A 267,744-nucleotide genomic window follows, 5' to 3' on the forward strand; every position below is an offset into this window, starting at 1 on the left:
AGTTAATTAGATTTATTATTATTATTAAAAGACGGGCTTTTTTTAGGTAGAAAAACCTGATACAATGCAATCTTTCCATGATCTTTTGTACTTGCCCTTTTTGTAAAGTTTGTTGCTAATTTCTATCATCATCATCATATTAGCTGATAACTATCCGCTGCTGAACATAAGCCTTTCCCATAAGGGGAGTTTTGCCAGTTTTCGCCACGGTTGGCAGGTGGGTTGGCAACCGCAGTTAGAGTTTTAGAGATGATTTGAGATGGACGCTGCTGTCCATCCTTCGCTTTTCCTTAGTCAGCTGTTATGACACCCACAGGATAGGAAGGGGTGGCCTATTCTATGCCGGAACCACACGGCTAAATTTCTATCAGTTACAGGAATTTTAAGATGTTCTTTGTAGCGACGTTTTTATCTCTTCAGTATGTATTCGGTAAATGTATTTTACAAAAGGAAATATATCGTTTATGTAAAAGTGGGCTACAGCCACAAATTAAGTGCTGCGGCGTTTCTCCCTCCTTGTGACAAAATCTGCACTTTTTGGGCATAATTCTAGTCAGGCCATATGCTTATTTTGTTTGCAGTGACCAGTGAGAGCCCTTGTTAATACATACATATTATTTTTACTTAAAAGTGTTAAGTTTTCTTAGAGTAATTCTGAATACATTCTAAAAATCCCTTAATTTGCGCTTTGGAGTTATTTAATCCTGGCAACATGATACCCTCCATGCGTTGCCATTCCTGAGGACTCAGGTGTTATTCTTCTGTACTCTGTAAATTCACTGCCATATCCCACCCTTCAAACCGAAACACAGCCATGCAAACACAACTGCTTCACGGTAGAAATACGAATAGGACAGAGGTGCCCAAGTAATCGATTTTTGTACAGTCTCCCTCTGGTAAAAATTATATTACCAATTTGTCATTTTGAACAATCTTAATTTGTCGTTTATTGATATTTTCAACTTTATAAAATACAACTTAAGTATTACTTTTAATTGTAGAATTAAAATAAAAAACATGAACACTCGTGCAATATTTATCTTTTGGTGTTTATTGAACGAAACATAACAAACCGTATCAATACATCGCACCAACAGTTCGGAAGGCACCTTACTAATACAAGACATTATGTACATTTAGACCTGTATACATTTTACTATAGAAAGTCTTAGAATACACATATAATCAATATATTTGGTAATGATACTAAATACTGCTATCTTCTAAATAATGCTAAATGTGTTTCGTGGCACAGAATATTTAATAGTAGTATTAAAAATATATATAAGTATGTTCATTAACTAAATTCATTCCTTGAAACTAGTGTTAGGGGTCTACCACGAAATGAAATCCCGAATTTTCCAGTTCAATTTCATGTTTTTGTTCGTACCAAAATCGGCCCAGTAAATGGAACGGAACATTTCGTTCGTCATAAATCCTACTAATATTCTGAAAAACAATATTTTAACATTTTAAATATTTTTAAACGATATGTATTAAGTAATTTTAACATCAAATTTGTGTTTCATGCAACCTCGAAATTTTGAAAAATATTTCATGGTAGGTATTCATTAATATGATCTCAGAAAAAAATCCTAGAAAAATCTTTATTTTAATATAACAAAAAAAACAAAAAAATCACAATAAAAAAAAATGGAACAACTATATCTTTACCAATGCACATACCTATTGTTATAAACGCTGGTTTTAAAGAATGGATTTCATAACATACTGTATCAGTCCGCCAATATGTTCTCGCGTATTTTTGCTTTAAGTGTAGCTCCTGAGTGACAGCGTATCACGTTTGCGAATCCGCCAGCGTAATGCGCCGGATTGCGTGCGCGGTCGTTTACATCACGAACAGGTTGAAAAACACACACAGATTTTTATATAGCGTACATAAATAATTAAAAAGGAATTTAAAAAAAATCAACACATAAGGAAATAAAACGGGAGTTGAAAGTTTGTATGGGAGCAAACGAAGCCACGAGCAAGAGCTAGTATCACATAGTTATGGAATATTTGTTTAGTGCGTGGCGGATTCCACATACACGATACGTCGTAAACCTTTACCTTATATTTTTTTATTTATACTTATTTTAAAAAGCAACGAGCACTTTCATATGTATTTTTTACCCTCTTATAAAGTCTCAAATACTTACAGTATACAATAGAATCTCGATTATCCGAATATTCGATTATCCGAACTTATTATTCACGGCTCTTATTACCAATTTAGAAATGGTAATATTTTTTAATAGGGTACATAGGTATTATGTAATCCATTACCTTTATAGCTCTTAATTTTTACATCGTATTGTCTAAATAACGTATATAAAACTTTTTACATAATAAAAAAATACACATATTAATATTAAGTATTGTTTGATTTGACTTTGAAATCGATTATCCGGATTTTCGATATAACGGAATAGTCCCGGTTTTATTTGACTAGAATAATCGAAATTCTACTGTATATTAATTTTATAATTCATAATATTGCAGCCAGCTAGCTTTTTCTTCGTATTTAAATACTTTTTACTAGTTTCCTTATAGGAATGCTTATTGCGATAAAATACAACTCTTTGTAATGCAGTTTTTTAGCCGACTAGAGCGAAACAAAAAGGAGGGTTATGATTTTTGTATAACTCTTTCTAAGATAACGAAGAAAAATTATTTTTTACAAGTTAGAATTGCTTTTTATAAGTATAATAAAGAATATATCTATTTTCCTATATTCTGTGCGGAAAGAAGGGCGTTAGGCAGTGCGTTTACACTGCTGGTCATAACAGATTCTAATAATAATATTAATTATTTGCAATTCTTGACTTTCTATATATTTATTACATGCTTAATATATTTTTGGCTCATACACTCAATCTATACAATCCTATGTCTTCACTTAAAATATTTATATGTAATCATGACAAACTTATTTTCTCTATTTATAGAACTTTTTTTTCTTAATATGTATATGAGTGTAATAACTTTACATAAACTATGGTGATCAAATAATTTGATTCAGCCATTATTTTTAGTTCAATCACAACGTATCACTTAATAATAGAAACAATGAAAAATGTTTTTATGGAAATAATTATTAATTTACAATTAAATTTTTAACTACAAATGATTATTAGTCTGCTGTCACTTATTGAAATGATTATGTGACGGAGACACGAGTCAAGTTCGACAAACCTTAGGATCGAAACATAGGTATTGCTAACAATATTGATAATCAAATATTTTTTTTATAAAAAGTTATTCAACAATTCACTTTTGTGTGGATATTGTCATGAAACATTACAAATATGTTGCAGTTAATACTGCACATCGTAAAAAAAAATAGGAAAATGTCCTAAAAAATCCTTATATTGTGAACATACTAAATAATAAATACCATCTACATTGTGAACCTTACATAATGAGAAAACAATACTACTAATTACTAAATAGGTACTCTTTGATCACTGAATTACATATTAATACAAACATTATTGCTTTCGTGACTAAATTTGTACATTTTTTTTATATGAGAAACGGATACAAAACAAATGTAATAAAAGAAAACTATTACGTTATTACAACGTAAGTACCAGGCTTGCAGCCTGTAAACGGTAGTAATTGAGTACAAGATTAAATTTATCTAAGACTGTATGGAACGCATACTACGGAGGGTTGAACAGTTCTACGACTAACCTAAGTCACTCGTCGACACACTTCATCGGACAAATTACTGGACCGAGACGTGACGTCTTGATTTTCTGCTATCCTGGTAGGTGATGCCCCTGAAATTTAATAATTAATTTTTTACATATCGAATTAGTGCTAATGAATGAATGGATGAAATGAATATTTATTTGCCAAAAACACTTTTACATAGATTATTAACTCTATGAATTACACACTCCATGGCTCTGATTTGGTAGAAGGATGGAAAATTTTGCATTAAACGGAGGCGTAGTAACCATGGAGGCTTAGTAATTTAGGAATGAGTAACGCATGAGTGGCAACACCGGCGTCATAATATAGTCAGTGTGTTAACTTGTATGCCATTCACATAACGTGCTTTTTTATTTATAAATAGCTGCTCATATACAGAATATCATCATGCCATGTGACTTCTACAGTATTGAGTGTTGCGAAAAATTAATAACTTCTCGATATGTATATAATATCTAGTTCGATTAAATCGTTACAATAAAATTGCACGATATTGTACTATAGTAATAATTATAATTACAAAAGCAATCTATCTACTAACTTTATGACAACTATTATACAATTTGACATTTTCTGGTTAAAGTAATTAAAACAGCCTTTTCCCAGTAAGAAAATTATGGGCCTAAATATTACAAATCTTCATAGAATGATACTTACCAATGACTGGGAGTCCAGGAGCGGCAAGGAAATGCTCCGATACCCTCCGCGGGCAGCGGCTATCGGCTGAGGTTACTGACATATAAAGATTTCAGTTCCGTCTTGGGAGTGTTCTCGAAGAGTGCAGCACGGTTTTGGCCTTCGCCCTTTTTCACCCAATGACCGTATACCCGGAAAGCGCATCCATCAATCACCTAGAAATACACAATTATTTTATTATAAATAAACAGAGTAATTGAAAGAGAGGGGATTATTAGTTATGGGGACTAACAACCCTATTGCTAGCAATATACCCTATTAGGTCGACCTTCACGTGGTTCTCCCTGGAAATATTTCTAGTAGGAAAATTTTCCTAATAACCCACCCATATTTAATATATTCGTTATTAGGTCAGTATATATAGATATTCAAACTATATTTTCAATATATTACCCATCCCTATTGAAGCGACCCAAGTTTATGATTAGGTAATGACTTGGAAAAAAAAAAAACTATTTGACATTTGACTGAAAATAAAAAGTAGCATCTGGCAACTCTGTATGTCCGTACCTTGCGGAAGGCTCTAAAGGGCTAGTACCCAGAGCCGTAAAAGCCATTAAAAAAAATAGTACCTTGCGCAGCACACGCGTGGTATAGGGGTCGCGCAACGCATCGTGCAACGGCAAGTCGCGCGCGGCTGTATGCGGCAGGCGGCTGAGGCGCACGGCTGCGCGAACCGTCACTAGTCCCAACCGCAGTTTCGCGCGTGCGTTGAACCCGCCGCTCTTTATCGCCTGCGCGTGCGCAACGTTGTTTTAGTATATAGTTAATGGCTGTACTTTGCGGTCCTGCCCCACACTTAAGAGCGCTTGCAACTTAGCCTTAGCAAAGTTTGGCAACGTCACATTTAACTGCTAATTTTCAATAATAATTTAACAGTTTTTGATGTTTTTGCCTGATTGTTTAAAAAGCGCTCTGCTAACGAACTAAAACGTTAATTATAGTATAGATTGCATATAAATCTACAACTAACTAACAGCGGTTGCCAACCTGCCTGCCAAGCGTGGCAAATACTGGCAAAACTCCCCTTATGGGAAAGGCTTATGTTCAGCTGTGAACAGTTAAAGATTGAAATAATGATGATGGAATCTATAACTAATAACTGTGCATCTACTTAATATTTAATTTTAGAATTTATCAAATATGTTTTTGGCATCAAAATCAAAATTTTTCCGTAACAGCTTAATAAGAATATAATTTAACGATTAATGTTTTAATTCGGCAACAGAGAGCTTTATGAATATTCTGAAACATGGAAAATTATTAAATTATTTTTGAAAATTGGCAGATAACTGCGAGGTTGTCACACTTCAGTAAGCTAAAGTTACGAACACTCTAAATATATAATTATGCCATGTAAATAAATATAGTATGCCCTTTTTTCAAAATAGTCAATCGTGACAAAATAAATCTGGAATTACTCATAGTACGGCGATGAACTCAATAAACTGCGAAAATAATTTTCAAAATAATTTAAAAAAACTTACTTTTCGAAAAAGACCTACTGTTATTTCAACCAATTTCAAAAAACATTTGGATTAGGAAAAATATTTTGTTAAATAAATTATTACTTATAAAGAAAGCCAAGCTGATTTGTAAATAGCAAAAACAAGTTCATGCAATAAAAACAAAAACAAAAGCCAATTAAGCATTTTGTGAATGTGTCACTGTTAGTAAAGGTAAAATCCAAAACGGTATGTAAATAAAAATTAAAAAAATGTATCAAAAGTACTAATGTCTGTGGTTTTGTTGTTATACTCTGTATATAGCATGACGAGAGTGACAGCTGTTAAAACTATAGAAAAAGTGGTACTAAAACGTAGGTAGATACTCTTTATTGTTTTCTCCAAAAGATTATAGTTGTAAACTTATTACAGGTAACGATGTCGATTTGGAAAATTCTTTTATTATGTAAAAGGATATACTTACATATGTCCCATAGTAATTTTATCAAAATCAGTTCAGCAGTTTTTGTTTTGAAATCAAAATAACTGATTTGGCCAAAATTTAGACCGATTTTTTTAGTGGAACACAATTTTATTTTTAAGTTATATAGCATTTATAAGTACTTATTAGTAATTACTTGCATAAGAAAACTACAATTTTAAAAGTTCAAATTCACTTATATTAATGACAGAAAAAATTCCAACTTGAAACGAGAATTCAACATTCAAACGTGTATCTTAATAAAAACAATATTATTTGTATGAGTAAATTAATGGGTAAGTGTAATAGTATTAGTGTTTAAAATCGCTATCAAGATTCAGTTAAAGTTTTAAATCAACTATTAGACTAATATGCTTAACACTCTTTTGCCCCAAAAATACGCAGAGACCATGAACTGCGGTAGCGAAATCTAACTCTATTATGATAATAGAGAAACAAATATAAGTTACTAGTAATCCATCCCGGCTTCGTACGGGTAGATAAAATTTTCGAAAATAATATATAGCCTATGTTACTGGCTGATGATATAGCTTCTATAAGTAAAGGAATTTTTTAAATTACTTAAGTAGTTTTTGAATTTATCCATTACAAACTTTCAAATTAGCAATTTAGCACAAAAGAAAGAGACAAAACAGTTCAATAGCCTAAAGTAGGTTTACCAAGGCTTGATGTTTATATGAATAAGGGTTTTTATGAATATTGGCAAAAAGAGCAAATTGCCATATACTGTACAGTTAAATTTAGCGATGCTTAACATATATTTTATCTCGCTCTATTTGTTTCCGATTTCTATTCATAAATGCTTCTACCCTATTAGAGAAGGGGGCCTCATTGGTATAAGGTCGACGTCCAAACAGGCCCCTTTTAAACGTAGATTGATTCCCAGAGAAAATCCCGATAACTTCGTCCTCGCCTACCTTCATTTACTTTAAGTCCGCCAGCGTATACCGATAGCGCAGGTGGAGTAATCATTCCAACATGATACCATAAAAAAACACCTCATAAAACATTATTGTCATGAACATATTATTTACTTTTCGCTATCGCGTTCACTACATCATACGTTGTTAATCTTAAAATTTAACGTGCCCATTAAAAAAAAAACTAATCGAGATAGCGTATTCCCCATTTCGTTTGGCCACACAAATATTACCATTGTCAACTGGTCGATCCTAGACATCCTGCGGCTGCTAGAAGACAGCGACCTCTTGAGCGGCGTCATATCCTGGTCCCACAACTACCAGGAGCGAAGAATATGTACATTGTACGAGTTGTAGCGTCAACTGATAATGTATTTATGCTATGCTAATAAAATAATTTAAAGTTATCAACTGTGCCCGATTTAGTAGGGACGAGAGGGGCCAAAATGAGGCCAGCTGGTCCTTAAAAACGGCGGCAAAGATTATTTTTTACCGGAGTGCCAAATATTTTTACCCAGTGCGGCGAATATTTTTTGCCAGGGCGATAAAATTGCTAAATCGGGCACAGCTGATCAGTAGGCGTGATAGAGCAAAGAATAAAAGTGCGTTAAGAGCCAGCTTCTAGTGTTGCTATGTTTTGTTTAATAAAATTAAAAAAGCGGAAATTAAAGTTATTGCTTCATTGCATTAGACACAAAGCTGTAAGTTAGACTGTATAAACAAAAGTGGTGAGAAAAAATATTAAATGATGGCTAGTTTTGTTCGATATTTTTCTTCAATATTTTTTAAATATTAAATATTGGCTTTGAGTTTCTGTACTGTGTTAAAACAAAATAAAAAAAAAATCATAAAAAAAGTACTTAGTACGTTACATTTAACGCTAGCTTATAGCTTGATTAAAAAATATAACTATTTCCAAATCATTCATATCTATAAATATTGGTTATATATAAAAAAAAGAAGTTTTATTAATTCACTCCAAATATTTTGTTTAATTATAAAAATAATTTTTATTAATTAAGCATATAAGTAATTCTTATAAACCAACATAATATAAATGATTTGTCTTTTATGTACCAGGAACACATAAAACATATGTAGATGGCTCACCACAGGGTTGAAGAACGAATGGTTGAGCGCGTCGTCTAAAGAAATCCTCTGGTTTGGTTCTACTACTAAAAGCCGTCTGATAAGATCTTTGGGATCATCTGTAATTACAATTTAAAAAAAAAATAAATAAAATCAATATATTGAATAAACAATGACATTTCAACTTAACACAATCGAAATTAGTAACTCGTTTAGTATTTTAAGCGTCCATTATATATAGGACATATGCCACTAATATTATAAAAGTGATGTTTGTATGTTTGTTATTCAAGCATATTTAAACTGCTGAATACAATTGAATGAAATTTTGTACACGGTAGGTCATAACCCAATTTAATACAGGATACTTTACATAATGATTCAGGCGAGAAAAGCCGCAGGAAACAGTTATAAAAAATAAATTATAATCAGTATAGATAAATTATATTCAAACCAGTTTGTTTTAGTATCTAAAATTAACTTCAAAAATATATGCGTAAGTTTTTTCATTCTATGGTAAAGTCAAAATAAAGTTCTTTCCATTGCTTCTACCTACCCAATGAAAGACAAGTATAACGGATATGTATGTATATAGGTATATATGCATGTATGTGTCTTTATAATTTAAAATTTAGAACTTTTGATGCACTTCATGTAGTATAATAAAACCCCGCTAGATTTTTTAAACTGATAACAAAAAAAATTATGTTAAAAAAATAAACAACCATCCGAACCTGATATGTCAGCCCACTCAGGGCTGGTAAAGGAGTACTTTCCCTCCATGATGTTCCGAAGCATTACCATCTGCTTTCGGTGCCAGAAAGGCGGGCAACCCACCAGCCTGCAATATGAATTATAAAATGTTATTAGAAACCTTGCTTTCCATTCTAAGTTGCATAAAAAAACCTATTTTAAATTATGACAAAATTCATGAAGGTATGTAGAAGGATAGATATTTGTTACTCTTTCACACAAAAGCTACTGAAATTCAATTACCATTACGTGGGCCGTATGCTTATTTGTTAGCTCAGTGGTGTATAAAAAATAACTTTTGTGTAAATAATAATTCAATGTTTTGTAAAAAAATATAAGGTATAAAAATAATTTTCATTTTGCGACTTATTTTTAAGAACAAGTTATTGAATTTTAGAATTTAATAAATTTAATTTTGGATTTGTTATTCTTTCTAGTATTATCACTTTCGTTTTAAATTTTATACCAATAATTATTAATTATTTTTAAATTTGATAAATTCAGTAAATATTGATTGGTACGAAATGAGATAACTACCAAGGCAACATAACTAAAGAAGACATTAACCTAAAATTACTTACAGTGTAAACATGATGACACCACAGGCCCAGCTGAAACGCAACAAATATTTGATTATCACAGAGTAAACATAAATTAATATTGATAATTATAACATACAACTTTAATTATAAAAAGTAACATTCATTTGTCGTTTGCTTAAATGTTGAAGAAAAAATAACGTGATATTATTTTAAGAAACTGTATAATAATGAAAAATTAAAATATGTTGATGCATGTACCTAAAATATATTACAACATTACCTACCTATATATTATAACATTATATATTTTTTTAATTTTAATTATATTTAGAAGGTATTTGAATAATTGCTCGTCATGTGTGTGAGTATAACAAAATATATTGTCACAAGTTCTTTTTATCCGTAGAATGTCCCTTAAGGCGACTAAAAGAGAAATTTCAATGTGCCGGTACAAGAGGAGGAGGAGGAGGAGCTAGCTAGATGGAAACGCACGTAAAAGTTAGTAGGGTAATAAATAAGTAAATACAATTCGCTTACAAGATGAAATCTACGCCCAGAAATGGAACATTATGAAATGACGACGAAGTCTAGTTAATTATTGGAGTCCTATTCCAATTTAAACTATAAAGATAAAATTTCGAAAGGAAAAAAAAAATAAATAACGAAAATATATTTAACCAATTTTAAAAATTATTTTACCTATTTTAGCAGCGAATAACATGAGATGATTTTTTTTTATAATTTACTAATTTATCTTACTATATACAGGCGGGTCGCTAGTATTTCAATAATATTATATACCCTGCACAGTTTACAGGCTCTAATCAAATCTCTGCGCGGCTCAGTTCCGGGCGAAGTATGTGAAGTCGTTTCCCCAAATAATTAATACTGATAAGACGGTATTCGCGTGGTCGTTTGACAAAAAGAAGTTTTGTTTTCATTTTTGTTTACTATACACGACACACAATCCCAGACAAAATATTGTCTATGACTCATTTTCAGAGGACTACACAATGAAGGATTCATCTTATTTTATGTCTTCTTCTAATAAAACATTATTATTATCTAATTACTAGGTTTCACCCGCGACTTTGCGTGACCGGGATATGTAAGACAGGCCTTTTCAAACGCTACTGCAGGCACCAGTCTCAAACAAAACCGGTCTTACATATTTAATTGTACCGCAAGCTGTTGCTTTTTACTACCTCTTGTAAAGAGATAAATACGTCATTTATTCATTCAGATGGAGATATAAAACAGAGAATTAGGTAGTGCGACATAATGATGTTGATACTCACATGTCCACCTCCATACCGTAGCCGGGCGCGTCGTCGAACATGTTGGCTTTCAGCGTCTCCGGCGCCAGATAACCCGGCGTGCCGCACAGTTCTGTGGAAGAAAAGTTTAAAGTACTTTTAGCACTTATTGGACTCCTTTTGAGGAAAATTTTCTACAAGTTAAATTGAACGTTTTAACAAAGAATCATGAGTCGAAAAGGGAACAAGCAGTTTTGAGCCAAGCTGGTATAGATAGCTCAAAATTTATGTAAATCGAAAATGTAAATCGATAATGTAAAATAAAAAAAAAATCTCAAAAAACCGGACATCAATTATGGCAAAACTAGTTATTTTAACTTAAACACTAAACTATTGAACCGATTTTGTTAAAATTTCTGTGGGAAGAATTTGTAAGAATATCTTTTCAGATAAATAATAAAAAAAATCTGAATCGGTTTATATCTAACAGAGTTCATTTTTAATGAGGTTGCATAAAAAATACAACCGAATTAAAAACCTTACTCTTTTTGAAGTCAATTAATAAGGTCATTAATTATCTCAATTACTATTTCTGCAAAATAAATTTAGTGACCACATTTTCCCAACTGCGAAACGATTTTAATATTTCTTTTTTAATTGAAAGTTTTTCTTTTTTTTTTTATTCAACTTAGAATGGCAAACAAGCTGACAGCCCACTTGATGGAAAGTGGTAACTGTCGCCTATAAACATGAGCAGTACCATGGACACCCATGATACCCCCCATGTGTTGCCATTCCTGAGGACTCAGGTGTTATTCCTCCGTACCCAGTAAATTCACGCCATATCCCACTCTTCAAACCGAAACACACCCATGCAAACACAACTGCTTTACGGTTAAAACACGAATGGGACAGAGATACCCAAGCAATCGACTTTTGAACAAAGTCTCCCTCTGGTAAAAATATAATTATTTTTTATATTAATATCCTTTACAACTTTTTATTTTTAAATTGCTGTCTGATTTTTAGTAAAAACCGTTTAATTATATATAGATAACTGTCTCAAGTAAGAAAAATGGTACGAAACATCCATTACACCACAAGATTGACTTGGAATGATAACGACATTGTGAAACAGCAGTCACGCTCCGGTGCACATGATGCACTGCCGGTACCTGCCCGTGCAGCGGCCGCGCGTCAAATCGAAGTATCTGCATTACATCTAGTTTGTACACAATACATACGCGGAACAAAGAGCATTGTGAGTTGACAGATACGCCCTGAATACAGATATTATTTCGCCACTATCCTGAGAAGCTTTATAAAAGATTTAAAAAAGTTTGTAATTTTTGTCTACATTACGCAATTACACGACCGTTTAGGAACCAATTTTGATAATAACCAAAGCAATACATAGTATCAACTCGATTTTCCGAATACCGATTATCCGAATATTAGAGTATCCGGACTTATTTTTCACAATTCTAATTACTGGTTTAGAAATGGCATTGTGTAATAATTAGGTATAATGTAATCCATTATCTTTATAGCTCGTAATTTTTTATATCGTATTCACTAATAATGACGTGTGTACAACTCTTTACATAATAAATAAATACATATTAAAATTTAATTATTGTTCGATTTGGTATTGAGATCGATTATCCGGATTTTCGATTATACGGAATACAGGAGTATTCCGTATTATTTGATTCGTTTTATTGGATTCGAATAATCAAGATTTTACTGTATATAAAATCTCATATCACGTTTTTTGTGTGTATTTGATAGGTCTGAAAATAGGTCGTAGGCTATAGGCGTGAGAAGGTTGACCCTTCCCCGAATCCTTTTTTTAATTTTTTTTTATATTTTTTTATAATTTAGTATCAAAAAATACTTATCTTTCAGCCATAGAACCCATCCCTACATACTTACAATAAGTTAGTTATTTGTTATTTAACTACCAAAATATTCTCTATAAATAATTTATATGGTAAAATAACGTTTGCCGAGTCAGTTAGTACTATATATATATATATAATAAATACCCATATTCAACAGTGGACAGTTAACGGCTGATATGATACAATATAATAAATAAATAAAATTTAACGCCTTAAAACATAACCAATCACTATCTATCGTTTTTAGCGATAAGGCTGCCCATTGTTTTCTCACTGTAATTATTTCTTGTAATTGTTTGTATCTATAATAAGTTTACTCTTGTAATCTTTTGGAGGAAACAATAAAGAATATCTATCTATTAAATTTGGTATATGCGTACTGTAAGGGATGGAGAGACATAGGCTATTTTAATACTTTTTAATGAACATACCCCCCCCCCCCCCACTCACGCGAAAGAAGTGACAGGTAAAAGCTAGTTATCAGATAATAATAATAATATTTTACTTGCCACGAGCGGAACGAAGTACCAGGCTAACATAACAACACCAGACATAAGAGAAAGTGTATAAAATAGTATAAAGTACAAAGTATGAAAGATAATTACTCTGTTATGACTATCTTGCATCTTATCTACAATGCATTGTAATTGTAGAGTATATTGCCACGTACAGAAAGTGATGAAGGCGCAATATTGCATCTACTGAGCAAAATGTCGCAATTCAGCACATTTATTTTGTTTTGACTTTTATTTCCATTTGTTTAGTAATTCCAAACATTGTTATATAAAACTAGCAAAACCAATCTTACATATATAATATATATACTACATATCTGTCACGCCTGTCTCCCATTAGTGTAGGCAGAAACATTAGAACGCCAAATGCTTGGAATCAAACAGACCTTTTTCGCTTCCTTTGCATTTATCAATCTTTTCATACATGCTAGCCTGTTACGACTACTTTTAATTTAGCCCTTCTTCAGCGCATCGCGTATTTGGTCGACATACGTCCGTCTCGGGCGGCCTCTACCGACATCTCCATTGATTCGTGCTCGATAAATCTCTTTCGTAATTCTTCTTTTATCCAAATGATTAAACTAACGCAAGATTCTCTTTTTAAAATTTTATCACTACATCATCTTTCAGTCTACACTTCTCTATAATCACATTCAATTTCTTACTCTAATCTTATCTTTTAAATTATCAATTTTACTAATATAATAAAATAAATAGACAATGTCTGTACGTAGGAGATCATCATCATCATCATTTCAGCCATTATCCTTCCACTGCTGGGAGATATTTATGATTCGTCTGTCTGTTTATTTGTATGTTTGTTCCGGCATGACGCATAAACTACTGCACCAAATTGCATCGTCCTGATACGACAACTAGAAGTGAACTGTTTCATTGGTTTTCCTACGTCTGTAATTCACGGGGACGAAGGAGCAGACAAAAAGTTGGTAAAGAAAAAAATTAAAGAGGAAAGTCCCATTCGTGTTTCTATCATGAAGCAGTTTGCATGGCTGTGTTTTGGTTTGAAGGGTGGGATATGGCGTGAATTTACAGGGTAGAGGAATAACACCCGAGTCCTCAGGAATAGCAACGCATGGGGGGGTATCATAGCCGAAACAGTATACTCTGTTATGTCCATGGGTACAGCACATGTCTATAGGCGACGGTTACCACTTTCCATCAGGTGGGCCGTCAGCTTGTTTACCATTATAAGTTGTATAAAAAAAAGATTTTTTTTTGTTTGGTATACCAAACTTATGGACAAACTTAAAAAGTACTTGATTGATTTAAAAAATACATTCACATATAAAAAGTTACATTTGTCAGCGAGCAATATGTGCAATATTTTATTATTTGGAAAATAATTAAAGATTGTGCCCCACCAAAAAAAAAAAAGAACAAAAATTGTAACAAAATTAGTTATATTGATATAAAAACTAAACTACTGAAATTATTTTTTCAATTAAATTTCTATAGGATCAATCTGTAACATATCTTTCCAGATAAAAAAGAATTTTCCACATGGGTTTAGAACAGAGTTATGAGGTAACAAACATAACAAAAATGCAATAAAATTTAGAACTTCCTTCTTTTTGAAGATAATTGAAAACGTGCAAATAATAACAATAAAAATTTCTTTAATAAAGGTAACCAGGGCACAGAAAATTTTAACAATATTTAGCAAAGTCAGGGCTGGTTAACTAACAGTTTTGGAAACATATACACAGTAATACGCACCGAACAGTTTCTCCCCCTCGTTGAGGACCTTTGCGAAGCCGAAGTCTGTGATCTTGACGTTGAGCTGGTCGTCCAGCAAGATGTTCTCTGGCTTCAGGTCGCGGTGCACTATCGACTTGCTCTGCACGTAACGGACTCCTTCTAGAACTTGCCTGGAACACAACAAGTATACTGAGTACACAATAAGTATTTGGTATACTGTGACTAATATATCATAATATAGTAATAATGATGTGTTCTTAACACATCTTGTTTGTATAAATATTTCTTCAAGACAAATACCCAGCAGGACTGGCAGAGAGAGCTAGCATATATCTCCCTCTGACCAGACACTTGGGAATATATTTTTATTTGTGACTTAACTATACAATATGTCCTTAGTATAATATCGAAGTATGGTCCAGGCGTAGAATAGGCCACCTCTTTCTTTCCTGTGGATGTCGTATGAGGCGACTAAGGGAACTTAATAGTTGAAGGATGAGCAACAGCGTCCCTCTTAAAATATCACCAAAATCTAAACAACTTGTAACCAACGGGTTGCCAACCAGACTGTTAAACGTGCCAACTTGTGGCAAAACCCCCCTTTATGGGGGCGGCTGATATGGGATGGTATATTTTTAGTAGATTTTTTATTATTATTTCCAGATAGAATTTTAAATATTTTATACTTTATTATCAAAGTTATTGTTACAAATAAGGGCCAATAAATAGTATTATCTAAATGTGACAATGACAAATTGTATAATTGAGGTCGTAAAATCGAAAGGAGTAAACACTGAGAATTGTTAAATTTTATTAATAGGTCGTCTAAATATTATATATACACACATGTGAATATATATTATCTCAAATAAATTATAATAACACGAAATAAATTCTTTTAAATTTGAAATTAAAAATAAATCTATTTAATATTAATGAGTTCAATTTATAGAAATCCACGTACATAGAGAACACATTACCCACTTCAAATATTATTAAAGATTTATTTATAACACATTGTAATAAATTAATAATAACTCAACACACTCGAATATTTTCTTGTCATCCGAGGCGAAATCTTGGTACTTTCCGACGCGGAAAACGCATAGAGCCATTTTGGAATAAATCCTTGTTTTGTAAACTTAACAAATAAACAGAGAAATAACGTGAAAATACAAATACACACAAACTTTGACAGTACAAAGTACTAGGAGCTTATGCGAGTGCAAGAGTATGCCCACTACTGACTTGAGACTAAGGTGGCCGGACATATGCGAACTGATTTGTCCGAGGCGGATAATGCACGAATCCATTATCTTCTGTCCTACTCATTTACAAACAATTAATTAGGTTCATATGTACAATATAATTATAACTATTTACTTTTACTATATTTGATCATATAACATTCATTACGTTAAAGCGATGTACTTTAGATTATTCTGACTAACCGAAGTGCAATATGTGTAAAACAAATGTAAATCGCATATAAAAAAACGTCATTACACTTGTTCATTTATAAATATTTATCTATATTAATATTTTAAAGATGAAAAAATTGGATTGTTTGTTTGTAATGGAAACATTCAGAAACTACTCAATCGATTTTAAAAAAAAATTCACCTAATGAAAACTACATTAGTAACGAGTAACAGACTCGTCCGTACTCTGATTTTCTCGATATTTTTTGGTATGGAGTTTTGGTTGTTGTAAATTCTAACCAAATTCTGAAAAATTCTCTTTGAAACCGAACTGTACGTGACGATTTAAGTGTGAGAAGATGAATTCCTTGTCGATGGAGAGCGGTATGATAAACGGTGGCTGTGGGCATCATTTCAAACAATCCTCAGAACATATTCCGCTATACAAGTGGTAGAACACAAAAAGGAAGGCAAGTCTCGCCTTAGACTTAAGGACTCGATACCGCCTGTCATTTTGGAAAATTTAAATACAGGGTAAAATAAAAATAATTATTTAGCAACCTTCTGAGGGAGTGTTCTCCTAGTAAAACTGAACATTTTGACCAAAGAAACATGGGTCTAAATACGAAAAAGATTATTGAGTCTCCCATACAAATACGAGTAAGACGCACCTAGCAGTTAATATGGAAAGTGTAATTTACATATTTAGCTTGTGACTTCTAGACCTTCGTTATTTTTCTCTTGACCTGCTTTTTGAACATATAGATAGGCATTTCCTTAATTAAAAACGACTACGACAATTAGATGCGCATGTTTGTCAAGGATTTCGCATTTTATTACAGTTTTTATAAAATTACTATTATCAAATTGTAAGGACATTTTTTGTTATAACACAGGGGGCAAACGAGCATGCGGCTCCCCTGATGGTAAGTCACTACTGCCGCCCATGATCACCCACAACACCAAGGGCATTGTAGGTGTGCTGCAGACCTTTTAAAAAGGAGTATGCTCTTTTCTTGAAGGTTATAATGTATAGGTTCGGAAATACTGCTGCTGGAAGTTCATTCCAAAGAGACATATCGCGATTTTACTAATTCTGAACTTTCTACATTTAGTCTAAGAGCCCGTGACTGCTTGACCTTCATTATTTTATACAAGCTGAAGTTTCGAAGTACACGCTTCCAACTTAGGAACAACTAGTTACTATGAAGTTTGGGACATCGTGGTTTTGGCCAACATCAAATAGCAAAAGTGTATAAAATACCAACTTAACTTCATCGAATAATAAAACGTGCTTTTCTTTATATAATATATTCTTCAGAACAACATTACAAATCACATTATCCATTGCTGAGTACTTACTATAGTGGCAACTCTTGCCAGAGACCTTTGAATTACAATAATTTATAACCATATTTAAATTACGCTTCCCTCTTTTCATTTAAGAATTTTCTCTTATCGGTGCAACTAACTCATGCCAGCCAGCTCTATTCAAGGCCATATCCTTGACCTCCCTATACGATATGACACCTAATGTTTCCTTTATCTGTTCCATGTACTTATTTGTCGGTCTTTCCCTTCCTCTTTTGCCCTCTACTTTTCCTTCTACTATGCACTTTAAAAAATCGTCAAGTCGTATAAGGTGGCCCAGCAATTTGCTTTTTCTAATCTCTATTGTTTTTATTAATGTTCTTTTATTATTATTATTTATTTACGTTATAGTATAAAAGTCCAATTTCATACATGTTACTTAGGTAAATATTAAAAGAGGTTTCCTTAGTAGCCAAACAGTAACCAGAGGGAGACTGTACAAAAGTCGATTGCTTGGGTACCTCTGTCCCATTCGTGTTTCAACCGTGTAGCAGCTGTTTGCATGCCTGTGTTTCGGTTTGAAGGGTGGGATATGGCGTGAATTTACTGGGTACAGAGGAATAACACCTGAGTCCTCAGGAATGGCAACGCATGGGAGGTATCATGAGCGAAACAGTACACTCTGTTATGTACATGGTACTGCTCATGTCTATAGGCGACGGTTACCACTTTCCATCAGGTGGGCCGTCAGCTTGTTTGCCATTCTAAGTTGAATAAAAAAAAGTTTCGACAATTCTGCCTCTAGCCAAACAAATATATGTAGGATATATGTACAATTATAGATTTCTTAAACATATATAAAAGATCACATTGTAAATAGTTTTAAAAAGAAGTTAAAAGTATATGTTGAAGAAAAAATAACATATCTCCTAGCAGAAATGATGTCAAGTTTTACTAAATAAGAGAACAATGTAATGTTCTTTATAACATCAATCAATACATATAATAAAAGCGTAACTAATCGCTGTCTGTACATGACAGATAAATAAGAAAAATTGTAATATTATTAGCTTTATGAACGCAATAGAACCCAAAACAATTTTTAGAATTTTTGTCTGTTTGTCTGTACGTTTGTGCACGTTAATCTCAAAAACGGTTTAAATGCTGTTTTCGCTAATACGTTAGGGTTTGCTCCACTTAACATTTAGTGTTTGTTTTATTTGAATCGGTTCATAAATAAAAAAGTTATATCAATCTAAAGAATCACATATAAAATGCTATAAAATAACCGATCAGTTAAATTAGCTGAAACTTTATGAAGGTATTAGGTATGTAATTATTATTTAAGTATATAATTCATAAAGGGTTCCAATGGGAATGATATACGGGAACCACATAGAAGCGGGCAACGCTGCGGCAAACTGCTAGTTTGAATTTAAAATCGATTTGTTTATGAATGAGTAGTGTGAAGGATACTACAAGTGGGATATTCGCTAGTTTCAGACTAATAGGAATGTGTGAATGAGACAGACAGAGGACAAAAAGAAAAAGAGCTATTCTGGCGGCAAGATGACTACGGCGACGGAGCGGTAAAGGATTTTTTCATAAAAGAAACCAAATAATACCGTTGAACAATTTTTTTTTTACGACCCCTGATCCCACAGGGTAGCTGTAGGCGCGAGCGCGAGGCAGTATAGGTACATCCGAGTAAGTGCGTAGGTAGTTTTTTTTTTGATGGTTGAAAATGGAATGGTAACCCCGCCTGCGTTAACAGGATACGCTGGCGGAGCACCAGTGAAGGGTGATAGATGAGAATGAAAACAGATCAGTTAGCCCATCATGATGAATTCATCAGGAATTAACCATGATAGTTTCCAGGGGGAACCGCGTGGAGGTCGACCTGGTTGGGTATATTACTAGCAATGGGATTTTTAGTTTCCATTATTAACAATCCCTTTCCCCCTAGTGCGTAGCTAGTTTCTCTAATATTTCAAACAATTATCGTTTGAAATTACATCTCTCGTTAAGTATGATACCCGAGTCATTATCGTAAGTACAGTGCTAATCATTATTACATATTTCGACATAAAAGAATCTTGTATTTCCTAAAAATTACAAACATATCTGAGTTCATGCCGTTGATCACGTACACCGTGGCACGGTCATGGAAAATTCATACATTTGACTAGTAAGATTTTAAACGCACCTTTAATATTATTATACAAATATTAATATATATGTCATTGTAAATATTTGAAAACGCAGAATCGTGTTCTACAAGTAGAATCAATATAGTTTTTTTTACAAAAAAAAAAGAACAGCGGCATCTAGTGTCGTTTAGTTACGGCCCAGAAGTCAGTTAGTCCAGTCTTGCTAATATAATAAAATTGTAACTGGTCGATGTCTGCACATTGGGGATGTATTTAAGAAAACTTGATATGAGGGGTTTTATTAAGAGCAATAGAGATCAAAACAATTTTTTTTAGAAAGTTTTGTCTGTCTGTCTATATGTTTGTTACGGCATTATACAAAAACTACTATTCCTGTAGGTCTAACTTAAAATCTGATGTATGTTTAATCCAGATACACTTTTAATGAAGTTACTTGAAATGGCCTATTTCATTGGTTTTCCTACTTCTGACATCCACGTGGACGAAGTAGCGAGCAAAATGCTAGTTAAAAATAAAATGACAGCAATTTTCAAAATATAAACTAAACAATTTGGATCGTTAAACTTTAAAAAGACTTCAAAAAGAAGGAGGTTCTGAATTGCTATTTTTTATGTTTGTTACCTCATAACTCCATCAGTTCTAAACCGATTTGGATTATTTTTATCTGAAAGGATATAATTATAAATTGGTTCCATACAGATTTTATCAAAATAGGTTAAATAGTTTAGGTTTCAGATCAAATGAAATGGTTTTGTGATAATTGAAATTGGGTTTTTTTTTTTTTTTTGTGGGAAACAATCTTTTATTGGATTTGATCTTTAATTGATTTTCACATGTCATATATGCATATATGCAGATTTATGTTTATCTTTAATTTACATACCAGTGGAGTTACTCTTGAAATAAATTCCAATAAATTTATATTAAAATTAAAACGTTATACACTCTCGAATTGAAACACTGGTATGGTTGGCGTCATAATGGTTCCATATTGTTCTGATAGATACATATTAGTGCAATTTGCCAATGCAAACTATTGCAAACCGATCCCAATTTTAACTTTATTCCTAATTGTTGTTTTATGAGTGCAGTACAAAATTTACATTGGTTAAAGATTGAATTGATATCGATGTTAGATTCATGATCACGCCTGCAGTGAGTAATTAAGACGCTGTTACTGATAACGTAAACGATTGCAGTGCACTGGTGAAGAAAATAAACAGCCTAATTTAATTATCAGTGCAATTAATATTTGTTTTTATGTTTCATGCATTACCATATATTAATAATTATGTTTAAATGCTTTATCAATTGAGTTGTTTAAATATTTGGCTATTTAATTAATCAATAATTAGTAATACCGCATTCGAGTATTCTTACACTTCCCTATTGTTGACTGGGAGAGAATGCTTTTAGCATTAAGTCCGTCATGTACATATATATGTACTAATAACTAAATAAATAATTTACTATTAAGACAGGCCATACTTGGTAATAAGTAAAGAAGTCCGTGTCAATGTGTTTCACAAAAAAAATCTACTTCAAATGCAGCAAAATCAAGAATTTTGATTTAAAAACTAAACTATTGGACAAATTTTGATAAAATTTTTATGGGACCAATGTATAAGTACATCCTTGCAGATATAAAAAAAAAAAAAACAGTTTATAACTGACAGACTTAGGGAGGGCAATGGATTATTAGTAATGCGGACAGCCAGTTCCATTGTTAGTAATATACTTTGTCAGGTCGATCTCCACGTGGTCCCCCCTGGGCACTATCGTGCTGAATTCCAGGTGTATTCATCATGATGGGCTAACTGACTTGCCTGTTCATTTTCACTTATCATTCCTCACTGGTGCCCCGTTAACGTATACCGTTAGCGCAGGCGGGGTTACCATTCCATTACCATCCATTAAAAAAAAAACTGACGGACTTATGAGGTAACAAACATAACGAATATACAAAAATACAACCGAATTGAGAACCTTCTTTTTTTTAAGTCGGTCGAGAAAGTTTCGATATGATTTGCCACAAAGGGGACTTTGTACAAAAAAAAACATCTACATGGGTAGCAAGCAGGTAGTGTTTCTATTGTCAATCGGCCCTGCTTGCATGGCTGCGGATCAATTTGAAGAGTGGGTTCGAATCGTGAAATTGCAAGGTAGAGAGGTATAACACCTTAGTTCGTAATAATGGCTGGTGCTGGCAACAAAATGTATTTTATAAAAAAAAATGTTTTAACTAATGACGGCATCTATTGTCTAAGACACTAGAAAAATATAGAAAAATAAAAGAATATAGAAAAATGTTATGATTTGATTTCTTAAAAATAAATTAACATTAATACTCATTGACATAATATCATAGTATTCAGTAATTTAATACATATCATCATAGTCGTAGAATACTGACGGATCTGACAAATATTACATATAAAGATCCCTCAGTATTCTACGGCTATGACGATATTACCAAAGGGAGACTTTGTACCAAAGTAGTTTGCTTGTATCTCTGTCCCATTCGTGTTTTAACCGTGAAGCAGTTGTGTTTGTATGTCTGTGATATGGCGTGAATTTACAGGGTACAGAGGAATAACACCTGAGTCCTCAGGAATGGCAACGCATGGGGGGTATCATGGGTGAAACAGTATACTCTGTTATGTCCATGGTACTGCTCATGTCTATAGGCGACGGTTAACACTTTCCTTCAGATGGGCCGTCAGCTTGTTTACCATTCTTCGTCTAATAAAAAATAATATGCCCTACATTTACTACTTCAGCTTATCGATAATTTCGGGCTATATCTATCACTTTAGTTATTTTGTGAATATCCTCAGTTAGAATTCTATCAGGCAGTGAAACTTCAAGCTAAGCTTTTTATTAATTAGAATTTGAAGCTTCCATACGTCATCCTACTACTATATTCGAATAAATATAAGTTTGTGAGGATGGGTGGATGTTTTATTACTCTTTCACGCAAAAACTACAGAATGGATTTGATACACGGATAGATCCTAACTTAGTACATAGGATACTTTGTATAGATATTCACGCGGGCACACACTGACAATTATTTACTGTATTTTAAAATCATACAGTAAGTAATTCTTGTCAATATATCTTTCCATGAAATCATTCATCACTCATATCGGATATTATGAAATAAGTTGTTTTTTTGTGCGTATGACTATAAAATTCGACGAAGAAGATTCGTAACCCGCAAGCCTGTGATATAATTTCAATTTATATTTGGGCTCTTTGTTCCCTAATATTACGAGTATAATGAACAACAAACACGATAAATTTCGTGACATTTTCAATTAAGTATGACTACATTTATTTTTAAATTTATGAGTTGCTGTCTAAAAAATATTAATTAATATGACAGTTCAATTGGAAAACGCATATAGAGTGTAAAGGTTCATCTATCTATACATACATCTCTTGCTTCTTAGACAGATATTTTATATGCATAACACAGTAACTTTTTCTCCTTCCTCAGAAATTTTATAGAAAGATGTAATGTAAAATACACGTTAACTGTCCACTGTTGAACATAGGCCTCCCCCACACGGGGGGATTTGCCACGTTTGGCAAACGGATTAGCAACCGCAGCTAGACTTTGGTGATGTTTTAAGAGGGTCGCTGCTGCCCATCCCTCAACCACTAAGCTCCCTTATTCGCCTCTTACGACACCCACGAGAAAGAAAGTGGTGGCCCATTCTATGCCGGGACCACAAGACATATGTACATAATGCATAATTGATAAGTGTATTCTTACCTCATAATATATCTGGTCTTTTTCTCGGAGAGTGTAACAACAGACGTTAAGTAGTCGAACAGTTCTCCGTTTTTACATAGCTCAAACACCAGAAATATGAATGTCTCTGATTCAAACACATCTTGGAGTTCGACTGGAAAAAAAAATAAATGATGTACTCGTAGTCAAATTATTCTATTACAACTATTACAAAAAACAATCAACCCATCACACTGTTTATAATTACTCTTCTCAATACTAAGGTTGCCTGGAAGGGATCACTCCTAGCGATTAGGTTCATTTGCTCATTGTTTTCTCAGTGTAATCGTTTCTTGCAATTGTTTTTATTTATAATTAGTTTACTAATTAAGTATTTATCTTTCTTGTATGCTTTGTATGCACGCAATTCAGCGTGGCCAGATTGAGTATATTTTTTTCAATTTTGGCTTAAAAAAATGTATGTTCGCGAAATTTTGGAGGAATTAAATTCCTGGAGAAAAGTAAAATGGGTTTGGAGAAATTAGGTAATTTTTTTAGTATACATACATTGAGTAATAGTTTGTAAACTCTATAATATCATCACGCTACGATCAATAGAAGGAAAGCAGTGAAGGGAAATGTTGGGAAAACGAGAGAAGTTACTCCATTTTTAAACTTCCGGCGCGTGTGTAGCCTTAATGGCCACGTTTAAAATGTAAAAATATCCACCCGTGCGAAGCTGAGACGGGCCGCTAGTATCTAAATAAAGGAAACAGATCAGAGGATGGAATAAGAGAAGGAGAGGATAAGATAAGCTAAAAGCTCAATATTATCTGTGCATTTACTCAAAATCTCCATAACAACTCACTCACTAATGTAAGGATGACCGGCCACCATCCGCAGTATGTGTATCTCTTGCCGCGTCGCGTCCCGCATCGTGTGTGTGTCCACGCCATCCTGAGACTCTTGACTGAGGTCGATAATTTTGGCCGCGTACTCCCGACCAGTTTCCTTTTCTATACACCTTCTTACTGTTGAACTCACTCCTCTGTTAAAATAAAGCTCATTAAATACTTACTGAAAATTAATTTGTTCGTTTGTAAACTTTACCAGAGGGAGACTTTGTACAAAAGTCGTTTGCTTGGGTACCTCTATTCCATTCATGTTTGAACCGTGAAGCAATTATGTTTGCATGGTTGTGTTTCGGTTTAAAAGCTGGGATATGGCAGTGAATTTACAGGTTACAGAAGAATAACACCTGAGTTCTCAGGAATGGCACCGCTAATGGTACTGCTCATGTCTATAGGCGACAGTTACCACTTTCATCAGGTGGGCCGTCAGCTTGTTTGCCATTCTAAATTGTATAAAAAAAACTTAGCGTCTTAACGGTTTAACCAATCACTATGGAATTTGGTATACACGTACTATATAGAATGGAGAAGAACATAGGCTTAAATAGAAGAAACAAGAAATAAGTAGGTACAATTAGGTATCTTAAACTACAAAAAAGTATCTAGCCATTAAAACTATCGCCAACGAGGCATTAAACAATGTGCACACAGTCAGTCTCGCGCTCACGTCACAGCCTCTTATGATTAAGGGTCTCGAATTGATCCCGAAACTAGTTGAGCTTTCTCGATCTATTTTTACATAAGTTAAACTAGTAGTTATTACATTAAAATACATTAAATTATGTGCGAACAGCTTAAAAAAGAGGGAAAGGCATTGTTGGTAATGAGATTTATCGACTCCATTGATAATTGAGCAATATAACCCCCCTCAGGTTGACCACCTAGCAGTTCCCATCATCAGCCTACGTGTTGAATTTCACAATTCTTGTTCGGAATTCGTCACGATAGGCTTATTGGCCTGCTTTCATTTTCACCTATCATCCCTCACTAGTGCCCTGCCAGCGTATACCAACAGTACGGCGGGATTACCATCCCATTATCACCCATTAAAAACAAACAGTCTTATATGGTAATTCAGTGCGAGGATTATTATTTACACAGTAAGTTAAATCAGTTTGGAGGAACAATTTGATGGTATTGTATTTTTTTTTTTCATAATTCTTGGGCGTTGAGAAGTTTAGGTACTTTTTTTGTCAGTACTTGTTGGCAAAATGTAGTTAAACCGACACAAGTTTGAGATTAGATAAACGAAATCAAAATAATTTGGCGAAAAAATATTTTCCATTTAGGTAAAATAAAAAAAAATAGCATCGATCAATCTAGTTCCTGTTAGTTAGTTGTCTTCTTAGTTGTTTGTCTCTCTCTGATTACCGTGCTTGCATTGCTGTATTTCAATTTGAAAAGTAACGTGTAGCAGTGAAATTACAGACGTAACATATTAGCCCTCAGGAGTGACGACTTGAAAAGTAACATAGGCGTCACAGTATGTTTTGTGATCGTCAGTACTGTTCAAATCTACAGACGCTGTTTACTTTCCATCAAATAAATATATATAATAAAATCCATTAAATAAATAAATTAATAAATCAAGTTGCATAAAAAGATCACATAATGTTTTCAACTACCTATGTTGCTGACTATACCTACAACTTCGGAAAGGTCGACTGCCTTGTCCTTATAAATTAAAACGGGTTCAAATAATTACTGACCTTTATTGGCCAGGCCTCTTTATATTTTTAGATAACATTCTGTTTATAGGTCACATATTTTGTGTTGTGAACTCTCATATTTCTTATACTTTACTAGGTGCATCCTTCAACTTTGTGTGTGTGTGTGTGTGTATATATATGTATGTATGGCTTATTGGTTATATAATATTACGAACTAGTCATAATCTACATCTAAATTAATATAAAAAAGTGGAAAAGTTTGTATACTTGTTTTTTTCCTTCCCCTCGGATCTCCGTAGTGTATGGACGTGTGTACAAATTCTGTTTCAATAGTTTATTTTAATAGTACTCTAAACAAATAGAAATACACTATAATAATTCTAGTAATACTAGGAGTGTATGAAGACAGCGCAAGTATATCACGAGCATCGAAATTAAGCACAACTTGCTGCGTGAGTTTGATATTGAACCCTTTTATAATTTTTATTACGATAATCCACGCAATTTTGTCAGCTAGAGCTAGAAGAAACGACAAATTGATGTAATTATATAGGGTAGAAGGAGATAGTGCGTTCTGTATTATCGGGGGTCAGCCGTAACTGGACGGAAAGCGATATTGTTCTATTTTGGCGATCGATGTCCATTTATCAAGACACCTGTGCATCACTAGATATTTTTTGTGAGTCACTTAAAGTTCTCATTAAAGTGGATATCTGTACATTCAACTGAGCACTGACCATTGTAGTCTGATCTTTGATTTCGTCGGTGGGCAATTGATATTTATATACAAAATAACAAAATTTTTTGTATCTATTATTTCTTCTGATTTTAATTGTATTGACTGATAATGCCCCTGAAACGAACTCCACCCAAAATATCAACATCCCAATCAGTAGTAACGGCGTCGACTGCTTCCCTGTCATCTAGGGAATCACTACTGCAGCATTATGATTCAGCGCCAGACTTGAATATTCCACAAGAACAAATAGATAAAAGTACTAAAATACTGCGTAGTAAAAGACGACGAAATGATTCTGGTGACATGAACCCTTATGTGGAAGAATTGAAGAGCATGTTTAATAAATTCTCGCTTGAACAGACTACTCGTTTCAATGAACTACAGCAGACGGTTGCTAATATTGAAAGGCAGAACACTGATATTTCAAAGTGCTTAGAATTCTTATCCGCAAAATATGAGGAGACACTGACCAAAATACAAACTCTTAAAGAGGAGAGAGCGGAGGATAAGAAACGTATTCACTCTCTAGAGGACAAAATAGAGCAAATGGAACGTAAAAATCGAGTCTCAGGACTTGAAATTAGAAATGTACCTTTGAGTGGTTCTGAAACCGGAAAATCAGAGTCGAAGGAAGACTTGAGTAACATAGTTAAATGTATGGGGAAGTCTCTAAATATTGAAGTTCATGATGCTGAAATAAAAGATGTATACAGAATTAATACAAATAAAGAATTCAACAAAACAATCATTACTGAATTCTCGTCAGTGATTAAAAGAGACAAAATATTAGAAGCGATTAAAAAGTTCAATAAGAATAAAGCTCCTAATGATAAGTTAAATACATCTCATTTAAATTTGAAAGTACCTAAAAAAACAATATTTGTATCTGAAACTCTGACCCAAAAAACTCGAAGACTTTTTTATCTCTCTCGAGAATATGCTCGAAATAATGGCTATGCTTTTTGCTGGACCTCCAGAGGAGTTATATATCTTCGTAAAGCTGAAAATATGCCTCTATACAGAATTAACGACGAGAGTGATCTTCCTAAGCCGAAACAGATAATTTGACTAGATTTCTTGTTGTTTGTCGCATTTAATTTTATTCTGGTTTACTTTGATCTTACTTATTTTATTATATGTAGTAAATTATAGTATTAACATATTAAGCAAATCTGCTGTTAAATTATCCACATTTACTTCTAGAAAAGTACATGCATTTACACAACAACTTACATCACATATATCTCATCATATTACATCTGTCTGTTTTAAAATGGTCTTATATTTGTTTGCCTTTTTGTCTAAAAACTTAAAAATGGCTCAGATTTTGAAGTCGGTGATATCATTACTTATCATTAAGAAAAAAAATGGTTCATTTATTTTTATTTTTAAAATTCAATATATTAAATAATATTGCTGATGATTTGGATCAGATTGAGGTATCTAAATCTATGGTATGTGACACGGAAAAGTGTATTGACTTTGTTCCTAAAGAAAAATGTTTAAAAATTTTAACTCAAAATGTTCGCAGTATCGGTAAGAACTTTGATGGCCTTGTGGTGCTATTGGCGCAAATTAACGTAGATGTTGACATTTTGATTTTAACTGAATGTTGGTTATCATTCTCCCCTGTAATTCCAACTCTTAAAGGATATAATCACTGTGCAAACAAAATCTATCACAATCAGAATGAGGGTGTCATCATCTATTGGAAAAATACTCTCAATATTAATATAGAAGAACCGACTTTTAAACACGGTAATGCTCTTGTAATGGAGTTTGGATCTGAGTATGCCATAATAGCTATTTATCGATCGCCTTCTTACTGCAATATTGAACAATTCCTTGAATCACTTAATTTAATTTTGTCGAAACTAAAAACATTCAATAACATTGCGGTAATGGGAGATGTTAATATAAATATAACAAATGATTGTGAGGATCATAGATCAGTTCAGTATTTGACTCTTTTGGCAACACATGGTTTATTTCCAGCACACCTTTTCGTAACACGTGATAAAAGTAATTCATGTTTAGATCATGTGATGCTAAAATCTAAGAGTCGAGCCTTAACTATTGTACTTCAATCAACATTAACGGACCATAAAGCAGTGTTACTATGCTTATCATTTAATCAGATTGTAAATGTCTCCGATCCAATTCGTTCAAAATTAAATATGATAAGTTTTAGCAAAAATATAGAAAATCTTGACTTGGAGTCTATTTTTCAAATTACCGATCCAAATGATGCCATTAATTTTTTAATTTCTAATCTACAGTCATTGATTAATAAACACACGACTACGTATAAAGTTCCTAGGTCTAAACGAATCTTAAAACCTTGGATTACTCCTGGTTTACTAAAATGTATAAAGAATAAAGATCAACTACATAGAAAACATAAAAAGTTTCCAGATAATGAAACTATCCGTTTAACTTACCATCGATATCGTAATTTCTGTAATGATATTATAAAGAAGGTTAAAACTGAATATGAAAGACAAGAATTAAGTAAAGCTGGTAATGATAGTAAAAAATTATGGAAAACTTTAAAAAATATAACTCATAGTGCTAAAAATAAACAACCACCTCATGAGCTTATAAATTTAAATGATCCCCAGCTATCAGTTGATGAAATTAATGACTATTATGCAAATGTAGGCCAAAATCTTGCAGGAAAGATACCCCAGACTGGACAAAATTATCTTAATATTCCTTATGTTTCTTCCGGTAATAATTATTTTAATTCTTTTGTTATGCTCAGTACTGACGAAAATGAAATCTCACAATTAATAATGAACCTAAAAAATGATTGTTCAGTTGGATGGGATAACATATCTAATGTAATTCTTAAAAAATTTAAAAATAAATTAATTCCATATTTAACTTACATATTTAATTTATGTCTTAGCCAGGGTGTTTTTCCGGATGCACTAAAAATTTCCCTACTTTATCCAATTCACAAGAGTGGTGATAGAGACCGTGTAATAAATTATAGACCAATTTCAATTCTTCCGTCTCTATCTAAAATATTAGAACGTATTATTAATATTAGACTAATAAAATTTCTTGAGAAAAATAAAATTTTGTCAGATAATCAATTTGGATTTCGTTCAGGAAGGTCCACTGATGATGCAGTGGAAGAGATGTTAAATTTTATATCTAGTAGCCTAGATCAGGGTAAAAAATGCCTGGGGATCTTCTTGGACATTGCTAAGGCTTTTGACACGGTCTCTGTTACTACACTTTTACATAAACTGGAGAAAAGTGGAATAAGGGGTACTCAGCTTGCACTATTTGAGAGTTATCTTTCAAATAGAACACAAATGGTTGCAATAGGCAATTATAGGAGTAAACCTCTTCCCATAACCTATGGTGTCCCTCAGGGCAGTATTCTTGGCCCTACTTTATTTTTAATTTATATAAATAATCTATGTAAACTGAAACCCCTCCATGGTAATATCATATGTTATGCCGATGATACGGCTCTCCTTTTCACTGCAGATACTTGGGAGGAGGTATTTCGTGCTGCAAATGAGGGAATTAATGAAGTCACACAATGGCTTACTAATAATACTCTATCTCTAAATACAGAAAAAACTAAATATCTTGCATTTTCCATCCGGGAGTCTACTCAACCGTCTGTTAATTTATGTATTACTGCCCATACTTGTTTACCATTACATCTAAAAAACAATAGAACATGCTCATGTAAATCTTTGGAAAGAACACAGCTAATAAAATATTTAGGTGTATTTATTGATAATAATTTAACATTTAAACAGCATATAAATAAATTAACTTGTAGAATTAGGAAACTTATTTACATTTTCAAACGTCTGAGGCAAGTTGCAGATATGAAAATTCTAAAACTAACTTATACTACATTGTGTCAGTCCCTTTTGACCTACTGTATAGTTGCTTGGGGTGGTGCTCCTAAGACAGTTCTAATAAATCTTGAGATTGCACAGAGAGCTGTTTTAAAGGTTATTAATTTCTATGATTTTCAATATCCCACAAACTTGCTATACCAAAAATGTAATGTTCTTTCTGTCCGTAAATTATATATTCTTAATACTATAAGTAAACAACATTCTATATATCAGTTTGATGCAAATATTTCTGAGCATAAAAGAAGAGTTAATGATGTTCAAGCTTTAAAAAGTTATAATAAATTTCACACATCATTTATTCGGAAGTTTTTATTATTTTTGGGACCATATTTATATAAAAAGGCAAATAAGGAATTATCTATATATTCAAAAACTAAACATATATGCAAAAGAATTGTTAGTAATTGGCTATTAAGTAAGACATATGATGAAACTGAGGATTTGTTATTAGTAGTATGTTAGGTTATGACTGCCATTTTAAAATAACTCATCCATTCCATACATTCACAAATTACACAGTCAAGATTTCATTTACAAAATATTATTTTGGGCAAATTAAATTATTACCGTATTAGTACCTTAACTTGTATTGTTTCTTTATTTGTATAATTTTGTGTCATTGTGCCATATAGGGAAGAGCACTGCTTATCCTAAAGTACAGGATTTACCTATTTAGGGAGCAGAGTTTTACCTATATTTAAAATGTAACATTTATTTTTGAAATAAATTATTATTATTATTATTATTATTATTATTTTTTAACATGCTAATCTCTAAAACTACCAGTCGGATTTGAAAAATTCTTTTAGTACATGTAAGCTCAGTTCCTGAGGCAAGTTATATGCTATTCAACATCACTGTACAATAATTTAATGGAAATAAAGGACAGTAACATACCGGTTTTCATTTTTTTTAATCTGTATTTATATTTTTTTGTTCCCATTTTACTAATATTACAAATAGTAAAGGTGTTAAAATGTTTGTTATTCATATCATATTAACACATTTAAGGTGGGAGTCCTAGTACTACGATTTATCTCGACTGTAGCTTAACGGCGGGAGTCATAGTAATATGATTTATCTTAACTGTAGCTTAACCAGTTAACTGTGATTGACGAGTATACTCGTCATGGAGAAGTAATCGCCGCGATTACGAAAGTATGCTACTTTCGTCAAGAGCCTTTTAATGTGTTAAGCTACAATAGCTAAACAAAATATTAACAAATTTCCTAAAAAGGTAGATTTAAGTTTAGAATAAAGAACAGTATAAGTACTTATATTCTAAACAAATGTGCCCATGACTTTTTCACCATGACTGGGATAAAAAATTATCCATGTCCATCACCATGTAAAAAAACATACATATGACAAATCATTAGATATATTTTAATTCAGCCATTAAGGTTTCAAGAAACCTGTTTTGTTGTTAGTTATTAACAACAAAACATAACTAACAACAAACAAACTAAGACATTTAAAATATGCAATCTTGTAATATACATAACATAGACTTCTAAGTAGTAATATTTCCTTGTAATAAATTTAAAAGCCACAGAACTTGCATACAATTTAAAGAAAAACATAGGGAAACTTTATTAATTACATGGACACTAGTTTCTCAATCATATTTCTGCAGCCATACAGTAATGCCTGCATAGCTGCATTTCAGTATAGAGGAATATCGGAACAACACTTTTTTTATACTACAAAAGTGGCTAACAAATATACAGCCCGTATAATGGTAGATGGTCATTGCAGTAACCTTAGTCCTCAGGAATGGCAACATATTAACAATGTGTTTCTAATGAGATGAAATTGGAATAGTAACCTTTTTTTTTAAATATATTAGTATACAGATAACAAAAATAAGGGTCCATGCTATTGATATACTTTGATAGGGAGGGTCAGTTGGCATATCATGGCAAAATCGCTAGGAATAAAATGCATTAGTTTCCTGAGGAGACTATGTGGTAGTCTATGTAAGTAACCTCACAATTTAACTTAAAAAGAACTACCTTCTGGATTAGTAACAATTCTTCCCCCCTTTGTATTTTATTTTAAAGGGTAAGATATGGCCGTGAAATTACTGGGTATTAAATAAGGAAACGACACAGTGCTCTGTAACACATGGGAAATAAAATTAATGTAACAGTCTGTGTCTACAGTGCAATTCATGTGCATAAGTGACAGACTAATTATAATAAGGGAGTGAAAAAAATGGAATTGTTAATAATGGAACATAACAGCTAGAAATATGCCCTATTAGATCATTAAGTGGTTCGTCTTAAAAATCATCTTAGTTGTTGTTAAAATCGCCACAATGGACTAAATGACCCTGTTTCATCCTCACTTATTATCTCTCACTAGAGCCCCAGGAACATATATTGATAGCATAAGTGGAGACACCATACCATTTTCACTCATGATTACTTTAAATCCGGTGAGCTGCCACCTTGTTTGCCATCCCAAATTAAAAGGGTATTTTAATGTTATCAATAAAATTTTGTTTCAAGGTCACAAATAGACATCAGCACATTATTTTATATTTCTTATTTAGACAACAATTACGCATTACATAGCATTTTTTTTTTGTTGAAATAATAATTCTCTAAAATATGATCATATATTTATAATTTTAATTATTTTTTATATTTTATATATACGTAAAAAGTCTCGTCAAAAATAGCAATATTTACCCAAATAGATAAGTATAGTAAGAAGACCAAATTGCATATTATATGTGACAAACATACATATTTCCGTGGCTTTATCACAAATTGGCATCGCGCTACTCCTTGGGAAATCACGATTGACCTGGATGATAACAATAACCAAAATATAACTCACCTTCCGATAATCTCTTTCGGTTCATATTTAGCGTAAAATTCTTTGGCCGCATCTTTATCAGGTAAATTGTCGTCGTCTTCCTCTTTCGCCATGTTATTAGCAATTTTTCCTGATATACTTTTCGGGAACTAATTAATCAGTCGTAATTATTCTGACCACAATGACGAGATTACTCTTGTGGCCATACGTCTGATTTTTATTTGAACAAAACAATATTTCTAAACCACGATGCTATTTCATAATATACTACCTATTAAGGACAACATTCAGTTTATGAATTATTTTCAATATTATAGTTTGTCGAGTAGGTACCTCCAATTCACAAAAATATCTTACAGACATTGAGAAATCTCAGAACGGATGATCAACTAGTGAATGTAATGAAGTTAGTTTGAAAATTGACAGTTGAATGACATACGAGTAAATGACAAAATGCACAGTACTATTCTTAATCTATGACAATAGAAATAGCTTTAAATACAGTTATTTACTTCAATACTTTTATTTACTTCCCTCTTTAGATATAACCATTCTAATCTTTCTTCTCTTGACTATTCTAACTTTTATTTACCTACCTACATATTTGCACAATTATCTATATTACACAAAATGGAAGGGACAGGTTGGCCTAAATTAAAGGCCAAAACGAAAATAACTGGTTCAAATGAATGGTCTGAATCAGATAGCAGAATATATTCCCACCCAAAATGCACTACAGTCATATAATTAACGATAAATAGTTTTGATGCTATGCAATGTATTTGAAATTTTATCATCCACATGAAGCGCATTACATTATACAGTACGCATTTATAGGGATTTTTCATATATTTATGACTTTGACCTTACACAGCTGATTCGTCGCGGTAGAATTTTAATACAAATAATACATTGTTGTTTTTCAGTACTTCATAGTGTTTCACTATGAAATACTATTATTTATTTATATTATGACATATATCATAGATTACCTGAATTTAAATGAAAAATAAAACAGGAGAAAATTTTAAAATTTTCCGGGAGAATTTCCATTAGTTTTCAATTCAGAATAATGGTCTGTTTCAATTTTTGCCAACCTGTCTCTTAAATACTGTACTCGTATATATACTTTACATTTTTTTTTACTGAAATACCAATTCTTAATTTATATAAATAGAGACATTAATTAGGTTTCATATTTATTATTTGTAAAATATTCTCATTTCGGTTGATCGGATTTATGAACTATGTAATGTAACTATGTAACTATGTAAATATGTAATGAAATTCGCTTAGGATAGTGTGGTTTACAAGAGATGGACAGTATTCACATAGTAATCTGATTAAAAATAGAGAAAATCTATGTATTTTACCTCAATAATTCCCATCCCTTATAAATTATGCAACACGAAAGTTTAAATTGTATTGTTAATCAAATACAACAAATATGTTTTTTTTAAACGCCATCTTCTAAAAGCTAAACGCAAAATGTCCTTCGTTATGTGTACTAAGCTGTCATTGTGGTGCTCGTTTACCTATATTTTTACTCATTACATAAAAGAGTTATTTTCTTTAATATACTCTTTAATAAAGAAAGTAGTGACTCGACCCACTGAAACTATATAAAGATATTATATTGTTAGGATTGATATTTGCTGCTTTCATCACAGTACAACCCGTTACAAACTAAAGTTCCATCCCGACCATCTGGATGAGTGACGGTTCTCCCAGAGCGTTTCTTAACGCACTTTCTTCTATCCACAATCACGTTTTTAAATCAACTTCCAGCAGCAGTATTTCCAAATCGTGATGAAAAAAGTGTATTCCTTTTTAAAAGACCGGTAGCATACCTGCAATGCCTCTGATGTTGAGGTATAATCCGATTTGAAGGATCAAGTTGATATTGCAATCCATATAATGGTGTGCTCACATATCTTTTTAATAATTTAAAAGAAAAATGCTTCGTAATAAAAATAAAAATATATTAGATTGCATACTAATTGTGCCAAACATAAAAAAAAAATACTTCAAGTTTAAAATTAAACTTTATACTTGATGTTTCACTCGATTATTATAAAAAATAAAGTAACTTGAACCTTATCTCAAACACATAAAATTGATATACCTATCGTGTCCATAAATAAGACAATATGCTATGGACAACCCGTCCCTTTCATACACATAAATATTGCCATAATAGAAACGAAGTGTCATGATTTAATTATCTAATTGGTATATTGTTAAGATTCGTTTTCTTTTGCTATTAATTTTTTTTTCGCAGTTTCTTATACTTGAAATAAGTACTTATTAGACACTAAATCTTAAACTACGCATTATTGTCATAGATCAAGAATAGTACTAGGAATACTGTCACTCTTATTTTTTGTTAAATAAAAATAATTCAGTCCTAAAAACTGAGTAAAGTAAATTTATTTCTTTGAATTAAACTTATTTCTAAGCATTTAATAATTAATGTTTTGGGTACGTATACCTACCTATTCATTTTATTATCGTTTTCAAAAGTCACGAACAGCTGATTATTTGTCTATGGAATCCAATGTTTTCGTCCTTTTCTAACCTTTCAAATGTTTTTGCTTGTTGTTTCGTCCAATTGTCTGCATTTTTAGTGTTATGATTACAATCGGATTCAATTATTTATTTGTGAATTGCTTACACAGACTTTAAATTACCCCTTTGGATTTGTGGCTTATTTTCCAGTTTGAAGTGTTATAAAACGGGTAAGTTGTTATTACGCATTGAATTTTCTTGTGACATGACATTTGCTACATTTTGGTACCAAGTTATGTAGGTACTTCACCACCTTTTATCAACCTTGAGCCAATAGAAATTACTTGTTTCCTTTGTTCTTACCCTATTTCGCTTATAATTACATTTTGTCATTCGTTATGGTATTATGGTCGTTGTAAACATTGGTACTCCATTGTTTGTTACTAAACAAACCAGTCCCCTGTAAGAGGTACTTCGTGTACGTAACCTATCTGTAATTTTATTAAAATGACCTTTTAACATTGATAGCAGTGCTAATATTATAAAAAAATGAAATAATTATATAATTAATTAATCATAAATATCATATTGAATTTAGAGTAAATATAATATCACTTAAGTGATTATATTACAATAACAAACAGCTGTACCCATTATACCTACCTGTGCCTAATGATGTAGGTAAATACCAGGATATGCATAGTAATTCGAATGATTTATTTCTTATTACACTTCATGATAACCTCTGTCACAGTGATAAGGCATATTACTCAATGTAAATACTTACCAACTTTGTTTTTATATCCTGGAATTTGCTCCATTTGCTTTTACTTACAGGCTATATGAGCTTCGACTTGAACATATTTATCCTTTTTTACATATTTTTTTAATCCCAATACATAAAAATATAATGTATTTTTTTAAATTTGTCATTAAAAAAATATGTACAAAAAATAACATTTACATATTTTAATAATTTTAATGTTTACTTAACATCACTTAATAAAAAAAAAATATTTATGTAATTATCCTAATATTCCAATTGTTTTCTAATTATCTATAATTAGCTATATTGCCAATTTTAAATTGTTTCCTCAACACATTTAATGCTGCTGTGTTTGAATTTCTATTAGATTTGAATTCTATGAAAATTGATATACTGAATAGACAAAACAAACAGATTTGATTGTTTTAAATTTATTCAAATCGGACAGGCACAGAGCATGTCTCATACAGCTCAGCAGTCTATTCATTTGAAAAACAGATTAAATTTTTTATAATGTAGGTAGTTTTTAAACACTAAAATAGGGGTATTGAGTTCATATTGATTAGCTCAGTTTGAATTTGAATATCATAGAATATAGATATTTTGTAATAATGTACAGTGTATATAACTGGCTATTTGGATATGAGGTAAATACAATTTTATTTTGATATTGTTATAAGTATTCGTGAATATAATAGGTGTTAATTTACTGTGACCATTTCACATGAATTTATTTCATCTTATACTTTTTATATTTTACTTCTATTGGTGGTAATTTTGTGCATTTTATGTGATTATTTTAATTATTTTTTTTCATTGATTTAAAGAATGAAATGAATTTTTATAGTCATGTATTAAATGAATGTTAAATTACCCACATAGTTATCATTATTTTTAATAAAAGATTTAAATGAGAGAGAATTAAGGATAATATTATTTATAGATGTAGATTGTTGTAAGGATAGATGTTGTAGCAAGACCTAAAAAGAGATGGATTGACCGTGTGAATGTTGATATAACCAGAAAGGCAGGTATAAGTGTATACATAAATGAGTGTCATGTAGGTAGTATTTATAATTATTATCATCATCATTTTGGCCTTAATCTGTTCACTGCTGGACTTAGTTCTCCCCCATAGACTGCCATAAGGAACAGTTCTGAGGCACCCGTATCTACTGGCTTCCTGCAATGGAGTGGGAGGACGTCCTACACTGCATAATTTATAATAATTATCTTTGATTATTTAAAAAAAAAAGATGTGGAAAATGTATGAGACTATGGTGCCAGGATTGACCATAAATCTTAAATAAAACGTATATTTGTGCTGTTAGTACAGTTAAAACTTTTTTTTTTTTATGATTATTAACCTCATTTGCACTGTTGGTATATATTGGCGGGAAACCAGTGAGAGATGATAGGTGAAGATGAAATTAGATTAGTTAGCCTATTGTATATATATATATATATACACACAAATATATTGTATGGTTATAAGTGCCCTGCCAGCATATATTGATAGCGCAGGCGAGGTTACTACTCCATTATCATCCATTAAGAATCTACCTTACCAACTTTTACAAAATTTATTTTAAATTAAATATGAAATATAACACATTGGAAATATATAAAGTTTATTACTTTGGATATAATAAATATAATACTAAAAAAAATATATATATAATAATAATATTTTTAATAATAATAATCAAAATAATCCCATTGCTAATATTCCCACTGAATAAAATAAAATATGAGAACAAGTGACTTGGTAACAAACCCATCCTTGTCTTTACAAAATCAGCTGTAAGCTGAGAAATAATACATATAATAATATTAGGATAGATAATAATGAAGAACTTATCTACCTACGAATGGATGTCTGATATATATTATGCTGTCCTATATGTTTATTTATGTTGAAGTAATTCAGTATCAATAACATAGATGGCGCTATTGAGTCTAAATGAAACTAGTAACACTTGTTTGTACGAATTGAATTCAGTTAAATTTTCCTATATTATGTTTTTTCATGTAAATTATTTTTCTAGAATGGCAAAGAAGTTGATGGCCTAATTTATCGCCTATAGACACATATAAAGCCATGTGCACAGTCATGATCCTTCTCATGTATCGTGATTCTTGAGGACTAAGATATCATGACTCCATACCCTGTAATTTTAAAGCAATAAAAAGCCTTAGACAGATATACTCAAGCATACTACTTTTTAACCAACTTCAGAAAGATGGAGGCTCTTAATTCCGTTGTATTTTTTAAGTTTCTTATTTCATAATTCCCTCAGTTGTAAATTGTAATTCGAAAATACTTTTTTTTTATCTGGGTCTTAAAGGTGTATTAGTAACGCAGACTACCAGCTCCATTGTTAGCAATATACTCTGACAGGTTAAACTCCCCGTGGTCCCCCCTCCTGGAAACTATCATGCTGAATTCCAGGTGTATTAATCACAACAAGCTAACTCATCTGCATTTTTATATAGTGTAAAGGGGATTACCTATCTATTTAAAAAATTCTAATTTGATATGTCATCAGCTTCTTTGCCTTTAAAATTACACAAACGAAATGTCCAAAATAATCACCAGTAGTGTTAAAATATTACCTCGTTGAGGGGTGATTTCGTCGGACCAGGATTATGTAAACTAATGAAGTTGCCTGAATGACCGCCAACCGGTACGGCAAGATCGCGTGATGATGGTAAACGGCGCCGGTCGTCGTTGGGATTATCACGGGCACTTTGCACGACACCGCTGACCATAGAATATAGGCATGCTAGATATGGCATGATGTAAAAAATAAATCTTTATAAATATGCAAAATATGAAAGTGAGTTTGTTAAATTTTCCTTATGGTTCTGGCATATAGGCGACTCCTTTCTTTCCCGTGGGTGTCGTGGAGGGCGAGGCACGGGCTGCAGCGTCCATCTTAAAACATCTCTAAAGCCTGACTGCGGTTGCCATTCGTCTGTCAAACTTGGCAACTACTGGAAAATCCCCCCTAAAGGGGAGGCTTATGTTCATCAGTGAAATAATAATACTAGTACTTACTATAATACGATAATAATGATAATATAAAGTGTTGTAATACGATAACAACGCAAAGGATTTTTAAAATGGCCGCTCATTTTGAATACCGCGTTCTCTAGCGCCTATTCCACCGTCTCTAGGTCCACATTCCGTCGCCTCGACTGCCATTTTAATTATTTAGCTTGTTCGCATCGTGTGAAGATATAGATCGTTTCATGCATTCGCCTCATACATTCCTACACTCGATGGTCGCTTTGCGAAAGTTTATGAATTGTAGTTTGATTATTTCATTTGTATAATCAAGATAATTTAAGGTGGGTGGGTTTCGCGATAAATAGAATCAAAATAAGATAATGGTTGAGGATTGTTTACTCATTAGGATTCACCAAAAAAGTAGGTGATTCATTTGTATTTTTTAAAATGTTGAGTTTGATTTTTTTTCTATCTGAAAGGATATTGTTACTTTCACATTGGCCACATAGAAATGTTCTCTAAAGCATTTCAGTAGTTTAGTTTTTAAATCAATATAACTGATTTTGCTACAATTAAAGTAGGTGTATTATTTTTTTGAGAAATAAAGTCTTTATTATGTAATCAACAGGTGACTTTCGTATTGTTTCTATATTGGTATTAATTTTTTTAACCAATTTCAAAAAGAAGGAGGTTCACAATTCGGTTGTATTTCTTTTTTAAGGTTTGTTATTTTATAACTCGCATCAGTTGTAAACCGATTTTTTTTATCTGAAAGGATATACTTACTTTATCGAAGCATTTGGCGTTCCATTGTTTCTGCCTACCCTAATGGGAGACAGGCGTGACAGATATGTATGTATGTATGATATATTTACACATTGGTCCCATAGACATCAACATCGATTCAGTAGTTTTATTTTTAAAACAAAATAACTAATAGTTTTGGATCAATTGGAAGTCAGTTTTTTTTCAACACAATCGTTATTCCTTAAGTTCTATTGAAACAGATTATATTTATAAACACACTAAATCTTAGTGTTGAAGGCGTCAGTAACAGTTTACTATCAAACGGGCTTGATAGTAAACTAGCTTGCTACCTTCGTGATATAAAAAATAAAAGATTCCTCGTTCTAAATTCAAATATTTTAAATCCTATAGTCACTATGAAACACGTATTCTTTATCTAAGTGGATAGGTCTAGGTATGTCCATATTTTTGATTCGACATTATATTGCGCAGAATTGTACCATATTCTTAGAATACTATCTCTGCAATGATAAGTTGATAAAATCAAAATTTAAAAAAAAGCCGATAAAATTAAAAATACATCTTTTACATACATGGAAATGGATTGGAAACTCCGTCTGTGCTATTCCTTTTCTCTGACGAGGTACCAGTGAGCCGTCAGCTAGTTTGCCATTTTAAGTTGTATAAAAAAACAGATAATAGGAAAGTGTAGTTTGTGCGATAATTATTTCTGTTAGCGAATAATTGATTTCATTTATTCGCTAATTCAAGGTTTTAGTTATTTGCTGCGCCTGATTAATTTGATCATGCTATTGAATTCATCATGTTTACCTAATAGAGAGTCGACTTTGAGCGTCTAATTAAGGTATCAACAGAGACATCTGTTGTCAAAATTGTTTTGCTTTTTTCGGAGTTTTTTTTTATTGTATCTGCGAATGACCAATTATAATTATTGTCATATCAGCTATCTACTATCCACTGCTGAACAGGCCGTCTTCAAAATTGGCAACCGCAGTTAGGTTTTGGTGATGTTCTAAGAGGAACGCTGCTGCCTATCCCTCGTCTGTTAAGTTCTCTTAGCCACCTCATACGACACTTATGTGATAGGAAAGGGTGGCTTATTCTATGCCGGGACCACAAGGCATATGTACAGGGGGAAAAGGGATTGTTAGTAATGGAGACTAAGAATTCCATTGATATACCCAACCAGGTCGATCTCCTCGCGGTTCCCCCTGGAAGCTATCATATTATTATATAAATAGTTAGCTTTTTTCCCCGCTGTTTCGTATGAATGGATTTCAAAATAGGAAAATCAATAAAATAGATCACTTCCAGAAGGCGTATCAAGATACAACATATACTAGATTTTAAGTTATCTTTATTTATATAGGAACTTTTTTCTTTTTAGGCACGTCAGTCCCATCGTGGATTTTAAGTTAGATCTTCAGAAGTACAACTGTGAACCGCATTCAAATCGGTGCAGTAGTTTTTGTAGTTGTTAGTATATATGTAGTACACACATACACATATATTTATTTAAATGTAGTATGTCTAAAATTACATATTCATTAAAAAGTCCGTGCATCGTCGACTAACACTATGCACGTTTAGATTTTCTATATTCTTGTGATAAACAGAGAACCCACCTAATAGAAAGTGGTAACCATGAATAATACCATGGACTTCGATACATTACGATGCTCACGGTGTAGGTTGCGTTAACATGGCACGCCCAACTCTTTACTTCAATATGTGTGACCATGTACAGACAGACGTTAGTGCTCTGTTTGCTTGTGAGGAAACGTCTTCTGTAGCTGTTCGGCCAAAGAGCCAATCGGCCAATATTCCTTGGTAGAAACCGTGTACATATTTTTACTCGCACATTTTAATTTTTTTTTTATGCAACTTAGAATGACAAGCAGGCTGACAGCTCATTTGATGGAAAGTGGCAACCGTCGCCTATAGACATGAACAGGACCGTGGACATAACAGAGTATACTGTTTCGCTCATGATACCCCCCATGCGTTGCCATTTCTGAGGACTCAGGTGTTATTCCTCTGTACCCTGTAAATTAACTGCCATATCCCATCCTTCAAACCGAAACACAGCCATGCAAACACAACTGCTTCACGGTAGTAACATGAATGGAATAGAGGTACCCAAGCAAACTTTAATTTAATTAACTCAGTTTAATTTAATTAATTATATTTTAGATTGGCGTTCCATGTTCTTGTAGACAATCTATAATTGGTGTTGACACGCTTGAGAAATAGTGTTAGTTTCTTGACTAGATAAGAGATTTATCTAAAGTCTGAGTCAGCAGCACAAATTATCTCTTACTCTTTAAAATGAAACATTCATATCGTCATAGTCGTAGAATACTGACGGATCTTTATATATAATCTTTGTCAAATCCGTCAGTATTCTACGACCATGACGACATATGCATTACTACTTCACGGTGAATCATATTATTATGCCATTATTATCATTATAAATATACCATCAATATAGTCAAATGAGAAGGGGGGGAAGGGATTGTTAGTAATGCAGACTACCAGTTCCATTGCTAGCAATATACTCTGTCAGATCGACCTCCAAGTGATTCCTCCTGGAAAACATCGTGCTGAGTTCTAAATGTATTCATCACGATGGGCTAACCGACCTCCTTTTTCATTCTCGCCTGTCATGCTTCACTGGTGCCCCGCTAGCATTATAACGTTAGCGCAAGCAGGGATACAATCCCATTATCATCCATTAAACAAAAAAAATCATGATTAATATTATTCCTTATTAAATCCACCTCCAATCGATTCTGCTTGAAAACCATTGTAATTAATACATAGTGAATTTACCATGAGCCAACTGACTTGAACAACATCCGCATCTATCATCACACATTGATACCCCACCAGTGCATATCGATAGGGTAGGCGTGGTTACAATTCCGTGTTCATCATTAAAAAAATAGTGTCAACATGTGTTAACTGGGGGGAAACGGATTGTTAGTAATGGAGACTGAGAATCCCCATTGCTAGCAATATACCCCAACCAGGTCGACCTCCTCGCGGTCCTCCCTGGAAACTATCATGGTTCATTCCTGATGATTTCATCATGATGGGCTAACTGGCCTGTTTTCGTCCTCATCGATCACTCTTCACTGGTGCTCCGCCAGCGTATCCCGTTAGCGCAGGCGGGGTTACCATACCATTTTCACCCATCAAAAAAAAAACATTAGTTAACAAATTTATTTATAGATACGTGTAGTTACTAGGCGACCATAACCAAGTAATTAGTATACGCTTACAAAATTGTCACGGTAATGTCGTTGAATATTCGTAGAACACTTATTGGCCAGTCAGGTCGTTGACACTAGTTCTATTTTCTAACCTAGTACAAACAAGTTTCTTACACTTATCGAACTTATTCCAACGTCATTACTTTGCGTCGGTGTTAATCTTGCTTTGATAACACTCGTAGTTATGCGCTAGACTTGAGGGATTGAAGTTTAATATCCGACTAGTTGTAATGTGGCCGCATTCATCTAGTCTATAGATTGATGCTGCCCTCTATGTTTCTGGATTAGTAAGCGGCCAGAACCTGCGTATAGACGCTGAAAATAATTAAAATTAATGAAAGTATTAAATAAGTGCCCATTTGACATTTATTCTATATTTTCCAGGCGTCTCGGATTATGGAAGACGATGATTTATCTGTCGATCAATTAGATGGAGTTCTTGAAAAGGGAAGTAAAGAGGTTTCTTCAGGGTCGGCAACGCGCGCGTAATACCCTTGGTATTGCAGGTGTTCATAGGTTACGGTAACCGTTTACCATTAGGTGGGCCGAATGCTTGTTTGCCATCTTAGTGGTGTAAAAAAATAGATTCTCGAGCATTGCGCAGAGACGTTGCGGATTGCGTCTCTTTACGTCTTTTCGCATATATCGGATTATTAACAGCTGCGAATTTCGTCACCATACACTGCAAGCTAAAGTTGGACTTCTATCAACTGACTTTAAAGAAGGAAGTTCTCAGTTCGGTTGTATTTTTTTATGTTTGTTACCTCATAGCTCCATCAATTGTGAACCGATTTGAAAATTCTTTTTTATCTGAAAAGTTAGACTTACAGATTTGTCCTATAAAAATTTGATCAAAATCGATACAATCGTTTAGTTTTTAGATTATGCTCGTATACTGGATACATAATGGATTTTGTCACAATTAGAGTCGGTTTTTTATGAGTCAATATTAATTATTAATGTTAAAATAAAACATGTAAAAGTACAAATATGAATGAAATATTTATTTTATCGTATCAGACAATAATATACTACCTATTACTTGCTCCTCTACTCTTACTATCTTTTCTGGCGCTTAATAAGTACTTTTGCTCTTCCAGTGTGTTTATTGATGTACCATTTAAAATCAATTAATTAGTATCGATTGTGTTGGAATTTAAATTGTTCATAATCTGTGAAAACCTTACGATATGTTTTATTCCTAAAACTAATTAGGAATTTGTTTAAAATGAATAATTTTGATGATAAAACTTCCAATGTCTTACAATTTATACCAGAGGGAGACTTTGTACAAAAGCCGATTGCTTGGGTACCTCTGTCCCATTCGTGTTTCAACCGTGAAGCAGTTGTGTTGTATGGCTGTATTTCGGTTTGAAGGGTGGGATATAGCGTGAATTTACAGGGTATAGAGAAATAACACCTGAGTCCTCAGGAATGGCAACGCATGGGAGGTATCATGAGCGAAACAGTATACTCTGTTATGTCCATGGTACTGCTCATGTTTTTAGGTGACGGTTACCATCTGGTGACCTTCTTTCCATCAGGTGGGCCGTCAGCTTGTTTGCCATTCTAAGTTGTATAAAAAAAATTGTGTTTACTGATTAAAAAGAGTTTATAGATCAAGTTAATTTTTTTTTTAATTAGCAGAATAATTCCACTAGATACCAGTTTTTTTTTTTATTTTGTACCTCTAAAGGAATAAACGGAACCCTTATAGGATCATCTTGTTGTCCGTCCATCCGTCCGTCCGTCACGATATCCTTTTTCTTAGGCACGCGTGGAGGTATCAAGTTGAAATTAATATCATATACTCAGGTTTGCAATCTCTTAAAGCAGTGAAAAATTAAGCTTCTAAATAGACGCAATCAAAAGGTACTGCCGTTTATGTTCTATTTATATCGCATATTTTGACATTCGCAAAGAGAATCAATACCTTTACGTTACTTCCCGTTGACTTAAAATTATGAAATTTGGTAAGAAGCAATTTCATGTAGCACAAGCAAAGGAAAAAAATCCGAAAACCGTAAATTTGTAGTTATTACACAAAAAAAACTTGATGATTTTGTACGGGACCCTGGTTGCGCGAGTCCGACTCGCACTTGACCGGTTCTTTTTTATTAATGGAATAATTCCACTAGTTGAAAATAGCTGTAGCATATTAAAATTTCACGCGCATCGCGGGTCACAAACGCCAACGACTTAACAACTTCCGGTCGTAGGTGTTATGTAAAATAAGAAACTGGCTTATGTAATGAAGGAAGTGAAGACATTGTACTTGAGAAAAATTCGGAGAAAAGTAAATTACTGAATATTTTACTTTTCAACTGACTTCAAAAAAGAAGGCTTTCACCTTCTCCTTTTATTGTGAAGACATCTTTGATGGTCGGTCATTTAAAAAAAGTAGTACTTGAATTTCTAATAACGTAGGAAATATTTTTCTGTTTATGAAATATTGAGAGTGATAAAATTCATAAAAAATGTAGAAAATACGATTATTTTATTATCATTAATAATATGAATTTTGGTTTTAGTTTATTTTTCTTTAAATAATTAAGATATTTACAACAAGAATATTTGACTTTTGTTAAAAATTTGCTACTGAATGGATGTCGATAAATCAATAACCATTTTTAATATATATTTTGGAAAATAAAAGTACATATTCCTCTAGTTAATTATATCATCATACATTTTAAACGTTGAATCTAATTTTTTTTATTTTACTTGTTACATGGTTGTTGGTTGTTACTTGGTATATCTACAAAAAGATTTAGCTAAAACTAGTTTCATTACCGGCCGCCTGCCTGACGTCAAATCTTTTAGGGAATGCATTTGTTAGTGGTTTCCGCCACTTACGGTATGGAGGAAAGTATCGAGGAAAAAGGAGGGGAAAGTTGGAAATAAATAAAGGAAGTTGGTAAAAAAAGGAATGAAGGTTTTTTGTGGAAAAGGAAAGAGGGAAGGGAGATGTAGTTATGAAAGGTATTTTGTTCTTCCTATTTGTCCTTATTCTAAAATCGGACATATGACAGAGAGGAGAACGCCCTGTGTGAGAGATGATATGGCCAAAATGCGAATGAGTGTGTAAATGATTGCGAATAAAGAAGAATGGAAGAAAAAAACATATTACGTCGACACCAAATAATAATTGAAATAAGAGTATGAAGATACCATTGGCTTATATTAACATTTCTTATATTTAAAAAAAAAATCACTCGTAAACAAATAACTGTTTTGCAATGATTTTCTTTTTTTTTTCCTTCTTGTCATAAAATTGTAGTTAAAACCAAACCATATGCAATTACACTTCCTGGATTTATGTTTTCCCTCAATGCATACTCGGTTGTTAGAGATATGTAATCAAGTCATCTAGTTTCCAAGGAACGGGCAGGAGGTGGACCGTCGTCCACGGATGATTGCTCTCATTGATCGGTCGTAAAAACCCGTAGAAATAAAATAATTGAAATGGCTCACTGTAGTCTTTGAATATTAAGTACCTACCACGTGTTATGCTGCAGCTTTTAAGTCTCATGTACCACTATTTCAAAATATATTTAATGTTTAATATTGTTTTCTAGCTACCCTTTTCCTATATCTGTTTTTTTTTTTTTTAATGTATGATAATGAAATTATAATCACCCCGTCTAAACTATCGCTATACGCTGGTGAGTCAGTGCCCATCGTGACGAATTTCACAAGAATCAACTAAGGTGGTTTCCAAGGAAGAACCGCGTAGTGATCGATCTGATAGGATATATTGCCTATAATGGGTGCTGTTAGATCTCCATTATTAACAATCCCTTCCCCCCTATGTTGTAGTCGTAATATGTTTTCTTCCATTTATTTCGATTTGTGTTCAACTCGCTAGTCTCTTCCTTTCTGAGCATGTTATCTTACCCACAGTCCATCCATCTCTCTCTGCGCTTATTATTTTTCATACCACATCCTCTTCGTTCCTGCGTATCATTTGGGCATATAATTTTTAATACGTAACATTGCATTTGGGAATCTTAATTTTATTGATTTGTTGAAAAAATCATCTACCATCAAAATGGTGTCGTTAGATTTACATTTACATTTCGTTATATAGCCGTATGATCTCTCTTTAAATATCATCAAAGCTTAATTTCAGTTGCCAAGCCGCCTGTCAAGTGTCGTAATTATTGGCAAAATACTGCCCATGCCTCGCCTTCCCTTAGCCGTCTCTTACGACACCCATGGAAAAGGAAGGGGTGGCCTATTCTATGCCAGGACCACACGAGAATTATAACATACTACTTATAGTTTTATAAAAATTGTTATTTAACTGCTCTGATGATTTAATTTTCATTATTTTTTATTTAATTTTATAATAAAATTCTGACCTAGGTGTCAACTAAAATCTAGTTAGTTCTGGTCATTATAATGGCAAATACGTGACATATATTTATGAAATGTAAATATGTACTTAATGGCAAATGTCAAGTTCAAGTTCGTATGTTTCCACTGAAGGTTAATCAGTTTTTGTGGCGTTTCTACTTTGTCTATTTCCAAGGCAACAACTATAGAATTCGTTCGGATTACTGCTACAAAATTGCCCATTTCATGCTTCACTTCTTACGTATTTTATTAACAGTAATACCAATAATATTTTCTCGACAACTCCAGACATTGCAGTTGTTACGGAAAATCCATAATTTAATGCGATAATGTCTGATTACTAAAATTATGTGAAATTTATGCAATTTTATTTTTTTAAATATTATCGTCCTTACCGACATTATAATATATATGTAAGACCAAGGGTTTTGAAAATGAAAATTAGTTGCTCCGTATTAGTATGTAAGTATTTAAAACTTTTCTTAAAATTAAATTATAACAATTAGTAATAACGTAAAAAAAGGTGAACTTAACTCTGAAAGAGATTTCTTCAAGTCAGCTGGTGTAGGAGGTAGTGAGTGGATAGGGTAGACAGAAAGTAATATATATATATATATATATATATATATATATATATATATATAAATCTGTGCCGACCTCTTTTTTCAACCATCTTTGTCCAGAGGAATCCGATATATACTCGTGGTAGCGGAACTCGGTAGCGGAGCGGGTACCAGCGGCCCCTGTGTGCCAGCAATATTCAAAAAGGTTCTTCAAAAAATATTAAGGTTCCTTTCGGGTCGACAATGCGCACGTGACACCCCTAGTGTAGCAGGAGTCCATAGCCTACAGTAACCATTTACCATCAGACGGGCTGTAAGCTTGTTTGCCAACTTTGTGGTATAAAAAATAAACCTTTAACTTCCTCGCAGCTCCCCTTTGAGACCATCCTGGTTTATTCGTATAAAATTCGTCACGATATGCTAACAGGCCTGTATTCATACTCACCTTGATAGGTGAGTAATGAGGGGTGATCTCATTGGTGTCTCCAGCCAGCGTATACCGATAGCACAGGCGCGGTAACCATTCCATTATTATCCCAGTAAAAAAAACTCATATGCAGACATGCGTAGTGGGCATTTATTATTATTTCAACCATTAACTGTCCACTGCTGAACATAAACCTTCCCTATAAGAGGAGTTTTGCCAGTAGTTGCCACGTTTGGCAGGCGGATTGGTATAGGCAGTTAGTTAGTAGGCATATTACATATATTTTAAATACACAATAGAATATGCACAACGGCCCAAATGAGAGGCTAAGCGCGGAAGAGTTCAATTTATAATACACAATCGTAGAATAAAAAATAATTAAAAAAATACATATTTTAAATACATAATAATAATTAAATAAATACATACATGGGGGATATCATGGGCGAAATAGTATACTCTATTATGTCCATTGTACTGTTCATGTCCATAGGCGACGGTTACCACTTTCCATCAGTTGGGCCGTCGGCTTGTTTGCCATTCTAAGTAGTATAAAAAAAAAAAAAACATTAATTTTAAAATTAACTATACTACATACACTTACGCATTGCGTAACTAGTTCCAATTTAGATTTTAATTATCATGGTATAGCTTGTTAATCAACTTTTATACCCTTAAACAACATTGTATATGCTAATTTTATTATATAAACATGTAATGAGAACCAGATGAACTATTTAAGTAAAACTTGTTATTATCTAACCATTTAACTATCTTGTTAGAGGAGGCATGATAGTTAATTGCGTCAACGTTACTAGTTAAAAGTGTAGACAGAACAAGATCAGGGCTTAAACATTGATATACTGCTTCCCGTGACTTTCACCCGTTATCATCATCGTATCAACATATTACCAGAGGGAGACTTTGTACAAAAGTCGATTGCTTGGGTACCTCTGTCCCATTCGTGTTTCAATCGTGAAGCAGCTGTGTTTGCATGGCTCTGTTTCGGTTTGAAGGGTGGGATTTGGCGTGAATTTACTGGGTACAGAGGAATAACACCTGAGTCCTCAGGAATGGCAACGCATAGGGGTATCATGTGTGAAATAGTATACTCTGTTATGTCCATGGTACTGCTCATGTCTATAAGTGACGGTTACCACTTTCCATCAGGTGGGCCGTCAGCTTGTTTGCCATTCTAAGTAAGTATAAAAAAAATATATTAGCCGTAACTGTCCACTGCTGAACTTGCCTTTCCCATAAAGAGAGTTTTGTCAGTAGTTGCCACGCTTGGCAGACGGGTTGGCAACCGCAGTAAGGCTTATGGCGATGTTTTAAGAGCGACGCTGCTGCCCACTCGACCATTAAGTTCCCTTAATCGCCTCTTACGACACCTATGAGAACGGAAGGGGTAAACTATTCTATGTTCAGACCTCACTACTTAGCTCTCAGGAATCGAAATATAGAAAGAAGGAAAGAAACTTATTTTGTACAAACATAGAACAGCACCGACATAGCGTTTAGAAATAGTAATTAAAATAAAAATCTTTCACAAATAAAGACCATAATCGTCGCAGAATCAGTTCTTTTGTTTTAAAATTTCGATAAAATATCTGTGAGACCAATTTGTACTCAAAAGTATATCTTTTCAGATAAAAACCGTCTTTTAAAAAAAAACATTCACGCTCACTTTTTTATTTTATCCGAGCAGTAATTGCTTTATATTATTCTCAGTTTTGTGTATAATATAGTATCTGTCAAATTAGTGTAAGTATATTTGTTATTTATATATATATATTTATTCGTTTACATATGTAATTTTGGTATGTATGTATATCAATAGTTACTAGTATCGCATTCGAGTATTCTGACACTTTCCTATGGTTGACTGGGAGAGAATGCTTTTAGCATTAAGTCCGCCATGTACACATATTTGTACTAATGAATAATTAAATAAAAAAAAATCCAAATCGGTTTATAAATGGCGGAGTTATGAGGTGACGAACATAAAAAAAAATCAACCGAATCGAGAACCTCGTACTTTTTGAAGTCTTTTGAAAATAAGGACAAATCGAAAATCGAGTCCTACTTTTGCAAGTCGCTTAAAGATAAGAAGAAATTATTGAACGCGGCTATTCTCCGGTACTCGAGTGAAATATGTAAATACTATAGCAATTATACACTTTTATCTAATCATTGTGAATTAATGAAATAACTCGCATAATAAATGTCGTCTGGTTGGCGCCATTATGTTTATCGCATGCACTTATTTATATATTAGAATTTTATTTTTATTAAACATCATTTATAACTAGCTGCCCGTCCCGGTTTCGCACAGGTGGACATTACATTTTACATTTTAAAAAGTGGCCATTAAGCCTGCACACGCAACGGAAGCTTAAAAAAGGAGTAACTTCTCCCGTTTTCCCAATATTTCCCTTCACTGCTCTGCTCCTATAGATCATAGCATGATGAAAGGTATACTATAATCTGCTCAGGAGTATGATGAACAATTGTACCAAGTTTCGTTAAAATTCGTCAAGTAGTTTTTGTTTCTATAACGAACATACATACAGACAGACAGACAAAAATTTTACTGATTGTATTTGTGGCATCAGTATCGATTACTTATCACCCGCTGATAGTTATTTTGGAAATATATTTCATGTACAGAATTGACCACTCTACAGATTTGTTATAAATATAGAAGATAATAGGTATAAAATGGTCCACCTTTTCCTTTCCCGTCACTGTCGTAAGAAGTGACTAAGGAAACATAATGGTCGAGGAATGGGTAGCAGCGCCCCTCTTAAAACATCACCAAACCCCTTCTTAGGCCTATGTTCAGCAGTAAACAGTTAACGGCTGACATCATCATCATCATTACATATAATCTTAATAGTTTAGTAATATAATTACACGACGTCTGTACATGGGAGATATTTAAGAAAAATTAATATGAGAGGTCTTAATAAAACCAATAGATAGCTTATTTTCAGAAATTTCGTCTGTTTGTTTGTTCCGTAATCACGCAAAAACTACTGCACTGAATTGAATGCGTTTTTCCCAATTGTGTTCCTGAAGATTTAACTTAAAATCTGGTGTATGTTCTACCTTGATACGCTATCTAAAAGTGGCCTATTTTATTGTTTTTCTATTTCTAAAATATTTCACGCGAACGAAGTCGCGAGGAAAAACCTAGTGTAAACTTAAATTATGCTTTCTTTCAGTTATAAAATTAAGATTGTGTTCCACAAAAAAAAATCAATTGTGACAAAACTAGTTATTTGGATATTAAAACTAAACCGATGTTGATAACATTTCTATGAGACCAATCTGTAAGCATTTCCTTTCAGAGAAGAATTTTCTAAATCGATTTACTACTGGCTGAGTTATGAGGCAACAAACAAAAAAACAATACAACCGAATTGAGAATCTCCTTCTTTTTTAAGTCGGTTAAAAATAGCGTTTCCTGCTAGTCATGTTTGAAAATACAATGTAATTCCGGGAGTTAATGAACTAAAACACTTAACACTTTGATTTAAAAACTAAACTTCTGAACGGATTTTGATACAATTTCTATGATATAAATCTATAAGTACATTCTTTCAGATAAAAAGAGTGTTTTCCATACATAAAAAAAATATAATCGAATTGAGAACGTTCTTCTTTTTGAAGTCGGTTGGTAATATTAAAAGGTTAAACTCAGAATAAATTGTTCCATTGTTTCTGCCTAACCTAATGGGAGACAGGCGTGACAGATATGTATGTATGTATGTACTCAGAACAAACAATTATTGAAACTATAAAAAAAAAAATTGCCGTGTGGTCCCGACATAGAATAGGACACCCTTCCTTTCCCATTGGTGTCGTAAGAATATGGCGAATATTAAAAAAAAAAACTTTTATCTTATTCAGTAATAACAACACCAAACTATAAAGACCGATTAACTTGCTTCTTACATTTGTAATGTCGATTATATTTAGCTCATTCTTAGTACTTCGATAATTACACATGCAATTCTATATTTGTCATAGTCGACGGTATGCAATTTGCGATCCTTATCACGTCGTCACGACAATATTTGTAAGTATTTACACGGTATATGTAAATAATATGCGTCCGGCGCATTGTGCATCAAATATAAATAGGACACAAGTCGAGTGCCCAATGCAAAACATCGAATAGGTTTTTAAATCTTGTTTTTTTTTTTTTTTTTTTTTATACAACTTAGAATGGCAAACAAGCTGACTGTCCACTTGATGGATAGTGGTAACCGTTGCCTATAGACATGAGCAGTACCATGGACATAACAGAGCATACTGTGTCGCCCATGATACCCCCCCATGCGTTGCCATGAGGGGAATAACACCTGAGTCCTGAGGACTCAGGTGTTATTCCTCTGTACTCAGTAAATTCACGCCATATCCCACCCTTCTAACCTAAATACAGCCATGCAAACACAACTGCTTCACGGTTGAAACACGAATGGGACAGAGGTACCCAAGCCATCGACTTTTGTACAAAGTCTTCCTCCTTTTAAAAATTGTCTTGCAGGCATGGTCATGTTGCTTCAAATATTATTAAACTAACGATAAATGTTATAGGAGGAAAGAGTCCTCTAAGACAGTGTATTGTAACATGCAATTGAATACGAACATTCTAAAATGCTTCTATATTGTTTGAAAGTCACCAGATATATATATAATTGAATAAAAATATGAAAATTTGTATTGTAAAAATGTAATGTTAACTACATAATAAAGTCGAACAAACACAAATGATGACGACCAAGGTGCCTTTACCAAATATGACGCTTGCAAGCATACGTTTTGGTTAAGTAATCAAAATCTATCAAATTATTCTATCGAATGAGGTGTTTTGTCGAAGTCCATATCACTGGTTAGTTGATTTAAATTATTTTGTTTAATTCCACTGACATTAATATACGTGCGACTGCTAACACTTACTATTAACAATCAATTATTATTATTATCTATTAATTTATATGGATTTATCTTTAAAACATTACATACGTATTGGAAAACGTCTATTAGAAAACTATACGTGCTTTAATTTAAAAAAAAATACATACTTATATTCAACTTATAGGTTCTCATAATTATTTATTACGTTTTGTGTAATTTATATCTAGATACGCGGCAGCGTGTCCACCCAAGTCAAAGGAAAAGGAACTCGCAACTAGCTGACCGTGATATTACACAAACCATTTCGAGCTACTTTTGACCCCCTCACAACTCGAAAAGTATTCATATATATATATATATATATATATATATATATATATATATATATATATATATATATATATATATAACCTACGTACATGAAATTTTGCATAGTTATTAAAGCCAAATCGTAAGTTTGAGCTTTAATAACTATTAGCTTAAACAATTGTTTACACAATAAATGCATTGTGTAAACAATTGTCTGTTAAAATTTAATAATTTATAATACCTATTATGTAGCAAACGTGGTTATAGTACCAAGAAACACGAAATCTTTATATAAATTCATTTTAGAATCTTGCATGTTCTTGTAACTTCTAAATTTTAAGATTTTTTACACAGAACTTGGAACCCATATCTCAATTATTTTTTCGGCAGAGCCGAAACGGCGTATATTCTTAATATTTGACTTGGCTCTCTTTTCCCATTAATGTTTTTGTTGAGACTGATATTACATCATGAACGTGATTTGTTTCTATTCTTTTTCTCGCCAGTGCACTTATTGCACATCAGACTTACCTATCTGCTCAAATCGTTCGCAATAACAACGATTTCAACTGCAATATCTGGTCCTGTTACTAGCGGTTGTGGTAAAACAACCGCAGTTCCAATATCGCAACGAAATATTGGTTTCCTTTGCAGATTCCATTAGTTTTTATACTATGGAATATAATTTTAATATTTTGTAAAGAAGTAATATTTTTTTAAACTTCAATGCACAATTATATAAGTAAATGTACATATGGCGGACTTAACATCTAACGATGTTATCTACCAGTCAACCATGAGGCAAACAGAAAATTAAGTAGACGGTGCATTTACTATTAAAATATGTATATTTATACATATTGTGATTAATACATATAATTTACTGGGTACGGAGGAATAACACCTGAGTCCTCAGGAATAGCAACGCATGGAGGGTATCATGGGCGAAACAGTATACTCTGTTATGTCCATGGTACTGCTCACGTCTATAGGCGACGGTTACCACTTTCCATCAGGTGGACCGTCAGCTTGTTTGCCATTCTAAGTTCACAAATATATAACTATAATTTTAATAATGATAAATCAGAACAGCAGATAAAAGAAATTAAGGCACAAAAATATGACTACTACTGAAGCAAAAAGTACAAATAAAAAGCAAAAGAAAAGAAGAGAGTGAAAAAAGAAAGATATTTAAAAATATTTTACAAGTTTTTTTAGTAATATCTCTCTTCTAAACAGGATTATGAATACTCAAGTTGCAAATTCCTACTTTGTCATATCAGCAACAATTTTGTAGTTATTTGCGTTTTGGTTACTATTCATAAGTGTTAATATTTAACAGTACATAAAAGTGTTTTCAGTCACAACATTTATGATGTAAGACATAAACCTCCTTATTCAAACATCAAACATCTCATAAACCTATTTTAGCTATTGAACTGTTTGTCTCGTTATTTTTTGCTAAATTCTCAGTCAAAATAAAAGTGACAAAACAGTGTAATAGGTAATATACATTTGTAGTAGGTTATAGTTATAATGAATATGGGGTAAGTTTGCGATTTTTAGTTGGTTGATGTAATTTATGTCTATTTGATTAAAGCCGCAGCATTGCTTTGTGTTTGTTTTGGAACTTTATCTTAAATTAAAAATTTTTTGGATGATACTCGCAGAAGTAGGTACATATGTAGACTTCTATTACTTCCTTTTATTCACTAGTCGCAGTGGCCAACATCCGATGCCAAGTCTGTGTGTAATTTGAAAATTTTATTATAAATATCCCACCATTAACGCGAACGCCTCTATGGACAGACTCTTATGCAGCTAGATACACAGTCAAGATATTACCGGCGGCGCGACGCATAAATAAAACGACTTTGTAGCAACATATTTTATTAATTACATCCTCCCAAGCACTCTGTTCACGTTTATTGCATTTTCAAAGCGAGAATGCGTAACGCCATTGAAATATTTCACTTTGATAATAGTGTTCGTCTACGTACGTACGTTTTTAAATGCTTAAAATATTGTTACAATAAGCAAGGGCAAGATGCTTATCTGCACAGTAAGCATGGGTAATATAGATACCATATCTATATATTGGGTTTCTATAGACATTGATGACGGATAACGGTCATTTATTTCGATATCGCCCATACCAATCGGATGTCTATTTTCGAATATGTTAAAAGTCTGTTATCCAATATTATTTTTTGACTAAAATACTTTAAACATTTTTTTTATGCAACTTAGATTGGCAAACAAGCTGACGACCCACCTGATGTAAAGTAATTACCGTCGCCCATGGACATAACAGAGTATACTGTTTCTCCCATGATACCTCTCATGCGTTGCCATTCCTGAGGACTCAGGTGTTATTCCTCTGTATCCTATAAATTCACTGCTATATCCCAACCTTCAAATCGAAGGACAGCCATGCAAACACCTGCTTCACGGTAGAAACACGAATAGGACAGAGGTGCCCAAGCAAACGACTTTTGTACAAAGTATCCTCTGGTGAACATATTTTACCAGTATATAGATATTGTAACTGAATGACATAGATATTGTTATATATTACCCATCCCTACTGCACAGACATGTAGATAGACTCTGTTAATACCTCGGATAATATGAAAACAAACGTCTCACTATTAAAGTACTTGCCTTTATGTTACAGTTATTTATTAATAGCAAAGCCCCTCTCGCAGTAAATCCTTCCGATAATATCCATAATGCTTTTCTTGTCTATTGTCTTGAACTGTTTTTCGACATAAAGGGATTTGGATATTTTTATATTGTTTCTATATTAGTTTTGTATTTGATTCCCATTTTGACGTTTACTTTTCATTCGTCATGTATGTTGCCTATTGCAGATCATCATCATCATCATCATCATAATCATAATCAGATCAGCTGTCTACTGTCCACTGCAGAACAGGCTTCCCTCAAATTTAGGGGTTTTCCAGTTGTTGCTACACTTTGCAGGCGGATTGATATTGCGGATGATAGTTTTTTTTTTTTCCTTAAGCCCGGATATTAATTTCCAGGTTTGTTACACAATACTTTCATACACACTTACTGACTACGGTATATAAGCTTAGGTGGGAATACATATATAGGGAATACATTTTGCTGCGTTCTTTTTTGTTTGTCTGTCTGTCTTTACTGTTTTGTTGTTTATTCGTTTATGCACGTTTATGTATTAGCTTATCTTTTACATTATTATTACCTAATTCTAATTATATTTATTACTAGTTTACTAATACATTATATATTGCCTATGTATACTCAATATACAGATTTAATATATCTTACTTGCTAGTTTCCTTATTGACTATTTTTATTATTTTCTCGCTATATTCTAGAAATAATTTTCTGCTATTTTTATTACTTATTATTTGTACATAACTATTTTCTTCTATTTTTATATCAATAGTTCACATTTTGACATTTTATACAGTAAAATAATTATATCAATTTAATAATCATCTAATGGTATGGAAAATTACAAACATAAATTTCGGGAAGTTGTATTTGTATTTTTTTCTGTGATTTTAATGTCGTAAAGAGGTTGACAGTTCAAATGTTGCTCTTGTGTCTTTTACTCTGCTGTCACTCAATCGAAGCTGGAGAATGTCGTTGAAGCAATGCTCGTTCCGGTAACTGGTAAATTCGTAATCATCTAGTTGCATCAACGATAGTAAACATGTGTTCGATTATGTAACTACCTGATTTTTATAACCATTGTTATACCATTTTGGGTTATGGCCAGGTAAAAGGTTGTCGTGCGTGAATATCAAGGGATTATATTTAAAAAAGATCCAAGGATTAAATCCGATCTCGAAAAGAGTCTGGCTTTTTGTATAAAAGGCTTAACCTTTGAAAACCCTGAGTTGTGTCTCAATCATAGAATGTTTTATTCCGTGATGCTTTTTTTGTGTCTGTAATTTGTTTTTAAGCTTCTATAAGGAGGAGATTCTCAGTTAGTCCTTATTTTTTGTTTGTATGTGATAATAATGTATGTAATCGATAGGGTTAACATCTATTTTATTTATTTTGAGTGAAGTTGTTTTTTTTTTAGGGATTAATTAATGTTACATATTTTTCACCACCACTGCCCTTCACACAGTTTCTGTTCTTAGCTAAAGTGTAGCTGGTAGAGTATGCCATATGGCATTAAACTCCCCACTTGTACAAAGTTTTATTTTACTGTAAAAAAAAATTCCTGGTTGTCAAAGTTCTTATGTTAGGGGGTTTTTATTATATGTTATTTATTTATTTATGACCTATCAAAAACGTTTTACAAAAAAATATGTGATGTAAAGCAGACTTAATGTTACACGACATTGTCTGCTATTTTTTTTGTATTAGAAACTGAGTTTTGAAATTTTTGCTTTATTACAAAAGGTATATCGCTGTAATATTACAGCGGACAAACATTGCCCACGTAAAAAGTAACCAGTTTAAAAACCAGACAGATTAAAATCCTGTCTCAGCCGGCGTGCTATAAAAGTGTTGTTGTGAAGAAAAATATTGGGGTGGCCTCGATGGTCTCACGCACGCAGATGCGTCGCTGGCCTTGACTCCGCGGCTGCACGCTTGCTCATTACACCGCAAGCCATAAGAGATCAGCGGTGTCATGGTAGCCATAACAAATGCTATTAACATGGAAAGGACTATAGCGACAGTTATGGAATGAGCTCCCTGTTGAGGGTTTTCCAAGAGACTACAGCTTGGGGTTCTTCGAAAGAGGAATAAAGAGGTTTCTTAAGGGTAGGCAATACACGCGTAAAGACCCTGGTATTACAGGCATTCATATTCTTTGGTAATCGCTTACTATTAAATGAGATGTATGCTTGTTTGCCACATCAGTGGTGTAAAAAAATGTCGCATTTTAGTTTGTCACTAAAAAGTGTAGATTATTTTTTGTGTCTTTAAAGAATTTTTATATTCATCGGCGTGTGTTCACAATTGAAGTCGATTTTTTTCTAGAGCAAAGTATACTTTTTTTTTTTATAAAATATAAATTATCGCTTGAATTTGAGGCAGCCGTTGCGTTTACCACAGTCGTAGTAGTATTCACGCTCGTTCTGAAGTCTTGGTATGTACATCGCCATATCAGAATGCCGTATCGTGCGTACGCGGCTATTTTTAGCCAACGAGTCCCGCGTTCCGAGTCGTGGCCGGCGTCATGCAATCACCATGCACCATGCATGCATGCGCGGGCAACGTTGAATTGCCAATAAAACGACAAAACTTATTATTGCCATATGCCGTCTCCCACTTGGGTACATTCAGATTTATGTCGCTTTTTACCCGACAGAGAGTTATAATTTAGCAGTCTATATATTTCGTTAATTTTATTTATGTAAATTTAACTATGTAATATAAAATGTAAAAGTATTTTACTTATTTAATGGCCACTTAACGACTCATTACAAGAGTATGCTCTTTTAACTATTTTTCTGGAGGTATATCTTTGAATAATGCATTTTATTTGTTGTCTCAGGCTATGAAGTAGAAATCGAAAAGAAGTAAAACACTTCTTTGTAGATCTTTTTTGCAAATAAGTAGTTGAAATAAAAGAATAAAGTTAGTGTATAACACACAAGAACAAAAATACTACATTATACATATAAGTACAGAAGCATTTTACAACACATAAAAATGAAAATATTTTAAAATTAAATCAAATTAATTTACAAGCATTTCTTTTTCATAGTTTATCTATTTATTATTTTTATTTATTTAATTTAATTCCATTTTCATCTTTCTTAAACACAAAGTATGCTGTGATTGTCTCTAAATATAGAAACAGTTTGTCCTACAATAATCCACCAGTGTATGGTATTGAAATTTTTCGCTGTATCTTATGTTGGTGATCCTATAAAAGAAATCTTAATTTACACTTTCTTTTTTATAAACACAATAGATTTACAGAATTAATAATGGCATAATGTAAAGAAATTGCATATCGTTACGAGTACTTTACCTAATCTTAATATAACGGTGTTACTCTTGTTTTGAACTGAGGCTTGGGTCAGCAATTTCATAAACTTTTTTTACATAAATACATAATGAGTGAATTGAACTGATATGAAAAGCACTGACAGTTTCAATACTCCTAAAACTAAGCTAAGAGCTATTTTGTTTCAAGTATGTTTTTTATACTTCGGACGAATTTAATAATTATATGTTTGACAAGTAATTTAATTTTATTATTATTATCTATATTATAAGTTTTTCCGATTTTTCTAATTGAACTTGTCATTACTTCATTACATTTCTTTTTTTTTTTATAAAACTGTAACTTATTTCAAACACAGTTGTATGATTAATCTTGAATAAATGAATATGAGTAAATATGTGAATTAGTGAATGTAACATAACTACTCAAATTGTTTGATTTTCAACCTAAGACACCCTGTGTTATGAAGGAGGAACCAGGCAACGAACATCTGGGAATACCTAAAATACCCAAACCCCAGCCAATTCAGAAAAGTTACTTTTTTAAATTGGCTCCACAGGCATTCGAACCTGGGACCTTATTATGTAAAACAACGAAATAGATTGTGTTCACAAAATCATACGATAGTCTAGTACGAGCTACGAGGTGAGATCAGTTATTTTCCTAGGACCGGTTCTGATAGTAACACGAGTTGTCGCCGGCGGTCTGCTAGCTTGTCTGCGGTTAGAATGACTGGCCAATTTTGTGTGTACAATACAAGGTCGTTATAAAAATAGCATGTGTAAAATTTACAATTAGCAAAGTAAAGAGCAGCGTTTTGCTTTGCAAAAAACAACGAATGGGATTGTTACAAAATAAACCGATGAACAACAATTTTGTGTCCTAAAATAGATTTTGCTTTATTGAAAGAGCTGATTAGTTGCACAAAGAAAAATGGCAGCTTTGTCACGAAATTCATGTGGGATGGAATCGTTACGTGTATTGATTGCAAAAAGAATTATTAGAAGAAAGAAAGAAATTTTATTTTTGTACAAATATACGACAACACCTACACAGGGGTTCCAAAATATATAAAACTGAAACTAAAAAAACTATTACAGCAATCTAGCAAGAATGTGTGTGTGTGTGTATGTGCGTCGCAACATTTGTTAAAAATGTTTGTTAGGATTATAACATAGTAAAAAACAAATTTGGACGAATTGAAAATACAAATGTTTAAGGAATATGCTCTTTACCATAACATTGTAGTTACTCACATTTAATTTAGCTTGTTCAAATCTAATTTGATAAGGAAGAGACTACTTCTATGAGTGGGCATCGTAAGGTAACTTTTCAATTACCTATTAACATCAGAACAAGTTCTAAAACAATATTCTTGTCAACAACTAAGTAAACAACTTAGAAACTGGATACACGTTACCAACATTATATTAATCTACCTAACTTAATACTGTGTCCCAAAAGTTTGTTAACCGCAAAATTGGACATAGATATTGATGTATCGCTATACTTATTGAGATCACACGTAACTTTATTAAATCCTTATATGGACGGACATCGATGTTCATTATTATTAGGAGTTTAAACTAAATCATTAGCTTTAAAAGAGTATTCTACAGTTTTTTCCAAAAAAAACATTCTTTGTTTTCAAAATGTATATTTTCACTGGTAGAACAGAAAATCTCCTTTACTAATTTCACAGCTGGACGTGCCGTGTTAGTATTGGTAGGCTCAAAATGTTTAGTATGAACGTATCTCTAATAGTACCTGGAAATCTAATTTAGAACCTATTGTAATATTCATAAATGTAATAATTGTACTAATATAGTAAATATATTGTCTGCCACTGTAAAATATTGTATGTGACAGTTTTTGTTTATGACCATAATACAATTAAATGAATTTTGCTTACCAGATTTTGGTGAAAAGTATTTAAATATTATGTATAATTTTTTACCACTTTTCAAACAAAATTAGGTTCTTCGTATTAAATCAGAATGTGTTTTCTTTTTTAAAAAAGACAGTTCGCCTGTTTGTTATTTCTTTTGGTGTATGTGATATATCTTCGTCAATTTTGAACTGATTTTGATAAATCCTAATGCAATATTGTCTCACAATTAATTTTGTTTTAATTATAGTTGCTGGTTCTTTTTGCAGAATCAAATCTTAAATTATCATTATATAGCTTGCATAAAGATTACTAGTCTTTAGATTGATCAATCACTCTCGCAAAGAAATGAATCACTCCTGTGACGAATTGAACATTTCAAATGGGATCAACTTGGCGAATTATCCACGAGTACAGATAGTGTTATCAATATTATCTCGCTCAAGTACATAAACAACGGTGACCTTCATGGAACTTGATAAAATGATAATATTTCTATTATTTTTGTTGGCAAATATAATTAACTAAAACACAGTTGTATGTTTACTTTATACAGTACTGTTATTATTATTTAAAAATAGACTTTGTCGAGCAGAAAAATCTGCATCATTGAGACTTCTGTGCTCGCCGTTTTTTAAGTTCGCTGCTAATTCCTGTTATTGGTAGGAATTTTAAGAAACAGCGATGTTTATTATCTCTTCCGGATTAAAGTTTTTTTTTTTTTTTAAAGGGGTTATAACCTTTGTGCATGAGTGAGCTGTAGCCACAAATTATGTGTTGTGATGTTTCTTCCTCATCGTGACAAAATCTGCAAACAGTTTTTGGGTATAAGCCTAGCCTAGACCATGTGCTTATTTAGTTTGCAGTGTTCAGTGAGAACTCTTGTTAATAGACAAATATTGTTTTTCTGAAAACTCCTTAATCAGTGTTATTGAGTGTATCCTGGCAATAAAAACCAGCTAATATTTGCTATTTTTGTGCTAAACAATACTTATTCTATTTTCCTTCTACGCAAATGTATTCTTTCGTTTTAGTGTAACCATTACAGATACAATAAATCAAAAGTTAGAAAATAACATAAATTTTGGAGAATCTTTATCTAAATAAACTAATGACTTGACTAATCAAGTCATTAGTTTTTCCTTTTATACATGGATTATCCTTTTTCTATGGTAGGTAAGCTGTATGTTTGTAGGTGACAGGCAATTACATTGTCTGTCAATTTGAAAAACTTGAAACTACTTCGACTTAGTCATATCATCCTTTAACTGTCCACTGCTGAACATAAGCTTCCCCCTTGGAGGGTTTTGCCAGTAGTTGCCACGCTTGGCAGGCGAGTTGGCAACCGCTTAACCAACTAAATTTGACTTGTTTCTATTTAATTACATTTATATGGTTTATTGCATAACTTGACCTGTTTTGACGTATCGAGATGTTATAAGTCTAAATTCTATGTTTCAGATCATAATAATCTCTCATTTCCTATAACTATTATACTTACCCAGAAATCCAAATTCCAAAACAGTATACAAAAAAGCATTTTTTATATTCTTCAGTATATTTATTTTACTATATTTTAATACTGGTTACCATTAACGATTACATATATATAATGTAAAACACGTCATAGCGTTTTATTTTCAGAGTGCAACTTAACCTTGTGCTAACTTTACAGTATGTTTCAGGAAATTTTATCGTAACTGAGGTTCAGTGACATTATGACTGTGATAATTAAATTTATACAAGTGTTGTTACATTGAATATCATTTATTTAAATACTAAATTTTTATTATCGTCGGTGTGTCTTAATAATTATTTTTACTAATGTTATAAATGTAAATGTTTGTTACCTCTTAACTCCTTAACCAATCACTGTGAAATTTCATTATATACATACTATATGGGATACAGAAGGACATAAGTTACCATTTATCTCTGTTACACGGATGAAGTCGCAGTTAGAAACTAGTTTCTCATAAACAAGGTCAAGTAAATTTTGTTCTTCATAAAACAGTGAAGCAGCTGTGAAGAAGTAGACGCCGAGATGTTTCATTTTAAATATTTGAATTTAGAATGCAGAATTCTGTGTCAACCAGTCCATTTAATTTGCTACAAGGATTTTCCTTGGCAAAGAAAAGGCAGCTCCGAATGTCGTGCTATAATAATAAGAAAAAGAATGTAGGCGAATTAAAAAACTTCGCCTTTTACAGATACATTAAAGACTAACTTCAATTGTTACAAAATTGGTAAGGTACTTGCAGACAAACCATTTCAATCATAAAAAATTGCTAATGAAATTGTATTGACATAACTTAGTATTATCATTATGGAACTAGACGATATTTGTACATGGGAGGTATTTAAGAAAAAATGATATGAAGATAGATAGATAGATACTTTTTATTGTTTCCTCCAAAAGAATATATTACAAGAAATATATATTGTAAATGTATATTCTACTTTCTATTAAATATACATATATTTAATAGAAAGTAGAATATATATATATATATATATATATATATATATATACCTAAATTTAGTATATGTTTTATCTGACACACCGTCTGAAAGTGATATGTTTCTTTGCATCTAGATGTAATGTTAACTTTTTTGTTAAAAATTCCTATTTCTCAAATCCATGCGTATGAAGTATTAGGCTTAGTACTCATATAAAAACGCAGTTGAATTCAGAACCTTTATGAAAACTGTAATCTTTATATTGATAACTAACTGGTAGACAGATATCTATCAGTCTAATCATGGAATCTGAAGGGCATGGCAATATCAAATATTAAATCTTCAAAAAATATTTTTCATACAATTGTATGTACGTGACAATATGTGTCTTCAATACGATAAAATTCACATGAGAGGCGCCAAGATGGCAGCAGTGTGATAACATATAATGTGTACGTACTATATAATTTATGGTATGTTAATAGGTATATGCAGAATGTTTTTATTGTTTATGCTTTTATAAATTATGTATATAATTTCATTACCATAAATAATGCGTTTTGTTATGGAAATCTCAGTACTAAGTACTGTTATTTTTAATTAAAAACTAATTAATTTACAAAGTAATTTATGTATTTGAGCCGTGTGGTCTCTGCGTAAAATAGGCCACCCTTTCCTTTCCTGTAGATTTCGTAAGAAGCGACTAAGCGAACTTAAAGGTTGAGAGATGAGCAGTCGCGTCCCTCTTAAAAACAAAGCCTAACAGCGGCTGCAAACCCGTCTGCTGCCAAAACCACTGTCAAAACCTGCCTTGTAGAGGAGACCTATGTTCAGCAGTGTATAGTTAACGACCGATGTGATGATTCTATGTATTTAATCTATATAGAACGACATCTATGTACCAAATATTCAAATTTGTTAATTTATCGTGTCGAATCTGTGTACGAAACACTCAACCCAGTTCAGGCGCAAACGTGATTAAGTAACATCTTTATAGTTTACAAACGTCTCATTCATGATATTAGGTTTTTAAAATTCAAAGTAAACCTTTCGGATCCCTACACAGAATTATTTACCTTGGCTAGAGTGAATATTAACCTCTTAAATAGCGCGTTTGATCTTGTCAAAGTTTAGGAAATTTTTAGATAACTCCATTAAGAATCCAACCACGGTTGTAGTAACCACTGATCCACCAATAGCAGTAAATTTGTTTTAAGTTAAATTGTTTACACAAACTTTATTACCTCTTAAAGACGCGTATAAAGGTCTTTCTCGACCTCTTCGGTGCAGTGGTAATCGCGTTCTTTTGGATCGGTAAGGTCCTAATTTCGATTATTGCACGAGATACTAGGGAATTTATTTCTTATAATTCTCTAGGTGTAGTCTAAGTTAGATCTCAGATGTTAGTTGTCCAGTATTTTATAAAACAGGGAAGGTGTAAAGTTTAAGGATTATTGGTGATCTTGTATCTTTGGCTACTTGAGAAATATTGTAATGTTGGCTTTAAATGCTATTTGAAGTAAAAAAAAATTGAAATGAGTGTCTAATTTTAAATGTCCAAATATTTTTAATTAATATATGAAATGTGTCGCTGAGTGTATATTGAGGACGGCTGTACTAATTCGTGGCATTTTTTTTTTATAATATTCGTTGAAGTCCGAGAAACGTTCTTATGAAGAGTAAAATTGGAAAAATTCCCCGGAAACGTGTAAGAAGCCCATTTTTCCTATAAAAACTGTTCCCAGCGGCCACTCCAAACATTTAGCTTTTGACAGAATGACATCTGTCGGGTCAACTAGTTTGGAATAAAGTGTAGTCTTAGAAATATATTATTACACTATATAAATATAAATACTATACACTAAATATATTATATACTAGCTTTTACTCTTGACTTTGTTCGTATGTCTATATTATACCACATTTTGTAGTGATTGGTTAAGTCGTTAAGGCGCTTATAGGTATCAACCAAATAATCACATTCACATTTATGATATCAGTAAGATTTTAGAAAGAAACCGCATAAAATAAATAAAAAAAAACCACTAAAGAATGACGTAGTATCGTCGTTTTATAATATTTCGCTGCGAAGTGCTATAGTTGGGTTAGCAACAAAATGTTAATGAACTCTCACGGTGCCGGCTGCGTCACAATAGTGTACACTAGTTGGTGAATGGTGAAATATTTTTGCAAGATATTTTCGCTGCGAATATTTTAACAAGACTTTTTTCTATTGTGTTGGCAACACTAAATTATCACAGATTACCTACTTTCATAAATTAAATAAGTGACGAAATTGAAAGTTACATAATATTATATATATAAGCCTTTCCGTGTGGTCTCGGCATAGAATGGACCACCCCTTCCTTTTCCCTGGGTGTCTTAAGACGGATTTATCGCTAGGACTAAGGGAACTTAATGATCGAGGGATGGGCAGCGACGTTCCTCTTAAAATAACATTAAAGCTTAACTGCGGTTGCCAACCTGTGTGCCAAGCGTGACAATTACTGGCAAAACTTCTTATGAGGAAGGCCTATGTTCAGCAGTGAACAATCAACGGCTGATATAATAATGTGGAATTTTGTTGGGAGTAGGACTGACTAAAAACCAGCGCTGTGCAGCTGTACACATTGCACTGGGACATTCACAGCATCAGCTGAGCCAGTTCCTTTTGCCTAATATGAGACACTGGGGGAAAGGGATTGTTAGTAATGGGGTCAAATGACCCCATTACTAGCAATATACCCCGTCAGGTCGACCTCCACGTGGGCCCCCTGGAAACCATCGTGGTTAAATTCTAGTTGAATTCGTCAGGATGGGCTAACTGACCTGCTTTCATCCTCATTAGTCATCTATCATTGGTGACCCGCCATTGTATACCTATAGCGTAGACGGGGTTACCATACCATTATCACCCATTAAAAAAAATGAGATACTCCTTATATATGTAATATTATATTTTTGTATTGTTTATTGTACTTAATTATATTTTTCTGGCAATAAATATTTTCTATTCTATTCTGTCCTAATAAATTATATACATAAGGGAGAGTAAGAAAGAGTACGGTCGTTTATGTGATAATTAAGTTTTTGCCCCGCAAATAAAATGTAATTGTCAGAAAATATGTACGGGAGTAAATTGGCATATCCCCAAGGCGGCTGGCCATTAAATAGGACACTAAATATTATTTTTGCCCGAGCAACAGAATTGTTAGTTTGAGATAGTCTGATATTTTTTATGGGTAAAAATGGAATGGTCACCCCGCCTGTGCTATCGGTATACACTGGTGGGGCACCAGTGAGGGATGATAGGTGAGAATGAAATGGCAGGTCAGTCCATCGTGACGAATTCAACAATAATAAATCACGACGGTTTCCAGGGGTAACCGCGAGAAAGTCGACCTGACAGGGCATATTACTGGCAATGGGGCTGTTATACCCCATTACTAACATTCTCCCCCCCCCCCTATCCCGGTACTGATAATTTACGCCGCATACGTTTTCTCTTTATTGATTACTCCACGTCAGTTTGAGATGTCTTTTAACGATATATGCGCCTTTTATGTTACATTATATTTTATTCCAACTAATTTTAACGTAAGCTTTTTTTTTTACAGGTAAGTAGCTACTTCATTTATAAATACGATGTTTGTGACTGAAAATTGGCTACATTCTGCACAGCCAAGGTAAGTTTTAGAATTACTCTAATTATGTACGGTGAAATGTTAATTCCTCCATAGTATCTCATGTGTTGCTACTCTTTAGGTCATATTGTCTCTTTTGTATCGGTGATCTTACCTTTTAGCCCGAAATACAGTCACTTATTGCTGTAATAGATTCTTACCTATTGTAGTGTTCCATAGTCTAAACCAGTGATTCTCAACTTTTTTCTTATTGCGGCACATATTTAACGATTTCAAAATTTGGCGGCACACAAAGAAATAGATAAAAATTATTTACTTACTACAACACACTGCATAAGTAGTTTATGACAAAAATTTTAAATATTTGCAATATTTGGCGGCACACTTTTAAAATTTGGCGGCACACAAAAGTGCCGCGGCACAGTGGTTGAGAATCACTGGTCTAAACTATAATTCCTTATACTGCAGTAAAACAAAATTCGAATATGCGAAATAAATTTTAATTTAATTCGCTATATTTATTTATTCATTAATACTTTTTTTTATACAACTTAGAAAGGCAAACAAGCTGACGGTCCACCTGATGGAAAGCGGTAACCGTCGCCTTTAGACATGAGCAGTACTATGGACATAACAGAGAATACTGTTTCGCCCATGATACCCCCCATGCGTTGCCATTCCTGAGGATTCAGATGTTATTCCTCTGTACCCTGTAAATTCACGCCATATCCCACCCTTCAAATCGAAACACAGCCATGCAAACACAGCTGCTTCACGGTTGAAACACGAATGGGACAGAGGTACCCAAGCAATCGACTTTTGTACAAAGTCTCCCTCTGGTACTTCATTCATTCATTCATTATTAGTAGTCGTTGCTACTTCCTGTTATTGGTAGGAATTTTAAGATGTTCTTAGTAGCGACGTTTTTTTTGTCACTTCAGGATATAAAGTGTGTTTTACAATTTTTATCGTTTATGCATGAATTGTCGGCTGTCATAAGTTATGTGCTGTGGCATATCTTCCTTATCGTTACAGAATCTTCAAATGGTTACAAATGGTAGGTACGTAGTATTTGCCTTTATTCATATCAGCTATGAATTATTTATAAATAAATTTATTTTAATGAAATTACGCAATTCTGTGTATTGACCGCGCCGCACGTCATTCGGTGACTGTCAATTACATACTTCCTCAATTGAATCATTCATTGTAAAGCGGCTGTCAAAAGCAAACTCTCCATTCGATTAAGTTTTTCTTTCTACACCCAATGATGGGTAAAACGCTATATATATAACATTCAATATTGTTAAGTTTATAATTGTACGTATATTTATCCAAATAAATGATTTATTGATTTATACGTTACAAGAATACTACGCCTTTACAATCGTTTTCGTAATCGATAGGGTTTTCTCTCGTTTTGTTCTTGACCTTGAACTTGAACCCATATTAATTTTGTGGCGATTGAAGTTGACGTTTTCCTCTCCGCAACAAACAAGTGCTCGTTGCGAAATCGATTATACATACACGATTCCAGGTTCTAAATTCAAATATTTTCATTAAAAAAAATACAAATATTTTTTTGAATTTAGAATCTACAATACCATTTGTGTGTGTGTGTATGCGTGCGAGCGTGCGTGTGTGTGCGTGCGTGTACTTGCAAACTTAATGTTGGTAGCATTCTTTACCAGTCAGCATTTGCAATGAACAGTTAGATCAGGAACGTGGTACTTCATTATTAGGATAGGTAATAATAATGTATATAGCATAGGTAATAAATATGTAAGTTGATGGTTGAAATTGCGTGTTTTCGCGTAGCTAAATGTACACCTATTTGTTGGTTTTCCGTTCATCCGAGATCGATACGACGCTGGTCCAGACTGCCCTTGTTCCCCCAGTTCAAGGTCGCCGCCATTTTATCCATTTACACGGCAACATTGCGACGCGATTGCGCCCGTGAAAGCCCCGTCAGAGTTTGTTATAAATTACGATGGTGATTCGTGACATCACAAGTCGCGTCCGTTCAATTTATACAAGGGAGACGGTTACAGACAACATCGGTTATTGGCCTAACAGGCTCGGAGAAACACGCGCGTAACATTTCGGTTTCAAACTAGTATAACTGTTTATGTCCTTAGAATAAAGATAGTATTGCTTTCTTCATTTATGAAATTTAATTTTGTTACTTATATTAGATGCAAGAGTATTTAAAGAACTAATTTATTAACTAAATAACAATTTTACATGATTAAAACACTGAATTAGATGATCTAGTCCTTAACTCAATTATAATTTTATATACTTATCTCAAACATTACGACAAGAACAAGTGTTCATTTCACGGTTCAATCAATGAATGCCCTAAAGCTCCAAAACAAAGGAGCTATTACGAGCACTAGTTTCACACGGGACGTAATTAATATAAACAAACGAATGATAACCACTACGTAGAAGGAATACTACGTGTCATTGTTTCTGTAGTTTAAACATCTCGCCATAATCGGAGCCCAACTTAGGGACCCGACAACAGGGTTGTCGTTGTTTCTTGTTTTACTATCGGCACGCGGTATTTCGATTGCCAACACCAATCACTATTAATATCGAATAGACAAGAATATAGGCTACTTTTTATCCCGGTAAGCTAGTACTGAATAACAGAAAACCGATGGAAAATAAAGGATCTCGTATGGGAAGCACGTAGAGGCAAATGCAGTGTAGCACCAAGCAGCATTTTTTGAACTTTAATATGCCAATTTTTTTAATAGGAGTCCTTCATCTCACCATTTGCGTTTGGACCATGTTTAATCTGTAACTAGCTTTTATCCACTACTTCGTTCGCGAAATTATGATACGATATGTGTAATTTGTATCTATATATTAGTTCAATAACGAATATATTAAAAGTTTGTTATTCAAAAAATAATATTGGTTAAGTGACCTTTAATATATTTGAAAATAGATATCTGACTGTTATGGACGACATCAAAATGGGTGGTGGCCTTTTTTCCGTCGTCAATATCTAGAGGTACCCAGTATATAGATATCTGATCGGTATCCATATTACCCATCTATTATCATACGCTTTCCATCAGGTGGGTTTGTTTGCCATTCTGAGTATCGTAAAAAAATATTGAATGAGTTTCTGAGTAGGCTGAGAGATCGGCTATCACTGACTTTCTTTTAATCTTACTATTGCTTACTATCAAAGATGATCAGCCGGAGGCGTTCTCTCAATTGTTATGGTGAACGTAACGACTTACAATATTTTTTTCGTCGCTGCCATGTAATGGAGTGATAAAATGCGTACTTAAGCTTAACTATGTGGATAATACGCAATAATTGTAAAGTTAACACCGTTTCCAAAAGAAACGAACTTCCCAATTCGTCTGATTCTAACCTATGTAGTTGTATGTTTTATTATATTGTTATTTTGTGAGAGATATAAATAAATAAATTTAGTAAATTTATTATTTTATTCAGGCACTGCGCTGCATGATTACGTTTAATTATAAACTGATTTTCAGGATTTTTTTGCTATCAATAGATTTTACTCCTCGCGTTGGTTCAATTTTATGACATTTGAGGCTGCTGTTTTTTTTTTTTTTTTTTTTGGGGAGCAAAAATTGCCTATTGCTAACCAAATATTTTACTAACTTACTAATATAATAAAATTGTAACCGAACGCTGTCTGTATATAGGAGATATTTAAGAAAACTTTACATGAGTATCTATCTAAAGAAGCAGTAGAAACTCTAAATTTTATGTTAAGAATTTTTGTCCGTTTGTCTGTATGTTTGTTCCATCACGTTAAAACTACTGCTCTAAATTTAATGCGATATTTACAGCTGTGTTCCTAAAGGTGTAATTTGAAAACAGGTGTCTGTTTTATTTTAATATGCCATCTAAAAGTGGTTATGTGTTCAAAATTCACGCGTAAGAAATTGGGGCCAAAAGCTAGTGTATATGTGTAAATGCATAATATTTATCAATCTGTCTGCTTCTATAATATAACTTAAAAAAATGTGAACCAACGAATAAATAACGCGACCAAAAGATAGTTTGCTGATGTTCAATAGTAGCTACAAGTGTATATACTGTTAAGTGTATAATTATAGCATGTGGGGGGAAAGGGATTGTTAGCAATGGAGACTGAGAATCCCATTGCTAGCAATATACCCAACCAGGTCGACCTCCTCGCGGGTCTCCTGGAAACTATCATGGTTAATTCCTGATGAATTCATCATGATGGGCTAACTGGCTTGTTTTCATTCTCATCTATCACCCTTCACTGGTGCTCCGCCAGCTTATCCCATTAGCGCAAGCGGAGTTACTGTTACCATACCATTTTTACTCCATCAAAAAAAAAAATAGCGTGTTAACTGACAATAGTAGATACTGTTAACAATGAAGTAGTTGAAACTTATTACTAATAATCCCTTCCTCTATAATCATTAATAGCATTAAGCAGCAAAGGACTATTTTCCATCAAAAAAGAAGTCAAACTATATAAATATAAAACAACTCAAATGATTAATACATTAAAACTACAACTTAACAAAATATATGTGACGTCGATACGTAAAATACAGTTAAATGTATCAAAAAGGACTTCCTCATTATTGATGTGTATTAAAAATGTGACGTGTTTGATGGAATAGGCAGTAACCTTGTCGAGACCTTGAAGGGAAGCCTCTCAACTTCGCCACCCGTGTTGGACGCTCTAAGACGCGAATTGAGGTAGGTTGCGTTCGTGTAATTTGTACAAATGATGCCAATGCGTCCACATGACAAACGTTGAGACTTTTCGTGTATCACCATACAACGCCTTATCCCTTAAAATCTATTTTATGTGTAATATATGGGTGTAGTAAGTATGTACTGGGTATTTAAATGATATTATAGCCCCAAAATATTTTGCCATTTATATACTATATATTTTTGTTGACGAACTGTAGCTTTATAAAAAGATATATTGCAAATTATACAATGGCAATAATAGTATAATATAATAATAAATAATAATATTATAAATAAATGTCAAAAATTTAAATAATATTTAACTAACTAACAGTACTTAATATCTATGTAATTATAAATGTAAGTATGTCTAATTAAAATAGAACGTAATGAAAAATTAACCGATCTTTGTTGAAATTGTATGCAGAAATCAAATTTTTTATTTCTTTATACGGGTTAATCTCCGAACCTGTTGGTCCGAAATTTTGCATGGTGGTACCTTACACCCCCAGTCAACATTTTACATACTTTTAAATACGCAAAATTAAAGAGTTCTCGTGGGATAGTTAAAAACCTATAGTAACTTATACAGCTTAGTACACAACCTACTTAAGTAAAGTCATTTTGACCTCAGGCAAAGAGTGAGAACGAGATGCCATTTGTTAATTTTTGTTTAATATTCCCAGACATACTAAATAGCTAGGTAGGTACATACATCGATACATACTAAACAGGAATAACAAATACCACGCGGACAAAGTCGAGGGACGTCAGCTAGTTAATAATTTTTATAAATAAATAAAATAATTTCTCACTTTGAAATACAGTGACAAAACATTGTAACAATTAAAACAGGTTTGTAGGACGTTTTTGTTTTTATGAATAATATATAATTCAACGAAACGTAACAACGCACAGTAAATATTCAACTGCAGTAGACGTTATGTATTATAATTTCAAATACAACAAATGAAAATGGTTACGTTCTAAATAGGCATGGGGAATATCAGTACCACGTCCCACATCTACAAATTGGGTTCCTTTAGACATTTATTGCGGAAAAAATATCATCTCCCATTTCGATACCATCTATACTAGTCCAATATCTATATCTATTTCGACCGAGTTCTTAATTATCAGAGGGAGACTTTGTATAAAAGTCGTTTGCTTGGACACCTCTGTCCCATTGTTTCTACCGTGAAGCACTTGTGTTTGCATGGCTGTGTTTCGGTTTGAAGGGCATATGACATAGGGATATGGCAGTGAATTTACAGGGTACAGAGGAATAACACTTGAGTCCTCAGGAATGGCAACGCATGAGGGGTATCATGGGCGAAACAGTATACTCCGTTATGCCCATGGTACTGCTCAGACTTTCCATCAGGTGTTCCCTCAGTTTGTATGCCATTTGAATTGCATAAAAAAAAAATCGATATTTTTTATTGGATAACCGATATTTAATATATGTGTTATTATAGGTCAATATATAGATATTATCATAATCATCTCAGCCAAAATCCGACCCCTGCTGAGTATAGACCAAATATTTAAGATATTTTAACTACAATATATACATATTGCCATATATTACCCTCGCCTAGATCTAAGTAAAAAGTTAATTAACTTATATACAGCAACATATTTTTGATATGTATTACTTGTTGATATCAGTAGAGTGTCCTTTTTCAATTATTTGTTTGTTTACATTTCAAATAAACACTATTGAAACTGGCTGCAGCTGTCGATGTTTTTGAACCTTCATGAGCAGACAAACATAATACGTCATCGTACAAACATTTAGATCCGTTGCCTGTGGTGTCACTGCAAGTAAACACCAATTCCGCCCTTGGCCCATACGCGTACGTGACGTACCACACGCATTTTCTATACCGTCAGCCGTCTCTCTCCCACTCTTGTTTATTTGGGTCAAACAGCTGACTAGAATATTCCATATGTTGTGTAACAATTACAATGCGAGTCGTGGTCGTCTGTGGATTTGATATGAATAAGTGTTGTCATAATGGATATACCAAAACGAAATCTAGTTATTCGAGTGAATGAACTGCTTGCCCCAAAAGCATAGTTGAAAAAAGCGTTACTCATCATCGTTGTGTTGTTTTTTTCTATTTATTTCGGATCACCAATCCTTACTATTGTTATAAATTAATGCGTTAATATTGTTTGCCATTCGAAGTTGCTTAAAAAGATCTTGAAAGTGGATTTGTTTGTAGATAGCAAATTTGGCCAGACATCCATGATTTACATATGCAAAGTATTTGAGATTGACAAGTGCATAGGCTTTTTTTATCAGTCAATCGACGGTTAACAGGTTAAAACTAATGTCAAAATAATTTTCACTTCAAAATGAAGAAGGTTCTCGATTCGGTTGAATTTTTTTTTATGTTTGTTACCTCATAACTCGGTTAGTTGTAAATCGATTCGGAAAATTATTTTTTTTTTATATGAAAGTTTATATACAGTTACACATTGTGCCCGTAGAAATTTTATCAAAATCGGTTCAATTGTTTAGTTTTTAAATCAAAATAATTGGTATTGTCACATAGTATTCCTTTTTATGGAACACAATTATTGAATCTTTCATATTAAATTACGTTTAATAGTTTCGGCTTTGTATTAACGTTAGTGATGTACCGGATATTCGTATTCCTATCCGGGGATATCCGAGAGAGAGAAAAGATCTAATCTCTGTATTCTTTACATTTTGGAGGATTTAGAATGGATTTACATTATTAAATTTAATTACGTATACAAAATTTCACATGTAGAATTTTATAAGGTACTAATGTTTCTATTCAAATTGTTGTTTTTAAAACTTGTGTTCATTTTTAAACGATTTCTATGAATTTTATAAACTTACTATGTTTATCGTTTCCATCGTAAAATCGTAAGTCGTACGACGTCATACGTTCCCTGAAAAAGACTTCCGGCCGGATTAACTCGAAAAAATTGTCGGAAATAACAAACATGAGTCCATAATCTTGTTATATAATTTGTTAAAATCACATATTGGCCACATTTACGTTGCAAAAATGAAATATTGAAATGTTTATTGTAGGAAGTTTAAGTTACTAATATACTAATTAAAATATTTAAAATGGCAAAAAAATAGAGATCCGTATCTGTATCCGTATTTGCGGAACTAATAATCCGTAATCATATCCGTATCATCAAATATACATGTTTACTAGGGATGGGAAATATGTAGCAATTATAAATATGTAGCAATATTTTAGTTACAATATTTATATACTGGTCCAAAAACGAATATGTTAAATGAGTGTTATCCAAAAAATAATATTGGAAACCAGACTTCTAACATATTCGAAAATATTTTATTTTATATATTCAATAGTATGGGCGATCTCGGAATGGGTGATGACCTTTTTTCGCCATTAATGTTCAGAGGGATCCAATACGTAGATATTGGATTGGTATCCATATTATTCATGCCTAATTTTTACCAATACGGTGCATCACTAATATATTCAATTCATTTAATCCTGTATATTAAAAAAAAAAAAAATACAGATGGTAGACTTATTAACACTGTGACGGTATTTTTTGTTTTTGATGGGTGAAAATGGTATGGTAACCTCACCTGCACTAATGGGATACCCTGGCGGAGCGCCAGTGAAGGATGATAGATGAGAATGAAAACAGGCCAGTTAGCCTATCATGATGAATTCATCAGGAATTAACCATGATAGTTTCCAGGGGGAACCGCGAGGAGGTTGACCTGGTTGGGTATATTGCTAGCAATGGGATTCTCAGTCTCCATTACTAACAATCCCTTTCCCCCCACTGTGACGATATTACCTACAAGTAAAAGTTATCACTATCCATCAGTCAGCTTTTTTGTCAATGTCAATAGTATAAAAGAGTTGGATCTGACAGCATGTTCTCAAACCAGTGAATTTTTTTAAAGCGACTTGTAAAATTACGTTCTAGATTCGTTTGTATTCGATTTTGTTTTTTTTTTTTATCACAATCGATGGAATGTGATCCCGTATTGGTTCATTAATAATTTTGTCACGATTGATTGGTTGTTGGTTACTTTTTGCGGAACATCTACTTTCTAATTCTTTAAATAATTGCATTCCATACATATTTGTAGTGACTTCCAAGTAGTGTTATTTTTGTGACTATGTTATGCGATAACGCCGCTTCTGAACAGATTTTCACATTTTTTTTTTACAATCGATAAGGTATAGGTTTAGTGTTTTTTTTTTTAAATTTATTGGAGCAAAGAATAATATAATGTTTTATGATAACAATTTTACATGTACATTAATTAATTGTACCACCAAAAACGTTTACTACAGATTTTACTACCAGTCGTTAACTGTCCACTACTGAACATAGGCCTCTTGGGGGTTTTGCCAGTAATTGCCACGCTTGACAGAAGGGTTGGCAACTATAGTTAGGCTTTGGTGATGTTTTACATGGGACACTGCTGCCCATCCCTCGACCATTAGTTTCCTTGATCGCCTCTTACGACACCAACGGAAAAGGAGGGGGTGGCCCATTGTTCATTTTACATCATTCATTCATGACAACATGGCAAATTACTATATAAACATGCAAATTTGACAACAATTGGCATATACATTTTATTTATCAGACATTAGGTAATATAACAATTATGTTATTGGCTGTTAATTACTATACAAAATAAGGACGTATTTAATTTACAAATTATATGTTTTGGCCCCATTTAAATTTTGTGACTGTTTGTCTTATTTTGTGGAGCAAAAAACTGTTATGTACAATAAATGTCGTTTATTGGTGCGTTCATAATTGAAGTTACTTCTTTTATGCGAAGTATATATAATATTATACTTGTTATATTTCCAACAAAGTAAAATTTTTACTATGTTTAAATAGATTAAGACTTTAATTGTTCCCTTTAAAATAGACAGTGTAATATAGATACCGATTCTATATCTACTCGTATATATTGGGCTCCTCTGGACGTTGATGGCGGAAGAGGTCATCACCCATTTTGATATCACCCACATCGGTCGGATATCCATTTTCGATTATATTAAAATCTGTTATTCAATATTATTTTTTGGATAATACACTTTTAACATACTCGTTATTAGATCAGTATATAAATATTGTAACTAAATACATAGATATTGCTATATATTACCCACCCCTACTTCAAAATATTACAGAAAGTTACCAAAACACTTAAAAAATCAAGAAACGATTACACTGAGAAAACAATGGGCGGCCAAAAATGTATTACTTGTGTTCGAATTATGTTACGTTTTGTATTTTTTTCTGTAGTATTCGTTAAAATGTATTAGTACCTAGTTGTTATAATGATGATTGAATTTAGCTGCCACTGGTCTTGTAAGAAGTATAAGTGATTCAACTTGTATCTCATCAAACAATGCTTTTATGCAAAACGCCCCGTGAGACTGGGAATGTGCGCGCAAATTGACAATTACACATTAAATACCATGTTGAACCTCTTATTTCTTCATCACAAGTGTTAAATTCCAACTAAAGTAGCAATCTGGACTTTGTTATGGTCTAATTAGGTATACAGTGATATCCGTTTAGTGACTATTTGTGTGGGAAATTGGAAAGTTAATGGACACTTCCTATGCGATTATTCAAGAAAGTCAGCAATTACATATTAATTTAGATGTCCCGTTAATTAAATCATTAAGCTTGACTATGATTTAAAGAGCTATTCCTACAGATCTGTGCTATGGTGTAAATATATTTGAACATATTTTTAATGCTTTAAGCATCAAGCAAGTAGTTTTCTACCTACTTAAGAATTTTCAAATACAGGCAGCATTTGGAAATTCTTAAGTAGGTATAAAACTGCCAACTGCACGATCCAATGGGATTCGAACCAAAAAAGTCAATAAAAATAAATATTGTTATAAAAAAATAATAACGCTGTGTGGTCCCGCCATAGAATATGCCATTCCTTACTTTCCTGTGGGTGTCGTAAAAAGCTACTAAGGGAACATAATGGTTGAGGGATGGGCAGCAGCGTCTCTCTAAGAACATCACCAAAACCTAACTACTTGCCATGCGTGGTAAATACTGGTAAAACCCCCCAGTAAGGGGAGACCTATATTCAGCAGTGAACCGTTAACAGCGGATATGATGATGACGATGATGATGAAAATAAAAAATAAGTAATAATAATATATAACGTGATCACATACAACGTGCTATCTGAGTGCACTACGGTAATTTTTTTTTTGTATTTACTTGTTTACATGGTATACTTTATGGTAATTCGTTATAGAAAACGTATCAAAACATTGTAACTATCTTATCTTACATTGTTACCACTAAATTAATGGGGGGAGAGATTGTTAGTAATGCGGACTACCAGCTCCATCGCTAGCAGGTCGACTTCCACGTGGTCCTGGAAATCATCTTGTTGAATTTCAGGTGTATTCATCGCAATGGGCTAACTGAGCTGCCCTTTCATCTCACCTATCATCCCTCACTAGTGCCCCGCCAACGTGTACCGTTAGCGCAGGCGGGGTTACCATTCGATTATCATCCATTAAAAGGATCCTTTATGAATATAAATATCTAAAACTTTTGTCACTGCTTAACTACGGTAGGTGTAAGTAATTTCTATTAAAATTTAATATTTTTTGTTGAATCTTGTTTATACTGTGTTGCCTATCAAACGGCGTCGAGAGTTCTCTTATTAATTTCACATTTTGATAATATATAGATAAATACTACAATAATATCACATCAAAACATCCGCTTTACTATTGATGTTTGAAGCCAATAAACATCAGTAATTGAGTTGTTTAAAAACTAATTATAAACTCAAATGTCATTCAAACGGTTTGACCGTGAAAAATTTTTCCAAAACCCACATTTCCTGTCGCTATACTCGTGCGTTACGGTGTCCTTTGTACGATTCGTTGACGAGTCATCAATTTTCCGATTTGCCGATTGTTTACGGAAGCGCGGTAGGAAGTGAGTGGCAGTACCAAAGGTAGACGAGGCGATGCAGCATTGCAGCTGGTACGTTAGTCATCGCTGTTTATATACGTGATTATTTTAAACGACTTTGTTTTGAAACGGACGTGGAGATGTCATCACAAAAATAACCTTACACACGTTCTCGTTGTGATTGTCCTCGTTGCAGCGGTAGAAATGGTAACAGCATCTCTCTAATAAAATCACATCGTTTTTCGTACTCAAAACTCAAAGTTATTAGTTCTTTTCTTTTGATGGGTGAAAATGGTATGGTAGCCCCGCCTGCGCTAACGGGATACGCTGGCGGAGCACCAGTGAAGGGTGATAGATGAGAATGAAAACAGGCCAGTTAGCCCATCATGATGAATTTATCAAGAATTAACCATTATAGTTTCCAGGGGAACCGCGAGGAGGTCAACCTGGTTGGGTCTGGGTATGTTGCTAGCAATGTCAGTCTCCATTACTAACAATCCCTTTCCCCCAAAGTTATTTGTTAGCCCGATTATTTCCCTACTTTTTGATCCTTAACTTTATCTGCGTCATATAACTTATAACCTGTATCGAGAGGGGGGAGAAGGGATTGTTAGTAATGGAGATTAGTAGCCCCATTGCTAGCAATATACCCTGTCAGGTCGACCTCCTCGTGGTTCCCCCTGGAAACCATCGTGATTGATTTATTGTTAGATTCGTCACGATGGGCTAACTAACCTGCTTCATCTTTACCTATCATCCCTCACTGGTGCCCCGCCGGTGTATACCGATAGCGCAGGCGGGGTTGCCATTCCATTATCACCCATAAAAAAAAAACCTGTATCGAGAGGTAAAGAGCAGAGGAATCACTGGTAAAAGTGTAAAGTATCTAATTGTAATCGTAGCTAATTGTACAAGAATTAACCGGGAGTGTTTCCAGGAGGAACCGCGTGCAGGTCGACCTAATAGGGTATAATTTATAGCAATGAAGCTGTTGATGATGATGATGAGACGGTAACTGTCCACTACTGAACATAGGTCTCCCCTTTGGGAGGTTTTGCTAGTAGTTGCCACACTTGCTAGGCGGATTGGTAACCTCAATTAGGCTAATGAAGCTGTTAGAACCCTATTACTATCCCTTTCCCTACCTACTTAGTGATCTGAACAGATTTCAATGAAATTTTGTACACAGTGTGCATTACGCACCTTTTTAGTTTCCTTTTTAATTATATTAAAAAAAAAAGTTAATTTGAAGTCATTGCCATATTTTGTTTGTTTCTCCCTACTTCGTCTCTTTTTTGCTTTGTATATATTTTTTTTTATATTACCTTCCTAAAAACACCGTGTTTCCATATCAGCGCACAGAACTTTCTCGCCCATCCAGAGGGGCCAAGTTCTGAATTAACAGATACGTATATTTCTATTAACGTAGACGAAGTTGCGGGATATAGCTGATAGTATTATGTGTAGTACATTACATTAGCGTCTAGCGTCTCTCAGGCCCCTATCGATTTTACTGGCCTATTTCTAGTTTACGTAGCCTAGACTTGTTTGGGCGGAGGCATAATGTTGGAACAACTAGCTAGTTTAATGGAAACATGTCACGGAATAGTGCGTAGCGTACTAACTACGATGTCTACAAGGTGTGTTTGACAATTGATAAAGTAAAATGGCCAATAGAATAGCAGTTAACGGTTCAAAACATACTTTTAACATAATAGGGTCCTGATATTTAAGAATATTTAATGTATGCATTTGACATTGCATACGAGTTTATTAAGTCCGAATAAAATTTGGTAAATATTTTGTTTACTTCACTAGTTACAAAATTATTATGGGATCAACGTAAAAAAAGTACCGGTTCAGAATTGGCAAAGATATTGTGTTACAAACACACAAAATATTACCGCCGAAATGAGTTCTCCTCCTCTCTCTGGAACTGAACATAGATATAAAATCTAAAATATGAATGTTTTCAGCCTCGTGTGGGGTTATTTTGAGACTTGTATATTTCGAACGTAGGTAAACTGACATAAAAACCGCTTTTTTCAACTGACTTCAAAAAGGAGTTTCTAAATTCGGTTTTTTTTTATGTTTGTTATCTCATAATTCTGTTATTTATAAAAAGGTTTAGATTTTTTTTATCTGAAAGGAAATACTTTTCAATGGTTCGATATATAATTTTTATCAAAATCGGTTTTAGTCGTTTAATTTTAAAATATCAGTTCTAAACCCATTTGGGAAATACTTTTTTTATCTGAAAGGATATATTTACTGTTTGGTCCCATAGATATTTTGTCAAAATCGGTTTAACAGTTTAATTTTTAGACCAAAGTAACTGACTTTGCCACAACTGATGTCGGTATGTTGTGCGACACAGTCTTTTATTGGTTAACTGATATTTATATGTCATATATACAGATTTGTTTATTTATAGAACTATTTTATAACAAAAACATTTAAAGAATAAGCACAGAGATTACACAGTTTATTTTTAAAGGGAGTTTATTTATAAATTGCACTAAGTACAGTCTTATACTCTTATAAAGGAATTTTCTCCAATTTATTTTTATGCACCTAAGAGGAATTGAGGAATGGCGGAAATAGTGATAAAAAAAATTACGCATGTAACTTGTATTTTTATATATATATATACATAAGACATAAGAGTATAATTTACTGAATCTTCCACCGTGAAGCAGTTGTGTTTGCACAACTGTGTTTCAGTTTGAAGGGCGGGATATGGCAGTGAATTTACAGGGTACAGAGGAATAACATGCTATGTAAATGTAAAGACTTGGACACTTTCAAAAATGACATTAAGGATATATTAAATAAAATAATAACATGGTTAACAAAAAATAATTTAAAAATTAATTTACTTAAAACAAAAATAATTCATTAAAGTACTTGACCGTCACTGGAAGCTTTATACATTGAGAGAGCATTTCCGTTTCCGTCGTTAGCCAGTCCTAATTTATTATTATTATACCGGAATTTCCGGCTCAGTGGCGACACCTGGCGGGGATGCACGATTTTTACTTTTGTAAAAATGTGCTTCCTATCGTCATTGGCGTTTCGTTTTTCGTCGAAGTAACTTGTCTGCAGCAACACTGTTTCTGCAGTGGTACTCAGTAAATAAGTATAAAGTGATTTAATTATCCTTAAGAAACACTGTAAGTACCTTTTATTTTATTATATCGTGATCGTTATTTATAAACGATTTTTCGTTCGGATTACGATATTGCATTACTTTTAGCCAGTAACATATTCGTACGATCCTCTTAATTCATATTAAGAGTAAATGCTATTCGACTAAAAATTGATTATAAGGATTTATAATAATAATTTTATAATAATTTTTATTTCACCGTCCATTTTTAATGCAATTCTTAACAAAAGTTATTTTTAGAAATTTCATACCTGTAAGAGTACCTTCACTACTTTTTCTTTAGATAAGGATTTTTTTTTAATATCTTTTGTTTATAGGATGGCTGATGATGAGAATGATTTATGTGATAAGCCGCAAGCTGTAGCTGGTTCCAGTGGGACTTCGCGCAAGCGAATCCTAAGTGTAAGTAGCAGTTCAAGCAGCTCTTCTAGTTCGTCATATTCAGACAAACAGTCGCGCCGCCACCGTAAGAAAGGCAAGCGTGCTCGTCGCACTGCACGCAAAATGGACAAATTGGTGAAAGAATTGGGTGAGCTCAAAGAAATGTTTATTATTAGTAAGAATGTTGAAAATGATACATTTTGACATGACAACGTGTCGCTTTCATCTGAGGTTAGTGGCCAGCTATATACTGATGTCGTTGACGATTGCTTTTCTTGTGAAAATAAAGATTTTACTTTTGATATTGATACTAAGTTAAAGGAACCAGTTGTCCCAAAAACACCCGATGATTTTTTAAAAAAGTTGCTAGAGGTTCAGCGCCTAGGCACCTCCTCCTGGTCCGATGTGAGATATGCTGAAACACAAAAGTTGTATAATCATACTCCAGGCTATACTGATTTAGAAACTAATGAGGAAGTCAAAATGTATGACACTTCTCGTAACTTAGCGTATGCTGACAAATCATACGCGGCTATAACTTTTTGCATTTTAAAGCAAAGAGAATCCCTTCAAGAGGGATTTCGTGACCTTCTTTCTTGGGCCAAAAATACGAAAGAATTAAATGTTGAAAATTTAAATCTACAGTTAGAGCAAATATTTCAAAAAGGTCCTTTCCATAAAATATCTTCCGATTTATTACAATTAGTTTGTGGCCATAGAGCTGAATCTATTGAAATGCGGCGGGAGAGTATTATAAGCCAAGTCCGTGATCCTCTGATAAAAGCTTCTCTGAATAGAATTCCTCCATCTGCTACATTCATATTTGATGCTGAGCCTTTTACATCTACATTAGGAAAAGTTGGTGGAATGCGAAAAGCATTCTGGCCTTTAAAACGTGATAAAATTTCACAATATAAAAATCAACCTAATCTATCTAACCGCCATCCCTCGCGGGGACAAGGCATAAAGAGACAAGCGGTTCCATCGCGTGGAAACCAATATTACTCTTACGAACCAAGTTTGCATGCACATGCATGTAATAATCCACCCTCGCGGGGTGGATATCAGTGTCAACATACTGTCTACCCTCCTGTACGATATACTTCTAATGTTCAATACACTAACACAGGCAAGGGTACATTTCACGACCGTGGCTCGCAGCACAACCGTGGAAATAACCGAGAACGTACAAATACGTCCAGAAATTCCCATAAAGGAAATCAAAAAATACAGAAACAATGACTCAAAGCCATTTCGAGCAGGTCAGTTAAAACTCTTCCACACACAATGGAAAGATATGGGTGCACCAGAAATTGTTTTGCAATTAATTCAAGGCTATCGCATACCTTTCTTTCAAAAACCTCCTCTATTATATCCAAATCTAAAACAATGCCCCTTGCAAACTCCTGTCTCAAAAGAAATGTCCATAATAATAAACAAAATGAAATCGCAAGGAATTCTTAAAGTCGCCCATGTCTCTCCCAGCTTTGTTTCGCCTCTATTTCTGGTACCAAAATCAGACGGAACAGCTCGTCCTATATTCAATCTAAGAGCACTAAACAAATATGTAACAGTCAAACCGTTTCATCTCATAAACATGCACCGCATTCCGAACTTCCTGCAACCTCGGGACTGGCTATGCAAAGTAGATTTGTCGCAGGCCTATTTTCACCTCAGTATAAAAAAGTCACAAAGACGCTTCCTACGACTGATATACAACCAACAATTATTAGAGATGACTTGTCTTCCGTTTGGCCTGAGTACAGCCCCAAAAACCTTCTCCATACTGTCCAATTGGATTGCTCAAATGTTGCGGCAAAAATGGAACGTACGAATCATAGTGTACCTAGACGACTTCCTTATTGCACATCAGAATCAAAATACCTTGCGCAACCATGTAAAACTTACGATACAAACGCTACAGAATTTGGGTTGGCAAATAAATTTCGAAAAATCGGTACTTTACCCTCAAAAGAATATAATTTATTTAGGTATAGACTGAAAACCTTGGGAGAATCTAAAATCTCTACCAAAGGAGAAGGTTATCGCCTTAGCAAAAAAGACGAATTATATACTCGAACAACAAAAAGTAACTGTCAAAGAGTTACAACAAATAGTAGGGATTCTAAACTTTGCCAGTTTTGTTGTGCCACGAGGACGACTCAATCATCGACAATTATTAACAATGATGAATTCACTACCACAAACGTCATCTCGAGCTTACCCACTAACGAAAGAAGCCAACAACGAATTAAAATGGTGGGTACAGAATTGCCATTTATCCACACCACTACATCACCCTCCTGCGGTGAATTTCTTAGCAACAGATGCTTCGGATCGGGCGTGGGGGTCACAAATAAACAATCTAGCTCTCTCGGGGACCTGGTCACCAGAGGAACAGAATCTTCACTGCAATCAAAAGGAGATGTTGGCCATACTTCATGCTCTCCAAAGTTATGCTCCTCAGATAAGTCGCAGCTCAATCCTAATTCAATGCGACAGCAAAACGGCAGTCGCTTATCTACAGAAAGGAGGTACAAAATCAATAGCATTATTGGAAATAACTTCACAAATTCTAAATTTACTCGATCATTATCAAATACATTTCAACATACATTACCTTCCAGGCAAATTCAACAATTATGCCGATCATTTAAGTCGCCATCGCCGACCCCCGGAGTGGCATTTATTACCTGCATGTGTGGAAGTAATCTTTGCAAAGTGGGGCAACCCAGTGATAGATCTTTTTGCATCAAAAACGGCACATGTAACAAGCAATTATGTGTCTCGAGATTTAACCGATCATCAAGCCTTATTTCACGATGCATTCAGCGTCCCATGGAATTATCCAATTGCATAGGTATTTCCACCCCCATATTTGGTTCCCAAAGTATTAACTCACTTAAATCAGTCGACGGGGACATTTTTGTTAGTAGTTCCTCGGTGGGAAAAAGTATTTTGGCGAGCGGATCTGAAAACCCGCGCGCTATCAGCACCGTTTACTCTGAGGAACCTCAACCAACATCTAGTCGATACGTCGACAGGCCTCCCACCTCCGAAAGTAGACGAGATTGTACTGGAGGTGTGGAAATGTGGGGGTGGTCTTCAGCGATAGAATCATGGAACTTTGAACAACGCTCATTACTCAAAAACTCATGGCGTAAGTCTACTTTGAAAACTTACCAAACAGCATGGGCACGCTGGATTTCTTGGTGTAGAAATAAAAGTATCAATCCAACAAATCCAACTGGATCACAGTTAGCTCAATTTTTATGTGATCTACATTTAGTAGATAAATTATCTTATAATACGATTCTTCTACACAAATCAGTTGTTGCCACTTTATGTAATACCGATATGTTTTGTCAACTAAGTTCACATGTCCTAGTAAAACATATTTTAAAAGCAATTTCCCTAAAAAATCCAAAAACTTGTAAGCCACCCATTTGGAATGTCAGTAAGTTGTGTCAATTCCTAAACAATTGCATAATAGATATGAATAATATATTTCAAGTATCACGACATACTGTCATTTTGTTACTACTATGCTCAGGCAGACGTATTCATGATTTAACGTTACTCAGGATAGATCCACCTTACTGTGTAAAATCTGATGATAATATAATTTTTGGGCCCCAATTTGGCTCAAAAACTGACAGCAGTACTTATAGACAATCTGGTTGGAAATTACTTTTAAATCCCGATAACCGTAATCTAAATCCGCTATTTTGGATAGAGAGAACTATATCTTTGTTAAAAGAAAGACGTGATGCTACAAAGTCTTTTAATTTATTCATTACAATTAGAGGTGTTGCCAAGCCTGCTTCACGAACCGTAATAGCTGGATGGATCAGAACGCTGTTAAAGGAAGCCGATATAGCAGCTACTCCAGGAAGCGTTCGATCAGCTGAAGCCTCTAAAAGTTGGCTAGAGAATCATTCTGTTGAAGATATTCTAGCTCGTGGGAATGGGCAATCTGTTAATACATTCCAACAGTTTTATAGAAGAGAAGTTATTAGGAGCTATAATTCTGATACCATTACTCGATTGTTTAATCCAATTACTTGATTTATCATGGGTTTCGTTTGGTACAGACTAATAATTAATAAAATCATTATAATTTAGTTATACTTAATTTTGTTAGCACAAGTACATGAATTATGTAATATTTATTATGTTACCTAATTATATATAATATAAAGACGAGTTTATTTTTGCTGTAATCTAATCATTATCACATTGGCGTTTCAATTACTTATTATTCAAAGTACCTAATTATATATAGCAAGCAGGTATGGCATTGCATATACACCCCTAGTTCCTATTTCGATAACTTAATGCTTCACAAGTCCTGAGCTTTAAGCCCACCTTGTACCTTTGTGTATTAAAATTTAATTAAACAAAGAAGTAGTGGCGTCACCAGGCAATAACAAACAGGTCTCAATGTATAAAGCTTCCAGTGACGGTCAAGTACTTTAATAGCAGCGTTTTACCTGAAATAAAACGCATATTAAAATACTTACCTCACTGGAAGCTTTAATTTTATTTTGCCTGGTGAAACATTGAGTCAATGACGATAGGAAGCACGATTTTTACAAAAGTAAAAATCGTGCATCCCCGCCAGGTGTCGCCACTGAGCCGGAAATTCCGGTATAATAATAATAATTTAGGACTGGCTAACGACGGAAACGGAAATGCTCTCTCAATGTATAAAGCTTCCAGTGAGGTAAGTATTTTAATATGCGTTTTATTTCAGGTAAAACGCTGCTATTTCAAAACTTATTCAAGCCCCAACCTTGACCTAAATATAAATTACAAAAATAATAATATAGAAGTAGTGGATTCCACTACTTTTTTAGGTATCACGTTAGATAAACATTTAAATTGGAAGAAACACGTTGATAATGTTTGTAAAAAAATTAATAAATTTGTATTTGCATTGTATAAATTGCGCCAGATTGCAACCATACAGACTGCTCTTAGTGCATATCATGGATTCGTTTCATCGGCACTTAGTTATGGTTTGATTATTTGGGGGAATTCGCCTGACATAGAAAGAGTCCTCAAAGCGCAAAAAAAATGTATAAGGGCTATTAGCAATGTGGGGTGCCGGGAATCTTGTAGGCCATTATTTAAAAAATTAGGAATCCTTCCCCTGACTTGCATGTATATATTTGCTATATGTACTTTTATTAAGCAACACCCTGAATTATTTAATACATGCGGACAACTCAAAGAAGGCATTAGATCACACAGAAAAAATAAACTTGTGATACCAAAAAGTAATTTGACCTTGTACCAAAAGAATGTTTCATTTATGGCCCAAAAAATATATAATAAACTTCCTTCAGATCTTTTAGACCTTCCCTTGAAAATATTTAAGAAACGGCTTCATCTATGGCTTCTGGATAAGGTCTTTTACAGTATGGGAGAATATTATGCCTACACATCCCAAAAATAGTTAACATAATTATTAAAAATATAAATCCTTAAGACTTGACATAAATTTGCTATTGACATAACATATGGAATGTAATTTGTATTTAATTAATAATAATAATGTAATTGTTAATTTTATTTGACGATATTGAATATGTACTTACATTTATTGATTTGACTTGATAATTGTTTGAGCATTGTTTTCTTTTTTTTTTTATTCTATGATCATAATAATGTAGTATAAATTAAATTTGTATCCTTATTTAAGGAATAAATTAGATTTGCATGCCTACAATTTTAAGGCAATTAAACAGATGCCAAAAAGTTTTGTCACATGGCCCTTATAATGTCAAATGTCTGTTTAAAGCAAATAAATATTTCATTTCATTTCATTTCAACACCCGAGTCCTCAGATATGGCGATGCATGGGAGTCCATGTCCATGGTACTGTTCATGTCTGTAGGTGTCAGTTACCACTTTCCATCAAGTGGGCCGTCAGCTTGTTTGCCATTCTAAGTTGCATAAAAAAGTAATAGATTTATTTACTGTCTCTCAGTAATATTTGAATCGTTTTTATAACCCTACTCGTCGTGACAAAGTAATAGTCTTTATTGCTATTTTATTTTACCAAATAAAATTCTATAATGTGATAACAAACATTGTTCAGGGCATGTGTTACGTAAAAGTGTCGGTAAACAGCAGTGGGCGAGTGGTGGGCGAACAATCATGTTCACTCCCACTGTCACTCAGTAAATCCAACAGCCACAATTTCGTCTATATCACTTCCAATGCTCTTGTTCATACAAGTTTCTAAACTGCCACATGAACACTGCAAGCGTATGATAGTCACATTTAGGAATACTTATAACATTGTAAGATTGTTTTTCTGGGTAACAGATGTTCCCGCCACTGGCGACCAATTATCGTGTGACCTTTATTTTATTTTTACACGTCCTCGATTTCGTTTGCAAAGAGATTATTATACTTTTATAATTATTAATGAATTTTAATTGTGTTGTACATTAACATATGAATAATTAGTAGGCAAGTATGTAGTGCTTGGCTTACGTTTCACGGACGTGGCGAAATAAAAAAAAAAAATCAAATTCACCGTATTCAATGTCTCTTTATCTTGTTTTTTTATAATTAAAATAATAATAATAATAATTACATAAAACATAATAAAGAGAAAAAAAATGGTGGTTTTATCGCTAAATTTCGCGATCTCTTCCAGTTAACCTTAAGATGGAGAGGAAAAAATAAAGTTGCGTCTGGGTCAAGGCTTAATAGTAGAGTAATAAAAAGGCTACAAAAATAGGCTAAAGATAAATTTAAATACAGTATAATTATTTATTTAATACTTTATTGTACACACTAATTATACATAACAATATTACAGGGATAATCAAATGTAGGTACTTCCCGTGTGGTCCCGGCATAGAATAGGCCATCCCTTCCTTTCCCATGGGTGTCGTAAGAGGCGACAAAGGGAGGGCGAGGGATAGGCAACACCCTTTTATAACATCTCCAAAGTCTAACTGCGGTTGCCAATTCGCTTGCCAAGCGTGGCAACTACTGCCAAAACTTCCCCAAATGGGAAGCGTATGTTCAAAAGTGAACAGTTAAGGGCTGATATAATGAATCAAATGTACAAAGGCGAGCTTAACTCTGAAAGAGTTCTTTTCAGCAATTATGTTATTAATATTTTAAAAATTTCAATAAAGTAACATAGTGGTGTTGCGGGTGTTCTTGGGCGGCGGTAGTCACTTACCATCAGGTGAGCCGCATGCTCGTTTGCCCATGTGTAATAAAAAAAAAAAAAAATTGCAGATGTAAGTAAATTATTTTACAGCTATTGTAATTTTTTTTTTATATATATATAACTCAGGAGCAAATTGCTTGCGGTTCACCTAATAGTAATGTTTGTTCAGCAACGTTACTACAATATGTCGAGATGAACGCCAATAATATAATAGAAAGTCGTAAATCAACGCTTCAAGATTTATTACAAAGTTATTTAAATGCATTACTCGAGACAGCTGGGCCATATTGGCTAAATAAAAAAAAAGAAATATAATATATTCGTATTTTTTCAGTTAAGTTTGTAAGGAAAACAAAAAAAATTGTAGAATTGGCACGGAACCTCAGTCGGGACCGCTGGTAATGACATAATAAAAACGTTTCTTTAATTAAAAGTTTCGAGTTTACGTAAAAAATTTCGAATGTTGAAGTTGGCATTGCGTTGCCATTGCCTTTTCACAATGATGACGAAAATATAACTAACAATAGTTACAAACAATTGTAGATTGTTTCCACATTTAAAATGTTTTTGTCAAATTACGCGATTTTATTTATTTATTTATTTTACACTTTATTGCACCATTTATAAAATAGTAAACACAGATAATTTTAATGAGAATGATACAAAAGGCGGTATTATCGCTAAGCAATCTCTTCCAGACCACCTTTGGGACATTGGACTTACAGGACATTGAGGAAAGAAAAAAAGACACATACATATATACGTAAACATACACAATATCACACATACAACAGGAGAGAATGAAACTGGAAGATGAAGAGAGAACACGGGAAAATAGTACTTAAAGGTAGAGATATTATGGTTTGACAGAGTTTTTGAAGCTAGTGAGTGATTGAAATTTTCAGAATAGATGATAAAGAACAGTATTATGCATGACTAAATTGAAAAAAAAAATGTTGCAATAATAGCTACATTGCTGATAAAGCAATCAGAAAGCGTATGCATTCTCAATTCGTTTCATTTCAACCTGTCACTATGGCGACCAACCACGTGTCTTACTGCGTGCCTGCAACGACCTTCAATAACTTAGTACATTGTAATTACATTGATAACGGAAATGCTATTATTATTATTATTATTATTTTATTTATTCATAAACAAAAATTTGTATTTGAATGTTATAGTAGATACAATAATTTCATACACTATATAAAATATAAATTAAATCAAGCATAAAACAAATATTATAGTCACTTAGTCATCTCTTAACATAAACAATATAGAAATTTACATAATTATCAATTGAGTACAGACCTTTCTAGCAGTAATGACTTCAATTTTGTCCTGAAGATATTTAAATCATTCAGTGACTTTAATTCCTTAGGCAGCTTATTAAATAACACCACCGCTTGGTTTCGTGGACAATGTTGTACTATGTTAAATGTGGGTATAATAACCTTTTGTAAATCCATCCTTCTTGTAATTAATCGTTGTTTCATTCTATCCTCTGATTCATATAAATGTCTATTTTTAATTAAATCTATTAGCAGAACATGAATATATAGGCTTGGAACAGTTAGTATTTTTAGTCTTCTAAAATGTCCTGCACACGATTCCCAGGGAGGAATATGAACCATGGCTCTAATGGCTCTCTTTTGTGCTATAAATGCTCTATTTGTGTTATACTTGTAGCTATTTCCCCAAAATTTTATGCTATATCGAAACAAGCATAATAGATTGTCAACAACTCTGTTCTTCTCTCAGTACGAAGTTCATGCAGAGCTTATAGCGTCGTCTACTGCACTTACTTCAGCTTTCCAATTTAAGAGCGAATCTAAATATATACCTAAGAATTTCATTGTTTCAACCATTTATTTATTTATTTATTTATTTATTTATTTATTTATTTATTGAAAGAGAACCATTAGAAATCATATTATCCGACACATAAGACGTATTTTTATTTAGCACACCTCTTTCAAATTTACTTCATGTGCACGACTATAGGCTATTTAATTAATGAAGTTATCATTTTCTATATTTGTAGATAGATTTTAAGAGTCATAGAAACAAGTTAGACTCGTTCATTCATAAGTTCATAGCCGTGACCTCTCGACTCGACTACTGATTATGCTTTATGTATTTAAAAAACAAGAAAAATAAGTATTAAATAAAATGAATGCCGCTATTTATAAGTGTAATCATATTCCCTCGTCACCAACTTATATTAAAAAAAAAACTACCTTTTTTATATGGATTATTCAAAAGTGTTTGATAATCTACATTACCTTATATTTTATTTACCTTTAATAAACAAGATGATGAGGATTTCTTTTTTTATTTTTAATGGATGATTGATGCTATGCTACATCAGTGTAGACATATCGTTATGAAAGCAGAACCTATTTGTTATATCTTTTTTAAGTATATTTTGGCCCATCGGAGCCCATTACTGATTGAGCATTGCTTTTATATGGATAAAAAAAAAACTAGGAAGAATTTGTAAGTGAATGCCAGTAAATTTGTGAACAAAAGTTATTATTGGCTGGAATGGCTGCCATGAAATGTCAAATAGTAATATTTATAGACCCAGGAATAGAAGACGGGATTCCTATACTTTTTGGATTAGGTAATTCTCACTTATTTAAGATCAAATTAAGGAGAATGTAAGAAGGAAAAAGGCGTCCTGCAGTGAATTTAAACTATACTTTTAAAGCCCTAATATTGTTTAAAAATAGATCTATATGTGTTCAAAGGCATCGTAAGTGATTATTTTTTAATCAATCATTAGTCAAAAAATTTCCTACTCATCATAAGTAACCCAATGAGTTCCAACTCGGTGAGTATAATCCTGTGACTATCTTTCCTGTAACTTGCAAATAAAAGCAAAGCAAACGTGACATGCGTTGAATGATATTATTTGGAGTTCCCTAATGAACTGAAGAGGGGGGGGGGGGGGCAGTTGTTAATAATGGATACTAAGGGCCCATTGCTAGCAATATATCCAGTTCGACCTGTACGTGACCCGGGAAACCATCGTGCTGAATTCCAAGTGTATTCATCACAATGGGCTAACTGGCCTGTGCTGTCTTTTTATCTTCACCTATTATAACTTACTGGTGTCCAGCCAATTTATACTGATAGCGCAGGCGGGGTTACCATTCCATCATCACCCATTACACCCATACGCAATGAACTGGAGATCAAACATTATCAGTCCTAGTTAGTCAGTTAATTATTTAGTTAATCCTAATTAAAATGTAATAAATATAAATAAAATGTAAATTTGTACATATTACGAAATGTACGATTGGCAATTCAGATTTCTGTACGTAATTTAATGGTCATTGTTATCAGTTACCGCTGTAAGTTCACGGTTGTCCTTATCGTTGCTAATTGAAGTTCGCCATTCCAATGTGGCCTTGCTTAACGCTTTTTCATTCTTACGACATGAATCACGTCTACTCTTATATAATCAAAATAAAAAAAAATACAAATACTTGTAAGTACCTATCGGTATTTATAATTACGGTTAAAATAATAAACAGTTGTTAATACAACAGCTATAGTTATCAGTACTGATTAATAATAGCAAAATAATTAGTGTCCCACATAAAATAAACTAAGTTAATTAAATATATAAAATTTAAAAATAAAATAATTAAAGTAAAATTGTAGCAAAACCAGTTATTTTGATTTAAACACTAAACCACTGAACCGATTTTGATAAAATTTCTATGGAACTAAGCTGTAAGTATATCCTGTTTTAAAGAATTTCCAAATAGTGATGAGGTAACAAACATAAAAAAAAATAAGAAACGAATTGAGAACTTCCTTCTTTTTGAAGTCGGTTGATTAGTATAGTTGGATGGTTGGCCTTTGCTTGAGAGTACTTATCGATTTGTTTCTTAGACAAATAAAAAATATTTGCTTGTCCAATCGATTTACTTAGATATTAATTGATTCTGCTAATTATTTTTTTTTCTGATGTTCATTATATAAATGTTTTAGTGTTATAAAAAGAATAATTAATGTTTTTATAATAAAATTGGGAGGTAGGTTTGTTCTCACTAATTTTCAATTACAATTAAAAAGATTTTCAACTACAATTGATTTTGAGCAATGAAAATTTTAAATATATGTACCCGAATTCGCAATTCGGTTGTATATCTACTCTACTATACCGGGGGGAAGGGATTGTTAGTAATGTGGATTATCAGTCCTATTGCTAGCAATATACCCTAACAGGTCGACCTCCACGTAGTCCCCTCTGGAAACTATCGTAATAAATTCCAAGTGTATTCATCACGATTGGCTAACTGACCTGCCCTTTCATCCTCATTTATCACCTCTCACTGGTGCCCCGCCAGCGTATACCGTTAGCGCAGGCGGGGTTGCCATTCCATTATCATCCACTGAAAAAAAACTCTACTATACTTCTCTCTCTCTCTCTCTCTATTTCTTCTCTTATATTTCTCCCTCTCTATCTCTCTCTATTTCTATTCTTATTATTATTCATGATTGTGTCTGATAATGTATTTTTAACTATTATTAGTCTAACTATTAACTAACCTATCTCATGTATTTTTTTATGCAACTTAGAATGGCAAACAAGCTACCGACCCATTTGATGGAAAGTGGATGGAAAGTATTTACAACGATAAGGACTTTTAAAATCCAGTAGAGGAACATTAAATTAGCACTATGTTTGATATTCCTTCCATAAAAAAAAAAAAAATTATGCATCCTTTTTCTTTTCTACTCAACTATATAAAAGCTATTGGAAATAACTCACTTTTGATATATCTTGTTACTTTTGAACCAACTCTACTACAAAATAATATAAATTATTAACTTCTTATATATTATTATTATTTCTTCTAATTATTTAAATTTGTTCTCTTTACCAATCTTATCTGTTGTGTTTGTATTAATTGCTTGTGTTGTAACAGAGGTTTATTGTACTATTATGTCATCATTTTTGTTGGTTAAATTATAAATAATTACAATCTCAAGTATCAAACTCATTGAAACAATGAAACGTAATATGATAGCAGCAGTAATACAATCGTCCCAATTCAACGCTGGACTTTTACGTTTTGGTATCATTACTAATAGTCTAATATTAATGTACTTAAATTAATTCAACATTTTTATTTAATCATATTATATAATCTATTTTGTTTAATTCGATTTTCAATTGGCGCCATTTTTCTTTTTTTTACTTTTATCTGTAACAGTTTTGCAGATCACAGCAATGTTCCATCTATTATCGAATAATAAATACAAGTTTGAATAATGCTATAAAAATGATTCCATTCAATAATTTAGTAAAATTAAAATTGCTGTCATGCCAGTAATAAACCCACATTGTTTGTGCGTAGCAGACTTTGTTCGGAACGTCATCTTTGTTGATTGTCAGGCGGCGCTAAAGTTTTTTTTTGTTACCATTTCATTTGTCTATCCGGCTTCACCGCTTTGCGTCGGGGCGCCAGATGAGGTAAATACGAGTACGCACGCGCCTGCTGACGTTGCACAATTCACGGCAGCCCTACTAGCGAAGTAGAGACTCGGTTCAGACGCGGTTAGCCCCCCTTGCCGGTGTTCGCCGCCGCCGCTCCTTGCACCTCCTTTCCCCCCGCGACGCCCCTGTCGGCGCCGCGCCTTCAGTTGCTTCGCAGCTGCCGCGCGCGATCGTCGCATATTTCATGCGACCCCGCTATTCCTCTAACATAATATGGATATACAGCACATCCGCGTTCTTATCAACATCAAATTCTCATATTTGTGGTTTTGCGAAGTCTTTAACAAATATAAATGGATTATATTGTAAAGTGCCATTGGAAACAATTAGTTTTATAAGGTTCGCATTGGATGTTCCATAGCATACCATAGCGCGCCGACGTGTTCGGCACATGGCTTCATAATAATATGTTTCTCGAGGAAATTACGTCACAAGTGACAATAATCTGGTCCATGGTAAAACGAGAGTGTAAATACATCAATAATTAGTGTAACACAAGTGGATATATGTCGGTTTACGAGACTTATTCTAGTCTGTCGTGGCATGGCGCACTCGTGGCGTCCACGTAACATTATGGCGGGTTTTGGATTTAGTCGTATCATACTTATGTTTTCCAATGTAGGATCGCTGTAAATTGCAGTTTGTAATCGTTGTTTCTCTTATATAACATTATAGATATATGTATTCATAACGTTCAGTTGTTTATAAACGTAGCGTGCTTAATTACTGTGTTTTTACAAACTGAGGATTGGTGCAATTCGTATTTTAAATTCTTCAAGTAAATTCATTGCTGCTTTGTTTGAGGCACGATTCCCTCCGAGGCCATCAGCTCAACAAAACATTGGTTAATCACTTCGCTGAATGAATAGCTTACCTCAACAGCCATGATCAAAGTCCGATTGCTTACTTAAATGTATTGTATTTTAGAATTTGTAATTGAAATATTTATGACCTGTTTCAACTATTTAACACCAACATTACAAATTTTAAGAATGAAAAAAATTTAATATCTTTTTGTCAATGGCGAGTAATTTCTGCCGCCATTCTGCGGATATTGTTTTGATGTGTGCACAAAATGTGCATGTGTGCGTTGTCGTAGTGCATCGTGTCTGCGACATACCATTTATGTCCACGTAGGCGTGGCCTGGCCGGTGGTAAACTTTCGTTGCTTGCTTCCTGGTACAAAGACCACTAAGATCCAAGAAACTATAAATTCCAGTAGACAACTAACAATACCGGTCTAGATAACATAAAGAGAGTATCTGTTCGCAATATTTTAGCAGGAAGCGAAGAAATCTTTAAATTTTAATAAGTGATAGTAACAACTTTGTAGATTTTAAACATGTTTTGTTACTGACTTTAAAATGAAGGAGTTATATTATAACTTCGTTAGTTGTAAACTGAATTGGAAAATTCTTTTTTTATTTGAAAGGATTTATATATATGTACTAACAGATTGGTCCCAAAGATGTTTTAACAAAGTCGGTTTAATAATTTAGTTTTTAAATCAAAATAACTGGTTTAGCCACAATTGAAGTCAGTTTTTTTTTGTGGTACGAAATTTAATTAATTCGTTATTTAGTTAATTAAGTTGTGAAAATATGGGTAGTAATCCCATAAACATATAATTTTAATTAGTACGTTTACCTTATTGACGCTACGTTAATATTACTAGTCTATTATAAACGTATATTATAATTTTTTTTTTCTCTTTTATCTAACTTTCAACAATTTAAAATTGTGTTTAACAAAAAAACCCGAAATCAATTGTGACAAAATACATAGTTATTATGATTTAAAAACTTTAGTTTTTAAATCATAATAACTATGTTTTTAAATTACTGAATCGATTTTGATAAATATTGCTATAGAATCAATTTGTAAGTATATTATTTCAGATAAAGAATAATTTTCTAAATCTGTTTACTACTGACGGAGTTATGAGGTAACAAACATAACACATTATTTTTTTTTGTATTCCCTTATTATAATTATTCTATGAACTATATATTCTCTTATAATGGATTCTTATATTTTGTAAACATTTTGATAAAACTTTTAGATAATACTAGAATTGATTACAATTCAACCATCTGAGCTGAAAAGATTATGCAACGGGATTCTGACACGTGGCCCAATACTGAATTGTGCGCATGTCTGCTAAACAAGCCCGACGTTACGTGAAATACACTTGAAATTATTATTTGGACACTGCATTTCCAATCAGAAAACGTAAACCAATCGCCAATACAACAGCGATATCAATGTTTATTGATAAATAATTGAATATCTATCTGTAGTTTAAAATACAGATGGAAATAATAAAAGAAATAGGTGGCGACTTGTAGATTATGTATTCTGTATTCGATATATCGAAAGAGAAAGCGTGTTCTGTGAAAATCTAAGTATGGAATTAAATTCACTTTCCTATCGGAGAGCATACGATATGTACAATTAAAAGTTGATGTCCACCACGTGGCGGTAGGACGCACTGCGCATGTCCACACGTCTCAGCTGTGATCCGAGAAAATCGTTACCGCCGTCTAACGCATCCATTTTCGTATCACGTGCTCATTTTAATGACTCCATTATATCAGGTTTTACTCTGTTTTATCAATTATGCGATTTAATTGTACGCAACCTTCAAGTTTTTATTTATTCCTAGTAGTATAGGTTCATTTTTGTACGTCTGATTAATCTTTTATTTTATCGCCATTAGATGGACCGTGGGGTATGACTATAATTTGGCATAAGTGATATCTAATCAGATTTCTAAGCCGTTGTTGACTCGTCCCAGTTTGACTTAGGTTTTAGTCCATCTTAATATATTCTTATACTTTTATTTATAATTGTCAATGTAGGCGTTTTAACTGACGAGAAAAGTTTTGGGAAGTGTTATTCCTTGCTCTTGACCTGCCTCTACATTACATCGTTTGTGATCATTTGGATATAGCTGTATTGTATTTATAAGTGTTTCGGAAAATGTAACATTCAATCTAGTATACTTAGTCTATTATTTGGTATATGTCGCTTTATTTGAATTTTAAATTGACTATATCAAAGTTCACATTTGGATTGTGTAAAGTAATAATCTTTCCAACATGTTTACAATAATTTTATAGTGCACTATAAATATTATCATGAAAAAAAGTTTTATTGAACCTTCATCGACACTGCACTATGTAATTATACTGTTTAAATAACATTGGCTTTATCATATTTCTAGGTCGTCTTCCTCATATAAGTATCACGTGATTTATCTAATAAACAGTAAGTTGATTGCCTAATTTTCCGCTTATGTACTTTTGACTCGATACATTGTTGCAACTAAGAGCACTACGTTTCTATAAACAATTAATTCATTTATAACCAAGTATGAGGCTGCCAAGATATGCACCGGCTGACTTATCTTTCACGTGACTTATCTCAGTATCAATGTGTATATCACGATCAGGTCCTTTTCACTTACAAAGGCGGACCATGCCAAGACAACTTTCTCCCGATGCATCGGTTCTAATAAATCTTTTCCGAGTTCGGTATAAATCAGTTGTAGTCGTGAGAAAAGGGCTGCAGTCTAAAAGTAGAAATTATGTGATTTACGGTACCCATAACTTAACTTTTGTTAGACGTAATTTAACAGTTTATAGAGAAAACTACCGTCTATGTATACATTATTCGTTAGTGATGTCAGAAATGATAATAGAGTTATTGTTATTATAACAAGACTTTCGTACAAACTTTAATGACAATGGTAATTAAAGAAGTGTTAAAATTCCGTTACAAAGGCGTACTGTGGCTGCGTCTACTTGGAACTCGTTATCTCTCGCTCCTTTGGTAATTTCGGGAAGTTCCATCTTAGTGCTCATTTAAAGTTAAAGAACCGTTGTGAGAAATTTTACTTTTATTTATTTTTAGCTGCGATTTGCTTTGATCAGCCAGTTTCGTTCGTTTATTATTAGATAAGATAAAAAATTGAATCAGAGTACATCGTGATAGTAATTGTGTTCGTGTGCGTGTGTTTTGGCAATATTCTGCTAAGTGAATACAACCTTCATTATGTTGGCACTGCATAAACTATATATGCAAACGACCTTGTCGAGTAGAACGTCAGTTCTACTACTCTAAGAGTACGTCCGCAACAGCTGAACCTGACATATTGGTTCCACTTGACATTTACTACAAAACTACTTTCACAGCTCTAGCTTTAATAAACGCCACTATCCAGTATTATAGAGACATTGAAAGATTTATAAAGGAAGTAACCAGGTAGTAGAATAAAGTCTATAAAAATAATAATCACAAATATCTGTACCATAAAATGCAGAATAGAGTAAAAACATATTTGCTAAATTGCATCAGCCAAGAATCCAATGTCAGACCTTCTTGTTTACATGTCGTTAGATCTTTTGACGTAAATTAGCAAAATATTTACATCTTCAATATCATAAAAATACGCGGAAGTGTTCCATTATCTTTTATTTAGCAGATTAATACTAATAATGAAACATAAGTATAATTTGAATGTTTAGGCTGAGTGTAATCAATGGACGCGGTATCGCGGATCTTGATATTTCCAGGATCCCTTTAGAGGCCGAAGATCTAATAAAAGACTTCCAGTCTTCAGGATCAGTTTAGGTTTCCTAAACTAACTGGATTTTCATGAATAATTATTCAGGTTAAGTGCATAAATGTCCAAACAAAATAATCACAGGGTTTACATTCATGGTTCATTATATTTGAATTTTGATAATCTTTTTCATTGCATGTTCAGGCGTAGTTGTAGATATCTCCGATTTCGAATACAATTTTTCTATTGTACATATATTATGTACTATTCGTCCGTTGAATACAGCGATACGATAAAATAATTGTATTTAATAACAGTATACTTCAAACCTTTTATAAATATGATATTTGATCTAAAGTTTTAATACTGCAATTTAATTTTTTCTACGTATACACACATATATTATTGATTCACTTTGTTTATGTCGTTTATATCATCACATGAGTTACCGAGTCCATCAATACCAATAATAATGTTTCGTCCTAATGCTGGTATTCCACCATGACACTACGCCATGACTTTGTTTATTGCAATCTATCGGCTATGCAGGTGAAGGTCAGGGTCGTTCCCGCGGCGCCTGGACGCGGAATTGTTCACATGACTTGTTTGTGCGTTGCGTAGACGGTGCCGCGTATAACGTGTAGCCGCCCCATTGGTCGGATTCAAACCGACCGCTATTTAAAACCTTATGGTTCGACGGCGAGTCATTGTAACGGCGACTCGTTAATAATAGACATTGCCAATCTTTTTTTCTGACTGTCGAAATGTGATTTATATTTTTCGGGTGGAAATTTTCGGATTTTTGGCACTACGTATAGCCAAAATGATTCGATGCATTTTTATGAATGGAGTTTCATTAGATTGCAGGAATAGTTGTTTGAAAATTTTATTTGACACCTGGGGTTTCTTGTGAATTTCTCACGTCTGTTTGCTGTATCAAAGACTTTTTTTTTAATTAGCTATTATTTTGTTTTTGTCTCCACCAATTCACAATTTCTAACAAACATTCAAAGGAATTACTTTTATGGGCTAAGCTTGCCATTGTACTCACTCTTAAGAACTCTGTATCCTATAATTTAAGTCTTAACTGTACAATGAAGTGTTTGAACAAATAAACTTTAAAGACCTTTTAATAATTTGTACTAATGCCAATGATATTTGATACTCGAGAACAATACTAGTTCGTTTATTTCTTATTTGCTCTTCTTCAATTCTTGTTTGTGACCTTTTTGAACGTCTCTAATAAAGAAAACACACATGCAAATATTATTCTCAGTACAGGCAAGGACAGGGACAAATTTTAATGCTTTTGTCAGCAAGGTCGTGCATATCAGCCAGCCTGGAAAAATGGCCTTGCTCTCTTAATACCAAGCACCGTATGCATACACTTGCTTCCTGATCGGACATATGTTTAGTGCAATTAAAAGTCAATAGACAATAATTATTAGATAGTTGATTGTATAAAAGCATTTCGTTGTTGCATACTCGTATACGAGTATAATATTCCTATTTGAGCATCGTTTTGTATTATAAATAGTGATATGTCCAAGCTTATACAAACATTGTTGCTTCTAATATTATAGGATAATTTTTTTTCCCTTATTTTTATTCACGTCACTCGAGTTAGTGTCAATTTTAATTCTTTTCTTGCCAAATGATAACATAATGTATGTACTTGTATATTTCGGAGCAGAACTTGTGATACGATTACTAATTTATTGTTTTGATAAATTCTACGAAAATAATCTATTTTTTAACCTAATAAACATACTTTTTCTTTTATCTATATAGGTTGATGTTTTTCAACAAACTTAAATAAGAACCAGGTTCTCAATTCGGTTTTATATTTTAGTATTTTTTTTTTTGTTTGTTTGTTACAACTCTGTCAGGAATAAACCAATTTGGAAAATTCTTTTATTATCCGAAACTTACTGATTGGTTTCATGGAAATGTTATCAAAATAAGCTCAGCAGTTTAGTTTTTAAATCAAAACTAGTAGTAGTTACTAAGCCTGCTGGTTTTGCCACAATTACAATCAGTTTTTTTTTTAAACAAAATTTAATTATTTTGCGGTAAGTTTATTCATTTATTGGGAATTTTACGAAGAGCCGAGAGTCTGATTTCTGGAATGGAAAGCGTCTAGATATTTGTTGACTATAAATTATTTGCTATAATGCTTGTAAGCTGTACCAAAGTAAATACATTGAACGTTCACCGTTGCTAGATTTCTAGCCGTTAGTGATGAGAGACATAGATTACCTAGTCGGTAAAATATTTATCTTTATTCCGATGTTGTTTGTCTAGATTAGTTACTTACGTTATTTAGCGCTTACCCAAGGGGCCATATGGTCGCTTGTCATGTTTATGGGTGCTGTACTCCTATTGTTTTTATATTAACGTTCAAAGCTATTTATAATGAATTATTATTATTATTATTTACAATAATTCTATTAATCTTCTACTTAAAGTCGTTGACTTGTTAATAAGCTTAATTATCTTTAAACGTATAAGTTACAATATTATGATTTCTAATATAATTGATTATTGGTTTTATAGCATTTATTAATCAATTTAATGACTACTTCTATAAATCAGTCTATTGCATCTGTTAGTTTTTATGGGTTCAACTCACTGTACTTATATAAACATGTGTCTCAAGGATGTTTATATAAGATTTTTTTCAACGTCTCGTTTTTGATTCGTTAAGAAAACCAGCACGAGTCTTTATCTCAGATTCACCTCTCTGTATCTCAGTACTGCATTCGACCTTTATTTAATTATGTATATTTTTAAAATACTTTAAACGTCATTAATGTTTTGTTTCTCTTATACATACTCAATTAGCATGTCTCGTTGCGGAAGTTTTTTTTTTTTTTTTTGATACTCTTGTGTTTTTTGTTTAATTGTACTACTATTTCTATACCTACATTATTATGTCTTAATAATTTTGCATATTTAATTTGTTTATATCCTTTTTGTATATTTGCTCATTCAATAGATTTCAGTTTTAATAATTGTTACTAATGTAACTTCATATTAATAAATAAAAAAAATATATAATGTAACGATATAACAATATACTGTATACCTATTTATATATGATTTATTTATATTTTATTTTCTATTTATATATTATCCTTGTGTGCACGATATTATCATGGTATACAAAGCGAATTTAATACTTCATGATATTTTGTACATGCAAATCATTACAATAGAGAAAATATTATGTCTCGTGCTATCTGTCAATATTACAGTTAATATAATTTTATTCCCTATTGTCTCTTTTCCCTCTGTGATTTTTTGTCAATTTTAATATGATTGTCTATAGTTCAATTATCTACTCGTTTAGACAAATTCTTCGCTCAGTATTAATTTAAATAGACTTATCTAATGCCAGTTTGTATTTGTACAACAGTCTAATCAATTTGCCTAATACCAATGTTAATTACTTAACATGAGCGAAACTAATAGTATAGTGTAGTGCAGTCTCTATAAAGGAAAGAATGTCAATCAAATTGTTGATTGAATGCACATAAATTATCCATTAATAGTACAAATACACTTACAAATTTTCATTGTATTAATTATTTTGCAATTTTAAAAGTCTTGCATCATTTCGAAGCGACGATGTCGTTTGAATGAAAGGTGCATTAGAATTGGCCTGTTCGTCGGTAGACTACAGACGCATGAGAAGGTCGTCCGCACAAGTTCTCACGTTTGCATCGCGTAGACGTACGAAATACCACATTAACTTGACGTCTAAGCACGCGATGTTTTTTTTTTTATTATTTTTTATTGAAATTTAATATCCGCATGTATAGAATATTATATTTTTATAAACAGCATTGATAATGATCAGATTGGTCACAATAATATATTGTATGCACGAGAAGTGAAGAATCTCCGGAACATGTGTGTATGCATGTAGCGACGAATGAAAGTGAACAAAGCAATAGATATGTGTTATGTAAAAATAGAGGCTGTAGTACTCAGATATCTGTATCTACTCTGTATGGCTCTAGCGTAACTTTAGAAAGATAGATAAGTAAGTTTTCAAAGTAAGGTAGTTTATAGTAAATTTAATTTGTTTAGTCAAGGAAAATAGTGTTTAAACAGTCAGTAGAAATAGTAACTCAGTAAATTCATTTAGGTTATTAGAAAATTCGTGTATTAACCGAAGTGCATGTACATATTCGGTATGTTGTAACACTAGAACCGTCGTGATTTTCGACATATTACATTATATCAGCGTAAAAGAGCCTTGGCACAATAATTACTGCCATGGCTTCAATCAAACTTTAAATTTTACTGCGTGATGTTGATTTCACAAAGTCAGTCGTTATAGTCTCAGTAAATGGTTTAATAATTATTATTATATAATTAATGATAGTAAAGACAAATAATATTGATACAGTTATTTATTTGATTTCAGTAAACGATACGTTAACTATATTTTTCAATGCTGCTAAGATTGGAAACAATACCTCGACTATAACCGATATATATACCAATGGGTATAAAACGTTATTATCAGGTGATTTATTTCATGCAACTAATTGCACATAAATATTTTTTTTTTTACATTTACACTTGTCACAAGTGATATCACAATTTATGTATGACAGTAATTGTAATTACTTCATTTATACTTACACTAACAATACTGCATCTGCATTTATATCTCTTTTCCTTATTTTGTAATAATTCTTTATAGGCTACGGAACGTTTTTCCTTGTATTGTAAAAGACTATATTTGGAAAGATTTATCTTCCTGGTTGCAATTTTATATCTTCCAATATTACATATAAGTAGTTTAAACACGGATACAGCGTAAACCATGTCAACTCGAACGTTAGACTATTGTATTACATGCAACCGTAAAATAACCGCAGATATTATATTGCCAGCACAAAAATCTGGATTCTAACGTTCATATCCTATGTCTAAGATTTAAGAGCCAGTTTCCAGTTAAAACGAATTCAGCCAATGTAAAAGCTACATAGTACGCTGAAACACGAGAATGCCGGTGAAGGGGCGTCTATAGCATTGTTTGCGGTCCCGCAATATGATATGCGTGGTCTGTGCTTGTCTTTCTATTGATCTTGTTATAATTTGATTTTAATATAACAATATTATGGTTATAGTAATTGTTATTTATAAATATGTAATAAGATATGAAAATGTTTATTAAACTTTGAACATACATTGTATATTACACATCGTAGTGTTTGAGATTTTACATTGTTGAAGTCAACGCAGATTAGATGCGGTCGTTCTCGGCCTTGATCTAGTTAAGGAGGGAATTTTCTCTAGATAATTCATTATCTATAATATTAAATTATTCATTTAATTAAGAACTTTTGCTAGTATGATTTATGTTTGTTTATTTTTCTATTTCTATTTCGGTCTCATCAAGGTTTCAATGTTTTCACAACAACTAAGTTTTTGCTGAATTGTAAAAATAAAAAAGTCGTTTGACCTCATTATAATCGTCAGTGGAAATAGTGTTCTAATTAGCTAATAGATTAGGTGCACGCAACACTTTTTCTTATATACCAAAATGTCGGTGCCTACATCCGTTATTAGGTAGTTTCATAATATAAAACAGGGAATTCTATCCTGTGAAAAAAATTTTTACGTTTTTGAACAGATATTAATAATTTTGATTTAACGGATAACATATATTGTTTTGTGTTTCCTACCCTTTGTTTCATTATTTGGAATTACTAGATATTAGATCGTCCAAAATCGACGTCGTCATATCTCATATTTTATTTTAATCATAGGGCCCAACTGATATGGAAGTTTAAGAATCACTGTAAGTTATAGGTAGACCTATGGGGATGATATATCATCACTTATACACATAAACGATGCCATCAACGTAATTGATATCTTTGTCGCTCTCAACAGTACTTATTGTAGTGATTGCATTGGTTTTATTACAAGTATTCAATTCAGAATTAGGCGAGTTATAAAACTGTACCACCTCAGTACCCTAATCATGTTTGCACCAATCTCCATAATCATCTGTGATATCAATTGAACATTGATATATTGTTATGCTAATAATTTTCATCTTCGAATGTTCAGTAGAGATATTGTATAAATTTTTATATTGTTTCCATACATTATTATCAATATTTGTCGTTGTTTATTCAATAATATACTAAGACAACATAAATAACAAACAGATGCAGCTAACACTTAGTAGGCGCAGGTGACCGCATTCCACACCGCCGACCATTCCGAAAGTAGAACAAGCATCCGTATAATCGTCTATGCCATAAGATTTTTCAATACGTTTACTGCCTTCGCGATTATCAATATACCTATCGTATTTGGATGTGTTTAACACAATTACATCATTTATTTAGGCACTGTATTAAATCGGCAATTCTTTTGTTAAAATATACCTAAGTAGTGGTTTTACTTTGCATATCATTATCAACTGATTAAAAACAGTGCAATGGTCGAAGAAATAATGGTTTTAATTCATGAACGATGAAAATAACCATTGTATTTCTGGATATGAATATTAATAACTTTAAACAGTTTTAGTTTCATTATTAGTTTAAATAGCTGTAATGAAATTTTAATTAAGTAAGTCATAATTTATTAAACAACTTTTTTTTTATATTTCTGCCTTACTTTTAATGATATAAATTCTTTATTAATTTAAGAATACTTTAATTATTCTTATTGTGACGATGTTTGATCACAAATTAAATCTATTTCTGTGCATTAGGGGTAGATTTTATTTTATTTGTTTTGTACTAGTATCTTCCAGCTTAAAAAATTATAGTTTTTTAATTTCATAATATATGTTGTCTTTACAAGATTAATATATCATCATCAACAGAAGTTACTGTCTTGATTGATGTTTGTCAAAACTATTTGTTTCTTGTATCGGAGTTATACTAGCTCTATCGATAAGATTTACATACATACAATTTGAGCGTCTAATTGAATTGATGAGCGAGAAAAATGGCTTATCGTTCACGTTTTCGCTATCTAAAACACGAAAATTCTTCTTTGTCTAGATAACTATTTTAGTATCATTCATATCATTGGTACTGATTCATCTGTATGTTTGACTTAAGAAATGTTCTTTTGTCGATACAAAATTTCAGACATTGCCAATTCGTTTTTCATTATCTTCGTTCTATTACTGTATCTGTACTAGGTATGCTTATCTCTATTTATCAAAAAGTATTGTTTTTCCTGATTTTTCGTCATATCTAATAATTTTGATTTATACTCATTCATATATGTATAGTGATTCTTTCACTATTAAATACTTAAAGACATCACGTTCGATGTACGAGGTCTGTCCGGAAAGTTCGTATAAAAGTGTTCTGGAATGCGAGAAAGAGGAGTGGGGAGGCCAGGTAAGCGCAGGACCCCTTCCTTATGTCCCTAACAATGCTTCATTAACGAAACCCCGTCGGCATGGAGCCCGCTTCCGTTGAAGAGCAGCGCGTCGTAATCAAGTTTCTCGAAACTCGGCAAGAATGGCCGTGAAATTTTTGCCGATCTCAGAACAGTTTATGGGGATGATGTTGTGAAGGAACCAACCGTCCACAAGTGGCTAAAAAGATTCAGAGAGGGCCGAGACAATGTTGATTGTTTTTTTCGATGTTCGGGGGATTGTCCATCAAGAATTCGTCCCTCCAGGCCAGACAGTTGATGGAAAATTCTACGTCGATGTGCTCATGTATGGCACGAGTTCGTCCAGATTGGCGCGAGAGGGGCGTTGGATTTTCACCACGACAATGCCCCTACCTCTCTTGTTGTCCGTGAATATTCCATTTGACCGAACACCCCCCTATTCGCCGGATTTGGCCCCGTGTGACTTCTTCTTGTTCCCAAAAACCAAATTGGTACTTCGGGGGCGGCATTTGGGGGACATAAATGAGATATACGACGGGGCAGCTGAGAAACCTACAACCAGAGGACTTTCAAGGAGCCTTCTCACAGTGGAAACGGCGTTGGCACAAGTGCATTATGTCACAGGGGGAGTACTTTGAAGGGGATAAAATTGATTTACCTGAATAATTGTAAAATAAAATTTTTAAAAAACTTTTATACGTACTTTCCGGACAAACCTCGTATAGCATTATGATTTTCGATGAGTCTTTTTACAGTCTTGTAGTCTAATGATAATTTAGTTTCTTCATAACAAAAAATATTATTATCTACATCTCGAGTCTTTTCTTTCATCAGCTTTTTTAATATTCATGCATAATTCGAATTAGTATATAAATATAGGTTTAACACTCAATAAAATGAATATTGAACACCACGTATTATCTTTATATTTAAAGAGTTCTTATTCGGTTCGATACTTTTGCAAAAAATCAAAAGAAATAATTAATAATGGATGTTTACACAACATTACCTCTTGCAGTATCAAGTTGAAAGTAAGACATACTTTCTCCCCTGCTTTGGGGGTCTGGTCAAGTCTGGTGTATTTAACAATCATTAATCTTATATTAGACATGGGAAAGTACAGTATCATTTACTAATTGAGCAGACAAGAAGAGCTCTTTAAATAAACTGCATTATGGTTAAAATTAATCGAGGTCATTAAACCTATGCACATTCATATGTGCAGCTAATAATACTCTATTTATATTGTGATTATGAATCATTCTTATTTAATATTAGCAACATACTTAATATTATTTTTGTTATCTAAATTAGTATATGTAATTGTTAGTAATTAAAATATATGTTCTCTGCTATAGTCTTTGATAGGATGTGTTGCTATTGTAATGATCATGCGACATGCATACATTCTGCTAAGCGTAATAATTTGGATTCAACGTAGTAAAAAACAAATCAACCGCTACCCCTCGCAATTTTTAGTTAACGGTGTTTTTCATCGCCGAAGAGTTTCAGTTCTACTTTACTGTAAACTCGAAACTCAATAAGTTAAACAAAATATCGCACTTGACGAAAATCACTCTTGTTATCAAATTTATAATGTCACCAGTGTTTTTTTTATGGGTGAAAATGGTATGGTAACCCCGCCTGCGCTAACGGTATACGCTTGCGGAGCACCAGTGAAGGGTGATAGATGAGAATTAAAACAGGCCAATTAGCCCATCATGATGAATTCATCAGGAATTAACCATGATAGTTTCCGGGGAGAACCGAGGAGGTCGACCTGGTTGGGTATATTGCTAGCAATGGGAATCTCAGTCTCCATTACTAACAATCCCTTTCCCCCCTGTCACCAGTGCTGGAGCTCATCATGGTGGTGAAAGAATTGCACGACAACGATTGGTTATTACAATCACTGCACGTAACAAAGAGAAATTTAGGTTAGGTGATTGTTGTTTACATTGTATTACATAACAAATATAATCTTGTTTATTAATGTAGGTAATCTTGTTTACTCTATAACCTATTCATATAATCTTGTTTACTTAACACAATTCAGGTTATCAATATAATATCAATTATCATAGAATTGCTGTGTCCAGTTATAGAATTTTGTGTCCACATTTACTTTGTTTTATAAAACGATAACAAGAAAACGGTCTATAAACAAGTTACACAATTTGTTCTTATTTGTTAAGAAACTACAATGCAAGTACTTAAGATGTAGATACTCTTTGTAACAAAACACTCTCGGTTTACAATGGGCTTGAACAATCGGAGCACTTGTACAAGCAGAAACATATTGTCATGAATGACGTCAAAACTATCAACTTGTGAAAATACCAAAAATGCCATGACATTGTAAAAGCCATGAATAACAAGCGCTCAATTTACTTTACACACAATTCATTATTTTACCGTAACTTCTCAACGGCATGAATGATAAAAGAATTTTCTTTACTACAGAAATAATATTTCTCTTTGCAAGATTGTTTTCTTGTTTTTTTTTTTTATATTGATTATTGGAAAATAATGATCCTCTTATTTATACAAACTTCTAAGTATTGACTATTAAAGTTTTTTATATTTTCTTTTTAGACGCAATTTAATTTATCAATTTTAAAGAATATACCTATATATTTTAATACTCGAAATAGATTTCTTTTTAAATAAGTTGATTATGTTTTTAAATTGTCATTTGTTTTTAAATTTGACGTAGATGAAACTTTTGTCAAATATGGTATTTGAAGCTTTCAGTTGACAAATAGCTTGACATCGTATCTTTTACATATGTCATGTAGCAATGGTCATAACAAAGTCATTTTCGTTTCTAGTAGGTAGCTGTGTGATGGAATTATTACAATAGGTGAAGACAAACGATGGAACGTTACAAATCGATGGTGTGTCGATGGTGTGCTTCCTACAACAGTGATGTAATGTTAAACTAGTGTTAGTGGCCCTAAAGTCTGATCTGTTAGACTGCGTTAAGTTATGTATTAGTTAGTTTTGTATATTGTGGAGTATGCTGATCAACACATTCTTGGACACGGAGGATTTCGTGCATCTTTATTACCCGGAGGATGAGGTGCCTGCTACCCAGGGCTGTGGGGCAGGTGCGCGCATGGCCTCCAAGTATCCGGCTAGACCGCCGAGCCCAGATTACGCCCAGGTTTGTAACTTAATAATATTTCATTCTTACCCTTTAGAAATGACCATGTATTATAATTAGAGTCTCTTCGATTTTGTTTTATTATATACCCTTAACTATTCGCTTTACATTTTTATAAAATTTCAACAAATTATCAACAGAACTATATATATATGATATATGTCGTTATAAAATTTTATTAAATAATTTGGACTAAGGCATTTGTATAGGTTATTGTAAAAAAAAAAATTAAGTTAGAAAAAAGAAACACTCCTAAAATGTTATATTTCATTAAAACTAAATACTATATAGTTAATTAAAGCTACAACTACCATATCTAAATTACTTAATTCATTTGAATTGTATCGTAGTATTTTTATATAATAGCAATAAAGCCATAATAATACATTGAGTAAAAAAAAAAATCAAAATAAATAATAATAATAATCCAATTCTTATTGACCGATGCTATTGCTATTAAAATTTGTTTTCAGAGCGTTTGCATTTATCGTACCCTACCTCAGAACGTCTGTTTCTGCATATTTTTTTACAATATATTGTATATTTATTTACAATATTATATAAATTAGTGACTGACTTTTATATTTAAAAAAAGATGTTTCTTCTTTTTCATTTATACACGTAGAATATCAATGTTACTGTAGAAGAGAAAACGATATCACTAACGGTGTACAAAGCAAACATCCTTTGCCTTGAGAATTAATAAATTGCAAATTGCGTCCCGCGTCTCCAGCGCTGCGCCAATGCCACCGCTCGTTCCATTCATCTACTTGTAAGGATGTTCACTTACAGCAACCATTGTTCTTTGGATGAGTCGACATTTCAGAATAACTATATAAATTTCTTTAATCCTCATTTAATATTAGCTTGAATCGCTTTAGCAAAGCGGTAGCGCGGTAATCACTATTTTGAACAGTTGCGTCGATTCTTAGTTATCATTCGCTGAAATTTCCTAAATCTACAATTTGGTGGAACATGAGATACGTGGTGTTACTAAATGCATATGTACATATTTCGCCACACATAGGCATTATAAATATTGCATCCTTAATATTAATTTTATTTACATTATTTCATTATGTTATTTCAGTATGGCATCAAGTTTAGAAAATTAAATGTAACTCAGTTCTATTAATTATTTTGTTTGTGTGCAAGGGAACAATAGTTTTCATTAATTCAATCAGTTTTTACACAATTCTAGTAAAAATTTTGTAGAATAATCATGTTTTAATGTCAAATTTTAAATTTAGAGGTAGAGAATGATGCGTTCAGAATTAACACCACCATCTTTTAAGACATAAAAAATTAAAAGAATTAAGTTTAAAAATAGTCATTATTACAAGCTTTTATGTTTGCCAGTGAAATGTCGTGAACACCAGAAAACGTATTTAGACGAGCGTAGATATCGAGCCAACGTTACCATGACTTCAATAAGGGGAGATGTTTATTGTAACTTATCACGTTTAATAAACAATAGCCTAAATTTAATATGGAATATATTAATAATTTGCAGATTTAATTTGAAATAATAATAATAATTTTTATTTTTTTACACAACCATATTACAATTCAATTGGCAACAATAACATAAAACGGAACAGTTGTGGGAGACTGGCGTCTAAATTGGGCAGCGAGCTCTGTGTGTCTTAGATCACCAGACCCCCCTCCTCAGAAATAAACAATAATATATCACTAACTGCCATCATGATAAGGACTAAAATAAAATACAATAATATGGTAAAAAACACAATATGATTAATGATTGTAAAGAATATTTGAAATATACAATTGGGACTTAAAACAATGAAAAAGTCTTTACAGGCAAATAGTACCTACATACCTGCTTATTTATTACATCGCGTTAAGTCCCCGTGCTGTACTGTGCGATTGGCAAATAAGCTGACGACATGATCAGTACCATGGTCATAACAGAGTATACTGTTTTGTCCATGATACCCCCATGCAATGCCATTCCTGAGGACTCTGGTGTTATTCCTCTGTACCCTATAAATTCACTGTCGTATCTCACCCTTCAAACCGAAACATAGCCATGCAATAACAAGTGTTTCACGGTAGAAACACGAATGGGACAGAGGTGCTCAAGCAAACGACTTTTGTACAGTCTCCCTCTATGTAAGTAACACGAAAATTTTAAATTAACTAATTGTAAAAATGTCGGTGATGGATATAGAATCTTGTAAGAATATAAGTACTTGATATTTTTATTTATAATAAAAAATTTTATTACAAGATGCGTTTGCATTTAATGTGCTTGTGATAGAAATTCACTTTGACAAGTCATTCTTAGCCAGACATCTTTTTTATCTAAACAACATAGAAGTACTATCTTAAATTAACAACTGTTTTGTTATAAACTCAATATTAAATAGGCATTATTTTAGTATGACACAAAGCAACTCTACTAGTACTTTGAAAGGTGTCCAGTTAGATAAGTAATAAGAAAAACTCCATGGAAACTCTCTACTTGCATGTTTTATATAACTGGTCACTTACTTTCGATAAGCAAATAAATAGATTGATCTTAAAAGAGCGACTATCGAGTTTCTTACTGGTTCTTCTCGTCAAATAACAACATTCCAAACATAGGTGTGAAAACAAAAAGTGACAGCGTAAATGAATTTGTTATTAAAGTACTGGTATATTTAAATAACAATTGATTTTTTTTTATTCTCTTCTAATATTGTCTGCATCTAGTTTCTATTTCTTTCTGTTTAGTTTTATGAAAAAATTCTCATAGATCTTATTTTTGATGAAAAATCTGATATCAAACAAACATATTGGGAAATGCTTTACCATAACAACATAAACAAGCAAACCAGACATTAAGCTTCACTACATTATAACACTAATAATAATATATTAAAAAAAATGGAAATTTATTAACAGTACAAAAATATCCTTATATCCAATTTTATATTTATTAAACATGAAACTTAATTCTTTATTTACAGGCGTGTCTTTTGAGTGACAAGCGAATAATATTCCTGTCCCCAGCTATATATTAACTGATCAAACGCCCTTGTTTCAGTCCAGACAATAATCGAATCAGTGTTTCTTAGAATAATCCAAGTGGTCCATTTGAGCAAACAGTAGGGGACGATAACAACGTTAACCAAACTTAATCATATTCAACATTACTGTCTGTTGTATCCAATGAGTCTGTCATAGGATGAGTCAGTACTGTGGCGTTTATAATCCATTATGCATATCACAGTGCATAGTACAACTGCATTCCAACTATATTAATATTATAATCTTTAGTCATCTTTAATTCCGAAGAAGATTTTGTCTGTGGCGTTGTAGCTTCCAAACTTTGTAGAATTAAATGCAATAATTCAATACTTGAAGATTGATTTCTGAATTCGTATATCTCTTAGTTATATTTCGAGGAAATCAGAAAGCATCTATTTTAATATTACAGTTAGAATATCAGCTCATTATAATATGTATAAGTGTAGTGATTTTATATTCAAGATGTCCGGAGACGGATGAAAATTATTGTGTTGTTTATTCAATTAGATGGAATGGTTGATTTAAATATTTTGGTAAACGGATATATAAAGGTGAATATTTGCGATACTTTAAGCTTTGATTTAACTTGCAATTATAACGGTTTGTTTAGGTTAAATTTTGCAAACCGAATCAGAACCACTTCTTGACATCCGATTGAAATAAAATTTCGTATACATCTTTAGTCCTGGTGACGATACAATATTGAGTATTGTAATATTTTCAAAATGGCCGCGATCAAAATAAGGCAGATGGTATGTGTATATTTTATTAACCCTATTAATATGGGCATAAAATGAAAGAGATTCAAGATCAGGTAACGTTAAAATAAATGACATTTTAAAATGACCGCAGCTATAAGACGGCGGATTAATTATAAAAGGTAGCTTTTAATTTTTTTAGATTTGTTCTACGATATTTATATTATATATTTATGTGAGTGCTTGATACATTTTACTGCATGTCGTAGCTAAATTGCGAATCGTCACGCGGTGCACCGGAAGCTCTCGATCTATTGTTGCCCACAATGAAGATGGGCACACAGGAGCGAGACGGATAGTTGCAAACTCACGTAAAGTTTGTTTTGCATCTCGTTCTAAAATTCTGCACAATGAAACTATTGAACGAATGGGCGTGTATTATAGAACAAATATGTAAGTTTCTTATGTAATATTTTTAGTAAATAAACGTATTTAATGGATCTATTTGCTTCGAACATAATATTTATGTAGTGTTGTTGGTGTTCATGAATTCCTAGTGTCATGTGTGTGTGACAATGTATCAACATGTCACACATATGACACTAGGAAAACAAAAGAGTTACATTTTCCAACTAAAAGACTAAATCTATTAGTGACTGAAACATATTCAATTGCATAATTGCATTTAATAATTTGCATTTATGTCTTCATACTATTTGTGTTGGCGTATATTAAATTTCCTGCGACTAATACAGACACTCAAGCGTCAAAACGTGGCCCTGAATGGGCCTTTCAATTCCACCAACGGGCGGCCTCCGACTGGGTGAACGACTTGAATGACGAAGTCACAAATGATGAATGGAGATTTCATTTCATTCATTATACATATATCCCTATACACTATGATAACACTATCTAGTACTCTCTTCGGTCGAACGAATTATATACGAAATATATCTTTATTTGGCGTTCGTATCATGTAAAACATGCTGGCCGTTAACGATGCCCACATGGCGACCTCAAACGACCTCAATATCTATCTCCTACGCATACCAACGCGAGATTAGTCATGCGTGATGTTATGCAAGCGAGGGCTTGCCCCTTTATATCCGCTGTTGGCTAACACTGCATTGTGCGGGCGTCCTTGCCTAACGTGGTCAGTGCGTATTGCCGAGAAGGCAATGAAGGAAGTTGTAAGACAACTACTGCCAAGATATGTTCTCCTAGTACTCAGTGCCAACGATTCGTGCTTTCCATGATATCTATTCAATTGTTTTTTAAACTTTGTATCTTACTTTTTGTTTTATTACGCAAAAATAGTTTTTTTTTTTCATATTTTCAACCGACTTCAAAAAAGAAGGATGTTACCTCATAATTCCATCACTATTAAAACGATTTAGAAAATTATTTTTTATATGAGAGAATTATAGTTTCAGATTGATCCCCCAGAAATTTTATCAAAATCTATCAGATGTTTAGTTTTTAAATCATTTGGTTTTGCTACTAGAATCGGTGTTTTTTGTGGCACAAAATAATGAATTAATATCGCACTCACACGCAAAAGATTTGCAATTGTCCATCAATAAAAATTGGTAAAGCCTTTCCATATCAACTCCATTGTCGGCAACTCTCGATTTCACTGAATGAAAGCAAGCTATCTTGTTATTATTATTCGTAGATTTTATATCACTTATGTAGCTTTTGTCATTCAATAAAACCCAAATACTGGAATGATTCGTTCACAGAGCGATGTTTATTATTAATGGAAATTTTATTATATTTTCCCTGACAAAAAATATAAAGTATGATCGCATTTTCGATAACATTCTTTTACCATGTAATTTATTTAGAAGAAAACTTTGTTGTTCGGTTTGAATACATAAGAAGTTCGGATGGAATTTTCTACAATATACTAGCCTATCTAGTTTCTAGTCAGAGTCAATAACTGAAATCCTAATTGGTATGCAAACAACCAGTCTGTGCTGTAATAAAAATAGTACCCAATCTGTACGAGTTCGACGTTCCGACTCGCCTCTTACGAGCCCCTTTAAAAGCTTACTGGTTTTTTTATGTTTACTTACAATTCATAGGTGAACGAACTATGTTTAAAACTCAACTATTAATCAACCGATTGAAAGACCATCTTTGCTCAATGCGCAACTTTATGATGCTGGTGGTTCCTTTACATGGTCGGCTTATATAGTCTGGTGTAGGATGCCCACCCGGACTGTTTTGATGACTGTTTTAATGATGTTGTATGTTTCAGTACAGAGCTTATTCTGTTTTGAACAAGAAATGTTTGTTGATCTTTTTTTGTTTTTTTCTTGTACAAAGATTGCGTAGATTTTTAATTTCTCTAAAGTTATCAATATTTCAAAGTATCAAATAAGCTAGGTAAATAATTTTGTCACGTCTATCTGTTTCTTTGTCTGTACGTATCATAACTTTGTAAACACTTTTTCTATATCTTGGGATCTTTTAAAGTACAAATAAGTGCTTTTATTTGTAATCAAACTGTTGATTTATTCCATTTATTTGTGTGTTGTAATGCAATATAGAAAGTCTTTAATCCCACAAATTTATATCGTTTCTATTTTTTTATTTCACAGTCAGAAGAATTGTATGTTTTATTCAACTTTTTGTACTAAAACAAGGCATTTTTATTATATATAACAGTCCTGTCGGTATCCTTTTATGGCTTGCGCTCAATTCTTGTGTTCATTGGCCTGCAAGGGTGAATGAGCCAAAAGATCTGTAGGTGTTAGGACCCACGCTTTATACTTAAATATTACTGGCATTGTCTTCTGATGACAACTTTCGAAATCTCGTTATGGTTCCTTATTCGTTTTAGTAATAGTAACTTATTTATAACATAGAGTTATTGAGATTTGAATGTAGACTCAACGGAATAACTCGACATCCACATTCATAATCTAATCATAATTAGAACGGAGTATTTTGAAGAGCTTTGATTATAAATGTATGACTGAGGAGGAAGACCAAAAAGGATTGATTACACACATACACGTAAAAGGTGAATAAAGAAATAATGGCCGATGGGGATGAACGAGGAAAACGAAATACGTTGCCAGTAGCACGTTGGTTATCTTCATTTAATACAGTTTTACAAAATTGTAATTTCAGAAATAGAAACGTACGTGCTTGTAAAGATCTCTCGAGTAAAAACAAAGATAATGTTAAATATTTAAAAAGTGTACGTGCTCGTAGAAGATTTCTCCAATTTAAAGTTGATTATGTTGAACTTATAATATTGTATGTTACCAGGACTATAAAAAGCCTCTTATCTAATAATCAATTCGTAAGAGCATCTAAATTATAGCTTACTAACTTAATAGTTATGTATAGAAGATGATTCATGGTCGTGTAAACGGTGCTTGATTATATGAAGATCCCTAAGCCTCGAGGCATTACATCATTGCTCCGGAATGTTTGACCAATTTAGGACCCGTCTGAATAGAAGGTTTATTGGCCTCTAATATATTTATACATAAATCCAGTCCTGCATAATAAGGAGACACTCTTTGTATTGTGTGTAGGTATAAGTTGCAAATATTGCATTCCGTTGCATACGACCCAACGAACAATACGTGCTTTATATTTAATGCGCCACATAATTAATACGAAAGTGAAATGAAAATTCTCACAGCACAACTCGAGGTTAACGTAGATTCACTCAATTGGACCGTGTTGTGAAGTACAAATAAAAAACTTGGCGAGTACTAAGAAACAATAGAAGGTCAGGAGCTCGGTATTTGTACTAGCGTCTGGGATGATAGCGGTGACGCTATCAATGACTTACGCTTGTCTATAACATTTTTGTTTTCACTGATAGGTGCATTCTTGAGTATATAATGTAGGGATTATTCCTAACGACCAGAGTGCGAAGGTTCTGGACCGTGTATCAGAATAAATTAAATTGTATTTGTATGGTTGGTTTGCTTTGTTAATCTAGCTAGTACTGTGTACTGGATTGGAAACAACTTTGCCAGTTTTTGAGAAAGACCTATTGGCAGCAGGGGATAATAATGATTTGCTTGAACGATGATAATAAATAAGCTTGGCTAGAAATATTAAAGAGGTTATCTGGATGTATCTTAGCTATTTTCATTTTATTCTGCGATTTATTTATTTTGTTATTATATATTTCAGCAAACATCATGTTGAACTTAAAGTATTGTTAGTAATGACTTAGCGCAATTAGATTATTAATTAATATTTAACTAAAATAAATTAGTCCTCTTAATTAGTTCACCTTCATTTCTTCAACACGTCCTTGACAAATACTGCTTTCATTTTTTTTTTATTTATTTAATAGCTTGTAAATGAAAGTAACGTAGAGTTGAAAAGAAGAGATTTACTATTTGAAATTTCACACTTCGATTATAAATTTAAATAAGCGGATTTGTTCTATTACTTTTCAAATAAATTGCATAGATTGGCTCGAAATGTGGTATTAAAAGCTACGCGTGTTACGGTTTCTAAAACATTCCATTCTTAATTACCGTAACACATTTGATGGGCTGCATTTTATTTCGAATATCTTCATTAAATTGCCACACTAATTATAATATACAACAAGGTATATTTCAAAGTATTACATTTATACAATGTAAATATTTCTACACATGTACTTTAGTGCTTTTCCACTTAACCGTTGTGGTACTTGTGGTTGCGTCAACCTCTTACGTGCTCTTCGCTTTGATTATGCTTTCCTGGTACCTAGTACTTAAGAATTAGCTAATGATAAATAATATATGTTGTTTTTAGTCAAACAGCGTTTGCATTTGTTGCAAATCTTTCGTTTAATTACAAACATACGTGTATGTAATGTTTGTGATTAAACAAATTTACAGTTACACATTTTAGTTTAGTAATAAATGTGGATTTATATTTGTTATTTATATAGTAGTATCACGTAATGTTCATTTTAGTTAATATAATAAAATTGTAATGAGACAATGTCTGTATATTGGAAATATTTAATAAAAAATAAAAGGTAAGTCCAATACCTATATGCTAAAACGATATTTTTTACAAATTTTGTCTGTCTGTATATTTGATCCGGCATCACGTAAAAAATACTTTACTAAATTGAATGCGGTTTTCACAGTTGTGTTCTTGAAAATATAACTTAATTCTGGTGTGTATTTTGGGCAACCCATCTAGAAATGGTCTATTTAATTTATTTTCCTACTTCTGAAATCCGTACGAAGTAGCGGGTAAAAAGATAGTTTATATAAAAATTAGAACAGCGTCTCTCGTTATAATGGTTAATATATAAGAAACATGATAAAAATGACTATTTGGTACATAGTACTCTGTAATTGTTACACGTAAACATTTAACTAACCTAAGAACTCTAGTTTTTGTAACATTTGACATTTGTGATAGTGGAAAATATACATGTATAAAAATAAACGAGTGAGAGAAAGATATATAACCTTCCTGTACGAGAGAGAAAGCCAATTCTGGCGCTATAGCGTAATACCTAGATACCCTTATCATTACATTAGTACAGTTATTATTGATATTATAATCATTGTTTTTGTTTGTTATGTAGTTGAAAGTCGTGTCTATTTGAGGCAAGTGAATTTACAGTGTATATAAACAATTTTATAATTAATTGCCAAAGAAAGGGAACCTTTATGTTTTTCGGAATGTGTGTAAGTTTATAATAACATATAATATTCTGTAATTTAATTATAAAAATAGCTTGATCAACTTACGCGTATTTAGGGTCACGGATGGCTGCGAAACTAGTCTAGTGGTCCCGAAAAAAATACACAAGTTGATTTAGTTATTTTTATAATTTAAATGAGTGTCGTTTCGTTAGATTAGTTTTCAATGTCAAAGTACTATTGGCTATGACAATAGTACAAAATAAACCTGGCAGAGTAGCATTATTAAGAATGTGAAATTAATTGTGGTTGTATTTATTAGATTAGATTAGATAAGTCAGTAAATACTGATTATTAGGTGTTATGCCTTTTCACTGCTATATCTCATCATTCAAACCGAAACAGCCATGTAAGCGCAACTGCTTTATAAAAAAAAAAAAACATGAGTGGGTTAGATACGCTGGCGGAGCACCAGTGAAGGGTGATCGATGAGAATGAAAACAGGCCAGTTAGCCCATCATGATGAATTCATCAGTAATTCCAAGTAGATGACTTGCGCAATGGGGTCTCCATTACTAACAATCCCTTTTCCCCTAACATGAGTGGGTTAGGGATTGTCCCCAAATAGATAGCAATGGAGTTTAACAGCCCCCAATGCTAGTAATATACCCTATCAGGTCGACCTCCACGTGGTTCCCCCTGGAAACCATTGTGAATAATTCTTGTTGAATTCGTCACAATGCGCTAATTGACCTGCTTCATCCTCACATATCATCTCTCACTGGTGCCCCGCCAGTGTATACTAATAGCACAGGCGGGACTACCATTTTATTATCATCTATTAAAAAAAAAAACAGATTACTTTTGTATATAATCTTCATCCGTTTTGTACAAGATAAATATAACAATCAAAGACAAGAAACAATGTCTAATTGTGTACAATTCTTGTCAGCAGGTAGCGGCACCTTCGACGAGCGAGATGAGCGACCGCGATAGGTACCGCTCGCCGCCGCAGCCGGAGCCGCCGCCGCACCGCGTGCGCGCCAGCGATCTGTATCCGCGCGAGCGCACGCACTTCGACGAGCCCGATCTGGAGATCGGGTTCACGCCCATATGCGCAGAGTTTGTCAAGGTGGGTGTACTAGTAGATTATAGTAGATAGTAGATACTAGATTGACACAAAAAAAGAAGAAGAGAAACAATTGTCCGTAAATAAAGTATTTTTTGCTTTAAAAATAAAAAAAGTAAAAAGTAATGAAAAAACAAACGAAGAGATAAAAAAACAGCCAATGAATTAAAAATATATGGATAAAAAGAGAATAATTTAATTTATTTAAAAATTGATATAAATTGATATAAAAAAAATAATTTACTTGTAATGAATAAATAAGAAATATGGAAAGGGCAAAGTGCAAATTTATTATAAAAATAATAAAAGTAAAGACATAAATAGTAAAAGAAAGAGAAACATTATAAAGAAAAATATAAATAATATAAAATAACCAAATATAGTATTCACGTGTCATTTTTAATCTAAATACCATAAATATTGATCTTATTCTATCTATATTAGCAGAACCCAAATCAGAAATTTTTTAACATCTCTGTAAATTATTGATACCCATTAATTATTTCCTTCCGTGAGTAGGAGTAGTAGATTAAACCTTATCTGAGAAATCAATTCAGGGTACGATAGGGCTGATATACCTGAAGAACCTTACTTATTTATATGGGTACAAAATAAAAGTAAATTTTTATTTCGAAACAAACAAAAATAAACAAATATCAGCTTACAAAGAAAAAGAGATTTAAATTCCCGTACATAGCATTATCGCAAAATATTTGTAGTATATTTTTAAACACCCCTTTACAAGGTAATATGAAACTGTGTTGACTTCTTTTTAGGTCACTTAGCGAAATTAGCGACCGTGACAGCACTAGTGCAACGATGTAATGCGTTGCACTAGTGCTGTATATGGTGGTACTTAGTATATAAAACGGTAACGTAAATAGCTATATGACAATACTGACAAGTATTTCTTATATAAAATATTGCTAGCAATCGGACTGGTAGTTCGCATTACTAGCAATCTACCTCCCACCTAGCTGACTGTACTGTAACGTATTTTACATTACAGTACAGTCAGTTCATAGCATAAAGCAGTGATTCTCAACCTTTTTTTTTTGTTGCGGCACATATTTAACGATTTCAAAATTTGGCGGCACACAAAGAAAAAGATAAAAATTATTTACTTTACTACAACACACTGCATAAATAGTTTATGACAAAAATTTTAAATATTTGCAAAATTTGGCGGCACACTTTTAAAATTTGGCGGCACACAAAAGTGCCGCGGCACAGTGGTTGAGAATCACTGGCATAAAGCATTTCAAAAACTAAAATAGGTTTATGAGAAGTTTGACGTTTTTATGAATAAGGAGGTCACAGTATATACTCAGATATAGGTACACACAATGAACAAGCACATAAAATTTAAATTCTAAGGATTTCTTACAGTCATAGTACAAGCTATTCATCATATTTAGAGGCGCTTATTGGCAAAATGTAAGATTTGCCACGTAACACCGAAGGTTATCTATAATAACTTATAATAAATCTGTAGATAGGTCAATTCTGTATATGGAATATATTTCCAAAATAACTATCAGGCGGTGATTAGTGATCGATACAGATGCCAAAAATGCAATCAGTAAAATTTTTGTCTATCTGTATGTTCGTTATAGAAACAAAAACTACTCGACGGTTTTTAACGAAACTTGGTACAATTATTCTTCATATTCCTGGGCAGATTATAGTATACTTTTCATCACGCTACGATCAATAGGAGCAAAGCAGTGAAGGGAAATGTAAAAATGTCCACCCGTGCGATTAAAATTAATACATATTAGGTTTACCTGTATATCAAAATAAAAACCCGTTATAAATTTAGCAAAATAAATCGAAATAATGCAATGTTATTTATGACCAATTTCGAAAAGAAGGAGGTACTTAATTCGGTTGTATTTTCTTTTATGTTTGTTACCTCTTAACTCCGTCAGTTGTAAATCGATTTGGAAAATTCTTTTTTATCTGAAAACATATATATACATATATCTTTTTACATTAGTTTTATACAAATTTTATCAAAAACGGCTCAGTAGTTTAGTTTTTAAATGAGTATAAATATTTTAACCACAATTAAAGTCGGTTTTTTTTTTTTGTAGGACACAATCTTATTTGATATAAAACTCATGTCTTTTGTGTCATAATAAGATATTTCTGTAGAGGTCGGAAATAAAGCAATTGACAACCGAGGTGTATTGGCAGGAGGCGGCGGTGCCGGTTACTTGCCAAGACATTACAAGGCACCGGCGAAGTTATAAATTAACTTCGGACTTTTCATATAAATTAATTGCTATTTTCGTCACGACTTGTACTTATTATACATTTTGAAGGAAACAGTATACTAATTATATAGAAATATAAAAGATTAATTAAGCAACTTCAAAAGAAAAGAGATTTTCAATTTCTTTTTGTTTGTTATGCGATTCTCTTATCTTTGCCAATTCTAAGTCGTTTGTCGAAATTATCCTAGTACTTCAGTGGATATACTCCAGTAATCCTTACTCATAATATAAATCTAAATGTGAGTTTGTTTGTTATCCAACGACTATGAAATTTGATATACACGTATCATATAGAATGGAGAAGGATGTAGGTCACTTTTTAGTTAGTAAACATATCTCGATTACGCGGACAAAGTCGCGGGTAAAAGCTAGTGGGTATATATTTGTTTTTGAAGAGTATATGATGTTTATCCCAAATAAAGTGCATAATACTAGAATTTTGATTAAATTTTTTTTTGGTTAATTTCGGTAGCGGAATTAAACAAAATAATTCTAAGCAATTAACTTAATATACAGTTTAACGATTTAGTTTAATATGTTGTTAATATGTATATTAATGTGGATAAATGAATTAGAAAACTATCGTATCGAGTTATAGATACAAATTGAATTGAATTAATTTAATTAATTAGAAACTGAGACGGAATAGATAAGTTGAGAATGCAGTGGTAAGTAAAGGCCAACGGGTTGAATGCACTGGGGTCAATAACCTGGCACCGCTGATAATGTCTGCATTGTCAAATTCGCCTACACATTATTACTGCATTCCATAAGTTTCTTCCTGTTTTACTAATCCAGTACTTGTACTATTTTCGTCTAGTCCCCTTTTTATTTTTAAGCGAGTTACCAGACTGTGACTTTATACAAAAGTCGTTTGCTTGGGCACCTCTGTCTTATTCGTGTTTCTACCGTGAAGCGGTTGTGTTTGCATAGCTGTGTTTCGGTTGAAGGGTGGGATATGGCAGTTAATTTACAGGGTATAAAGGAATAACACCTGAGTCCTCAGGAATGCCAACGCGTGAGAGGTAACAGTATATTCTGTTATGCTCATGTCTATAGGCGACGGTTACCACTTTCCATCAGGTGAGCCGTCAGTTTGTTTGTCATTCTAAGTTGCAAAAAAAAAATCTCTTGACGGGTCAGTCTTTTTTTTTAAATTTTGTTTCGTTTTTTTTTATTGTCTGTCCACTGACCACAGTTTTTTTTACAGTGGGTTGGAAGAACTACGGATGGAGGCTCAATAGCGATGTCCAATTACCGGCTGCACCTTCAGCCACGGCGGCGGAGCGGACCCGGCGCCTCCGTGCCCCTCCGGCTCATCGACGCGACGGAGATACGTGATCTCATACATTTGATTGTACTCTGCAAGAATGGACGCACATTCAAGTGAGTATCAGCCAAGTTCCGAGTAGACATGGACAATATCTGCACCACACTATATCTATATATTGGGTTTCTCAAGACATTGATCGCGGATAAAAGTCATCGCCCATTTGGATGTAACATATACCCATCGAATATTTATTTATATTTATTACGATCGGGTTCATTTCGATATTATATTAAACATTGAATATTCAATATTTAATATATCCATTATAGAACCAATATATATATATATATATATATATATATATATATATATATATATATATATATATATATATATATATATATATATATTGTAACTATATATGATATATATTATTCAATCCTAGTCCCGAGTTTAAATCACGTCTAGTCAAATTGAGAAATTTACAAAAACATTGGAGTCTATGTTGAAACACCATTCTCTATCTGTATCCCGTATCTAAATCTGAATATTGTAAGGATCATATAAACTAATTTCGTCAAAACTATTTTACATTTAATTCTGCATGGTTCACATATTAGTAATAGTTTTTTTTAAATTGTCAAATGAAACTTTTAGTTATAAGTTTAAACTTTTAGTTATAGAGATAAGTTTAGGAAACCATACCTCAAAATCAACGCCATTGTATTTATTATATGTATTTAATATATATATATATATATATATATATATATATATATATATATATATATATATATATATATATATATATATTATATTTTTATATTATAAACGATTCAGTCCGGCCATGCTTGGGTAGATAGAATTTTCGAAAAGAACATATAGTCTATGTTACTCGCTGTTAATGTAGCTTTCTATAGGTGAAAGTATTTTTTATAATCGGTCGAGTAATTTTTGAATATTATACATTACATTTGAATATTATACACATACAATAATCAAATATTTTCTCGTTATAATATTACTAACTTTTACCCGCGACTTCATCCGCGTGACCGGGATATGTTCACTGACCTAGATAAAAAGTAGCCTATAAACCTTTTCCATTGTATGCACGTAATATATGGGATATTACGTGTATACCAAATTTCATTGTAATTAGTTCAAATGTTAAGACGTTAACGTGCAACAAACTAACAAATAAACAAGCTGACTTTCACATTTATAATATAAAAATAATAATGATGATAGAGTATAGATATTAAAGTAAGTTTTTATTTGTTACTTCATGGTGTTTTAACAGCCCAACCAAATGTCAAGAAATTTAGTGTACATGCAATATTTGTTTTAATGGATGATAATGGAATAGTAACTCCGTCTGCGCTAACGGTATATGCTGGCGGGACACCAGTGAGGGAGGATAGGTGAAAATGAAAAGGTAGGTCAGTTAGCTTATCGTGATGTGAACATTTGTATCACGTGGAGGTCGACCTGCCAGAGTATATTGCTAGCAATGGGACTGGCAGTCCCATTGTTAGCATTAATAACCCTCTTCTCTCCTCTCTCTTCATATAGTATTTGTAATACGTCCACTTTACCAGTATATGTTCATAGACCGAGATTAAAACAGTCTATGTTCTTCTCCAATCCCAAATTCCTCTACATTTAGCCGTTAAAGCGCTAAGAGTTAACATACTAATATACTTTTACATGTATAATACGCATGTCTTTATAAGGATACCGTTTCTATTATATTTATCACGTATGTTTTCCTGGTTCTTTAATTAAATTCGACAGATAAATTTCAAGGTTACAATATTCTATTTTTAGAAATCGTTTCTAGTCTAAGTAGACTATTTATTTAGGTTTTAAAAATAAGAAGTGTAATTATGTTGAAGTCTTATCTCTGAGATTAATTAAGAACAAGTTGTTATAATTCCTATATTAATAAAGAAAGAATGGAATGTATAAAATGGAAGAAAGGTTCTTGAGTGGTGATCCCATACGGGTAAACGCAGTATAGAACGCTTGGGCACCTTCGTTCATTCGTGTCTCTACCGTAAAGCAGTTGTGTTTGCAAGGCTGTGTTTCGGTTTGAAGGGTGGGATATGGCAATGAATTTACAGGGTACAGAGGAATATTTATTTATTTATTTATTTATATACCACCTGAGTCCTCAGGAATGGCAACGCATGGAGGGTGTCATGGACAAGAGTATACTCTGTTATGTCTATGATACTGTTCATGTTTAAAGGCGACGTTTATCACTTTCCATCAGGTGAGCCGTCAGCTTATTTGCCATTCTATGTTACATAAAAAAAAAAAAAAAACTAATGACTAAAGACATAAAACTTTTTGCAGTTTTAGATATTATTAATTATTATAAAAGTTTTAGTTATTATTAAAGGTTTTTGCGTAGTATGAATTAAATAGAATAAATTGAAGTTAGAACTACGTTAAATTTAGTTCCCATAATCTAATACTTTTATTATTTATACAATTTTTATCTATAGCGATAACTGCCGATTAATCATGTATAAAATTTATTTATTTATTTAAAATATAATACCTACTTCAATATCTGATATTTGTAACCTCACTCATACTCAGCCATGTCGCCAGGCCCGATCTTAGTTTACCTATTGCACCTGAACAAAGTTTTGACGGGGCGCCCCTCGGCGACGAAAAAAAAAAGGTTACGCCATCTGTTCACTCGAAAACTCCAATGCACTGACGTCCAATTTAATGCGGTCCTTTACTGATGAATGGGTCCTGTGTTGCCCGTTTCGATTTGAACTCTCTACCCCTCCCTAAGGCCGGTAATGCATGTCGCGCATGTATTATAAATATTAAATATGCGACGTGCTATAATATCCGGCAGTCGACGGATAATGACTGAAATGATGATGATGATGATGATGACGTGCTATATGCATAGAAGTAATAATAAAGAGCGACCTAAAATCTAAAAGTACTACTTTAGATGGGAGCTTATTAAAAAAAAGTTAAGTCTAAAATGAATAAAAATTGTGTCCCACAAAAAGCGATTTTAATTATGACAAAACCAGTTATTTTTATTTAAGAACTAAATTGATCCGACTTTATTAAAATGTCCATGGGTCCTATTTGTATGTATATCCTTTCAGTTAAAAAAAGAATTTTTCAAATCTGTTTATAACCAACGGAGGTAAATGGTATGAGGTAACAAATAAAAAACAAGTACAATCGAATTGAGAATCTCCTTCTTTTTGTAGTCGGATGAAAAAAGAAAGATGTTTAGCAGACGATACCTCAGAATCGAGCCAAAACATCTCTTACATAATTTGTTTTGTAGCGATAGTGTATTTATTTAAAATTTTACACTGATATGTTAAATATTATGTCTAATTTATTCAAGCAAATTCTAATCATGCAATAGGTATTTCGGTATTTTTAGAAGTTGTAAAAGTAAACACATTTATTACTTTTTTAATTGATGATTATATCATTTTGTAGTAACAAAAAAAAAAAATAGTAGATTGTTTATAAAAGTATTATAACCTAGCAACACAGCTCGAATTATCAATTTGTTTTGCCAATAATTGGGGTTAGTAGCAGATAAAAACACTTGGCAACTAAATGTTTTTGTACATATATAAAACGATCGCAATAAGCCCCTCAAATAACACGATTATCTCTATAATATATTGTGTTTTATTTGTTTGGACGAATTATTGGTGAATCAGGTGCCAGATACAACAGCAGTTTATGATTTTATTTGTACAGTAAAATGTCGATAATTGGGAACAATGTACAAGATACTACTCCTTTTATGCGAAAGTTTGTGATTCCATATTGATGATATGTTTGTTTCTCTTTCGCGCAAAAAATACCGAATGGATTTGAATGGTATTTAGTACACGATTGGTTTATATTTTAACTTAGAACATAGTATAATTTTTCTAATGATTCACGCGAGCTAGACCGCGGTATACAGATAATTAATAATACCCCTACAATGTCTCACCTATTTCTTCAACCAAGCATGTAATCCTAATTTCTAATTTGTAGTTATATATACATATAGTGTACGACAGAGAAAACACTTTTTTCAAATGGGTGGTAAAGGTAAATCTCCGCCTGCGCCATTCATATATGCTGGCGTGGCACCAGTTAGAGATGATAGGTGAGGATGAAATAGGTCAGTTAGGCCATCGTGACGAATTCAACGATAAATTAGTCATGATGGTCTCTAGCGGGAACCACGTGGAGATTAACTTAAGTGTATATTGCTAGCAATTGACTTATGCTAGCTAAAATCCCATAGAGAGTTCTACCTCTTCCTCTTAGAGCCCGGACCAGGGTCCACTTTCATAATAATTCATTCATAATTTTATTTCTAGGTGTACATTTAATACTGGGGACCATTGCTTAGAGTGGTGGCGTAGAATCAACACTGGCTTGGTCACCATGAGTTCAGTACAAGATACCTTCGCGGCGGCGTACGCGGCGTGGGCCAAGGAACAACCGTCTACTTCTATACACAGGGCGCTTCTGAGAGCAGCGCACAACTTGCAGGAACCGTGGTGGCGTATAGAGGTAAATGATTGCATGCTGTTTATGATAGCCTAGTAATATACCAAGACCTTGCTGCTGATTTCTGCTTTTAATAAAATTTGGTAAAAGATAAAATACGCTCGGGTTGCCTGCTCTCATTTAGCCGTAACTAATGGTTACGAGGCGGCAACCCTTACTTATGACGATTTATATATATATTTTATTTTAGTAACCTGTTTCGCACCTGGTTACACAGGTTGCCTGCTCTCATATTTTAGTTCGTTTTTGCTTATGAGTAAACCAGGTTTCATTAAAAAAAATTATATTTGCGTAAGTCAGTGGCAGTATCTTATTGTTTTTAGTTAGTACACGATTGCCCAAAAAACCTGTTTAATTTTAAGGTTCATGTATGTTTCTAAATGACTGAACAGATTTGGAGCTTATGTAGACATATGCGATATTGTTACATCATCTTAATTAATACTGGTTACAGTTATTTTGAAAATCGATCGTTTTGCCAAAGCAGCCATGTTTTTTTTTTATTTGTGAATCAAAGTGTGCTTGTTTTGAAGAATTCACACTTATTTCATTATGTATTTTGTAGTTGACACTTTATTTATAGTGTCTGGTTCTTGAGACTACATTTTAAATATATTTCGTTTTATTATTCCATCATTAATTAACACTTGGGTTTATTTATTACGTTTATTGTTTACTCAGTCAAAGCGTGAAAGTGAAATTGGCCTTGGCCTTGGTTATGTTTGCTTACAAGATAACTGGTGATTTAATGTTGATGAATTTTTCATTCACACACTTATTATTAAATTTCTACAACTATTATTTTAATTTAACGATTTCGTATTTATAAAGTATTACTTTATACTCTGTTGTCTATGGTATTGTTCATGTTTATTATGTGTATAGGCATCGGTTACCATTGTTCATCAGGTGAGCTGTCAACCTATTTGTCTAATGTGCGTAATAAAATAAACATAAAAAAGATTTTTTTTTTGTCTTTATTATATAATTTTATTGACTAAACGGTCAAAGATCTTAAGATTTTTGTTGTCCGGAACAGCTAAAGGTATTGAGCTGAAATTTATGTCAAATATTAAGGGTATCATTTTAAATTATAGTAGTGTAAATAAATCACGACTCTCAACTCTATTTTGATTAAATTTATGGATAATATTCATAGACAATAAAACTTTAGAAGTCAACGCTTTTATACACAAGTTTTTGATGATGTCTAACCGTTCGTTCTAGAGTTTCAATTTTTTTATATAAAAATGATCTTTGTTAATGATTGAGTAAAGGAAAAAGTCTTAAAATTATTATTTCAACATTTTCAACCGCGTATTTTTAGTTTTTATTTTTTAATCATAATATTATATTTATCACTGTTGCTATATCTTACAGGCTGAAAGACTCGGTTTCAACGAAAGCAGAGTATGGCGAATCTCAATGGCTAATGTGGAGTACAAATTGTGCCCGTCCTACCCACCTGCACTGATCGTGCCTAGATCTATCGGAGACGAGGACCTCGACTCTGTTGCACGGTAAGAGAACGCTGTACAAAACTAGTTAGTTGATTAGATTTTTTTTTAAATTCCTTTACTATAAGCATGCGTGCAACTGCCAACACTCGAAGATTGACTACTATTATTATTATCAGAAATTCCATAAGGTTCCATATTTTTTTAATGAGTGAAAATGGCATGGTATGGCCTGCCTGTGCTATCGGTATACACTGGCGGGGTACCAGTGAGAGGTGATAGGTGAGGATGAAAAGGCATGTCAGTTAGCTCATCATGACGAATTCAACAATAACTTGTAGGAGGAACCGAGTGGAGGTCGACTTGATAGGGTTATATTGATAGCAATGGGGACTAAACTTCCCATTACTAATAATCCCATCCCTCCCAACCTTCCATATTAGCCGTCAGTAAAGTGTAGTATTGTAAACAATGAAATCAATGTATTTACTTTTTATAAATATTTTACAACTTATCGTATTATAATTGATCGTTATTAATTTATAATATACATAATTTTTAACCAACTTCAAAAAGGAGAACGTTCTCTTTACTGTTGTATATCTTTATGTTTGTTACCTTATTATTCCGTCAGTTCTAAACCGATTTGGAAAATTCTTTTTTTTTATCAGGAAGAATATACTTATAAATTAGTTCCATAGATATTTTATCAAAATCGATTCAGTTAGTTCAGTTTTTAAATCAAAACACCAGATTTCATCATTTAAATTATAAAAACCATTTTAAATTATAATATTTAATGAAAATTTCATAAAAATAAAAAAAACGCGTCAAGTACTAAGTGGTCACTCACTCGTTTATAGTTATAATTCAGCATTGTATTGAAATGAGCGTATGAATTGAAATTTTTTTTTATTTTCGAAATAACTTTCTTGAGCGTACAAAAGTCTAATTAATTCCTTCTAATCTAGTAATAAATGTAAATTTCGTTACTTTTTCATATAAATATAATGTATGCTCTACCCACTGACATTGATGCTCCTTTCCACTTTGGGTTTGCTGGAAGAGAACTCTATTAAGAGTTATGCTCGCCTTTGTACATTTGATTACATCTGTCATATTTTTATAAAAAACTGATGTGTACAATAAAGAATTAAATAATTATTAATTTCTAGGTTTCGTGCTATGCGACGTATACCGACAGTTGTGTGGCGGCACCGTGGCAACGGCGCGGTGATAGCACGGTCGTCGCAGCCGGAGGTCGGCTGGCTCGGCTGGCGGTCGAGCGAGGACGAGCGGTTGCTGGCCGCTTTCGTCACAGCGTGCTCCGAAGACAGGACCACGCTCACGGCCGGCAACAACACGGTATGCTATGCTCTCCTGGTACACAAGAATACTATACGGACTCGTTATCGACGTTTACCATCGACGGAGCGTTAGTTTTTTATAATGGATGAGGTTTTATATTATTATTTCAATTGTCCAGTACTGGACATAAGTTTACCCCATAAGAGGAATTTTACCAGTAGTTGCCACGCTTGGCAGGCGAGTTGGCAATCGCAGTTAAGCTTTTACAGATGTTTTAAGAAGGACGCTGCTGCCTATCCCTCCACCATAAGTTCCCTTACTCGCCTCTTACGACACCCACGGGAAAGGAAGGGGTGATCCATTCTATGCCGAATCCTACACGACAGCGGCTACAATGGATAAGTATTTAATGGTAACTCTGCCTTTTCTATCAGTTAACGTTGATGGGTGAAAATGGTGTGGTAACCCCGTCTGCGCTAAGGGGATACGCTGGCGGAGCACCAGTGAAGGGTGATAGATGAGAATGAAAACAGGCCAGTTAGCCCATTATGATTAATTCATCGGGAATTAACCATGATAGTTTCCAGGGGCAACCGCGAGGAGGTCGACCTGGTTGGGTATATTGCTAGCAATAGGATTCTCAGTCTCCATTACTAACAATTCCTTTTCCCCCTATCAGTAAACCTTGGCGAGGTATTAGTGAATGATAGGTGAGATAGAAGTCAGATTAATTAGCTCATTGTGATTAACCACAGTGGTTTTTCCAGAAAGAGCTGCATGAATGTTACGTTTATAGGATAATATTTATTTATTTATCAAGGCACACCAACAGTACATGTATTACACATTAAAAAAATTATATGTTTATATTATTATACTTTGTCGCCTTTGTCTTCTTTGTTAAAAATAATGAGTCAATATTATACGACTATATATATAGGTACTGTGTACTTAATATAAAAGATATCATCCGCAGACAATGTATGTTCTCCTAGTAATTGCCCTGTAATAGTGGCAAGAGTCGAGGCGACGCGTACTCGCGTGGATAAAATGTAGTATTCAAATTGCCCACCTATATTATCACCAGTCATTGTTTACAATGTAATTGAGCGAGTCAATGGATTAACTCCCTGTATACATTATATTTAATGACATTCCACGTATATTGTTTATGCGCTTGTAAATTATCAGAATTTACAAGCGCAACCATAAAATGTAACCAGCAGTAGTTTACTATAGTAATCGAAAACCTCCGTATAGTAATATATTTTCGTAATAAATAATCTACTATATAATAAATCCTATTACTCTATATCTATATACGTATATAAAAATCTCGTGTCTCAGTGTTCGTTATCGAACTCCTCCGAAACTTTTTATAAATTGTTTTGTGTATATTTGTTAGATCTGAGAATGTTTTAGGTTATTATACCCATACGTGATAGGCGTGGTCTTTGCCAGATTTTTTATTTTTATTTTTTGAACAACATTTTTTTTTAAGCTAAATCATCAGAAAATACGTCGTATCTTTCAGTCACAGAGCCCATCCTCGTATACTTGCAGGCCCCGGCAGAAGTAATTAATATTTATTAACTTTTAGACTTTAGCGTTTCATGGTTCATAGTTTATAATAAGTTGATATTTGTTGTTGTAACATGGTATGGGTCCAGTGCTGCAATGCTATTTCTTAATTTAATCATTAAATTTACTAAGATGCGGCTTTGTAAAGCGTACATGATTGAAAAACTCCATTAGAATTGAGAATGTCATTTGGGAAAATTTCATTATATTTTTGCAAATATATATTTCAATTATGTTTCATTTTTCTATTAACCACAGATTACAAAAAAAAGTCCAAAAGTCGGTCTTAAATACAGCATTATTTTTCGATCACAATTCTTAGAAAAACATATGTATATATTATACTTCATTATGCAGTATAAGAGATTGAAAATAAATATAAATAATTTTAATGAAACATCCTTTCCTTTTCCGTGGATGTCGTAAGAAGCCACTAAGGGAACTTAATGATCGAGGGATGGCCAGCAGCGCCCTCTCTTAAAACATCACCAAAGTCTAACTACGGTTGCCAACCTGCCTGCCATACTATATATAAGTAGTTGCCACTTATAGCAAACTTTTCCTTAACATCTGATATGATGATGATAAACATTTACAGAGTGTGTCCTATGTTTTCCAGCAACAAAAGCTGCTGATCGTCGACGCTCGTTCGTACGCGTCTGCGGTTACTAACCGCGCTCGTGGCGGGGGCTGCGAGTGCCAGCAGTACTACCCGGCGGCCGACATACAGTTCATGTGCCTGCCCAACATACACCACGTGCGCAGGAGTTTCCAGCAGATGCGCGCACTCGTCGCCGAGCCCAGTGATCAGGCCAAGTCAGTACCGTGCACTGTTTCGTAATTATATGCACGTACATACGCTCACGCATTCTCACTCGTTCTTGACATACTTGTAGTGCTGTTTACCAACAATATTAATAGAGGTTAATAATTCGGTTTGAAGGATGGGATATAATTTACAGGGTATAGAGGAATAACACCTGAGTCCTCAGGAATGGCAACGCATGCGGGGGGTATCATGGGCGAAACAGTATATACTGCTTTCCGTCAGATGGGCCGTCAGCTTGTTAACCATTCCAAGTTGTATAAAAAAAAATGTATTAATTAATCTTAAAATAAGACATTATATGAGAAAGAAAATTTTGAAAATATAAAATGTTAAAAAAAAATGCTATGTGGATGTTTGGAGACTGAATTCTGAAATAAGTTTTAATACGTTATGGGCCCAGTTATGGCCCCACTTTTTTTTCTAAAAAAATTCTCTCGAATTATTTTCCTATTTGTAATTGTTTAAAAATTTAAACATTTTAAGCGATTTTACAAAAGAGAATATTTAATATAAAAATCAATAGTATTTTTGTCTGCGTGTTTGTGTATGTATATGTTATATGGTGTGTTCGGAGATTCTAATTTTTATTCTTTTACCTTAACTACCGTATTAATTTTGTCGCGATTTGGAACATTTTTGGATAATACAATTTGGAAATGTGCTAAACAGATGTACCATGCGCATATGCATGGTAGTGGTATGTTAGCGGCATGATGTGAGCATTAACCGGTGATGTGTGGTGGGCAGCTGGCACAGCAACCTGGAGCGCACGCTGTGGCTGCAGTACGTGGCGGGCGTGGTGCGCGCGGCGGGCGTGGTGGCGCGCGCGGTGGCGGCGGGCCGGCCCGCGCTCGTGCACTGCTCGGACGGCTGGGACCGCACGCCGCAGATCGTCGCCGCCGCCCAGCTCATGCTCGACCCCTATTACCGCACTATCGAGGTGCGTAACTGCCTTTTATTCGTATACATCAGCGCTGTCCAAACTAGATAGGATCTAGGCCGGTGTTTCCCAACGTGGGGCAATTTGATAGTTATAGGGAGGACTTGATGCAATTTTTACCCTTTTGCTCTGGGTCATTTAAATGCAATGCTACGAATAGATATCGATGCCAAAAAACAAAAATAGTAAATTAAAAAATAATGTAAAATAATGTCAAACGTAATAAGTATAATTTCGTTTGACATTACCAAAATATCAACTAGGCGATAATTTTTAATAATTTTTGCATAATTTTTTTTAAAAATTGTGTATGAGGGTATAAAAATATAAGAAATGTTCAAGTGGGGCATAGCACAAAAAAGGTTGGGAAACACTGATCTAGGCCCAATATTTGAGGGGTCGCAAAAATTTGTAAAAATAAAATGTAAATATGATATCATTATTTTGTTATTGTATTACTTTTTCATTAATTTATCTTTTACAATTCTGTCAACATCAATATCAACTAGTTAGAAAAAGAAAAGGTTTGACGCAGCCCGCCGTTATTCAGGAAGTATTTGTTGGATATTCCGTGGTACTAGGAGATCAGAACCGCGCAAAGCTTAACTGTTTCTTATGTATAAGAAATTCTATTAATTTCGCATTGTCAGCTATTTCAAATAATAACAAGTCTATATTGTCATACAGGGCTTCAGAATACTGATTGAGCGCGAGTGGCTCGACTTTGGGCACAAGTTTGCGGACCGCTGCGGACACCTGTTCGGCTCGGAGGACCCCAACGAGCGATCGCCGATCTTCCTGCAGTGGCTCGATGCAGTCCACCAACTGATGTTGCAGTATCCCTGCAGCTTCGAATTCAACGAAGCCTATTTGGTAAATTGCATTCCTTTATACAATTATTAATTTTTTATGTAACTTAGAATGGTGAACACTGACAATCTATCTGATGGAATGTAGTTATTATCGCAGTCGCCATGTGGTCCCGGCACAGAATAGGCCCCTTCTCCCATAAATGTTGTAAGTCTGCGTACCGAACATGGCAATTATTGGCAAAACCTCTCCTTATGAGGGAGGCCCATGCCCTGATTAATAGACATTATTTTGACTTCTTTTGTACTCTTTTGTATTGCGATTCAAAATTTACATAAACAATCGCAAAATGCGAACAGTGAATACTAGGAGCACATAACATACTTGCAGATAAAGCTGGCGACACACGTCCACTCGTGCATGTTCGGCACGTTCCTGTTCAACACGTCTCGCGAGCGGAATGCCGCGGGGCTGGCCGACCTCACGCCGTGTGTGTGGCATTTACTAGCCGCGCCTGCGTACAGGAACCATCTGTACTCCCCGCACTATGTCGAACAGGTATGCCTACTATTAGTGCATAGACATACCCGTCGAATTGTTTCGCGATAAATTTTAATATTTATGCTAAAATATGCAACAGATTAATGAAAATTAATTCCTATATCCTCAAAAGTAATGTATTATGAACGAATTGATGTAAGAGGTGAAACGAAAGCATGTACTTAAATATTATTAATATTAAAGTGACTGTTTCAGGTTATATGGCCGGACTCTACCGTACGCTCGCTGTACTTGTGGTGGACGATGTATGGCGGTGAGCGGGACGAGTGTGTCGACGATCCCGAGACGGGGTCGCTCGAACCTCTCCAACCGCTCGAACCGCTCGCAGCGACCGATACTAACCCGCATGCTGCAGCCACACACCACAAGCAGCGGACCTCGCATGCCGGTAAGTTATCTATTTTATACGAGAATGATTGATATATCGAACGAATCCATAACTTTAATAACAAGATATCATATCTTCGGAAAAATCTATAAGACTATTATTAAATTACCGAGTAGATTAGTCTTTTGGTCCTTTGAGCCGGATTGGTCAATTTAAATAAATGTAGATCTACTTCTATATTGATCTATCTAATATTATAAAGAGAAAAGATTTCATTTTTTGTATGTTAATTTGTAATGGATAATATAAAAAATTTCTTAACAGATTTTAAAAATTTTTTCACTTACAGTAAACTACATTATCAGTGAATAACATAGGCTACATATTATTTTATATTGATTTGTGTGAAGCCGGAGCAACTCACTAGTAAAATAATAAGAGAAAACTCTCTTATTTGTATACATAAATGCATTTCAATGTTTAGGCTGCTGAAGTGATTATGCCACTTAAGAGTTGGATTTATTATATAATAACCATACTTAAACCGGTTTAGAAAACGATGGCGTGACGAATTAAAAAGAGACTGGTTCGAAGTGGCGCAGATAGGGATTGGGAGGAAATAGAATAGCAAAGTTCTCTTCTATTTCCTTAAACATTGGGACATCGCGGGTTAATAATAGAATATAACCTTAAATACTAAATATATGTTTTATTTCAGGAATGGCAAAAACAAGATCGTGCGATAACCTTTTGGCTGAAGGGGAGAAAAGGACAACACAGCGGCGTAGTAGCGACCCCAATATAGCGCCGGATGTTGCGTGAGTACATTATATAGTTTTCAACTTTTTTTTTGCAACTATTGGCAAAATCCTCATAATGGCAAACAGCCATAAAAAATTGTCCCGTCCCTTATGACAGTCTATGGAGTAAGCCTATGTTGACATGACTGACGCTGACATAATGATGATGATGATTCCACCAAAACACAACTATGCAAGCACAGCTGTTTCATGGCTAAAACATGAGAAGTGTGGGACAGAGGTTCCCATGCAGATGACTTTTGTACAAACTGTACCTCTGGTAAAATTATCTGGCTATGTCTAGTAATATTCTAAATATGAAAGTAAGTTTATTACTTTTTGAAGTCAATCATTAGGAAATTTATATGTACTCCTTAAAAGACATGGATAGGCTATGTTATGTAGATGCAAGCAAATGCAGAAAATAACTGTGAATGGAGATGAATGGAAGAGGGAAACATATTACGTGAATACCTAAATTAAATAATTGGGATAAGGGTAAAAAGACAATGATGATAGTACAAATACTATCCTTTATAACTATGTCCTTCTGGGGGCAAAGAGGTTGCTAGCAATAGAGTTTGACAGCCCCATTGTTGGCAATATGTCCTATCAGGTCGTGGTTCCCCTTGGAAACCATCATGAACAATTCTTTTTGAATTCGTCACGATGGGCTAACTGACCAGTTTCATTCTCGCCTATCATCCTTTACTTGTGCCCTGGTGCCCTGCCGGTGTATACCGATAGCGCGGGTGGGGTTACCATTCATTTTGACCTATAATAAAAAAACCATGTTCTAAATTCAAATATTGAGAAAGACGTAGATAGGTTATTTTTGATCGCGGCAATTAGATTACAATGATTGTCTATACTCTTCAGGAAACTGTCGTGTGGTGGTATGGTTGCTGGTGAGAGTGAGTCGAGGCGCGGAGCGCTTACCGACAGCTGCGTCGACAAATTGGCCGTACTACCAGTAGCAGTTGAAGAACAGCACCAAGTAAGTAAACAAAGAACATTTACCAGAGCATCAGAAATGAATAAGAAGTTAACTCGTAAAACCAGTAGATTCCAAATAAATTTGTCAATTTCATTTTGTTTTGTTCTACAGTATAAATATTTTCAATACTAGGGATTTATGACTTGAAGGAAGTAAAACACGATGCATATTGTGAAGACATAGTGACATCTTTGGTCTTGAAAAATTACCTTTATTTTTGAGGGTTGACATATTTTTCTCGTACTTTCTATATCTTTTTCATTCTTTATTATACAGATATGTATGCTGTATATATTTATTTTAATGATCAGTACCTTATAGTCAGCGTCAAAAGTCGAGTTATACATTAAGATTAAAAAAAATCTATACTGACTGTACAATAGTCATTTTTATATTTTTAACTAATTTTTACTTTATATAAAATTTATTCAATTCTGGCACTAACCTGGTTTGTAAGTGGAAATCTAAAAGTATTCATCCACTTTTAAAGCTGACTATACCTAATTATTTTTATTTTTTTTTTTACTAAATAACTATATATACTAGGTATCCATAACTAACAAAGAGGTGCAATACGATAATAAGGCATTTTTTTTTATTTAGGTCACAAAACGAAACTTGAAACTTATATAATATAACCTGTTATTGTATGGCTAAGGATCTGTTCATATTGACACAGCTGTTAGCTTGCAACAACAAAATTCAACAAATATTGAATACCTCGTTGTTAATATCAATATTTCTTAATGATTTCTATTGTATTATAATGATTTATATCCAGTATATCAATTGACGTCAATTATTAATTATATTTATAGTATTATAATTTATTAACCTTCAGTTTGTTTAATAGGTTGTATTAGCAGTAGAAATAGTGTTGATTGTATTAGACAAATTAAAATTCCTTGTGGTAGGACCAGAATAGAGAATGCCACCTGTTCTGTCTGTCTTAACAGACTTTTCCATTCCATTGTCAATGCTCATTGCCTCAAAGAGGTATAAACTATAAAACTAGTTGAATGAAACAAAAAACAAATACTCAAAGCAAAATAATAATAATAATAAAAAGTTTAATAAACCCCTTATTCTTAAAAATATCCAACCTCTTATGTATAAACCATATTGAAGTATTTTGTCCTTTTCTTTTGCGTTAGATTTTTATATTTAAACGAAAGCGACAAAACACGTCATATAACTAAAATAGGTTTTTAGAAGATTCTAGTTTTTATGAATAAGGGGGTAAATATTTAAATAGATAAGAAGAAACTAATTAATAGGAATACTTTTTTTTTCGTTAAGGTCGGCGCTCTTCATCCTGACCATTTTGAAAACGCCCAGAGATTACCGCGCGATATTGCAAGCGGTTCTTCTTCTTTGGAGAGGGAGCTAGGGGGCGCGGCCGAGTCGGCCGACAGGGACGTAGTAGGGCCGGGGGCGGGTGCGGCCGGCACTAATGAAGACGTGGAGCGCGGCCTCGATGTGCAGGACGGCCCGTGCCGCATCCGGCATACGCCCGACGTCGAAACACCAGAGGAACAAGCGGTTTTTTTCTGCGACACGTATACTGATGTTATTGGGATGGCAGATGTGAGTAGCCAATTTTGCTTTTGTTTTATTTATTGTACTCTCAAGCTATGAATGTATCACTTAAATTCGCTTGTGAATTATATACTTATAGTTTTCTCGAGGAGAAAAATTTATATTGACTTTCCTTATTTTACTGAGGATGGTAATTCTTGTGATTGCCTACTTGATATGAAGTGACAATTGTCGCTCATAGACACGTAGATATCTTTTGTGCTTCCCCCTGCCTTATACCATCATTTTATGGATCCTAAGTGTTACCTTAACGATATCCCGCGGTTTAAGGTATCTGTAGTCCCCTGGCTCTGGATAAGTCGTTCCCAGTAGACTCATGCGCATGCTTGCTAACGAATCACAGTTGCACATCAAGTGTTCCGTGGATTCCGATTTCTCCCCGAAGTTTTACCAATAGTTGTCACGCTTGGCAAACGAATTAACAACCAAATAAAGACCAATGAAAACCAAGGGGGACTCTGTTGTCTATCCCTTGACCATTGAGTTACCTCTTACGACATCCAAGGAAAGGAAAGGGTGGCCTATTCTATGTCAGCATCGCACGGCAACTAGTTCGCTTACAAAGCGTAAATAGCTTAGTTGAGATTATAGCAGTGAGGATATTCCTTATAACAGTTTGTTATTCATACAGGCGGCGAGAGAGTCCGGTCGCACCCGCCACATCAGTATCACGTGGCGTTCCATATCAGAATCAAGCAACCAGTCGAATCCTTCGTCGAGCGGGTTCGACATCGAACCGCGTCGTTCGCCCGACGTACAATCCAGTGACGACTTGCCCAACAGCACCGAGCGTCACCGACACAGGCCCGGCCCCGGCCCTGGGCCCGGCCTTGGCCACGTCGTGGTCAACGGAGCTGTCAGCCAAAACGGCACCAACGGGCACGTCAACGGAACTAACAGTCACTTGAACGGACTGGACGAAGTCACCGGAAAATTTTTGGAAGTGGATTTTAATGGTGTGTATTTATTTATTCGATAATGCGTATGTTACATGTATACAAAGTTTATTTCTGCTTTTAATTATTATTATTATTATTTTGTATAACAATATAACATTTCATACATTTAAAATTAGCCATTGCTAATTTTCCTCATTAGGTAAAATTCCATAGTCAATTTTTCATTAACATCAAATTCATTTATTCAAACAAAAAAATATTTTATTAATTGCTAGCTATTTTAATTGTACTGTCAACACTGAAAAACGTTTGAATTTGACAGCACAATTCCCATCTTAAAAAAGTTTGAATTTGACACAAAAATCCCCATTATCAAAATGATCCGCCATTTATTGAATTCATTTGTTACACAAAATGTGATAAATGAAGAACTGCTCAACCAATTTTGTGCAAACTTCACATAAACAATGTACTAAATAGTCCGAACAAAGCCTAAATTGGTTTGGATAGGGGAGCCCGTTCTTGAGTTATAATATTACAACGAAAAGTAGCATTAATTTTTATATATATAGATTATTAATGTCATCGTGACTATATTTCTTTATTTTTAATGTACATTGACTGAGTTCATCTGGGTGTCCATATAATGTTAGGAAGTCTGTAATAAGTTTTTACTATTGGTAAGCTGACTCGACCGATATTGTTTTCATGTTAACTTTAAGCTTTAGTCACTGCTCTTATTAAAAAAAAAATAGCCAAACTGAGGGTCGCTTAGCTCAAGCTTACCCACGAAGATCATTTATATGTCACCTTAAATATTATATAGATAGAGTATTGAAGTTAAATTGACATTTGGCGGGCTCAATTTGATACATATTATTTTAAATCGCGCCATTTTTAACAGTGTTGCAAGTAATTGAATTAAATTTTTTCCAAAAGTTATTCTCAATTTCTTAAATTTAAATTACGAGACTCAGTTTTTTCTAATAATAATATAATAGTAATTTTCTAGTAATAATTTAAATATATGTATTACTTACAATTCAATAAATGTATAGGTATTTACTATTAGAATGACAGCAATTTTCGATTATTTTAAAACGAAAACATATTATAGGTTTATATATGGATATAAATCAAAATTATCAGTAAACATAAATATTATACAATTCATTATGCGCTGTTCATCTTGTCTTTTAAAATGGTTTCTTAATAATTAGGTAATATCGTTTTTATTTTTTAATTTAGTCTTATAATACCGTTATAATAATATAACCGTCTTTCAAAAAAAGCGTTAACGCACACTTTTTATTTTTATCCGAGCAGTAAGTACTTTATATTATTCTCAATTTCGTGTATAATATAGTATATGTCATATATGTGTAAGTATATTTGTTATTTATATATATTTATTCGTTTATATATGTAATTTTAGTACGTATGTATATTAATAATTAGTAGTACCGCATTCGAGTATTCTGACACTTCCCTATGGTTGACTGGGAGAGAATGCTTTTAGCATTAAGTCCGCCATGTACACATATTTGTACTAATGAATAAATAAATAAATAAATAAATAATACAATGTAATATCTCCCATTTATTGAGTTAAAGTAAATTGTACATTATGGTAACCCTATTCACGCATACATGGAGAAAAAAAGTCGACTTGTTTTTGCCGAAGTATTTGTATGCTGACACTCCATCTACATACCTAATATAAGCTCGTGGGGGAGAAGGGATTGTTAGTAATGGGAGTATAAGCTCCATTGCTAGCAATATACCATATCAGGTCGACCTCCACGCACCCCTGGGAAACCATCCTGGTTAATTCTTGTGGAATTCGTCACGATGGGCTAACTGGCCTGCTTTTGTCCTCATTTATCACCCTTCAATGGTGCCCCGCCAGTATATACCGGTAGTAGACGGGGTTGCCATTCCATTATCACGCACTAAATTTAAGTTAACGGAATTGAGATGGTGACGTGTGCGCTGGCAGGCGGTGCGACGTCTAGCAGTATTTCGTCGGAGAGCGAGGGCGAGGCGGCGGGCGGCGCGTGCCGCGTGGGGGTCGGGCCGGCGGCGCGGCGCGGCGCGGCGGCGCGCGGGCGCGCGGCCAGCCAGCTCACGCTGTGCCCCGCGTCGCCGCGCCGCGCGCCCTGCTGCCACTGCAGCCGCCGCGCCAGCACCACCAGTCAGTACTCTCTATTATAATCAGCGTTCTCTATTATCACCACAAACAGTAGACACGAACGTATGCCAGTTGGCCCGTCGTGGCGAATTCATACAAATTAACTGCTACGATAACATGCCCCGCCCTTCCAAAATCTAAAGGATTAAAATTGTCCGAGTATAGAAGTATTTTAAACAAAGAATATAATATTTACTCTTTAACGGAATCGAGACTAAAGACGTTTCTTTACGAACACAGTCAGAGCACCGATGTTTGTATACCGTCACACACATTTAAATAAAAAGTTGGAAGCGTGCCATTTTAACGTAGACTATGTATACAATATTTTTCGGATAGGACTGCGTAGAAATCGATCCGACACAGTATATTGTTAGCAGTGGAAGCTAACAGTCCTATTATTAACAATCTCTTCTCTCACTGAATTTTTATATATTAATATAATATTTAAAAAAAAAATGGATCTACACTATGAATTTATTATATCGTTCTGGAGAAGTATCTGGGAAAAACTCGATTAGTTCCCTTCCAAATCAAGCTCTACTTGTTTAAAGGGACGCTTTTATGCTGTCTATCCTATATTATTAGTATACACAATGACAAGACACACACGCACACGCACACGCACACGCGCACACACACACACACACACGCACACGCACACGCACACGCACACGCACACGCGCACGCGCACGCGCACACGCACACGCACACGCACACACACGCGCGCGCGCGCACACATAGTCTGTATTTTTTTTTTTTTTGTTAACTTTGCCTAAGTTATATACTAGAAATAAGTTTTAATGTTAAGTTTATTCTTGCACTCTATATCTTATTATTGTTATCTGTGTATTATAACACTAATTGGTTGCCTTGTATTTGTGTAGTCCATGGAGATGGGGCACTGGTGACTTGTAACACAGGTTCTTCTAAACCTACCGCAAGCACCAGTCTCTCACAAAACTGGTCTTCATTTCAAATTGTACCTCATGTTGTTACTTTATTCCACCTTTTGTGAAGAGAAATAAACCGTTCATTCATTCATTCATTCATTCATTCATTCATTAGTATACACAATGACAAGACTTAACAGGGGATTAAACAATGTGAACGAAATTAAGTATATTTAGTATGAAAATAACGCATAATGACAAATTCAAGAGAAATTGAAAATTGCAATAATTATCAGGGGAGATCAACCTAACTGGTACAATCTTTTCCCCTCTCCCATATAGGGTACCAAAGATGAACCTGTTATCCGTACATACACGAGTGTATACACACATGCATACACGTATAAGTACACACACGCGCACGCACGCACGCACGCACGCACGCACGCACGCGCTTACACACGCACACATACACACATGCACGTACGTAGATACTTTGTCCAGTAATTGGCGCAGTTGTGTCTCGGTGTGGGTACTGTAGGTGAGCGTGTCGGGTCGTTGCAGGCGGCGTGGAGACGTCTGGCGAGTCGGCGGCGAGCTCGGAGCGGCGGCGCGGCGCGTGCGCGGCGGCGCGCTGCGTGTGCGGCGGCGGCGCGGCGGCCGCGGCGCGCGACGCGCTCGACGGCCTGCCGCCCGCCACCGACCCGCTGCAGGCGCGCCTGCACCACATCATCCTGCACCAGAAGGTACGCGACACATATACTGCACGTCGCATGTTCACAATAATATATGTCAGGCCAGCTCGTCTACACTATTCCGAATTCAATATTTACAGAAGAAATATCACCAGAGGGAGACTTTGTACAAAAAGACTTTGTTTTACGACCGGCAGCCTGACGTTAACCATCTTTGGAAATGCTAACCATATATATATGGTTATTACAGAAAGTAGTGGAAGAGCTCAGTGGGCAACTCAGAGAAGCACGCGAGGCGCTACGGCTGGCGTCGCCCGTCGCCGCGCCGCCGCCACTCGCCGCCTCGCCCACGCAGGTTAGTATTGTTTTTTCTGTTTATCTCCTAATTACATTTCAAGGTATCATTCAACTATCTGCTTGAGGCCTCCACTATACATTTCTGTAGACGTTTTCTTTCATGCACAACTAAATTATGGAACCAACTCCCAGTAGGAGGGACGAGATTGTTAGTAATGCGGACTACTAGTTCCATTGCTAACAATATGCCTTATCAGATCGACCTCCCCTTGATTGCCCTGAAAACCATCGTGCTGAATTCTAGGTGTATTCATCACGTTTGGCTAACTGACCTGTCTTTTCATTCTCACCTATCATCCCTCACTGGTGTTCCGCCAGTGTATACCGTTAAAGCAGGCGGATTTACCGTTCCATTATCACCCATTAAAAAAACTTATTAGTAGCAGTATAAACACAATCTTAAATTATTCCCCCTTATTATATGATATTAAATTTATGTAATTAGTTATTAATTTTGATTATGTATATATTGTTAGTCTTTATAATCTGTAGCATTCTTTGAAGGGAACAATAAAGAGTTTTCATTCATTCATTCATTCATAATAGTAAAATCGTACCTTAAATAAATAATTATTTATTTGATCAACTAGGTGAACTTCTCTCAATACGCACACCCAGGAAATAAATAGTACAATGACATATTATTTACAATTATAATTAAAAGGAATAATATTAATAAGATAAAATATAAAAAATATCAATAATAGAAATAACATTGATATTCCTAAGTATCTAAACATAAATACTCTGTGGTCATCCGAAGAAACTTTAGCAAGTTGGAGGCAAATATGTCTAATTGTGGATACTGTCTCAAAACATCATTGAGTAGTTTCAATGCGAGTGAGACGGAAGCTTGCTTGGCTTATACTAATTGTTATCACTTGATGGTAATGATTGTGTACAATGATAGATGCCAAGCAGCGGCAGTGTAAGCGGCAGCGTGAGCGTGCGAGGCAGCGGTAGCGGCAGCGGCAGTAGCAGCGGCAGCGCCAGCGGCAGCGCGTCCGAGGTGGAGGTGGGCGAGGAGGCTCGCGGCGTGGTGTGGCTGCCGGACAGCGCGGCGCCGCGCTGCCAGTACTGCAGCAACCACTTCTGGCTCGCCAGGCGGCGTCACCATTGCAGGTACTTATCTTATACCAGAGGGAGCTATGTAAATAGCTGTTTCCGCGCGTTGCGCTAAGGTTTTAATACGAATATTATATTGCTCTTTTTTGGTATTTCATGTTATTTTACTATAAAGTATTATTATTTCTTATGGCATAATATTCATAGATTATATAGTTTTAAATAAAAAAATAAAAACAGAAAAAAATTAAATTTTCCAGAATGAAGTTCCACGGGTTTTTAGTACAGAATAATAGTCTGAATTTACTGTTTTAGTTTTTGCCAATCGATCCTTTACACGCTGTATATATACGAGTATATAAATACACATACATACATAATTGTTTAATGTACAATGTTGATATGCGCGTGTATTGTCCACAGACGTTGTGGCGGCATTTTTTGCGGTTCGTGTTCCGAGATGAGCTCGTGGGGCGACTGCGGCTCGGTGCGCGTGTGCAGGCGCTGCCGCGCGCTGCGGTGACGCGAGCCCGGCCCCGCCCCCGCACCCGCCGCCCCCGCCGCCCCCGCCACGCCCCCCGCCGCCACCGCCACGCTCGCCCGCGCACACGTCGCCACTCTACTGAAGCACACGTTCAACTGAGCCGCGATCTCCGCTACTATCTGTAGGTCATTGTGCCGTTCGCGTGATCACCTCGCGTACCTATGACGCCCTAGTACCGGCGCGATAGGAAACACGAGGTAAAAGGGAGAAGTAGCATTCTATTGACGATGCTCGTGAATGACGTTGCATGTATTGGCGATTGACGTGTACGACTCAAGTCATACATATTTTACTTCTGACTTTTCTTATGTTTGGTGTACTTACATCGATGGAATACTTTCAAGATTATCACATACGTGTGATACTACTTCTTTCTCTAAAATATATTTCCAGTATAGACATGACACAGTAATAGAATGTTACTTTGCCAACAGAATGAGAAACTATAGTACTGCGCATTTATGAATTCCTGTTACCGTTGTGACAGAAACGAAATACATTGACGTAGAGATACTAGCGGTATCACAGAGATGGTATCACTATCTCTTTCCTATTCGTGAACTTTAGACAGAGACAGTCGCTGCCTATATATATATGAGAGTTATGTGAACAGTCACGCGCAAGTTACATTGTAGGTCTAAATCGTTTATCTATTCGTTCTGTTACTAGTCAATCCGCTTCGATGAATGAACTCGACATCATTGTTAAAGGATTATATTATCTATAGGTGAATATGAGGAAATTTAACCAATACAAATAGAATAAACATTTATGCACTTGTGTATTAATTGTCCATTGGATTGACATTGAATATGTACAGTTACGTAAAAGGGTAAAGAAAGGGGGCGAGAAAAATAGTAAACTCTGTGTTTTTTTTTTATTTTAATTTGGCAAGCAATCTTGAGGTCATTTCAAAATAATAATAAATCCACAATTAGTAAAACTCTTTACCTAATTTAATTTGTTTACATTATAAACCTTTATTTCATTAAAGAGACTCAAGATTGTTTACTAAAATGGGACAAAGAGAAACGGACTAAAGAATCTAGTCTTTCGCGGTTCGTGGGACGAAGGTGGGGGCGCGCCGAGCGGCTGACGTAGTTAGGTAAATGAATAGTGAATGTTGTTATGCGAAAGCGTGTTTTGTACCAAGATTGTTTGACCGCTGTACTGACGCAACGTGTCTCACCGTTAAAGTGTTCTTTTGTCCATCGAGATTTACTTTCACCATCACGTCGGACGATACCCTGTGAGTGATAAAGGAAAAGATTGTAAGCTCTGTATAAACGATGTTTTATTTTGTTTATTTTTATTTTGTATAATAGTGTTTCATTTGTTCCATTCTTTTCTTTTTGTACATAGTTTTGTTTCACACTCGTACGTCGGCTGGCAGTTGTAACGGAAGAGGTCGCTCGTTATACCACCATCGCTTTGATGTTTAATTTGAATTTGGACTTTAACTTAAGTGGTGTATGGTATATTTTACGATTGCAAGTACTCTAATCGCAACTAATGTCATCGTAATATGTATTGTACCAACCATTACAGAAGGCTCAAATTTAACTGACAAATATCTATTTGTATCAACGCGATGCGGTCATAAACGAGTGACGTCCCTAAGACTGCGGTATACAAGTGTCAGTCGATCCGAATATCTACTGACAACGTCGCTTAGGACTTAATTTGTATATTCGACAAACTTGATTAATGTATAAAATACATAATCTAGCGATACTTGTATCGTTGTTACTCGACTGAAGTTATTTATGAACTGTGTTTCATATAGTGATGTTTCATGTAGTACTACATTTATTTATATCACAAGATCCACTAAACTTTGTTTTAGGTCCACTGTATTATCATTGAACAATATCACCGCATTGTATAGGCCCGATCCGTAGCGGCAGAGTCTAATGGAACAGTTATTGGCCATTAATTGTGGACCACAACTCTATATATCCGCAACTATTGGTCCATGGTTATCAATTGGCTATATATTTATTTAAACTCACCACGTTAGATTTGATCGCTGCGGATCTAACCATAAGGCGAGAGCCACATTCGTATTTTATTTGTGATATGTAATGGTAATTTTGTATAATTAAGAGTTTAATAACATGTTGTTAGAGATAAAATTTTACTGGTAATTATTTTAAATACCCTCGCGGTGCGTCGTTGATTTTTGCATTGTTGAATATTTGGTGGCTGCGGTCCACTGGCTCGATGCTCGTTTTGATAACTGTTTCTCTCACTACACTGATGGTAAGGTGCGATGGTGTTTTTTTTTTTTTATATTATACTTGAAATTTTACGTCTGTCAATAAAGTAGTACATCTACACATCTGTGCAAGACTTTTTTTGATATTTTTTTCTATTACTCTGTAATGCAATACAAAAATTAAAAGTAATAGGTAAATTCGCAATATTGAATACAGTTGGTTTTGATTGAAAAATAAAAAAAAAAATATTCATATGTAGATGTCAATGTATATATGTCTATATACATATCTGTCACGCTTGTCTCCCATTGGGATAGAACAAAAACAATGCAACGCCAAATGTTTCGATTCAAACAAACTTCTTTCGCTTCCTCCACATTCATTAATCTATTCATACACGGTCGTCAGTTACGGGTACTTTTAATTTGGTCCTTCTTCAGCATGTCGCCTATTTGGTCGACATACGTCCGTCTAGGGCGGCCTCTACTGACGTCTTTATTCATATGTGCTCGATAAATCTCTTTCGTAATTCCTTCATCCATCCACATTCTACCAATGCAATGTAGATGTAACTTTAGAAACAGACAAACGTGAAAAACGCCATGGTACCATACCCATAATTTACATATAAATAACTAAATTATGATAGTGTAAATGTAATTCGCTGTATAAATATATTATTTGTACTTGTAATAAGCTAATAATGTATTTATAAACAAGTACACTTGCATTACTTAATTCTGTCCGCCTTTTCTTTATTAATATCGATATATGATCCAATTGTATCAAATAACTCGGCAATTAAACATGAGATGTAATCTAAAACTCTAGACAAGTGGCAGTCGAGTATCGATAGATACGTTTTCGTTACCGCATGTATGAAAATGGATGACGCCTTATATTGCTCTTTCGATCTCATGCATGCGATACCGATATAGATAACACTTGTCTAAAGATGAGAAATACAAGGCAATATATGGATGAATGGGATCATTGAAGTAATTAATTAAATAATACTGCTTACACCAAATGGAAAAAAGATAATCATGATCTCTATTCATTCATTTCTTGTCCTTTGTGTAATATTGTGGTGTATATCTTATCCATTTTATTGTTGTTCTTTTAATTTCTGATTTCCAAATGCATCATGACAAGGCAGGCATTTTTTTTGCATCTCTCTTTGTTTATTTATTTTTTTTTTTTGTAACCGTTAAATCATCTATTATTTACATGGTGTTTTATGGACGATATGAGTTGTCCTCAAAAAAATAATGAAATGGATAAAGTATGTATAGATTACTATTCAATCGCACCGTCTATATTGATCATTTTGAACAATAAGCAATAGGTTGGGGAGGGCGGGGGATAGAGAGGGGGGAGTCGTAATAAATTGTAAAGACTGAATTGGAGGTAGGGGTGATAATTTTGTCAGTCACACGCAGGGCTGCCAATTGTAAAGGTGGATGAAATAAATTGTATATCATGAATTGGCTTGTGTAATTTATTTCTGTTAAGAAAAAAATATATAAATCAAAGTGCAAAACATCACAACGACAGCATTTAAAAATTTGCTAGAAAAGTAGAAATATTTCATGTACATTTACAAGTATGTAAAAAGTAAAGAATACCTTTTACGAATATAAAAAAAAAATTGCAATTTATGTATATTTGAAACTAATATACTGGCAACCCTGCATAAATTCGTTTATGCGTGTCAACATTATTTCGAACTATATTATATAGATCAACTGTACTGTCCCTCCGTCAGCGAGGTGACATGTATTGGTGCCAATTCGGTTCTACCACCTTAATTAAGCTAAAATATTAACAGATTTTGTTAACAACGGCATTAATTTAAATTATCCTAAAATAAAAACTGCTTTTAATCGGCATAAATCGTAAATATTCAACGGAATAAATGATATTCAGAAACCGGACCGCAACATTAGATAACACGTTGGAATGTAAAAGAGTTTTATAGCTTCAAGTGTGGGTATGTTTTTATATGAGTGTCGACAAAACCATCAATCACTATAGCTCGTCTACTTTATGTTCGGCGATCGCTGGTGGAGAACGGGGTCGTATATGAGCAAACGTGCTCGTCTCGTCCTCGTTTCCTTTACACTAGCCGCATCACGCACAGTTGCCAGATACTATTTTTTATTTTTACCTAAATGTCAAATATTTGTTTCTCCAAATAGATACGATTTCCTTTACCGTCATTTCATAGATTTTATATATGTATCACTGTACAGTTCCTAACTGACAAAACTGCCAAATTTCTCGCAAGTCCATTTCAATTTTTCTACAAAATTTTCATTTATCGAAAATTGTGTAAACAGAAAAATGTTTATTTAAAATTGCGAAGAAATATTTAACCTGGCAATGCGGTTTACATTTCTGCTCGTGTGCCTTGCGCACGCTAGGAAGTCCCGCGCATAAAGTTGTCGAGCTATACATGTAGTTTAATTTCATAACGATCAATTCATTAGGTAATAATAAATATAGATGCATCATTAATTAATGCGGTTTGGTGAATAAAATTTATCGATACTCGTTGAAAGAGAAGTGGACTGCTTCGTGTATAAATGATTTTGTAATTTATTCGTAATCTGATTGTTGTTATGTGCATATATTTTATATTGTAAACGCAAAGCTCTGAGTAACGTGTAAGCTCCATGTCGAAGTGCAAACCTGTTTGTGACCAATGAATATTGACACGATGTGAAATAAAGCATATTTAGTTTTTATCAAGTTGTTTTTTTTTATTCAATCTAGCGAAATTAATACCTACTCGATCAAGCCAGGTGCTTGATCGAGTAAAATGAAAGCTTGCTTAAAGGAAGAGAGGGATTTTTTATTGGTGAAGATGGAAGGTAACCCTGTCTACGCTATCGGTATACGCTGGCAAAGTACCAGTGAAGGGTGAAGGCAGGTCTTTTTTTAATGGGTAATAATGAAATGGTCACCCCGCCTGCGCTATCGGTATACGCTGATGGAGCACCAATGATAGATGATAGGTAGTGATGAAAGCAGGTCAGTTGGCCCAGTCGAGTAATTGACATTCATATTTAATCTTTACTTGTAACACAGGTCCTTTCAAAACCTACTGCAGGTACCAGCCTCTCACAAACCTAACAATTAATTTTTTTACTATCATTTCCTAATATCATTTGTGGAAAAAGGAATCCTTCATATACTTTGGCTTAAAAATTAAATTTCTCACAAAGGCATACGAAATGATAAACATCATTGTAGAACATAGTTTATTTCCCAGTATTCATCTTTGGTAAGACTTACGAAGACTTAAAAATAATTAACAATAAAGGTTTATCTATAGTTGGCAGTAGCTAATTTAAAGTATTACAAGATCGTTATTCAGATATGATGTTACGTATCTAATGAGATATCTAAAAACACATAACAATTATACCTAATATAGTTTTGAAAGATTTTCTATGGAAAACCAGTTATTCTTATTTAAAAACAAAAGTACTGAAGCATTTTGATAAAATTTATTTCAGATTTTCCAAATTTTCCAAATCGGTTTAGAACTGACGGACTTCATAACTATGAAGTAACAAACAAAAAAATACCATCCAATTGCTAATTTCCTCGTAAAAGTCTGTTAAAAAGTAAAAATAATACCACTGGGATTGATTCTGAGGCGCCATTTCTTAATCTCATCTTTAAAATTTTAATTTTACTGTTTAGTAAAATGAACATTGTATGGACCATCGGTAATTTTAATTCTAAAGCAATTCTGATGTAATTCTACTAAAAATTTAATTTATATCTAATCGGTCCTCAGAATAATAATTTTGAAATATCAAATTGAAAATAATTTTAGAGATAGGGAATGAAGCTTCGGAATCGACTCTACTGTATTAACAATAACAGAATTATTTAATTTTAAAAGATCAGCTAGTTAGCAGGTACATGAGATAGAACGAGACAGCGACATATCGTGTATTGTTCTTTCCCATATGTCTTTACCAAGAGATTCGTTTATGACTTTTTTAAGGAAGCAACATATCAAAGTACATAGTTGACATTTTGCTCATTGTAAATTGCGAGTTCAAACACCGACCGCTTCAATATTTTTCAATTACCCAGTATGTAATTAGTTGAATTACATTTATATTTTAATAACTATTGTAACAGAATCTTTTTATTACACTTATTATAACTTATGTCTAAACTTAAATTTATGAACTACTAAAAAGATAGGAATATGTTTAATTTCACAGAGCCTCTGTCAATTAATTAATATTTTTTTAATTAAGTACAACCTATTGAAGATAGATATCTAGCATCTAAAATAAATAAAGTGACTAAGGCGCAGTAGGCGGTGTATCGAGTAACATTAAATGCAGTTATTCTTGAAACATAATTCCCAACATTTCCATACAATGAAAGCCATGGCATACCATAAAAATTTCAACATTAATATTATATAAATAATAATAATACTTATTATGCTATATGACTAGATATATATATGGGAAAATTGTAAACAAGTGCAAATTTTTAGGCAACTCTTTGAACATGATGTGTTATTTTCGTTGATAATTACCTACTTACAGCCGTATACTGTATCTATACATCAAAATGGATAATAAAATTGGTATAAAGTATACTTTAAATTACTTATTGTGATATTACTCTTTCTACTGGCATCATTATCTATCTCTCCATCCTAAGAGTATCTGGAAGATCATATTGTTATTTTTTTTATACAACTTAGAATGGCAAACAAACTGACGGCCCACCCGATGGAAAGTGGTAACCGTCGCCTATAGACATGAGCAGTACCATGGACATAACAGAGTATACTGTTTCGCCCATGATACCCCCCCATGCGTTGCCATTCCTGAGGACTCAGGTGTTATTCCTCTGTACCTAGTAAACTAATAATGTTGTTAATCTATATAATCTATGTCATTCTTTGATGGGTACAATAAAGAGTTTACATTCATTCATTACTTATCAAAAATGTAGGTGACTATTCAGATATATATATATATATATATATATATATATATATATATATATATATATATATATATATATATATATATATATATATATATATATATATATATACACATACAGTTAAATTACATTCATTATTTCGATAGATTCGATTATATCTGTAAGTTATAATCATACAGAATTGGAAAAAAAAGTGATCTCAATCGGCAGGCGTTCATATACAGGCAAAGTAGTCTTATATTAAGATTTTTATGAACAATAAACTAAAATAAAATTCACATAATTAAATAAAAATATTTAAACATTCTTACATATTTCTATGTGTATTTTCAGTGAACACCGTCGAGAGTTTTAAGTAAATTATTGACTAGATATATTGCTATAAAAAAAAAAAAAACGTTATGCCGCAAATTTAAGACCCGTTTACATGGAGGGGATAGTTCTGTGACCACCCCTGAATTGTATGGTGTACATCCGACGATCTGAGCCTTCCGGGTACAATCAATATCGCCGTGTATGGGTGGAGTTTAGGACTATGAGTACTAGTAAAAATACAATAAATAATAAAAAAAACTATTAGGAAGGTAGTATTGCGTATGTTTTCTGTATTCTAATGTCATAATATATTAAATAATACTGCGACCAAAACGAGGCATCTTCAGGTAAAAGCTGTAAAATTGCCTGAAGATATCTCGTTTAAAGGTGAAATTTGTGACGTAAAACGTGCGTGGACTGAATAACGGTCGGAAATTGACGACTAATATGGAAGATTATAGAATTTCTGGTAATAATAATAGTAGTCAGTCAATCTTCGAATGTTAGCAGTCACACTAATGGTAGCAGAATTGAAAATATTTTTAATCAAGTAAACAATTAATTCAAAGTATTGTATTTAGATATAAAAATATAGGCCGATGTGTCTATTGTCTACGTAGGCCTTAATAAGTAAAAAACAAATGACTAGACTAGTAACGACATGAGCAGCTTCAAATTTGAAAATGTAAGTAAAACTGTAAGTATGAGTTACGTTTACTATTTCATAGAAAACTCTGCGAGTTAAATTTATGTACATACTTATAATAGATGCAAAGTGTTTAATTATACTGCAAACAATTTTAAACATTGGAACCGATTTGGAGTTGCCATTTCTCTAAATTTATCTCTCAACTTAGGTTAAGTGCATTTAACTTACTGTATTTTTGGAACATTTTAAAATGTTATAATAAATTTGAATAACAACTATACATGGTGTTAGTCGATCATGCATGGGTTTTAACGACCATGTAATTTTAGACATAGTACATTTAAATAAATACACATAATGTTAACAGAGATTTAAAAGAGTAACTGTTGAGCTTCTCGCGGGCTCTTCTCACCAGATAACAACTTTCCGAACTCAGTGCAGTGTGTAGTGCAGTGCAGTAAATAAAAAAAAAAAACTGACGATTTAAAAGTGCTTGTAAACAAGTCTATCTGAATAAATATAACTTGAATTTGAATAAAATTTGAATAATATGGACTTAAATCTATTAGAAAATTAGTTTATATTGGTCCTTACAATAAAGATTTCACTGTTTTTTTTTATACAACTTAGAATGGCAAACAAGTTGACGGTCCACCTGATGGAAAGTGGTAACCGTCGCCTATAGACTTGAGCAGTATCATGGACATAACAGAGTATACTGTCTCGCCCATGATACCCCCCATGCGTTGCCATTCCTGAGGACTCAGGTGTTATTGTACCCAGTAAATTCACGCCATATCCCACCCTTCAAACCGAAACACAGCCATGCAAACACAACTGCTTCACGGTTGAAACACGAATAGGACACAGGTACCCAAGCAATCGACTTTTGTACAAAGTCTCCCTCTGGTGGTCTCTCACTTTGATGTCGAATAGAAATTTGTCTAAAAAATCCTTTTTTTTTTAAACCAAAAATGTATATATGAACCTATTAAATTTCCTATAGGTATTGAGCAATATACAACCTATCTGTATAACATAATTTAAATATACATACATACATATATATCTGTCACGCCTGTCTCCCATTAGGGTAGGCAGAAACAATGGAACGCCAAATGCTTCGATTCAAACAAACCTCTTTCGCTTCTTAAATAATTTAAATATCATTATATTATATAATATAGGTTATGATATTACCTTCTCACATATTTACTAATAGTATATTAGTTTTAGTGTATATAGTAACGAGTTTTAGTAACCGCTTACTAATTAGTTGTATTACTTTAACAATAACAGTTTAAGGCTATTGGCCATCAAGCAAGAATGACTAGACAAGCAGTTTTACAATTCTACAGTCTGCTTAAGTACATTATATCCTTAGATTATATAAATAGTGTCCTTAGGGTTACCATAGTGTAAATTTATTACTTAATATATGGGAAAAATTCACATATAAAGATTCACATTTAAAGAATGGATTCGATCTAAGAAATTTTAAATCTGATTAATGGCAACATTGAACAAATGGCGCGTTATGTTTAGATTAAAAAAAATTGTCAACCAAATGTCAGTTTAGCTCTCTAGATATTTTGACACTCGATCTATATAATCTAAGATTACATCATACACAGTGTATCTACAAAACACATACCACCTCAGTCGTCTACTCCGATTAGTTATTAGGACGATGTAAGAGGGTCACAAGCGTAATCATCAAAAAGGATGTATTAAGGTTCCTTCAGGATTGGAAACGCGCACGTGACACCTTAAGTGTTGCCAGCGTCCAATTGTTTTTGAAATTTGACTGACAATTGCGACATTGCCACACTTTGTCAAGCTAAAATTATGAATGCCTTTAAGGACTAATGTGTTATGTGTCTCGTGACAAAGATTATACTGGCAATATTATCCTTCAGACTGAAACACAACCACGTATTTTGCTAACTGCGGAAATAACTAAGACCTACCTATCTACGTAAGTAATACAAAAAACTGCCACCAGTATTTTTTAATATATAATAAAAATAAAAAATCAATAGATCTATTGCTAGCAATATCTTCATCTTCTTAGCTTTATACTAATTATTATATTATTTGGGATCGACGTAATGTTACTCAAGACTTTTAGTTTTACTACCCGTCGCCAGACCGACATCAACTCTTATTGCCAGCAATATATCCGGCTAAATCGATCTCCACGCCCCACCTGGAATTTGGTTCCGGTTGGTGGCATCCCACCAACCGGAATTGGGTTTGGTGCTGAAATCAACAGGCCTAATGACTTGACTTTATTTTTACTTTATCATTCTTCACTAGCACCTCGTCCACAAAGAGTAAAAGAGTAGCACAGGTGATATTACCATTTCATTACATTCCGTTCAAAAGTTGAAGATTATTCAATAATTCTGTGATTTTTTTTATGAGACTTAGAATGGCAAATAAGCTGAAAACCCACATGATAGAAAGTGATAACCATCACCTAAAAACATAAACGGCACCATGGACATCACAAAATACCCTGTGGTACCACGGTAACACTCATGTGTTGCCATTATTGTAGACTATAGTGTTACGACTCCATATAATGTAATTTCATAATGCAGTTACCGGTGGCAGCATATTGTATATATACTTAAGCCCTTATTCATAAAAACTAAAACCTACGAATCTACTTTAAATAAACTGTTTTGTCACTTTCTTTCCTATTGGGAATTTAGTATAAAAGAAAGAGACAAATAGCTAAAATAGTTTTACAAGTGGTTTGATGTTTTTATGAATAAGGGGGTTATTTGATATGCACATTTTATCTCTATAATACACAATGATACGTCTGTCTATTGTGTGTTAGAATTATGCGTTTTTTGATAATATTTTATTATGTTGAGTACCCGACTTCGGGATACCTCTATGGCCTTATACATAGCAGGAGTGAATGGATCGAAGTCTTGAAGCTTTTTCTTTCGTCTGTATATGCCTTCTTTGTGTTTCATCGCACAATCCATGTCAGTCTGGTAGCAATGAAATATTAAATTAATAAAATATGAATACAGATTATATTAAATTTAAATTTTCAATGAAAATTTTAAGACGCCATTTGTTTACATATTCGTAAAACAACGTTAAAAAAAAAAACAATGTTTTTGGGGTTCTAATTGTAGCGTCTGTAAATAAATATTGTAAATATTCATCTCATAGCCACTTGTCAACATCATTACTTTCTTTTCCATCAAGTAGGTTAATTAAATTGTACATAGATTTCACCTCTTTCTTTCCTTCGAACTGGTCGTACAGACATGACAGCGACGTTTACTTCTTACATTAATTTCTGCTGTCATTCTCTCCATCTCGATCGCTCGTCTCTTACGCTCATAATTTCCGTTTTTATATATTATTTTTTATATATTCCTTTGTATATAATATTTACCTTCTGTATATAATATACGTGAATAATCAAAGTTAGTTGTTATACTTATTTCCTCCGAACAACTACATAATTATCAACAGTTGAGTATTTAATGTACATTTTGATTCATGAGTTTTCCATCTCTCGACAATTAAGTTCCCTTAGTCGCCTCTTACGACCTTCGGGGGAACAGAAAAGGGGATAACACAGCAAAGTGAGGAGATTATTACAGGAAAATTACCTCAGACACAGTGTAGTTTAAGAAATTCAAAATTCCCTGCAGTGTGTTCCGCGTCTCAGATACCAGGACTTCATAGAACACGATATGTATAGGTCCCTGGAACTTGGTGAACCACATGCGGTGCAACGACTCCCACACTACCAGCTGGCTCATGACGTAGGTAGCCCAATCTGAAAACAATAATAAACTGTTTAACAGATTGTGTACTGAAGAACTTTTCAATATGATACCTACGTCCACCTTTCACCATCGTAGCGCTCGCTATCGACAGGGAATCCATCTTCACACCTTAGAACCAGAATGGTCACGTACAGTGGGGGTTCAGAGCTTCCTCAGGGAACACTTAGGTTGTCGAATGATCTACCTGTTGAGGTTTTCTATAGAGACTACTACATGGTGCTTTCCAAAAAAGGTGTACTAAGGTTTCTTAAGGGTAGGCAACGAGTGCATGACATCTCTAGTGTAACAGGCATCTATAGGCTACGGTAATCCCGTTTACCGACAGACGGGCTGTATGCTTGTATACTTGTTTACCGGAGTAGTACAAAAAAATATTTAGTATAAATAGCGCTCGTACATACTATGGGATACCAGAAAACTGATAGATATTTGAAAATACACATAAGGTAGGGACGTTGTTTTACGGAAATGAGGTTCCAATTTAGAGATCTCGGTCGAGGAAATTTATAGAAAATATTTTTTTATAGATTGACTCGGCTTTGGGTGTTTCGGGCTATGAGCCCAGATATTCATTACCTAGTGCCTCATCACACAGGCAAAGTTGAGGCCCAGGCAATTAGTCTAATTATATAACTTCTTCTATATTACTAAATTACTATTAATAAGTTTTTTGCGCTTGGATTCAGAAGTAGGAAAATCAGGGAAATAATACTTTTTTTTATTATAACACGATATGTGACCACGCCATCTTGAGCGAACCAGAGACGACGTGATCTATGAATAAAAGCAACCGAAAAGAGAATGTTCCACTATCAACATTTGGCCGCACGACGCCAGCTCACTAAGTGCTTTTAAGCTTACTTCTCTCATAAACCTATTTTAGCTATTGTTTTGTCTTTTTCTTTTGTGCTAAATTCTAAATTTGAATTAAAGTGACAAAACAGTTTAATAATTAAAATAAATTTGTAGGAGGTTTAAGTTATTATGAATAAGGTACCCTCTTATTCAATAAGTACCCCCTTTTTTTTTAATGGGTGATAATCGAATGGTAACCCCACCCGCGCTATTGGTATACACCGGCGGGGCACCAGTGAGGGATGATAGATGAGGATGAAGCAGGTCAGTTAGCCCATCGTGACGAATTCAACAAGAATTGTTCACGATGGTTTCCAGGGGGAACCACGTGGAGGTCGACCTGATAGGGCATATTGCTAGCAATGTCGAACTCCATTGCTAACAATCCCTTTCCCCCCTAAGTACCTCCTTAGATAGTCTTAGTGGCTAAAATAAGATAACAACATACCTTACCTGTCTTTTTATACTCTGAAGATTTCATCCTAAAAGCTGACTTTGGAGCAGTACCAATGTGCCCCTTGTGCAGTCTGTTAAAATCCGCCTGTAATTTATACAATAAATATATAAAAAATACTATTTGAAAACAGTGTATTTTAATTTTAAATCACAGAATTAATTTTAAATTTTTATAAAAATTAACATAGTCAAAAGAATTGTATTTCTACCGTGAAGCAGTTGTGTTTGCATGACTGTGTTTCGGTTTGAAGGGTGGCATATGGGATGGATGGAGTGAAATATGGCAGTGAATTTATAGGGTACAGAGTAATAATACCTGATTCCTCAGAAATGGCAACGCATGAGGGGTATCGTGGGCGAAACAGTATACTCTGTTATGACCATGGTATTGCTCATGTCTCTAGGCGACGGTGACCACTTTCCATCAGATGGGTCGTCAGCTTGTTTGCCATTCTAAGTTGCATAAAAAAAGATTTAATTGAGGCTACTACTTTTGGGACATTTTGACATAATTATTCAGAATTTATAGTAATAATTTTTTATTTTTTATATACACTGCAAATAAACCGGGCCACCCGCTACATTTGAACTCTAATCCGATTTTCTCAAAAAATATAAAACTTACAACTGTCAAAGTCATACCTATAGAAAGTGCGTTTCATGACGATTATAATTAATGGAAACGCATTATGATTTATCAATCAAGTATTTATTAAGAATTTTACAAAGACTGGACTGGAAGAAGGACTGGAAACGACTTATCGTTTCCAGTCGCGTAAATCGTTTGTTATCATCAAGTAAAAAACAAATTAAAGCCGGAACAAAGAAAAAAATTGAAAAAAAGTTTATGATTAGTGTTATTAGTTATGGGCAAAACTAGTATTCTGTGTTTAATAATAAATGAGTAAAGATATAACACGTGACCGAAATAAAAAGTAGCCTATGTGCTTCTCACTCATCCCCATATTGTATCTGTATAACAAATTTCATAAAAAACAGTCATAAACAAACAAACACACCTTTACACCTTCTATATACTTATAATAAATCTGTAGAGGTCAATTCTGTACCTGAAATATATTTCCAAAATAACTATCAGGGGGTGATTAGTGATTGATACTGATGCCAAAATGCAATCAGTAAAATTTGGGTCTGTCCGTCTGTATGTTTGTTATAGAAACACTACTTGACGGATTTTAACGAAACCTGGTACAATTATTCTTCATACTCCTGGGCAGGTTATAGTATACTTTTCATCACGCTACGATCAATAGGAGTAGAGCAGTGAAGGGAAATGTTGGGAAAACGGGAGAAGTTTTTAAACTTCCATTTTTAAACTTCCGTCGCGTGTGCAGCCTTAATGGCCACTTTTTAAAATGTAAAAATGTCCACCCGTGCGAAGCCGGGACAGACGGGCCGCTAGTTTATAATATTAATAAGATTTTTATTTATAATATAATAAGAATGGAGACTGTTATATGTTAAAAAAAAAATATATTTTTAAGATAAATCTAATATATCAAATTCTCGTGTCGCGGTGTTTGTTCCAAACTCCTCCGAAACGGCTTTACCGATTTTTATGAAATTTTGTGTGCATAATGGATAGGTCTGAGAATCGGCCAACATCTATTTATCATACCATAATACATACAACTTCAAATTTTCACGCTTTTACGATCGACCCCTGTTCTTTAATCGCGATTTTTATATTCCGCAATAGGGTCGCAAGATGGCGATCGAATATAATAATTGTAGTAGGATAAATTTTCATGTATAGTTCTCGAAATAATGTATATGGTAAAACAACGTTTGCCGAGTCAGCTAGTAAAATATAAAAATACATACATGTTTAGTATATAAATTGATAACATCACAAATATTAGTTAGAAATAAAATTATAATTATTATTATTTAAATTATTATTTATTTAAATGATTATTTATTAGCGTTTGGTGTTCCATTGTTTCTGCCTACCCTAATGGGAGACAGGCGTGACAGATATGCATGTATGTATGTAAAATTATAAATATTAAAAACAAATATTCGTGATATGGTTACTATTGTATTTATGTTATCATGCATCTCATGCATCTATTAATTTACGATACTCATAATGTCTTTTCCATGGGTGTTGTAAGAGGGGTATTTATTGATCGAGGTATGACCAGCAGTATCTCCCTCAAAACAATAGTAAAGCTTCACTGTGGTATCCGCTTGTCAATTATAGCAACTACTTGTAAAATACCCCAATAGGAGGAGGCCTATGTTCAGCAGCCAAATAATGGCTGATATAATAATATAAAATTTTATTTCTAGAAGTTTAGAAAGTTCCAATTAAAAAGCACTTACATTTAAATGGTAATATTAGTGTGTTGGTTAAAATTAAATAAGGGAAAAATTAAATTAATAATTTAAATATAGAAATAAAAATTACCAAAAGTAACATGTAGAAAAGACAATATGCTAAAATGGTGGTGGAAGCGACATCAACATTATTCCTGCAGCAAGAGGCAACTGAAACTATATACAAAACAAGCTTATTAAAAAGAATATGTACATAATTAAAAAAATACTATTTACTTATATGTCAATAGGTGAATGATTAAAAGATTTCAGTAAGGTAGAGATATGTATTTTATTTAATTGGGTTGGGACAACCCAATTGACCAATTTATCAAATCGTCATAGTCGTAGAATACTGATGGATCTTTATATGTAATCTTTGTCAGATCCGTCAGTATTCTACGACTATGACGATATATTAAATTATCAAAAGTAATACCACCTTAGTCCTCAGGAATAGATAAATATAGGGAGTACCATACATAGTGTATTCTGAAGTCCATGACTTATGTTAATGTGGGATGGTTGCCATCATTATCATCATTATCTAGTGAGTAATTTTCTTGTTTATCATTACTAAGTTAACTGAATATTGGATCTTACAAATGGCAAACAACATTTATTAAAATAAAAGTTATAAAAATCTGTTAAATGTATTCTTGTAAGAATAAATATATTTTTGTATATTTATTCAATTATTCAAATAATATTACTATTTATTTCTATTAATTTATTATTATTGAATCATTTTCCTGTTACCAATATAGGCTTAATAATTTAAATTGTTTTATAATTTGAATGTAGTTCCATTTCTAATGTATTGCAAAAAATATTTTTTTTTTTCATATTTGTCTGTCATATTTTTATATTAAACATGCATAGCAGAGACTAGAGACAGATTGTACAACTATAAAACAATAACTTCAACATAAACTTATTATTTATAGATAAAATATATAACTATTTACACACACTTACATAATACTGAAATATCTTATGTGAATACTCACCAATATTGCATCCCGTGGGTTTCTCATTAATATAATAGCAGATTTAAACTTGTCAGACTCAAGTGGTGGTATTTCGTGGGTTTTCACTACAAGAACTGAGCCATCGGTTATGTTTTCTGCTGGAAAACCATGCACCCGCAGACCATAATCCATATAAATTGAGCCTGTCACTACACCTATAATGAAAATGTTTACATAATATATTTTTTAAATCAAAATTACCTAATGAAAAAACCTATTTTTTATTTTTCTATTTGATATCAGCTAATTTAGGTTTTGATCAAATTTCATAGTTCTTAAAAAACCTACAATAGTTTTTAATCAGTTGAGATTGGCAAACAAGCTGAAGCTGACCTGTACACTTGGATGGACAGTGGTAACTGTAGCTTATAGAAATGACCAAAATCATAGTACATGTCATGTACTGCCATTTGTAATGATTAAGATAGTGCCTGCATACCCTTTAATATTTAAATATTACTCTAGCTTTTTTAATAATGAAGATAAACAAAACAATATGTGTGCTTACCTGTAACTTGTTGTAACAGGTACCTAAGCCATGTATTTCCACTTCCAGGGTAAGAGACGAGCGCAACCACATTAGGTGACGGCGGAGATCGCCATTTGAGCTCTTTACACCAGACCACTTGGGGTAGTTGACGGTAAGCAAAATGATTCATATAACTGTTCCCATAATATGCACTTTTGGCCCCATGTAAAGGGCTTAGCATAAATAAGATTATAGAGAAATAAAGCATCACTATTAACGCGGCGAATAAGAATATTGACCGACGAGACATGATTCAGAAAAGATGTTTGTTTACAGAATGTGAAATATAAACATACAAATACTTGATAACACAGTAATCGCTCGAGATGGATAACTTAATATGAAATAGAGAAGAACATTGAAGTAACTATAACTCTGTAGTAAAATTCTAATTTAATTCTTAATTTAAATATATATATATATATATATATAATAAAACTTTAATAAAAATTATAAAATATTGTCTAGGTAGGCCCGACTAGAATTACAATTTGGTTTGACACTTCGAATGACATCGACTGACAGTCCTGATAAATTATTTTTGGCTCGCCCCAATTAGAAATAATTTTCTAGGTAGGTAGATCCTTAAAGCAAAGACTTACAGGTAATAGGTAGGTAGTAAATTACTACCTACCGCTATTAAGATATGAGCAATATTGATGAAATATCATTATTGAAAATGATACACTGTTTAACTATTATGAAATAAAGTTACCTCGAGATTTTTATTGATTCCTTAAGATTAAATAATTATTATTAGCTGGATAATAATTTTATTGACACCTCATTAACTAAAACACATTAAGGGATTTCTTTTTTTGAATTTACGATAATCCCGCCTGCTTAGGGAAAATATAGTTTGTTAGTAATGTGGACTAATGGCGCCATTGCTAGCAAGTACTGTCAGGTCAACCTCTACCTTAACCTTCTTCTTGCATTCATCACAATGGGCCAACTGACCTGCTTTCATACTCATCTATTATCCCTCACTGGTGCTTCACCAGTGTATACCGATAGTACAGCGGGGTCACAATTTCATTATCATTCATTAAAAAACCCACGAAACAGGAAGAAGCAAGAGAAAAAAAGAACAAGTCAGGGAATAATGGAAAAAACATACTAATATTGAAATAAATATTTATTAAATAAATTATTGTGATGAATTGGCAAATCTTAATTTTCTTAATATTGTATGGCAATTTTCTATGTTTCCTGTACAAATTTCCAAATACATCTGCAATGGTAGGACTCTTGGTGAATTTATTTGTAATAGTATTTTCCTTGCAGTTACCAGATCACCTCTTAGGATGTGACAGACTGCAGCTTTTGCCCACACAGATACAGCAATCATGTCTCGCATCTGATAAGGCATTACTGATACTAACTCATGTATCATTGGTGGTTGCAAATGTTCTACAGCATCAGTTATTCTGTCTAGATTAATTAAAGCTTCTGCAGCATATATGTGTGCCCATGCTTTATGGCTGTTCGATACATCTGGCTGGCTCAATAAATCATTTGCACTTGTAAGGGCAGAAAGTGGATCTTGCAAGTGTAATAATATATAACTCTGTAAGACAAGTGTAGAATTCATTATTTCACACCTTTGCTTCCAATTGATTGGAGGTCCAGGTGGAGCTTGTACCAGATAAGTAGATGTGTCATCATTACCTTCCTCTGGACTAGGTAACAATGTCACAGCATTTCTTAGACAGAGAGCAGCAAATTCTAATGATAGTGATGGTATTGCAAAGGATTCACCCGAAGTAGAGTATTTTTCTTTATTTTCTTTTGCCAACAGGATTCGTGTGTGGGGCCCACTGCCTAGTTTTCTTACAGTATATTGTTGAGCCTCTTCACTGCAACACTTTTTTACACAGCATTCAGCCAAGTGCAGCCATATTCGAGGGTTGTTAGGGTAATGTCGAGCTACTTCTACGAGACATTCAAATGCTCCCTCATTATTGTTAGCTGCAAGTAATGCTAATCCTAAATTAAATACATAGAGAGGTCGGTCTTTACAGGCTATCAGCCTTTCACTGTCTGGACTTTCCATAGCTTTGAAATGTTCTTTCACAGCATGTTGAAAGTATTTAGAAGCTAAGTATGGTTTTTTTATTGAAAAATAAATGACACCTAGATTGTTATTTATAGCAGCCCATATATCTTCACCTTGAGATTTTAAATCATAAGTGTACTTCAATGTTTTATACTGACCAAGAGTGTTGGCTGCCTCATTCACATCTCCATTTATATAATGTTGCTGAGCAATAACAAATATATTCTCAATTGAGTCAGTCTTCAAGTTAAGTTTAATCTTCTGGCCCAGCAAAAGCTGTGCTCTATTTACAAGCCTTTCAAATAACTCACCAACTTCATTATTATTTTTCAATGATTCTCCATACATCTTAGCTACCTCTAATGTTTTATCGTAAGTACGTCTACATAATGTGGCTTCCAGAAGGAGAAGTACAATCTGTTGATACAACTTACTATCTTTAATGTTTTTGAAAGAAAGTATTTTTTCCAATAAGAACACGCATTGGTAATAATAACGCGAGTGATAGAGAAGTACAGCATAATTGTAGAAGAGGCACGGAGAATTTTGATCCTTTATTTCTATATCAGGAAAAGTCAGATTCGTCAACTGAGCAATAGCTTTCTTGAATTTGTCCACGTTTTTCATATCACTAGCCATGAATTCAACTACGGCTTTATTGTGCTGTACACGTTTATTATTGTTACCAACTAAATTTTCTAATTCGTTTAGATGTTGTAATGCAGAAACGTAGTCTTTTTTCATAAAACATTGTTGGGCTAAAACGGCGGGTTCTTGTTCTTTATTGCTCGTCATATCGGTTAATTAGGTCACAACTAGATCTTCTTTAGGTCGAAATAGTTAACTTAGTGAGGTCGATGTGTGAACGTTATTTCTAATAGAAAGTATATTTAAAAATATTTAGATTAGTTTCATTTCAATTCATGAAACGATCAAATCAAAAATAGAATGAAATTCGAAATTACGAAATGACTTTGACATTGACAAATTTTCACATTGCTTGTATTTTTAAACTGATACGTTTTACCTGTGGTTTATCTACAAAGAGTATAATAAATTAAGATAGTTTAAAATCTATATATAGACAACCAAGCATCTATAATTTATAAGACAGACGACGAAGCTCTTAGGTGTTCTATGTTCTATAGCTGTTTGGAAGACAGAAATAAAGGTCGTCTTCTTCCTTTGTCTAAGAAATAGAAATGGGTTAAAAGATTTTTATATTAATTTTCGTTTCCTTATGTTGAATTGCAGGGTCGAATCTGCACATCTCTTTAATCTGTGGTTACTGTTTTTACAATTTGAAAAATAATTTATTATTTCAAACAAATTATCATACTGAAGACTAGGCAGCATGGTCTCCGATCTTAGCTTGTTCCATAATGGAACAAACGTACTAAAAAAAAAAAAGAAGTTTATTTGTAGAGGTTATGTTTTTTGTTTATTTATGATTTTTTGAAATTGTTTTGTTATTTTATTCAATTATTATTACATTAAATATACTAATTACCTTACTCTTTAGATTAAATTCACGAGCTGTTGCGAACTTTGCAGATTCACCGTTTATGTTTCTTCTGTTCGTTGTCCACTGTTGATCATAGGAGAGGACTCCTCTCCTCCAGACTGTTAATTGGAAGAGTAGTTCTGATTAACCTGTATTTATTGATATATATTGCTGTATAGTGATACTAATAAAATGTCACGTGAAGATTCACCCCATAATGCAAGTATGCAAGCAGTTATGAATTTTATTATGTCAAATGTGCCTAAAAAAGATATACCTAACGTGGAAATGGAAGCGAAAAAGGGTTTCGTACTTTCAAAATCGAAAAGCAAACAAAATAAAAGAACTAAACCAAAGCGTAAGAAAAATGGCCTTACAAGAAATCAAAAGAAAACATTGGGGTTTTATAATCAACCACGAAATTTGATTCAGTATGCAGATGTCATACCTATAAATAATATTTGGGAAAACTATATGGAGCAGCTCTTAGGAAAAAATATGCAAATTCCAACCCCCAACAGTAAGGGATGGGAAAATATAACTCAAACATTGTACAAAGCAGATTTTCATGGTTGTCGCATGCATGTTGTACGCTCCAAATGTCCAGGATTTGTTGGTAAAATGGGTATCTGTGTTATGGACACGAGGAACACATTCAAAATAGTTTCCGAGAACAACATAGCTACAACAATACCAAAGAAAGATTCTGTATTTGAAATAAGTTTTAAAGATATGAAATTTACTATATTTGGCCATCATTTATGTACAAGACCAGCAGATAGAACCTCAAAAAAAGTAAAAGGTCATTCATATCCAGACTTTTGTTAGAATAGTTCTTTTTTTTATGTAGGTATTTAATAAATTTATGTGTAATAAGGCTATGGTATTTTCTTAAAGTCAGTCACATCATTGGTTTATGCACACAGCTTTCCTTGTGCATCAATAATTATATTAAAATTAATAAACTAGCTTCTAATACTCTTGTGTGTTATAGCATCATGCAGACTAGCAGTTTATTATAAAAAAAAGAAAACTAAATTTTTATATTGGAGGCAACCTAATAAGTCAATGACAGTGAATTTATAGGGTACAGAAAAGTAACACTTAAGTCCTCAGGAATAGCAACGCATGAGGGGTATCGTGGGCGAAACAGTATACTTTGTTATGTCCATAGTACTGCTCATATCTATAGGTGACCGTTACCACTTTCCATCAGGTGCCCACCTGTTAGTCATCATCATCATCACCATCAGTTCATATCATTCTAAGTTGCATAAAAAAGTAATAAAAAAAAATCATAGTACATTCTGATAATTATTATTTATACATTTTTTTTTGGGAACCTGTTTGGGACATTCACACCCATGAAGGAAATTATTACAGGAAAATTAGTAATATATCCTTACTAATCTTATTATTATTAAAAAAGTGGAAGTTTGTGAGGATGTTTGGTATTTTTTACACAAAAACTACTGAACCTTTACCTGAACCTATTTTTTGGTATTTATTTGGTACCTATTGATTAGGTACCTATGTCCAATTCGTGTTTCTGCCGCCAAATAGTTGTGTTTGCATGGCTGTGTTTCGATTTGAAGGATGGAGTTTAGCATTGAAATTACAGGGTAAACTACAAAGGTATAACACCTTAGTCCTCAAGAATGGCAACGCATGGCCCTCCATGGACGAAAGAGTATACTCTCTTATGTATGTATGGTACTATACATGTACATGTCTATAGGCGACGGTTACCACTTTCCATCAGGTGGGCCGTCGAGGTAATTTTTTTTAATGGATGATAATGGTATAGTGATTCTGCCTGCGCCAACGGTATACGCTGGTGGGGTACCAGCGAAGGATGAAAGGTGAGGATGAAAAGGCAGTCAACCCTTTATGATTAATTTACTTGGAACTGAGCACGATGGGAACTGCGGGGAACCGCGAGGAAGTCGACCTGACAGGGTGTATTGCCAGCAATGGGGCTACTAATCTCCATTACTGATAATCTCTTCTCTTCTCTATGTACTTCACTTCCAGCCATGTAGGTACTATACAAATGTGAAACAGATTACCAACAGCGGCATATACTAATAAATACGACACGAGGAAAAAGAAAAGAATTTATAGCTTTTTAAAAGAGAGGCAATGCATGGGCGACTCTCTTAGTCTATGGGCAGCGGTAATTATCTACTTACTATCAGGTGAAATGCAAAAAAAAGAAGTTCTATCAAAAAGTGACAACACTACCAGCGAACTGTGTAAAGAAAAAAAATTTGGGGAAGAGATTGTTAGTAATGGGGATGTTAATCCCCATTACTAATATGTTAATGTTAACATGTTAATTCATTCTGTCATCTCTCATTGGTGCTCCACCAACATATACCGAGAGCGCAGGCGGGTCCAGCCTCAAAAAAAAATACGATAAAATGAAAACGATGAAAGTATGACATTAGGTTAGTTTTTTTTTAATATGTGATAATGGAATGGTAACCCCGCCTGCGCTATCGGGATACACCGGCGGGGTACCAATGAAGGATGATAGATGAGGATGAAGCAGGTCAGTTGGCCCATCGTGACGAATTCAACAAGAATTGTTCATGATGGTTTCCAGGGGGAACCACGTGGAGGTCGACCTAATAGGGCATATTGTTAGCAATGGGGCTATCAAACTCCATTGCTAACAATCCCTTTCCCCCCCATTAGGTCAGTTAGATCATTCTATGACCTAATATCATATTTTGGGGATTATTGATAATAGGGATGTAACTGCCTTATTGCTAGTAATATATCCTTATCAGGTCGTCTTCCACGCGGTTCTTCCTGGAAACCATCTTGGTTAATTCTTTATGAACTCGTCATTATGGGCAAACTGACTCGTTTCATCCACAGCGGGCGAGGCTGCCATTCCATTATCACCCATTATACAGAGGAATAACACCTGAGTCCTCAGGAATGGCAACGCATGGGGGGTATCATGGGCGAAATAGTATACTCTGTTATGTCCATGGTACTGCTCATGTCTATAGGCGACGGTTACCACTTTCCATCAGGTGGGCCGTCAGCTTGTTTGCCATTCTAAGTTGTATAAAAAAAACCCATTAAAAAATCATACGTTGGGGGAAAGGGATTGTTAGTAATAAGGATCTGACAGTCCCATTGCTAATAATATACCCTTATCAAATCGACCTCCACGCGGTTACTCCTGAAAACGTTGGGGAGAAAGAAATAGTACTAGTAGGATATGGTCCAATTGCCTGTTTTATCCTTACCTATCGTCCCTCATTGGCGTCCAACTAGTGTATATCAATATCACAGACGGGATTACTATTTTATACACTCATAAAAAATAAACTCACACTTCACTGGCGCCCCGCTTCTTCTTCTTTTCATTTAAGAGTTTCCTCTTGTCGGTGCAACTAATTCATGCATCTTCTTCCAGCCAGCTCTATCCCAGGCCATATCCTTGATCTCCCTATACGACATGACACCTAGTGTTTCTTTTATCTGTCCCATGTAGTTATTCCTCGGTCTTCCTCTTTTGCCCTCTATTTTTCCTTCTACTATGCTCTTAAAAAATCGTCATGTCGTATAAAGTGACCCAGCATTTTGGCTCTTCTATTCTCTATTATTTTAATTAATGTTCTTTTCTCGTTCACTCTTTTCAGGACTACCTCATTCGTTAGTTTTGCGCCTCGCTATTGTACGTAAATAGATGGATGCACTATTCAATTAAAAAAAAAAATAGGCTATTTTCATGTAACATCATTATTAGATAAAGATATAATTATCTGTAATCTGTTAACGATACGTGAGATTGGACCAATTAGCACCAACGGCCACATATCGAAAAATCGCGTATGGCATACGTGCTTTGTCTCCAGATTCTGTTATCTGATAGATATGGGGTTCACAACTGGTCTAATATAGGTTGAGTTCTGGTTGATAGTCATCACTTGAGTGCCTCCATGTGCGAAGTGGAAGATGTGGCGGTGGTTGCTGTTGGGTTTATCGGTGCATTGGAATACTGTAAGTATTTATTACCTTTATATTAATAATCTTAAATAGTATTATAAAGTTTTTTTTTTTATTGTTTAATAGATAATAAATTTATAATAAAAAAAATTGTTTTGAAATACCAACACTGTAATGTGAGTTGTATTTTTTTTAATGGGTAATAATGGAATAGTAACAGCGCCTGTGCCATCGGTATACGCTGATGGGACACCAGTGAGGGATGATAGGTGAGGATGAAAAGGTAGGTCAGTTAGCCCATCGTGACGAATTCCACTAGAATTAACGACGATGGTTTCCAGGGGAACCGCGTGGAGGTCGAGGTTGCTAGCAATGGGTCCATTAGATTCCATTACTAACAATCCCTTTCCCCCCTGTGGGTTGTATTTTAAATGAAAATTTTGCATCTAGTTTCGTGTAGTAGTTTTTCAGTGATTCCGTAACATACATACCTGCATACAGACAGACAAACAAAAATTCTGACAATTATTGTTTTGCCTTCAAATGGTTTTATTATGACTCTCAAATACTTTTTTAAAATATAATTATAATTTTATTTATCTAGTTAAAATTTTATTATACATACACATACATATCTGTCACGCCTGCCTCCCATTAGGGTAGGTAGAAACAATACAACGCCAAATGCTTCGATTCAAACAAGCCTCTTTTTATTAGTAAGATAATACTGGTTATTCTCGATTTGTCTGTTTTTTTTTTGTAATTTGTTATTTTTTGTGTCTTTGCAAAATTCTGAAGCGATTTGAATTATGCTTTCCGTTAATAATTAAAGTTTACTCTATTTAGATATTCTCAATTCGTTTTGGCCTTTTTGCGTCTGTATGTTACGTGATATCTTCGTTAATGCATTTATTTATGAATAGATTTTGTTGATTCTGCTTTTTGTTAATTGTTTAGAAACAACGTTTAGAAGTTTTAAATATGCATTTATTTTTGCGTATGTTACTCGATATCTTAAATAATTTCGAACCGATTTCCATTATTCTTTTTCGGATTGTTTTGATGGCTTTTTACCAGAGGGAGACTTTGTACAAAAGTCGATTGCTTGGGTACCTCTGTCCCATTCGTGTTTCTACCGTGAAGCAGTTGTGTTTGCATGGCTGTGTTTCGGTTTGAAGGGTGGGATATGGTGTGAATTTGCAGGGTACAGAGGAATAACATCTGAGTCCTCAGGAATGGCAATGCATGGGCGAAACAGTATACTCTGTTATGTCCATGGTACTGCTCATGTCTATAGGCGACGGTTATCATTTTCCATCAGGTGGGCCGTCAGCTTGTTTGCCATTCTAAGTTGCATAAAAAAAAAGAACTGATATGTTACTCGTCATTCCTACATTAAATTTGTCTCGAGAGCAACAGCTTTTGTGTCGAGACAATTCGTAAATATGTATGTTTTGTAACATAGACTTAATATAACGTACAATGTAGGGTTTGTAGTATACAAAGTAAACAGTAGGACCATAGATAAGAGAATAATATTTTTTTTATGGTGGAACAATTGAAAACAACGTGAATTGCAGATCCGTTTTTATTACGCGACGGCGTCTATGTGTTTTTGATTAGGTAGATATGTGTTTATGTGATAAAACTTATTTTTTATAATCTTTAAAAAGAAGGCGGATTATAATTTGACTGTTTTTTTTTTATTCATTTATGTGTAAAGAGGTGGCCCTTTAATGGCGTTATCATATGAATCTATCAGCTGTTACCTGTCCACTGCTAAACATAGGTCTCCACCATGAAGGGGGGTTTGCCAATAGTTGCTACGCTTGGTAGATGGGTTGGCAACCGTAGTTAGGCTTTGGTTATGTTTTAAGAGGGACGCTGTTGCTTATTCCTCGACCATTAAGTTCCCTTGCTCGCCTCTTACGACACTCACGAGAAAGGAATGCGTGGCTCTCCATCAATTGTAATCGATTTAGTAAATAATTATTTTAAAAGATTTTATCAAAACCGAATCAGTAGTTTAGTTTTGAAATTTATGGGACCAATCTGAAAAAGCACCCTTTTAGTTAAGAAAGAATTTTCCAAACTGACTTATAAAACTGACGGAGTTATGAGGTAACAATCATAAAAAAAAAGAACCGAATTAGGAACCTTCACCTTATTTAAAATCATTTGAAGATTTGTGATAATTTTCTTCTTTTAAGAAAAGCGCTTTCCATTATGGTTTTATAACTTTAAAAACTACATATACAACTGAAATTTATAAACTAATGTTTCGCAATATCTTTGTGAATTCTAAAGGGATATTAAGAATTATTTTTCCATTCCATAGTGTTTACTCCCATGTAAATTCCATAGATAATACATATCTATTCAATTTACTATGATAACTGCTGTTCAAACATATGAATACTTAGCTTAAATATAAATTTAATGACAATACCTACATCGGTGTTCAAAACAAGTCAAATTATAACAATAATATATTAATTATTATATTATATTAAAATAAAAATAACTTACGAGTCCATGATATAGATTATACACGGATGAAAATTATATATCTAAATATGTCTTCGAACTCGTCAGCGTGCTATGTAGGTACTTAATCACAAACGTGACTAAAATTACTAATGATGCTATCATTAATAGATAGACATGGGTAATATGGATACCGGGGGGAAAGGGATTGTTAGCAATGGAGTTTGACAGCCCCATTGCTAGCAATATGCCCTATTAGGTCGACCTCCACGTGGTTCCCCCTGGAAACCATCGTGAACAATTCTTGTTCAATTCGTCACGATGGGCTAACTGACCTACTTCATCCTCACCTATTATCCTTCACTGGTGCCCCGCCGGTGTATACCGATAGCGCGGGTGGGGTTACCATTCCATTATCTTCCATTAAAAAAATAAATAAAAAAAAATATGGATACCGATTCGATATCTGTATAGCATATAGTTCTCTATCTTAGTTATGTGTATTAGTATTGGATATATATATATATATATATATATATATATATATATATATATATATATATATATATATATATATAGGTGTGGCTAACAAATATTTTTTTTTTCTCAGATCACTGTTTGATTATTAGGACTGCAGGATTTCTTAATCTACATATATTATTTCCTGTGTGGATATGAATATATTTATTAACTTTTTAGTCGATTTCGAAAAGAAGGAACTTCTGAATTCCATAATTTTATGTATATAAAGTTATGGAAATATATATTATATATTTCCATAACTCCGTCAGTCATAAATCCATTTGGAAAATCCTTTATTTATTTAAAGAACATACTTACAAATTACTTCGACATACATTTTATCAAAATTGGATTTATAGTTTAGTTTTTGAATCAAAATAACATGTTATGCTTTAATTGAAGTCGCACAATTTTAATTATTAATTGTTGTTTTAGATAATATCCCAGCCGATCACAAACGATCATGAGCGGACACAACCGACGGAATGCTGTCCGTGCCCGAAGGATCACGTCACTACTGTTTCCGACCAACGCTTCCTATCAGACGAGGAAAATGCGACTCTATCTGAAAACTTTGCTAATATCGAAACCAGTTTTGATCGTGAAAATAATTCTAATAGCAATGATCAACTCCTACTGCGTGACCCGAGCGGCACGTATGCGGACGCACCTAATGGCATTATGGATAACTGTCCGTGCAGGGTTCGAGATGCTGACACCGTGGGATCGCCATCAAAATTCATTCCGTCAGCAGTTAATGATATTTGGACTGACGTAAGGTAAGATTACATTTTTTTTGAGCAGTGTGTATATGTAAATTTTATAATTCTTGAACTTGTAACATTTTTAATCGACTTCAAAAGAAGAAGGTACGCAATTCGGTTATATTTTTTTATGTTTGTTACCTTATAACTTCGTCATTTCTAAATCGGTTTGAAAAAGGATATACTTACTTAGATTGTTCCCATGGAAATTTTATCAAAATCGGTGCAATAGTTTAGTTTGTAAATCAAAACAACTGATGTTGTCAGAATCTTTAATTATTGTTATAAAAGCTGAAGTTGTTAATAAACAGTCGAGTTTATTTTCAATTACAATTTTTTGCTGTACCGAATGACAGAATACAATATGTATAACGTTTTATAAGCGCTTAATAACAATGTCTTTAAATAAAGAATTTGTGGTTGATTTATATAATACTTAAATTTAAAAACAGTATCATAAATACTTATTTTTTTTGTTTTTATATGTTCTTTTATTATTGTCGCGGCAAACAAGCATAGGTACGACTTAATAAATAATATGACGTAGTAATGACGTTTAATAAATAATATGGGTGCCTGTAACACCAATGTTGCCGACAGTTAAGAAATATTATTACGCCCTTTTTGAAGAAGTGAAATGCTGTAGACATAGGAAAATCTATTTTTCCTTACTGTTTTACTGTTTAAGATTTTTTTTAAAAAACTGTTGTTTAAATTTTTTAACGGTTATAATAAAATAATATTATTAAATTACAGCTCTAAAGAGAAAAAAGAAGATATTAAACCGCTTTTACATCCTGAAGTGGACCTAGCATCATCGGTGTTAGAAACTCTACGCGAAGCTACAGATGAAGAGTACAGTGATGCATTGGTAAGAGATGCTGCTAAAAATGCTATGCGAGAGGATGATAGTATTGAAAGTAATGTTAAATCTGCTCTAGATACTGCTAAAAATATTGTAAATCTTATAATAAATCCAAAACAAGAAGCTGATGTACAAGATGATGTTATTCAAGAAGAATCTCATACTCATGAATCTAGATGTATTCATCCTCTTAGTAAATTTAATATTATGACAAAAGAACCAATAACAAAACCTTCAAATTTATTATCTGAATTATACTACTTACCTAAAATGAAACCTTTATTTCACAAGAAAAATCTAGACATGGATAATAGTGTTGGAGCTAGTAACGTAAATGAACATATAGTTAGTAGTAGTAATGTAAAAAATAATCTAAATTTAAAATCAAATCCCTCCTTATTTAATTTGTACTCGGATGATGGCCACAAAGAAGATACTGATTTATTCAAAGAAAGTAATAAGCTGCAACCTAATATTTTAACGTTATTTAAAAATGAAATAGCTAATGTGAAGCCATATCCTACTCTAAAACAAATTATAACTCCTAATGACATTAATAAAGATGTTGACAATTCATTATTGGCAATTCAAAAGCCTAATAGGAACAATATAGATTCAAAGTTTAAATTAAAATCTTTATTACCAATTTCTGGACTAACAGTAACTACAATGAAACCATTTAATTTAAAAAATCTATTAAAGTTGAAAGATGTAGAACTGATCTCTCCTAGTAAGATTGTAAAAACGGAAACTGAGAATGTGAAAGGTAATATACCTCAACTTTTACCTGTTTTAGAAGAAACAAATCTTTTTAAAGATTTTGAATCTTCTAATTTAGGTGATTTTATTAGCAACGAATTAAATTTGAATATTAACGCTTTAAAGAAAAATAATCACCTCAATAATTATAAAGATGAGACAAATGATCTCAACCAATCTAATAATGTACAAATAATACCAAATTCTAATCGTAAAATCGAAATAATGGACGTAGTGTCCAGTCCTTCAGAGGAAAAAATAACTTGGAACAATAATAACGTAAAAGAAGAGGAAAACTGTAAAGTGCAAAAAATAGATGATACTAATACAAAAAGGATACCAAAAGTAATATCTTCTCAGAACTCTATCTCAAAGATTAATATTGAACCCGAAAGGAACAAATTTAATGAACCTGTCCAATTTACGAAAATAACTCAAATATTGGATGCTTTACCTAGTGCTTCTGAAGATAAAATAAGAATTGTAACTAATAGTAATCCTGACATGAATGATAGTGAGACACAAGTCACGGATAGTGAAGAAATTATTGTAAATAATGGATTGAATAATGAAGACGGTGATAATGATAATGTAAATAACGAAGGGAATGATGATAATAGTAATCACGACACTACGACAGAAACAGAGTTCAGTGATTTGACAGAAGAAGACTCTTTAGATCAAACAATAAATGAAGATTTACAACCACAGATTACTGAAAATATGAATTTTGTTGATAATATTATAAATGATGGAACAAATTCAGAATCCGACTTGAGTATAAATGTTGAATCTAGAGAGTTATATGACGAAGAAAATAAAAGTGCAGACTGTGAAGATTTCGGCGATAAAGATGAAATAGATGGCTTAAAATCTCGTAATAGTATACAGACAAAAGAAGATTATTTAGACCAGACAGAAAATAAGGAAGACTTACAATCACAAACTAGTCAAAATGCGGAAGTTGTTGATAGTAACATAAATAGTCGAGAAAACTCAGAGTCTGATTTGAGTTTAAATTTTGAATCTGAAGAGTCATATGATGAAGAAAATAGAAATGTAGATAGTAAAGATTTCAGTGACGAAGATGAAATAGATGGGTTAAAATCTCGTAATAATACACAAATAAAAGAAGATTGTTTGGATCAGTCAGAAAATAAGGAAGATTTACAACCACAAACCAGTCAAAATGTGGAAATTATTGATAGTAACAGAAATAGTCAAGAAAACCGAGCGTCTGATTTTAGTTTAAATTTTGAACCTGAAGAATCATATGATGAAGAAAATAGAAGTGTAGACAGTAAAGATTTCAGTGACGAAGATGAAATGGATGGGTTGAAATCTCGTAATAGTATCCAGATAAATGAAGATTGTTTAGATCAGACAGTAAATAAGGAAGACTTACAATCACAAACTAATCAAAATTCGAAAGTTGTTGATAATAATATAAATAATCGAGAAAACTCAGATTCTGATTTCAGTTTATATTTTGAACCTGAAGAATCATATGATGAAGAAAATAGAAGTGTAGATAGTAAAGATTTCAGTGAGGAAGACGAAATTGATGGTTTAAAATCTCGTAATAGTATCCAGATAAATGAAGATTGTTTAGATCATACAGAAAATAAGGAAGATTTACAACCACAAACCAGTCAAAATGTGGAAATCGTTGATAGTAACATAAATAGTCAAGAAAACCGAGCGTCTGATTTCAGTTTAAATTTTGAACCTGAAGAATTATATGATGAAGAAAATAGAAGTGTAGATAGTAAAGATTTCAGTGAGGAAGATGAAATAGATGGTTTAAAATCTCGTAATAGTATCCAGATAAATGAAGATTGTTTAGATCATACAGAAAATAAGGAAGATTTACAACCACAAACCAGTCAAAATGTGGAAATCGTTGGTAGTAACATAAATAATCAAGAGAACCGAGCGTCTGATTTGAGTTTAAATTTTGAACCTGAAGGATTATATGATGAAGAAAATAGAAGTGTAGACAGTAAAGATTTCAGTGACGAAGATGAAATGGATGAGTTGAAATCTCGTAACAGTATACAGATAAAAGAAAATTGTTTAGAGCAGTCAGAAAATAAGGAAGATTTACACCCACAAACTAGTCAAAATGTGGAGGTTGTTAATAACATAAATAATAACGGAGAAAATTTTGATCTAAGTTTAAATATTAAATCTAGAGAGTCATATGATACTGATAATGGAAGTGTAGATAGTACAAATTTTAGCTATGAAGATGAAAAAGATATTCCACGAACAGATCTATTTAATAAAATGATTAGTGAGTTGTTATCACTAAAAGAAAGCATTTCTAAAACGTTAAATGACATGAAAAAATCAATGAAACATTCCAATATATCAGTTGAACAAGATAAAGTTGAATCAGCTAATGATAATAAAGAAAATAGTGAGGTATATAAAGTTAATCGTGATAATGATATCGAAAAGTCAAAAAATGACTCAAATTCTTTTATTAGAACGTTGGACAACAATGATGAAAACGCTAACAATATTAATAGCCAAGAATTACAAAATATGTCGGATAACTTACTGCACTTGAGTACTAGAAATGATCAGGAACCACTAGGTACACAAACAATAGAATGTACTGAAGCTATAACCGACAGTAGTATTGAATCTAATGAATTTGGAGCTTCAATAAATACTCTTACAAAAAGTACAGAGGTTTTTGATGAATCTGCCGAAAATAAAAGTATTGAATCTACAACAGAATCACAAATTACACCTGTTACGGAGATTATCGATAGTAATACAGATTTTATTAGTAATACTATGAAGGCGCATGAAGCAGATTCTGAAAACTCGTGCTTAGACAGAAATATTGGTATTAATACCGATAAAAATAACGAAATGACAGCCGAAGGCAGTCATCCGGTTGGAAATACTATTACAACAGATAATACACTATTTCCTAATATTTTCCGGTCTAATTTACTAGATCCAAAATTAAATATTGGTGATATTTTAAACCTTAATTTGCCACAAAGTTCAGTTATACCCAACATATTTGATAAACCTAATAATAATATGGATGCGGCAGAACATGATAATAATGATTGTTCACTTATGGCAACACAAGCCAATACGCCTTTTTCTAAAACCATAATATCACCGTTGAAACCATTGGAAGATATTGATTTAGATATTTTTCAATTGAACCCATTAATAGGATCACAAAATATATTTTCTAAATTGCCTCGACTAAATATAAATTCTTATAAAACAAAATTAGCTATGCCTAAGACATTGGGGATTATGCCGTTGAAATTAGAATCATCCGTAGGCAACAATAATGGTATATTTGGAGCAAGTTTGACTATGGGTCCTAAAGTACCTTTAGGAAAAATAGGGAAAGAGCCATCTATTCTGGGAACGCCTTTAAATAACTTACCCACTTTTGAAGATTTACAAGAAAGTATAAGAGAAAATGCACATAATTTATTATATACACCTTTAGAAATAACCAGTAAAAATGTATTTGATGATACATTACGCTCTGGACAAACAATTTCAGATAACATTAGATCTCACACTAAAAATGCTATGAGGGATATTCAGCAAACATTGGAAACAACACTAAAAGATGTAAAAAATAGCGATTTAGCCGTTTTAGGTGATTCATTATCAAATCCACATGAATTTCTACAAGCAGTTTCCAGAACACATGAAGACGTTAATGATAAATTGAAAGCGATACATTATGATTTGAATGATCGGCTTGAATCGATTCGTGACCGTATTATTGATCCGTCATTGTTACCATCTTTGACTTTACCTCTACCTTTAAGTCAGCACAGTGGAAAATATAGTGAATCTGCAATTTTCCCCAGCTATAGTGAACGTAAACCAGTTCGTTATTTAGAAGCCAAGAGTGAATCATGGAAGGATAAAACATCATTAAAAAAATCCGATTCAAAAGCAAAATTAAGTACACCAAAGATATCTTCGCCTAAAAGGAAACCACCATCAACAAAAACAATCTCCGATATTCCATTGTTTAAAGGCTCGGAAGTGTCAAAATTAAAAGGAGCAGCTTCAGAACCTTCACTTGTACAGTACCCTGCTTTTAAAATACCACATTTCTCATTGGATAAAAAATCTTTTCCTAATCTTTTAGCTGAACCAATATCGCGATTTAGAGATAGCAAAATTCCCGTACTAAGTACATATAAACCTAAAAGTAAAGTGAAAATATCATTTTCACAAACAACAAAGCGTCCACAAACACTTCCTTCTTTAAAAAATAAAAATTCTTATGGACTGCCTAAATCTAAACTTAATACAACACCTGTACTAAAGAAGGTAAAGCTACCGACGCTTTATCGCGAATCGGTTAAAAATAATCATCGTATGCAATCAGTAAAATCTAAACAAAGGTCTAATTTTGATTCCAATGGAGCTGCCAGTGACTTAACTACATCTGTACTACAACCATCTTTAAATAAACCTAACAAAGTTAAATCTGCTATTGAATTAAATGAATCTGATTATAATACGAGAAAAGATCTAAAAAATTCCCCAGAAAGTCTTGATCTGGTTGATATTCCCAAATCTAGATTTATGAATTCAATCTTTAAGAACAGGTCGAATCAATTTAAAAAATCAAAGTTAAATGAAGATTTTATGAGAAATCTAAACAGCAAATTAAGAAGTACAACTGTGCTAAACAAATTGCCTGATACAAGAAATACCAATTTCTTTTCTATGGGAGAAAATATGCCAGATAATTCACTGCCATCAGATGTATTAAATGACATCGACAGATCTGATTCGATTCAATTTAATACAGATATGACGCGATCAGCTTCAAAAAGCAATGATATGATTCAATATAAAAATAAACCACTTGAGGAAAATACTTCATATACATGTAGAATGATGTGCACAAAGAAAGTCTAAGTATAATAAATTAAAATTTAATTGTAAGTTAGTTTATTATCCAAGTTAGAAAATGACAATGTCCATTACAAATATTAATACATAGAAAGTTACTAAATTTCACAAACTTGCATAAATAAATTTGTATTCTTTCAGTTAAAGAGATTATTTAGTATTTAATTTTATAATGGAAAACTGTATAATTTTATTAAGATGTTAAGATGTATGTTTTTGTTGTAAGTATTGTACATAAAATGTAAATAAACTAGATTATAAGTTTTGATACGAAAATAAAATATATAAAAAGCCTTGGTTTTATTATGATTCAGTTTTTACGATTTAGATCACAATTTAGGGGGCGCTACTGTGCCCCCGCCATGTTGAGTACAGCCGTAATATCCCCTAAGTCGCTCACAACATTTTTAATCCCCCTGTAACTTCTATATGGATAAAGCAAAAAGTTGCATATTTTATTTCTTCTTTCATTCTTTATCGTACATCATCCAGCGAACCCAGTTTGAGATAAACTGACAGTTTATTCATAGTTACAGCCATATATGTTTCCGAATCGATTTAATGTTATTGTTAAAAATAAATAAATAAAATATCCATACAACTGAAAACACCTATAGGTATAAATACATATATAAAAAATATAACAGTAAATCATTTATAAATAGATATAGCATAGTCGTAAATAGATATTGTATATATCATATATCTAGTATATGTCATATATAATACATAAATATAAAAACTAGGTACACCAGTATTTTTTTTTATGGGTAAAAATTGTATGGTAACCTCGCCTGTGCTAACGGGATACGCTGGCGGAGCACCAGTCAAGGGTGATAAATGAGAATGAAAACAGGCCAGTTAGCCCATCATGATGAATTCATCAGGAATTAACCATGATAGTTTCCAGGGGGAACCGCGTGGAGGTCGACCTGGTTGGGTATATTGCTAGCAATGGGATTCTCAGTCTCCATTACTAACAATAGCTTTCCCCCCGGTACACCAGTATTGTGATAGATAATAATTGATCATTTTACTAGAGGGAGACTTTGTACAAAAGTCGTTTGCTTGGATACGTCTGTCCCATTCGGGTTTTTACCATGAAGCAGTTGTGTTTGCATGGCTGTGTTTCAGTTTGAAGGATGGGATATGGCGTGAAATTGCAGAGTACAGAGGAATAACACCTGAGTCCTCAGGAATGGCAGCGCATAGGGATATCATGGGCGAAACAGTATACTCTATTATGTCCATGGTACTGCTCATGTCTATAAGCGACGGTTACCACTTTCCATCAGGTGTGTCGTCAGCTTGTTTGCCATTCAAAGTTGCATAAAAAAAGAAATCAGAAGCAATTTGAAAATCTCAATACTTGGCCTATTTCTGATATCATAAGGAAGTGTGTTCCATAACCTAATCGCAGTCACGACAAAAGAGTTTGGAAACGCTTGACCAGAATGAGACGAAGTTCGTATTAAAAAAAAACGTTTAAGAGTCCTATTATTGCTTTCTGTAGGGTACAGAAAGTAAAACTGCTTACGAAGATATGATGATGATGCAATGGGGTTATACAGGACGTTATAAAGAGAGAGTGTGTGTAAATTAAGTCGAAGCTTAAATTAAACCTATTTTATTTTAGTGATTAAGAAAGCATACTATAAATGGTTAGATTGCCAATATAGTTAATAATTAAGTCTTATGGTATACGAATTGTTGCTTCTTACACTTTTTTTTATTTTGTCATTGATACATTCACCTTGTAGCAATAAAAAAAGGACAAAATGAAAAATATTTATCACGATGAGCTAACTGATCTGTCTTTTCATTCTTACCTATCATTGCTCTATCTCATTGGTGCCCTGCCAACGTATATCGTCAGCGCAGGCGGGGAAAAACATGGCGGCGTATTCGTGGAGGATGAAGAAATAATCATGAAGTCAAATCAGTTAGCCCATGGTGACGAATTTGTTAGGAATTAACAATGCAGGGAGCAGGGAGGTAGACCAGATTTTTGTACTCCACATATGTATTATGTATATTTTTGTATTTTTCTTTAAGTAGTACAATAACGAGAAAAAAAATAAATAAACGTAATAGTTAGCAATAGGAAATATGATTTACCATTTTTATCTTTAATTTGTTTTATTATTTCTAATGGACGCTAATGAATGGTAACCCCGCTACGCTAACAGTATACGCTGGCCGATTACCAGAGAATGATGATAGATGAGGAGGCAGATGGTATGTCATCACCTTAGATTATATAGAGTGTCTGCACACAAATGCTTCGAGAAAATCGGGTTAACTTTTTCATACAAATTTGCGTGATAAATAGTTACGAAAGTTGAATTTATAACTTCTACATTTATTTCGTTTCCATATTTTTTACATCTTAATAATGCGTAAAAGCGTCCATTTATTTATTAATTAATTAAATATAGGTACGACAAGATACATTGTGTGCGTTAGTATGTAGAACACTGATAAAAAACCGAGTCAGCAAATTTGACAATTAGCTGACAAAAAGTTGACTCGTTTTTGAGATTCGATGCACTATCTATATAATCTATTCGTAAGGTGATAACCAATTCTTCTTAATCTCGATGGTTTCTAAGGGAACACTTATTCGTAGTTACTATTGTGAAATTTAATGACATGATTGTTTACTATACAAATAGATACCAAAACAAAATCTTTGATAATCTTTATTAATAATTGTTATCTTGCACGACATAAAATTGTATGATGTATTTTAAAACCTGAATCAAATAATGATTCTTGTATTAAATTGATTTGCATATATAATTTTAAACTGAGTAATAAGCTATTTGTATTAACTATATCCGCTAAACACTTTATAGAATAGAATGGAATGGAGTGAAACAAAATGAAACAGAATGGAATGTAGTGGAGTGGAATGTGGAGTGGAATGAAAGAGTGGAATGGAGTGTGGAAATGAAGTGGTGTGCAATGGAGTGGTATGGAATGGAGTAAAGTTGATTGGAATGGATTGGTATAAAATGGAATGGAGCAGGACGAAGTTGAATGTTGTGGAATAGAATGGAATAAAATAGAAAATATTAATTGATCACAAAACAATTTCTCGAAATTCAATGAGAAATACACAATAATAATTACAGAAAAAGAATAACCAAATTTTATCATTAAGCCATTAACAGCGAGCACATTTCCTGCTGTTAGCAGCGCTGATATTTTGTCAGCTACCATGGTGACGTGAGGGGGAAGGGATTGTTAGTAAAGCGGACCAGTCCCATTGCTAGCAGTACAACCAACTAGCTTGACCTCCACGTAATTCCCCTTGGAAACCATCGTGCTGAATTCCAAGTGTATTCATCACGATAGGCTAACTGACCTGCCTTTTCATTCTCATCTATCGTTCCTCATTGGGGTTTCCACTCCATTATCACCCATTAATGATCAAAGTGATGTCACAGATATAGCAAAATCTATTCAACATGTTTATAACGTATGAAAGGAAATTTACGTTACTTCTTTTATCTGTTTTTTTTTTTATACATGTTTAATTTTATTTTTTGTGTATACCTATAATGTTAATAAATTATATAACTATATTTTGGTCAAGCGGACGAAATCACTGGTTAAATATTGGGAAGGGGGGAAGGGATTGTTAGTAATGGGGAGGTTAATCTCCTTTGCTAATATATCAATATACCCTATCAGGTCGATCTCCAGGCGGTTCTCCCTGGAAACTGTCGTGACTAATTTATCGTTGAATTCGTCATGATAGGCTAACTGACCTGCCTTTTCACCCTCGCCTATCATCTCTCACTGGTACCCCGCCAGTGTATACCGATAGCGAAGGCGGGGTTACCATTCCATTTTTGCTCATTAAAAAAAAAACTAGTATATCAGAATGCTAATATGTATACAATACGTCAATTGTGCGTCATATTATGTTTTTCAATATCGAATAATAGTTTGTCACATTATTATTAGTTTATTATTAATTACAATGTATAAGCCCAGATGTTTAAAACATTCCCATTCGTGTTTCAACTGTGAAGCAGTTGTTTGCATGGCTGTGTTTCGGTTTGAAGGGTGGGATATGGCGTATATTTACTGGGTACGGAGGAATAACACCTGAGTCCTCAGGAATGGCAACGCATAGGGAGTATCATGGGCGAAACAGTATACTCTGTTATGTCCATGGTACTGCTCACGTCTATAGGCGACGGTTACCACTTTGCATCAGGTGGGCCGTCAGCTTGTTTGCCATTTTAAGTTGTATAAAAGAAAACATAATAGTATCTATTAGGTATACATGAAATATAAATGAAATATTCAATTATTTAAATTGTGTTTGAATAATGTACTAGTTTGTTACATCTGTAAACTTTCCATTAATAATATATTAACCAGTGTTTAGGTCCGGCTTCGCACGGAAAGGTGGAGCAGAATTTTCGAAAATAATACATACCTAGTTTATATTGTTTGTTACTACTGTAGTATTCTAAAGATGACCAGAGGGAGACTGTACAAAAGTCGTTTGCTTGTGTACCTCTGTCCCCTTTAATGTTTTAACGGTGAAACCGTGTTTTGCAAGGCTGTGTTTCGGTTTGAAGGGTGGGATATGGCAGTAAATTTACAGGGTACAGAGGAATAACTCCTGAGTCATTAGGAATGACAACGCATGGAGGCGAAACAGAATACTCTGTTATGCTGTTATGCCCATGGTACTGCTCATGTCTATAGGTGACGGTTATCACTTTCCATCAGGTGGGTTGTCAGCTTGTTTACCATTTTACTAAGTTGTATAAAAAAAAAAGAATTTCTATAATCGGATTAGTAGTTTTTGGGTTTATCTATTAATAAACAAACAAATAAACAATCAAATAATTAAGTTCATAATAATATTTTATTTGCTCAAATATGGGTATTACAGATGTTACATTAATAGGTTATTACGCCTCCATATTTTACCATAAATGGCGTGCAAATCTTCTTTTTTCATTATAATCATATTTTTATATATTGTAGATATTGTTAAAATATGAACACAAAAGTTTTAAAAATAATAAATCTATATCTCCTCTTTATAATATTAGAAGTAAAGATAAAAAAGTGATAAATAAAATAATCTGTAGATACTTTTTTGATACCTTGTAGAAGGAACAAGTTTTTTTCTTTTTTAATGGATGGTAATGAAATAGACACCCCGCCTGCGCTAACGATATACTCATACGCTGGCGGGGCACCAGTGAGGGGTGATAAGTGAGAATAAGAAGGCGACCTGCCTTCTTATTCTCACTTATCTTGAGTTAGTCCATCGTGATAAATACACCTGAAATTCAGCACGGTGATTTTAAGGGGGGAACCATGTGCAGGTCGACCTGAGAGGATATATTACTGACAATGGGACTGGTAGACCGCATTACTAAGAATCCCTTTGCTCCACCCTCATCATCTTTAACTGACCAATGCTAAACATAAGCTTCCCCTTGGGGGGTTTTGCCAGTAGTTGCCACGCTTAGCAGGCGGGTTGACAACCGCAGTTTTGCTTTTGGCGATGTTTTAAAAGGGACGTTGCTACCCATCCCTCACCCTCCCTTAGTCGCTTCTTACGACACCCACGGGGAAGGAATGGGTGGCCTATGCTATACTGGGACCACGGCCGTATATACTATTGTATTCGATAATAGCACGTTATTTGTTTGAATTTATCACAAGATTACTGTAGTTTATTGTTTTTGATGGGTGATAATGGAATGGTAACCGTGCCTGCATTATCGAGTGAGAGATGTTAGTTGAGGATGAAACAGGTCAGTTGGCCCATAGGTGGGCACGTAGTCGCTGAGTGTGTTGTCGACCCGCGGTACGTGATTTGCGCCGTGGCAGGTCGGCTGGCGGATCACTGCAAATCGGCAAAGCCTTGCACCCCTCCTAAAAAGAAGCAGCAGAAGCGGCCAGCCATGCAGGCCCTTTCTACAGGCCGCAGCAGAGAGGGGATGGACACGGACCAAGGTCCGTCCATCCTAGCGATCAGGGTAGCTAGCCGTCGATCGTCAAAGAGCCGGGGTGACGACCGCGGGGGCGGTCCCACCCCACTCATCATGGCTCTGGGATGTCGCGCGCGTGTGCCCATGCGCTTCCCCTTGAACAGTGGGCGTTTGACATCAGGTGCCCGCTCTGTATCTGAGATGGGGCCCGCAAGCCGGTGCGGCCAACGCCGCGCCGTTGGGGTTCGGTGTGGAACCTATGCCTGCATTATGCATTTCCAGACGTTAAAAAAAGGTCAGTTGGCCCATAATGATGAATTCGTACAGTATTAACCAAGATGGTTTCCAGGAAGAACTATATGGAGGCCGATCTGATACAGTATATTGCTAGGCTGTTAGATTGGGCTGTTAGATTCTCATTACTAACAATCCCTTCCCTCCACAGTAGTTTATCAGGTATTTAGCAGTTAGAGTTCTCGATTGTATCCCACGAAAAAAACTGACTTCATTTCTGACATAACTAGTAAATTTGATTTAAAAACTAAAACACTGGACCGTTTTTAATCATGTCTCCATGGGAATAGTCTGAAAGTATATCTTTTCAAACAAATAAAAAATATTCAAATCGGCTTACAACTGACGAAGTTATGAGGTAATAAACACAAAAAATACAACTGTAAACAATACCTGTTTCTTATTGAAGTCACTTAAAAAAACACACTCATTTTCATTTTATTAATCTTACCAAGGATGTTCTGTTTAATGATTCAATAAAATAATTAAAATATCACAATAATTAAAAGTAAACACTTAATGGGACACCGTTCTCTTATCAGCCATAATCACGTGTTACACACACAGTGATGTACTCTATGTATTTATATTAACAACTACAACACATAAGCCTATTAAAACACCATAGCAAAGTAGCAAGTCACACTGTTTTGCGGAAATCATTGATGATGGCTTGTATTCTCAAAATTATCTACATATAGGTATCATTAATTTCAAATTAAAATGTAAATTAAAACAAAAAGACGATAAAAACTATATATCAACTGTAAGATTTTATTTTATTCTATGGAGTTTATATCAACTTTTTAGGGTTCCGGACCAAAAAGGCTTAAAGGATCCCTTATAGTGCAACTTTGTTGGTTCACCTGTCCGTTTGTCACAGCACTATGTCTCAGCAACTACTAGTGCTATCAATTTGAAATTTGGAATAGTTTTACATATCATTGGCTTTCATGTATAGCAATTGAAATAATTGAAAAACTATTTTTATTTTCTTTGCTATTAGATCTAAAAGAGGTCTTCAAAATTTCAAAATTCGCATGTGGGGTGTTGTATGAAAGGCAACATTTTAAAAAGTAGTTTTATTTATTTTTATGTCAGAAGTTCGTGAAGTGAAGAATTTGAATCAATTTCAGCTTATAATTATACGAAAATATTACAGGAAATATAGACGTGTTTTTTTTTTATATAGCATTATTTTAGAGAAATTTTTAAAAAAATCTAAAAAAACAAACAGTTATGCGAAGAACTGGATTCTTAACCACAATAATATTGCTTAAAATAAGATATAACGAATGGTAGTATTAATAATAACAATTATTAGGTATTTATTTTGTACGAGAAATACAATAAGGATATTTTTATAAATAAATAGGAACCCTTGGTGGGTAAGGAAATTCTCGTTTCTATCGACATAACCTCAAAATAAAGACAGTGATTCGAATTCTTTCTCTACTACTCTCACCAGAGGGAAACTGTACAAAAGTCGATTGTTTGGGTACCTCTATCCCATTCGTGTTTCAACCGTGAAGCAGTTGTGTTTGCATGGCTGTGTTTCGGTTTGAAGAGTGGGATATGGCAGTGAATTTACTGGGTACAGAGGAATAACACCTGAGTCCTCAGGAATGGCAACGCATGGGGGGTATCATGGGCGAAACCGTATACTCTGTTATGTACATGGTATTGCTCATGTCTTTCGGTTAAATTATGGTTATTTTATAATCTATGAAATTACTTAGAATTTAAAATATAATAAAAAGATGCTATGTCTCTATAATATTTTAATATTTAATAAATTTTGATCAATTATTAATGAGTTATTAGTTTCGTCAGTTAGCAAAATAAATAGAAAGTTCTAATGATTGATATAACGGAATGTCTTTGGACGTAGTCGCGAAGGGGATGGGCGCGCGATGCGGGGGGTAAGACAGATACTTTCCGACCACAGAATACACCCAGAAGTGAAGTTTTTTTGATGCGTTGACAAATGTGTAAGGGTTGCCACAAAAAAATTAAATAAATTAAAAAACATATATATTTTTAGTATAACCTACCCTAACTTATATTTTTGTTATATATATATTCTATATACATACTCACATTGAAATACAAAGACTTTTAATAGCTTTTTGTATAAAATCCACTAATAATTATAGCTTGACCTACCACAGCATAATTGTGTTTATACTCAATCACACAGTATTCACAGCAATAGGTTTGTTATTCAAACATACTTAAATAGATAAGCGGATTTGAATGAAAATTGTTTAACTTAACAAAATACACAAGACACTTTTATACCAAATCACGTGAGCAAAGGTGCGGAAAATAACTAGTTATTTTTCGCGTCTTTGTTCGCCTTCTTATAATACACAATATTCTTATAGGCAATTAAAGAGAGTAAAAGAATTATTACACTTCAAAAACATGCACTTAAAAAAAAAAAAAAAAAAAAACAATTATAAAACCTTGATAATGCGGTTTTCACATCGCTTCAACTCCCGATGATTGCGAATTTGATCACCGCACAAAATAAATATGTATTTGTATTGATATTTCTATGGATATTTATAAAAAAATTGGATAAGCCAATTTAGGTCTATTTTAGGCCAAATTAAGATCAGGCATCTCCGCCTATGTTATCGGTACGGAGGTGAGACGGGGATGGGAAGGGGGCGAGACGATGACGAGACGGGAGCGAGACGGGATCGAGACGGGAGCGAGACGGGATCGAGACGGGAGCAAGACGGCAGCGTATAGGCGTATCGAGAACGTATATCTAATTTTAAGTTAGAACTTCAGTGTCACTACAGTGAAACCGCATTTAAAATGTTTTTATGCAATTTAGAATGACAAATAAGCTAACGGCTCACCTGACGGAAAGTGGTAATTGTCGCCTATAAACATGAACAGTACCATAGTCATAACAGAGCATACTGTGTGGCCCATGATATCATGCGTTGCTACCTTAAAGACTAAGGCTGTGAACCTTGTAATTTCACTCTATAAACCGAACCACAGCTATGAAACGCAACTGCTTCACGACAGAAACATTTTGTGGACAGAGGTAGCCAAGTAGACGAAATTGACGTTACTTTTACGCAGACGAAGTCGCGGGTAAAAACTACCCACTTCTATTCGCTTTCCTTTAACTAAAGGTTATCCGTAAGAGATTGCCCTAGCCGCCGCCTTTTATACCTTTATGTACAAGGTATCTCAAAAGAAAGTTCACATTTAAAAAATCGATAAAAAATTAAACAAGGAGGTTATTAAAAAAATGTTTATTACATATTAAAAAAAACACTTTTAGGGAATTTATTTCTTGAAAATAATGTCCAAGTGTACACCGTTGCGTTCACGGCATTCATTAAATCGAGCTCTGAAATTTTCATTGACGGCTCGGTATGTATTGTCCGTGATGGCTGCCATTTCGTGAGGGATATTTCCTTTTAATTGTGCCAAGGAACTCGGTTTGTTGGCATAAACTTTAGATTTGACGTAATCCCACAGGAAAAAATCCATAGGGGTTAAATCGGGACTTCGTGGAGGCCAATTTATGTCACCTCTCCTGGATATCAATTTGCCAGGAAAAATTTCACGAACTCATGGTAAAGACCTGTTGGACGTGTGTGAAGTTGCTCCGTCCTGCTGGAACCATGTTCTTGGACCAGGAAAGTTTTGCAGTTCAGGCACGAAGAAGTTATCTAACATCTCCACATAACGTTTCGAGTTCACTGTAACTGTTTTCATCTTAAAAAAAGTAAGGGCCGAACTCACGCTGACATTGCAGCCCATGCGGTCTCTTTAGGGGAATGTAGGAGATTCTGATGTTTGTGTTTTGGATTAGTTACACTTCAGTATTGTTTTGTTTTTTTACATGTTTATTGAGATGGAAACTAGCCTCATGAATTATCGTTTTTGTAAAATTCGCGTACGCACAATGTACGGTCCGCTCTCGAGAAACGCTCCATAGCGACTAAATTCCCAGAAGCTAGGCTACCGAATGACATACTCCCCGCGCCCTTCAGAATAGTTGCGTTCACGCAATAACCAAAACAAATGTCACCTTTCTTTTGAGACATCCTGTATATATTTTAATCGGTATTTAGTGCTAGTTCATGTATTTCACTTGAATTGTTTATATTTAAGTTTCTGGTGCAATAAAGAGTTCACCATCTTCATATCCTTATTCCAATTATTATTTGGGGTCGGCGTTATATGTTTTTTTTTTCATATTACAAAAAAATTTGGCTTGTAGTTTTATGACCGGCCGCTTGACGCATATTCATCTGTCTACCTCACTGCATGTTTGTTCTGGTAATACGTAAAAACCGAATTGAACACGATTTGAACAGTTGTTCCCGAAGGTCGAATTAAAAATCTGGTGTATGTATGTTTTGTATTTTAATACGTTATTTATAAGTAATGCGTCACGGTACGTTTTGTGTATGTAGGTAAAGAAAAATTATTTATTTTGAAAATCCATGAATTTACGGACAGTTGTCTGTAAATTCATCGATAGTCTCTTATTATAAAAATTGAGATCTATAAAAAACCGACTTAGATTTTGAAAAAAACTAGTTATTTTGATTTCAAAAATAAATTATTAAACCATTTTTGTTAAAATTTTTATAGGACCAATCTGTAAGAATATCTTTTCAGACATTAAAAGAATTTTCCAAATCGTGTCACAACTGAGTTTTGAGGTAATGAACATAAAAAAAAATACAATCGAACTCAGAACCTCCTTCTTTTAAAATTGTTTTGAAATCATAGATTAAGAACAGCACCCTTGCGGTTTGATAATAAAATATTTTTAAAATCACCGGTTTAGTCTATGGATTGGTACATCAGTTTAGTGGTACTCAGCTTTCTGAAGGCATAGATTAGATGCCCATATAATTCCCCATAGCATCATCTTACCAGCCATTAACTGTCCACTGCTGGACATTGGCCTTCCCCGTAAAGGTGGTTTTGCCAGTAGTTATTACACTTGGCAGACGGATTGGCAACTACAGTTAGGCTTTGGTGATGCTTTAAGAATTCGGTTCCCTTAGTCGCCTTTTACAGTCACGGGAAAGGAAAGGGTGGCTCTTTCTATGTCGGGACCACGTGGCGACAATTTTCCATATACACGGAAAATAATAGATAAAGCCATAATCTCACTACTATTATAAAAACGAAAGTATGTGTGAATGTATGGATGGTTTTCTTTTACCGGTGATAATGGAATGGTAATCCCACCTTCGTTATCGGTATACGCTAGCAAGGCACCAGTGAGGAATGATACGTGGGGATGAAAGCAAGTCAGTTAAATAAAAGATTTTAAATTATTTTAATTAAATTAAAGGTTGTTTGAAAGAGATTGTTCTAGCGTTAAGACCGCCTTTTGTACCTTTATGTATATATTTCAATGTGTATTTACGTTACTGAATTTCTATTGAATCATTCATTTGTTATTGTACATTTTTGTTTTTGGTGCAATAAAGTGTTAAATAAATAAATAAATTTTCTTCAACTTAGAAAGCTTTATTATCAAAAAAATATATAGGCTATAATATTATTTTTGAAAACTTTATCTACCCGTGCAAAGTCGGGTTGGATCGCTAGTGTATTGCAATCTTATAAGAATTACAAAAGCCATACTCGTGTTACCATGTAAATCTTTGCATACGGCTCTTTTACCTTAAACCAAGTAATACTAACGAATGACAGACAATTAATTAAATCGCAAATTAAACAAAGTAACATTTATGTATATAAACAGCTGGCAATGCTTCACATGTGTTACAGTAATAAATGGAAATTCACGAACTATGGGTGCTCACAAAAGTATATATCTAATTTTATTGCTAAATAATTACATATATTTCTTTGTAAATGGTGATGCGTTTCACAATAATGGTAAGTTCTAGTCGGTTTTTTGTTTTTTTTTTATTGTTAAGGAGGCAAACGAGCGGACAGTCCACCTGATGGACAGTGGCTACCGTCGCCCGTGTACACTTGCAACGTGAGAGGAGTCGCTTGTGCGTTGCCGGACTTTTAAATGTTTGTAGACATATTTTTTGAAGGTGTACAGTTCATTAATTATTTATTATTTAAAATCTAAATTCGTGAGTTGGTAAACTTTTAATTTGGTAATGGACTTCTATTTTTTCTTACCAATAAAAAAGTACATGGAAGATATTAAAAAAAAAGTAGGAGATTGTAATAAGCACTAAAAGTTAAATTAATAGTTTTTAATTTTGTGAATCTATCTGTTTGTCTGTTCCGGCATCACGTAAAAATTACTGCACCAACTGCACAGTTCAAACCGATTTCAATAAATCGGTTTTCAATGATGTGTTCCTGGAGGTTTAACTTAAAAACTGGTGTGTTTTATTTTGATACGCAATCCGGAAATGATTTTTGTTTTTTTTTTATTTCTGACATATGCGCGAAGAAAGTAGCGGGTAAAAAGTTAGCATTTAATAAATAAATTAACTTAATAATGGAGTATTAAATTCAACTGACGACGTCAGTTCGAAATGTAAGGCACAGATAAATTAAGAGTATTTTTAGACTGTGATGACACCATAACAGTGGAGATAATGGAATGGGTATGTGGAACTTGCAAATTTTTGTCTTATTATTTTTTTCGTATGTTTAAGTACCTATCCTGTATATACTCATATGATACTTACGAAATTTCTGACATAATATTTTGGCGTACGGCTAAAGACTTCGGTACAGGCTGTTAATAAATGGAAATTAGGTGGACGGATGTTTGTTACTCTTTTACTTAAAAATTACTGAACGGATTGGAGTAAAATTTGGTACACTGATAGGTTATGTCCTAACTTAGCACAAAGGAAACTTCATGTACTAATTCACGCGGGATACAGCTATTATAAAATAAATAAATCACATAGATAATCAATGAGATGTTTAGTAGACACAAAAAGTAGAAAAATTTGAATTTAGAACACGGAATCGTGTATAGATTTTGCTTTCGCATATACGTATGTAGAATTTTGCTCTGAAAAGCAAGCATACGATGTCCGGTTTTGCCAATAAATGAAAGAAAGATAGACAGAAATGGAGAGATTGGGAGGGAGATAGAGAGAGGTCTACGCCTGAAGGTGAATTCGATGAGGGCTGCTATAGTTTTTTGTCCCACGCCCACATACGGGCGTCCTCAGAGAATACGCTGTGACTCCAATGGATTATGCGTTGCCATTCTTAAAATTACGTGCTACACTAAGCTACTATACTACTATTATTTAATTATTTATTAAAACTTTCTTGCACAGTGATATTCTATTTACATTTGGCAGACTTATCTCCGTATTATGTCTCAATTTCGCGTAATTTTATTTCCATATTCCATCCTTCAATCTGAAACACAATTATATAAGTAATAGCATGCAAGCACAGCTGTTTCGTGGCAAAGACTCGACACGTAATGTTTTTTTACAGACAATTACATTATCTATTTAAATGTATGAATGAATAAATGGTTATAATAGGCGACGGTTTACACTTTCCATCAGGTAGGCCGTCAGCTTGTTTGCCATTCTAAGTTGTATAAAAAAAAATTACACTCCACAAAAGGTAGTAAGAACTAACAGCTTAAGATGCACTCAAATATTTAAGACCGTTTTTGTGAGAGATTGGTGCAATAGGTTTTGAAAAGTCCTGCGTTACAAGTCCTCAGTTTCCCATTTTTTTTTACCCGTCGCCTATAGACATGAGCAGTACCATGAACATAACAGAGTATACTGTTTCGCCCATGATACCCCCATGCGTTGCCATTCCTTAGGACTCATGTGTTACATCTCCGTATTCACTGCCATTCACTTATTAGGTTGCCTCCAATTTCAAAATTTTAAACTTTTTGAATTCGGATGTTATTCCTCTGTACCCTGTAAATTCACTACTATATCCCACCCTTCAAACCGAAACACAGTCATGCAAACACAACTGCTTCACGGTAGAAACACGAATGGGACAGAGATGCACAAGCAAATGACTTTTGTACAGTCTCTCTCTGGCATCATCATCGTCTACATGGACTACATAAATATAAGGCAACCAATTAATATTACAATACACAGATAACAATAAAAATGTGTAACCGTTTTACTTACCCAGAGGGAGACTTTGTACAAAAGTCAATTACCTCTGTCCCATTCGTGTTTTTACCGCGAAGCAGTTGTGTTTGCATGGCTGTGTTTCGGTTTGAAGGGTGGAATATAGCAGTGAATTTACAGGGTACAGAGGAATAACACCCGAATTCAAATTATATATATATATATATATATATATATATATATATATATATATATATATATATATATATATATATATATATATATATATATATATATATATATATATATATATATATATATAGTTATAGCATTAATTTACAGATTACAGAGGAATACCATCTGAATCCTCAGGAATGGCAACGCATGGAGGATATCATGGACGAAACAGAATACTCTGTCATGTCCATGGTACTGCTCATGTCTATAGGCAACGGTTACCACTTTCCATCAGGTGGGCCGTCAGCTTGTTTGACATACTAAGTTGTATAAAAAAAACCTGTTTTTCAAGTAATAAAAACTTCTTTGTAACAAAAAGTAATTAAACCACCTAATAGGTAATAGATTTGTAAAAATAAAAAAAAACTATTCTTTATTAAGCACGAAAAGGATGTAATATAGTATATTAAAACAGAACGTAAAATTAGAAAAGGCGGCCTTATCGCTAAATAATTGGCCAAAAGTAGAACTCACGAAATACTTATTTAAGTTGTTTTTAATGGATGACAATGCAATGGTATTTTTATTTACATTATCGGTATTCGCTGGCGGGGCATCAGTGAGACATGACGGCGAGGATGAAAGCAGGTCAGTTAGCCCATTGTGACGAAGACCAACAACAATTAATCACGATGGTTTCCAGGAAAACCGTGTAGAGGTCGACCGTATAGGGTATATTGTATTGTAAATATACATACACACATATATATCTGTCACGCCTGTCTCCCATTAGGGTAGGCAGAAGCAATGGAACGCCAAATGCTTCGATTCAAAAAAACCTCTTTCGCTTGTATTGTAAATGTATGTATGTATATATATATCCTTTATATATTCTTTATTACACTTGAACAAAAGATACAGTGTTTAGTTTAACAACTTGTTAGCAAGGGAGGTCTTATCTCTAAAAGAGATCTCTTCCAGCTGCAGTACAGTTAGAGAGGAAATAATTAATTGGCGGGTAATCTAGTGCACGGAAGGTACAGGTAAAAATAATCTAAATAAAACAAACATACACAAATTGTAAATAAATAACTAAAATGTATGTATGTATGTGACTGTGCTGTCAAACTATTTCTTTTTTACGATATTTATGATGGTAAATAAGCTGCGGCTGCTGACGGTAACTGGTAACCGTTGCTTATAGACATAAATAGCACTATGGACAATACAGAAGGAATGCCTTGTAATATTAATGCTATATTCCACACTTCAAACTGAAACAGCTGTCCGAAGAGAGCTGATTTATGGTACAACTGCTTTATGGTATGGATGAAGCTGAAATATCCATGTATAGACAACTTTGAAGAAAATTTTTACTTTGCCACTTTATATAGGGAACTCTGTGTAAAACGTTTTTCAATAATTATCAATTTCGACTATATAGATTCTGCGATAATAAGATAAATGTTAAATTGCTCTTTAACTGCTTATAATACAGTGGGTTAATTAACGTAACTCGTTCCTTAAAACTCCTTAAAAATTCCATTAAATAAAATTTCGAAATTTGCAACTCAATTTTCAACTCAACTCATACTAAAATCAGTCCAGTAAATGGAGTATTACGTTAAGTTCGTCGTAAATCCTACTATAATAGTCCAAAGAAACGAAATTTTAACATTTTTTAATACTATGTATTATGAAATTTTAATATTAAATTTTTGTCTTGTTAGGTCCCGAAATTTTGGATTTTTTTCATGGGAGGCCCTCTGGTACTAGTATCCATTAATAGAAAAATATTCTAGAATTTTTTTGAGTCTCCATAAAAATTCTTGGAAAAAAATATGTCAAAAAAAAAATTAAAAAAAAGTTCTCGAAAAGCAGAACAACCTGTATGTGTATCAAAGTTACACAGTACAAGGTATGTACACATATTATAATAACAACATGTATTTATGTGATGCCATAAATACAGCTTGTTCTTTTATTTCAAGACTTTTAATTTATTTTTTATGTATATTTTAGATTTTTTTTTCTAGGAAACTAAATTTTTTTTTAAGTCTTATTATTTATTACTAACACTAGTTTTAAAGAATGGGTTACGTTAATTAATATATTGAATATAAGATATATCTCGCGTAACGTATTTATAATTAATTTCCCGAGGAGGCGTGGTCTCTTAAAAAGCATATATGTACAGTTAGGCACGTCTTTATTCTTCATTAGCATCTTGGCCACCCCAAGATCCTAATCAGACAAAACTGGGCGATCAAGGCTTCCCTTTCCCCCCTTAAATACGCCTATAACTTTTACCCGCGTGAATCAAAGTATCAAAAGTTAAGTTAGGAATCGAGTGTAATTTAAACGTGTACCAAAAATTTGTATGTGTACATATTGTTAAACTTTATAATCTGTATCATTCTTTAAAGAGAACAATAAAGAGTTTTCATTTATTCATTCAAACTTCATTGAAATTTGTTGCGCCATTTAAGTATAACTGAGTAACAAACATCGAAATATTTTTACAAATCATCATATTTATAATATTAGTTCATTACGACTTTAAAATGACCTGGTGATTGTACAGATAAAGCATGTAGAGCGCGGAGGGCGAACGATTCTGTGGTGTGCGTGTGCACTGCGGACTATTGCGATGAAATCACAAGAGAGGTCCCGCAGACTGGACAGTACTTCGCATACACATCGTCACAGGTACGTGCTTTTACGTATATACTTTTTATTAATCTTTCTTTATCGTGCTGAATTCCAGTTGTATTCATCAGGATGAGCTAACTGACTTGCTTTTTCATTCTCATCTGTCATCTCTCACTGTTACCCTTCCATTACCATTCATTAAAAAAAAATCCCTAGTATTGCACGTGTCCACACAGGCTACAGTAACCGTTTACCATCCGACGAGCTGTATGCTTGTTTGCCATCTTTGTGGTATAAAAAAATATGTAACAAAATTGTAATTGGACTATGTCTGTATATGGAAGATAATATGAGGGGTCACAATAAATCCAACAGAGGCCAAAAAGATTTTTTTCTAATTTTATCTGTCTGACTTTATGTTTAAGTTTTTTAAGGGGAAAAATGTTGGGACACTTGATACGACACGACGAACTTATGAACATTATAATAGAAGCTAAGATAGAAGGAAGGAGGGGAAAAGGGAGACCGAGACATAGTAACATCAGGCAGATCAAGGAAGGAACTGGTGTTGAGTCGTACCAAGAGGGGAAGAGACTCGCTGAAAATCGTAGTGAGTGGCAAGAGCTCCACCGACAAGAGCGCAGCTCTTAAATAGGATAGAGATAGAGACTTTATGTTCATTCCGAAATCTCGCAAAAGCTATTGCACCAAAATGGATACAGTTTTCACAGTTGTATCACTGAAGGTAACTCCAAAATCTGGTTGGTGGATGTTTCATCTTGAGACATTTTTATGAATAAGAGGGTTAATTTGTAACCATTAGAAGGTAAAATTAGTAGAGACATGAATTATAAAATTATAATTTCCAGGGTGGACTTAGATTCTCGAAAAGCACAGGTTCGTTGCAGAATTCCAATTCGGGTACGTACCTACCTAAATAATTATTTTACGTATTTTTTTAAATTAATGATAGATAACGAAGAATCTTGCTGTGTGATCTCGGTATAAAATAGGTATAATAATAATTACATTCTTGTGGGTATCATAAGAGGAAAATTAATGGTCCAGGGATAGGCAGCAGCCATTTTGATCTCATTAAAAAAAAGTTAAAAAATTAGTAGTGACAGCTTCTCTTATTCATAAAAAACAAAACCAAAACCTTCTACAAGTCTATTTTAACCACTACACTGTTTTGTCACTTTCATTCAAATTGAGAATATAGCACAAAAGAAAGAGATAAAACAGTTTAATAGCTAAAATAAGTTTGTGACACATTGTATGTCTTTATGAATAAGAGGGTACGTCTGATTGTTGATGTCTGTTGATTTGTTACCACTTTATAGAGTAAATATTAAAGAGTAAAGGATGAAACTAGAACGTTTTAATATAACTTTTTAATTACAGATAACAGAACAGATACGATATTAGTCCTGGACCCCACCATACAATATCAAAGCATACAAGGATTTGGTGGAGGAGTTACAGACACTGTCGGAATAAACTGGGTCGCGCTGAAAAATGAAACTTTGCAGCATTATCTTATAAAGTAATAATTCATCTCTTTTAATTATACTAGGGACCCGCCCTGGTTTTCACGGGTGCAACGCAGCACAATTTGGGTGCCGAACGTTAACACTAGGCTCCGAGTAGCGACTTGTTCATTTATGCCTGAAGATGCCTCGTTTAGACGTAAAACACGTGTCGGGAAATGTGCGTGAACAAAATGGCAGTGCGAGATAGTTGGCTAATATGGAAGGTTGTGGAATTTCTAATAGTAATAGTGGTGGTCAATCTTCGAGTGCTGGCAGTTGCACACAAATCAATGGTAGCGGATTAAATAAATTGGGGTAGCCATTTGCCACTTGTCTAGGAGGACTGTTTTATCTGTAATCGTATTTGCAGGTCCAATTAACTGAAATTGTAAAACGCGCAGAGGAGTTTTTATTCTACTGAATTAGGTATTATTTTGTGGAAGTCCATTAAAATTATTTTGTTTAATTCAATACATATTAAATAATTATTTAAATGTTGACAGTCGAACTTATAGTTATGATATTGGAATAATGCTAATCAACTAATCAGAGGATTTCCTCTCGGAAATGCTCAGGCTGCGGAATGAGCTCCCTGCCGAGCTTTTTCCTAGAGACTACAGTATGGGGTTCTACAAAAAGAGTGTATTAAGGTTTATTCAGGATCGGCAAAATGCACGTGACACCCTTGATGTTGGGGGCGTCTATAGGCTACAGGACCGTTTACTATCAGACGGGCTTGTAGTACCTTCGTAGTAAGTACACGCACTTAAAATATTTTTTTTTAAGTGCTTGTATTCGTAATGAGTATTTATAATAGTAATTTGTCTTGTAGTCCCAGCAGAGAATGGGCCAACTTTTCTTTTTCCGTAGATGTCGTAAGAGGCGACTAAGGCAACTTAATGGTTAAGGTATGGACAGCGGTGTTCCTCTTAAAATATCAATAAAAGCCTGACTGCGTATGCCAACTCGCCTACCAAGCGTCGTAACTACTGGCAAACCCCTCTTATGGAGTAAACCCATGTTCAGCAGTAGACAGTTAATGACTGATATGATGATGAGGGGGGAGGGGAGGGATTGTTAGTAATGGTAGGTTAGTCCCCATTGCTATTAATATATCTCATCAGGTCGATCTCCACGCAGTTCCCCCTGGAAACCATAGTGACAAATTTATTGTTGAATTCGTCATGATGGCCTAACTGACCTGCCTTCTTATCCTCACCTATCATCTCTTACTAGTGCCCCGCTAGTGTAAACCTATAACGCAGGCGGGGTTACCATTCTATTATCATCCATAAAAAAAAGATATGATGATTACGATAGTTTGGATTCGTAATAACTCCCTTGTACCACGTTCTGTTTGCAGTTCATATTTTGGAGCTACCGGTATAGAATACAACATAATACGTACGCCAATTGGTGGCAGCGATTTTTCTATTCGTCCGTACACATTGCAAGACTATCCTGAAAATGACGCGTCACTCAGCAATTTCTCACTAGCCTACGAAGATTACAATTATAAGGTAATGTACTCCTTCTAATTTTACCAGAGGTAGACTTTGTACAAAAGTCGTTTGCTTGGGCATCTTTGTCCCATTCGTGTTTCTACCGTGAATCAGTTGTGTTTGCATGGCTGTATTTCGGTGGGATATGGCAGTAAACTTACAGGGTACAGAGGAATAACACCTGATCCTGTTTTAAGAGGGACGCTAGTTCAATAGTATTTCGTTAAATATGAAATAATGGCAAATTAAGTAAAAATATATTTTCAGATACCCGTAATAAAGGCGAGTATAGCTTTGGCGACCGCTCCAGTCCAAATCATAGCTTCGTGCTGGTCACCGCCAACCTGGATGAAGCACGTGCACAACATAACCGGAACTAGCCAACTCAGGGATAAATTTTCTCAGACCTATGCTGATTATCATTTGAAGTTAGTATGCTTTGTGATTGAGTAATGATCTTATTATAATCCTGAAGGTGGTTAGTTTAGTGGGCTATAATTAGTCCAATAAACTTAGCCTGTTCCAGAATTTCACACGAAAAGAGTCATCTTCTACTGCAAAGTCCACCACCCGCGCCCACACCAGGTTCGATTAACTTACCGTCTATACCGGGTCCCATATCTAAGATTGGGTTCCATTGGGGTCCGATGGGGTTCATTAAATAGGTCATCACCCGTTTTGATATTGTCCACGCCGGGTTCACCGGGTCCGATATCTATATATTGGATTGCTAATGACAAAATGTGAATTTAGTTTAATAAAATTAATTAAAATACTAAAATTAATTCTGAATTTGGTGTAAGTGCATACTATAGTTTCCTGGGTCGTCTATACATGGAAACCCTGGGGCCAGATCCCAGGGTTCGTCTCAAAGTATGTCGTGAGGTTTTAGTGAGAAAAAATTATACGCATCCCTTTTGCTTTTCCCTCAGCAGTTGGGCCGGATTTTGGAAAATTTTTTCACTTAAAAAACCGGTGGACACTATAGTTATGTCTTCCGGTAGTTTACATTGGGAGTCCAGAGATCCAACTATGCGTCTCTAGTTATGTCGTGTGGCTTTAGTGGGTTTTACCAATACATTGCTTCTGTCCTCCCTCCGGTAGTTGGGACGGTCTTTTAAAGATTTAGTCACGATAAAAGAAAGGTGCATTCTATGTACAGTTACTTAGAACAACTATCAAAAAATAGATTTTACTATAGCCATAATATAAGTAGTCGCAAGTTAAACAAATAAATATGTAATGCACTTTTATGAATATTAATATATATTAATTATAGGCGCTAAAAATATCAATACGAAGACAAACCTTATTGTTTTTACTTTGTACATATTTTTGGTGTCAGCCAATTTGATGTACAAGCTCTGATTCGAGAGTTTGTTCATCGCCATTGACAACTCGCAGAAGATGGATGAGATAAGCTGGTCCGCTGGTCCACTGTATGCTACAGACATTTCAGTTTTTCTAATTTTAATTTTAGATTCCTGGAAAGTTATGCGCGAGAGAATTTAACAATATGGGCATTAACAACCACGAACGAGCCGCTCAGTGGGATCATGTCATTGGGCAAAGCTAACAGACTTGGTTGGACTACACAGAAGATGGTACATTCACATAGTGTTTCTTTTAAACATACATCATATAGGTATTATATAGGTGAATAGAAATCAATGGCATTCTCATAATGTTTTCACAATGAAAGGTGAGCCTAAAGATTACAATACTTTTGAGCTTCTCATGGTAAGTAGAGAGTTAAACGAGCCATATTAAAATGGTAAGAAGATTTTTTAAGTAGGTCATTTTACAATCCATATGGTAAGGGGGGGGGGGGTGTAATAAGTATCAATATCTTTACATTCTAGTTAAAATATCTATACATATATTAGCTCAAAAATAAACATATTTGATATTGGTTATCCAATATATAATATCGAAAAGAAGAACTTGCTCGTAATGTTTATATGTAGGTATACGATTGGTATGGGCGATATCGTAATAGTGGTTATGAATGTGTAGAAGAACTCAATATATAGATATCGGATATTACGAGTACTTATCTCTGCTATACGGATTCTTTATATTTGAGAAAAATGTCCAATTTGGAAAATGCATAACACCTTAGTCCTCAGAAATGGCAACACATAATGGGTATCGGGAGGGACACAATATACTCTATTATATCAATGTTACTGCTCATGTCTATAGGCGATGGTTACCACTTTCCATCAGGTGGACCGTTAGTTTGTTTGCTATTCTATTTGCCAAGTTACATATAAAAAAAGTATCATTGATAGAACAGAATACATATCTATATGAAATTTGTGTGTGTGGGACATCCGTTTTCATCAAAATTCATATCGTATATACAAAATGTGGCTTATATTTTGTTAAAACATACACATAGGGATTCATCTGTCGTCCATTTTCTTCATATTTTTCCATGCCGTTTACGTGCATCGACTCGCTGCAACACTTCATGGCGTTACTTCGTGGGGGATCGTTCAATATTGTGTTTGATTTTTCTTGCGTAAGCTATGTGACCAGACCGTTGTCCATTTAATTAAAAATTTTGTTATTTTAGTTCTAAATATATTTATGTTTCGGATTTTACCGCGCAGTGAAATCACCCTCCAAGCCTTTACAAAACGCCCCCATTTTTTCTAGGTCTCTTACCGCCCCCCTTTAGGCCTGCAGCGCATACAAGGGAGCGTTATCACCCACTTTGGGAAAGTCTGTCATAGAGTATAGATCATATTTTTTGCAAAATTTCAGGGTCGGTGGATAGCCAATAACTTCGGCCCGACGATAAGAAACTCATCTTTTAGCAATATAAAAATAATTGCTGGGGATGATCAGCGCTTTAGTCTGATTTTGTGGTATAATATCGTAAGTATGAAATTAAAAACATAAACGTAACTAAACAAATGTAAAAAGTTGTGCAAGTCTTGGTCAACAAAGTGTACCGACAGTTTTTTTTTGGTTTATACTAGGTTCCGTGATAGATTTTAAGTTATAAATAATTAACGCATGATTATTATGATCTGTATATTTCAGTCCACTGTTGGATATGACCGTATTATCTCTTTAATAATGTTTCAATATTTTGATTTTATATTGCACTATATTTAGGTGATTCAAGAGGTCCCAGAAGCTGACAAGTACATAGATGGTTTAGCGGTGCATTTTTACTTCGACGAACTGTCTCCACCCGAGATACTTACCAAAGCAACAGAGGATCATCCTGATAAGTTCATCCTCGCCACGGAGGCTAGTAATGGTACCGTCAAATTTATTACTACATACTTTCATATGACCGCCAAAAGTAGGAGGATTAATTTTTGGATGTTTTATGAAAGTCGAATTCTTGGTGTAATGACATGTAAATTTTAAAGATTTATCCCTTCAATAAATCGAATCTAATCGAATTATTGAAGGGATGTTGGCAGCACATTCAATTTATTTTTAAATACACAAAACATGTGCAGTCGCCTGGCTTTAGACCAGCCTCGCCAAATCAATGAAATTACAAAATGCTAACTTAGAATGATGTTAAAAAATGTTAATCGTATACTTTATAGAAGTGATTAATATAGTGTAATATATTATTAATATAACAGTATACTCTGTTATGTCCATGGTACTGCTCATGTCTATAGGTAACGGTTACCACTTTTCATCAGGTGGGTCGTCAGCTTGTTTGACATTCTAAATTGTATAAAAAGAAACTGTATGTTGCTAGAGATGGAACTGCTAAATTCCATTCCTCTCCCAATACAGTAGAAAATATATTTTTTTAAATAGCAACAAGCTGACAGCCCACCTGATGGAAAATAGGAACCGTTATTGTCTATAGATGTGAATAGCGTACATACATACATTACATAATATACAGTGTTACCTAAGATGTTTCTCAAATGTGGCCATACCACTGAGTCCACCCAGAAGGAAATTTGTTTTGATGTGTAAACTAATGTGTAAGGGTTGCCACAAGAGAGTTAAATAAATAAAAAAAAAAATACATTCATGATAATTCAATTAGTGTTCTGTGACCCTACAGTCTTGTTATAAATATAAAATTTTGTTGTTTCCAGGCGTAGGTCCAACGATACCGGCCGTCGTTTTAGGGTCATGGGATCGAGCACAGAAGTATATTAAGGATATTATAGAGGTATTAATTTTTTCCATTTATCAATTTATCATAAGTTTCCCCCTTGGGGGATTTTGCTAGTAGTTGTTACGCTTGAATTGTTAAACGCAGTTTGATGATGCAGGCTTTGATGATGTTTAAAGAAGGACGCTGCTGATATATTTATGACTAATCCTTGTGAAAGTAACAGGAATATTGTAAAGTGCGTACCACCTCCGTCGAAAATATCCTATGAAGAACCTGTATTAGTATTTCTGTTTTTTACTGAAAAGAACCCGCAAGAATTTTTGTTTATTTATTATATTATTAACAGTTTATTAACTTAACAGTTTGTGACCATAATTAGCATCGAGTTCAATTTATATGTATTGTTCAATGTAGAATAAACAAGTAAATATGACACCAGAGAAGCAGTACTGTATACTGGATCGTCCATCATACTCGTGAACGGTCACAAGTATGATGGATGAACCAGCAATTATTGCACTTAACCATACATTAGTTGTGTGATAATTATAATTACACATTGTTAAGTGATTGACAAAAAGAAACTTGACTTTAATTACAACAAAACCAGTTGTTATAATTTAAAATGTAAACTACTGAATCGATTTTTAATAAAATTTCTATGGAACTAATCTGTAAGCACGACGTACGTACGTTGTGGCCTTGCACGTACGCGCACGACGCTTAACGAACGTACTCGTGTCTCGCCCCACTGTGCTGGTGCGCGCGCGTAAACAACACATGCGCGCGCGCACATTGTCACAGCAGCAGTACTGGCACGCCGTGCATCCTTTTAGATAAAAAAAAAAAAATTCCAATCGGTTTACAACTGACGGAGTAATGAGGCAAAAACCAAAAAAAATAATACAACCGAAATAAGACCCTGTTTCTTTTTGAAGTGGGTTGAAAATTATCAATTTGAGTCAGGTGCTAGATGTATGGCATTTATTACAAAATGAAATACTCAAAAGTTTAATTTATCCTTTCAGGATCTCAACTATAATGTAGTAGGCTGGGTTGATTGGAATATAGCTTTGGATGAGCAGGGTGGTCCAACGTATATAAATAACTGCATTGATTCTCCTATCATCGTGAACGCACAGAGGGGAGAGTTTGTCAAACAGCCCATGTTCTACGCTCTGGGGCATTTCTCCAAGTTCTTACCGCGTGGCTCGAGGAGGATAAATGTTAGCGCCACTTATCCTGACTCCACTCCCCTGGATAACGTCGCTTTTCTTACACCGAGGAACACTATTGTTGTCGTAGTGTATAATGAGTTAGTATGCTTACATTTTTATGTATTACCAGATTTTTTCCGCTACTTCGCATGCATGTTTTAAGATAAGTCGCGAACGTAATGAAATAGACCCTTTTGATGACTCCTAGGCCCTCACCAATACTGTATTTATCCAAGGCTCACAATTAAATTCATTGAGGGTAGGTTGCGGTAGAAAAATGAGTAAATGCGATGTTCTTAGAATGGATGATGTTTCATAATGAAAGATGAATTTATTCAAGATGTTTACAGGTACAAACTCTATTATTTGAGACGATATAAAGCAAAATATACAAATAAGATTTTTAAATGAGTAAGTTCGGTGCATACGTGATAAGCGCATGAGATGTCACAACGAAGTTAGACGCGCTGCCAAAACGCTGCGGTCACAGACGGCCGCTATCTTCATGCAATTTTATTTAGGGTGTTGCCGCATTATTCATAGGCGGAGCGAATAATATATTATTATAATATATTTGTGAATATTTTCCGCTACAATCTCAAGAAAAAACGTAAATTAGATTTTAAGTTAGATCTTCTGGAATTTGGTGCAGTCGTTTTTGCATGACGTCGGAACAAACATATTGCATCATGGGGTGGGCACCATACAATTCTGGCTTGTGCGCAGATCATCCAGCCTACCCTTAAATATAGGGATATATCTCACCGTCCAAACCGTAACAGTTATTTAAACACAGGTAATTACTTGCAGCCGTAATTGGAGTGGGACAGAGATACCAAATCAAATAATATTTGTATAAAGTCTTCTTCTGGTAAAAATAATAATTATAAATGTTCACAGAGTCGACCAAACTAGGGCAGTGAGAATTCGTCTGGGCAACCAGGAAGCGTTCCTGTCCATCGAACCTCAATCGATTGCCACCGTGGAGTTTCCTTACTCTCAGGCTTCCTAGATAATCGGAACTTTTCCGATTATTCAAATATTTGTTTCTTAGCAAATCAAGATAGTAAAAATATTAGTAAAGTTTAATTTTCAATCAACTTCAATATGAAGGTAGTTCTCAAGTCGGTTGTTTTCCTCGTAACTGCGTTAGTTATAAACCGATTTGGAAAATTATTTTTTCATGTAAATGTAATTTCCTTACAGATATATTGTATAACATATTCTATTAATAAAATATTTTATTGTAATAAATAATGGAATTTGGAGATTTTTTCATTTCTATATTCCTTTATAGGCTAAACGTAACGTGTACTTAGTACATGTAAAATTTAAACTTTGAAGTTTGTGAGATTGCCTTAGAATTACCTTAGAAGTACCTTAGAATTTTGATGATCGACGAGACATTTGCTGACAAAATTAAAGAGATTTGACTTAAAAAAAAATATATATATTTTAATGAACTTAGAGGTTTTATCAAATATATCAGCTAATTGCCATTTAGTTGGCCTATACTCGCAATATCGTCATGTGGTCTCGGCTTAGTAAGCTACTCCTACCTTTCTAGTGGGTATCGTAAGAGGTGACTAAGGGAATTTAATGGTCGATGGATGGGCAGCAGCGTCCCTCTTAAAACATCACGGAAAGGCTAACCGTGCTTGTCAAGCATGGCAACCCGTCTACTAACTGTGGCAACTACTAGCAAAACCCCCAATAGTGGACAGTTAATGGCTGAAACAATACGATATAAGTTTTTTTTTGTACAACTTAGAATGGCAAACAAATTGACGGCCCACCTGATGGAAAGTGGTAACCGTTGCCTGTAGACATGAGCAGTAGTACCATGGACATAACAGAGTATACTGTTTCGCCCATGATACCCCCCAAGCGTTGTCATTTCTGAGTACTCAGGTGTTATTCCTCTGTACCCAGTAAATTCACGCCATATCCTACCCTATAAACCGAAACACAGCCATGCAAACATAGCTGCTTATCGGTTGAAACACGAATGGGACAGAGATACCCAAGCAATCGACTTTTGTACAAAGTCTCCCTCTGGTAGTGACATGTTGCTCCCATTTTTCTCTATGAGAATGGTATTACGTTAACGCGCCAGTCAAGCGTGACAACTACTAGCAAAACCGCTCCAATGATAAAAAAAGAAGAAAACGACCCTCAGTCCCCGGCGGCTCTGCTATTCCTGACAAAAGTATCGGTCATGGTAAAGGATGAGCAGGGGTGCTAAGAATCTCTAGCAGAGATTCCGCGACCAACCAAAACGCAACAGGTAAATCTAAAGATGAACATGGGCAAGACTGACATCATATTTAACGTCCATGTCACATCTACACCGGTTACGATTGACAACACTACGCTCTAAGTTGTCCGAATAGATAAGTTCAACTTCGACCGAGAGGTCAACCGATGAATCCAACTCGGCTGGGCAACGTTCGGAAAATTACGCCACATCTTTTCATCAAAAATACGTCAAGGTTTAATGACGAAAGTTTTTAACCAGTGCGTGTTGCCAGTGTTGACTTATGGTACCGAAACATCGTCTTACACGATTGCTCGTATGCAAAAGCTTTAAATTACTTAGCGGACAAGGGAGAGGGTTATGCTCGGAGATTTTTGCGTGATAGAATTCGAAACAAGGATATCTGTAAAAGAACCAAAGTAACCAATATAGCCCGAAAGATAAGCAAGCTGAAGTGACAATATGCTGGTCATCTAGTTCGAAGAACCGACAACCGATGATAAAGGAAGGTTTTTGAGTGGCGACCGCATACGGTTAAACGCAGTGTAGGACAACCCCCTATTTGATGTAGTGACGACCACAAATGCATTGCAGGCAGTCAGCTGATGCAGGTGGCTCAGGACCGTTCCTTATGGCAGTCTATGGGAGAGGCCTATGTTCAGCAGTTGACGGATAATGGCTGAAATGATGATGATGATGATGATGATGATAAGAATTTATTTCCTAAAACACAAAGTACTTGTTTATAAGTATTATTATAAATACGTAGTAAATTTTTCCACCACGGTTAATCAATATTTTAAAACTAAAATAATATTTTTCGTTTATTTTATATTCGTATTTCTTTTGTTTGATATATGAGTACAAGTGGAAGCCAATGTAAAAAATATATAGCATAAGTTCCGTATCGAATCTGCATATTCGTGTTTGTTCATAAATATTTAAACATCATAAATTATGAATCTTTAATAATTGAGAAGCTTTGTAATTACTTACGGGGGTTATTCTATGATACTATTCTTTAAACCGTCAAGGTTTCAATTTGGCAAAACTTGGTCTAATTTAACCCCTCTAAGACACAAGCTTTCACCGCTAAAAAGAAAAGACCATTTGCTATGGCCCCACAGTTCCAGGACATGTTTCTTAACATCTCTAAAAGCATTGGGATCCTTGGTGTCGACATCTCTAGTGACGTACAGTTCCGTGGCTATCTCGAAGATAAGGTGAAGCTGGCATCTAAAAAATTCGATGTGCTTAATAGAGCGAAGCATTACTTCACGCCGGATCAGCGATTAATGCTCTACAAATCGCAAATTCGGCCCTACATGGAGTATTGCTGTTACTTATGGGCGGGAGCACCTAAATACCAGCTTGAACCCTTCGACTCAGTGCAACGAGTTATGAGAATTGTCGATGAACCTAGGCTTGCAAGCGGTATCGAACCCTTAAGTCTTAGGAGAGATTTTGTCTCGCTCTGTGTGTTTTACCGCTTGTACAAAGGATTGTGCTCAGAGGAATTATTCAATATGATGCCTACGGCCACTTTCTATCATCGTACAGCTCGCCATCGACAGGAAGTTCACCCTCATATACTTTTTTTTTGTCGAGGGGAAATACTCATGCAGACCCGCATACCTCGGGGGAGATATGTGGGTACTGCTGGACTCTTACTGGCTAAAAGCCCCCGGTGATCCTTTTTAGTGCTTTCTTCAAGACGTGGGTGTGCGCGAGCAATTGTCCCGTCCCGAACGTATTAATCCGCCACACAAGGCGGACCCCTTCACTAGGTGACTTGTAGGTTCCCTGCCGAGGTTTTACCCAAGCAAACGACTTTTGTACAAAGTCTTTTGCTTGCTTAACGCGATGACAAATTTTTGCAGGTAAACAGTACCTACATATCCGATTTTTATTGCCTCGTCGTTATCACGACATAGTGCAATCCACGTTTATATATCAGCAATAAAAATCAGGTATGTAGGTATTATATTATTTACCTGCAAACATTTTTCATCGCGTTAAGTCCAGGTAATGTATTTAAAATACGAAGACGCATAGTTTAGCAGGTCGACATCCACGCGCTTCTCTCTGTTAACCATCCAGGTGAATTCGTTACAGATGATCCAACTGAGCTGACTTGTCCTCACCACGGTATCGAATTATGAATTTCGTTCGACATTATAGGTGAAAAATTATCTAAGATGTGATTATTTCAAGAACATTTTACGCTTTCAAAGTGTGGGCAAAATAGCCTCATATGAATTTTCTTTAGTCAACGTATTATATATGTATACATGTATATATGTATTGTCTACTTCATTACTTGTTTTGATTTTAAAGACTTGGTAAGTTAGAATTATATAATTTTTTTAAGGTAATTTTATTGGAGAGAGCATATTATAATTTGCACTCAGTTTCTTAAGTTACATTTAATAAAGATCGTTGTTTAGAGGCAGATTGTTTTTAACAAAGTCATACAGGGTGGCCCATAAGTCCTTAGTAATGAAAAAAATTAATTAAAACAAAACTAATTACACTATGAATAATATTTTTATTTGTAAATATAGCTAGAAAAACGGGAATTATAATACTTTTTGTAAATAACGTCGTCCAAATATAATCCGTTACAGTCACGGCACTCTTGTAAACGCCTTCTGAAATTGTCGATGACTGCGCGGCACGTCACTGCTGAAATGCTTGCCATTTCTCTGCGGATGTTTTCTTTTAGGTCATTAATTGACCGCGGGTTAGAGTCGTACACTTTAGCCTTAAGGTAGCCCCACAAAAAAAAAATCCATTGGAGTCAGATCCGGGCTACGTGGTGGTCAGGAAATGTCTTCTCTCTTAGAGATAACTTTGTTTGGAAAAAGTTGACGGATAACGGGCATAGCAGTATTGGAGGTGTGGGAAGTTGCTCCATCCTGTTGAAACCATGTTCGGGCATTAAAGCCTGGAAAGTTTTGCAATTTTTGTGTGAAAAACTCCTCGATCATGGCCACATATCGCTCCGAAGTAACAGTAACAGCACGCCCTCTGCCGTCCTCAAAAAAGTAAGGCCCTATGATGCCATGGGCTGACATAGCGGCCCAAACTGTAACTTTAGGGCTATGTAAGGGCTTCTGGTGCTTAAGTTTTGGATTAATCGGGCTCCAATAGCGGCAATTTTGTTTACTAACATGACCGTTAATGTGGAAGTGTGCCTCATCAGAGAACATTATGTTATTGAACGAAGTAAACCGATTAAACATTTCATTAGCATAATTCACTCTCTGAATAGCATCAGTTTCTTTTAATTCTTGCACCAACTGAATTTTGTAAGGGTGCATAAGTAAATCTTTCTTCAAAATCCGTTGTAACGATGTCCTGGATACGTTTAATGCACTGGAACGCTTACGAGTTGACTGTGTAGGATCTTCACGAATAGATTGTGCCACTGTGTCGATGTTTTGTTCCGTACGTGATGTCCTTGGGCGACCCAACCGCGGTTTATCTAACGTCGAACCGGTCTTCTCGAACTCAGCAACCCAATTCTTAATCGTTTGGAGAGCTGGGGTGTCATCAAAGTTGTGTAAACCTTTGTGTTCTCGAAATTTACGCCTCGCAACGGTTGCCGAATTGTTGTTTTGATAAAACTCGCGCACACAAAACGCACGGTCCGTTCCGGTGAAACGCTCCATCGCGACTAAATTCCCAGAAACCGAAGTTACTGCCCCCGCTTCCCCTGCACCGCTCACGCGCGCCGTTTTCGTTTAATTCAAATTTTACTTTTCTAAGGACTTTTGGGCCACCTGTATAACACAATAAATAATTACGTCAAGTATCAGGCTCGAAGAAATTTTCTGGTTAGTATTATTAAAATAAATTAATGTTAGCTTTTTATTTCAGCAGCTGTTTATACATTCATAATATTATATGCTAGTAGATCGGTATATATATAAATCAGAAGTATAAATCTAGCATTTTTATTGTTACTTTAAACGCGAAAAATGCTGGTTTCTTACGTTTATGTAAAAATCTTATTTTTGTTATTAGTGATCTTCTACGTGGAGTCGTATCATAATGGTGAGATTATATTTTTTTTATAAAATTTGGATAAGAAATATTTTAAATTTTTAACCATACAGTAGATCTAAGATGATGGTATAAAACTAAGATTATAAATTGTAGTACGTCCTATGAAGTCTATGGTATAATAATATAAATCAAGTTGTTCCGAGAGATAGCTGTAGGGTTGTCAGCCGGCATGTTGGTTTTTAAAATAATCGATGAAATGAGCTAATGTGGCACACAATGAGTATATTTATCGTACAGAACAGTTCCTGTCATCCCAACGGCTACAGTCGACAAATGCCTCTTAGTGTAGCCATCTTATTAGGATATTTTTTTATTTTCATCTGACAACCCTAAGTTGCGGCTAACTGAGAGCAGGCAACTCGGATGCGTTATTATATATTTTTGCTTATTTTTAACTTACTAGATCTAATCATCAGAGGGAGACTTTGTACAAAAGTCGTTTACTTGGGCACCTCTGTCCCATTTGTGTTTCTACCGTGAAGCAGTTGTGTTTGCATGGCTGTGTTTTATTTTGAAGGGTATGGTAGTGAATTTACAGGGTATAGAGGAATAACATTTGAGTCCTCAGGAATGGTGACGTGTGCGGGATATCATGGGCGAAACAGTATAATCTGTTATGTCCATGGTACTGCTCATGTCTATAGGCGACGGTTACCACTTTTCATCAGGTGGGCCGTCAGCTTGTTTGCCATTCTATGTTGCATAAAAAATACTTTTATACCTGCAGAATTCAGGGACGGGATCATAGACTATTATTAAGAAAGTCACATCGCTATAAATATCGTTATATCCTCCAATCGCGTAATATTCTACCAATTCCCCTGACTGAATACAAACTTCTTTAATGGAACCTAGAATCCGGGCGGAAATTAGAAAACGGATGTCTGTGGTTACAATTCGTAAAATATCGTACATTTCTAGACACGAGTCATGTTTGTACTTTGAAAAAGAACAACGATTTGAATCGTACGTGACAATACACATTAGATAGAATATTAGTAGGTTTCATATTACTTCGTCCGTTTCCACTTGTGCTAACATAGTTACTATTCAGATCAGCCAATTTCTTTAACAGATCGTTACACCTCTCATTCCAGAATACTTACAGCAATTTTGTTTTCAGACAGAAAATGTGCGGCGAGGTCGTTCTTTAACAGGTCAGTGGTGTGTGTGTGTAACGCGACGTATTGTGATGATGTAACACGGGAGGAGGTCGCCTGTGGCCAGTACATCTGGTATACATCGTCAGAAGTAAGTTTCTGAAAATAAAAAGATAAATATCCTATAAAGTATAGAATTACAGGAATAGTTGAAGAATTTTCAATAAGTATGGTGCAGTATGAAAGGCGGTCTTTATGCCAAACAATCTTTAGGTACAAGGAATTAAAGAATGAATAGGTAGGCGGCATGTTAAGCTAAACATATGTAAATAAGTACAATTATATATATATATCGCCGTGTAGTCCCGATATAGAATAGGCCATCCCTTCCTTTCCCGTGGGTGTCGTATGAGACGGTTAAAGGAATCTAATGCTCGAGAGATAGGTTGCCAATCCGCCTGCCAAACGGCAACTGCGAGCAAAATCCCCTATGGGGAGGCTAATTTAATAATAATACTGTTTTCGTGGCTCTCGTCGTCCGTTGAACTTTAAGAACGTAGGCCTGCGCGACACTTGAAGAAAACACATGACTCCGCTAGTCGCGTCTTTTATTCAAATAAAAGTACTTTAAAAAATTTTCAAATTAAGTGTATTCATTTTGATATATGTCATGTAGATCGTCAGCTGGTTTGCTAAATTAAAAAAAAGATGAAAAAGGTTTCTATATTCGGTATACATTCTGCGTCTATGTTGGTGTACAAATGTTTAACAATATAACAAATTTACATATATATTTCACAATATATATTTTTTAATTAGTTATGTAACAGTAAACAGAATTTAAATGCTTGTACAACAGCTGTACAAATTAATAAATTATTTTAACAAACTATGAGAATGTATTAATTAGTGTATAACAGCAAAAAGCACCAATTGCATCTTTAGTAGGTATAGGTTGTCAAGTATATTTGTTTTCTTAGTGATATATTCATTACTAGAATAAAAATTATTACATAACAACCAATTCTTGAGTTTACATTAAACTGTTTAATGTATGGGTCTGTATGAGTGAGTATGTATGACTTGTTACTTCTCTAATGTTAATGTTAATGGAAATGTAATGCCTGAGCTATCGGTTTACATTGGCGAGATGCCAGTGAGTCTGTCAAAGAGCAATCATTATCATTTCAGCCCTTGGCCAAAGACCAATAAAATTGTTATACTTATTTGTTTAATTGTGTATACGAATCTTTAAAAATATTAGAATTTTTTTTATACAACTTAGAATGACAAACAAGCTGACGGCCCGCCTGATGGAAAGTGATAACCGTCGCCTACAGACATGAGCAGTACCATGGACATAACAGAGTATTCTGATTTGCCCATGATACCTCCCATACTTTGCCATTTCTGAGGACTCAGGTGTTATTCCTCCGTACCCAGTAAATTCACGCCATATCCCACCCTTCAAACCGAAATACAGCTATGCAAACACAACTGCTTTACGGTTAAAACACGAATATAAAGACACTAAGAACACAATTTAAGAGCACACTGTACAAATGGCTTTTGGACAAGTGTTATTACTCAATTAAGGACTTGTTGGACTAGAAAATAATTCCATTTTATAAGCACATACATAATATTTTTATAATAGTATTTAAAAAAATCCATAAATATTAAAATTTTGCATGCCATTGTTTTAGCAAACTGCTCACACCTGTTCATAACATATTATTACTACTGTCTGTATACCGTGTTTTTCAGCAAATAAATTATATTATTATTCTTAATAAATGATTGAATTTCTCGATTTGTTACTAATTTCATTATTTGGTTACTTTTTCATTTAAATTCATTGACACAGACTTTAATTATTTGTGTAAGTTTTAATGAATTAAATTATAATAATAAATAATAAAAAAAACTTATACATATGAATCAATATTTAAACTGTCACTGATTGTTCTAGGCTGGACTGCGATTTGACAAATTTACTTCTAGACTTGAAAACTTTATACCTTCAGGTTTGTATAAAATAAAATGAATACATATATAACCATCATGCCAACCCTATCCACTGCTGAACATGTCTTCTCTATAGACTGCCTTGAAGAACGATCCATAGCCATCTGTATCCATTGAATCCCCGTAATGCAATTGAGGTCGTCATCCCATTTAGTGGGAGGATTGCGTTTGCTTGTTCGGGGTTGCCACTAAAGAACCTTTTTTCCCATTGGTCCTCGTTTCTTCGAGCTATACCACCAGCCTATTGCCGCGTTCGCTTGCTTATTCTTCGGGCTATGTCGGACACTTTAATTTTTTGCGGATATCCTCATTTCGGATTCTATAGCTCGTTGACTCTTTTAAAGCTTTCATATAGGGGTAACCATGTAAGAACATATTTGGTTCTGTAGGTTGTCACTGGTAACACGACCATAGATTTTATAAACAGAGTGTCTACATAGAAGTGCTTCGAGAAAAACAGATAAAATTTTTCATACAATTTTGCGTGATATATAATTATGAGTGCTTCTTTTATAACTTCTATATTAAATTTGTCTTATAATGCTACATTTTTTTAATGCGTAACCACTCATTTTACAATAATACATCAAGATATATTTTATGCGTAAGTATATAAAACAGCGATCAGTATTTAAAGCGAGTTAGCAAATTTGACAATTAGCTGACAAAAATTTGACCCGTTTTTGAGACTCGATGCTCTATTTATATAATCTAAGAGTCAGACGTATTAATTCAATCCGATTATAAACATCTAATTTATTATGTCCATAGGAAAAAAACTAATAAACATATTTACTTGTTTACTTGTCTGCTTGTATGCTTGTCTGCTTGTCTGCTTGTCTGCTTGTATGCTTGTCTGCTTGTCTGCTTGTCTGCTTGTCAGCTTGTCTGCTTGTCAGCTTGTCTGCTTGTCTGCTTGTCTGCTTGTCTGCTTGTCTGCTTGTCTGCTTGTCTGCTTGTCTGCTTGTCTGCTTGTCTGCTTGTCTGCTTGTCTGCTTGTCTGCTTGTCTGCTTGTCTGCTTGTCTGCTTGTCTGCTTGTCTGCTTGTCTGCTTGTCTGCTTGTCAGCTTGTCTGCTTGTCTGCTTGTCTGCTTGTCTGCTTGTCAGCTTGTCTGCTTGTCAGCTTGTCTGCTTGTCTGCTTGTCTGCTTGTCTGCTTGTCTGCTTGTCTGCTTGTCTGCTTGTCTGCTTGTCTGCTTGTCTTGTCTGCTTGTCTGCTTGTCTGCTTGTCTGCTTGTCTGCTTGTCTGCTTGTCTGCTTGTCTGCTTGTCTGCTTGTCTGCTTGTCAGCTTGTCTGCTTGTCTGCTTGTCTGCTTGTCTGCTTGTCTGCTTGTCTGCTTGTCTGCTTGTCTGCTTGTCTGCTTGTCTGCTTGTCTGCTTGTCTGCTTGTCTGCTTGTCTGCTTGTCTGCTTGTCTGCTTGTCTGCTTGTCTGCTTGTCTGCTTGTCTGCTTGTCTGCTTGTCTGCTTGTCTGCTTGTCTGCTTGTCTGCTTGTCTGCTTGTCTGCTTGTCTGCTTGTCTGCTTGTCTGCTTGTCTGCTTGTCTGCTTGTCTGCTTGTCTGCTTGTCTGCTTGTCTGCTTGTCTGCTTGTCTGCTTGTCTGCTTGTCTGCTTGTCTGCTTGTCTGCTTGTCTGCTTGTCTGCTTGTCTGCTTGTCTGCTTGTCTGCTTGTCTGCTTGTCTGCTTGTCTGCTTGTCTGCTTGTCTGCTTGTCTGCTTGTCTGCTTGTCTGCTTGTCTGCTTGTCTGCTTGTCTGCTTGTCTGCTTGTCTGCTTGTCTGCTTGTCTGCTTGTCTGCTTGTCTGCTTGTCTGCTTGTCTGCTTGTCTGCTTGTCTGCTTGTCTTCTTGTCCGCTTGTCTGCTTGTCTGCTTGTCTGCTTGTTTACTTATTAATTATTATTAAGACCTCCATATTATTTATTTTAATCGCCGTGTAGTCTCGGCATAGAATGGGCCACCCCTTCCTTTCTCGTGGGTGTTATAAGAGGCAACTAAGGGAGGACGAGGGATGGGCAGCAGTGTCCCTCTTAAAACACTCTCAAAGGCCTAATTGCGGTTGTCAACCTGCCTGCCAAGCATGACGACTACTGGTAAAACTCCCCTTAAGAGGATGGCTTATGTCCAGCAATGGACCGTTAACGCCTGAAATAATAATAAAAAAAATTCTTAAATATCTCCCGTGTATAAATATTGTCTAGTAGCCGTGTAAGCCCCGGCATAGAAAAGGCCACCTCTTCCTTTCCCGTGGGTGTCGTAAGAGGCGACTAAGAGAGTGTATGGTGGAGGAATGGGCAGCAGCGTCCCTCTTAAAACATCACCAAAGGTCTAACTGCGGTTGCCAATCCGCCTGCCAAGCATGGTAACTATTGGCAAAATCCCCCTTATGGGAGAGGCTATGTTAATAGCTGACACAACATAGATATTGTAACAAGTACTAGACTAGTAAAAGACTAGTAACAATTTCATTAAATAAGATTAAAGTGTCATTCAATTATATTTCAGCCCAGTCTTCTTACACTACGTTAGACTTGAATGTCAATACGAAGTATCAGACGGTGGAAGGTTTCGGCGGAGCCGTCAGCGATGCGGTTGGAATCAACTGGCAGAATCTGACTGATCCACAACTTAAACAGAATCTTATTGAGTATGTTTAGTATAGTTTTTATAATTTTAATTTAAACAGTTATTTATTATAGCATCGTCATATCAGCTGTTAATTATTTTCCACTGCTGAATACATGTCTCCCCTTGGGGGTTTGTCGTTTGCCATGCTTGACAAATAAGTTGGCAAATGCAGTTAGGCTTTGATGATATTTTAAAAGGGCCGTTGTTACCAATCCCTCAGGTATACTTCGTCCGTCATACTTATGAAGGGGTGAGACAGCTATCATTGCATATATATAGATAATGCATTTGATAGAAACGGAGATGAAACATTAACGACAGAGACAGCTTGATTGTTTCCAAGAAATTATTATACTGATCAAAGTAATTATTTGTTTGAAAAGCAAAGGGGCAAGAGATCGAGCGATTTAAAGTGGGAGGGGGTGATAGTTTCTAATGAGAATGTTAGTAAGTTCTTATTGCTAGTAACATGCCACGTCGTCCTCCTGAAAACCTTCTTGGTTAAATCCTTGTAAATTCACCAACTGATCTGAGTTTATCCTTATCGTTTCATCCTCCATTAGAATCCCGCCATTGTACATCATTAGCATGGAAGGGTGGACTATTCCATCGTCATCCATACAAAAAAGACCTCTAGTCTCTTAAAAAATCGTTTAGTGTCTATTTCGCACATGTATCTAGAAACAATTATACTTTTTTAAGAAAGCAATAGCTGAGTTACTCGCACATTATTCTCAGCTGAAGTTAAAGGATCATAAAAAAAATTTAAGTTCAAAATGCTTTAATAAATTTAAGTAACTTAATTATTTGAATAAAAATTATTTCTTCCTTTCTTTCAATCATTGAATACTATGTCAATTCTCAGTACATACTTCGGTGATAAGGGTCTGCAGTACAGCATGTTGCGAGTACCAATAGCTGCCAGCGACTTTTCCACCCATGTGTATGCATACAATGAGTATCCAGAGAACGATTACGAACTCAGTAACTACAGCCTCAGCTACGAAGATTATCAGTACAAGGTTTGGTTTGGCCAATGTCTTTATGTTCGGATTCTCCGAGTCCAAAGTCCAAAATTATATTCATAACTACAACGATAGTACTGATTAACGCATATTCCAGAAGTTACATTAAGAATTTCTTGGATGTTCAATTCAAACGTAATTTTGATTGTAGCTACTTTAATTTATGATATTGGTTTCGGCATAGAATAGGTCACTCCTTTGATTCCCGTGGATGTCGTAAGTAAGTGAGTAAGGGAAATTAGGGAATTGGGTAGCAGCGTCTCACTTAACTGTCCGCTGCGGAATAAAGGCCTCCCCCGTAAAAAGGATGGATGAAAAAGGTTTGCAAGTAGTTGCCATGGTAGGCAGGTCAATTGGCAGCTGTAGTTAAGCTTTGTTGATGTTGAAAAGAGAGGTTGCTGCCCAACCCTCGACTTTTAAGTTGCGTTGGTCACCTCTTACGACATCTATTGGTGGATTATTAGTCCATCAATAATTTGTCAGAATTCAGGTTACTGTTTTTCAACCGACTTTAAAAAGAAAGAAATTCTTAATTCGGTTGTTTTCATACATTTGTTATCTTATAATTCCGTTAGTTCTAAACCGATTTGCAAAATTCTTTTTTTTTTTTATCTTAAAGGGTATGCTTAAAGATTGGTTCCTAAGAATTATATCAAAATCGATTCAGTAGTTCAGTTTGAAAATCAAAATAGATGGTATTGCCACAACTGAAGTTGGATTTTTTATGGAATACAGTCTTTAAGTAACTATAGAGTAATTTATGATAATGCAAATCTACTTGCATTATCATAAATTATGTAATGAATTTAAGTCTATTATTTATGCTCATCACCTTCATAGATTCCATTCATAAAAGCTGCATTGGCTGTGGCCAAAACACCTATCCATATCATAGCGACCGTGTGGTCACCTCCTAAATGGATGAAAAATAGCCACGAGTATACGGGCGTTAGTCGCCTCAAGAAAGAGTTTTTCCAAACTTATGCAGATTATTATAAAAAGTAAGTTACTATATACCCGTATACATATTTTTTACTATATACGTTTGTTCCGACTTAGAATGGCAAGCAAGCTCACGGCCAACCTGATGGAAAATGGTAACCGTCGCATATAGACATGAGCAGTAACATGGACATAACAGAGTGTACTGTTTCGCTCATGATACTCCCCATGCGTTACCATTCCTGAGGACTCAGGTGTTATTGTACCCAGTAAATTCACGCCATATCTCACCCTTCAAACCGAAACACAGCCATGCAAATACAACTGCTGCGCAGTAGAAACACGAATGCGACAGAGGCGGCCAAGTAAACGACTTTTGTACATAGTTTCCCTCTGGTATTACCTAAGTCTAACAGGCTCAAATTTTGAACATAGGTTTATTAATAATGTAAACATCCGCTAAGAAATGTTATTTGGAAATTTTAATTATACTAAGCCAGCAAAGCCGCAGACAATATTCAACATTAATTAATACTTTTTTTAAATTCTTCTTTGAAGATTTCTATTTTCAACCGACTTCAAACAGAAGGAGGTTCTCAATTCGACTGTATCAATTTTTTGCTTGTTACCTGATAACCCCGTCAGTTTTAAATCGATTTGAAAAATTACTTCTTCATCTGAAAGAATATACCATACTTATATATTGGTCCTATAGAAAATTTATCAAAATCTGTCCAATTGTTTAGTTTATAAATCGAAACAACTGGTTTAGCCATAATTGAAATGATTAGGTTCGTGGTACACTATCTTTAATATGTATAATTGGATTTCATTAATTATAAATTTAATCATCATCATCTTTCTATCCTTATCCCAATTATTATTTGGAGTCGACGTAATGTTTTCCTCTTCCATTTTTCTCCATTCCCAGTCATTTCCGCATTCTCCTTCTAAAACTAATGTTTGCATTTAAAGATTTATTGAGAAGTACTCGGAGGAAGGCATCCCTATTTGGGGGATTACTACAACAAACGAGCCTTTAGAGGGCATTCTGCTTATTGTACCGTTTAACAGTTTGGGTTGGACTAGCCTATCAATGGTAAGTTTTATTCAATCCTCTCACACTTTACTATCTTAAAAAGCGATTAATATTTCTCGGCGTAGTGCAGTGTCATGATTTGCGTAGTTCAAATAGTCTTTGTCTAAAAACCCCTTCACATACTTCCGTATACTACATCAAATCCTTCTCCATTCAAGCTGTGTGCCTTTGAAACTCACTGATATTCTCAATATGTAGTACTCAATCCTTAACTTCGTTTAAAGGGCAAGGCAAATCACATTTTATTTCCTTGTGTGTGCTATGTATATATTTATATGTCAATATATATTTTTATGTTTCTAGAGTAATAAAGAGTTAAATAAATAAGTTTTCAGTTCTCAATATAGCTACATAATTTTACAACAATATGTGAGTGTTTTAAAAACACTATCGGGACTTAACACGATGAAAAAATTGCAGGTTAATGGTACCTACATACGAGTACTTGCTTCTTTATTGCCGACGTCGCGTTAAGTGCCGATAGTGTATTTAAAATATGAGTAAACAACATGACAGTTTAAAATTAACTAAAATATAAATATTTATAGACTGTATAGTCATTGTTGTTCTTTTAGGGTACATGGATAAAAGAAAATCTGGGTCCTACAATAAAGAATTGGAGACCGGACATAAAAATTCTTGCGGGTGATGATCAACGACCGATTATAACATTTTGGTTTGAAATTGTGAGTACAGGTAAATCAGGATAGAAGAATAAGGTGTTTATTCAAATATCACACATTTGCTAATATACTCGTATATCTATGGTATAGTATGGAAGTACTGATGCTCCTTTCCACTTTGGGTTCACTGGTAGAGAACTTTTGCAGAGTTTGGCCTTTGCATTAATCTGTTTAACAAAATATAAATAACAAAAATAAATAAAGGAAAGGTAAATATAAAAAAAAAATATTTTTGTTAATGTTTGTTTGTAAAAAAAATGTTTAAAAAAACACTTTATTTACTTTTTTTGGGTTGCCATTATGGTAAGAAGATTAATTTGCCTGAACACTACGTTAATATGTTCAGCTTTTTCTAGGTGTACCGCGGGGAGATTCCTTTCTTACTTCCTCAGACTTTGTTAGACAGATTGAGCACCTGTTCCCTAGAGACTTGCAGTGGCCAATCTGGAAATCCCATAATAGACTACGAGTCCATGTTGGCCTCTGCAGGTAACACTTAATAAATGGTGTATTATCTCTCAAGAGACCTGCGATTGTAGAGTGAAACCAAACACCATGTCTCACCTCCTGTCCTGTCCTTTGTGTCTTTAATTCTGCATGAAGGAACACCTGAACAAAGCGACTGACAATGCTATGGAATGTTGCTGAGTTTTGGTCCAAATAGGTTGTCTATTGACTCGAAAGGAGAAGAAGTTTGAAAAGTGGGTCATAACAGTGAAATTACAGGATTTAGAGACGTAATATCTTACTTCTCAGCATTAAGAGCATCATACATATTCATGGTTTATATCTGTAAGCAATAATTACCTCTTTTCATATCCACTATATGAAAAGTGGTAATTATCGCTTGCAGACATGTTCGCCATGTTTGCCATGTTTGCCATTCTGTGTCTTATAAAAAAAAAATCTTTCTACATGATCCATCTAAATGATAATCTTATAAAATAAAAGATAGCGAAGGTCATGCCGGAGGTGCTGCAGTATATTGATGGCATCGCAGTACATGGTTATCTAGACAAATTGGTACCACCTGATATCTTGAAAAGAACTCAAGAATTATTCAAAAATCAATTCATTATAGCTACGGAATACTGTGAAGGTTAGTACAATATAATTGTGTATGTCTACGACTATCTACAAAATAAAAATATCTTATATTCATAAATAAAATATAGGCTTACGTTTATTTATTTATTTTTTATTTATTTATAAATTACTTACCACACTTACAGTATTCCAAAACGTGTAGTGAGCCATAGGTTTATTTTACAAACTTAAAAATTTTGAACAACATTTTTAAAATATATCTATTTTGTCATTAAATATATCAATATCTGGCTGCTGAGCAATCAGAGAATTGAGCAGAGAAATAGCCTGATAAGTGGGAGCAAACTGAGCAGTACAGCTGCGAACCGGCGATGCCGATAGTAGTACGCAATCGCATGCAGCGTTGAGGTGCGTACAAAGAACAACGGCTAAGAGTTGCAGGATTGTTTATTCCGCCGTTGACCTTTGTTTAGTTATACAGTTTAGTTTGTTGAGTTTATATAACTAGTAGTGGTTTTTCAGCGACGACCGCGAACGATCTCCCAAATATGCCACACCTCTCGTCTCCTTACAATGTCAGACTAGAGTCAAGCTCAACAGGGTCTTCTTTCCCCGCTGATTCTCCCAAACCCATTCTCTATATATATGCGCTATCGGTATACATTGATGAAGCACCAGTGAAGAGTGATAGGTGAGGATGGAAGCAGGTAAGTTGATCCATTGTTGCGAATTCACCAGAAATGAAACACGATGGTTTCCAGGGGGTAGCACGTGGAGGTTGACTTGAGAGAGTATTTTGCTAGTAATGGGGTATATTGATCCCGTCGCTAACAATACTGTCTCCCTCGTATAGCCATGTTTGGTAACTATATGTCGTATTATTGCAATGTGGATGGAATTCATTCTTCCTTCCTATGTATCCTTTCACACCTATATTCTTGGAATCTTCAAGACACTTGTGAAAAAATCAGGTAACGAGGCGAGTAGCAAGGGAGGTAGCAGTGAAAAAAGGGGATATAGGTTATAGGACATGAATGGATTGATGCACTGACCTTGCTTTAGTAAAATATACATTTTAAAATCTATAAAAACATTATGACGACCTTCGTGGTGTAATGGTCAGAGAAGGGGCATTACTGTGTATAATGATATCCCGTGTTCGATTTTCGTTCAGGTCAAGTTAGAAAACGAACTTTTAGAAATGGGATCAAGTCTGCATATGTGCGTACATGTGTGCTGCGTGTGTGCGTGAGCGTGTGCGTGTATGGGTAATTATATTATTGTCTTATTTTTTATTTATATATAATGCTTTATTATTAAACAGGTAAACATAAAAAATACTGTTTTTAGGATTACTGCCAACGGATAAGTTGAAAGTGGACTTAGGATCATGGGAGAGGGCTGTATCCTATACTCAAAATATTCTGGAAGTAAGTATAATTTTAGCAATATGTTAATACATTAATTGAACAAATTTTTGTCTTCCATGTAATGAACTTGTATTAGAATAAAAATATACCTCATCATAAAATAATGATGACGTGAGTAGTGTATCAATAGGGTGATACAGTGTGTAACATACCACAGGCCCTCGGCCTGAAGCATGTTATAAAAAAATAAAAATACAATATCGAGGCTTTTTTCATTTCGATAAATTTACCACGAAGCTCAGATGATATAGTTATGACACCGATGATGTTTCAATCGATTAAAATTGATAAGTAGATTTTTTATTATTTCACCGTTAACTGTCCATTGCTGGACATTGGCCTTTCCTACAAGGGGGGTGTTGCCAATAGTTGCTACGTTTGGCAGCAAGTTGGCAATTGCAGATAGATTTTGGTGATGTTTTAAGAAGGATGCTGCTGTTATTCCTTGATCATTAAATTCTCTTACTTGCCTCTTACAACACTCATGGGACAGAAAGGGGTGGTATATTCTATGCCGGGCTCACATAGTAATAAGGAAGTAGATACTTGTAGTGTATGAAAAATACTTAAAATAATAGCGGGAAAGTACAAGAGATTCCTTATTATATTTCTTATATATAATTTTATTTATAGTTTGATTTTATTAGCTGTCATGTTTTACCAGATTACACAAAGAAAGGCACTTTACTTTGGACAAAAGTTGATTATCTCTGCCACACTTGTGTTTCTGCTATGTAAAGTGTGTTTGCATAGCTGTGATTTGGTTTATAAAGTGGGATATGGGATGTGGCAAATAAGTTACAGGGCAAAGAGGCATATCGCTGTAGTCTGTAGGACTGGCAATAAATGAAGAGTACCATGGTATTCACACACGTTTATCACAGAATATTTTATGTATATATGGTGCTGTTCATGTCTATAGATGATGGTTTTTTTAATAGTTGATAAAGGAATGGTAACCCCACCTGCGCTATTGGGTTACGCAGGCGGGGCTCCAGATGATAGGCGAGAATGAAAAGGCAGGTCAGTTAGCCTATCGTGACAAATTGCACTAGAATTAACCACGATGGTTTCCAGGGGAAACCGCGTGGAGGTCGACCTGATAGGGTGTATTGCTAGCAATGAGTCCATTAGACCCCATTACTAACAATCCCTTTCTCCTCATAGGTGGTGCTTACCACTTTAAATCTGACAGGGGAAAAATGTTAATGACAGTTATGATAGTATCTACATCTGATATCCACCTCTGAAATATGACAGTCTCTACTCATATGATACTCATTTAAGACACTAGAGATTTGAGCAATTTTTTTTTATAGGACCTCAACTATAATTTAACTGGGTGGATTGATTGGAACTTATGTCTCAACGCCCAAGGTGGTCCCAACTGGGTGAAAAACTACGTAGATTCACCAGTAATAGTATTCCCAGAGAGAGGAGAATTTGTGAAGCAGCCGATGTTCTACGCCATGGGACATTTCTCCAAATTTATCCCAAGGGGTTCAAGAAGGATACAAGTGAGGGAACTCAGCTTTACGACTATTGATAACGTGGCATTCTTAACTCCACAAAATACTGTAGTTGTCGTCCTATATAATGAGTAAGTATTTTAAAATTATTTAGAGGTTTATGGACTAGATTTTACCTGCGACATCGTCTGCGTAACGGGAAATGTTCAGTGAAAACAATAAAGATTATATCCATCCCCATCCCTTATAGTACGTATATACTAAATTTAACAATGATTGGTTAAGACGTTAAGGCGTTATAAGATAACAAATAAACAAAAAAACTAACATTTACGAGTATAATATTAGTAAGAATTGTATGTGAGGATACGTGGGATGTGTTTGTAATGATTTTTGTCATCGCAACGCTCGCCATCAACAGAGAATTTATCTGTACACGCTGGTACCTAAATGGTCACGTATAGTGCGGTTTCATAGAAGTTTTTTCTCGCAAACGCTCAGGCTATAGAATGAGCTCCCTGCCAAGGTTTTTCCTAGAGACTACAGTATGGGGTACTTAAAAAAGGGTATATTAAGGTTTCTTCAGGGTCAGCAACGCGCACGTGACACCCCTCGTGTTGCAGGCGTCCATAGACTACAGTGACCGTTTACCATCAAACAGACCAAAAATTATTTACATAATAATTAAGATTATGTTACAAGAAAACTTGTGTTTTCCAAGAAAAAAAGTGTTTCCTTAATCTATCCCATGTAGTTATTCCTCGGTCTTACCCTTCCTCTTTTGCTCTATATTTTTCCTTCTACTATGCTCTTTTAAAAATCGTCAAGTCGTATAAGGTGGCCCAGCATTTTGCCTCTTCTATTCTCTATTGTATTTATTAATGTTCGTTTCTCATTCACCCTTTTCAAGACTTCCCCAATCGTTACCTTTTCTGTCCAGCTTATCCTTTCCATTCTTCTAATATACATAAAAATATAAATGTATCAAAATTTAATACTAGCTTTTTTGTTACAGCAAAAATGAAAGCAGAATAGTAAACTTGATATTGGACGGCAAACAGGCGTCCGTGTTGACAGAAGCAAACTCTATCACTACCGTGGAAATTTCAAATGGATGTGACTCTTTATAGTGCAATAAATGCCTAATAAACAAACTTTCCCATATCAATACAAAACTATTTTATTTATTTATTACTTATCTATCCATTTAATAAAATATTTATTAATTTGATGCAGATTATGCTTCACAAAAAAATACCGAATACAATGATGATTATAATAACTATGGTGACGGGGGGAAGGGATTATTAGTAATGGAGACTGAGAATCCCATTGCTAGCAATATACCCAACCAGGTTGACCTCCTCGCGTTTCCCCCTGGAAACTATCATGGTTAATTCCTGATGAATTTATCATGGTGGGCTAACTGGCCTGTTTTCGTTCTCATCTATTACCCTTCACTGGTGCTCTGCCAGCGTATCCCATTAGCACAGGCGGGGTTACCATACCATTTTCACCCATAAAAAAAAATATGGTGACGAATTCATAATCGAATAACTACAATGAATTCCAGGGGGATGATGAATTCGTTAGAAGTTAGTGGGATCATAATGTATCGATAACTATATATAACTATACTAGTGGTATCATATCAGCCGTTTACTGTCCACTGTTGAACATAGGCCTCCCACAAAAGGGTTATATAAGTTTATCCCTTTTGTGGGAGGCCTATGTTATAAGTTATAAGTTAATAATATAAGTAGTATTATATAGACATGGCTTATATCGATACCGCTTCGGTATCTATATATTGGGTTCCTCTGGAATGACGGATAAAGTGTCACCCATTTCGATATCGTCCATATCAGTCAGATACCTTTGTTTAATTTGATCAAGTGCTTCATTTCAACATTATATGCAGGATAACTGATATCTAATATATTGATACTGGGCTAATACATAAGTATATATAGATATTACTATATATTACTCATCCCTAGTACGGTATTTACTATCAAATAATAATGATTATTGTACTGTTTGTATGAACAATGTTATCAGGATGTGCAGACATGACTAATAAACTAAAAAAATCGAGTAAAAGAACAAACTACGAAATAATAATATCAACTTTTTATGTTAATAGGTATGTTGATCATAATAATATAAACAATGATAGTATTGATGTGAAAGGTTAAGTTCCATTTTGTAATGAATCCAATTGGACAATGTATTTTTTTTTATTTATAAAGGTATACATAACAGGTTACAATCAATAACATTATAAATATTTATAGAAAGACAATAGTATGAACTAGATTGAGACCCAGACAGGTGTACATACAGCATGGTTAAAGCAATTTGCAATGTTAAATTATAAATTATATATAGAAAGGATATGAATGTGGCAAATAACAATGAACAAGTATATGCAAATGCAAAAATATGTCAAAGAGACTTGACGACTGTATGTAAAATGTTTTTGAAGGCATTCGGACGCGAGTTGAAGATATCAATTTGAGGACATTAAGCGGATATTTCATTAAAAGTATGACACATATGGATGAGCGGGTTATATAATACGACGTATTATTCTTATAAACCCAAAGTGCAAATGTTTTAGAACTTCGTGTTACAATTCTCATATTCAAGGTCATATTATTATTAACTAGCTATCTTCCTTGGGTTTGCCCGCGTGAATCAAAATCTAAAGTATCATATATGCTAAGTTAGAATATAACTAACAAATCTGACCCCATATGGAGTATTGTTTTCACTTGTGGACTTGGATACCAGCGTAGTAATTTTGATTTGATCCAAAGGCGTGTTATGCAAGTTGTCAACGATTAAAAATTAACAGGCGGTATCGAGTCTCCTAATTTAAGGCAAGACTTTGTTTCTCTTGGTATCTTTTGCCGCCTATATAACGGATTCTGTTCTGAAGAACTCTTGAATATGATGTCTACAACCACTTTTCATTACTGCATCGCTCGTCATTGGCAGAGAATCCATCCTGACATCTTACAATCAGAATGGTCACGCACATTGCGGTTTCAGAGGAGCTTCCTCCCGCGAACGCCCAGGTTATAGAATAAACTTCCTGCTAAGGCTTTATTTAGAGACTACAGCATGGGGTTCTTCAAAAAGAGAGTGTTAAGGTTGTTTAAGGGTCGAAAATGCGCGTGTGATATCCTTGATCGTTCATAGATTATGGTAACCCCGTTACTATTAGACAGGCCGTATGCTTGTTTGTTACTAAGTAGTATAAAAAAATAACTGTATATCAAATTTCACTCAAATCCTGTCAATAGTTTTTGAGATGAGTTTTTTTAACTGACTTGTATCCATGAGATGAGTCATGAAACTGGTATGGTAATGATAGAGGGTTTTGGTAACTTATTTTCTCGTCCTACCCTGTAAAGAATTCAACGCGATAATAGATAATTTTGACTACTGTTCAGACTAATTTGCTAATAGGTAGTTTATACTATCTTTACTAATATTACAAATGTGAAAGAGAGTTTGTTTGTTACCTCATAGCGCCGTATCGGCTGAACCAATCACTATGGAAATAGATGCACGTACGATAAAAGATGGAGAAGAATATAAGCTACATTTTATCCTGGTTGGTGAACATATTCCGGTAATGCAGATGATGATGAATGTTCATTTAAATTTTGCTATAATTATCGTCCGAATGATAAGCTAACGAGTTGGGAACACACCGTGTAGGAAATGTCTGAGACAGTAAATGATCCCAGTCGTCGACTCGCCGCTATGCCGAGTGTTTGTGAACTTTACACTGGATCACAATGTCGTTATTCAATTACGTAGTTATATTTATACTGATATCGCTGTGGATAAACGGTATATACTCTGGTAAGAGAATGTTTTCATAGTTATATTTAACGTTTATTTATGCATGGTTTTTTAATAGATGAAGATGGCATAGTGCATTCGCTATTGCTGACGGTATACAATGAAGGGACACCGGTGAGGGATGAAATAATCTGGAGGGAGCCAGATCAGATAGCCCATCTGACGTATTTAGAAGTAATGAACTACAATTGTTTCTAGAATGGACTGCGGGCGGTCGACTTAATAGTGTCGGGGGGAAGGGATTGTTAATAATGGGGAGGTTAGTCCCCATTGCTATCAATATACCCTATCAGGTGGACCTCCACGCGGTCCCCTCTGGCAACTATCGTGACTAATTTAGCTTTGAATTCGTCGAATGGGCTAATTGACCTACTTTTTCATCCTTATAAATCTTCTTTCGTTGGTGTCCCGTGAGTGTATACCGATATCGCAGGCGGGGTAACAATTCCATTATCATCCATTACAAAAAAATTGGGGTATGTTGCCAGCGATGGAGACTAGCGTCCCTTTTACCAGCGATCTCTCCTCTTTCCTCCTCTTCAGCATTAAACACCAACTTACGGATATACCTAAATGTAGGAGTTTGCCCAAACTGTAGTTTTTTCACATATCTTTGTAACGCTGTGTGACATATTTCTAGTTCACGTGCTACTGGTTTTAATTTTTCGACCGTCTTTTATAACAGCATCAGCGGCTTTTTGAAGTAATTTCTGGGAGGTATTACCCCTTTTTGTCTTCCTTTTTTAGACTATTATCCTAAAAACAATATAAATAGAAATTAGAATTAAATGTGCTTAGTGACACAGTTCGAATTATTAATGAGAAGGTCCTGCTTAGGGTTAAGGAAAAGAGACAAATTATACGAAATATTGAGGACAGAAGGGGGAAAATGTTGGGACACTTGATACGACACGACGAACTTATGAACATTATAATAGAAGGTAAGATAAAAAGAAGGAGGGGAAGAGGGAGTCCGAGACGTAGTTACATCAGACAGATCAAGGAAGGAGTTGGTGTCGTGTCCTATCAAGAGGTGAAGAGACTCGCAGAAAATCGTAAGTGGCAGGAGCTCCATCGACAAGAGTGCAGCTATTAAATAGGATAGATAGATAGTGGCACAGTATATCCTGCGACTCGTGCATAATGATACCGCTGAGGTCTATTTATTATGTTGATAATGTAATTTCTTTTCACCTAAATTTTACAGAAAATCCATGCGCAGCCCGCCAGATAAAGGGACAGTCGATAGTGTGTGTATGCAATTCCACTTATTGCGATGAAATCGTAAGAAGTATACCTAGAGAAGGTACTTATATCGCGTATACATCATCTGAGGTAAGATTCTTCGACTTTAATTACTACTAAAGATTAATTGAGAGGAAATGCTGAACATTAAGTTCGTCTTATACATTTATTTATTTATTCTTTATTGTACACAAAAAATACAAACATACAATATATATGAAATAAAGATGTACAACAGGCGAGCTTAATTCTGTAAGAGTTCTCTTCCAGCAAACCCTGAGTGGAAAGGAGCATTAATTACCAGCGGGCAGTGTGCGTACAATAATAGGAGGAGACATTATAGATGTTTCTATTAAGAAATAATAAATACGTTAACATACGAGTATATATAAAGTGACTCATATAATTAAAATCAAAATACATACATATCTGTATACAATAATACATATACACATATACATAAACATAAAATATCTCTTTACATACATTCATATTTGTTTACTATAAAATATATACAAAAAAATTAAGTTTTTTGGTAATCTTACTTTTTCGATAATTTTGATAGTTTTTTATGCAATTTAAATGTAATAGCAAATAAGATGATAACCCATCTTGAATTCAAGATAGAAGAAGAAGACGAAGAAACAAAAAGACTATTTATATCTGTATAAACAGATGTTGGGTGGAATGGATACAATGGAGCGCTTTACATTTGATAAGCGCCAAAAGCATTAGAGTACAGTTGTTTGACGTGCAATAAAAAAAGAAACTCAAAATAATAACTACCCTTAAGTGCGTGGAAGATATTTAAGAAAAAATAATATAAGGGGTTTTTAACAAGACCAATAGGGTCGGCAACGCGCGTGTAATATCTCTGGTATTGGGGGGAAAGGGATTGTTAACAATGGAGTTTGACATTTCCATTGCTAACAATATGCCCTATTAGGTCGACCTTCACGTGGTTCCCCCTGGAAACCATCGTGAACAATTCTTGTTGAGTTCGTCACGATGGGCTAACTGACCTACTTTATCCTCACCTATCATCCTTCACTGGTGTCCCGCCGGTGTACGTAGGTCACACTATAAGTTTTGCGTAACTTAAAAAAACAACATGTTATAACCAAAATATTATGTTTATTGCTTTTCAAAATACTCTTCTTTACATTTTAAACATTTTTTCATGCGATCGAACCATTTTTTAAAACAGGAGGACCACAGATCTGAAGGCATGTTTTCTACGTGCTGATTGAACACTATCACTGCTTCTTCGGAGTTGGTAAAAGTGAAACCTCTCATCAAATCTTTAATTTTGGGGAAAAAACAGAAATCACAGGGTGCTAGGTCGGAGCTATATGCAGGATGGGTGACGAGTTGTACTTTTTCGGAAGCTAAAAATGACTTTGTTTTGTTGGCCGTGTGTGAAGAAACATTGTCATGATGTAGGAGGATGCGGCTTTTTGGTCGTTTTTCGCTTACCTTTTCTAATACACTGGGTAAACAAATAATAGAATACCACTCGGCATTAACACTCTTTTGATCTTCAAGTGGAATTGTACAGATGGGACCCGTAGCTGAGAAAAAAAACGCGATAATTTTTTTACCAATGTTTCTCGCCTGCTTGACTTTTGTTGGCCTGTTCTCATTTTCAAACACCCATACACAAGACTGCTGTTTTTTTTCGGGTTCAAAATAGTAAATCCACGTTTCGTCTCTTGTGACAATGTCATAAACAGCATTAGAATGTCCGTGGTCGTACTTTAATAGCATCTGTAAGCACCATTCCACTCGAGCCCGCTTCTGCTCCGCTGTCAGTTCATGAGGGATCCAAAGACAACAAAGTTTCCGAACTCTCAATTCTTCGTGTAAAATTTTCTGAATTTGACTCATACCAATCCCCAATAGTTCTCGAATTGCCTCATAGATAATCTGCGGGTTTTCTTCAATTAGCCGCTTAACAGTAGCCACATTATTTTCGTTGACGGCAGTTGAAGGCCGCCCTTCACGAAATTCGTCATGTAAAGAAACTCGACCTCTCTCAAATTCAGCATACCATCTCCTCACGGTGCTCAAACAAAGTGCTTCTCTCTCAAAAGCATTTTGAAGACGAGCAGCACAGTCTTGCAGAGAGAGAGAGAACTTTTAAAATCATAAAAAATCATCTCTCTAAAATCTTTTCGACTTAATTCCATTTTCGTTGCGTACGTAGAACTTTGATGTGTGATAAAAAACAATTGACAAATGATTTCCCGCCAATTGTTGTTTTTTATTACTAAGAAGGTTGCAACGTTTCAAAAAATATAGCATTCAAAATTCAAATAGTTCCAATTAGCTAGAAGTGCAAAACTTTTAGTGTGCCCCATGTATACCAGTAGCGCGGGTGGGGTACCACTCCATTATCACACATAAAAAAAATACCTCTGGTATTGCAGATGTTCATAGGCTACGGTAACCACTTACCATCAGGTGGGACGTATGCTTGTTTGCCACCTCAGTGGTATAAAAAAAGACCAATAGTGACAAAAAAATTTAGTGATGTCTGTCTGTCTATATATTTGTTCCACGCTAAAACTACTGCACTAAATTGGATACGGTTTTCACAGTAGTGTTTCTGAGGGTCTAACTTAGAATCTGGTATATCTAGAAAATTGATTTTTTTTATTGAGTTTCCTACTTCTGAAATCAACGCATAAGAAGAAGCAGGAAAAAGCTAGTATTAAATTTGACGGTAATATTATAATATATAGTCACTTTTGTATATGTCAACACTAAATTTTTTTTTTATTTTATATACAGAAATCTTTACCGTACGTACTTATTTCAGGCTGGTGCTAGATTCAGGAAAACAACTGGATTATTAGGGCCTAATGAAGATAGCTTATTAAGCCACAATGAAAGTAAGTATAATATAAATAAACATTATTGTTAAATGCATAGTTAAATGCATATGCAGTTATGACAGGTGAGTATAAAGTCGGGTGAGTAGTACATCCTGCTTATTCGCCATAAATATCTCAATGCATCCTCTATTGCAGTAATCTATGACATTAATGGAACTATTAATTAGTAGGAATAAGTGTTCACCCATTACTAATAATTCTTTTCTATTAATAAATGGTTTGTTTTGAGTTTTTCTCCTCATGCATTTTAAAGTAATGGCACTTGAGAATCGATCTATTGTATATCCACTGTACTTTTACAGAGATATGATGCGGTGACGATCAATCGTCACATGATGATGATGATTAAATAATTGTATTTATATTTTCTTCCAGGCGTAAGGATAACCACATTAACAGTGAATACTGGGAAGGTTTTTCAACGAATAGAAGGTTTTGGCGGTGCGGTCACTGACGCTGCTGCGATCAATTGGAAAAACTTGACCGATCCTCGGCTGAGACAGAACCTCATTAAGTATTATTTAGTTTGTGAAAATTATATTTATTTAGATAATTTAATTACAATTAGATTTGAATCGAGACGACATCATAATCTTGAAAAAAGGGTATATTCCTCCGGTGGTGCGGATGCTCACGGGCAACGATAATAACTTACCATCATATATATATATATATATATATATATATATATATATATTAAGTGGTACGCGTGAAATATTGTTGTAAAAGTAAGAATGAGTATACATCGGTGGTATTCGCTGACGAGGCGTTAGTAAAGGAGCATTTTTATGCTTACATACTCGTATTCTCTCTTCCACTGTTACCTCAGTTGATGCAATAAGAATGAACTCCGATGGTTTCCAATGAAGGATAATCTGACCTGAAAGCAATAACCGTCGCTTTAGAAGGAGAAGGGATTGTTAGTAACGGGAATTAGCAAATCCAGTGTCTTATTCGCGCTTATTCAAACTAATGTGATTGATTTATTGTTGAATTCGTTGCAATGGGTTAATTAAGCTGTTTCATCCTCACTGGTGCTCCGCTACTGTATATCATAAGCACAGGCGGGATTAGCATTCCATTATCATCCTTTTAAAAACCATCGCCTATAGATAAGAACCATGGACATAACAGAATGTACTGTGCCATCCATGGTTCTCCTCATATGTTGCTATTCCTGTGTATTATGGTGTATTTATCGCCTTTATAATGCTATATAATAATCACTGTATATAATTTCACTGTAGTTATGAATATTTATGTATGTATATTTATTTATGTATATATGTAATATTTATGTTACAGATCGTATTTCGGCACTTCTGGTATTGAGTACAACATGGTGAGGGTGCCTATAGGTGGTTGTGACTTTTCCACACATCCATACGCTTATAATGACGTTCCCGAGTATGACGCGAACCTCACGCATTTCAATTTAACTAGTGAAGATTATGAATACAAGGTAAGGTAGTATTCTTGAATCTGATAAAGTTCAATTTATAAATTATAGGAATATTTATATATAAACGGGCGCGTATTGCAGGCGTTCATAGGTTATGGTAACCGTTTACCATTAGGTGGGCCGTATGCTTGTTGGCACCTCAGTAGCATAAAAAATATAGTAATTGTCACACAATTACACTAACAGCTCCTAAGGCTGGGATGCCCTATATTATGTAAAATCATGCAATGAATATCTGTGGACACAATCCAGAACATCCAGACCTGTGTTAATTACAAAAAAAAAAAAATTTTAAATTGGCCTGACCGAGACTCGAATCTAGGATCACGTTACGCAAAACAATGTGCCTACTGTGTTACGGAAACCGTAAAAATATGTTTTTTTGTGCAACTTAGAATGGCAAACAAGCTGACGGCCCACTTGATGGAAAGTAATAACCGTTGCCTATAGACATGAGCAGTACCATGAACATAACAGAGTATACTTTTTCGCCCATGATATCCCCCATGCGTTGCGTTTCTGAGGACTCAGGTATCATTATTCCTCTGTACTCAGTAAATTCACTACCATATCTCACCCTTTAAACCAAAACACAGAGCTGCAAACACAACTGCTTCAAGGTAGAAACACGAATGGGACAGAGGTGCCCAAGTAGGGAGACTTTGTACAAATGACTTTTGTACAAAGTCTCCCTAAATGTGTATTGACTTAGTACACATATATTAAAGATAGATTTTCATTTAGATTCCGATGCTGAAAGCTATAAAACAAGAATCACGTGCTCCTATCTACGTTTTAGGGACCACATGGTCCCCACCGGGATGGATGAAGACGAATCATGCACTAGTAGGACCAAGTCACCTGCTACCACAATATTATCAAACATATGCTGATTATCATTTGAAGTGAGTTTCACACCAGTACAAACCACATTTATTTTTAAATATAAGATTGTAAATCATGGATGCTGAGAGGGAAAGGATGTTTAGTCTCCATTGTTATTAGTACATTTTTTCAGATCGACCTTAAAAGCAGTTCCTCTGGAAACCATTTATTTATTTATTTATACTTTTACATACTTTAAAATATGTCTACAGGACGGACTTAATACCTAATGGCATTCTCTACCAGTCAACCGTTACGCTTAACAGAGAAAGTAAATGACGGTGCATTGGTTAATAACATTTTTAACCATCATAGTTAATTTTTACTTTATGCTAGTATATGGTATTTCACTTAAATTTTCTAATAGTATATTTTTATGTTTGTGGTGCAATAAAGAGTTAAATAATTAAATATTAACGTAGATGACATTTAATTATTATTTTATGAAAAAGAAAACTGTGGATGTTTGCAATGTAAAAAAAATTATGGACATTTACGTAAAAAATGTTTCCAACTTTGGAAGGAATGTTTCCAACATAAAGACCATTTCTTATTGTATGAAGATCATATTAATAATTTCACTACCTATCTAATCCTTTGAATTAAACCACCGCATGCAAGCAAACTGCTTTTATCTGCCATTTATACTTATAAATTAAATAAAAAAAAAATTAATACAAATTCAATATAATTTACTTATCTTATTTTTTTTTAGAAATTGTGATTTACATGAACATTATTTAATAGTTTTATTTGATGTATATTCTTAAAATTATGTAATTTTTAGGTTCGTACAAAAGTACACAGAAGCTGGCATTCCTATTTGGGGGATCACTACTACAAACGAGCCGGTCAATGGCGACTTTCTTATTGTAAAATTCAATTCTCTCGGTTGGACCGCGAAGAATATGGTAACATTTTAAAAGTTCAGATGAATCAATAGAATGAAAGCTGAAATGAATGAAAGAAAGAACGCAAGCATGCATGAAAAGAAAAAAATAACCATGGTAACCTATTTGGGCATTTTATGATCTTTCAACCCATGTTTCTATAAGAAGAATGTTCACATCCACTGGTAAACACTTCCATAAAAAGATGTTGATTATTTAGATTTCAACTTGTCTATTATTATTATTATTTCAGCCGTTAGCTGTCCACTGCTGGACGTACGCTTTCCCCATAAAGGGAGTTTTGCCAGTAGTTGCCACGCTTGCAGACGGTTTAGCAACCGCAGTTAGGCTTTTAGAGATGTTTTAAGAGGGGCGCTGCTGCCCATCCCTCGCCCTTCTTTAGTCGCTTTTACGACACCCACGGGAAAGGGAAGGGTAGCCTATTCTATACCGGAGCACACACGGCGAATTTTACCTTTTATTAAACATAAAATATTTTAAAACATGAAAGTTCTTTCTAATAACGACATTATTGTATTAGCCATCAACTATCTACTATTGAACATAGCCTCCTCCATAAAGGAGTTTGCCTGTAGTTGCCACGCTTAGCAGACATGTTGGCAACAGCAGTTTGGCTTTTGATGATGTTTTAAGAGGGATGCTGCTGCCCATCCCTCCATTATAAGCTCCCTTAGTGGCCTCTTACGACACCTATGGGAAAGGAATGGGTGGCCTATTCTATGCCGGGACCTACATGGCTAAATTTATTACGACTTATTACGTCACAGTATAAATTATATAATTGTAAATACATCTAGAGTAACAAATTGTGTTGAACCTTAGTCGATATAATAATTGTGTATTCTCTTTTAGGGCAAATGGATAGCAGAGTATTTGGGACCAACTATTCAAAATTCTACATTCAGAGGTCTGAAAATATTGGCAGTAGACGATCAAAGGATAACTATACCATATTTTTACAGTTTGGTAATATTTAACGTCTTTTAGATTTATGATCTCAAATATGTTGCAGGGAGTAAGTTGATACTGACATAGATATTGGTATCCACTTATTTTCTGTCACTTGGAACCGTTCCTTAGTACAGCTTATGATGTAAGTTATATTGACCAACACATAAAGCATTAAACAGTTAAATAATGGACTACGGAGCGTCGTAAATAATGTCATAAATATAGTACAATATAAAAGGCACACCATCATGAATGATTTCCCGTTATCATTGGTCTTTATTTTGATAAAAGCGCTCTCTCTGGAATAGTATAGTAGAATACTGATTCTTTTAAATCAATTTTTTTATACGACTTAGAATGACATACAAGCTGACGGCTCACCTGATGAAAGTGGTAACCGTCGCCTATTATTATTAGTAGATGTTATATGACCTTCCGTATTAGTTGTCAATCTCCGACCATTATTCAGTCTACGCACATATAGTGATACGTGTTTCAACTTGAAAACGAGCCATCATCGTCGTATGGTCTTTTGCAAAATAATACCTAAATCACTAAAATATTATTTTATTTGACAAGTAATATTATTTTGTTTCAGATGATAAAAGAACACCCACAAGCCTTGCAGTACATAGATGGTATCGCAGTACACTTTTACTATGACATGCTATCTCCTCCGGAATTGTTTTCATTGATTGCAAAACATTATCCAGACAAATTTATTATATCTTCCGAAGCATGTGTAGGTATGTAGTATTTAGAAAAAGAAATAATTAAAAAATTGCTTTTATTAATTACAATACCAGTTTCGGCATAGGATAGGCCACCCCTTCCTTTCTTGTGGGTGTAGTAAGAGGCGACTAAAGGAACTTAATGGTAGAGGGATCGGCAGCAACGTCCCTCTCAAAATGTTTCTAAAAGCCTAACTGCGATCGCCAACCCGTCTGCCAAACATACCAACTACTGGCAAAACTACCCATATTATGAAGATAATGTAAATAATAACATGATTGACGTCATAATATTACGTCCTCACCGTCAGATGCCTATTAAATTCAGGAGATATAATATTTCTATAGAGATAATTAAAAGAGAAAAATATAATAAATTTAAGAAGTGTAAAATAAGGAAATCTTGAAACAAAACTCCAAACAAATTCAGATGTCACGGCTAATATTCTGTTTTTATGAGAAATGATTCGGGCTTCTGTAGCCCGGATCATTGATAGTGCTCTGAGCACTACAGAGTGAGAAGTCTTTTCAATCCAAGTACCAGATAAATGAAAATGGTCGTGACTCATAGTGTGATGTTGTAGCGTTGTATAATAAACAGGGAACCGAAAGGACCTGTCCGATCATCGAAATTGCAACAAAACACAATCAGAATAAACTATATAAAGAGACCAGGTTTTTTCAGATCCGAAGTTCCTTTAGACCCGAAGTTTTTTCAAATATTAAGTTTCAAATTATGTTTTTTCGAAAATAACATGTACGTTTGAAGTTTATTATCGTATATTAATAATGCGGTAAATATCCTAGGAAAGCACTAAAATTATTTAATAATTCGTAAATTCCTTTACAGGTAACTATCCGTGGGACATCCAGAAAGTGATATTAGGATCTTGGCAAAGAGCTTATACTTACATCCATGATATCTTTCAAGTAAGACCAATATATTATATTATATATATTATATTAACAAAATGGGAGTCGGAAATCGATAACTAATATGAAAGATTGTGAAATTTCTGTGTAGTAATAGTGGTGGTCAATCTTCGGGTGTTAGCAGTCACACATATACGGATAGTAGCGGAATTAAATAAAACATTTCTAATCAAACAACCAAATTATTCTGTGTTAATCACACCAACAATTATCTGATTAATATCTTAAAAAAAGATAAGGTGTCATAAGTCCAACAGATCCATCATAAAAGACAGACATGCCGTTAGTAAGATATTATATAAAGTACCCTATATATTAAGTTGAGATATAATTAATCCGTGTACAAAATTTTATTTAAATATGTGCAGTAATTTTTGCATTAAAGAGTAACAAACAACCATCCACACACCACACATTTTCACGTTTGTGATAACAGTTCACGGACGCAGAGGCTATGAAATGAGCTGTTGAGATTTTTCCAAGATACTACAATATGGGATTCTTTAAAAAGGTATAAAGAGGTTTCTTTAACGTCGGCAACATGCGTGTAATACCCCTAGTATTGCGGACGTTCATATGCTACGGTAATCTTGTTTACCACTTTAGTGATATAAAAAAATAGTACGATTTCAACATAATATTTTTTCCAGGATCTCAATTACAACTTAGTTAGCTGGTTGGATTGGAATTTGTGCTTAAACAAGGAAGGTGGACCGAATTGGGCTGGCAACATGGTCGACTCTCCTATCATAGTAGACACGGAGAACGGAGAATTTCTGAAGCAGCCAATGTTCTACGCGATGGGCCATTTCTCGAAGTTTGTACCGAGAGGGTCGAGAAGAGTCGAGGTTATGGAATCGAAACCGTTTTATTATCGGTCGCTACTTCATGTAGCGTTTCTTACTCCAAATAATACTGTGACTACTATTGTTTATAACAAGTAAGTTGGCTTTAAAAAATTTTCACCATCTTGAACAAATGCGCGTTACCAAAATAGTTCTATACTACTAGATATGCAGAAGCATTAAGTTGCTAAACGAACCATAGCTCTTAATTTCCTTCAAGCTTTATGGTTTCTTTATGGTATGACCAGTGTGGAATACTTACTTTACTATACCTGTGTATACGCTGACGTTGCACCAGTAAGTAGTAATAGATGTACATGAAGGTAAGACAGTTTTTTTAAGAAACTTAAAATGGCAAAGAAGCTAACAGACCAACCTGATGCAAAATGGTAACCGTCGTCTATAGACATGAACAGTATCATGAACTGTATCGCTTATGATACTTTTCCTAAAGGTTAAGGTGTTACGATTAAGTCAGTTGGCCCAATGTGACGAATTTACTAGGAAATAACCACGATACTTTTCAGGGAAGACTGTGTGTAGATTGATCAAAGAGTCTATATTGTTAGCAGTGAGAATTAACATTTACTGACAATCTTTTCTTTCAATTAGGGATTATAGTCGTAAGCATATATAATGATACCTGCTGCTGATTTTCACTACCGTACAGCTACAAACTTTTTTTTTTATACAATTTAGAATGGCAAGCAAGCTGACGGTCCACCTGAAGGAAAGCGGTAACCGTCGCCTATAGACATGAGCAGTACCATGGACATAACAGAGACACAACTGAACACAGACATAACTGTTTCGCCCATGATACCCCCCATGCGTTGCCATTCCTGAGGACTCAGGTGTTATTTCTCTGTACCCAGTAAATTCACGCTATATCCCACCCTTCAAACCGAAACACAGCCATGCAAACACAACTGCTTCACGGTTGAAACACGAATAGGACAGAGGTACCCAAGCAATCGACTTTTGTACAAAGTCTCCCTCTGGTAAACTAAAGTTCCATCCCAACCATCTGGTTAAGTAGTGGTCTTCCACCATACGTTTTTCAAGATACTTTTTTCCACACACAATCACACTTTGGAATTAACTTCAAGCAACAGAATTTGCAAACCGATACGATATCGTAACATTCAAGAAAAGGCATATTCCTTTTTTAAAGGCCGGCAGCACATCTGCGTTGATGTTGTGGGTGCTAATGGGCGGCAGTAGTCACTTACCATCAGATGAGCCGCATGTTTGTTTGCTCTCTGTTATATTTATTTTTTGTTTCAGAGACTGCTTCAATAGAACAGTTAAAGTGAAGGTGGGCAACTATCAAGAGGTACTACTGAGTTTGGAAGCAAAATCTATTACTACGATAGAGATTCCTGTTTGATAATTTTAATACATAACTTACTCGTATATAGAATTGGATGATTCAGTTGCGTAAATATATATGACCACTTAGTTCCTTATAGATTAAGATTATTATTAAAGTTTTTCTTTTTTATTGCTTTTATTATTAAAATCCGTAAGAATCTCTGTATTCTTTATTTGTCAAAATAAAATTCGGCTGCTGACTTCTGTAGGTATATCGCTTTTTGACGAAATTTTATAACGGCTGACTGAGAGCTATCACCCCAGGTGTATTGTATTACATTTTCGCTCATATTTTTGTAAAGCAAGTTTCATTAAAAAGCCATATAGCTTTAACCTTTGTCTAACTTCCAAGCTGTGATGTCTTAGGCTATAAGAAATTGGGCAAGCTTCAAGTGTGCTTGTTTCGGAAATTATGAAGGAACTAGCTGACTCGGTAAATATCACCTATGCGCCATCTATGAAATGTATTCAAAGTGGCAATTCTCATACAAAATACGATGCCTCCTATTTCCCTATTGTCCTCTCTCTCTGCCCTTTATTTCTTTTTTTTTTCATCCCCTAACAGTGTGTAGAGGCATTTGGACAAACACTATATAGCTTTTTTTAATATATCGAAACCTGTAAATATAAAAACTTGATAAAACATACTTATTAAATAAGAACATCGTTAAGATTAAGCAATTTTTTTGTAAAATTTTAATGGTAATATTCAAAATATATAAGTAGAAGGTAAAGGAATGGTAACCCCATCGGCGTGGGGGGAAAGGGATGGTTAGTTATGAGGTCTAATAGCCCCGTTGTTAGCAATTGACCCTATCAGGTCGACCTCCACGCAGTTCCCCCTGGAAACCATCATGGTTAATTCTTTACGAATTCATCATGATGGGCCAACTGACCTGCATTCAATCTCACCTATCATATCCACTGGTGCCCCGTCGGTGTATACCGATAGTGCGGGTGGGGTTACTATTTCATTTACATCTATTAAAAAAAAACCCCATCGGTGTTAACAGTATACACAGGCGGGGCACCAGAGAGGGATGACAGGTGAGAATGAAAAGGCAGATCAGTTAGCCTATCATGATGAATACTCCAGATGTATTCATTACGTTCAGCACGTTGGTTACCAGGGGGGTACGTGAAGGTAGACCTGAGAGGGTATATTGCTAGCAATGGGAGTATTAATCCCCATTACTAACAATTCCTTCCTATCTAGATATTTTGATTACCTGATTATTCTTTTATTTGCATAAAGGCATATTTAGCTCTAATATTTAGATCAAGAACAATTACCAGAGGGAGACTTTGTACAAAAGTCGTTTGCTTGGGCACCTCTGTCCCATTCGTGATTCTACCGTGAAGCAGTTTTGTGCATGGCTGTGTTTCGGTTTGATGGGTGGGTTTGGAATTTACAGGGTACAGAGGAATAATACCTGAATCCTCAGGAATGGCAACGCATAGGAGGTATCATAGTCAAAACAGTATACTCTATTATGTCCATGGTACTGTTCATGTCTATAGGCGACGGTTACCACTTTCCATCAGATGGGCCCTCAGCTTGTTTACCATTCTCAGTTGCATAAAAGAAAACAATGCCCTAATACGGAAGATATGGGACCACTGAATAGCAGTTTCACGTTCAATGATGTTAAAATAAGCACAAGCATAGATGACAATTGAGCGTTAATACTTTATCTATTTAATTTGGTTAAGTTAAATTAAGTTTTCACTTTGGTTAATTGATTAGAATTATTTTGTTTGATTTCACTAACATTTGTATGCGTGCAACTAGCGTGTAATTCACAAAAAGATATACAATTCTACTGTGTAATAAACGAATTTTCTCGTGTTAGTTATATACCATATAACTGTTATCTATTCTATTTATACTTCTATACTATTATTATAAAGTGGTAAATTTAGATATTCGAAGTAATTCCCAATACTACCGATTTTGGAAATTCTTTCACTGTTAGAAAGGTATATTGTCCCTGAGTGCTATATATATATATATATATATATATATATATATATATATATATATATATATATATATATATATATATATATATACACCAAAATATATAATATATTATATATTTGCAACAATGCTATTAGAAACGAGACTGAGTCAATTGGGTAAAAGTTAATTGAAAATATTAATGAAAATATTAAATTATTTTATTTACCGATTAAATTTTATTCCTTTTGTGGTAAAATTTGGAACACACTTAGCCCAGATATCTAAGAAATTTGAATCCGATCGTTGGCGTATTTAAGACTAGCCCTTTACAAAAGGTGTATATGTACTCTCAGACATACATCCTACGATGGGCGCCAGATAGTTCTGGGGTGGGTACGGACAACCCTCCCCTCCCTATCAATTATTTTGATTAAAAACTAAACTACTGAACTGACATACTGTACGGAATAATCTGTATGTATATCCCACAAAAAAAAAAAACAAAAAAAAATCCAAATCGGTTTGCAACTAATGGAGTTATGAGGTAACAAACATAACGAAAATACAATCGAATAGAAAACCTACTTTTTGGCCGAAAATGCAGAATTAGGTAAAGAAAAAGTATATATTTATACCCTTAGTAAAATATTTAACTAGTTAAGAAAAACATTTCTTAATTTAGCGACGCAGTATCAAAGCTAATAATAGCGCGCACATATATTTCTATGTGGTTCTATCTAATTGCCAATCTATTTTTATTTAAACATTTCTGTACTATTTAAATAGTACGTAGTGAAATAAATTACTTATATTTTCTTAATATATATTATTTTGTTTTTTTTTCCTGATAGGTGAAAACGGTATGGTAACCCCGCCCGCGCTAACGGGATACGCTGGCGGAGCACCAGTGAAGGGTGATAGATGAGAATGAAAACAGGCCAGTTAGCCCATCATGATGAATTCATCAGGAATTAACCATGATAGTTTTCAGGGAGAACCGCGAGGAGGTCGACCTGGTTGGGTATATTACTAGCAATGGGATCTTCAGCCTCCATTACTAACAATCCCTTTCCCCCCTATATTATTTTGTTAGCGATGTCGTAACGACCTAGACATATTTAAAAGGGTCTGGTTTGAAATGGCGCTGAAAAGGAAGTTTTGGAAGGACAGGGTAAAGACCTTGGCCCGCAGTACGACCTCATAGGTTAAAAATAGAATAGAATATATAATTAATTCTAAGTGTAAACCTGTTTTATTTTAATCATTATTACAATTATTCAACGTGGTGACGAAGTGTGTTGTAAAAGGTGACTAAGAGGACATTATACAATACACTACCGTGGGGGGAAGGGATTATTTGTAATGGGATCTAACAGCTCCATTGCTAGCAATGTACCCTATCAAGTCGACCTCCACGCAGTTCCCCCTGGAAACCATCATGGTTATTTCTTATGGAATTCTTCACGATAGGCTAACTGACCTGCTTCCATCATTGTCAATCATCCCACACTGGTACACCGCCAGTGTATACCGATAGCGCAGGCGGGGTTACCATTCCATTTACAACCATTAAAAAAAATAGACTACCGTAAAATGTGAAAAACCTGTATAATGTACAATTATACAAGTTTTTCACATATACAATAGGACTTAACGAAAGTATGACCTGACAAACGAATTATTGACCTGTTTATAAGGCAATACATAAAAATTTTATAGACACAAAACAATTCTATATTACAAGACAATTTACCTTTATATTTATGTGTGTGCAAGTGATTATTTGCTCTGTGCGTATACCTAATTTCATAGAGATTGTTTCTTTTTTTATACAACTTAGAATGGCAAACAAGCTGACGGCCCAACTGATGGAAAGTGGTAACCGTCGCCTATAGGCATGAGCAGTACCATGGACATAACAGAGTATACTGTTTCGCCCATGATACCCCCCATGCGTTGCCATTCCTGAGGACTCAGGTGTTATTCCTCTGTACCCAGTAAATTCACTGCCATATCCCATCCTACAAACCGAAACACAGCCATGCAAACACAACTGCTTCACGGTTGAAACACGAATGGGTTGAATTGTTAATACACCAATAGGTAACAAAGAAAGAAACTTTAAAATTTTATAATACTGACTTTTACATATAAGTTCGTCCATATATGACCAGGGCATGTCGAATGACCAAGATAAATAACCGTCTCCTTTCTTCTCCATCCCATATACATGTATATTAAATTTTGGTTAGTTAAATGGTAAGCAATTGATTAAGACGTTAAAGCATTAAAAAGTAGCCGTGTAGTCCCGGTGTCCCGATATAGAATGGGCCGCCCCTTCCTTACTCGTGGGCGTCGTAAGAGGCGACTAAAGGAACTTAATAGTTGAGGGACCGGCAACAACGTCCCTCTTAAAATATCACCAAAAGTCTCATTACGGTTACCAACCTACTCGCCAAGCGTGGCAACTACTGGCAAAACTCTTCTATGGAGAGGACTATGTTCAGCAGAGGATAATGAACGATTGATATAAATTAAGAAAAATAAATAAATTAAGAATTTAGTACCAAATAAACCCAGTTTACCATTTATGTTAATATATTTCAGTAAGGAAATAAGAATTAGTATGCTGCTGAAATTAGATTAAAAGATGTAACTACCTATTTACTTTACATGAGTTTGAATTTAAAACAATTTGAATTACGAATTTTGGTTAATTGTTTTTTGTATGCCCTTCATACATAAATACCTAATTAAATATATTTCACAGGTTTCTACCCTCAAGCAGCTGCTCTTGTTTGGTTTGGTTTTAAGAGAAAGGGATAATGAAATTACATAGTTAAAGTTCACTAAATGAATGGAGATGTCGGTAGGGGCCGCCCTAGACGGACGTATGTCGACCAAATAGGCGGCGTGCTGAAGAAGGGCCAAATTAAAAGTACCCGTAACCGACGAGCGTGTATGACAAGATTGATGAATGTGGAAGAAGCGAAAGAGGTTTGTTTGAATCGAAGCATTTGGCGTTCCATTGTTTCTGCCTACCCTAATGGGAGACAGGCGTGACAGATATGTATGTATGTAAGTTCACTAAACTAAATCTTCTTAATTTGTTTATTTTTCTAGTTAGCATACTTATTACTTTAGATACCAACAATTTTATAACTGTATTTTATGTATTATGTAAGTGAGTATGTACTCGTATTTAAATATTTTTATGTATTTATGTAGGTGTTTTATCCATTGTCTGTTCACTGCTGAACATAGATCTCCCCCATAGACTACCATAAGGAACGGTACTGAGCCATCCACCAGGAATTTAAATTTATATATATATTTAATAGTAAAAATAGTATATATATATACATATGAATAAATATTATATGTGATATTGGCACCTATATATTATATAAGTAATCTACATTTACATATTTTAATATACATTTACTTTACACGAAACATATTCCATTAAAGGACACACTTCTGCTGTATTAAATCGCAGCTCAAGTTTGTAACAGCATATATACACAAGTGTACGCCAGAATATAAGTAAGAAAATAATTGAAACAAATGAAATATATAAAAAAAAGAACACGGGCGGCGGTAGTCACTTACCATCAGTTGAGCCGCATGCTCGTTTGTCCGCTGTGTTGTAAAAAAGAAAAAAATGTTACTCCCCCTGCCGACATCTGTTGGGTCCATTTTTATATGTTATATAGGATAATAATAAGTTACATTTTCAATCATCAACCATCACCATCTTTAACCGTTGCAAAATCAACTGATTTTGCAACATATATATAATTATATTGATTGAAAAAATAAACTACTAAATCGATTTTAAGAAATGTTTATGAGAAAAATTTGAAATTATATATTTTTAGATATAAAAAATAATTTTACAAATCAGTTAATAAACAATAAAATTCTGAGATAACAAACGTAAAAAAAAATACAATTAAATTGAGAATCTTATTCTTTTTTGAAGTCACTTGAATAGTACAATTAGAAACAAAACCTGTCTTGCAAGTTTTTTTTTTATGTGTGAAAATGGAATGGTAACCGATAGCGCAGACGGGGCACCAGTGAGTGATGATAGATGAAGATGAAGGCAGGTCAGTCGGCTCATCCTTAAGAATTCGACAAGAGTTAACCACGATGGATGCCAGAGGAAACCGCATGAAGGTCAAAACAAAACGCACCTCTCGTACTAGCATTTCTTTTGTTTGGATATATCCACATATTAGTGTTACTGGCAATAATTAAGCAGACAGACTTTGCTAGATTTATAATTAATAATAAAATTGATGTAATAGAAAAAAAAAGTATCGAAATCGGCCTCAGATTTCATTGTAGAAATAGAACATAGGGCTCGAGAATGCGTATAACTAGAACTGACAAATTAGTAAGGTATTAAAAGTACCAAAGTGTAGGTTTGATTCACATAAAAGAAATGCATACTGTATAACTATTAAAGTTTACAACCATCTACCAAATTACATTAAAGAGTTAACAGTTAAAACACTGTTTAAATATAAACTCAAGAATTGGCTGTTACGTAAAAGTTTTTATTCCAGTAATAAAAATATCACTAAGAAAACAAATGTACTGGACGACTTAAAAATAAGTTACGTTACTTACCTACTAAAGATGCAATTGGTGCTTTTTGCTGTTATACACTAATTAATACATTCTCATAGTTCATTAAATTTAATTTATTAATTTGTACAGCTGTTGTACAAGCATTTAATTTCTGTTTACTTTTATATAACTAACTAGCTTTCGCCCGCGGCTACGCCCGCGTGGATCTTAGTTATCGCAATGTGCAATTTTTGGAAATAACTCGATAGATTTATTTGGATAAGGATTAATACTGGAGTATGAAAATACCACCCAGACGGCGACCAGCGTGGTTATTCTTAATTTTAGAAAGAAAAAGGATTATTGTGACCTAACCGTAATAGTTAGACATATGCTATCGCGAACTTATTTGTAGATCTCATGGAGTACTTTAAAAACGTAGATTATTGTTTTTCATTATAAGCAACTATATAGTCAGTGTGCGCAAGATAAGCGAATTTTATACAATTTTTCTTCCGACTTGTTCGACATAAATGGTCAAAGGATGTAGCTATCGATTAGTGAAAGAATTTTTGAAATCGGTATAGTAGTTTCGGAGCTTATTCGTTGCAAACAAAAACACAAATGTTTCCTCTTTATGATATTAGTGTAGATTATAGCGATCCGCCCCGGCTTCGCACGGGTGCAATGCTAAGCGCAAAAAATGTGTTAATTTACGACATCACATTAGAAACGTCTAAAATTATCAGTGTTTCTCTGTTATATTATGTATAGTGGACCCGCCCTCGCTTCGCTTCGGGTACCATTTTTACCCCCGTAGGAGTTACTTTTCATAACACCTATGTCCTAAAAGTTAAAACTTACCTACCTATACCATGCTGGTGTGGTGAGAATTTTGAAGTTTTATTTAATACGCCTCGCGCGCTAGACCTCTAAAATTATCAGTGTTTCTCTATAATATTATGCATGTATTATATACATAAACTTTCCTCTTGAGTCACTCTATCTGATGAAAAAAACCGCATGAAAATCGGTTGCGTAATTTTAAAGATTTAAGCATCTGAGCCGCGCGGGTGTCTTACTCATAGATCTAAACTCTGCTCCGCACGCGCACTCCGCCTTGGTGACGCTCACTTCACAACGGGCCGTGCATTGCTTGGGTACCTCTGTCCCATTCGTGTTTCTACCATGAAGCAGTTGTATTTGCATGGCTGTGTTTCGGTTTGAAGGGTGGGATATGGTGTGAATTTACTGGGTACAGAGGAATAACACCCGAGTCCTCAGGAATGGCAACGCATGGGGGATAACATGGGCGAAACAGTATACTCTGTTATGTCCATGGTACTGCTCATGTCTATAGGCGACGGTTACCAATTTCCATCAAGTGGGCCGTCAGATTGTTTGCCATTCTATGGTATGTTGCATAAAAACAAATCAGAGAGATATACAAATTTGTAAAAAATACTATTTTAATATTTAATGATCTTATATAGACATTTTACCCTCTAATGTCTTTGTAACAGACATTATCTAGTTACAATTTTATTATATGTTATAGAATGAAAGTGACGCATGCGCTTAATTAATTAACAATACCTGCCGATGATAAGTATGTACATATAAATGGTCGACTGTACATTCAAAATTTAGTTATTATGAAACCTTTGTTCAATTAGTAACCAACTATATATTAATAGGAATTACTAAAAATGACTTTCTTCTTTAAAATAATTATCTTCACAACTCCTTTGTTGTTAGTTTTGTGGGCAGATGGTGTTTATTCTGGTAAAGAGACAAATTTTGTTTTTTTTTTTTGCACATTATACATAATAATAATACCTTTATGTGTATATTTCAATCTGTATTTATGTTACTGTATTTCACTTAAATTATTCACTTGTCATTGTATATTTTTAATTATAGTGCAATAAAGAGGTAAATAAATAAATAAATAATTTTTTACAGTAAAAATGGGATCGTAAGAGGATGCTCCAAATCATTCAAAAGTAACTTGAAGCTAGAATTCCTAAAGTGTAAAGGTTTTTTTTAATGTGTGAAAATGGAATGGTAACCCCATCTACCCTCTCTACGCTGGCGGGGCACCAGTGATAGATGAAGGATAGAAGAAGATGGAAAAAGTGATAGGTGAGGATGAAGGCAGGTTAGTTAGCCCTTCGTGAAGAATTCGACAAGAATTAACCACAATGATTTCCAGGGGGAACTGCATGGAGGTCGACCTGTTAGGGTATATTGCTAGCAATTATCGAATCACAACTATGGTTACCATTCGAGCAAAAACGGATAGCGACTCTTTACGGGTTTTTTAATGTAATGGTAACTCCGCTTGCGCTATCCGTATTCTATGGCGGAGTACTAGCGAAGGATGATAGGCGAGGATGAAGTCAAAGAGAAAATTTAGCCGGATTCAAGTAGGTCTTTGTTCCTTAGGGGAAAAATGACACCTCAAGTCCTTTAACTACATCAATACTGTCACGAGTTTAACATCAATTTTGTATTGTTGATTCGATTTCTGTTTTGCACTACTGCAGTCCACTCCCTACTTCCTATACTACTATTAGAGGGTTAGAAATCAACCAGATAGCAACAATCTTCTTCCCCCTTTCTCCCGTATGTTAAAGTGACAACGTTAAAAATATTAATACTGGGTCGTTAGAAAATGTAGGTGGCATAGAACCATAAAGTATAATAGTAATTAGATGGGTTAAAGTGATAACACATTCTGTTTAGCATGTAATATTTTTAAATCAAAATATACTATAAGCACTCCAAGTACTGTTTCAAGTCTGGTGCTGTTGGTTGTTGGTATTTTTCGTATGTAGGTTTCTACAAGGTGATTCTCGTTTGTATGTCACTATATTTAGAATTTCAATAATGGTCCACAGATAAAAAATGTGCAGCTCGGAAGATAGAAGACCGATCCGTAGTCTGCGTATGTAATGTGACTTATTGCGACGAGATTACGAGGGAGAGACCTGCTGATGGTTCATACATAGCTTACACTACGTCGAAGGTAAGGTCATACACATAATTTTACCAGAGAGAGACTTTGGACAAAAGTCGTTTGCTTGAGTACCTCTGTTCTATTCGTGTTTCTACCGTGAAGCAGTTATGTTTGTTGCTTGACTGTGTTTCGGTTTGAAGGATGGGTTTTTTTTTATTGGGTGATAATGGTATGGTAACCCCGTCTGTGCTTTCGGTATACACTGGCTGGGTACCAGTGGTAGATGACTGATGAGGAAGAAAGTAGGTCAGTTAGCCCATGATGAATTAAACTAGAATTAGCCACGATGGTTTTCAGGAGGAACCACATGGAGGTCGACCTGACAGGGTATATTGCTAGTAATGGGGCTATTTGACCCCATTACTAACAATCCTTTTCTTCCCTGAAGGGTGGGTTATGGCAGTGAATTTACAGGGTACAAAGGTATTATATTACTTTAGTCCTCAGGAATAACAACGTCAGCTGCCATTACTGAGGAGTAAGGTGTTATGCCTCTGACCCTGTAAATTCACTGACATATCCCACCCTTCAAACTGCAATACAGCCATGCAAACAAAACTGCTTCAAGGTTGAAATACGAATGGGACCTAGTACCTAAGCAAACGACTTTTATCCAAAGTCTTCCTCTGGTAGGGGTACTGATTGTATATATATATATATATATATATATATATATATATATATATATATATATATATATATATATATATATATATATATATGAAGTTTGCCATCACTGTATTGATGCTATATTCATCATCTCAATCAGTATACATTTAATTTTAAAACCGAAACACAGTCATTTAATAACAGCTGCCTGTCGACAAATATACAAAAAGAACAGAAGTAACTATGCAGAATGTTTTGTACAATTATATAGCTTGTATTATTCAATGCAAAATCAATACATGGTATTATTTTTCATAGTTTTATCTTTAATATGTTTATATAGTATTATCTGTATTTTCCTTTTAAATACAATGTTTGTATGAATTGCATACTTTGCTACAAACATAAATTACTCAAGCTGTACACATACGAGTATGTCATGTAATTCGATTGTAACTTAGCTACATCACAAATATAACTACTATTTAAATTTTATCGCTATGATCTCTTTTATGTGTTTAATAAATAAAAAAAATATGCTAAGGTTCAGCTCAGTGTGTATTAAAAATATGTATTTTTTTAACAGGCAGGCTCCAGATTTCTGAAAAGTTCCGGCGAATTAGAAACCTGTGACAGTGATGGTAAATATAGCAAATTATGTATGTGCTGCATCTGAAAATCATAAGTAAAAACTTCATTGATCGATAGTTTCGTAAATATAGGGTATAATTTCATACGGATTGCATAAATAGAATATGCTTTTTATATAGTTTCATACAAAAAAATTTCTCTCAATTTCGTTAAATTTGCACCAAACGACGGAAATACCCTATATTCTTTTTGAAACTGTGTAGTTTAAACCAATATGTAATTGATGCAATAATGATATTTTCAGATCTATTCACAACGGTACTCACCTTGGACCCGGATACAAAATATCAGACCATAGAAGGTTTCGGCGGAGCACTGACCGACTCTGCTGCTATCAACTGGAAAAATTTAAGCGATCCACAATTGATGCAGTATCTTATAGAGTACATGACCACTTTTATAAAAACTTTCATTTTTTCATTCACATTAAGATACAACTTAGAATGGCAAACAAGCTGACGGCCCACCTGATGGAAAGTGGTAACTGTCGCCTATAGACATGAGCAGTACCATGGACATAACAAAGTATACTGTTTCACCCATTAACCCCTCTCCCATATGTTGCCATTCCTGAGGAGTCAGGTGTTTTCTGTACCCTGTAAATCCACTGCCATAATTCACCCATGAAATCGAAACACAGCCATGCAAACATAACTGCTTCACGGTAGAAACACGAGTGGGGTAAAGGTGCCCAAGCAAACGACTTTTGTACAGAGTCTCCCTCTGGTATATACTAATTATTTTTCTTCCACAGTTCATACTTCAGCAGTTCTGGCCTCGAGTACAATGTAGTGCGAGTGCCTATTGGTGGAACAGACTTCTCGACGCACGGTTACGCATACAACGAAGAACCGGTTAACGACGCTGAACTGACTCATTTCAATCTTACTTCTGAAGATTATGACTTAAAGGTTACTTTGAGTTTTGGTATTTTTCTAACCTATACCTATTGGGGGGAAAGGGATTGTTAGTAATGGAGACTGAGAATCCCATTGCTAGCAATATACCCAACCAGGTCGTACGGTCGCGGTTCTCCCTGGAAACTATCATGGTTAATTCTTGATGAATTCATCATGATGGGCTATCTGGCCTGTTTTCATTCTCATCTATCACCCTTCACTGGTGCTCCGCCAGCATATCCCGTTAGTGCAGGCGGAGTTACCATACCATTTTCAACCATAAAAAAAACCTGTACTTATTACTGAACAAAGATTTCTATACATAGGTTGCGGGACAGCACCAACGACATCCTAAATATGATTGCAAGCAGGTTGGACTGCTCTTATATTGGTCACTGTTGTGGTATGTCAAATGCTTCAGCGGTGACCAAATTTGTTTATTATTTCTTTTTCTTTTATTTATTTATTTTATTGTAAGATTTATCAAAGGCAGACTTTGTACTGAAAGTCGTTTGCTTGGATTTCTTGAAATATCACATTAAACAACATAGTTGAGTACACAATTATGTAGTATTGTAGTATTTTTTATTATATTAAGAGGGAAAACATAAAACTGAAAATTATTCTTGGTAACTATTTATTTATTATGTGTGTGAGCATTGCGTCTGAGCATCTTTCGCTAGATTAGCAAAACATTATATATTTTGCCTTGCCACGATCGCCTGGACTATCGACTGGTTGGTTACCTATATCTTTCAAACAGAAACATAACAACGTAGGCACAGTTGATTCACAGCTTAGACACATGTGGGATATATTTTAAAATGACATGGAACTGAGTGAAAACAAATAAAATGAGAGTGCCTTTAGCCAGTGGCTAATATATTGGCTTAGATTATATAGATAGAGCATCGAGCCTCAAAAACGGGTCAACTTTTAGAGGCGATTTTCCACCGCGCGTTTTTCAAGCCGATTTCTTCCACGCACAACCACTCTTTGGAATCAACTTCCAGCAACAGTATTTCCGAACCGATACGACATCATAACCTTTAAGAAAAGAGCATATTCCTTTTTAAAAGGCCGGCAGCACACCTGCAATGCCTTTGGTGTTATGGGTGATCATGGGCGACAGTAGTCACTTACCATCATGTGAGCTGCATGCTCATTTGCCCTGTGTTATAAAAAAAACTTTTTGTACTAATTGCCAAATTAGCGGACTCGTTTTTTTATCAGTATTCTATAAGATATAATAATAAAGAGTATCTATCTATCTATCTATCTATATATTTACGCATAATATTTTATCTTGAAGTATTATTTAATAAATAAAATGAGTGTCTACGCATTATATGCATATGCAGAATTTGTAAGACAAAATAAATATAGAAGTTGTAAAGGAGACACTCATAAGCTATCTATCACGCAAAATGTTATGTATGAAAAACTTGACCCGTTTTTCTCGAAGCATTTCTATGAAGACATTGTATTTATTTATTTATTTAACTCTTTATTGCACCATAAATAAAAATATACAATGACAAGTGAATACAGTAACATAAATACAGATTGAAATATACACATAAAGGTACAAAAGGCGGTTATTGCAAGGGCAATCTCTTACAGACAACCTTTGGTTAAAGGAGAACAGATAGAAAAGGGCAGGTGGCGCAAGAGTGAATTAATAATTTTTCGTGCATAAAATACAAAAACGTGTATCTATATAATCTAAGCATATTGACAAGTAAATATATTTTATTAATATTTCAGATCCCCATGTTGAAAGAAATACTGAAAGCGTCAACTGCATCCATACATGTACTGGCAACGACATGGTCTCCACCGCCTTGGATGAAGTCAAACAACGCATTTGTAGGCCAAAGTTATCTATTGCCACAGTATTACAGAACATATGCCTTGTATTATCTGAAGTAAGTTTTTGTAGCACCTATATATACTGTAAATATAAAATTAATTATTTTTTTTATGCAACTTAGAATGGCAAACATGCTGACGGCCCATCTGATGGAAAGGGGTAACCGTCGTCTATATGTAGACACGAGCAGTACCATGGACATAACAGAGTACACTGTTTCGCCCATGATACACCCCATGCGTTGCCATTCCTGAGCACTCAGGTGTTATTCCTCTGTATTCTGAAAATTCATTGCCATATTTCACCCTTCAAACCAAAACACAGCCATGCATGTGTGGGACAGAGGTAACCAAGTAAACGACTTTTGTATAAAGTCTGGTAATGTAATTTGATAATATAAATAATCAAACCATAAAGTAGCATCTATGTCATTATATTTAATTTTCAATCAACTTGAAAAATAAGGAGGTTCCCAATTCGATTTAATTTTGTAATATGTTTGTTACCTCAGTCAGTTGTAAACCGATTTGGAAAACTATTTTTTTATCTGAATGGTTATAATTACAGAATGGTCTCATAGGAATTTTATCAAAATCGGCTCAGCAGTTTAGTTTTTAAGTCAAAATAACTGGTTTTTCCACAACTGAAGTCGATTTTAGTGGGGCACAATCTTTAATTATAAATAATTAATAAAATTAATTGTTTTTGGGAGGTTTAACAGTAACTAACAGTCAATAGAGAAGAAGGATTTTCGAGTGCCCACCTAATGACCTTGAATTTCGGAAGAAGGTGGAGAAACGACTTTTATACTACTTTGGTGGCAAACAGACATTCAGCCCTTGATGGTAAACGAAGTTATCGTAGCCTATGGACGCCTGTTACCCTAGGGATGTCACGCGCGCGTTGCCAACACTTAAGAAACCTCAATACGCCCTTTTTGAACAACCCCATGCTGAAGTCTCTAAAATTACAGAGAATTAAGGAGAGATGCAGGTTTATTTATTTATTTATAACTAGCTGAGCCCGTGAACTTCGTACCGCCTAAGAGTCGATTCTTTAGTTTTTTTAATGCTTATTCTGCTATTCAAGACGCATTTAAAAGTCAACAATTACATTATGTCAAAAAATAACACACTCAATTGTTTTCTCTTCCCAGAACCTCTCTACTAACACTTGAACTTTATGGTATGGCATTAAAGTTCAAATTGACTTTGGGATTATAGGATATTTGTATGGGAGTATAGAAGTGTTGTTTGTAGACTTTAACAGGCAATTTTTAAAATTTTTCTCTACGTAAAAATCAATCTCGTACTTCAAGGTATATATTTAAAAAAAGAATTAGCGAAATCGGTTCGGTTGTTCTCGAGATTTGCGTTTAGCAACACATTCAGCGATTAATTTTTTTATTATAGATGTAACCGTTTAAGCCAGTGATTCTCAACCACTGTGCCACGGCACTTTTGCGTGCCGCCAAATTTTAAAAGTGTGCCGCCAAATTTTGCAAATATTTAAAATTTTTGTCATAAACTATTTATGCAGTGTGTTGTAGTAAGTAAATAATTTTTATCTTTTTCTTTGTGTGCCGCCAAATTTTGAAATCGTTAAATATGTGCCGCAATAAAAAAAAAGGTTGAGAATCACTGGTTTAGGCTATCAATGTCATACGTCCACTCCCGAGACATACCTGTCAACATACAACCGCGTAAATAAAAAATATTTTCAAGGACTAATTTTTTCAGATTTATTGAAATGTACACAAAACTTGGTGTTCCAATTTGGGGTATTACTACAACTAATGAGCCTATTAATGGTGTAACAGGCAGTGGCCAAGTTAATTCACTTGGATGGCTCGCTGCAGACATGGTAAGATTTACTTTATTTCAAACTTTCGTGTTGTTTGCACATATTTTAAATACGCAAGTTTATTGATCTTGCTGTATGATATATACGACAACTAGATAGAGGGAGTCTTTGTACAAAAGTCGATTGCTTGGGTACCTCTGTCCCATTCGTGTTTCTACCGTGAAGCAGTTGTATTTGCATGGCTGTGTTTCGGTTGGGATATGGCGTGAATTTACAGGGTACAGAGGAATAACATCTGAGTCCTTAGGAATGGCAACGCATGGGGGGTATCATGGGCGAAACTGTCATGTCCATGGTACTGCTCATGTCTATAGGCGACGGTTACCGCTTTCCATCAGGTGGGCCGTCAGCTTGTTTGCCATTCTAAGTTGTATAAAAAAAAATACAAGATATTAACCTCATTTTTTACTACAATGCAGTCGATTTTTTTTATAGATGACAATAGAGTGGTAACTTTGTCTGCGCTTACGGTATACGCTGGCGGGTCACCAGTGAGAGATGATAGGTGACAATGAAAAGGCAGGTCAATTAGCACATCGTGATGATTACACCTGGAATTCAGCACGACGGTTTCCATGGAGACCACGTGGAGGTCGACCTGATAGGATATATTGCTAGCAATACCCGAATTACTAACAAACCCTTCCTCCTCATGCAGTCGAGTATGGACATTTAGCTTGTGTGCCATTGTCGAGTTTAAAAAAAAACAAATTACTATATAGATAACTTGAAGATATTTTCCAAAGACAATGTATCAGATTTTATTAACTGGAGATCCTATTATTTACATGCGAACGAAACTGGAATTAATTGATTATATCTATATCATAGACTAGATGAGACTTGGAAAGTCTTTAATAATTTTTTATTGCAGGGAAAGTGGATAGTGGAAGATTTGGGACCACTGATTAGGAATTCCACGTTCAAAGATATAAAAATATTGTGTGTGGATGATCAACGCCCTTTATTACTATATTTTTTTAATGCAGTAAGTAAATTTAGACTGAATTCTATTATGCGCTGACCTAGTTCTTTGGTATAAAAAAATCATGCTTATAATAATATTATAATAATAATAAATAATCCTTTATTAAGGTTACCAGGACCCTCCTTTTATATTTTAAAAATTATTACATATATAATTATAATTGATATGCAACGCAACACAACGGGTCATGTAGAAAAAATCCAGCCTACTTGCTAAAATGGCCAGAACGCAGTTGGGTTTGGCCCGCACTCTGCAGAGCAGTGACGCAGATCGTTTACGAATAATGGTGAAGAAACAATACACATGCATTTCCGCAAACATTCCCAATGCACTGCAGAATCGAGGCAGTCCCAACAACACCCGGATCGCATTAATTTTTTTTTAATTATGTACAATTCGTGGTAGTCACAAATTCAATCTCTAATAATATAAACCAGTGATTCTCAACCTTTTTCTTTTGTTGCGGCCCTTATTTAACGATTTCAAAATTTGGCGGCACACAAAGAAAAAGATAAAAATTATTTACTTACTACAACACACTGCATAATTAGTTTATGACAAAAATTTTAAATATTTGCAAAATTTGGCGGCACAGAAAAGTGCCGCGGCACAGTGGTTGAGAATCACTGATATAGACTTATAACTCATTTATATTGGTACCTATAGTGTACATTATTGTCTATGATTTTGTTAAAGTTTTTTTTTTTTATTTTGTGAACCTTAGATGGTGAAAGAACATCCAGAGTCCCTGAAGTACATAGATGGAGTTGCGGTGCATTTTTATTTGGATGCCTTGGTTGGTCCCGAAGTGTTCACTGTTATTACAAACAATTATCCTGACAAGTTCATTATGGCCACAGAAGGATGTGCAGGTGAGATGATAACGTCTGACTGTACATTATCTTCATCATCATTCTGTCAGCCTTTAACTGTTCACTGCTGAACATAAGTCTCTTCCTTTAGGGGGTTGTAGTTGTTGCCACGCTTGTCAGGAGGGTTGGCAACCGCAGTTAAATTTAGAGTTGGTCTAAGTGGAACGTTGCTACCCATACCTCACCCTCCCTTAGTCGCCTCTTACGACACCCACGGGAAAGGAAGGGGTGGCCTATTCTATGCCGGGACTATACGGCTCATCTTAATAAATACACACTCAACTGTACCTTTATAAATAGTAAATAGGTTATGATGTTACACACATAACAACAAATACAAGTTATGTATGTTGAGTAAATTTATTTTTATATTAATTTTACTCCCGCCAAAAATCAGCGCTGTAGCTGCGCGCGCGATATCTTTCTCAATATGCGAATACAAATTGTGCAAGCCGCTTAGATGAACGATTGCTCTCCACTGCGCCTAAATTAATAGATACGTCTCAAATTTATTTAAAATTGATTTGAGGAAGTACAATGTTTTTTTTATGCTGCCCCTGACGATGACGTGTTCGTGCTTTTGTAAAATTTGAAACAATTTTAAATACTTTTTAAACAAGATTAGGTTTTTTAAATTCTATGAATCTAAATTACTATTTGTGTTGTGATTTCTCCTTCTGTGACTTTTACATTGTTATCTAGATCGTATTTTTTCTTTTAGGAGCGGTACTTTCGTTTGGTAAAAGAGTCCAGCTTGGTTCCTGGGAGCGAGCAACGGAATACATAAAGGATATTTTAGAGGCAAGTTTTTGATATCATCACTAAAGTCAAACACTGTGGAACTAAAAAATTAATTATTTTGCATTCTACGTTATTCGATAGTAAATTAAAAAGCGTAACATTTGGCCAGTCAATAATAAGGGTTTGAACTTTAAAAGCAATCAATTTTGAAGTATCAGATCATATCAGCCTTTATCTGTCCACTGCTGAACATAAGCCTCTCCTTTGGTTTTACCAGTAGTTGCCACGCTTGACAAGCGGATTAGCAACCGCAGTTAGGCTTCTTTCAAATAGTCGTTAAAGTCCGAGGGAGGTGCTTATGAAGAGAAAAATTGTAAATATTGTCCGGATAAAATGTAAATATCCCAATTTTCTGTTTTCCATACAAACTGTTCCTAGTTGCTAATCCTTAACGGGTTTTCATATCGTCAGAAATGTAGTATGTACAGGTACTTTTTGAGATGGAGAAGAACATATGTTACTGTTTATTTAGATCAATCTTGTCACTTGTCACTAGCGACATAATGGTTCCATACTGTTCTGATAGATTGATTATTATTATAATTTAATTGCTTTCTATTTGTATATAATTTTTTTTTCGTTTGTTTTGTTTTGGTTTCTTTTGTTCTTGTTCTGTGCGCTACTGTGTGGGCCGCATGCTTCTCCGATTAAATTATTTCTTTCTTTCTTTCAATCAATATATTCCGATCATGCATACGAAAATGCGGGTAGAAGCTAGTTACGAACTTGTTCTTTTTCAGGATCTCAATTACAACTTAGTCGGTTGGATAGATTGGAATTTGGACTTAGACGAATATGGAGGTCCATCTTATACAAATGGTAACGTAGATTCCCCAATTATTGTATTGCCAGATAGTGGTGAATTTATAAAGCAACCGACATTCTACGTTATGGGACATTTCTCCAAGTTCTTACCAAGAGGATCAAAGAGAATCGCTGTCGAAGAGAGCATACCGCTGTCGTCCAAATCAATTGAGAATGTTGCTTTTGTAACTCCTGACAGTACGACAGTTGTTGTGCTTTATAACAGGTATATATTGTTTCTTGTTTGAGAAGTTATCAATATGAATTACTAGCTGTCCCACAAGTTTTAGTTGCGGTGAAAACTATCGCATATTTTTATTTAGAATACGGTCTATTTTATTTAAACCCTTCCAACCATTACATCTCGATTAATCATCATTATCATATCAGTTATTATCTGTTCTCTAGCAAATATAGGCCCTATAGACATACCATAAGGAGCATGATCGTGATTAATTAACCAAAAACTTGTATTATTACTAAGGCTGCACAAAGACTTCTCCATGGCGATCTGTATTTCGTCTCGTGTTTCTGTATTACTACTAGTGTTTCTGAATTAAAGAGTAGGGTAAGGCAATAAAAGATAATGTGACAGTCACAGAGGACTTAAATCCTCAGGAGTAGTAATAATAGAAGGAACTATGAATATCTCAGTGTACGTATATCTTACATCCATGATGCTGTTTATGTCTATAAAGGCTTGTTAGTGCTTTCATTAGGTAAATTACTAGCTTACAGTGAATAAATTATTTTAGGAAAAATCTAGTCATAATTATTTTGTTATTCAGTATTCTTGTTACCAAATTCTCTGTTACCATTTTATTGTTACAGTGAATCCAGAGAGAGAGAGGTCAAAGTGAAGTTAAAAGATCAACAAGCTACGTTAACTTTGGAACCTGAATCAATGTCTACCATTGAAATTAATGCATAAGTGGAAGTAATTAAGAAGGATAGTACAAATAAGAGGTTTTATTGTTTTTATTAATAAGTAAAAAGTTTACTCTGAGGTTTAAATTAGTAAATGTGTTAAGGTCCTGTGATAAAGCGGGTTACTATCCACTACATAATATATATATATATATATATATATATATATATATATATATATATATATATATATATATATAAATATTGATATTTGTATACAATTTTCTACAACTATGAATAAAGAATATAATTATTAATTATGTAATCTCCTATTTATTTATTATTAAATCATAATTTTAAACACTACATGTATATATTCATTGTTAAATATAACCTAAACTTTTCCTTTGTAAATAACAAATAATGAAACTGAACTTTGAACCAAAAAAACTACAAATTTAAGCTCAGAATAATATTAAACAAGGCTATTTCAAACAAAAAGATATAATTTTTCAGAATTTCCAATAGAAGTTATAATCTAACGGTTTTAAGTTTCCCATCATCAAAAAACTGCTGCTAATATCATGGATACCAAAAAAGGTGGCTAAAGATAACGATGTGCAATTTGAACATACAATTTTAGTAATTGCTTCAAATGGCTTTAACAGTTCCAGATTTTTCCAAATGCTTTCCACCCTTCAGTGCACAAATTTTCGAAATATATAGATGTTATAAGTATAGCCTGTTTTTGTTCTAAAAAATAATACTTTATGTAGTATGATTAACTCCATCTAGTTGATACATTTTGCACAAACTGGTGATTTGGTAGGCTAAGTTCTTGTCGCAAATCGCGAAGTTTTGACTGGCCTGCACTAGAATGACGAATGTGTAAATATTTTGCATGTATATGCTATATTTTACAAGTAATTGTGCAGTGCAAAACAAAACATGTGCTAGAGGACTATCCAAAACAATATAAAATATTACAATAACAGTTATAAAAGTATATCATAAATTAATATCAAATTATAATTATTTAGCAAATATTTATATGAGTAAATATTAATTTAAAGCCCAACATTCATGGTCAGTTACCCAATTAAACCACTAGGTTTACAACCTATGGTTCAGAAATAGAACAATGTGTTTATATTTTAAATATTGACAATGTAATGAGATTTATCTTTCAAAAATATTAGTATTATAAAATTGTTTAAACATAATTCGTAAAACAAAATATTAAAACAAACGTTTTAAGTGTTTTAAAAAGAAGTAAGTTATTAATTATAATTTAAATGTTGTCGCGTTTAAAGTAGTTTTTTTCAATCGGCTTCAAAAAGAAGGTTTTCTATTCGTTTGTATTTTTTTTATGTTTGTTACCTTATAACTCCGTCAGTTCTAAACCGATATCGATTTTTTTATCTTTAGTGTCATAGAAATTTTATCAAAATCAGTTCAGTTTTTTCATAATTGAAGTAGATTTTTTGTGAGTCACGATTTTTAATTATAATAATAATAATAATTTTTATTTCAGACTTTTTGGTCCATTAAATATTTATTAGTAACAATATTCTTAAAAACTAATGTTAGTAAATTTACATACACAATAAATACACACACATACACACATACAATATATTTTGTCCATTGGAAATTGCGCAGCAGTGAATTTCTAAACAAAGGGGACCTTTTTCGCATGCATTTGTTAATTTGAATTTAAACATACATGTCTTCAAGTTTATCAAATCAATCTTGAATAAAAATTTATAGATTTTCTTCCTTCGCTTCCAAACCAATTTAATCTCTACAGAATAGAGTGACAGCCTAAAATGATAATACTGTGATCCTGGTCGGTCTTGGTCAACCATTGTGGATATACAAGTATATATACGTATATTCGTAGGTATATGGACGGGAAGCTATCAATAGAGATGGTACTTCGTCTTGTTTCATGGTTGACACTTTATGTTATGACCGTTAGTGGTGACCACACGTCAAATAAATCCGTAAACACAATAAATAAACTTAAATTTGGATATTAACTAAGTCTAAAAAAATATATAGACAGGAAAGATCCTGATTTAGAACTTTTGTGTCAAATTAAATCAAAAGTGGGCGATATATTTTATTTATAATAATTCCATTAAAATAACGAATTCTATTCCTTAAAACTAATGTTAGTATTTATTAATAGGCTCTTAGATTTTTTCCGAGAAAAAAGTTTAGATTACCATAAAGTAAAAACATAAATTAAAATCCCCAATTGGCCACTCCTTCCTTTCCTGTGAGTGTCTTAAGAGGTGACTAAGGGAACTTAATGGTCGAGAGATGAGCAGTAACATCTCTTGTAAAACATAACCAAAGCATAACTGCGATTGTCAAGCGGGGCAACTACTGGCAAAACGTCTTATGGAGGAGATTCATGTTCAGCATTGGATAGCTAACGACTGATACGATACGATATATATCTTGTACTCTGTAGTACCGTTGGTACAGTTGAAACATAACTATGAAAACCGCATCCAATCTGGTACAGTAGTTTTTGGGTGATGTCGGAACAAACAAAACAAAAACAAACAGAACAGGTAGACAAAATTTCTAAAAACTATAGTTTTACCATCTATTGACCTTATTAAGACTCTTCATATATAATTTTTCTTAAATATTTCCCATGTACAAACGTCGTTTAGTAAAAATTTTATCATTGTAGTTAAGAGATTCTGTGTGAATCACCTTAGCAAATCTTTCACTACCTGATATGTGATAGATGATAGTGGATGATGGATTAAGTGGAAAATTCTAAAGGTTTTCCTATAAATCCCCCATTCTCTCTCAAAGGCACTAACTAGGGTGACAGGATTAAAAGGGATTGTACTAAGAATCCCATAGCAATATATCCAAGTAGGTCGACCTCGCGGTTCCCCCTGGAAACTATCATGGTTCTCCTAATGGATTCATCAACTGGCCTGTTTATATTTTCATCAATCACCCTTCACTGGTACCCCGCCAGTGTATATATATCATTAGCACAGGCGGGGTTAGTATTCCATTTTCACACAAAAAAAAAAAAACTAGGGTAACATAGATACACTAGCAGTGTTTGAACTTATTTAAAGTATAGAACTTCCTAGAAATTGTCACAATGGTTACAAATTGAAGCATTACTCACCTTGTCAGTCTTTGTAGTTGTCCTACAATAATACTAAGGCTTCATGACTCACGCCGTAGTAAATCTGGTTAC

General features: G+C 34.1%; 11 protein-coding genes across 22 annotated transcripts; 8 read left to right on the top strand and 3 right to left on the bottom strand.

Moving 5' to 3' along the window:
* Positions 1-1,022: 1,022 nt before the first annotated feature.
* On the bottom strand, positions 1,023-34,140 carry LOC113515041 (phosphorylase b kinase gamma catalytic chain, liver/testis isoform). 3 transcript variants are annotated; one of them, XM_026899170.3, is made up of 12 exons: positions 33,767-34,140; positions 24,579-24,754; positions 23,749-23,881; positions 15,083-15,234; positions 10,969-11,059; positions 9,710-9,739; positions 9,110-9,216; positions 8,397-8,494; positions 7,520-7,603; positions 4,992-5,153; positions 4,381-4,574; positions 1,023-3,788 (listed from the first exon to the last, which is right to left on the bottom strand). In XM_026899170.3, exons 1-11 carry the CDS (start codon positions 33,856-33,858, stop codon positions 4,440-4,442), a joined length of 1,260 nt encoding a protein of 419 aa, XP_026754971.2. In that variant the 5' UTR covers positions 33,859-34,140; the 3' UTR covers positions 1,023-3,788; positions 4,381-4,439. The 3 variants fall into 3 exon arrangements, with proteins under 3 accessions (XP_026754971.2, XP_031764310.2, XP_026754974.2); XM_031908450.2 differs by having other exon boundaries at positions 24,575-24,754; XM_026899173.3 differs by lacking the exon at positions 7,520-7,603.
* A 2,183-nt stretch (positions 34,141-36,323) lies between these two features.
* On the top strand, positions 36,324-153,186 carry LOC113515241 (myotubularin-related protein 3). Of its 9 annotated transcripts, none has more exons than XM_052896023.1 (21): positions 96,747-96,948; positions 111,403-111,737; positions 122,060-122,239; positions 125,726-125,901; positions 130,171-130,366; positions 131,744-131,883; positions 132,996-133,185; positions 135,329-135,525; positions 136,286-136,478; positions 137,166-137,351; positions 137,679-137,846; positions 138,045-138,237; positions 138,896-138,995; positions 139,857-139,974; positions 141,274-141,561; positions 142,205-142,529; positions 144,472-144,666; positions 146,121-146,302; positions 146,502-146,606; positions 147,519-147,730; positions 148,097-153,186. In XM_052896023.1, exons 2-21 carry the CDS (start codon positions 111,591-111,593, stop codon positions 148,194-148,196), a joined length of 3,591 nt encoding a protein of 1,196 aa, XP_052751983.1. In that variant the 5' UTR covers positions 96,747-96,948; positions 111,403-111,590; the 3' UTR covers positions 148,197-153,186. The 9 variants fall into 9 exon arrangements, with proteins under 9 accessions (XP_052751989.1, XP_052751990.1, XP_052751983.1 ...); XM_052896026.1 differs by having other exon boundaries at positions 122,063-122,239; XM_052896024.1 differs by having other exon boundaries at positions 111,406-111,737.
* LOC128200919 (uncharacterized) lies at positions 84,089-85,126 on the top strand (the record flags this gene model as incomplete). Its single annotated transcript, XM_052895882.1, has 1 exon — positions 84,089-85,126. A coding segment is annotated over one exon (1,038 nt), but the record flags the coding sequence as incomplete, so codon positions are not given.
* Positions 153,187-155,526: 2,340 nt separating the features above from the next.
* On the bottom strand, positions 155,527-166,084 carry LOC113515127 (WSCD family member AAEL009094). The gene is made up of 5 exons (XM_052896048.1): positions 165,416-166,084; positions 164,887-165,062; positions 161,531-161,618; positions 160,043-160,212; positions 155,527-159,406 (listed from the first exon to the last, which is right to left on the bottom strand). Exons 1-5 carry the CDS (start codon positions 165,684-165,686, stop codon positions 159,233-159,235), a joined length of 879 nt encoding a protein of 292 aa, XP_052752008.1. The 5' UTR covers positions 165,687-166,084; the 3' UTR covers positions 155,527-159,232.
* A 472-nt stretch (positions 166,085-166,556) lies between these two features.
* LOC113515009 (CCR4-NOT transcription complex subunit 10) lies at positions 166,557-168,640 on the bottom strand. Its single transcript, XM_026899124.3, has one exon. It carries the CDS (start codon positions 168,288-168,290, stop codon positions 166,587-166,589), a length of 1,704 nt encoding a protein of 567 aa, XP_026754925.2. The 5' UTR covers positions 168,291-168,640; the 3' UTR covers positions 166,557-166,586.
* A 192-nt stretch (positions 168,641-168,832) lies between these two features.
* Positions 168,833-169,876, top strand: LOC113515058 (ribonuclease P protein subunit p29). Its single transcript, XM_031908527.2, has one exon. It carries the CDS (start codon positions 169,192-169,194, stop codon positions 169,825-169,827), a length of 636 nt encoding a protein of 211 aa, XP_031764387.2. The 5' UTR covers positions 168,833-169,191; the 3' UTR covers positions 169,828-169,876.
* A 1,841-nt stretch (positions 169,877-171,717) lies between these two features.
* LOC113522216 (protein PFC0760c-like) lies at positions 171,718-183,571 on the top strand. Its single transcript, XM_052896047.1, has 3 exons — positions 171,718-173,022; positions 176,413-176,756; positions 177,498-183,571. The coding sequence occupies exons 1-3, from the start codon at positions 172,978-172,980 to the stop codon at positions 183,298-183,300; spliced, it is 6,192 nt and encodes a 2,063-aa protein (XP_052752007.1). The 5' UTR covers positions 171,718-172,977; the 3' UTR covers positions 183,301-183,571.
* An 11,792-nt stretch (positions 183,572-195,363) lies between these two features.
* Positions 195,364-210,061, top strand: LOC113517696 (lysosomal acid glucosylceramidase-like). 2 transcript variants are annotated; one of them, XM_052895938.1, is made up of 12 exons: positions 195,364-195,467; positions 200,397-200,521; positions 201,334-201,385; positions 201,869-202,010; positions 203,360-203,516; positions 203,766-203,926; positions 204,979-205,102; positions 206,271-206,384; positions 206,628-206,775; positions 207,590-207,666; positions 208,641-208,927; positions 209,730-210,061. In XM_052895938.1, exons 1-12 carry the CDS (start codon positions 195,380-195,382, stop codon positions 209,839-209,841), a joined length of 1,587 nt encoding a protein of 528 aa, XP_052751898.1. In that variant the 5' UTR covers positions 195,364-195,379; the 3' UTR covers positions 209,842-210,061. The 2 variants fall into 2 exon arrangements, with proteins under 2 accessions (XP_052751898.1, XP_052751899.1); XM_052895939.1 differs by lacking the exon at positions 195,364-195,467 and adding an exon at positions 198,416-198,460.
* A 3,065-nt stretch (positions 210,062-213,126) lies between these two features.
* Positions 213,127-229,730, top strand: LOC113522173 (lysosomal acid glucosylceramidase-like). The gene is made up of 13 exons (XM_031908528.2): positions 213,127-213,428; positions 214,972-215,145; positions 216,281-216,408; positions 218,230-218,284; positions 220,783-220,924; positions 221,771-221,927; positions 222,771-222,931; positions 223,848-223,971; positions 224,547-224,657; positions 225,606-225,753; positions 227,052-227,131; positions 228,451-228,731; positions 229,616-229,730. Exons 2-13 carry the CDS (start codon positions 215,070-215,072, stop codon positions 229,728-229,730), a joined length of 1,578 nt encoding a protein of 525 aa, XP_031764388.2. The 5' UTR covers positions 213,127-213,428; positions 214,972-215,069.
* A 2,609-nt stretch (positions 229,731-232,339) lies between these two features.
* Positions 232,340-244,843, top strand: LOC113518620 (lysosomal acid glucosylceramidase-like). Its single transcript, XM_052896034.1, has 12 exons — positions 232,340-232,479; positions 233,687-233,814; positions 236,546-236,618; positions 236,997-237,135; positions 237,927-238,083; positions 238,828-238,988; positions 239,756-239,879; positions 240,732-240,845; positions 241,429-241,576; positions 242,412-242,491; positions 243,145-243,434; positions 244,627-244,843. The coding sequence occupies exons 1-12, from the start codon at positions 232,413-232,415 to the stop codon at positions 244,727-244,729; spliced, it is 1,584 nt and encodes a 527-aa protein (XP_052751994.1). The 5' UTR covers positions 232,340-232,412; the 3' UTR covers positions 244,730-244,843.
* Positions 244,844-252,922: 8,079 nt separating this feature from the next.
* Positions 252,923-264,686, top strand: LOC113522515 (lysosomal acid glucosylceramidase-like). The gene is made up of 12 exons (XM_052895964.1): positions 252,923-253,039; positions 254,158-254,285; positions 255,472-255,526; positions 255,781-255,919; positions 256,291-256,447; positions 258,203-258,363; positions 260,048-260,171; positions 261,046-261,159; positions 261,884-262,031; positions 262,753-262,832; positions 263,573-263,862; positions 264,468-264,686. The coding sequence occupies exons 1-12, from the start codon at positions 252,964-252,966 to the stop codon at positions 264,565-264,567; spliced, it is 1,572 nt and encodes a 523-aa protein (XP_052751924.1). The 5' UTR covers positions 252,923-252,963; the 3' UTR covers positions 264,568-264,686.
* The last annotated feature ends 3,058 nt before the right edge of the window (positions 264,687-267,744 follow it).

The sequence above is a fragment of the Galleria mellonella genome, unplaced genomic scaffold, assembly GCF_026898425.1.
Source record: "Galleria mellonella isolate WM207_F2 unplaced genomic scaffold, CSIRO_AGI_GalMel_v1 utg312, whole genome shotgun sequence".
Taxonomy (NCBI): Eukaryota; Metazoa; Arthropoda; class Insecta; order Lepidoptera; family Pyralidae; genus Galleria; species Galleria mellonella.

Excerpts from the sequence above, each read along its gene's own strand:
- LOC113515241 (XM_052896023.1), top strand. The coding sequence starts at position 111,591 with ATGCTGATCAACACATTCTTGGACACGGAGGATTTCGTGCATCTTTAT. Across the intron at positions 122,240-125,725 it reads TATGCGCAGAGTTTGTCAAG|TGGGTTGGAAGAACTACGGA; the intron begins GTGGGTGTACTA and ends TTTTTTTTACAG. Across the intron at positions 125,902-130,170 it reads AAGAATGGACGCACATTCAA|GTGTACATTTAATACTGGGG; the intron begins GTGAGTATCAGC and ends TTTTATTTCTAG.
- LOC113515009 (XM_026899124.3), bottom strand. The coding sequence starts at position 168,290 with ATGACGAGCAATAAAGAACAAGAACCCGCCGTTTTAGCCCAACAATGT.
- LOC113522216 (XM_052896047.1), top strand. The coding sequence starts at position 172,978 with ATGTGGCGGTGGTTGCTGTTGGGTTTATCGGTGCATTGGAATACT. Across the intron at positions 173,023-176,412 it reads TATCGGTGCATTGGAATACT|ATAATATCCCAGCCGATCAC; the intron begins GTAAGTATTTAT and ends TTGTTGTTTTAG. Across the intron at positions 176,757-177,497 it reads GATATTTGGACTGACGTAAG|CTCTAAAGAGAAAAAAGAAG; the intron begins GTAAGATTACAT and ends ATTAAATTACAG.
- LOC113522173 (XM_031908528.2), top strand. The coding sequence starts at position 215,070 with ATGCTGGTTTCTTACGTTTATGTAAAAATCTTATTTTTGTTATTAGTG. Across the intron at positions 218,285-220,782 it reads TGAAAACTTTATACCTTCAG|CCCAGTCTTCTTACACTACG; the intron begins GTTTGTATAAAA and ends ATTATATTTCAG. Across the intron at positions 225,754-227,051 it reads AGCTACGGAATACTGTGAAG|GATTACTGCCAACGGATAAG; the intron begins GTTAGTACAATA and ends TACTGTTTTTAG.
- LOC113515127 (XM_052896048.1), bottom strand. The coding sequence starts at position 165,686 with ATGTCTCGTCGGTCAATATTCTTATTCGCCGCGTTAATAGTGATGCTT. Across the intron at positions 161,619-164,886 it reads ACCCACGGGATGCAATATTG|GCGGATTTTAACAGACTGCA; the intron begins GTGAGTATTCAC and ends TATAAATTACAG. Across the intron at positions 159,407-160,042 it reads TAAACTACACTGTGTCTGAG|ACTGACATGGATTGTGCGAT; the intron begins GTAATTTTCCTG and ends CATTGCTACCAG.
- LOC113515041 (XM_026899170.3), bottom strand. The coding sequence starts at position 33,858 with ATGGCGAAAGAGGAAGACGACGACAATTTACCTGATAAAGATGCGGCC. Across the intron at positions 7,604-8,396 it reads ATTCGTTCTTCAACCCTGTG|TTGTGGGACCAGGATATGAC; the intron begins GTGAGCCATCTA and ends CGCTCCTGGTAG. Across the intron at positions 5,154-7,519 it reads GGATCGACCAGTTGACAATG|GCGATAAAGAGCGGCGGGTT; the intron begins GTAATATTTGTG and ends GCGCACGCGCAG.
- LOC113522515 (XM_052895964.1), top strand. The coding sequence starts at position 252,964 with ATGACTTTCTTCTTTAAAATAATTATCTTCACAACTCCTTTGTTGTTA. Across the intron at positions 255,920-256,290 it reads TTGATGCAGTATCTTATAGA|TTCATACTTCAGCAGTTCTG; the intron begins GTACATGACCAC and ends TTTCTTCCACAG. Across the intron at positions 261,160-261,883 it reads TACTATATTTTTTTAATGCA|ATGGTGAAAGAACATCCAGA; the intron begins GTAAGTAAATTT and ends TGTGAACCTTAG.
- LOC113518620 (XM_052896034.1), top strand. The coding sequence starts at position 232,413 with ATGTCGTTATTCAATTACGTAGTTATATTTATACTGATATCGCTGTGG. Across the intron at positions 237,136-237,926 it reads CTGAGACAGAACCTCATTAA|ATCGTATTTCGGCACTTCTG; the intron begins GTATTATTTAGT and ends TTTATGTTACAG. Across the intron at positions 240,846-241,428 it reads TACCATATTTTTACAGTTTG|ATGATAAAAGAACACCCACA; the intron begins GTAATATTTAAC and ends ATTTTGTTTCAG.
- LOC113515058 (XM_031908527.2), top strand. The coding sequence starts at position 169,192 with ATGTCACGTGAAGATTCACCCCATAATGCAAGTATGCAAGCAGTTATG.
- LOC113517696 (XM_052895938.1), top strand. The coding sequence starts at position 195,380 with ATGGGTGCTCACAAAAGTATATATCTAATTTTATTGCTAAATAATTAC. Across the intron at positions 201,386-201,868 it reads GTTGCAGAATTCCAATTCGG|ATAACAGAACAGATACGATA; the intron begins GTACGTACCTAC and ends TTTTAATTACAG. Across the intron at positions 202,011-203,359 it reads TTGCAGCATTATCTTATAAA|TTCATATTTTGGAGCTACCG; the intron begins GTAATAATTCAT and ends TTCTGTTTGCAG.